Below are 288,358 nucleotides of genomic sequence, written 5' to 3'. Positions count from 1 at the left end.
AGCAGATAAATCTGAGGGGTGGTGAGATGATTAATGGGAGAGGAAAGAAGAAAAAACAAAGTTCTGATACACAAATCTGTTTTCAGTTTTTGGACTTTTTCCTCTAATCTTTGATTTTTATTTGTGTACCATCCTAAAACCCCATCTTTTATTGATGTTATTGTTGTACTGTTTGTGTGTATTGTCACTGTTTATGTGTGCTCTGCTGCAGGCTGAATTTCCCCCAGTGGGACAATAAAGTACTGAACTGAAGTTCTGGTGAAATATTGGATCATTTGAACATTTATTGAAATGAAACCATGTTCCAAGTTTAGAGGGAAAAAAATCACTATTTGGTGGAGCTGTTAACTCATAGACATGTGAAATGTGATGAGGAGACACAACTACACACTGATTTTTTTTGTAGTGGGTCAGAAAGGTTGTAAACTACAGGTTTAATCTTTAACAAGTGTAATTAAAGCTCATCATATATATTTATGTAAGCTTTTAATCTAAAAAGTAATTGTACTTAAGTGCAGAACTTGAGTAAATGTACTTAGTTATGCCAAAGATAAAATGGTTACTGCTGTGACAACTTTCCAGTTGGTGTTACTCAAACTGAATTTATCTGGACGTTACCTGAAAGAAACAACATTCACAGACCGCTGTGTCGTTTAACGCAGGTCTGTTTTCTTTCTGAACGCCTGGTAAGAAGGCGGCAAGAGTCCCTCATATTCACAATAGCTTCAGCACGTTCTCTGCCTAAAACCACAAATTATTCCTTGAAGAAAATTACATTTTAGGACTCATTAATAGCATAAAAGGACTCAATTATGAGACAACATTGAGTTTTTCATTAGTATTTTTCTGCATTTTGCATCATATAAACAGGTCTGTTAGCAGCTCTGTGGGGACCTTTCTTTCATTTTTGTGGTTTCAGGGGACCTTGTTATCAGTTTATTTGCTAATCTTATAAAAAGCAATTTGATTTGAGTTATTTTCATCTGTTCAGACTGCCAACCCTCACAGACATATGCAGTCGTGACCTCTCTCCAGACTCTATTGACATGGTTGATGAAACTGCCAGACTATCACACACAACTCAGCTCTGAATAACATCCCCTCCCCCCAACACTACAAAAATACACCCAGAGAAGAATCATTGGCACATTAGGGTTCGTGGTGAGCATAATTACACAGTCGATGCAGAATCCATCACATCACATCCAGTTTGTATCATTCACTCTCCTCACTCTCTGATTATCCATATTTTTAAAGGGAAATCCCATCAGCTGCAGCAATAACAGAGACAATGACTTCAGTTATTTCTCCAGCCATCTCCGAGGTCTTCTTCAGATTAAGATCTGAGGCTGCGAAGGGTCAGTTGGTTTTTATGGTGCAGTGATGAACTGAAGTAGTTCAGTGTAACATCAGTGATTTACAGCTGCAATCAAAACACTCACAGTTTGTGAAGAAGTGAACTTTAGGGACTGAAAGGTTTCTTCATGGGTTATCTGTGCATTAACTGTCTCTTGTTGTTTTATTTATGGTGGCTTTTAATATTTCTGCTCCTGGTATTTTATCAGCCCTGTTTCCTCATGTCTGTCTGTCAGTTGTACTGTTTCATTTCTTCTTGTTTCATGTGCTATTGGCCTTATCAGGGTTCCACTTATTTAAAGAAAAGCATTCAACATTGTGCCACACTAATAAGGGAAATAATTTATCTATTAGAAGTGGAAAGTTTCCACAAAATTTCAGAACAGCTGTCATAACCCCGATTTTTAAGTTTGGAGCACCTGATGAGGCATGTGGACCCGTTTCAATAATAGCAGTAATGTCAAACATTCTTGAAAAAATAGTTGCTGAACAATAAATTAATTATTTTGAAAGAATTCAACTTTTAAACCCAAAATGATTTGTATTTGCTGTATGTTATTTTATAGAAAGCATTAAAAGTATTTTGGATGAAGGTAGAGTAGTTAGATCAGTATGTGGCTTAAAAACCCTCCATTGATACAGTGAACTATGAACTACCAACAGTATTAATAAATTAAAACAAATGTATTTTTCTCAACAAGCTTTAAACTGTTTGAGATAATACTTGAAATGTAGACAACACTGTGTTAAAATGAATTATGTGAAATCACCACTTCAAAATTGCAAATTCGGTGTACCGCAAGGCTCAATATCGGGCCCTTTGTTCTTCTGCTTATATATAAATTATCTGCCTGAAAGCTGTAAAAAAGTTGATGCCAAATGTTTGCAGATGACACAATTAATATGCAACAGCAGAAACTCCTCATCATCATCTTTATAATACATATTGATCAAAAGAAAACTTAGGGAATTAGGAAATTGCCCAAGACTATCAAAGTAAATTGGATATTTTGATAGTCAATTTCGTGTGATAAGACCATGTATGTCTCTCAAAACAGCATACTGTGTACAGGAGAGTACAACAAGCTTTAAAAAGAGAGGTCTTCATAGTCACTGTACACATACTAAATTTACAAGCCAACATGTTAGCTTGAGAGTACAACTTTTGGCACTGTCTGTAAATGACCTCATCATCTGATGGATCACTGGTCTTGCAATGGTCTAAATATATCCATGCCATGATTTTATGACACATATCCTATCTGGGACCCAGGCCTCCTAATCAATAATCAAGCACATAATGTCACTAAGCTCAGAGATCAATAAAATGGCACCATTGTCAAATCTGCTTATACATTTATGCATCAATATCAATAATTATGAAAATTAGCTTGAAGCTGAATCTGGTACAGTGCATCATTTATGTTATAGAACTGTACACTGTCCCGATCAATAAATACAATACAATAATGATGATAAAATATATAATGATATAAAATTCACATGGCAATTTTCCTGCATTATGAGTACTGTTACCTTCAGTACATTTTGCTTTTATAACCTTTGTACTTTTACTGAAGCAAAATTTTTAATGCAGATGTTTTTTTACATTGTTGTACTGCTACGTTTAGTTATAGGTCTGAGTACTTTTTCCACCACTGCTGAACTCACTGAGAATCAACACCTCTGCAGGTTTTTTCTCTCTTCTTCCAGTCTTGGTCCTCCTCAGGTGAAAAGTTCATCACTGCAGTCTTCCTTATGGTCACTATCAACAGATGTTTCGTTGTTTTGTCTTTCCATGGGCCTTACCTCAATATGCCCAAACACACCCTGTCCTCCTACAGTAACTCGTAAGGTGTGGTATCTTGCTAACATCTAGTTTGTCACTGGACTTCTGTGAACCAGACGATATTCTTGGTGAATCTGAAAAGTTTCTATTGAAGACAAAACATTTTCTGCTGCTTATTTCTGTTGTTAAGTTAAATTTCATTATTGTTCTGCACAGCTGCCAGCCTGATCAAACAGTATGACAGTTGATATTTTAAGTCCATTACCATCAACCAAGTACAAAACTGCTCTGGTTTGTCGTGGCGGCCTGGCTGCAGCAGGAAATGAATTCATCACTTTGCATGCTGAGACACTGGTAGTGAACCATGTAATCTTCTAATGCATCCCCAGGAGACGTGTGATTCCTGACATCAGTAATATCTGAAGACAGTCGTGTCCTCCACAGCGCTGCAGCCTGGGAGTCACTTAAATTACCGGAGCAGTCACCTTGACCGCGTTGGCAGCTGTGCAGGAAAAACAAACGAAGTACTGGAGTGTTACAATACATCTGGATTCATACCCGTGTATAAAGGTTTCTGTAATCCAGCCGTATAGTAAAAAGTCAACACTGGCTGTTTTCTGTTGTTTGTAGTTGAATCTCATCAAATCCTGAGAAACAAGCAGACACTCACTCAGTACAGTACAACACTGCTGACTGATTGTTGTTCAGAAGGGCTACATGGTCTCATTTATTTAATAGTTTTCAAACAACTTTTGTGGTGCATGTTTCTGTTTGTATCAAATTTATTGTCATGACAGTGTTTTTATGCTGCTTTCTTAGTTTTCTCTTTGAAAAAAAAAATCTACAAGACTTTACCTAGTTAAATAAAGGAAAAGTGAAGAAAAAGACAGTGTGTGTGTGTGTGTGTGTGTGAAATATTAACAATTAGACCTATTAGAGAGCCTTTGTCTAAGGCCACAGAACAAATATTTGGTTGTATATATTATATTTATATTACATAGAACGATTTGTTTTATATTTTGTTTTTTCAGTTGCAGCAATAGTATTAGCAACAATTGTATTTAGTTATTTACCTATATATGTACCTAAGTACTTGCATACTTACTCACATACTTACATATACTTACATTTTATATGTTTGCTCAAGTATTTTCTCATTTATTTACTTACATTTTTATGTATTTACATACCTAGTGATGTATTTATGTATTTATTTATTTAGGTAGTAATTTATTTAGTTATTATTTACGTTCATTATTTAAGTTATTTACTTCCTTTACTTTAATTCTTAGATTCACTAATATATTTACTGTACTTATGTGCTTACATATTTATTTACTTACATTCTTATAAATTCAATTAGGTGATTTGTAGATTTTCTTATTTATGTACTTAAATATTTGTGTTTATATATGTGCTTACATTTTTACATTTTTACTGAGATAGTTGTGTATTTATTTAATTACTTACATATTTATGTTGTTACATATTTACATACACAGTTAACATCTACATTTACTTACTACCTGTATGTACTTAGATTCTTATACATTTACTTAATTATATACTTATTTAGTTCCATTCTCAAATATTTACATAACTATTCACATATTTACTGATTTATGTACATACATATTTATTTACATAGTTAAATATTTACTTGCTTACATTCCTATATTTTCTTATTTACTTATATATGTACTTAGATAATTACATATCTACTTACTTACATTCTTATACATTTAATTAGGTTATATAGTTGCCGTACTTACTTATGGATCTACTTATTTACGTACCTACAATTTTTACATATTTACTTACATATAAACTTAAGTTCTTATACATTGACTTGTTTATTTACATGCTTACTTAGAGTACATATATTCACTTATATATAAACTTGCTTTTATATTTGTTTACTTATTTATTTTCTTAAGTTAGTTTTTATCTGGTCCATTAAGATATGGTACTTAAGCTACAACGACTACAAACACTGAGCTCTGAACAGCAAATATCTGAATACTAAAAATGACTAAGATGTACAATATGTGACTGATTATGTGCAGTTTCACATTTTGTGTATTACTAATTTATATTATATGAAAATGAAACATTACTACACTTTAATGTTGTTTTTTTATGACTACATTTCCAAAAAATGGAAACATTTCCATTTCCTTTAACCTTTACTCCTGAAACTGATAAACCACACAGTTCTTCTTTCTTTCTGTCTATGCCATGTTGTCATTGCAGGGCAGTTAATGATTATAACGAGGCGCACAAAAGTCTTTAACGAACCCGGACATGTCAATGACTTCAATTAAAGATTAATGTCAGGAAGAGACGAGGCTTCTCTCCCGCTGAGATAAGAGCAAATCCTCCTGATACACAGAACCAATTATTCTCCACAGAGATAGGAAAGCCTTCAGACTGCCGCCAAAGCTTCCACATTTAACTAAACCTGTCGTAAGTGACATGTATCAAAGCTTTTTCAGATCCGAAAATCAGCTTCAAAAACAACAATTGAGACACTTAAATCTCAGATTATGGCTGCAGGCCTGAGTCACGGCATATTTCAGCATTTTCCTATGGAGATGAAACTCGTATGGTTTGTTAGTCTGTGTGAGATTAGACAGTGAAGTCTTCCTGTGGATTACCCAGAGTCTCCCATCGGCTCCATGAAACATTAACCCAGTTTCTGTTGATTTGCTTGTCAGGAACTGAAACCAATGTGACCTTCAGTGTTCATACAGTCAGTCTTTGTTTCAAGCTTTCAGGTCGATACAGATACAAATTTCCCTTAACTTTGGTATGAACGTCACCTGTTCATGAGGAGTTGAACGTTCTGGAGATTTCATCATTCGTATCATTGACGCCCCTTAAATGTCCATATGAGGCGACCTGTTCCGCTCCATTTATGGGCGAGTTTCATTCACAAAAATGCTCCCAAAGAGTCAAAAGAAGAATTTGAGGTTGCTGCTGTCAGAAACCACATTTATCACTGTCAATAGTCGTATTAGAGGAGCTGAAACTATTAGAAATATGAATCCATCAGAGCAGCTCTGCACTGTGACAGAAATAAAGAGGGAATGCTTTGATATGAAGTTAGATGCTAAAAAACTTCTTTCTAAAAAGCACTCCATGACTAATATGAGAGGCGGTCATGTGACAGTCACAGAGATATAAGAGGAGAGAACATCACAGCCTACAGTAGGTGATGTTATACTGTCAGCTGCAACACAACATGATACTGGACCAGGGGCGGCCCGTGGCATAGGCCACATAGTCGCCACCAAATGAGTAGGACTTTTATACTTATATAAAACTTTTGGAAATATGCTCTTGTTCTCCCTCCTTTTCCTCTTTTTTCCCCCCATTTTCTTGGATGGATTTTCATCTGGTTTGTTTTTACTCATTGGTCAGTTTTTGCCCAACAGCCACCAAACGTCATGTGCTACCTCAGGCCATGCCACCAAACACTCACTGAATGGTGCCTTGACCCCCACTTGGCTTTGCGTCTGAAGGACTGGGAGGACTTTCTCTGGGCTGGAGGTACCATTGTTGCACCTCATTGTAGTGTGAATTCATATTTGAAGTTCTTGTAGTGGAGTTGCTAATGTTGCATTTTGTGGGGGGCTCCAATCTAAAATCTCGCCCAGGGCACTAACATAGTCTGGGTGGGCTCTGTACTGGACAGAGAGCTGCAGAAACACCCTGATGGTTCCAGCCAGTTAAAGAGAGAGAGGAAGGACTGACCTCTGATTCTGGAAATATTGTTTGTTTATATGCCTATTCTTGGTTTGTAACTGTATGATGAAATAATTTACAAGAGAAGGGTCTATCTGCATCACACACCCACTTTACTACACGCTAGCAATGCTAACTCTCGCGATTTATTGTATGTTTACAACCATACCAACGCTCCTCTTGGTGACACCACAATAGTAAATGTCAGTCTGACTACAGTTTAATGCAGCTCTGTCCAACAGCGACTACGGAAATGTAGAAGTTTCTGTGTTATGAATCATGATATATTAAAAATAATAAAATCTAGAAAGTCTCTCACTAAATTGATGATATGCTGAGCAGAGTATTTATTTTAGTTTGTTTTCATTATATATTTGATTTAAGTTGATTTCCGCATCATATTTAAAGGGTACATATTCAGCTTTTAGTGGATTTATGTTATTTATATCCTGTTCTGATGTTAAACAGGGTCAAAGTTTCAAAACTTGAGGTGAACCTATGTAGAAATGCTGCCTGCAAGTCTAAAGTCAGGGCTTCAACCTGCTCTGAACGCTTCATTTGCAAAGTTACAGCTACGTCCTCCTTGTAATGACGTCAGATTGTTCGCACATGACCACAAATGGCCGTCTGTTCGGTTGCCTTTGTTGCTAAGGTGGTTGCCAAGGTGGTTGCTAAGGTGTTTCAATGTGTTGTTCACTCTCATATTTCAGATGTGATTCAGCTCCAACATGTACAGATGGATTTGAGAAGAAGGAGAAAAAGAAGTGAAATCCTGCTACTATAGTTTGTTTACGTAGCCTCCGGAGCCGGAGGAAGCTTCCTGAAAGCTGACCAATCAGAACAGAGTGGGCTCATCAGGAGGCGGGGCCTTAAAGAGACAGGAGCTAAAACGAACCAATTATTCTCCACAGAGATAGGAAAGCGTTCAGACTGCCGCCAAAGCTTCCACATTTAACTAAACCTGTCGTAAGTGACATGTATCAAAGCTTTTTCAGATCCGAAAATCAGCTTCAAAAACAACAATTGAGACACTTAAATCTCAGATTATGGCTGCAAGCCTGAGTCACGGCATATTTCAGCATTTTCCTATGAAGATGAAACTCGTATGGTTTGTTAGTCTGTGTGAGATTAGACAGTGAAGTCTTCCTGTGGATTACCCAGAGTCTCCCATCGGCTCCATGAAACATTAACCCAGTTTCTGTTGATTTGCTTGTCAGGAACTGAAACCAATGTGACCTTCAGTGTTCATACAGTCAGTCTTTGTTTCAAGCTTTCAGGTTGATACAGATACAAATTTCCCTTAACTTTGGTATGAACGTCACCTGTTCATGAGGAGTTGAACGTTCCGGAGATTTCATCATTCGTATCATTGACGCCCCTTAAATGTCCATATAAGGCGACCTGTTCCGCTCCATTTATGGGCGAGTTTCATTCACAAAAATGCTCCCACATCTGAAATATGAGAGTGAACAACACATTGAAACACCTTAGCAACCACCTTGGCAACCACCTTAGCAACAAAGGCAACCGAACAGACGGCCATTTGTGGTCATGTGCGAACAATCTGACGTCATTACAAGGAGGACGTAGCGGTAACTTTGCAAATGAAGCGTTCAGAGCAGGTTGAAGCCCTGACTTTTAAAGAGACAGGAGCTAAAACGGCCTGTTTCAGACAGAGGCTGAACTGAGGGGCTGCATAAAGGACCAGTAGAAGATAAATAAGGGGTTTTTATTCCAGCAGAGCCCCAGAATATAAATATAGAGGCTGAATGTTTTTTGTCTTGTTAAGAAAGTCAGTCTGTCTGTTCATGACATTAACGACCACTTGTAATTTCATTTGTACCTCAAAGCAAATTCTAAATATATATAAAAAAGTATTAATATTTTAATATTCTCTTAAATTACTCATATGTGCCATAAGAACAAATCTGTTTGTGCTTCCTACATGAGGCCCAGTGACTCAAGGTGTTCATGAATAATCACCATCTGCCTCTCAGCCCACTTACACTCAGCTGTCACATCACCAGCTGTAATTTCATCTAACTGGATCCATTTAATTACAAAGGCCACAAGATGTTAAAGACGTGAAGCTTCCTGCAGAGCTGCAGAAAGGAGGCGAGTCACTGATCCTGGATCTGTCTGCAGCTCATACAACAAGACAAACCAGCGTCAGAGTCTTCAACACTCAGTGAAACCACAGTCTGGTTTTGTGTTCTTGTGGTTCTGCTGTCGACGCCTCCGGTGTAGGTTTTATAGTTCACTGTGACATCACCGGTGTGATGTGTCCTACATTATCAGACCATGTCGTGTGTGCATTATATACCCGAGTTAATCACGCTCATGTCCCCGTTACATACTTCATGCTGAGTTGAAGCAGGTTTTTGAGTGCATGTACTGTATGTGGTTCATTCCTCCTCCACTCAAAAACATGTTTTTCTTCTTCCACTGTGCAGAATGATGTACGTGCAGAGTTTGTTTTTACATTCAGTATTTTTATTTCTTCAAACATGTCTGGAGGGTCCTTAAGTAAACTCAGATTTCAGTGTGCAGACTAAATCTGCTTGTTTTCTGTTGCAGTACTAACCTTACTAACCTTATATTATGGAACAGATAAACATTGTAGATTCTGTGAACCATTAGAATAAAGTATAGAATTGGGATAAGCATTATTTTTTACATTGTTTATTACTCTTGATACAGAAATACAATAAAAATGGAAAGGTCTACACTCGAAATGGCTCAGATTGGAAGAGTTTTCTGTTTATCCACTAAAAACCAAGATTACTGGCACACAATCATAAGCTGTCGATAGCTGAAGTTCGGTAAACATCACTTTTATTCCGTCCTTTACTTCCTTACATAGGAAAAACATGAGAGGATACAGAGAATAAAATATAACTCAGTTAAAACAATAAAATATACAAAAACATTGTGGAAATAGACACTTTTAAACTCTTCAGGAGTTGAAGGACTCTGACTGCAAATGTATTTTAGTTTTGAGCCGACTATCAACAATGTTATTTTACTGTATTTAGTTCATACGAACTTACAAAAACATGAGAGATTAAACCGACACAGAGGAAACAGTGGTACAAAAATATGGGAGCTTAACGGTTTAAAGGTGAGTTACAAATCAACCGCAGACACTCGACTCACCCATGAACTCACTTCTTCTGCTGAGTAATGACATTTAACTAGCAGTAGAAGAAGTATTCAGATCCTTTAATGCAGTAAAAGTACTAATACAGCAATGTAAAAATACTCCATTACAAGTAAAAGTCCTGCATGAAAAATCCTTCAAAAATCCTACTACAGTAAAAAGTATTATGAGCTTGATGTAGTTAAAGTATTGCAGTAAAAGTACATAAGTATTATGAGCTTGATGTAGTTAAAGTATTGCAGTAAAAGTACATAAGTATTATGAGCTTGATGTAGTTAAAGTATTGCAGTAAAAGTACATAAGTATTATGAGCTTGATGTAGTTAAAGTATTGCAGTAAAAGTACATAAGTATTATGAGCTTGATGTAGTTAAAGTATTGCAGTAAAAGTAGTGGTTTGGTCCCTCTGACTGATATATTATTATATATGACATCATTAGATTATTAATAGTGAAGCATCAGTGTTAGAGCAGCATGTTACTGTTGTAGCTGCTGGAGGTGGAGCTAGTTTACACTACTTTATATACAGTTAGCTAGTTTAGTCCAGTGGTTCCCAACCTAGGGGTCGGGCCCCTCCAAAGGGTCAGCAGATAAATCTGAGGGGTGGTGAGATGATTAATGGGAGAGGAAAGAAGAAAAAACAAAGTTCTGATACACAAATCTGTTTTCAGTTTTTGGACTTTTTCTCTAATCTTTGATTTTTGCTGAAATATTGGATCATTTGAACATTTATTGAAATGAAAGCATGTGAGAAGTTTAGAGGAAAAAATCACTATTTGGTGGAGCTGTTAACAACTCATAGACATGTGAAATGTGACCCCGACTACACACTGCTTTTTGTAAGACATCAAAAGACAAAAAGGTTGGAAACCACTGGTTTCATCTTTAACAATGTGTTGTATTTTAAAAGCTTGTTATATTATCCATTGTGTCAAATCTTCATCTGAAAAGTAACTAAAGCTGTCAAATAAATGTAGTGGAGTAGAAAGTACAATATTTCCCTCTGAAATGTAGAAAGTAGCATCACATGGAAATACTCAAGTAAAGTACAAGTACCTCAAAACTGTACTTTAATACTTGAGTAAATGTATTTATTTACTTTCCAGCGCTGCACTTCAGTTCGCTATAAATCAGCAGATAGAAGTTGAAATTCCCAGTAAATGATCTTATGTAACAGCTAACATGCTGCTGTGCTTCTTCATAGTAACATGACATGTTTTTTATGTGACGCTGGTGTTCAGAGCGGCTCGGCGCCCTCCAGAAGTTCAGCCATTTTTCATGTCAGACTCTTGTAAGTGATCCAGAACTGTACAGTTCAAAAACTATGTTGAGTAACATCAATTATAATGGCAACATCTGCGGGTGGGAAAAATCCACCACACACTTTATATATATATATATATATATAAATATAAAAGCTGAGTTTAGACAGTGAATCCCAGCAGAGCTGCCAGTGAACAGAAACAAGCCGAGGACAAGGTCCCAAAAACACATTAATGATGCTTTTGAATGAATTTATATCTGATGGTTTTATTATCATATAATTTGTAATATTTGTTTGTTTTATTACAATTTAATTATTTTGTTTGGTATTCTTTTATTGCTCCTATTTTCCTTTATTATTTGAGCTGTTTAACCATTTAATTATCTTTAATTGTTGTCTAATTCAATTAATTATTTTAAAGTAGCTGTTATTAAACCCTTTTCTGTCAAATTTATTATTATCTTTTATTGTTTATGTATTTGTTTGTTTTATTTACATTTTTATAAGTCACCTTCTTTAAATGTTGGTTGTTTTATGAGTGCAGAGTGTAAAGAAAACGTTCTCTGAAAGCTTCATTAAGGATCAATATCCTGTTTAATAACAACTAATAATGTATTTATGGATGAAAAATAGATGCTGATGCTGATGATGAGGAGATACTGTGAAGGATCAGAATATGAACAGTATGTAAGGGTTAAAAAATGACTCAAAATAGTTGGCGGTTAGTTCTCTGATGACTGATCGATTAATGGTTGCAGAAATGAGAGGATTTTTGGCTCCAGAGTGTTTTAAAGAAGCAGAAGTGAAACTCCTGACCTGCACTTTACCTGATGATCTTTTGAAGCTGGACATTTGTCAGATTAATGCGACATTAAAGGTTCAACATGTGACATGTGACATCACGGAGCGTCACAGAAACCTGGACGGAGAGATTTCACCAGAGTGACATTTAAAAAAAAAAAACCTCACAGCAACATGTGTGCACAGAAGAGGAAGAAAGCTTGCAGTGTGTGTGTGTGTGTGTGCACGTGTGTGTGTGTGCACGTGTGTGTGTGTGTGTGTGTGTGTGTGTGTGTTTTAGGCGATGAGCTCAGGATACAGGAAATGAGGTAGTGCCAGACTGCAGCGGTCGTCTGCAGGCAGCTGTAGTCGGGATTTGGAAATGAGTCAGACTGAGTTGTGATGAGATTTCAAAGTAATGTTGGAAATGTTGCTTCATGACCTTCGATGACACGTTCGTGGTTTCACTGACCGTCTGATATTCCAGTTTCTCTGTCGTATCAAAAAAATAAAGGCTTCAACAATTTAAAACTATGTAAAACAAATAAAGTAAATAAAAATTATAATAACTTTATTAAAAAAAAAAAATTAAAAATATTCTAAATATTAATCTAGTCCAGATTTAAGAAGAGTAAATACAGATGTTGTGGACAAAAAAAAAAAAAAAAAGAAAAATTACCCCTTTTCACATTTTCACCACCAATAATAATAATAATGATAATAATAATAATAATAATAATAATATTTTTTTTTACTGTTTTTAGGTGTTTTTATCAATCAAATGATCAATAATCAATACTGAAAATGATGATTGGTTGCAGTTCTGAACATTTTAGAGACGAGTTCTCAGACATCTGTCATCATCTGGATAAATTTATCTGTTCTGCTTTTTTGGCGGGAATAAAATATCTTGTAGAGGTATATCGAAATATTTGGGATGAAAGTTGAAATGATTGAAACTCTGGTTCCAGCTGATGGAGATGCTTTCTGCTCTCAGCGTCTCCATCAGCCAAAAACACCTGATTGATCGTTTTAATCGGTGCAAACGATGATAAATCATATGTTTGAACTTCTTGCTCCTTTGTGCAGAAGTTTCTCTGTTCTTCACCTTAAATCTCAGTTCAACACGTCGACCTACCAGCAGGATTTGTGACATCACAACTAGTTTGGGGGACAATATTTGCATATTCAGAGAGGAAGAAATTATGATTAAAACTGAGTATTTCTATGTCTGGAGGAGATCTTTAAAAGTCTGAAAACACTTGAACTTGAATCATCTTGCAACAAGTTTCATAAACATGTGTTCATAAAGAAATAATTAGTAATATTAGTGCCTAAAGAAATGATATTAATACATGTCATTACATTACTCTCAGTCTCCTTCAGACTCAGTTTGCGATGCATTTAAGTAATAAATGTAAAAACATCATGTGAGTTTAGAGTCTGCATGTTAAATCATGTTTTTTAGGAGCAGCTGTAAGGAGACTTTATTTTCAAATACATCATTGAATTTATGATGCATTCGTGTCTTCTGCTGCTTATGTTCTCTCCATGGTTTTCAGCTGTAACTTGACATGTTTTCTGGGATCATGATGAAACCTCTGAACCCTCCCTGACGTCTCTCTCTCTCTCCTGTTTTAAACATTTCTGAATGACTCTCACATTCTGTATCTGCAGCTCTGAGCTGGTTTGGGATGCAAATCTGTTTTCGCCTCTTCATTTTTTTTTTTTTTTTCATTTTCCCCCTGCGGCTCCCTGGGGCCATTCCATGGGAAAAGAAACTTTTCCTGCAGCCCTGGGAGAAATCCAGCTATTTTAGGAAAACACGTCACTGCCTTGAGCTGCAGCCCAGAAACGCTCTCTTATTTCCATCATCCAGCTTTTTTTTTTCTCTCCTCTTTACTTGTTGCACAGCGCAGGAGTGTTTACCCTCCATTCACAGACATGTTGCTGTGAAACTGTGACTCGTTTTTTGTGTGTAGAAAAGCAGTAAAGAAGAATAAAGCTGCCGTTAGTCTGTCTTGTTTTTCATGCACAATGCAACATGCCTGCAGCAGACACAGCAGAGGCATGACAGATCTTGCAAGTCGTGCACAACTTGTGGAGCAGCTCAGCAGCGTTCAGAGCTGTTGTGGAAACGTCAGCAAGGTTTCGTCTGGAAAAGGCTGCGGCGTGACATTGCAGAGCCTCCTTTCCCCCCCCACCACCACCACCACCCCGCTTTCTCCTCCTCATGTGTCAGTGCCATGGATGCATGAAAGGATGGATAAATGAAAGAAGACGAAAGCCCTGAGCTACAGGTATCAAATCATGAATGAAAAATGGACGATTTTGCATGAATATCGTCGTTTTTGCATGACATCTCTCGCGCTTTTCACCTTTACAAACGCACATTCACTTCTTCATCATCACTGCATGCTCATATTTGCAAAAATGACATCATATTTCACCATAAACATCAACTCTGGTGATAACCTTGAGCCTGTGCCAAGCGGAGACAACAGGTCCGTTACGCACAACACTTTCTGTGCACGCAAACTCTCCCAAACCCTCATGTTTTCTCATATAATGGATAATACCTCGTGCATGTTTTGTTCTTAAATAGCTGGATCAGATTCATCCTGAGCATATGTACGTGCATGTGTGTTTTTATTTCCTCCTCAGTGAGAGAGCGTGCACACACACGTCAGCTCGGGGAGGGCAAAGCCTGCTTAAAATGCAGCGAATGTGACAGCCGAGCCGATAGTCCAGACTACAACAGCGCGTGGACGGGAAGGTGAGCGTGGAGAGGAGGGAGGGGGGGGACAGAAAAATGCCAGCGGAACCAGCTCACCCGCAGACGTGACGCCGACACACCGAGAGAAAAAAAAAAAAAAAAGAAAAAGCCACGAGGAGACGCTCAGCTGGTTTCCAAATACGCGCGGAGGTGTCGGAGGGGGAACAGAGAGGACTGAGGTGCGGGGAGCGTCGCCCTTGTCTGGGGGGGAAAGATGACAGTGGTGCCCGGAGAGAACCTGGATGAGACTGTGGCACTTGCCGCCCTGTCAGCCCAGGATGTTTACGACCCGGAGCGAGCCGAGAACCAGGAGTGCTGCGAGCGGGTGGTCATCAACATCTCCGGGCTGCGCTTCGAGACGCAGCTGAAGACGCTCGCCCAGTTCCCCTCCACTCTGCTGGGGGACCCGCGCAAGAGGATGCGCTTCTTCGACCCGCTGAGGAACGAGTATTTCTTTGACAGGAACCGACCCAGCTTCGATGCCATCCTCTACTACTACCAGTCCGGCGGCCGGCTCAGGAGACCCGTCAACGTGCCGGTGGACATCTTCATGGAGGAGATTAAATTCTACGAACTGGGGGATGAGGTGATTGAGAATTTTAAGGAGGATGAGGGGTTTATTAAGGAGGAAGAGCGCCCGCTGCCTGATAACGAGTTCCAGCGGCAGGTTTGGCTCCTGTTCGAGTACCCGGAGAGCTCCGGACCCGCCAGGGGGATCGCAATAGTTTCCGTGCTGGTGATTCTCATCTCCATCGTGATTTTCTGCTTGGAGACTTTACCCGAGTTCAGAGAGGAATCCAGAACGTTTGACGAGCAGCTGGTGGTGAACGGAACCGCGCGCGCAAAGAAGCCAAACCCGTTCACAGACCCGTTTTTCATCGTGGAGACTCTCTGCATCATCTGGTTCTCCTTCGAGCTGCTGGTCCGGTTCCTCGCCTGCCCGAGCAAGCCCGCGTTCTTCAAGAACATCATGAACACCATCGACATCGTGGCCATCATGCCCTACTTCATCACGCTGGGGCTGGAGTTAGCGGAGCACCAGGGGAACGGCCAGCAGGCCATGTCTCTGGCCATCCTGAGGGTCATCCGCCTGGTCCGGGTCTTCCGGATCTTCAAGCTCTCCAGACACTCCAAGGGGCTCCAGATCCTCGGGAAGACGCTGCAGGCCAGCATGAGGGAGCTGGGGCTGCTTATATTCTTTCTCTTCATCGGAGTCATCCTCTTCTCCAGCGCGGTGTACTTCGCGGAGACCGACGACCCGGAATCGGGCTTCAGCAGCATCCCGGACGCGTTCTGGTGGGCGGTGGTGTCCATGACCACGGTGGGCTACGGGGACATGTGTCCGGTCACCATCGGGGGGAAGATCGTGGGCTCCCTGTGCGCCATCGCCGGAGTGTTGACCATCGCGCTGCCGGTTCCGGTCATCGTCTCCAACTTCAACTACTTCTACCACCGGGAGACGGAGCACGAGGAGCAGTTCCAGTACACGCATGTGACCTGCGGGCAGCTGCAGCCGCAGTTTGGGGAGTTCAAGAGGAGCGACAGCAAACCGTCTCTGTCCAAGTCTGACTACCTGGACAGCGACGACGCGGACTCCATCAAATACACCAACTGCAGCCCGCACAAAGCCTACACCGGGAAGCTCACAGATGTATGATTTTTTTTTTTTTTACCCAGAATTACGCGTCAGTGGCGCGTTGGAGGGAAACGGTTTCTTTCAGCGCCATCCCCACATCCTGCGCTCTGGTTTGAGTTTAGACTGGCGAGCTCCTTATTTCTGCCATCAAAGGGAATCATTTCAATCACAACAGTGGATGGATTATAAGAGAATTTATATTTATCCTCCTGAAACTGTCTTCCATTACGCGCGTCATGAGTCAAAGATCAGCCTATAGCCAATTGTAGCACTTTATGATTAGTAATGTTTCTCTTAGTAAATGCGTAATTTATTGCCCGAATGCAGGTTGAACGTTTACATTTGATTTTCAGTCTATTTGAAGCTGAGACACAACACAGGACCAATTTAATCTAAATATACAGACTGATGCAGGAGGCACATGGTGGATGTTATTAATATGGTCCCGCGCGCACACACACACACGCACCTGTTATTTCAGCCTCATGTATTTTCCATTCAGACTGGCTGGAGCTCAGTGGTGGATCAGATGATGTGTCATTTCAACTGGCAGCACGCTGGAAGAATCGATTATCCTAAAATTAAACGACTTTAACGCCAGATTTGAGTAGAATCTACATTCTGTAAACACAAGTAGCCTGTAAGACAAGACACAGGGCGAACACACCCTTTTCTTTACATGCAGATTTAAATTTTTGCAGACTTCAGAAGGTTTAATCTGTTTGTAAAATGAAATCAGGTGCAGCGATTTGCAAACCGAGAGCGCCACTGTGTGGATGAACCGCATCCCTGCATCCCTCCAGTGGATGCAGTTTCTATAGCAACCTTCCAGACTTTTCTGTATTGTCTGCCACAGGAATGAAAGGACGCAGGCTGAAAGTGTAGAGACAGGGAGAGAGAGAGAGAGAGAGAGAGAGAGAAAACCACCATGTTGTGGAAGCCTCCATGTTGTTTGATTCCACCAGCTGAAACTAAACACATCACTTCCATCTTATGCAGGAAAAATGATCCCATATAACACATTTACAACCAGATGTTTGACCTGTTGTCCCCACACCTTCACACAGAGAACAGGAATCATACAAAGGGTCCAAATTGGGCTGCAGCCAACAATTATTCTAATTATCTGATATTTTAGGTGATGGGTAATAAAAAATACCCATCACAACAACCCTGAGTCTAAAGTGATCTTTTAAAGATTGTATATTTTGTCTGATTGACACGAAAAAAAAAACCCTAAAGGGATTAAATTTAAGAAAAAATATGTAATGTTCACATTTTAGGGTGTTTTAGAGCTCGACCAATACTGGATTTGCAAGGCTGATATACAGATATTTGAAAAAAAAAGACAATATAGTTTATATTGTTTTTTAGGTGTTGTGACATCATGTCTGGAGGCAGATTACATCACATTTTACCATCCAAGATGATTGTAGTAACAAGAATTTGACTTGCAAACTGTGAATTAGTTTAAATAATGAAGATACATTAATGTTCAGTCATTTCTTGTTGCTGGGTATGGAAGCAAAAAAATGTCATAAGTCTAAGCTTTGAAATTCAGTGACATTTAAAATGTCATTATTATTTCTAGATCATTTTAAATCATCAATCTGAATTTATGTGGTAAATTTTAGGTCGGTAATTTTAAGTTCCGAAATTCAAAAAGTTTGCAATTTTCAAATCATGTTGGTTACATTTAGATGTAAAAAAAAAAATCAAGTCAAGTAAAAACAAACAAACAAACAAACAAACAAACAAACTAAAGGAAGAAAAAATAATTTTGCTAAAACTTGATGAAATTGGTGAAATTCTGAGACTAAAATTGATTCAAGATGAAATATTCAAACTATAACATGTGGGAAACCAAGGATAAACAATCTGCTGAAGAAGATCATGTAATATGACTGAAAGCTGCAGAAGAGCTGCTAAAAATGGATCATGGTGAGATTGTTTTCTGGACTGCAAGAACAAACTTTGAATCTCAAATTTGAAGCCAAAGTGGGAAAAAAAAGTCCTTAAAGTTCTCAGAAAAATGGAAACGTGAACAACTTACTGAGCAAACTCCGTCTGCCGAGGAAGACGACTGAAAGCTCCACAACAGCTACTAAACGGACCTCGTGCTGACCTCCGTCCTGTGACGTTATGTTGTTCAGTCACATGATCCAAGAAATTTAGGAGCAACTGGAAACCTGAAAAACATGAATTTAAGATTTTGAAATCACGAAACTTCAGAAAATTTAAAACATTTAATTTCAGATAAAAGATTTTCAAAGAAAAATATGTCAATAAAAAAAAAACAAAACGGCTGTATTAATATTTCAACAGAAGATATCCAGTAATTTATAAAATATTTACTTATTTTGGCGTTTCTTTGCTTCCATACAAACTCAGACACATATACACGTGTGATTGGCAGATATCGGTCTGCTGATGTATCTGTCGGCCTCTGATAGTTTTAATTGATAAACGGCTTCAAACACTGCATCTGTTAATCTGATTAATTACCCATCTAATCAATGAATCGACTAAATTTGTATTTTCGCACTTTGCCCGAGCACTTCCTGTTAGAGCAGACAAACTCTCCGTTACTTGTTGCACATAAAAACAGGTACTTAAAGTTTCCGTAATTGGCGCTGCCATTAAAGCACCTTATTCACTCGGACTCCTCATTCAACCAACCTGCTGGGGGAAAAAAAGACAAGAAAAAAAAAAAAAGGGGGGGGGGATCCTACAAACTGATGGAATAAAAATGGCCGCTGTGAAGGTCACAGTGTCGGCTGGATTATTATTATTAGAGGATGGACTGATGGATGGAGGCCTGATGGAGTTAAACTGCTGAATCATCGGCACGCAGCAAACAGATGGGACGACTTCCGCTCAGACGACCATCGGATTCACAACACCGGGCCGATCCAAACAGAGGTGAGTTCACGCTGCACGAAACCATATTTAGACAAAGTTTATTCATTGCTGATACCGTATTAATGTCCTGATATTCATACTTAAGGCTGCTTTTCTATATTTTTCTTCATGTTTGGATCCAAACCAACAATGAACTGATCTACTAACGAGTATTGTGTGTGTATCAAAGCTGATATATCTTATTAAAAACACGTCAGTGAGTCACAGCGCTGCACTGGGTCACATGTTCCTTCATCATGAAGAGTTTGGTCACGTTAGTTTGTTTAGAAACGGCTCCAAAGACTAATAACAGCATCACGTTTTCAGTCTCTGGAGAGTAGTTCTGTGTGAAGGTCACTCGACACTTTCGATAAGTGAAGCTCAACAGAAATTAAAGAGAAATTAAAAGGGAAAGGTTTCAGTCGTCTCCATAGTAACCAGACTAATTAAACAAAGATGTTACAAGCTATCTAAAGTTACAGACCAAAACATCAATAAGGAAGCTCAGTGAAAACTACAATCTCTATGGCAACATTAGTAACACTACCCAATCACATTGCGTGACAAAATGACGGTGTCCACGACATAACATAATTGTCCAGGTGCCCGACATGAGCTGTCAAAAATACGTCATTTCTGTTGACCTGCCGTAAATCAGCCGACGCCACTGAGCACGTGCGGTTCTGGTTACAGCTTCACCAGCCTGTTCCTTGTTCTATGTTCCTTCATCATGAAGAGTTTGGTCATGTTAGTTTGTTTAGAAACGGCTCCAAAGACTAATAACAGCATCATGTTTTCAGTCTCTGGAGAGTAGTTCTGTGTAAGGTAGGCACTACTGAGCATGTGCAGGTATAGCGTCACTAGCTTGTTGTATTACGTCTCACAGCCTCTTGACTTTGTACTTCAGTTCTTTGAGAAATTAGAACAAAACCTAAACATCTTCACTTTATTACCATAAAAGACAAAGAAAACCAGTAAATATTCACATTTAGGAACCTGCAACTGGCGCCTTTATTGGTATTTTTGTAAAAACAAAAAAAATTGCATCAATGTTGATTCTGAGGATAAAGGGGTTTTAAAGATGTGTATCATGTAATCAGAGTCAATTCTGGTTTATCGTGTCTCTCTAGACTTTCATAGTGTCAAAACACAGTTAAAGAAATGTTAAAGGCCGTAGATTCACTGTGCTTTGAATTGTACATTTAAAATAATAATGTAGCACAAACAAACCTGGAGCTCTGGAGCAAAAACAACAACTTGACAACTAACATATGTATATGTGTGACTCAAAATTAGATCAAAAGACAAGAAAACTTTCAAAAATACCAGCTCTGTTCCTTAAAATGAAAACCTTGTGGTAACTCAGTGTCATTTAGAAAAGAAGTTTAACCTTTGTTTGCTTGATAAAATGTCAGAAAATATAAATAAATATGATAAATGCAGAACATAGTTTCCTCCAAATCGCTCATTTTCTCCGACCAACAGTCCAAAACCCAAAGATATTCAGGTTATTGTAATAGAAGACAAAGAAAAGAAGCAAATATTCACATTTAAGAGGCTGAGACTGGTGACTTTTTAACACTTTTGTTTAAAAAATAAGCAAATAATGAAATGTTCCAGCTGAAATGTCAGTTTAAGTTGTTGATAGATATATTGATAGATGACGACGGGTCAACCAGGATGTAACAAGCAACATGTAATAAAGCAGCTAAGTGACTAAAAGTGATGATGCTGTTCAGACGACTGGATGTAAAACCCACCACAAGATAAACAGATCAACCCGAGAGGTGAGAAAAATGTGCAGATTTACAAAAACTGTGCAAAATAGTCTGATATGGATAAATAATAAAGAGAGACAATGAACCAGGACTTTATCATTCTCTCCCTCACAAAGTCTGATATGTTTGTTGTCAATAAAGCTAAATATATAGACACAAGAACGACATCTAAACAGATTAAATATGAGCAAGTGGTGTTAATAAAAGAGTGCAGGTCATTGATGATAATGTGTGGACAGGTGTGTGACCACACAGAGGTGCAGCACTGCTGTCAGCCTGCAGGTGGCAGCAGCTGCTCTCTGCAGCTGTTGGATGCAGCTGGATCCTCAGTTCACTCTGCAGGTTCACATCTCTCAGCTGCCTTTTAGAAAGAGACTAAAGGCCCCCCAAAAGCCTCAATTTCCCTGCATGCCGATGAGTTTTAGTGATTTGATTAACTGAAAATCTGCCAGAGAATTTACATCATTTAAGAACAATATAAGATCTTCAGATCAAAATCTTGTTTGAAGGCTGTTGATGTAGCAGTGTGAGAGCGAAAAACACAAATACAATAACATAAGTGAATAAAATAAAAAATATCCCCAAAGCATTCTAATCAAAAGTCAGGCTACAGAGGTTGGTTTTTGAGTTTACATTCAAAAATATCTACACTGCACATGTCTGACAATGTGTGAACGTGGTGTAAAGATGCCACAAACTTCTAGTCTGACCTAAACCAACAGTCAGGAGCCCAGATGAACATTAAAACATGTTTTTCTTGCTGTAATCATTCCTCCTGTTCATACTGACTATTAGAAGATCCCTTCATAATGACCTTACAATGGAAGTGATGGAGGACAAAATCCACAGTCCTCCTTCTGTGTAAAAATGTATTTAAAAGTTTATCTGAAGCTAATATGAAGCTTCAGCGTCCAAATGAGTCAAATCAAGTAGATATCTTTCAACGTTAGTCTTTTTAGTGCCAAAGTTCCTCTTTTTGTTACTATACTTCCACCTGCAGCTCAACAGGGAAACACTGTCCGAGGAAACACAAAGAGGGAATTTGATGCTAAAAAGACTGTAAATGTGTCAGATATCCACTTGATATGACTAACTCAGACTGCTGAAGCTGAATAGAAGCTTCACACAGACTTTTAAATGACTGTGTGGACACACTGTGGATTTTGGCCTCCATCACTTCCATTAAAAACACATTTGAAGGATCTTTTAATCTCCAGTATGAACAGGAGGAATGATTACAGACACCTGACTGCTGGTTTATAGGCACACTAATGAGTCTATCCTTTAAATCTCCTATAAAACAGCAGTTTGTTAGATGTTTCCTGTTCTGTTGGCTGGACGGTGTGAAGGTGACGTGGAGGGAAATAAATCACACATCCTGCACGTCCGTCACACAGCGGCGCTGCATCTCAGGTCAGACTGAGAGCAAGCATCGTGCTAACTGACCGTGTCCCCCGACCCCCCACCCCCATTTAGTGGGTATCCCCCCCCCCCCAACATACAGCCCTCCCTGAACATATGCAGGCGGAGGTAAACAGGTTTCCCCTTGGATGACACTGCTGCTGTTGACGGGGCAGAGTTACACTCTGACAGCTATTGTTAGCGTCTTTGTCAGTGCTGAGGGAATCTGTCCCGAACCCTCAAGTGGCCCATAGTGAGTCACGACCCCCCCCCCCCCCCCCCCACACACACACACACCACCTCTCACCCTTCACCCCCTCACTCCTTTTTCCACTTCATGAAAGACAAACAGACGCAGCAGCAGCACGGAGGTAAAGATGGAGGACAGAAGAAGAGATTAACATCGTAACCAAACTTCATTCTTAACCTCTAATACCAACTCAAGGTCCACTTACTAGCTTTTTCTGCCGCTTTTCGACTGAGCTTGAAACTTAATTTTTAAGCAAAAATGGTTGAGGAGCCACTGAGTGCGCATGTCAACACATCAGTCTCCATGACAACCATGTGATCTGGTTAAAAGATCCGGAAAAGGCTAGAGAGAGGACCTTGAATCCAATCAATAGTGCAAAACTTCAGGCATAAAAAACACAATTTAACGCTGAAAAAACACATTTTTCACCATTTTCAAACAACTAATAGGATAATCAAGAAAATAATCAACAGATGAATCATTAGTTGCAGCCATAATCTTTACTTTAGACGTTCATTTATCATTTATTTATTGTTTATTACACATTAATTAACATGAATATGATGTAAACGTGTTCACATTTAGGTGAAAAAGCTTATTTTCAGTTAGACGTTAAAAGAAACAAGTGAAATGAAATGTTTATATGTTGTGTTCATGTTCTTTGTGTTTTTGTCCTGTTGATTGAAAGCATCATCTAGAAAGAATCCAGCGTAACTGGATGTAAAATGGTGAACAAACTTCAAAATATCACACTTATAACAGCTTTATCTGACTTATTTCTTCTTGCTCCATGTGATATAACTCATAGAATGATCTGTTATCGATACAGCAGCTGTGACTCACTGTAAACATGTTTAAAATCAGTGTTTTTTTCAGTGTAAATCAGCAGGAAGTGAAGTGACTGAGCCTCAGATACTGTACCAGCAGCTTCATGTGACACGTTGATTCAGGTCAGAGGTCAGCGTTATTTAAAGAAGTGAATCTGCACACTTATGTCACTTACACTTGATGAACGACAGTCATGTGACCTCGACCTGCACATCGCTGCCGAGCCGTCAGCGGAACAGCAGCTGCTGGGCTGCGGTTGCCGCGGCGACGGGATCACAATAACAAGATGCTAAAGCGGGTTTACAGGCTGCTGTTTACATCGCTGTCGTAACACAGAGATTTGGAGAGATTTAAAACAGACAGGTGTATTTTTTTTTAAAGATGTCTGAATGTTTATTAACAAAAAATATTGCATTTTGTGAGGAAAAGCTCTATAATATCTGATGTTGCACCTTAAATTAATCAAAATTAATTGTTATAGGTGTCAGATGTTATGAGGCTACAGCTCCTCCTGCTGGTTGGACGAGTAAAGTTTAAAATTTTTAATTAAAATTTACTCCAAAGCAGACAGACTTATCAGTATATATTAATTTCTGTATTGATTTCTACAATCTGAACAGAGTCTGAGAGAAGTTTGGTCTCAATCACTGACAGTGACAAGCTTTCGTTTGTTGTATTGTAGGTCAACACGCTTCATTTTTAACCTCACTTACCTTGTACGCAGGTCGGAGCTCCGGCTGTTATAGAACTTTTTTTTAGATTTAAACGTTTTAAAGGCTCATTAATTTCAGTGTTTTTACCAACCCAGTTGCCAGAAGAAAATGTTGGCATTGAACGTTTCTGCAAACCACAGAAACATTGAATATCTACGTTTCAACACGTGAAATACGTATCATATCAACATTTCTACAAACGTAGCATATTAACATTTCTGACAGCGCTGTGGTTAAGGTCTGGTTAGGTTTAGGCACAAAAACCACTTGGTTAAGGTTATGGAAAGATCATGGTTTGGGTTAACCCTCCTGTTGTTGACGGGTCAATTTTTACTCTGGAGGACAAAAGTCCACAGATGCTATAAATTTTAATAAAACACCCAAAATTCAATGAAAGTAGTGATCATTACTTTTACTTGCAAAGTGTGTGGTATGGAACCATCCATGTGATTTTCAGGTAATTAGATGAAAGAAATCCATATTTCTGAAAACGGGTCAAATTTGAGCAACAGGACAACAGGAGGGTTAAAATAAAAATAAAAAATAAAATAAAAACGGCCGATGTCTCACTAGAAAAATGCAAATGTCCTGACGTCTCGCTAAAAACACCCGCTTTTGTCAGTTGAAACGGGAAGCGGACATTGGTTTCGGTTTCGAGGTGGTCTCGAACCGTGTCCACCTGCTCCTCCTCCTCCTCCTATATAGGAAAGATCAGCTCATATAGATCACATATGAACTACGTCAGTGTAGAAATGTTGACATGATACGTGTTTTGGAAATGTTGATGTAATACGTTTTGTTGAATTAATATGATACGTATTTCACGTGTTGAAACGTAGATATTCAACGTTTCTGTGGTTTGCAGAATCGTACAGTGCCAACGTTTTCTTCTGGCGACCAGGCTGGTTTTTTACAGATTTTCACAAAAAAAATACCACTTTTTAGTGCACTTAAGTTAACGCCATTGAATCAACATCTTATTCTCAAATATTTATGATTTATATTCAGCACAGAGGAAGTAGAACAATCACTTCACGCCTACAATCTTCATCAAACTATCACATTTAGTCCTGATCTGCGTTTGGTCAATGATGAACTTGTCGTGAAACATGCTGACTTGGTTTGATTTTGTCTTTAATTTCAGGCCTGTGCAGATTGCTGCTGTTGTATAATAAAGATAATCCACCATGAGCTACATGGTTACTAAAAAGTTTAATCAAGGTCTTTAACGTCCAATATTTTTCAATAACCGTACAGCTAGATGTGAATTATTCCTTATGAGAACATGGAAGAACCACATTAAATCAGATCAGTTTTATGAAGACTGTAGGCTATAATGTTTTGAACTAAACATTAACTAGACAGCAACTTCTGGGAAATAAGAAATCAAATAAAAAAAGTGAACAAAACATTTAAACTGCATTTTCTTTGATAGCTACTTTGCACTTTGCAGCTCAAAGTCAATAAATGAAACCTCATCATTGATATTTTTCAGGACTTCAGGATATTGATTATTACTTGATTTCCTGTCGCTTTTCCTTCCCAGAGAACTATCAGTCTATTTTTAGAGGTTACTACATGGAGAATGTGCAGCCATGCTTGAAGAAGCCAGCTGATAATACCTTGCAGAATCCGCTGGAGTGAAGTGAAGCTCGACAAAATGCAGAGAGCAGTTTCAGTGGATTATTTTACAAATTACCTGCAGTACACAGCTGCTTCCACTGCTGCTGTTTATGGCCCAGCTGGTTGTCCTGGTTCGGCTCGTCACTTCCTGTCTGGAGAAACTGTACTTTCCCCACCAGAGTCCATAGATGACAGCTGAGATTAATCTGGATCGATAAAGCCAATCTAAAGGATCCCAGACTGGATTAAAAAAACAGAACATGCTGAACTTGTAAAATAACTTTAGCGTCCTCTTATTCACGTCACTTCAATCAGGAAATCAATCACAGCTCTCTTTTTGTTTTTGCAGACTTTTTACAATGTTGTAATTTATTTGTTTACTGTTTGTTTACTGCTACAAATAGTCTTTTGAATAAACTGTGAATTTATTGTCCTGTTAGCAACCATGCTAAGTTAACAAGCTAAGGAGTTTGCTATCTGACTGTTTGCATGCTTTGAGACATTTTAAGTAATTTTAACTCCTTAAAGGACACATATTCTGCACATTTCCAGCTCTATATTTATATTCTGGGGCTCTACTGGAATGTCTTTGCATGATTTACAGTTAAAATCTCCTTATTTGTCTTATACTGTAAATAAATGGATCCGGTTAGATGAAATTACAGTTGGTGATGTGACAGCTGACTGTAAGTGGGCTGAGAGACAGATGGTGATGATTCATGAACACCTTCAGTCACTGGGCCTCATGTAGGAAGCACAAACAGATTTGTTCTTATGACACATATGAGAGAATATTTGCTTTTTTTTATATTTAGAATTTGCTTTGAGGTACGAACAAAATTACAAGTGGTCGTTAATGTCATGAACAGACAGTCTGACCTTCTTCACAGGACAAAAAACATTCATAATGTCTTAAAGACGATATATTCTGCACATTTCCAGCCTCTATATTTATATTCTGAGGCTCTACTGGAATATCTTTGCATGATTCCCAGTTAAAAACTCGTTATTTATCTTCTACTGGTCCTTTATGCAGCCCCTCAGTTCAGCCTCTGTCTGAAACAGGCCGTTTTAGCTCCTGTCTCTTTAAGGCCCCGCCTCCTGATGAGCCCACTCTGTTCTGATTGGTCAGCTTCAGGAAGCTTCCTCCGGCTCCGGAGGCTACGTAAACAAACTATAGTAGCAGGATTTCACTTCTTTATCTCCTTCTTTACTCCAAATGTCAACTTCTCAAATCCATCCGTACATGTTGGAGCTGAATCACATCTGAAATATGAGAGTGGACGACACATGGAAACACCTTAGCAACCACCTTGGCAACCATCTTAGCAACAACGTTAGCAACAAAGGCTACAGAATGGACGGCAGTTTTTGGTCATGGGCGACGAGCTGACGAACACTGCAAACAAAGTGTTCAGAGCAGGTTGAAGCCATAGACTGTATAAAAATATGGACGTAGTTACCGTGACGTCACCCGTTGGTTTCTGAAGAGCGGTTATGAAGCTCAAAGCGAGCCGCTCCGGCCGTCGCCATCTTGGCAGTGCGTGACGCTGCCTAACTCCCAGCCAATCAAAAGTGGGCAAAGAGGCGGGCCGAATGGCCGAAACAAGCCACCTAGCGGCTGGCGGACCTGTCACTCAAAGCAGCCATGTCCTTCATTATGCAGAACTTTACGGCTTAATAAAATTTAAAAAGGTTAGTTATAAAAAAATTCACCCCCCGTCCAGTTGTCATGAAAGAGGAAATTAGCTACAGAGACCAAAACCGTTTTTTGTACCAGGCTGTAAACATGTTTATTTCTGCTGTAAAGTTGGACATTTTAACATAGAGGTCAATGGGGACTGACTCGCTTTTGGAGCCTCAAGTGGTCGTTCAAGGAACTGCAGTTTTTGGCTTCATTTTAAAGCCCCAGAGGTTGCTGCTTGGTTGAAGCCCTGACTTTTGACTTGCAGGCAGCATTTTTTAATATGCTAACCTCAGGTTTTGGAACTTAACATCTGACATTAGAACAGGATATAAATATCAGGAAACCACAAAAAGCACATTATATCCCCTTTAAGAAGCCCTATATTCACTGTCAGTGTGTTATGTGTTGGTTGTGGCTCGTAGTGATGAACCTACAAAGACTCTGCAGCTCCTCTCGGCTTTACGGAGCTTTATAGTGAGTTTCAGCTCATTGTTTATCTGTCCAGCTGCAACTTTACTGTTCTGGTTCACTCTCAGCGCTCTCATAGCGTCGTTTTGGGCCACTGTACACTACCTGCTCAGCACCAAACAGCAAACAGACAATTAGCTGTAGACTAGCTGGTGAACATAGTGGAGCATTTAGCAGCTAAAGAGCCAGATATTTCCCTCAGGAGTTGGTAGAGAGTAAAAACAGAGCTAAAAGAGAGTGAATATTGGACAGAAACACGACTTCACATGAATGATAATGTTGCTCCGTAACTGCTGGATGTGGAAATAAGCAACTGTTTGTTAACAAGTTCAACATATCAACTTAAAAGCTGATGATGTGTCAGTGATGTGTTCTCTACTTGTTTCTGAATAAGACTAGCGGACAAAACATCAGTTAATGCAGGTTTAATTAGGTAATGAAGGAGAAATTCAGTTGCTTTTTGTCCTTGTCCCTGTAACTCCTTGTCCTGCTTGTTGGTAGAAGTGAGTGTAGAGTCTCACAGTCAGAGTGTGGGGTGACCCTTTCATGTTTGTTCGGTCGCTGTCGCGTGAGTCTCGGCTGCTCTCTGCGTGCACAATCAAGACAGAATAAACAGGAAGTGATGGCTGCTGGTCTGTCCTGTCCTTGGCTCTGCATCCTCAGCATGTGACTGTGGTGATGAAGATGGCCTGGAGTGTGTGTGTGAGTGTGTGTGTGTGTGTGTTCGACCAGAAACCAGTAATGTCTCAGAGCCTGATGAAGGCAAGATATGCTGAGAACAGTTAGTGAATAAAGCTTGGAGAAGAGTTGTGCTGCGTGAGCGTTATCATTCAGACATAGTTGTGTAGAAGTAGAAACAGAAAAAGGAAACATTCTGGTTTTAGCAGCAGTTAGCTGTTGACCAGTAACTGTGACCAGTGCAGTGACTGTAAATCAGATTCAAGAGCTTTTACTGTCACAAGCACAGCAACACAGTGAGAGGCAACATTTCGAGCTCTACTGTAGATCCCATTACAGTACAAAATAAATATTTACAACTGTAAAAAAAAGGAGAGAGAGAAGAGAAAGACAAGAAAGAGACAAAATTCAAAAAATATAAATATATGCAAATATATATTATATCATAGTGCAGTACTGACAGATAACTTCACACATACAGATACAAAGCTGTTGTCAGTCTTTGAATCTGTAGCATCTGAACTGCGTCACTGCTTCGGGGCCTTAATTTGGCCACTAGATGGCATCTGTCACTTGGTCATTTTTTTTGGGCGACTAACATTACGACCTCTTGTTTTGTCTCGTAAATCAGACAGACTTGGAGCTGCTTCTGGCTCAATTTCTACAAAAAAAAAGTTAAAAGACTTATTTGTATTGTAGTATTACCCCTAAATTCCACCGGGCGCCGTGTTCCTGCTCCGACGCGGCTGCCGGAGCTGATCGCGGCCACTCTAGTCAATGTATCCGATTCCACCGGGTGCGCCGCGGTGCGTTTCAGAAGAGTCACAGAGGTGATAGGTGCCTCGTCTATTTTTTACGGAAGCCTTTAAACTGACTTTAAATGGCGGATGGCTTCCCTGCAGTGAAGACGCTCCGCTTCTGACACGCTCCCGGTGGAATAGTGCGCTGTGCAGAGGACGGAGCAAAACCGCGTCAGAGCCGGAACGTGGCGAACACGCACCCGGTGGAATCCCGGGGTTAGTAGTAAATGTGTATGTAACTAAAGTGGACTTGTTTGTGTTTAACCTTGCAACATCATAATTAAGAATTACAGTCATAATTCTACTTGACCTCTCTTGTGTGTCCAACAAGGAGGACTATTTCCCTGTTAATATACTTACTCTAATATGAGTTATATCATTGGACGAGTAATTTCATGTTGGAGTTGTGCACAATAATAATTCATAATTCCTCCCATAAAATCATAAAGATATTTGAGTGCACAAATTCCTACAGTATGATTAATTCCAGCCTCACTGACTGAAAACAAGGCCTCAGTTGTGGCAGTTTAGACTCTGGATCCATTAAAATTGGATATTGTGTTTCGGCGGATATGATAACGTCTTCTATTGTGGCTCTGAGCCGCAGCATGAAGTCGGTTGTCAAAGTGAACTAGTTGCTCTGAGGAAATAAGAGTCATTTGGATCTTTTAAGTTTATCTTGTAGACTTGGACACACAGATGATAATATATATTTTTTTATTGCAACAAAAGTTTTGTTGTTTCTTTGTGTTTCTGCAGGGGAAGAACGACGATGAGCTTTTCCTTCACGGCGCCTTGTCAAACCAAAATACATCCCTGCTACGACCACTCCTCCTCCTCCTCCTCTTCTTCTTCCTCTTCTTCTTCTTCTCCTTCTTCTTCGTCTAATGAAGGTGAAATAAACTCTGGATGAAAACACACTGACACTCATAGGAAACACAGAGCTATGAGACGCCTTTCCATTACAAGAGGACATCCTGACTGATTTTTTTGCACAGAGCAAAAGCGACAGGAGGACTCTGAGGTACGACAAAACGTTACTTGAATCATCTGCTACGTGTATTTACAACATGTCTGCTGGCTAACAGAGTCCTCCATGTATTCATGAGTAGATGTTTTTTGGGAGACTGCTCCTCTTGCTGTAGAGAAAAAAGAACTTGTAAGTCCTATCTGTACGTTGCATATCATATTCAAACCAAAACATATTATTGCATGCTTGGAAAGTAGAGCATGTAAACAGAAGAAAAGTTTGACTTTTGTGACAACGGCTCAACCCAGCACAGCGAATCTGAAATATGGGAACAACAACAACAACAACAGCTCATCGATATCAAGTTTATTGAAATAATTCTGTTTTAAAGGTGGAGTTAGTTGCAAAATCTATATTTTTTAAAGTATCATACTGTATATGTTTTATATATGGATAGGAATTGGTTAACCTTGTGAGTTATTTTGTAGATTTTTAACATTTTTGCTAATATATTTTGATTTTTATGTTGATTTTTTTGCCTTGGTAAAAACAAAGCAGCTCCAGTGGGCAGCTCTGATGAAACGTCTGCCTGCCAAAAACACTTTAAAAAAAAAAAACAACAAAGATTAAAAACGTAAAAGAAGAATGTTGGGAAATTTAAACAAAAGACAGTCGAAACGCATTTATCGCAGACATTTGACATCTGATTTTTTTTTTCTTTTTAAAAAAAAACTGATTTTGAATGTTTCTGATTGTGTTTGGGGTTTTTGATCAGAATGCTGTATCTCTGTTATATCAATAACATCTACCTCAGTGTCCGCTCATTAACGACAGAAGCTTTAACACCTGAATGACGTCGGTGTCTTTCCATTATCAGACCTGGGTTGAGTTTTTAAATGCCTCTCTGTAATTATCTGGTGCAATTAAATAAAACCCAAATGCTCTATAAACTGCCATTTAATAACAGAGAGAAAATCCAAAAAGGTAAATGCTAAAGATGCTGGTAGAGGAAACGTATCACCTACAGTAATACATCACCATATTAAATAGGGTTGAATATATATTGAAGCCAATATTGGCCTTTAATTTAATATCAGATGTCATCCAGCCTGACTGATGCTACAGCAAAACAGCTTAGAGCCTGACATGTTGATTTTCTTTGCACATTTTATTAATTTATTTGTGAAATTGTGTCAAATATGTGTGTGAGCGAGTGTGACTGTTTATAATTTAATTGTTGATTTAAGGGCAATAATGTACTGCAGAGTGGGTCAGCCTGTCTTAAAGAACTGCTACACCTAAACCTAAATAACTAAATAAAAGGTTTAATGTCGGTTGATGGTCTAAAATGTTGAAAAGAATCCAGTTTTGTGGAGATGCTTAAAGCCTGTAACTTTTAGGCACAATATTGGGGACATTTAAAGGAAAAGTTTGACATTTTTTTGGGAAATCTTCTGTTGTTTTCTGTCACCCACCAATGTCCCCGGGTCCAGGACGCATTTAGCCTAGCTTAGCTTAGCACAAGAGGGTGCACAGGGATGAAACTGATATCCATCTTCTCATCTGACCCTGGTAAAGAGGACAAAACAAACATATTTCCCAAAAATGTGAGTGTTAATGATCATCCTTAAACCTTTGTCCTGGTCTGTAAAAAGTTGTATCCATCAAACTCTTTGCATCTACTCTGCAGTTTGGTCTTTGTTGTAATTCTGCTTTGCTTAAGCATAAAAACAGCCAAGGGATATTTCTGTTTGACAGAGGCACTGATGAGCTGTGACTGGGCATTAGTTGTGATGATTAATGTGTTTTGCATACTGTATGTGCAATAATAATACAGTATTTCCCCCTGTGAGAGCAGAAACGTCCTGATGACTAAAGAGTCCAGTCAGATTACCACATATTTAACCGTCACTTCACCACATGAAACATCCATCGTAACGTCTTGGAGGACGTTTTCATGCTGCTTCATCATCAGCTGCAGAGTTCAGTTCAGGCTTGTCACCAAATTATGTCATTTTCATGCAAAAATAAGAGAAAGCAATAGTGTGAGTGATTACTGTGCTCTGGGAACTTCAGTGTAGAAGCAAAATGCATTTTAATTTCTTTTTTTTTTCTGTTTTTTTTATTTCCAGTTACTGTTGCCATGTTTAATTTGGCAATTTTCAATTGTGATCTATTTTTGATAAAATAAATCTTTAATGCTGATTGGTTTCAATCTCCATGTGTTTCAGACAACTTCACATGCAGATGTGTCATTTTCTGTTTTGTGTGTGTGTTTTATGTGTCATAATCATTTCCACAAGACAGCAAGGATGGATTTAAACTGTGTGGCCACAGTGATTGTAAATGTGTGTGTTGTTGGGATAAAAGGCCATCACATCTGTATTACCTTCATCCATTCATCCTCGGTTCTTCAGTGAACTTGTCAGAGGAGAGGAAGGAAGCAGGGTTTAAAGTTTTAAGTCTATAAAATTATGACAGTGATCCTATTTAAAAAAACATAAACTACATGAAGGAACCATCAAAATGATGGGCTGTAAAGTGAATTTTCTTTTGAAAAGCAGACATTTTTCTCTACAATGACAGAGTACCAGTCAAAAGTTTGGACACACATAGTCATTCAAGGGTTTTTCTTTATTATTTACAGAGTAGAACAACACAGATGACATCGAAACTATGAAATAACCATAGACTGTATAAAAATATGGACGTATTCACCGTGACGTCACTCGTTGGTTTCTGAAGAGCAGTTTTGAAGCTCAAAGTGAGCCGCTCCGGCCGTCGCCGTCTTGGCAGTACGTGACTCTGTCTAACTCCCAGCCAATCAAAAATGGGCAAAGAGGCGGGCCGAATGGCTGAAACAAGCCACCTAGCGGCTGGCGGACCTGTCACTCAAAGCAGCCATGTCCTTCATTATGCATAACTTTACGGCTTAATAAAATTTAAACGGATGAGTTATAAAAAAATTCACCCCGTACAGTTGTCATGAAAGAGGAAATTAGCTACAGAGACCAAAACTGTTTTTTGTACCAGGCTGTAAACATGTTTATTTCTGCTGTAAAGTTGGGTATTTTAACATGGGGGTCTTTGGGGATTCACTCGCTTTTGCAGCCTCAAGTGGTCGTTCAAGGAACTGCAGTTTTTGGCACTTCCGTATTGGCTTCATTTTTCAACCCCGGAGGTTGCCGCTTGGAAATAACACATATGAAATCATGTAGTAAACCAAAAGCATTCCATGTGACGACATCATGAAGTTAGTTTAGATATTGCCAAAAGTGTACAAAACTGTCATCAGAGCAAACAGTGGCTACTTTGGGGAATCCAAAATTTATAACATTTTTCATTTTTTTAAACACTTTTTTGTTTACTACATGATTGTGTGTCCAAACTTTTGACTGGCACTGTATAATTGATGCCCCTTACAGAAGGTTTCAGAGCTGCCTGGAGGTCATATGATAGAAGAAAAACCTGCTGTGGAAAAATAAATCGTTAAGGGAATTGTTAAGTAATTTAGTCTTCAATCAAACTGAAAGACCAATTAAGTCTCCCATAACATCACATAAGCTATGCATGAAATTATTTTTATGTTATGTTTTCTATTTAATGATCTTGACATAATCCAAAAAAAGGCACACTATCTGTCCCCATAGGATTATTGGAAGGTTTAAGGGAATCTAAGTTTGAAGACAGTACAGGCTGTTTTAACTAACAGTATTACTTGCTGATGCAAATGCGACAACGGTGACATGAAGAAACGTCAGTGTGTTTTAGAGTGTGTTGAGATCACAAAATAAAATGGTCATGGCCACGGTCTCTACAGGAGTTTTTCAGAATATTCAGAATTTGAGATTATTGAGACTTAAAGATAAAATAAACTAAATGATTATGCTGTTATTGGAAAGTCTTGAAAGATTCAGATAGGTAAATATTCACACCACATACTAAATTAATATCTAAAAAGTGTTGTAGGGATGGCCTTTTGGCTCACTTACATCCACAAATTCTTCCCCGTGACAACAAATCCCTCAACCTGAAATGATTAAAAGATGCCACTTGAAGGAATCGTACATTTAAATATACGTCATGTTTTGAATGCGGGTTACACTTGATCATTTCACTTCATCACAAAGTATGTTGGAGGAAAAAGTCTGTGTTGTTTGTTGTTTTGATAATATGTTGTCCCCTCACTTCTGAAACCAGACCTACAGCTAGGCATTTTAAAAATAATACGTAAATACAAGTGTTATTTAACATGCAAACTATGTGAATATTCATGTCTGAAGGGGTGCAGAGTTTGGAAAAGTTGTCGAATTTAAATGTTAGGTTGTGTTGTGAAATGCTCCATAGGTTAACCTGCATATTAACTGCAAACAGAAAACCAGCAGATTACTACAGTTATTCATCAATAAGCAATAATGCATGAAAAGTACAATATCATCAGCAAAGGTGATGTGTTTGGTTGTTCATATCTGTACATAAAACATTAATAGTGCCTTAATCACAACCTGGTTCAGTTAATATCCCTGTCAAATGCATCTGAAGTACCATAGAAGAAGAAAGTGTGTATTAGCAATGTAGGGATGCAATCGGCCGGTTGCACATAGAAATAATGTATTGCAAATTAATGTATTGAATGTACAGTGAGAAGTCTTCCTGGTTGGTGTTTTGAGAAAAAAAATGACAAAAAAGTGAAAGGAAACTGACAATTATATAGAAGCTCAAAGACGTCAAGGTTGCTGATAATTTTTTGTCACTGAATAATTTTGTCATTTTATGGTGAATTCACTTTTTTAATAGTTTGTTACTTAATCATAAATCCCGTTATTATCCTGTGCACACAAGGTCTATATATTGCTGTAAAATATATATAAAATATATTTAATATAATTTTTGGGGAGCCGTAATCTCCAGATAAGTTATAAAATAAGTTATGAGTTATGAGTTTTGTCTGGATAATTGTAGAAAAATTTGAAATTTGGCACCACAAAAACATGATACGGTACACTGAGATAAATTCTGATGTTGAGAAAAAGGCCTAAAAATTATTTGCAACAATGTCCGCGTTGAGCTTCTGTAATTTAATTTTCTGACGTAGATTACTGACGTTCCTCACCTAGTCAGCTTAAGTTTTTCTTTGGCAGCTCATGAGAGTAAAACTCATCATGTCTTCACTTTGGAGGTTTTCATGCAGTCTACTGTTGTTTACATGATCACATTTTTTCATTTAAAAAAGTAGAAAAATTATCCTGTTTTACCATGTGATGTACCCAGAGCTTTATTTTATTGTATTTTTTTACACCAGTGTAGTGCTATTATTTGAGTGTTGGTGTTAAGTCATGACCAAGGTTATCTTTAAACTAAATGAAAGTTAATTAAAATAAAGTGAAACAAGTCTTTTTCTTAACCATAACTACACTGAAATTGAAATTACATCATATGAAACCAACTGAAATAGTGTTAAAAATGAATAAACCCCATAAAATACTTTATTGTCATTTAAAAAAAATATTGTTAAAACTAAGCTGATGTTGAACTTTAAAGGTAATTTGTGAGCTTGAAAACAGTAGTTTGACAACTCAAGGTCCACTTACTTACTATTCATGGTACTTTCAACCACATTTCATAGTTATGAAGCTCCATAAAAAGCTAATAAATGCAACTTACTTAAGTGTTTTGTCTGAATAAACTGATGTTGTCAGGAATAGAAATACTAAATGAAAACCTAACCTTATTATTATTATGTTTTAAACGTTATAGATCATCAGCTTTATTTAAAGAAGTGGAACTTAAATAACCTTGGTCATAACATTTAATTTTGATAGAAGTGTCTCATTATTATGCAGGATAAGCTTCATGATTACATGGCAACCAATTTTCTTTTTTTTTTTTTTTTTTTTACAAAAAACGGTTACATAAAAATAATACACCTTTTTTATTTTAATCATTTAGTGTTTTAAAAATTTACTAATTACCAAATCTTGTCCAATTATTTGGGATAATCTGCTTCTACAGTATTACAGACATTTTGAATGACTTTGTGGCAGATGTGAGAGGCTGCAACTAACAATTTCTTACATTTCCTATTTTAAATTTATCGTTTCATCTGAAAAATATCAATAATAATGATGAACACCCACCAGAAATAGCAAGATTGAAATGTCAAAGTGACAAAAGTAGTATGAATTTTAAGTTACAATGAAATTTAAACCATTTCTTTCTTTTTTTTTTTAAACGATGCTGTTAAAATCAGAGGAGTGAAACAAGACTGAGAGAAATCCTGCAAGAAAAAATAAATATGGTAGATCATTAATGGCATGAGTGTAACAAATGCAATTTGTCTCAATGTATTTGAGGTCAGTCCTGTATTCATTCACTGAACTGTGAGTTTCATTGTGTTTTCCTGCTTCTGCAGTTCTGCTGATACAACTGATACAACTGTATCAAAAAAAGAAAAAAACAACTAAATTTTTGTCTGCAAAACCTCAACTTGTGTGCTGAGTGTTTGAAATCTCAAAGAATATATTTTATTTTTGTTAACTTGAGTATCTGTGTGTTTCCTTGTATGGCAGGTATAAAGTTAAATAACAGAAAAAAGAGAACAAGTCTTCATAATGTAATATATGTATGGCTTGGGATCGTACATACTGTATATGCACAACAGAGTCATTCTGAATACTAGTTGTGACTACGTTTAATGTGGCCTTTTATTTCTCTGTAATGTACTGCAATGTTGTAAATGATTTGTATAATATGACATAATGTATATTAAAGTTAATGAGGCTTTATGTTTCTACCACCTATGTTTAATAAATAAATGAACTGTGCTCAACTGTATAACATGTTCCCTTTGTCAATACATTAGTGAAGATGTCATGTTAAAGAGACGCATTTCATTAAGAACACATTGTTCTTAACGGTAAATACTGTTGCTTGAGTGGCTTTTGCAAGCAACCCAGTCGCCAGAAGAAAACGTTGGCATTGAACGTTTCTGCAAACCACAGAAACGTTGAATATCTACGTTTCAACACGTGAATTATGTATCATATCAACATTTCTACAAAGGTAACATATTAACATTTCTGAAACGTAGATATTCAACGTTTCTGTGGTTTGCAGAAACGTACAGTACCAACGTTTTATTCTGGTGACTAGATTGCTTTTGCAAGAACTGTAGTATGGTCCACTTTTCTGACACAAAAGTGTGTTAGCATATAAGCTGCTTCTTTTAACTAATTTTCACTCAGAGCGAGAAGCTAAAAGTATCTTCTGTGTAAAAAATCTTCACAAACCACACAAAGAGTGAAATGTCCAGGTATTACTGGGCAGACATAAATGTATCCTCAGTCTTTTATAAAGACGTAACATTAGTAAAGTGTGTTTTGTGTTTGTCAGTGGAGTTTTTAAGGAGTTAAAAAATACTAGAAAATAATGTTTAAAAAAAAATCTATAATTTACGTATAGGTTTTAAAGGCAGTATAAATTTAGACACATAAGTCACTAAAATCAACACAAAGGGTTTATGTTTTTAGTGTTCACATGGTTTTAAAGGCTTAACATACACTCACCGAGCACTTTATTAGGAACACCTGTGAAATCTAACGCAATCAAAGACAATCTGCTATAAATTCTACTTTTACAAAGTGTATACAGTTTCAGTTACAGTTTTCTCATTAACATACGCGAGGGGGCCAAAATATTAGGAACACATTTCAATATAATGCATTGCAGTACACCCCCACCGTAAACATAAAGTATAATTATCATCTTTCTGAGAAAACTGATTTTTTAAATTTGCAGAAGTATACTATTATATATGTGTTATAGATAATATTTATTCTTATATGAATATTCTCATTTTTATGTCAGTAACAGTTTGTACATTTACTGAGTTAATGTAAGATAAACACATCATTGAAGCAATGAGTCACTAGTTTTTAGTTCAATCTGTTTGTACATCTCTCTCTGTGCAATAAAGATTTCCATGTTGAAACTAAAAGCGACCTTCAGGGAATCCCTGCGTGCAGCAGGCAGCGACCGTGGCTTTGTGTGTGTAAGAGCTATTTTTAGAAAGCTCCTCTTTCTTTGAGGGGATTCTGGAGTCTATTTTTGCTGAGAGCCCTGGTAGTCTGCACCATTTAACAACCTCTAAATGACAAAATGCAGCAGTTTACCCGTCAGTGCGTGACAGTTTATGCAATTAAGCCAGTGTAGGATATTAGCTAATACTGCCGTCATGTGCATGTGTGCATGGACTCTATAACGAAGCTGACATGTACTGAGTTGCATTTTCTTGCCTCCCCCCCTCTGGCTTTGCTTGCTGATGGTATGATCCAAAAAATTATAAAAATAAAAATAAAATCCCCACACTTTCTGGTAAGAGAGGAAGCGACCTTGCTTTGCCCCTCAGCCTGCAGAAAAACAGATCAGCGTTCATACCACTGTAGATATGTTCAGCTCACAAGTAAGACAGAAATGTGGCAGATAAAAGACAGTGAAACACCTAATCTGCTGCTGTGACAGCTCTATTAGAGCTTATTATTCTCTATTAATATTTTTTAATGTAGGATTTTATCAGTATTTTCAAGGCTGATAACAATTAAAATCACATTTACATTTAATCTTGGTAAAATCTGAATTTAATAAACAAGAATTGTGTACTTTCATCAATGTCTTTTATTTATTCATTTATTTTTTTACTTACTTCCAGGCTGTGTGATGTGTCTCTATTAGTAGAAACATTTGCTGATTCTGCTGTAAACTGTACTGAAACTTTTTGATAAGTTGGAACATTAAATTTTTTTAAAAAAAGGAAAGCTGTGCATATTTAGGTTCAATGCAAGTATTTAACGTCAGAGCTGATCATGACAGCAAATAGAGAAAGTACACATGATAAGTGCAGTTCACAGATGTAGTTCCCATGGTCCAAATACGGTATATAACATTTCACAAAAATTCCAATCATTTATCGCTTATCTGGGACCAGGTCACAGTTCCACAAGACTGAAAAAGGAAACCCAGACATTCCTCTCCATGGCAACGCCCTCCAGCTCCTCCTGGGGGATGCCAAGGCGTTTTCAGGCCAGGAGAGATATATAGTCCCTCCAGCATGTTCTGGGGCTGCCCCGGCTAACCAGATGTCCAAACCACCTCACCTGGATTTCACAAAAATTAGGGATAAGAAAGTAATTACACTTATAAAACCCCATAAAATACTTTTTATTGTTATTTTTAAGAAAAAGTTATGCCTAAATATCCCCAATAAAATTTATTGTTAAAACTAAGCTGATCTTGAACTTTAAAGGTAATTTTTGAGCTTGAAAACAGTAGTTTGACAACTCAAGGTCCACTTACTTATTATTTATTGTACTTTCAACCACATCTCATAGTTATGATGCTCCATAGAAAGCTAATAAATGCAACTTAGTTAAGTGTTTTGTCTGAATAAGCTGATGTTGTCAGGAATAGAATTTAAAAATTTAGAATTTTTTTATTTTAATCATTTAGTCTTTTTAAAATATACTGATTACCAAATCTTGTCCACTTATTTGGGAATAAGAAAGTAATTACAGTTATAAAAGCAAGTAATAAATTCTTGAGAAAGACCAGCTGTGTACAGTTAGTCCAGTAGTATTTAATCAAACAGTAAAATCTTTGGTATTTACATTTTGGTAAATGTTACGTATGAGAGCATGTTTGTACTTTGTCGTATGGATCAGAAAGATTCACATGTTAAGGATTTGTGATCGTTCACATCATCTGACGACTCAGGAAGGTTGTATGATAACTGAGTTGGTCGTATATGGATTCAAAATTACATTATAATCATAAAATTTTGGTTTAATTACAGTGACGTAAACACTGTTTAGAACTTGGAAACTCATAATTATGGTAACGCTGATATGACATGAACATGACAATATAATAATATCAAAAAGAGCACAAATGTGCTATTTCAGGTAAGTACACATGGGGAAATACAGTTCACAAGTGTGGTTACCAAGTCCAAAAACCTGTGTCAATGTAATTTAATGTAAATGTAAATGATGCACAATTCCTCTTTTAAATCATTTAAAAAACTCACTTTTTTGCTTTTCGGTGATTCATTTATTATTTTATGGGATTTTATTCAGTTTTAACCTCTTTGTGTTTTCATAATATGTTCTGTTTTTATTGTAAAGCGCTTTGTAACTGTATTTTGAAAATTGTATTATTATAAGTTTATTATTTGATGCAAGAACTCATGGGAAATGTGGTTCACAATTGTATTCCCAAGGTCAAAATGCTTACTGCATGTCAATATAATTTAATGTCAGGTAAATGTTAATGATACAAACCTACACAGAGAGCATTCAGGAAATCAAAATAATGGAATTCCAACATATAATGAAAGTATTAAAAGGGAAATTAGATTTTAATCCTCTTGGCAACACAAAAATAGTGTATTTTCATCCATTATTTGAATTTTTTACCTCATGCAGCATATTGCATTTTCTCTCAAATGTTCTCTCTATCTTCTATTAGTGGAGGTAGAAAATTACATTTTGATGAGTTTAACAGTCTATTACTAGATAAAATCTACATGGAAAACAGATCAAACGTATCTGCTGCTTTTAAACAACGTTAAAGAAGAGCATCCAACTCTACTAAAGGAATGCAGTGTTTGTATATCGGTCAGTCACGGATGACTGTGCACTGCTTCCCAAGTCAGCTAACAAAATGCTTCCTCTGAGGCAAACAAGAGCCAACGAGCTCTGGTGAGAAATGTGATCCACAGGGTAATGTGAACGATGGCCTGGATTAATGACGAGCGGCCACTAGCCTTCTTCAAATGGACGGGAATGTCCTTGGATTACTGGCTAATCCCAGTTGAGATTTGAGAGATGAGAGAACTTTCTGATAACGCACAGTAATGGCTGTGTGTGTGAAGCAAAGATTAGTAGTCTAACAACCTCTCTGACGTTTCACTGTGATCAGACCCTCCACTGATCCTGATTACACTGATTGTTTAAGTGAAATAAACTGTTTAATGAAAAATCAGCCAGTGTGCCCCAAAGAACCTTACATGTGCACAAATATTCCCAATGCCCAAGTCAATCCACCCATTTAGAGCAAGAAATCAGTGTGCTTAACTGGTAAACATGGTTTCACACTGAGGCAAGTCAAAAGAGTTACTTTCAGATAGAGCTACCAACAACAAATCTGTTTTCAGTTTTTGGACTTTTTCTCTAATCTTTGATTTTTGCTGAAATATTGGATCATTTGAACATTTATTGAAATGAAAGCATGTGAGAAGTTTAGAGGGAAAAATCACTATTTGGTGGAGCTGTTAACAACTCATAGACATGTGAAATGTGACCGCGACTACACACTGCTTTTTGTAAGACGTCAAAAGCCAAAAAGGTTGGAAACCACTGGTTTCATCTTTAACAATGTGTTGTATTTTAAAAGCTTGTTATATTATCCATTGTGTCAAATCTTCATCTGAAAAGTAACTAAAGCTGTCAAATAAATGTAGTGGAGTAGAAAGTACAATATTTCCCTCTGAAATGTAGAAAGTAGCATCACATGGAAATACTCAAGTAAAGTACAAGTACCTCAAAACTGTACTTATGACAGTACTTGAGTAAATGTAAACATCCCCATTTTAAAGATGTTTGGAAAAGGGAAATAAGATCAGTCAAAAATATCCTACAAGTTGCTGTTGGGAGTCAGCTGTATTTATTGAAGTTGAGGGCATCCTCAATTCTAAGCCATCAGGATACACTTTATCTATCTGGACCCCATCACTCCCCACATGCTACTGATGGGGTGGTGTGGGTGGCGCCAGAGTCCAATTTTGGCCGATCAGTTTTGTAGAGTTGGCCCATTTCATCTGGGAAATGGGCCAACTCTACACTCATGCCACAAATGGAGAAAAGCCTTCGGAGAACCTGGAGTCGGATACTGTCGTTCCTGTAATGGAGCCGCAAAAGGCCTAATGGCTAGTGGGAAAACCAAATTACGACCAAGTTCTGATGGTCATATTAGATCAGCTGACATCTTAATTCAAAAATCAAACCTACACTAGGCCATTGGCCTGCTTGATTACCCTACCGGATTTACCACCATGACCAGGACAGCACCACCAGGATATCTTTCCCATCACAGCAGCTGAGCTTTGGTGGGGGGAGGCTGTTGTGAATTCCCTCTGTGCTGCTCAGGAAAGAGAAGAATAGAGAAAATCACCAGCCTCCTTTCTCCTGTAAGCATCCCAACTTTATGGAATTGTAATACCAAATCGCTGCAGTACTTTAAATATGACATTTTGATATCCTGTTTGAAAGAGCACGGGTGGAGTTTTTCTTCTTCATTTCATTTATCAAGCAGCAAATTATGAATGAGTCACTCTTAACTGTGTGCTCAGAGAGTCTGCACAAGTAGAAAAACGTTCTACTTGTGTGAAAAGTCCGCATGACTCTCGGGTGCTTTGTAAATCTTCCTAAACGTACAGAGACAAGTTAGGTTAGGTTATTTTTATTGTCTCATTAGGGGGGTTTTGTTTTGCAGCTAGGGTTCACATGAAGACAGAATACAAAAGGACAACATCAATGACACATGAACACAATAAATCACAGAACTAGACAAGAAGAAAAAGGAGAGAAACCAGAGTTTCTGGAGGTCCTGAGCTGGAGGTTGAGACCCTGATAATACCATGACATCAAAATACATTCAACAGTAATATGATGATGCTAATGTTAGCTGAAACACCTGCTACACGTTAATGGACATTTAACAGTGCAGATAACTCAATCTCATTAATTAATACTGAACTAACTGCATGAGCACTTCCACCTTCATAACCAACAGCTTTGGTGCAGCAGAGTTGACTTTAGCTGCCCCGCGGCACTGATTCATGCAGGTCATGAGGAGGCCAGTCACTTACTGTACACATGAGCACACAGATTGCTCCACTCAGACCTCCTGTACTCCCTGCCTCTTGTAAATGCTCTCAGATTGGAGAGGAGAAGTGAAACCACCTTGGATGGATCAAATATTAATGTGGAGTGGAGCTGTGTTTCAGGAGCACAATAGCAAAGTGATCTCCTCTCTCAGCAACTCATTCAGTCGCCCAGACAGACGCTGATCAAATGTTTCCGCAATCAAAAACTTATGCCGATGAGGCGTGAGGCGCACGAACAGAGGAATCTTAAAAATTAAACTGGTAGGAAGAACTTTGGATGGTATGTAAACAAGATCCCTGCAATAAGCATCGTGTTTCCCAACTCAGTAAACATAATTTGCAGGTTTGAAGGTAAAGAAACATCTCGGTTAAAGGATAGATTCACAGTGTGTCTTAAAACAGCAGTCAGGTGTCTATATGAACAGTGAAAGAGGTTTTCCTTACTGTAATCATTCCTCCTGTTCGTACTTGATATTAAAAGATCCTTCAAATGTAGTGATGGAGGCCAAAATCCCCTCGGACGTTGAAAGATATCTACTTGATTTGACTCATTTGGACGCTGAAGCTTCATATTAGCTTCAGATAAACTTTGAAATACATTTTTGCACAGAAGGAGGACTGTGGATTTTGTCCCCCATAACCTCCATTGTGAGGTCATTATGAAGGGATCTTCTAATGGTCAGTATGAACAGGAGGAATGATTACAGCAAGAAAAACAGGTTTCAATGGTCAATTGGGCTCCTGACTGTTGTTTAAAGGCAGACTTGGAAAATTGTGAACCCGTCCTTTAAAGCCAAAGGTGACGCTTTATTTTACAGAATCCATCTTTTCAGGCTTCAAGTTATGTGCTTGTGTCATAACTTTTTGTTTGCAGCAACATTTTGATCAGCATCTGTCTGAGTGACATAATGAGTTGCTGAGAGAGATCAGTTTACCTTTGTGTTCCTGACGCAGCGTCCTATGAGGTTTCTTAATGAATTAGATTATAAACAATTCTTTGACAGAAAATACTTGGTAGAAAAAAACAAACTTCAGGCACTCATGCGTGGAGCAGGAATAGAAAAACTATGGGATTAAGTTAAAAAGCCTTTATTCAACATGGCTACTTACAATTAAAAAATCAGGGTACAGGCCCTGATTTAATCCCAGAGTTTTTCCATTCCTGCTCCACGCATGAGTGCCTGAAGTTTGTTTTTTCCTTCTATGTGATGACCCTTATCTTCAAGAGCACCTGCATTTTTCTTGAGTTTTATATGATCAAGACAGTCCACGAACACACCACTACTTCTTTTTCACAAGTTTAGACAATACTTGGTTTTCAATGTGTAAAAAAAAGGCAAAACTATCCGGTCATTCATAGAGGAAAATATGCAGAAGACAAGAGGAGAATCAGTTTTTCTGGTTTTCCCTCTCTGGGAATCTTTTTGTGACACTTGCGACCCCTTTGAAAGTCCTGACCCTTAGTTTGGGAACCACTTATTTAGCCTTTAGCTGATTTCATTAGTTTGATTATTGAAGGACCTGGAGTTCTCTGAGAGTCCAGTCTGGGGATTCCACCTCAGAAATACATCAGAAAACATCATGTCATCAGCTGTCAGAGTGAAAAAAGCTGAACGTCTTTTACTTTTTTATCTTCCAACGTGCATCGGGTTTGAGTGCACAGCAGCATTTAATGAGCTCCTGGCAGCGATCCTCCTGCAGACATGGCTGCTGTGCTTCTGGTTCTTTGGGATGTTTAAATGAGAGGCTCCTACACAGCTGCAGGACAGGCATCATTAACGCCATCGTTAGTTCATATTGATCGTACGGGGCCCCATCCATTTTCCTCGTTTGTTCCATTTCCTGTTTTGTTTCTTAACTTCCTGTTGCTATCAGTCAGTCTCTGTTCTGATTGGCTCACACAGCCTGCTGTACAGTTCTCACATTTTTAAGGAGGTAATGTGAGATGTGTCAGATGAAAAAGATTATCTTTGAAAACAAAGTTACATTTGAATTCAAACACATAATTTCACCCAACTGTGTAACATAACATATGTATTGATAATATATTTGGAATAATCTGCTTGTTACACGATAAAAAGCCTGGACTGTGTGTAATAGTGTAACTAACACTATTCAGATAACTTCTGTTCTGATATTATATTCTTATAAACACATAATAAAACACACTAAAATGACTATTATAATGATCTAATTAGTGCTGCTGTGTAAATAACACTCAGTGTTTGTTGGACTGCTGAGGGAGAAAAGCCTCCTGTGTTCTTTCAGCTCTGTCAGTCTGTTATTTTATAAAACTGGTCAGATATTTGATAAAACGCAGGCACAAGCTGATCAGAACACAAGACATCCCCACTTCCTGTGTAGACCAGAAGATAAAAGACAAAATTACAAAGCCAGAGAACTTCCTCGTTGCTGAACACATGACGTCAATGGGAGCCTGACGGGATCATGCAGGGCGAGTTTATTAGTATAAAACCTCATATATAAAAGTAATGGAAGATAAAAAAATAAGCTTCAATAGAATAAAACAGATTAAACACAAGAATAAAGGTGCATTATTTTATCCTCCTCACTAGAGTTAACATCATGTGTCAAGCTGTATGAAGTCAAATGTTCCACTAATTGTGTACAGGACATGTTCATGTTTTAATAATTGGTGAATGCAGGTTTTTATGCATTTCCTCCTCATGTTCTCTTGTTTAATTCATATGATTTCTTCCTTTAGAGTCATATATATATAAACAAACAAGAATACAGATGTTTCAGACTGTTCTTCCTCTCTGCAGCGTCCCACTACGATCTGACCGGACTGTTATTTATCCTCCGTACAGGCAGGAGCAGCCGGACTGTTAAACAGGGAAACTGTGTGTCCTCCTGCTGTGGGACTCTGTACTCCATCTATCATTTATTCATGCAGCAGATCTGAGAATCTGCTTTCAGTCTGTTCACCGTCGACTTCCCGCAGCGTTTCTGGATCTTCTCTGCTCACACGTGAATCAACATGTAGTGAGCCTCCATCTCAGCCCAGATACAGCAGTGTTTCCAAATCTGAATGTAAAATATAATAAAAACAGAAGTTCTTTATGAAATGGACAATATTATTTATATTTATATAAGCATACAGCAGCTATAATAATCCCATTTGTGTTTATCTTTAAAGAGACTAAACTATTGTTTTTCACATATTACCCAACGAATCACACCTCAGTATTTTCCAAATTGAACAGTAGTAGTCAGTAGTTTTGTGTCTCTTTCAGTGGAAGCAGAATCACACTGACATAGGAAACAGTCAAATAAAGCACTACACTGCTTTGTATGTTAAAAAAAAATACAAAATACAAAAGTTGTTCATCACATTGATGCAAAAATTACATAAAAAATCAATTAAGTTGTCTTACTCATAGACCCAACATTTCCCAGCATGTGCCTGATAATACACACAGATATATTAAAGGGCTAGATACCTACAATATGTAAAAAAACAAAATTTATTTATATGATTAAAAAATATAAATCATTACATAGTCACTTTAAGTTGTCAAATCAAAGGGATATTAGTTCAGAAGAAACAGGTGTATTTTGATAGGTGGGACATTAGGTCACATTCGACAGTTTTAATGCATAAATGTAGGGATGCACAATATTATCGGCACGTCTTTGGTATCGGCCGATAAAAGTGCTAAAATGAAACATCGGCATTGGCCATTTCCGCCCTCTCCTCCGCCGCCTGACTGTGCTTCCCTCCACGGACTGTTTCACCCTGACGGTCCTGGTGTTTCCTCTGCAGGCTCCACTTCAACTCAGCTGCCCGTCAGACCCGCTGCCTCTTCCCACTTTAACCTGAATAACAAAACTGGATCCACATGCAGAACCGGGCCTAGCGTTAGCTGGGAGGCTAGTAGAGGCTAGCTGGCTGTGCCTCCCTCTGGTCATGCTGCGGCTAACGCTCCGCTAGCCTCTCAGCTAACGTTAGCCCGCGGAGGAAGTACCAGGACCGTCACGGTGAAACAGTCCGTGGAGGAGCTGCTGTGTTCGGCTGCAGAGATAGGAAACACCTCGGCTGACAGGATGTATCACTTTGTTTGGAAAAAAAAATCTTTTTGATTTATAACGGCGGTTGGCAACCAGCGTATTAGAGTCCAGAGTGTGGACCAGAGATTAAATCCTTCACATTAACCCTGTCTGTCTAATAAACTCAAAGAAAACTCTACTGCTCCACCAACTTGGCAGGTTCATGAAAGTTTTAAGGCTTCCTAAATTCTTCCTTCATATATTGTCTTTCTTGATCATTCTTAGTTCAATCTATGCTTGCATGCATAATAGTCTCCTCAGCCAGCTGGAAAAAAATATGTGCATATATCGTATCGGCAACACTGAGTTGGAAACATTGTCATATCGGATAACGGCAAAAAATTCAATATCGCACATCCCTACTTAAATTGATTTCATGTGTGTGAGTATTCTTAGAGCATTACCAGCTGCGGCTGAGCTAAAAACGTCAACTTTGTCCTGAAGGTGGCGCTTGAAGAAAGGTCAGAGGTCAATGAAATCTAAAAGTTTCCTCCTTTAAGGAGCAGGAATGTGTAGTTAGGTTTTTATATTTCTTGAGAAATCTGTAATTGTTGATCTTACATGAGTGTTACATAACATATCGACAATAATTTTATAGATGTACCTTTTCCCTGCCCATCTTCCTCGGAGGTTTTCCTGTTATCTGAAGACAGCGATCAGTTGTCAAACCTGCCAGCACGTCTCTCCTTCACCCGCTCAGCTTGCACAGAATCTCCTCTGGCATCAATATGTCACTGTGCTCGCTGACTTACTGCCATCTTAAGTGCTCCTATCGATCAGCTCATTGACAACGTGTCCCATTTAGGTCAGTGTTATGATGATGAAACTGCTGTTTGGACATTGATGCTGCCAGCTGATGTTTCTTTATTTACACTGAACCTTGAGAGCGAGCCGTCGTCAAATCACGTCCTGCTGACAGATCATAAAGAATCTTATCCAGACAACAAAACATCTCACTGCTCCCTTGAGTCAGCTGTGTCAATAACACAGCATATAAAACTGCTCGTACGGCCCTTTATCTTGTAGCCTCACAAAACACGTTTTGTCCATTAAATACATTGAGAGCCACTAGAAACTGGAGTCAAATCCCTTGTATGTTTAAACATACTTGGCCAATAAAACTGATTCTGATTACTGAAACAGTTCCAGGAACTCAGCTACTCATGTAACCATAGCAACAATACAATACGTTTTACCAACTGACTATGAAATCAAAGATACTCACCACATTGGGAAAAGTAAATTTAACAAACGTGTCAATTTTTGTGGCTATTATATAGGTGCAAAAATACAACAAGATGTTTTATGGACTCTGTTCATGTCCTTGCTTGTATACTTTGTACGTACCTGTAGGATCAAAGAGTATAATCACTAGTGTGCAGGTCAGAGCTGAGTCATCCCTGGCCGACATCAAAATCTCATTCATTGGGAAATTCCTGATTTCTCACAACTGCTGACCTTACTTGATGTGCTTCATTTCATCTTGCGGACATGTACCAATGCTCTGGAAGGCCTACAGGATACCAACCCCTACATGCACTTGCAAATACAATATTAATAACAAGTTATATGAGAGTTCAAAGATGTCCAGATATGAGAAAATAATGGAAATAATGGAATATGTAGATAAAATGTTTTACTTTTACAAGAGAAAAGACTATGATGAGGAAAATGTAGGTCTGGTTGACCTAAAGAGCAGCGCACAGTCTCTTACCTGACCGTTTCTATGGAAACGAGATGTTTGGTTGTTTTCAAGGGAGGAAATCAGGTGATGTTATTATAGTCCATGTAAACATTGAATGGTAACGCAGGAGTTCACTTCCTGTTTCCGACTGTGAGACAATTTCAACCCAAACCATGACCACACGGCAGACATCAAAGCTTCTATAAGTCTTCACATCTTATTATCTTAATCTGATTGAAAAGAATGATTGATTGATATTTCGAGAGAGAAGATGAGGCTTTTTGAATGGAGCCAGCGGCTGTTGGTGCCACTTTAAGGTACTTCAACCTCAAGATGTGGTAATTACCACTTGCTTGCCTAAACCAAACCAGACCTTAACCATAGCGTTGTCACATCGTATTTTCCAACAGTGATGTGCAACGGTTTCGGACACTAACCTGCTGATGGGGGCGTCCGATCAGAAAACACTTGTATGTGTCATTCTGGGGTTCATGGACCTACAGTGTATTTTGTGGTTTCATTAGGAGGACTTGCAGTTTATTTCTGCTGCTACATGGTTAAACATGAACCTCATGACATCAGTATTTTCCCAGCCTTTACTTTACATCCCCTCCATCATCAGCAGCACCACTATGCTCTGTGTCCGTTATCTCTCCCCTCCCCCCATCTGTCACTTTGCCTCCCTCTCTCCTCGCTGGCTCTCCCATGACGTGACTCTAATAATAGCTCCCTGAAGTCGGGCCCCGGCAGCCCCCAAGGGCCGTGTGTTGGTCTTGAAGGGCACTGCATGAATTGGCCACGCTCCTTTCCCTGCATGCTATGGGGCTTATAAATAGCTGTGGAGAAAGAGGGGGGGGATCTGCATAGGCATTATATAAGCATCCTGTGTGTTTATGAATGAGGAGGTGGGGGGGGGGGGGGGGGGGGGTTGGTTGGTACATTCATAAGTCCGTGCTGCAGCTGCTGCTTTAAACACCCTCCTCCCACCGTTCACTCATCCATGTGTGAACATATTGAAATTTTATATGAATAAGGGATAAGCAAATACTAATTTTCTTTTATTTGATCACCTCAACATTGTGCTGGAGGATACTGTATCTGACACACTGAGAAACAGACTTTGAAATGTTGCTTGATAAACTCAGGAGGAATTCAGTTTGGACGATATAAATAAGTCCAATATAACAGCCACTGTCGCCGATAGATTTACCTAATACTCATGGAAATATATAAAGACTTTCTCCACTAGTTTAAGGTGGAGTTTAAGTTTAAAATGACAAATTAGATGTATTTATGAAATCTGTACAATTATCATTTAAATATTAGTTTGTACTTCACTATTACAAATATTCATACATGATATTTGGTCTACATTTGGCTAAAATTAGTTATTTTACTGGAAAAATTATGTTTCTAAACTGCAACCTTAAACTTATGTTAAATTTGAATGTGTACAGCTAACATACGATAACCATGAAATTTGGGGTTAATTACTGACATGAAGCACCTGCTGTTTGGATTTGCAGGTAAAAATTCCACATTTCAGTGCCAAGTTGGATATATTGAAGCTTGCAGAAAAATGCAACTTTCCCAGTTGTTCAGCATGAGTTACGTAAATGTCAGAATATCATCAATCATTTAGTATCTCAGTTGAGTGGAAAAGAAATGTTCACTTTAGCCTCCTGGTTGTAATTCTTGGAGTTGGAGATATCAGGAACCTCTGAAAGCTACGGTATCTCAAACCTGGTGAAAAGAAAGTGTCCACAAACAGTGAACAAAATGGTTACAAAACAAAATCTAAAATCAAATCAAATATTAACTGATGAATTAAACAGATTCAGTTCATTAAAAATTAGCTACGCAGTGTTTAAATGTCAATTTTTTTTGTATTTCACTTGTTAATGAACCACTTCAAATATATAATATGATAGAATTAGTATTTAGATTTAATTTCCATGTATTCGGTGTAAATTAAAGTTTGGAATAATGCTCCCAAACTGTTTCAAAAGGAGGCTTTCATCAAGCTAACGTTATTTTTCAGTATGATAACATGCTAGCTGTCGTTTGCTTGATATTTTACATGCTAACATTAGGATGTTAACAGGCTAAAGCTAACATCTCAGACAGTATCGTATACAGTTACAGTATAGTTCAGTAGTTGTATTAACATGTTAATGTTTAGCTTACACATTAGTGTAACATAACAATTTATGATTTAGCATGTTAGCATTGCTTATCTTTTAGCCAAACTGCTAGTTTTGTGGTCTGTGGTTCAACCCACCAACATTTGTTTTAAACTTTAGACTTTTAAACTTTTCTTAGGTTTATCACTTTTCCTGAGCAATGTAAGGTTTTATTTCTTTAGATTTCCTAAATTCATTTGACTCTCAAAACAGACAATAAGATCTACATCATGACAAATGAAAACTGAACAAAAAGAATGAATTAGAGTTGTAAATAAATACATTATCAGAGCTGTATTTCCTTCACACAGATATAACATCCTTGAAAGTACCAGAGTTCTTTATTTGCTTGATGACTGTGTTTGAATCATCTCAAGTCTCAACCAGCATGTTTATTAAATTATGATTTCATGTGGTTACATTAGATTTTTCCACCATCTTCACCTTCCCTCTCTCACTGTCTCTTGAGGTTTTCACGTTGAGGTACGCTGAGCCGAGAGTGAGGAGATAAGAGGGATGTAGGGCGAGATGATGGCTGTGGAGAGAGTAAAGGAGAGGAGAGGGGGAGGATGGAGAGAGAGAGAGAGATGAAGTGCCCCGTGGAAAAGAAGAAAGCTTAATGAGTATGTTGCCCCTGATTCGGGCACGAGCACGAGGCAGGAGATGACAGGGCTGCGTGTTGCCACGGGGGATGCAGCGTCGGTCTGCATGAAGCAGAGGCATCCCTCCTCCTCCTCCTCGTCCTCTTCCTCTCTGCTGCTCATCGCATGAGGAACAGAGTACAGAAGAGTACAGAGCTCAGCCACTTACACTGAACTGTGCAGCAAGACAATTGAGGGCTGCACAGGTCTGAAGATATGAGCCACAACCACTTTAACTGAACCCAACCTGACTATTAAAAACAGGAGTTTGGATTAACAGTGTTTGCTATTGCTAGCGTTCAGTTTGTCTTAAAATAGTAGAGTCCTTCTTCAGCTGTTGGCTCCTTGTTCACTAGAATGAGGATAAAGTTATTTAATCGTGCAGCTCTTTTAGACTTTCCAAATGTTATCAGACTGAACGGATCAAACTCTGATAATGAAACGACGGCATTGGCAGATGGGAAATATTAAAGTATCGCACCAGAGACAAATTAACGTACGTGAGTGGTAACCAAGAGAACTTTCAGAAAACACGTATTTATCGAGATGAACTACTTTTTGACACCACCTACAAATCTATCCACATTAAAAATTAAAAAATGCTGATGTAGTTTATGATGCATGGAAGAGAGTAGTCTTTCTGGACTCACTCAAATAAAAATGTCCCAACATTGAAAAGCTGTCTCTCGTGCAAACTCATGCGGGAGAACGACGTCCATGCTAGTGAGTCATGTGCATCATCACAACAAGCATGATTGACTTCAAGTGAGAAGAGATGCGATAACACAGACGTAAGATCAATATTTTCCTATCCTGAGTGTTGGGAAATGAACTAAAATGAGCCAAATAATCATGCTAAGTGTCACAAAATGATCAAATTATCGTGCATTATGGGACTTTTGGCAGAGCAAAATTATTGTATCAATATGATAATTATCTGACAATGCTTTAAAATTAGTCATTTCACTCAAAAACCTTTATTCACCGTTTTACAGCTGCTCATTTTCCAATGATTGTGCATCATGTGACAGATAGGAAGTTGTAATTACATGGTTTGGCCACTATGTCAAATTGGCTTCACGGTACAGCGCTGCTCCCGTCAACTCCCGATGAAACGGGCAGAGCAAGAACACTTCCGGCTAGCTGCAGACTTTGAATTGGAATAGTTACGAGTACACACAAGGACAGATTGTCTGATTGTCAGAAAGTCTTTTTTATTCCACACATTCTTTGTCCTTGTAAAAACCTGGCGCGTACATTACCAAGTCAACTCGACCGCCAACAGAGATGGTTGGTGCTAGATTGGTTTTTTGTACCAGGCTGTAAACATGTTTATTTCTGCTGTAAAGTTGGGCATTTTAACATGGAGGTCTATGGGGATTTACTCGCTTTTGGAGCCTCAAGTGGCCATTCAAGGAACTGCAGTTTTTGGCACTTTTGCATTGACTTCATTTTATAGCCCCAGAGGTTGCCGCTTGGATTAACCTTAAACTAATCTTAACCCTAACCACACTCGCGAGAGTTCGTCCCTCCACCTGATCCAATTTAGTATTTATGCTAGTAGTGGCTAATGTAGCCTGGAGCTGCTAGCATCCAGCTAGCAGAGATGAGGAGATCTGGTAAAGGCACTTCTTTCAAACTCCACAACCCCAGATTGTTTTCAAACTTGTAGTCTCCAGCCCCAGACCCCACTATATTATAGGAGTGCAATGCTAAATCGGTATAGTTCTGATCTGATAGTTCCAGGGTCTAAATGAATGCTGTACCCTGAAGAAACTGGGTTGATTAGGTTATGATATTACATTCATGATGAGCAGTTTTGTAGAAATCTAGAAAACAAAGTAATCTACCCCCTTGGACGTCAGTAGATCCGTGCTGGAAAGTTACACAGTCTTGGTTTAGACAGTCAGTGACTGACTAACAAGGTGGCTTTTAGAATAATACTCTGGCGTTTGCAGTGTAAATTAAGAAACTAATCCAGGCCTATCCTTACCAATCACGGCTTCCCTGCAGAGGAAACTGAGGCCTACAGGAGCTTAGCAACTGCAAACACCCACTGCTGATTGGCCGAGCAGCAGATGGAGGAGAGGGGTAAGAGCGCTCTCAAAAGTTCAAATGTGCATTAAACTTTCCAACCGCTTCAAGTAGGGATTTTAGGTGCGGCTCTGACTTCCATCTTCAGTTTCAGCGTTGGTGAAGCAGCTGTAATCTGAGCCCCGGCCGGTTATAGCAGCAGCTCCTTTGTACCGCAGCAGCCTGCACGTATCATCTTACACCAGATAAAACACAGTCCGGGCAGTGCTGCGTTTCCCTGAACGCCAAAAGGATGAAGTCATCTGACGTGCATCTGTGTGCTCGTGTCAATGTGTGAATATGTGTGTTCAGCACTATGTCAGTGATTTACCTGTTTCAGCTTTTTCAGACGTGCGCCCCCCCCCCGAAAAACACGACAGAGGCTCAGTTGTTCTCCTCAGCTGCCTTGTCAAGTTTTCACATATTTTCATGCTTCCATTGATGGCAAAGTATGTGAGCATGTGCTGTCCAGCTGCATTAATCCCTCTGGAGTCTAAAGTCATGTTTGTGAATTTGCTCACCGCTGAGTACAAGATGCAGGACTCTGACAGCAGAGACCCGGGTTCACATCTTGAGTGTGTGTTCAGTTTTGGTTCAGGTTAGTGAAACATGTTGAGCTTCAAGTTTCTGCAGACTTTTTCTGTATTAAACAGAGACCATGAACTTTCTCTGACCTTAGCCAAGTGCTGCCAGAGTGTAAACACATCCATAAAAAGTTTATTAATGCTGGAGTTTCTACTAGTGGATATTTTACTGCAAGATCAGATATTTTGGAGGGGGAAACATTTCACTCATACACTCAGTATCAACATTTTTGCAACTTGCCAAATATGTTAAAGAATAGGTTCACAACTTTTACAGGTAAAACAACAGTCAGGAGCCCAAATGAACATTAAAGCTGTTTTTCTTGCTGTAATCATTCCTCCTGTTCATACTGACCATTAGAAGATCCCTTCATAATGACCTTACAATGGAAGTGATGGAGGACAAAATCCACAGTCCTCCTTCTGTGCAAAAATGTATTTGAAAGTTTATCTGAAGCTAATATGAAGCTTCAGCGTCCAAATGAGTCAAATCAAGTAGATATCTTTCAACGTTACAGTCTTTTTAGTGCCAAAGTCCCTCTTTTTGTTACTATACTTCCACCTGCAGCTCAACAGGGAAACACTGTCCGAGGAAACACAAAGAGGGAATTTGATGCTAAAAAGACTGTAAATGTGTCAGATATCCACTTGATATGACTAACTCAGACTGATGAAGCTGAATAGAAGCTTCACACAGACTTTTAAATGACTGTGTGGACACACTGTGGATTTTGGCCTCCATCACTTCCATTGAAAACACATTTGAAGGATCTTTTAATATCCAGTATGAACAGGAGGAATGATTACAACAAGTAAAACAGCTTTAATGTTCATATGGACACCTGACTGCTGTTTTAAGACACACTTAATTAACATTTTCTTGTTATGTTGAGAGAAAACATAATTCAGCAGCAGTATGTTTCCAGCAAAACATACTTGCTGCTACAATTTAGTCGTACATGAAAAATGTTTAGGAGACAGGGTTGGACATTTTGTGTAAAACTGACATATCTGCATACATTTACCTCCACAAACAAACAAACAAACAAAGACCTCAGCTAAAGTCAAACAGGATTATAATCTGAGGTCAAAGGTCACAATAACATATGGATTGAAGACTAGGCTGCGGCTCATCGTAAATCTTTGCCATGTGTGCAGATTGGCTGCACATGCATGATCGAACACAAAGCCATTTCTCCTTTTCTATGTGTCTAATTCTGACCTCAGGCCTGAACGTGTGGTAGCCTACATGCTACACAGGATGCATTTATGTACTATAAGCTCATGTGCTTTGAGAGCTTAAAGCGCATCCACAAACATTCAGCAGGAGGTCATGAATGAATCGGATCCAGAGGTTTTTGTACCAGTGGCATATTTTCAAACTAAATTTAGTTTTCAGGAATTCATCAGCGCTGCCTCATGTAGGGACATTTGTTGGCGCAGCCGTGCAGAAACTTGGCCAGCTGTCAGACGGTTACAGTGACAAACTAACACTGTAACTACAAATATAGTTCAGTCGCTCACACAGAACAACCTTCATCCACTCTGGAGTCTTTCATACAAGGACACACGGCTCTCTTTACTCTACTATGTTCCAGCAGATACACTTAAAGTGAAAGCAGACTGAGTGTTTTCTGAATAATTCATCTCTAACTACGAGGGCATCTCATTCAACTAAAAATTTTTAAAAACACCTCAAGACGCCCTTTAAATCAGTTGTAATACTTTTTTAGATATTGCTTTTCAATGAATTATTTATTATTTTATGTTGTTTTATTTAGTTATAATCTTTTGTGTTATATATTTTATGTTTCCTGTTTTTATTCTAAAGCAATTTGTGACCATGTTTTGTTGTTTTTTTGTGTTCGTTGCTCACTGTTTGAGCCATTTTTTGTTATAATTATATTTTCAATTTTCGCCAATATATTAAAAATAATGTATTTTTTTCCTTGTTACTTATGAATTGCCCTGCACATTGCCTGTCAGTATTGAGGACATAAGATACAATGTTGTAATTTCCACTTTCTTTTATTTCCTTCTGTCTCTGTGAGGAATGTGACTCCGCTGACTTTAACTGGGACTGGTTCCAGATCTACAGCCAGCTGATCTCCCTGCTTCCTGCCCACTGCTGGGCCCGTCTGCTAGAGAAGGAGCACACAACACTGCCATATGTATATGTAAATGTATAGGCTATATTGTGTTTAATGATAAAAGTAGCATAGAAGTGAAAATTAACTGAAGAAGAAGAAACTGCCTGTAGATAAATGTTTGAAGATATTTGGAGAAGTGTAGCTGTCCATGGTGCTGAATCTTAGATGTCTTATAGGGACTCAAGAACAGTTTAATTCATTCTTCTTCAAAAACTGCTACCATTAAAAGAAAAATACAGTATTTCAGATGTACTGCATCTTTTGTGAAGCTAAACACAGTGGTGAGAAAAGCATCTATTTCTTTCACTTGAGCATCAGCGCCACAGTGAATCAATAATCTTATGTTTGTGAGGTGTTTTTAAAGATCTTCAGTAGGAGCCAATGTTGGAGCTCAGAGCAGTGAAATCGGAAACTTGTTTACAAGACGTAAAATATAAAGTAACATAAACTGTATCCTTTAAAGAACACTCACAATGGAGCAAAGTACTTTAAAACTGTACTGGCGGATGTGTACTTCATGTACTTCAAATTCCAGCTTCTGACTAAAATCTGCCGCACAATTCAAAGAAATACATATAAAGTATATTTCAGTTTAAAGCCTTTTAGACACAGACACGTGTCTCCATATCTCAGGTTTGACTGAATTATTAACACAATTGATAAATCCACCACACTTAGTAGCGCAGTATCTCTATGAATATTGCCTGTTCCATCTTTTTCAAAGTCGAACTTTAACATCATATCGACCGGCTTATGCACAACCCACGCATCCGACCTCACTGACAATAGAGGTGAGATAACTTCCAGGCTCCTGTGAGTCTGAAAAGCTCAGATAAAGTCAAATTAAGCCTCAAAGTAATTCCAGGCAGCAAGCGAACTAAATCCTTCATCTGTTATCTCTATAATCAGCACAGGTGAAGCTTTAATGCTTAATAAAGGTCGTCTTTGGAGGAAACTTCTTTTGGGGAAACATCTTTTTTATCACCGTGGTCTCTGATTGGCTGAGAGCTTTTATCACTGTGTTGCATGAAGCATCTTTAGTTCAGATTTTTTCCCTAGAAATACATGTAAAAGGTCATTTTTGACCACATAGATTACAGATAGAGTTGAGAACATTATTGTAGAGATTGACATATAAAAAATTCTATTTTTGAATTAAACAGTCAAAAGTTATTTTCTGTCAGACTGGATTTTTTTAATATCAAAACCAACAACAATGTAAAAAAAATAAAAAATCATCCCTCAAATGTATTTTCAACAGTTGAAGATTTGTACTTAGGCAGAATATTTTACAGGTATAAACAAACTGCATGGTCAATGATGACATTATATAAGTGTAAATACTACATTAACATTAAATATAACAGTAAATACTGAATACTAAACATCAGGGAATAACATTATTGTAAAAAGAAACAAGGAGAAGAAAATTATACATCAGTTAAGTAAACTAGGGTTTGAAATACACAGAAATGCTTCCTATAAAGTATTCATGATACATCTGTGATAAACTATAGAAGCCTATTTCCACCAGACATGGATCATACTATCTCTGTCAGTTATTTTGTAACTAAAATTTTTGAGTTTCCAAGTCCATTGAGTTTGAGTAACATCGGAAAAATTTTCATTCTGTCCACATCACTGATAATGATTTACCATATTTAATCCAATCCAAATATATAGATGCTAATTATACTTATTTCTAAATTATATAAATTATTAAATACTGAATACTTAACGTCTCAGGGAATTACATTATTGTAAAAAGAAACATAAATACAGCATACATATATTATACATAAGTTAAGTAGGGGTTGAAATACATAAAAATTCTGCCTTTAAAATATTTATGATACATCTGTGATAAACTATGTGAGCCCATTCGCTCAAGAAAAGCATCATTATCTTGACTTACTATCTCTGTCTGGTGTTTTCGTTGTTAAAAAAACCTTTGAGTTTCCAAGTCAGAGCTAACTGAAAAATGTGCATTTTGTACACATTATACATAAATTATACAGTCAACAAATTTAAAGTTGTTTTCTAAAATAATCATTTACAGTTTGCTTGTCATACTAGAGTTGTGATGCTGATAGTCATATTTAATAAAATAATATATACAACAACAATATATTGACCATTATTATTATTTTTTTAAATGCATTTTTTATTTATTTTCACAGAAACTTCCCTGAAATTAACAAACTTTATAATTAAAAATGACCATATATGACAGTAAATTCTACGGTACATTAAATACAACAATAAATACTGAATATAGGAAATAAAATTATTATAAATACAAACACAAATACTGCAAATATGAAAATGCTAATAGTTCATAAATTATTAATGACATTGATGTATGTGAGATAAACTATGGAAGCCAATATCCATTGGAAATGGATAATTATTTTGAATTAGTATTTCTACATGTTGCTTTTGTAATTAAACATTTCAAGTTAGTCAGATTTATGACATGTACTGAAAACTTTGACTTAAAGTCATAATTTTGAGTTACAATCTAATAATTTTTACTGTGTGTCAAAATTTTATGTTACCATTAGAGATGTACTGATAATTTGGAATTATAACATCATAATTTTGATTTTAAACGTCATACAAGTCAGTTAGTTATCCATAATTTTGACTTAACATGAATGTTTTAATTTGTCATTCTTTAAATTTCATCGAGGTATTTTTTTTTTCTTGGCGGTAACGGGCTTCCATATTGGATAACACCATATCAGTTAATACAAATTCTATTGATCGGTCTTTAAACTGAAGCCTATTAGACTGTGAATGCCATGTAGTTTCAACAGGACAGTCAGTCTGCTGGTTTCTCCTTGTTACCATAGCAACACTGGAATATTTACACCAACATGCGGGCCCGACTGTCGCAAACCGCTCAGCAGCCAATTATGGGAAACAGCTCGAGCCGCTTCCTGCTGCAGATTCCTCGAGTCAAACCTCAAACTGCGGGGTGGAGAAAAACCTGCACTGGGGTTGTGTGTTTGATACCCAGATTTATTGAACAAACTGGTTACATAACACGATGCAGTGGATTCATACACCAGTTCTTATTTATTTTCCTTTACTGCACCCTTCAACGTGCAGCAGCCTCCCAAATGTTCCTGTAATCTGGGGAAGTTTTTGTCTCTGTGTTGTCGTGCAGCTCAGACTCGTCATGCTGCTGTTGTTTGGTACCGGAGGTGGTTTTGCAGATACACTCATACTGTAGTGCCAACTGTGTTTTACAGTCTGTCTGCATTGCGTCGAAACCCCCCTCCTCTCCTCTTCTTCACTCCCCTCTCTCTCTCTCTCCCTCTCTCTCTCTCTCTCTCTCTCTCCCTCCCTCTCTCTCTCTCTCTCCTAACCCTGCTCCCTCCCTCCTTCACTCACTTCTTTTCCCCCTCTACATGAAATCCTGCAATATGCTTCCAAATTACCGGAGACAGATCCTCTCTCTTATGCGCCTTTAGTGCGGGATCTTAAACCCGGTTTTCTTTCAAGCCTCCGCGTTTTTTTTTTAATTTACCGCAGCAAAAAAAAAAAAAAAAAAAAAACAGGAGAGAGCCGCTTTCTGCTGATGCTGCAGTGTCCAGTCCTCCCAGCTCCCTCCATCAGACTGGGAGCTTGATCCAGCTTTATTTTTTTATGATTTCTTTCACCAGTCTCCGTGTCGATCCGCCGCCTTTTATCTCCAATATGATTTTGATAAATTGTCAGTCAGGTTTTTTGCAGCTGAGCCGCGGTTCAAAGCCGTCTGAAGCCTCCTCCTCCTCTTCCTCCTGCGGGCTGCTCCGATCGACGTTGAAAACCTACACCAAAAGGATACGGATGTTGACCAAGACAACATAGTCTATTAATATTTCAGAGATACTGCAAAGCGATATCAGTATTAAACCCAAGTGAAGGTGGGTGGCCGGGAAAGGTGCGCACGGTGAGGACATTCCTTCCATCTGCTGCTCTCCGCCTCAGCGCAGGTAAATGTTGAATTTTTAAAAAAATCGTTTTTACAATATTTAATATATTTTTGTGTTCATATAGATGTGTGAAACTCTTATCTGATTGGATATTAGTTGATGTATGTGTGTAACTGCGGGTCCTGATGTGCGCAGAGAGGAAGCGCAGCGGGACTGCAAACTTGAATACTGATGTATGCGGTAAAAATACAGCAAATGCAGCACAGGCTTCTGTACTGTACTGCACGGTGTTTTTCTCTGCTGCTGCTGCCTCTGACAAACAGAAAGCTCCCCAGCAGAGAACAATGAATCCATCTGCTTCTATCTATCTCTCTCCTGCTTCCAGGTGACATACGAAGCTTCGCTGAGATAAAGGAGATGTTCACCTCGGAGATGATGATGATGATGACGATGATGAAGATGGAGAGGGAGGCTCTGCATAGCTCCTGGCCTCAGTAGGAGCCTCTCTTCACTCCATCCTGCTGCCCTCACCTCACTCCGCTTCCTCTTCCTGTCCTCCACCCGCCAGGAAGGATGACCGTGGTGTCCACAGACAACATGGACGAGACGTCCACCCTGCCGGGTCACCCGCAGGACCCCTACCCGCCTGACGACGACCACGACGACCACGACTGCTGCGAGCGGGTGGTCATCAACATCTCGGGGCTGCGCTTCGAGACCCAGCTGAAGACCCTCGCCCAGTTCCCGGAAACGCTCCTCGGGAACCCCAAGAAGAGGATGCGCTACTTCGACCCCTTACGAAATGAGTATTTCTTTGACCGGAATCGACCCAGTTTTGACGCCATCTTGTATTATTATCAGTCTGGGGGCCGGCTGAGAAGACCGGTCAATGTGCCACTGGATATGTTTTCAGAGGAGATTAAGTTTTACGAACTCGGCGCGGAGGCGATGGAGAAATTCCGGGAGGATGAGGGGTTTATTCGGGAGGAGGAGCGACCCCTGCCAGAGAAGGAGTTCCAGCGGCAGATCTGGCTCCTCTTTGAGCATCCGGAGAGCTCAGGGCCCGCCCGGGGGATCGCCATTGTCTCAGTGATGGTTATTCTTATATCAATAGTCATATTTTGTTTGGAGACACTACCAGAGCTGAAGGAGGACCCCAATGACCGGGTGCGGACGGTGGGGAACACCACCATTTATTACAAACCTAATGTCCTCACAGACCCCTTCTTTGTAGTGGAGACGCTCTGCATCATCTGGTTTTCCTTTGAGTTGATTGTTCGGTTTTTCGCTTGTCCCAGCAAGGCGGCGTTTTTTAAAAACATGATGAACTCTATTGACATTGTGGCTATAATCCCGTATTTTATCACACTTGGCACAGAGCTGGCTGACGACCAAGACAATAAGGAGGGGAAGGCAGGAGGGGAACAGGCCACATCTCTGGCTATTCTCAGGGTTATCCGTCTAGTGAGGGTGTTCAGGATCTTTAAACTGTCCCGACACTCCAAGGGGCTCCAGATTTTGGGTCAAACACTAAAGGCGAGCATGCGGGAGCTGGGCTTGCTCATTTTCTTCCTTTTCATCGGTGTGATTTTGTTCTCCAGCGCCGTCTACTTCGCCGAGGCCGAGGAGAAGGAGTCGTTCTTCACCAGCATCCCGGATGCTTTCTGGTGGGCGGTGGTGTCCATGACGACCGTCGGCTACGGGGATATGTACCCTGTGACCATCGGAGGGAAGATCGTGGGCTCCCTGTGCGCCATCGCTGGAGTGTTAACCATCGCGCTGCCGGTGCCGGTCATCGTGTCCAACTTCAACTACTTCTACCACCGGGAGACGGAGGGCGAGGAGCAGGCCCAGCTGCTCAACGTCAGCAACCAGAACTTGGCGTCCGACACCAACTCGAGCCGCCGCAGCTCTTCGGTGGTCAGCAAGTCGGAGTACATGGAGATAGACGAGGACATGAACAACAGCATCGATAACTTTAGGGAAGCAAACCTTAGAACTGCCAACTGCACGGCTCCCAGCCAGAACTGTGTGAACAAGGCGAAGCTGCTCACGGACGTGTGAGGCGGCAACAACGCACCAGTGTAAATATTGTAGAAAAATCTGGATGCTTTATCTTCATTGGTGCATTTTTTCTTCTTTTTTTTTGCATTGATTCATTCAAACATGTGTGAAGACTTAAGGAGTTCGAGGCACACATGGTAAATTAATAAGAGTAGAAGCTCAATTACTTCATTAAAAAAAAACAACAGATTTTTGGCAATAGTGTAAAAAAGACAAGCAGGTGTCAAAGGAAAGTTTTTGATAAATTATTCTCCCATTTTAGTAATTTGTACCCTTGAATCATTTAATTCACTGTATGTCAAGTCTCAGAGAAAAATCCTGATGATGTCATAGTGATGCCATCATGGTTATCCCAGTTTAGGCTCCTATGAGACGACTATTCTTATAGTAGAAGACATGCCACCCGGTTGAATTATGGGAAATGTAGGATCCAATGTTTTTAGAGCTTGACCTCAAAGTAAGGACTTGAAAGTTGGACCATCTTGACCTCTGCTGCTTCAACGAGCGTCCCGACTTTATTAACTTGATTTTGGACTGAGATATGTTGATAAACTTCAAGTTTAGGCTGTTAAAAAAACAATATTGTCTTATTTTTGACATCTCATGGCACTACAGCTTGTTTTAGAGGAACTTTGATGCCCCATTTCATTAAAGCTATTCTGGAGCTCTTCATGGATACAGAGGATACAAGAGAGAACACAGGGAGCAAATCAACTCAGTTGAGAGGAAGATTTTGTATATTTGAGGGAATTAATTAAGTTTGTTTGTACCTTTCAACAACAAGGCGTCAAAATGCTGTAAAAGTGCTGTATAAAGGTATTAAGGTAAGACATAAAGGAAACAAGACAATATAAAACAAGATAAAACATTAAACAGGAGGCTGAAAATGAGTTTTAAGCCTTGAGGGTTCCAGTGAGTAAACTAACTTAACATATTGAGAACACATGGGAATATTTTGCAACTTGAGGGCACAATTTACTAATTTGACACCAGAATTTTATCAAAAAAAAAATCCCCCTGACACCTGCCAGACTTTGCACAAAAGACTCCATTTTTAGGGAATAAAAGAAAAAAAAAAAAAGAAGAAACAAAACAAACACAACAAAGCCCGACTGAGATTTGAAGAACGACACCGAGGACGAGTCGCTCCCAGAAGAGACACACTCGGCTGGATTACAGTTGACGTTCAGGCGTGGGGTTTTTTTTTTTCGCGGCACATCCAGGGAAGTTTTAGGAAAACTCATCGCCAGGTGTCGATCGATGTTTTTCAGGCACTTTATCAGAAACAAACAGGAAGTGTGCCGAGCCTTGTGGAGGATTATCTGCACTGCTGCTGCTGCTGCTGCTGCTGCTGCCACAGGTCGGCTGGAGGTTCCCTGTATGATGCCATGCAACACTCCTTTATATAAAAGCATGTGGAGACTCTCTTCTCTCTTATATCGGCATGCACAAGATGTTACCTCATTTTTATTTTTGGATTTTGTTTTTCTTCTTTGACCGTCATCTTCTCCTCCTGGATCGCTGTTTTTTCTCTCATTTGTTTTCACCAAAAGTGCACTGGCTATTTATTATTGTTTAAGTTATTTCAGAGCATTTAAGTGTTGAATGTTAAAAGCATTAAGGGAACAGGAACACTTCTTTTTCGAAGATCATGGCATGTCAAAATACTAAAAAGCATTATGGCCTAATTAGCTAAGGTATAGCTACGTATACTCAATGCATGACGTCAGTATTAAATTGCTTGCAGCTGTGGAGGGACCTCGGGAGCTGGGGGATGATGATGATGATGATGATGATGATGATGATGATTCTCCTCATTATTGTCAAGCTAACGACAGGAAACGGTGCATGACGGAGCTAACAGCCAGAAAGGACAAATCTGATAGAAAAAAAACAAAAATACAAAAACAAGACAAAAAATATCAGAAGAGACATATCTGATGATCTCTCTTTAAAAAAAAAAAGACATTTCAGAAGTAACATCCTCCTTTTTCATTTATTTAAAGCTTTGATCTTTGATGATGGAGTGCATGGGATCATTTTATGTGATTTGTGACCCCAGTTTGTTTTTTTGTTTTTTTTTTGCATTTGACTTTAAAACAGCTTCAAGAAGGAAAGCAGTAATATTTAACAAATTTCATAGATATATCTAAAATTAGTTTCTAGTGCCTTGAACCCCGTCTCATTATAGAATTGACTAAAGTGCCTCCCGATACAACAGACAACAAAGAGCTTACTATGTGCAGCTTATCTTTTCCTGCCATAAAGATGCACTACTCCCCGCACACCTGGAAGACAAGAGGGTTATAGACCAATACGTTTAGATCAATATATTTCACATTCTGGGGCCAGATTTATTGGGCCTTCTTGAACTCACAGTTGTCCTGCGTGATGACACACAGCTGAAAATTCAAGAGAAACTTTGTTTTTTGGTTTTTTTTTGGTCAGACGTCTGATGTACTTGATTTTGTCATCCATAAAGGAAAATGTCAGTATTTTCTACAGCGTGTAGTCAATATATATATAATCCAATATTTCAGCAAAAATCAAATATTAGAGAAAAAGTCCAAAAACTGAAAACAGATTTGTGTATCAGAACTTTGTTTTTTCTTCTTTCCTCTCCCATTAATCATCTCACCACCCCTCAGATTTATCTGCTGACCCTTTGGAGGGGCCCCACCCCTAGGTTGGGAACCACTGGACTAAACTAGCTAACTGTATATAAAGTAGTGTAAACTAGCTCCACCTCCAGCAGCTACAACAGTAACATGCTGCTCTAACACTGATGCTTCACTATTAATAATCTAATGATGTCATATATAATAATATATCAGTCAGAGGGACCAAACCACTACTTTTACTGCAATACTTTAACTACATCAAGCTCATAATACTTATGTACTTTTACTGCAATACTTTAACTACATCAAGCTCATAATACTTATGTACTTTTACTGCAATAAGTATTTTTACATTGCTGTATTGGTACTTTTACTGCAGTAAAGGATCTGAGTACTTCTTCTATTGCTCCATAATTGTGGTCATGCTAACTTTGGCTAGCAAAACAACATATATCATAGAAAACAGCCTCTTAAAGCTTTTTAAATTAACTTTAATTTTAAACGCTTATGTTTAAGTCCAAATGAAAGTAAAAACTAAAACTACTGTGAGATAATACAAAGGTCTGAGAATATTTGTTTAAATTAAAGTTTATGTGGGAAGCTTTAGGAGGCTTGTGCTGCCCTGATAGACGTCGTTTTGCAGGAGTTTCCAGAACTTTTACAACAGATGTTGCGAGTTCAAAGTTGACCCGTTGTTGGAACGGCTACAATTTTACTGATAATAACTGAGATCCAGGTTGAAAAATACCAGAATTTTCTTCTCAAAGCGAATCAGATAAACACATTAATAAAAATATCTATAGTGTCTGGTCATAAATACCTGTAAGGCTCATTACTTTTAGTTTTTTTCAGGAAATACTTGACTAGACAAACATTTTTACGATCAGGATTTGTTGATTTGAAGAAACTGACTCATGGTATAGATTCACCAATAGTTTAAACTACTGTATTTCTTTTAATCATTTCTAGCTGAATTTTAAAAAAAGTGAAAAGGGTCTTATTTGTTCCCACAAAGAGATAAAACCCAACAACATATTAATCTTTCTCTCAATATATTCTGACTTCTCTGTCTCTTAAAAACACCTCACAAACATATAGTTTCATATTTAAAAAAAAAAGCTCAGTGGTTTCCTAAATCAGCTGGTCAAACAGGAGGAAATAGTGCATCTGTCGGGGACTATTTTCAGTGGCGGAAGAATCCACATTCGGTGCTCTAGAGTGTTTCTGGCAGCAGGAGGGTTTGTGTGGGATTGAGTGGAAATAATTGGCGGCTCATTGACGTGTTTTTAATAGTTTTTGGACACAACGGAGGTCTACAGCACGGAGGAATGAGATATATCAGGCTTTGATACACACACAGTACTTGTTGGTAGATCAGTTCTGTGAGATTTGTTGACAATAAGAAGCATAAAGAAAATCACCAGGGTGATGGTTAGAGTTAGAGTTATTAATCAAGTATCTTTCTTAAAATGAGAGTTGGTTTAGTCGAGTCACTTACACAGTGACAGGTTGCAAAAACCTCCAAAAACACCGAAACACAGAGGACGTGACCTGATGTGTTCCCAGCTGCAGCTACAGCAAACTACAATGATTTTAAAAGACTCGAGCAGCAGCTCTTTAGCTTTTTTCTCTTTGTTTTCTATCAGCTGGATCATATTGAGATCTTTCCTCACAGCCAGAATCTGTTTACTGTAAAAACTGAGCTGAACGGCTGCAGAAAACTGAGAATAATGAGCCTTACTGAGCCTGATGTTTTCAACCAGCGTACCATCAGACTGCTTCTCAACAACAGTATGTTAATGTCTTTGCTGCTTGATGAAGGCCTTCTTTGTCCTCAGTTTTGATATAATTAGTTAAAACTTTAGCATTAGCAGGAACATATCTGTTTCTGAGTGATGATGTTTAGATGTTGCTGTAGAAAGATAATGATGGATGTGAACGCTGAGGGAAGCAGAGCAGAACAGCAACTCTGCGTTCATCTCAACATAACCACAGGCATTAGTCACTGTACGCCAGTAAAATGGCGCTGCTGCTGTTTTGTTTTGAGTAGGAAGCACATGACCGTGTGAAGAAAACGCTGGTTGAACTGTGGCGTGTTGACTGAGACAACACATGTGCTGAGTAAGATTTTTATTGGCTTAAATTTCACTCGTCAGTGAAACTTCTGGTGATGCTGCAACTGAAGCGTTTATCTGTAATGATGCTCTACATGTTCTTATTTTCTCACAGCTCAGAGGACAAAAGGAGCTGCAACAATTAGTCTTTTAATGCTAAAATGATCTGATTCCAGCTTCTCTAATGTGAATATTTGCTGGTTTCCTTCATTTCCTCTGACTGTAAAGTGAATTTCTTTAGGTTTTGGACTCTTGTTTGGACAAAAAGAGGACTGAAACGATTAAGTCGATTAATTGATTAGTTGATCGACAGAAAATTAAAATTAAACCCACAATATGTAATTTCAGCCGCTAGACGTCTCAATCAAAACAATAACAAAAGATGGAGTGTGATGACGGTGTGAAGTAGCAAGGGATCATGGGATTTGTTGTCTTCATTGTTAAATAACCAGCTTCAGCGGGATAGGATTACTCCAGTGTTCATCATTCGCAGAGGTCTCCTCCTCTCCAGAACAAACGTACACGCAGATTAAAATCGTTAAAATACTAATTAAAGCTGTTTCACCTAAAAAATCAATATTTCTCCGACGATGTTTGGTGACCACCGGACTTCCTGGAGGGGCTGTTAGCCGAGCTGCTGCTAACGTTTGTCCAGTTTATTTCTCTGATAACTTAAGATCCAGACGTCCAATGACTAAAATCCTTCTTCTGGCTAAAAGATATAGTTAAAAACCACCTAAATTTATCATGAAAATGTGGCTTAAAACTGAATAAAAGTCCATTTATAACAGTTTGTGTGGAACAACCACAACGCCGATGTATTATCTTGTATGTGTGTAAGTTACTCTTTGGTAGACGCCATTGTAGCGGACAAACACAGCGCCGCCATATGCATCTGGTGCGTGTTTACTCTTTGGTAGAGGAGGTATGACGCCATCGACAGGCGACCAAATGAAACGGTCTGTTACTTTGATTAAATTACAGATTTCTCTGAGTTTGAACATTGTTGGAAACATTTGGGATAATGTAAGTACACAACTCAACAACATATATAACATAGGTCTAGTTGTTTTTACACATTTTAATGTGGAATAATTACATATTATAGCTTTAACTGGTAACTATTTTGATAAATGATTAACCGCTCGAGTCAAACATCTGTGGTTCCAGCATCACCAGTTTGAGGATTTGCAGCTGATCTCAGTTTTTATATCATTTAAACGGATTATTTTGGGGTTTTGCTGTCGGTTGGATGTAATCTTGGACTCTGGGAAACTGTGAAGGGCATTTTATAGATCAAAAAACAAATCATTCAATCAAGAAAAGAATCGGCAGATTAATGAATAATATTCATGAGTTGCAGCCCTAAACAGGTTTGTGTCCAAATTCAGAATTTCTTGTATTCAGCTTCAAATGGATTTTTGAGGATTTAGCTCCTGAAAAGGAACATAGCATTATGTATTTCCACCTTAAATGTGGTTCTTATCTTCAAGAAATATCTAACACAGTATTTTTGTACTCAGTTTATTCATATCAGCTCATTCTGACAGTGAAAAGGCCAAAAAAGTTCAGTGTTGAGTGTCAGTCTTGCCAAATATGTTTCATGTTTTGATGAATCGTAGGCACCTTAATGAACTTCTGTCTCTGACGTATTAGGTGGCGTTAAAGGTGGTTTTTTTTACAGAGTAGATTCTGATTGGTCCGTTACAGATGAGAAACGTGTCCTTCGTTTAATGTTCGGGGAATCAGACGTCGTCTTTCGCTGTGAGCACGTTTCAGGATTTTGTCACTTTTAATATCATGTTTAAAAACAGCAGTCAGTCTGTTTTAATCCAGTCAAACACTATAACAGCTTATTTACTGAAACAATCAGTAAAATCTGCTGCTGGAGGATTTGTTTTGGATCAGATATCTGCAGATTCATGTCGGCCAGTTTTACACTTCAAACTATTTCTTGCAACCTAGTCGTCAGGCAGATTTTATTGTGTTTGTTTCTGCTGCTGCAGCGGCACCAAAAGTCCTAAACACACTCTGAGTTTATCCCCCTGCAGCAAACCTAAACCCACCAAACAGTTTTCACTTCCAATCAGTTGATTCCACTTTTTTTCCAGTTTAACCTAAAGAGTCTTTTATTACAGGAAGTGCACATGAGGTCAGCTGAACGTGTAAAAAAAGTGTCTGATAAAAGACCTGAATCATCTGTTCTGTATTAAACTGATTACCTGCAGTTTAATACAGCTGAAACCTTTTTATTGCTCCAGTATGTAATGTTATGATTACTGGAACAGTATTATAAAAATGCTCAGTATTGTAAATTTATCATCAGTATGTCTCATATTGTGATATATTGACCTTAACGTTTGGATTTGAATACTACGGAGCCATGAAGTCCCAAAAGATTTATATTTTTAAGGGCGTTTTCAAACCTCTAGTGTGTTTGTTGTAGAGCTACGACGATTAGTTGTCGACTAATAAATTAACTGCTGACTATTTTCTATTAATCGTTTTGAGTAAGAAAAAGAAACTCTCTGATTCCAGCTTCTCACATATGAATATTTTGTGGTTTCTTTAGTGTCTATGACTAAAGTGAACTGAATATCTTTGGGTTTTGCACAAAACAAGACATTTGAGGACGTCAGCTTGTGCTTTAGGAAACACTGATCGACATCTTTATGGACCAAATAACTAATCGATTAATCAAGAAAATAATCAACAGATTAGTTGATAATGGAAATAATCGTTAGTTGCAGCTCTAGTTTGTTCTGGTCTGAATAAAGTTTGTCAGGTGAGAAGGTTCTCTCCTCTCATTGGTCAGATGTGTCTGAGGCGGGAGCGAGAATTTATTCTCCAGCAGCCTTGTGTTCATCACATGGAGGTCGGATCACGTTCCCACCACAAACGAACCGAGACCACTTCCTGTAAAGAGTCTCTGTGTGGTTGTTTGGGTCCGACTGCTGAGTTCAGATCCACCTGAATAACTCGTAACAAGGCTGAAAACCAACCAGAGTCACATTTAACCAGACTGAACTACACGGGTTTGAAAATGCCTTAAAATCAAGCAACAAGATAACAGATCCGCATCTTGTGCAAATGAAATAATGACTTGAGTGACACGATAAATCATTTGTGAGCCCAAGAAAACTTAACTTGTGCACACAAGAAGAAAAACAAATATCTTTGAGGACTTTCTCAGGCTCTGTAGCTCTTCATATTTACAGTATAAAACTCGTCGCTGGTGTTAAGAATCAGTTACTCCAGACGTCTGTGAGCAGGTTTATTTAGTTTACTGTGCAGCTGTGTGTCATCACCCCGTTACTTTAAACTGCCATTGAACTTGTGAAAAAAAAAAAAAATCCCTTTAATTAACATTTCAGCCAGATGGAAAAAATAAATAAATGCTACGAAAGGTGCTAAACATGCAGTAGATCCGAGGGAGCAAAATTACAAATTACGCAACTTTCTTTTTTAAAAATTGCATAGAAAAGTTCTGTTTTTTTTTCAAATTAGTGATGAAAACACATCAGGGTGTTTACTGTCGGCCAAAGTTTGAGACGTATCTGCACCAGACTCCACTGAAGGGACCAAATGAAGTTTTATAGTTGTTTCATATCATCAGAGCAGCTTAATAGATGGATTATATATATGTATAAAAAAAAAAAAGAACAAGAAGAAGCACATTTTGTAGACTGAGGTTCATAAGTTTTGAAACATGTTTTTATTTTTTTATCTTTGGATTGAAACCAGTTTTTTTCTTTTTGTTTGATATGCAGTTTAAAGAGGACGGGACGATCAGTTCTACAAATTATAACCCAGTTTTTATAATTAAATATGATTCAGTTTACAAGCTTCCAACTGCCAGGTCCAAAATGATCAAAATATTGATTTACAGACGATCACGTGATTTATCTCCAACAAGCTGCATATCAACAATCTCTGCGTTTGGAATTCATCACCGCAGAGTTTCTCAACCTTGGGAAGATTTTTACAAATATATTATTGATATTTGTTATTTAGACTTTTTTTTTTTTTTTTTTTAACTTAAAGCTGTGTTAATTGATGTCTGGCCACTAGGGGGCAGCAGAACAACCTGTAAACAAAACATCTGACATAGTATCACATTTTAAAGTTGTGTGGCTAACATGTTAGCATGTTAACAGCTGCTTATCTACATATCAGGCATGACAGTAAGTCCAATGTTCACTCTCTAAAAGCAAAACTAGGAGCTAAAAGAGGCTCAAAAGCTCTGTAGAGCTGCAGAGTTGGAGATACATTGATTCTATCCATTTTTAACATTAACAGTATTGATTAGTGCAGAAATATTGAATGATTTCTATGTAATCCATTTGGAGCTGCTTTCGTTCCCTTAAAAGAAGATTACAAAAATATAGCATGTTCAAGTTCATGTCTGAATCAATTAATCTACTATTTGTAAAGTAAATATACCCCAAATTTGCTGGTTTATCTAATCAAATATGAAGATTTACTGTTTTCATCTTTATAAATTGAGCCCCTTCTGTTTTTTTGTAGACTATTGTGACAAAATAAGCAGGTTTAAGACATCAAATTATATTCTAGGAACTTAATTGGCTAACTAATCAATTTTGTAATCAAAAATATAGTTTAAAGGCAACACAAACAAAGAAAAATGTATGTGTATGTATGTTACATACATTTAAACTTTTACTGAAACTGAAAAAAAACTATTAAAAAAGTGAAAATGATAGACTAATCAATAATTAAAAATATTAATAGCTGCAGCCATGCTCAAATTTTGGGACCTAAAAATGAAAAAAAATGGAGCTTGAGAGTTCATTCTTGATTTTGGAAATAGCAGTTTAAAAAAAAAAAAAAAAAATCTTAACTCAAGGTTGCACTTACTAGCTTTTTGTGGGTCAGAGAATAGAGTTTGCACTGATGAAGCGCATGAGATGTGATTGAAACCTCTGGGAAAGACCTTGAGTTAAGTAAAAACAAATAGGTTGAGAACCTGCAATGTTTCACCAGTGTTCACAGGAATGTTTGATGATGATGATGATGATGATGATGATGATGCACTGAGGAATTCCTAAAAAGTGTCATCATGTGTCGGTGATTTCTGTCGACGCCGCAGGGTGAACTTCAGGGTTGATGAAGACTGAACTGCATGATCTGAACATTCAAATAAATTAACGCCGGTTATAAATTTTTTACTCATACGAACATTCTCACCGTTATTATCGACACTGTTTCTCTTTTTCAGAAAATAACTTTTAAAAATTGTCTATTTTCAAACGGAGGATTGGTTATTTTGGGACTAATCGGTTTGTGGTTCTCATTTAGCGGTAGTATGTCTGTTCCCTCTCGTTCTAACTTAAAGTCATTAAGCCAAAGTCTCGTCCCGACCATGACGACTGAAAGTCCCAGTGCTGGAGACATATTTAAAAAAAAATAAAAAATGTACTTGTTTACCCTCCACTGGGCTGTTAAGATCCTCCCTGAACCTCATTAACATCACAGTATGTCAGTTTTTTTTTAAAATTTTTTTTCTTATTGGTTCTTGCTGCAATGTTTGTCATTTGTTGGTGAGGCATAGTCTTTAACCTATGCAAGGTGAGTCGACAGTTTATGTCCATTCTGATTTCATCATATAACAACAGTTTCAATAAATTTTGAAAGATATGACTGTGCTGTTTCTTTATTGTTGCTGAATTGAATCAGAGAGAATCAATATGTCCGTCAAAAGTCTTAAAGGAGACATATTCTGCTTTTTGTGATTATCTGTTATTTACATACTGTTACTGTCAGATGTTAAAGGTGGTCAAAGATTCAAAGATCCAAAACTTGAACGACTGTCCATTTTATAATCTTGGTTGCTAAGGTGGTTGCTAAGGTATTTACATGTGTTATTCATGTTGTTCACTCTCATAGGGTAGGGTTGTACGGATGGATTTGAGAAGTTGACATTTGGAGTAAAGAAGGAGAAAAAGAAGTGAAATCCTGATACTATAGTTTGTTTACGTAGCCTCCGGAGCCGGAGGAAGCTTCCTGAAGCTGACCAATCAGAACAGAGTGGGCTCATCAGGAGGCGGGGCCTTAAAGAGACAGGAGCTAAAACGGCCTGTTTCAGACAGAGGCTGAACTGAGGGGCTGCATAAAGGACCAGTAGAAGATCAATAGGGAGTTTTTAACTGTAAATCATGCAAAGATATTCCAGTAGAGCCCCAGAATATAAACATAGAGCTGGAAATGTGCAGAATATGTGTCCTTAAAAAAGCTTCGATTTCAGTTCTATTGTAAAAGGCTTTAGAAGGTTTAAAGTCTTAAATTTCATTTAGAGCTGCAACGATTAGTTGATTAATCAGCTTGTAGATTGACAGAGAATTGATTAGTAACTATATTGATAATCAATTTAGCGTTTTAGTTACTTTTAAAGCAAGATATGTTTCTTAGTCTTATGTGATATTCAGTATTTTTATCTGGCATTTTCACAGATCAAATAATTAATCAAGAAAGTAATCTGCAGATTAAATAAAATAAGCGGTAATTTCATTCATGCTGTGCACTGATCTTAAACTTCAGATGTAAATGAGTCTTGTGTCCGTGTGTTCAGTACAGAGTCAGGACCTGGTTAGCCTAGTTTAGCATAAAGACTGGTAGCAGCACTGGATCCTGGTGTTCACACAAAAAACAGCAACAATAAAACAAACAAATCACATGGATCATATATAAGAATCAGAAATGATGTGGAATAACTGTACATGCTGTATGAAAAGGTACAATAAAAACAAAACTGTCAAAATAAACAGCAATGAAAAGGAGATTCATCAATTTATAATCAACAGATACACTGGCGGATGGATACGCTGTTGTTTGTAAAGAAATAGTTCCAGTATGTATCTCCCCTAAAACTACAAAGTGTGTTTTCTACATTTCTGTTTGTGTGCTATTAAACAAAAAAAAAAAAGATAAAACATGTTAAATGTTAGATTTGTATTTTTGAACTTTGGACAGAGTCATGCTAACAGTCTCCCCCTGTTTCCAGTCTTTATGCTAAGCTAGGCTAACCATGTCGAGTATTTAAACTAGTCTTAAATAGTTCTTCATCTACTTTAAACACATTCTACATATACACTGAAATATTTAAATGAAAATACTTAAATTTAAATGACTTTTGTTTAGTTTCCTTCACTTTTCTGTGTTACAAATTATTAGCTATTATAATTTATTAATAAATTATTAGCAACAATTAGCTGCAGCGTCAGAGGTTTAATTGATGTGATTACTGTAACACGTCAGGACAACAGAGGACCAAGACAAACAAAGTCAAACTCCAGGAACAACAAATGTTGGAGTACAGCAGCACGTGTAGATGTGACCTCTCTAAAATAGTCCGGCATGTGAAGCAGCTCAGACTGTCGACAGTTAGTCAGAACACGATGACCCTGCAGAACAATAACACACATCAACACGACTCTGACTGACCACAGAAACCTGTTTAAGATCAGATGTGTGTTAAAAAGGAAAAGGGACGGGACAGAAGAAGAAGAAGAAGGAAAGGAAAACTATAAGAAGAGTTCAGAAGAAAGAGGAAAGAAAATCAGGGGAGGAGAAAGAGAAAGAAAGTAATAATAGGAGAGGAAGGAATGAAGAAAAGTAGAGGCGAGTTAAGGAGGAAAAGAGGATAAAATCCAGAACGAGTGTCAGGAAACAAAAACCATAAAGGAAAGAAAACAAATGAAAGGAAAAGAAGGAGGAATAAAGGGAAGGAAATGAATGGAAAAGAAGGAGAATCAAAACAACTTTATTGTTCACCTTTGATGCACAAAAGTAGACATCAGGTATCACATCATACGGCACATTTAAATACAATATATTAAATGCAGCTTCATGATAAAAAGCAAAGAATAAATGATTGTAAATGATTTGAAATAATTCAAGAGGTGTCAGGTACATCGGATTCAGAATAATATTCAGTTACTGGTTTAAGTGGTGGATGACATGTGGGATGAGACGTTACGACACAACAGGTCATAACGTCAGTCGCTGTTCACATTACATGTATGAATTCAGTGTTTCATTATAAGTTGATGTGTGGTGGAAACCAGCGAATGTGTGAATTGTGATGAATGAAATCCGATAATTCAGACTGAGGTCGCATTGCAAAAAAAATCAGGCGTGTATCTGATGTAGGACATGAAAGTGGCCCGTCGTTCACATTGTTACGAAAAAGAAAAAACAAACATCTGAGTCACATATAAGCAAAAAAAGGAGTCTGAACGTAGCCATGGAGACGTTTGAGTGACAGCTGCCATCTAGTGGCTGTTTTAATTGTGACTGGGAGCAGTGGTGCAGGTCAGATGACGTATATATATATATATGTGGAGGCTTTAACGTTTCGTTTCCTGTTTCCAGCCACGAGTTGGGATAATCCCCTAACCTTAACCCTGTGGTTATTATTGTTGCCATGGTGACAGAGGTGGCCTAACTTTAAGGAAAGTTGCAACTTTAATGTTTCCCAAACTGTGATCTTTCCTTAAACCTAACCAGACCTGAACCACACCGCTGTCACATCATAAAACATCATTATTGTTTAACGGTAAAAGAAAAGTAAAAGACAGAAGGAAAGGAGAGATAGTAGAACAGGAGCTGTGTTAAGGATGTAAAGAAAAGGAAGTGGAAAGGACAGATGGAATATATTTGGGCTTGAGGACACACTGTGTGAGTCACTGAGTCCTGCTGCAACGCTGGTGACCTTAATGCTGAAACACACACACATGTTTAGGTGTGTGTGTGTTTGCTCTGTGCTGCAGTATGGACTCTATACTCTCCTCATGTGTAGCTGTCACTTCACTCTGTGGGCTGCAGAGAACCGTCTGAGTCACAGAGGAGCTATTCTTACTGAGCTAAGAATACGACTCTCAGCTCAGCAGCGTCTGTTACAGCTCCATGAACGCACCCTGCTGCTCTACACAACCACCGCAACACAGATACTCTGCTGCTCTACACAACCACCACAACACAGATACTCTGCTGCTCTACACAACCACCACAACACAGATACCCTGCTGCTCTACACAACCACCACAACACAGATACTCTGCTGCTCTACACAACCACCACAACACAGATACTCTGCTGCTCTACACAACCACAACACAGATACCCTGCTGCTCTACACAACCACCACAACACAGATACTCTGCTGCTCTACACAACCACAACACAGATACCCTGCTGCTCTACACAACCACCGCAACACAGATACTCTACTGCTCTACACAACCACCACAACACAGATACCCTGCTGCTCTACACAACCACCGCAACACAGATACTCTGCTCCACACTCTGAGCTGTCATATACTGCAAACAGCCACAGTGTGACCTCAGAAGTGTCATCTAAAACATGATAAATTTATATAACATACAACTCCTTTTGTCCTTTTGTTAGCATTTACACCATATATAAAGAACTGAGATTTTTGGGCAAATTAGACAGATTACGGATAAAAGTTTGAGATGTTTTTTTACACTGAGTTACACAATAGCAGCGATTGTGATGTTTTAATGGATGTTGTAAATAAGATACGCTGAGTTGCAAAGTGAAACTGTAAACAGACAATCTGCTAAATGTTGTCTGGGTATTTTTATGCTAAAACGTCTAAAAGAGCCAATCATGAGTACAACTATTTAAAAAAACAACAACAACATCAGAGATCTCCAAATATCACAAAAAAGTTTCTAAGCTTGGCTGAGGTGTAAAAGTTGGCGTATTGATAAAAGGTGACAAAATGCCACGTAAACAGACTTAACGAATAAATGATGACGAAACAATGATGAATTTAAACGTCACTCAAGTTTCCTCTGAAGAGACAAAAAACATCAGATCTGTGTGGAACAAACAGAAATGTCCCAGATACATAGAGACTGATATCCATCTTCTCAAACATATTTCCCATAAATGTTGGACTGCTCCTTTAACAGACTCCATGTCTGCGGAGCTCCACGTCTCCACTCCATGTAAATCCTGACACTAAGTCCTTCACTTCCTACAAGAAGCTGTTTTATTTTTTCTGTTCTTGCATGAATCATACTGAAGCCAGAGACCACTGCAGCATACAGTAAATGTTAGTGTGTGTTGAAAATGAGAAGAGCTGTTTCTGTATATATGGAGACAGAGAGAGGGAGCCTGGGGCAGAGTGCATGTTAGGTTAGTGTGGGTGGACGCTGAGGGAGATCCAGAGGAGAAAAAACCCAACAGAGACAAAGAGAAACAGAAAGAAACGGGGTAGAGGAGGAGGAGGTAGACAATCAAATACTGAGAACTTTGCTATTTGAGGAAAGAGGAGAGATGTCGATGGGAGAAAGAGTTAGAGAGGAATAAAACATCCAGTATAGAGTCAAAACTGTCTGGAAAAAATGATTTCAAACCAGGCTACCAAACGACAGCTTTAAACATCTTTAGGAGACCGAGTGTTACAAGTATTTTCAGTTTTAAGGCTCCAAATTTAATGTAGTCAGAGGCTCAGAATTTCTTGCAGTGTCAGTGGACAAGTGTGTTCAAGCCAGTTGATAGTTCACTAAACCTCTCTTCTAACAGTGTGTTAACGCCTGGTGACACCAACATTTCAGTTGGTGAATCGCTGTGATCAGTGGATTTGTTCGTGTGGTCGTCGTAAATCTGAGAAAATCTTCACATCGAGTTTGATTTTGGTGACTTTGACACATGGATGTATTCAGGTGAACTGGATACCGGTCTCAAAGACGCCGCCTCGTTCATCACTATGAAAGTTGCCAAGAAACGGGCTTCCGGCTGTAAAAAAAATGACCCGGATGTTCCTTCCTGATTTTTAGGCTCATACAGCATGCTCACCACAGATATCCGCTAACTTACTGTTGGCTCTCCACTTACTTAAATGAGGATAAAAACATTTAATCATGTGGCTCTTCTAGACTTTCAAAATGTTATTGGACCGGACGGATCAAACTCTAATAAAACGAGTCATTTTGTGGGGTTTGTGATGCTCAAAAATATTTATTCACCGTTTTACAACCGCTCCTTTTCCAATGTTTGTTTGTGGGAAAAAAATCATTTTGGGCCAGTGTGCATCACACGACAGACCTGGAAGCTGTAATTACACGATTTGGCCACTTTGTAAAATTGTCTTCACAGCCTGGCGCTCTTCCTGGGGGTTTGTGTAGAATCACAAATTTGCGCTATTTTGACAATGCTGACCTTTGAGGGGACGAAGAGCCGACGAAGCTATCGTAGCTTACTGGCGGTGTTTATTAACCTCCTCTGCTGGAGTAAAAACTATTCCATGAAGAGCAATGGTTTGGCAGACGAGTCGATGGTACAGATACGTATTGTGAATAAACTGTGCGACAGAGCTAAGCTAACGGAGAGCTTTATTTTAAGTCAGGGGGAAGTAAATAGAACAATATTGTATTTTGTGTTGATTTTACTTTATATCTATTGTACCTGTATATTCATATACTAGTACTGTTTTTATTTTATGTCCATTTTAATGTTTTTATCCTCTTCTGATGTTCCATTTTCTCTTTGAAAACGTTGTGGTTTCAGCCAGTGTTAATTAGCTTCCTGCTAGCTGATCAAATGTGCTAGCAGCAACGACTAAATCAGCAGTCGTCAGCAAGAGAGAAGTTCGTTTTGTTTACTTCTGTCCATTTTCTTTAAAAGAAAATGAATCTGTAATCATTGTAAACTGTATGTGTGTGATGTGAGAATGAAAAGATTGACAGGTGTAATGTCAGTAACTAAGGAGGCAGGACTACGTTTGTTTACAAGTGGAAAACATCTGAAAAAATCTGAGTAAATCTGGTTTATGTGGATTTATCATGTATGGGAGGACGCAAACCTTCCAGGATGGATGGATGGATGGATATATGGATCGATGCATGTATATATGGATGGCTGGATGGAGTCACACGCTGGTTGCGTAACGTCCACTGGAGCAGAGTGCTGAGCTGCAGGGTCGAGCTCTGCTCAATTATTGAGAGCTGTTCAGTCTCTCTATTGTTGAAGTGGAAATCTGCCAGCAGGCTGATCTCACTGAAACCTGAAACACTGTAAATATGCACAGTTCCTGCACCTCTGGCTATATTTGGGAAAACGATTATTTAAAAAAAAGAAAAAAACAGCAAAAAAAGAAAGCGGAGGTCTGCTGTGTGGTATCCTGGCCAAGTGTGTCAGTGAACAGTGAGGGGAAATATTCTGGATGTTTTCTGCTTCATTTTATTCAGATTTCACCAAAACTCAGTCGTATATACTTGGTGTTAATTTTGATAATCAGCTTCATTACTTTGTGTTTAACAGCAAATGTTAGCAAGCTACTGCAATACGCTAAACTAAGATGGTGAACATGGTAAACAGTGTACCTGCTAAACATCAGTAGAGCTGCAATCACTAGTCGATTAATTGATCAGTCGATTGACAGAAAATTAACAATTTTGATAATCGAATAATTGTTTTAGTTATTTTTTAAAGCAGAAATGTCAAATATCTGCTGGTTGCAGCTTCTCAGATTTAAGGTTTTGAAGCTTTTCTGCGTCATACATGATAGCAAACTGAATATCTTGGTGTTTTGGACTCATAATCAGACAAAACAAGACATTTGAAGACGTCGCCATGGGCTCTAAGAAAGTATAACGGAGCATTTTTCACTATTTTCTGACATATTATAGACAAAATAATCAATTGATTAAGATAAACCATATTGATCCCAAACAGTGAAATTCAGGATTTATGAAGAACATAAACGGCAGATAAATTGATAATAAATATAAAAATAATCAGTAGTCGCAGCCTATTTCAGAATATTTGGAAACTTTGGGACCTAAACTTAAAATAAGTTGTGTGGGTTTGAACAATGCTTAGCCACACAATATGAGTTAATGAGCCAATCATTTATGTGCACTAATTTAAGTTATTTGTTGCTTTCCAGTGTTATGAAAGTGAACTTTTGACCAGAATATAATAAATCCTTTGCAGGGCCTCAGAGTGTGCTCTTAACTCGAACACACAGCCGAATCCACTGAAAATCACTGACCTTGGAGAGCTCTCTGATACACAGCGTGGGTGCACCGTTGGCACAAGCTGCAAACACCCACTCACATCCACCCACATGCTCCGTCTCTCTCTCTCTCTCTCTCTCTCTCTCATGTAGACATGGCTAACATAATAGTCCGGCTGTCTCCTCGAGTTTCATTTTCCACTGGAGCGTTCCAGCTCTTACCTGAGCTGGCATCAATCTATTCAGGGAGAGAGGAGGTGAGTCGGGCCGGGCCTCTTGCTTCAACACAAAACGCCAGACAGCCGTACACAGCAGAGAACAAACAGTTGGCTCATTGGGTTTCAGCTCTCCCTCCGTCTGCTGACACAGAGCTCTGAGCGCCAAGCGTCCATATGGACTCACAGCGTGAAGGACAGGCAGCGACAGGAGACCAGAACCAGCATCAATTCTTCTGTTTAATAGAGTCACTCTTTTTATCATATACTGGAGGTAGTAATGAACATTTTTAGTGGCAGAAGAAGTATTCAGATCCTTTACTTAAGTAAAAGTAAACTATACTATATATATACTATATAGCAATGTACAAATACTCTGTTACAAGTAAAAGTCCTGCATGAAAAGTCCTACCACAGTAAAAGTACATTAGTATTATGAGCTTGATGTAGTCAAAGTATTGCAGTAAAAGTACATAAGTATTATGAGCTTGATGTACTTAAAGTATTGCAGTAAAAGTACATAAGTATTATGAGCTTGATGTAGTTAAAGTATTGCAGTAAAAGTACATAAGTATTATGAGCTTGATGTAGTTAAAGTATTGCAGTAAAAGTACATAAGTATTATGAGCTTGATGTAGTTAAAGTATTGCAGTAAAAGTACATAAGTATTATGAGCTTGATGTAGTTAAAGTATTGCAGTAAAAGTAGTGGTTTGGTCCCTCTGACTGATATATTATTATATATGACATCATTAGATTATTAATAGTGAAGCATCAGTGTTAGAGCAGCATGTTACTGTTGTAGCTGCTGCAGGTGGAGCTAGTTTACACTACTTTATATACAGTTAGCTAGTTTAGTCCAGTGGTTCCCAACCTAGGGGTCGGGCCCCTCCAAAGGGTCAGCAGATAAGAGAGCAGTTTGTTCTGAAAAGACTAAAAAGAAAGAAAAAGGCTGAGAGTTGATGTGAGATCCTGGATGGAGAGATGTGGGTAATGTGGACTGTTAGTGGAGGTGGGTGAAGTTTGTTAAACAAAACTAACTTCAGGTTCTTTGATTTGATGTTGTAGAGACATTCGTTCTCTTTGCAGCTCAATCAGCTTTTCTTCCAGGGCTCTCACACCACAAACCTTTCTTCTTCTTTTGTTTATTTATCGGTACGTCTCCCTCAGGTGACGCAAATGACGCCATCGGTCGCAAATATCAGACATGTTTAAAAAACTCTTTATGAGAACGACTGGCAGTGACTGAATCTGAAGACGCATCACACACTTTATGATTTTATCAACACAAATGGACCCAGACTGGAACAGACCTGCTACAACTGGCCCCCATCAGTCTCCACACCCAAATCAGATTCATAATTGGCTTGGTCGTCATGTGTTCCCGACGTTTTCAGACATCAAAGATAAAAGTCTTTGGCCATGTTAGCAGCTCTGTGAGGCTGTACGTAGGCACAGCAGTGCTTTGAGCTAAATACTAACATGCTCACAATGACAATGCTAACATGATGATGTTGAGCAGGTGTAATGTTTACCATGTACACCAGCTTAGTTTAGCTTATTAGCTTTTTAACAGCGCTAAACTAAGTACAGCTGAGGCTGGTAATTAGTTTTGCAGGTAACTGGTCATAAACCAAAGTATTGAACAGAATAAAAGTTTGACCTGATGATGGATAATTTATTAAAAGTCTGAGAATCACCAAACTTAGAATGATTCATCCTTTGGGGAGCACAAATGTGTGAACCAAATTTCATTGCAATCCATCCAATAGTTGTTGAGATATTTCCAAAGTGGCGGACTGACAGTATCCCCAGTGCTTCGCTGCTAGCGTAGCTAAAAATGCGATTGTGTAAAGAAAAGCATCATTTAGAGTAAAATAACCTTCAATAAACAGGTTAATATCTAAGACTTTGTAAGGATCGGCAGATACCTTCTCTCAGGTTTTAAGCATTCTGCACTTACAACAACAAAGACCCTTTGACCCAGGAAACCATGTCAGAGGTGGACCTCTGCTCAGTGGACAGCCTGGTGTCCTGTTCCCTTCATGTATCATATTGGGTTATAAAATATTCACATCTGTACTTTCTTGAGTGTGCTGGCTGCACTGTACGAGCTCTGTAAGAGGAGAAGGAAGTACAGTATTAGCACTGAGACGTCATGTGGTGTTCATGTTGTGACTTCTATGAATGCTTTTTAGCCTCTTTTAGCTCCTAGTTTTGGTTTTACGGAACATTTATTTTTATTTATGTATGTATATATGGTTTAGTCTCAGTGTTTCCAGCTGCAGCAGCTATTTTCTGATAACCCCTCTGGTCACCACTATTTTATTGACACACCACAGAAAAGTAGAACATGGAAGTGTTTCGTTGGCACACTGGTGGATGAAGTTGAGTCTGTCTGTCATTAGCAGTTTATCACCAGCAGTCCCAGCATGTGATCTCCACATGTCTGCTCTACAGTCACCGGCTAACTTTTTCCATGTGCCTGCTTTTACGAGGCTCTTTCAGTGCACCTGTTCATTGTCTACCATACAAGGACGACTGTACTCCCAGCACTCTGGATGTCTTATTCACACATTTAAACTGTCATCTTCTCATGTATCGTGATGTTGTGCTTTAAAATGATGTTGTTGTTATTCTGATTCCAGCTAGGTAGTAACAATATTACTTCTATTTTGTCTGAAGACAGTTTTTGAACATAAATTGGGCCTCACACAAGAACATTTTTGTATTTTTATCCCAATCTGCTCTTAATTTTACTGCAAAACTTGAAGTAAATCACTTGTTTCAGCCTGATAAATGCCACATGTTCATGAGGAGGTGAACGTGAGATTTCATCATTAGCATCATCGGCGCCCCTAAAATATCCATATAAGGCGAGCTTTTTGTAGACGGGATGGCACCGAAGAATAAAAACACAAATTTCACGCTGCACAGCTTCAGGTCCTGCTGTTAGAAGTCAAACGATTTAGTGATGTTAGTAGTCATATTAAACAGCAGTCAAAACATAAAGTGACATTTGTTCATCCACATGAAATAAATGAGGCCAGAGGCTTGTTGACGTAGCGACTACTTGCACCGTTAGTTGGTGAGCTGCTGTAGTTGGGAAGCTAACTGCTAACTAGCACTAGCCAGTCACAAAAGCTGCCTCAGCTTCTGTCTGTTTTCTCTCTGCTGTTCTGTTTATTTCCTCCTTGTATTTTTTTTTCATCATTTCAGTCAATAAAATTTGTTGAAGAGGGAAAATAAAGCTCTCCAAGGTAACAAGCTTGCTAATATCTTGCTAATGGTCAGTTATTTTTTATTTCTACACTTGTCATGTTTAAACCACAGACTGTATGGACGTAGCGAGGTTTCATTGGAAACACGCCCCGCTACCTCAGACTGAAACATAACCAAGTAACGTTAAACTTAGTGAAATATTGCGACAACAGTCTGACTCAGTGTGTGCAGCAGGTGAGCCAACTGTCAATCACAGCTGTCAATCAACACCCACACAGCAGACATCAAAGCTACTATAAGTCTTCAAATCTTATTAATGGAGCAATGATTTCCAAAATGACCACCAGCTCACTTATTAGAGGGTCTGAATTTATAGCTTGTGACCAGAATGACTCATTGAAAACAATGATTAACTCAGTATTTCTAGAGAGAAGTTGAGGCTTTTTGAGTGCCAGTTGGAGCACCTTGCGGCCGTCGGTGGCACTTTAAAATACTTCAGCTTCAAGATGTGGCAGCTGCTGGTTGGTTCAAACCAAGCGGCAACCTCCGGGGCTGTAAAATGAAGCCAAAAACTGCAGTTCCTTGAACGACCACTTGAGGCTCCAAAAGCGAGTCAATCCCCATAGACCCCCATATTAAAATGCCCAACTTTACAGCAGAAATAAACATGTTTTGGTCTCTGTAGCTAATTTCTCCTTTCATGACAACTGGACGGGGGGTGAATAGCCATAAAGTTATGCATAATGAAGGACATAGCTGCTCTGAGTGCCCATTTTTGATTGGCTGGGAGTTAGGCAGAGTCACGTGTTGCCAAGATGGCGACGGCCAGAGCGGCTCGCTTTGAGCTTCAAAACTGTTCTTCAGAAACCAACGAGTGATGTCACGGTAACTATACCATATTTTTATACAGTCTATGGTTCAAACATATTGTTGGTATATTGTTGTTTGGTAATTGGAAAAATAAAACACTAGTATCAGTAATAGTTATCATAGTGTATCAACCTTAAAAGGCCGACTACTTAATATTTTGGAAGGATAATGAGGCAGAAATTACATTTGAAAACCAAAAGAACTCAGTTATACTGAAATAACTTGAACTTTCTTTCACTACTTCCATCTCCCAGAATGCCTTGGAGGAAAACATGAAGGACTATATGTCTTCTCACACTAGATTAGAGCAGCTGAGAGGGGATTTGGGATGCTACACTCCACTCGTTAAGATGACCCTTGAACAGTCCATCATGCTTATCACCAGCTGTAATGTAAAAATGTGTCATTTGCATTGCTATTTTAAGGCAATGCCAGGTGAATATTTATCCAGAATCAAGACAGACATGTAAGTATTTAGTATGAAATGAGAGAAATGCTGCTTGATAACATGACAACATATCTTGAAAAGTGTCTGGGGACATTTTTTATGTCTATGTGGGTGAATATGCAACCTTTAGATAATTGTATTAATTCTACATCACATGCAGTAAGAGTAACAGAATGAGACCATATTTCCCAAAACCATTTTTAAGACAAAATGATCAAAAAATCTTATGAAACTTCCTAAATATCAAGAATATTTCCAAAAACCACTGTAATTTATGAAAGTTGATCATTTCTAACAAGTAGTTCCCTCACACTGAACGACTGGACTAAAGTGTTGTGTTTAAGTCAAAATGTTAAAGTGACATGTAAGCAAATACCTTCAAGAGACACCATATGTTCTCATTTATTGTAGATGACTTCATAGAGCTGCAATGATTAGTCAATTAATTGATTAGTTGTCAACTATTAAATTCATCATTCTATAAGAAAAAAATGTCTAAAAAGAATGATCCAGCTTCTCAAATGTTAATATTTTCTGGTCTCTATGACTACTTTATATACAGTTAGCTAGTTTAGTCCAGTGGTTCCCAACCTAGGGGTCGGGGCCCCTCCAAAGGGTCAGCAGATAAATCTGAGGGGTGGTGAGATGATTAATGGGAGAGGAAAGAAGAAAAAACAAAGTTCTGATACACAAATCTGTTTTCAGTTTTTGGACTTTTTCTCTAATCTTTGATTTTTGCTGAAATATTGGATCATTTGAACATTTATTGAAATGAAAGCATGTGAGAAGTTTAGAGGGAAAAATCACTATTTGGTGGAGCTGTTAACAACTCATAGACATGTGAAATGTGACCCCGACTACACACTGCTTTTTGTAAGACGTCAAAAGACAAAAAGGTTGGAAACCACTGGTTTCATCTTTAACAATGTGTTGTATTTTAAAAGCTTGTTATATTATCCATGGTGTCAAATCTTCATCTGAAAAGTAACTAAAGCTGTCAAATAAATGTAGTGGAGTAGTGAGTCAACCACAGAAATCAGTGAAGAAGAAACAGTATACATGGCGGCCTCCTGACATTTAGTTTATTGTAACAGATTCCAACAGCTTTAGCAGAGAAAGGTGACAGATATGTTTAACTCTAAACAAGCTGTCAAAGTTGACAATAAAGAGAACAACATGAAGCCATGAAGCCGTCTGCCATTGTTCTTATTGTCGTTGTGTTTCTTCTTCTTCTTCTTCCTCTTCTGAAGAAATGCGGCGTGACTGCCACCATCTGTTTTGTCAGCGATATGAAAGCTCTGTTTCCCTCTTAAACACTCCAACACCAAGCCAACGTTTTCACATTTACACTCTAGTGGCCATTTTTGAAAAAGTTCCTTGTTTGAGCACCAAAACAGAGAGAAGAAGATGAATTTCCAAATTTAGTGTGATGTGGAAAATGTTATTGTGGAAGCAGGGGAGTAAATATTGTTGGCCAACAAGCTGCTATTGGCCAACCTGACTGTAAGCTGTTTTTTTACTGTATGTTTACATCAGTGTGTATTTGTTTGTGCCTGTCTGAACTCTGTGTACTGCTGTCATCTTGCCCAGCCTGGGAAGTGGCTCTTGGTTTTGTTTTCCTGCTCACTTTAACTGTGTAATGCCACACACAGGCCAGCATTCTCAGGTGACAAAATCAGCTGTCAGGTTTTGCACTTTGCACCTTGTAACTCAAGAGTGTGAGCCGCTGCTTCTCTGTGTGTTGACTGAAGATCAGTGTCATCCATCATTTACAGGCCTGCTTTAGAGAGCTTTGTTTGGTATCAATCATTTACTCTTCTTGTTCACATGCCAGCAGCCAGCGGACGGCCGACAGAGTGGATCCCTGCAGGGGTGTAAACCAACACAGAGAGGTGACACACTGTACTATCTGAAACAGAAAGATATTTACATATTTACACCACGATCCAATTCTCAACCACACTTAAACACTGAACAAGATTCATTTGCACTTACTAAATTCTTGATCAGTTGCACTTTTACTGCAAGCAAAACAGAAGAAAAAAGGAGAAAGAAGGAGATAAAAGACAGAAAATAATATGTAAAAACCTGCAGAATTACATGTACAATCCACAAAATATAAAATCAAGAGAAAGCCAAAGAAAACAAAAGTGTTTTTAAAGATGTGCACTGATTTGCAGTGGTGGAATGCTATTTTATACTTCCACTCCACTACATTTCAGAGGGAAATATTGTACTTTCTACTCCACTACATTTATTTGACAGCTTTAGTTACTTTTCAGATGAAGATTTGACACAATGGATAATATAACAAGCTTTTAAAATACAACACATTGTTAAAGATGAAACCAGTGGTTTCCAACCTTTTTGTCTTTTGACGTCTTACAAAAAGCAGTGTGTAGTCGGAGTCACATTTCACATGTCTATGAGTTGTTAACAGCTCCACCAAATAGTGATTTTTCCCTCTAAACTTCTCACATGCTTTCATTTCAATAAATGTTCAAATGATCCAATATTTCAGCAACAATCAAAGATTAGAGAAAAAGTCCAAAAACTGAAAACAGATTTGTGTATCAGAACTTTGTTTTTTCTTCTTTCCTCTCCCATTAATCATCTCACCACCCCTCAGATTTATCTGCTGACCCTTTGGAGGGGCCCCGACCCCTAGGTTGGGAACCACTGGACTAAACTAGCTAACTGTATATAAAGTAGTGTAAACTAGCTCCACCTCCAGCAGCTACAACAGTAACATGCTGCTCTAACACTGATGCTTCACTATTAATAATCTAATGATGTCATATATAATAATATATCAGTCAGAGGGACCAAACCACTACTTTTACTGCAATACTTTAACTACATCAAGCTCATAATACTTATGTACTTTTACTGCAATACTTTAACTACATCAAGCTCATAATACTTATGTACTTTTACTGCAATACTTTAACTACATCAAGCTCATAATACTTATGTACTTTTACTGCAATACTTTAACTACATCAAGCTCATAATACTTATGGAGTAATGGAGTATTTTTACATTGTTGTATTGGTACTTTTACTTAAGTAAAGTATCTGAGTACTTCTTCCACCACGTATTTTAATCAAACATCTGCCACAATCTTCAGAGAGATGAGAGATGTAGCATCACACAATTCATAGGAACCTTATATCCTTGTAGTTGTTGTAACACTTTACGTACTTGAAGTTATTTTCTGACATGTCTCTAAGAGTACTCGGGCTAGATGCTGTTAAGATCGTCCTGGCAGATGTTATCAACGCTGCAGCACCACGACGTACTGTTAATAAAAGTTCTTTCTGTCAAAACTGGAATGAATAAAAGGTGAAGTCACCGTGCGAGTAATTCAAGAACATGCTGGTGTTGTTGATGCCCGGAGCTGTTGCTCTCTTGTAAAGACCACGATATGAAAACTTGTCTTTAAAGTGCGCTCGGATGCAGCGGCGTGCGCCTCTTCCCGTGGGCAGCCGGCCTTTGCATCATTTACATAACCCTGCCCCTTTACCCTTTGTTTTGTTTTTTTTTTATTTTCTGTCTTTGGTTTGTTTTCATTGCTGTCGTCACACGTGGGCTCACTGCCCTGCAGCGAGGCCTTCCACAGGACGGGACGACGTGTCTTTAATACACACTGACAGCGGATACTGGCTTTCTGCTTGTGTAAGTGCACATACTGTAAGGATTTGACTGCCTTTTAAGGCTGGAGACAGAACTCTAAAAATAGGAGCTGTGAATAATGCGTCAAAACAATAGTCTTCAGGACAAAAGGACGATTTGGGGAGTCATCTTTAAAGGACAGAAGAGCTGAATGGACTGGTGTCGTCTTAATGTTGGCGATGGCTCTGCTGTCAGCCGGACTGACAGTGTTCAGCTGAGGAAGGTCGTCATGTGGAGGTGATCCCTGGAAGAGATGCTCCACCTCTAAGAAAACAAGGAACTCTGCACACTGTCAGCCACTTGTACTCACTTTATTTAATGTAGGGCTGCAACTAACGATTACTTTCATTATCGATTCATTTGACAATTATTTTCTCTATTAATCATTTAGTTGTTTGGTCCTTAAAATGTCAGAAAATGGTGAAAAACATTGATCAGTGTTTCCCAAAACCAGAGATGACGTCCTCAAAGGTTGTCCACAACCCAAAAATATTCAGTTTACTGTCATAGAGACTAAAGAAACCAGAAAATCACAGTTAAGAGGCTGAAATCAGAGAATTTAGACTTATTATATATGATGTGATATAATAGTTGACAATTAATTGCTTAATCGTTGCAGCTCTATTTTAATTACAGCATTTCATTTGGTAGACCTTCGTCATTATCAACTTTAGAGGCCAAATATGTTGACTAAGGCTGCAACTGACAATGATGTTCATTATTGATTTATCTGCTGATTATTTCTTGATTAATAGTTTGGTCTGTAAAACATCTGAAAACAGTGAAAATGCCTGTTTTTAGAGCTGGAGGTGACATCTGTCAGACGTCTTGTTTTGTCCAAGAAACAGTTTAAAACCCCCAAATACTTAATTTACTATAATGTAAGACCAAGAAAAGCTGCAAATTCTCCCATTTGAGAACCTGGAAAAGTCAAATGTTTGGCTTTTTTTTTGAAAAATGATGACGAATTGATGATCAAAATAGTTTATTGTTGAAACTTAAACAGTTTGATCAGATAAGAAAGTTTCTGGCTTCATTATTTTCCTTCTATTCTATTTCAAATGACAAATTTTAAGATTTTATTGGTACCCAGAGCTTGCAGTACTTCTCTCCTAATGGTTTCTAATTGGGTTATTTTGTTCTTTTCTCTAGTTATTGTCTGTTTCCATATTAAAACAGTATAACATGCCATTGTTCTCCTGGGCTGTTTGTAGAGTGAGTGTCTTATAGGGGACATATTATGCTTTTTAAAATGTTCAGATATTTATATCCTGTTTTGATGTTGGATGTTAAACATGTTCAAAGTTTCAAAACTTGAGGTGAACGTTTGTAAAAATGCTGCCTGCAAGTCAAAAAGTCAGGGCTTCAACCTGCTGTCAACGTTTTGTTTGCAGCATTTTCTTCTACCTCGCCAACGTGCTGACATCGGCTCATTATTCACAAACGACTGTCCGTTCTATAATATTGGTTGCTAAGGTGGTTGCTAAGGTGTTTCCATGTGTTGTCCACTCTCATATTTCAGATGTGATTCAGCTCCAACATGTACGGATGGATTTGAGAAGCTTCCTGAAAGCTGACCAATCAGAACAGAGTGGGCTCATCAGGAGGCGGGCCTTAAAGAGACAGGAGCTAAAACAGCCTGTTTCAGACAGAGGCTGAACTGAGGGGCTGCATAAAGGACCAGGAGAAGATAAATAAGGAGTTTTTAACTGGAAATCATGCAAAGATATTCCAGTAGAGCCCCAGAATATAAATATAGAGGCTGGAAATGTTAAATAAAATTAATGAAGAAATAACTGTCACGCTCCCTGGATACCTCTTTAAATATACAAATTGATGAATTAAAGGTTTCACTACTAATAACTTAAATAACCAATTCAATGTCAAACTAAGTCTTGTGACTTTTACAACAATCCCAGAAAGCATGGATCAGTAAATACAGATATATTTCTATAACTTTCCATGAACTTTTATCTCTTTACAGTATTTTATGTTGGATTATGTGGATATTTATTTACCACAACTTCTTTTGTTAAAGTCCAGAGTTCCAGTATCTTAAACTGATGTTTGTTCTCCTTCAGGCTAGACACAAAGTTTGCTAATTAAATTCGTGTCTGTTTCAGAATTAAATCAAATCTCTTCAACTTAACTCGACTTTCCAAAGAAATACAGATGTTAAGTTATATTTTTGCATGTCGGTTATTGACGTGTCCCTGTAACACTCTGACTGTCTTTTTATAAACTTCAGTCGCTCCTGCTGATTTCTGCAGCCAGCAGCTTGTTCACAGCTTGTGGGAGGTTTGTCATCAGGTTTTTCTGGGTCATCGCTAACTCCCGGGCTGTGGATCAGTAATGGCAGGTCATAACCTAAAACTCGACATATCCCTCTGCAGCGACTGCAGGATTTTAACTACAGAGCAACGGGAGAGGCACAGAGGGACGCTGGAGTCTGCTAATAAAGAAGCTCACACATACAGTAAGTTATACAATGTCAGTGTTTGATGCTTGATGCTTGATGAAGAGGAGATACTTTGTGATAAAAGTTTCTGATATAGCTTGTAGTCTGCCTATTTTCCCTGAAACTGTTTAAATGATTTAATATGTTTACTAGAAAGCCTGTGACGTCTCTGTCAATCATGGCCTTTAACCAAATCATTATTATTATAAATCACAGAAGTTGCCTGTTTTTTTTTCTCCCAGAATCCTTTTTTGCAAACCTCTTGTGTCCATAATGTCTAAAATAAAAATTCATCTGCAAAATTAGTTTAGCTGCTTAGTTGCACTGGTGGTGCTAGCTGTAAAGTCAAACTGATAGTCATGCTAGTGTGGCTACAAAACAAGACACTGTGGTTCTAGCAGCATGTAGTTATTTACTGACCAACAACCACTAGCATCTCAAACGTCCTCATAGTGGAGTTGTCCCGACTCGACGAAGGTCAATTTACTTTTCAATTCTGTGCCATTTTGAATCTATTCAGCAAGTATGGCGACGTGTTTTGTTCCCAAATGCAAAATATGCAAAACATCTCTGGTTGGCTACAAGATGAAATAATTTAAACTGGTGGCTGTAATTTAAACCTGTTTGATCATTACATGATGCAGGAGAGTCCTGAGTTTGTATGTTGAATAGAGAATGGAGAAAGACACTTCTATTGTGCAGCTGTAAAGGAGTAGAAATAAAGAAGGTCATGTGATTCTTTTGAGATACGTGCAAAAAGCATAATAATAACGACAATGACTCAACTAAAGCTCTGAATCATTCTGAATGTTAAAAACTACGCAACATAAATTGACTTGAAACATGAATCTAATTACAGTTAAGTTACTGATAAAAGATGAGTTTATTTATTTACATTTATTATTTAAGATTTTACAGTGTAAATGTGAGCTGGACACAGACATGAAGCTGATTTCTATTTTCCAGAAGTATTCAGAGTAATTATAATTTTAAAAAAGTGTAAGTAGCAAAACCACAGTATAGAATACTCTGTTACCAGTAAAAGTACAGAAGTATTAGCATCAAATTATACTTAAAGCACCAAAAGTAAAAGTACTCAGAATGTCCCATTTCAGAATCATATATATGACATACACTGGATTATATATATATATTGTTAATGCATTAATGTGAGCAGCTGGTGCTAATTTTAACTGTTTAATATGCTGCTTTGTATATATATATATATTAAAATGGATTTAAAGGCCCATGGCAAACTAGCTTCGGCTATAAAATCTGTGGTATGTGGCATTAATGCGATATACTTACTTTTATACAAATAAACATTAATTAAATAAAATATATCAGGATGTATTAGTTGATTATATTTTGTATTAATGATCTGAGTCTGCACAGTAACTAATGATTTCAAATAAATGTAGTGAAATGAAAAGTACAAAATTTGCCTCCAAAATGTGGAAGTATGAAATATAAATACTCTTGTAAAGTACAAGTACCTCAAATGTGTACTTCAGTACAGTACTTAAGTAAATATACTCAGTTATATTCCATCATTGTTGTTTTCTTGTGTGACTTTAAAGAAATTGAGCAGAGGAGGGTTTCCCAAAAATGCTGAACTGTTCCTTTAAATAGTTAAAAAATAAACATAAATATAACATTTCATCAGGCTCAATACTTTAATAACAACCCTCCCCTCCTGTGGTTGCCATGGAAATGATTATCATTCATAAGAGAGAAAGAGAAACTCACTCAGCATCTCCTTTCTTCTGTCAAAACCCTGATGTCATCCAAAAGGCCTCCGGCTCCACCTTGTGGCTCCATGGCAACACAACATTTTAAGAATATCATTAGAAAAAAAAAAAAAGACACATTATGGAATACACATCCCCATATCCACTACACAATCCATCACATCGCCGTGGGAGGGATGCTGCGCTCGCATGGAGACGAGCCTTGGCAACAGGCAAATACTACTGTGTGTCACCATGGTAACCTGTGAACTGGTGAGAGGGAAGAGAGGAGGAGATGTCAAAACCGAGAGAGGGGAATGAACGTCGAAGCATGAGGGAGAAGTGACGCTAAATAACAAATAATAACTGCCCTGGAGATGTGATGTAAGACAGAGAGACTCGCTCAGGCTCCCATCAGGTTTATTGATGATGATGATGATGATGATGATGATGATGATGATGAGATAATGGCTGATTGGGAATCAACTGGTTACCACTGTTGCCTCACAGCAACAAGGTGTGACTTTGCATGTTCCTCCCACCATCAAAGACATGTATGTATATGTGTGATACGTGTACAGGACGGCTCAGATGCAGAGGATTCATTTCATTTCAGTGTTAGTGCTAAGAAGTGACAATAAAGAAATCATCTAAATCTTTATAATAAAAAAAGAATAATTTCTGGTCCATTTCCTCAAGAATAAGGCCAAGAAAAGCCTGGACGACACGTTCGCTGCTGCTACCGTTTCACTTAAATCACCGCTTTGCTCTTTTTTTTTTTTTTTTTTTCAAAACTGAGTCATGTCCCTGATGTATGACCTGTTTAATGAGAGATAAAGTAGGACAGCCTTTTCCTGCTGGGCACTTCTCAAACAAATCCAGCTCCCTCCCACAACGCCGGTAAATAACAAACAAACGGAGGACCACAAGAGGCACTGCTGCTAAACAGAACATCATTTATTATTATTTTTGCCTATGACAGTTTTCATAATGTTAAATTTAGACTTTGGAGACCTGATTTTCTTTATTATGCATAAAAAGCAAACGCAAGACAATTTATTTGTACAGCACCAAAAGCAAGTCAAAGTGCTTCATGATGCATTAAGAAAATTACAGAAAAATGCAACTTAAATACGTTATATATGACTTTATATTTCAAATATTCGGTATCAACTGTGATTACAGGAAACTGAAACATTCTGTAGATGCTTTTTAACTTAATTTATGTGTCATTTTGTATTTATTTTCTTCTACTTATTTGTATCTTCTTCCTACATTTATCTGACTTACTTTTAGTGCTGCTGCAATATTAAATGTTTAATTAAATACTGTACAATTTGGTTATTTGATTACATTATTATTAATAATTAAGACAGATGAGAGTTTTGGACACTTTGGTCCTATAAATTAAATATATTGTCACATATGTAATTAAGTTATAACTGATATTTAGTATATGTGTTATTATATATAATTAAAAGTTTAAATTGCAAATTAAAACTCAGAATTTCGTGTATTTTCCAGCTGAATTTAGATTACTGTCGATACTGCAAATTTTTAACAGCATCAGTAAACTTTAATAATTTCACGAAGGAAAGTTTGTTCTTTAAAAAAAAAAGTTCCACTTACTAGCTTTTTGGAGCTTTTAACTGCGTCTCATGGTCTTCATCAGTGGATGGAGTTTAGCTGAAGAAGTCTTGGTTTGTTTCTCCACTAAATGCTCCGGCGGTGCTGTTTCCTGCATGATCACGATGGACGTTTTTTTACTCTCGACGTCGACACGCTGCGGTTGATTGGGTCGACGGGCGGTTCTTGGTTTCATCTCGTCCGTGTTCAAACAGGAGAAAATGGTGGCCTGGTCAAAAGCATTCTCATATTACAACTGAACGCTTCACTGAAATATGTTTCTTAAAAAACGTTTGAGGCGAGAAATAAACGACGCAGTAACAGAATCTTCATATTTGATCAGAACGGCAGTTTGACAGTTTGATCTGAGTTTCGTGAGCCGGCTGCGTTACATAACGCTGAGGTTGAGTTGTGTTTATGCAAATACAGATTCGGCGATGCACTGTATCCATCATGCATGGTCCGTCCATCCCCTGCTCTCCACAATCCGTCGACTTCACGTACGTCATCACATCACGTAAGGCAGACGCCGCGTAAGGCAGATGCCGCTGAGCTTCACTAGCTTGTCGTGCTACACGTCACAAACTCTGAACCTCGTGTTGAAGTTCCTTCAGAACTTTACAATGTTGTACTCTTCAAGATGAAGGAACATGTCAGCCAGTGCAGCCGTGTGACTCAACAACGGAGGAATAAGATATATCAGCTTTGATACAAACACAATACTTGTCAGTAGATCAGTTCAATGTTGGTTTGGATCCAGACATGAAAAATCAGCAAACGTATCCTTTAAATCTCAGAGATAAGGTTAAAAAGATATCTCTAACAACTGGATGGATATTTTAGGTGACATCATCCCTAGTTCATCATTTGAAATCAGCATGTGACAATAATCAGAAACGCATTTAAAACCTGATGACTTGATGGACAGCGAGCTTGTGTCTATGAAGGAACAAACATGGCGGTTTGAAGCGAAGCGATGGTCAAACCCCTCGAGCTTTCACAGATGCTGTCAGATGTGAAAAAGGGCTCCGAAATTATATAATGACCTCTGAATGCAGACTGCAGGCTGGCGGCACAGTAAGAAGCATAGTAGGCCAAACCTGTGTGTGTGTGTGTGTGTGTTTTTAATGTGTGTGTTGTGGTTGGGAATTCAATGTGCAGGACGATGTTCCCTCATGCTGAAAAAATCTGTCCTTCCTTTTCTTGTTTCTCTCTCGGGGTGTGTGTTTACATATATATACGTGTGTGTGTGTGTGTGTGTGTGTGTGTGTGTGTGTGTGTCGCAGCTCTCTGTGGGCTCTGAAGGCATCTGCTTCAGTCTAAACAGACGCTGCAGTGTCATATTCATACCTTCAGATTTTTATATATTTATGTAGTTGCAGATATTCAGGTACAGGAACGACACAGATCTAATTATCTTTATTTTTATATTAAAGGACGAGTTCACAATTTTTCAAGTGTGTCTTAAAGCAGCAGTCAGGTGTCTGTAATCATTCCTCCTGTTCATACTGGATATTAAAAGATCCTTCAAATGTGTTTTCAATGGAAGTGATGGAGGATAAAATCCACAGTGTGTCCACACAGTCATTTAAAAGTCTCTGTGAAGCTTCTATTCAGCTTCAGCAGTCTGAGTTAGTCATATCAAGTGGATATCTGACACATTTACAGTCTTTTTAGCATCAAATTCCCTCTTTGTGTTTCCTCGGACAGTGTTTCCCTGTTGAGCTGCAGGTGGAAGTATAGTAACAAAAAGAGGGACTTTGGCACTAAAAAGACTGTAACGTTGAAAGATATCTACTTGATTTGACTCATTCGGACGCTGAAGCTTCATATTAGCTCAAGGACTAATCCATTGATCGACTAATTGTTGCAGCTCCGGTAAGGTTAAGTTCCAAGGCTGTATTTTAGTTATTTACTGGAAGGTTTGAAAGAGCTTCTCTTACTTCTGGAAGAAAAGCTGCAAGTTCTGGTTTCACTTCAGCTCTCTATATGCACACTGAACAGTTAGAGACGCAATTAAAAGTCTAAATATGAAAACAGTCTTTGCACAATTCTGAAGAAATTGCACGTGATTACTGAAAGCTGAAAATGATTGTGTTGCATTGCTGAAAGCTGAATAGTATTGAAAATCTACAAAGATGAATATTTCCTGCAGGTGGGATCAAACGTACGACCTCATGTTAGCAAGACAGAGACGCACTGAGCTGAACATGACACAGCAATAATAAGCAAGATCAGATTTCAGTTGCATAAAAAATAAAGGTTGCAGCTCTTATAATATTATAATATTAAACCTGGAATCTTGCAATCTAACAGGGACGCTGACCGTTAACACGCCATGATGTTAACATGAACATCACATGGAAATACTCGAGTAAAGCACCTCAAAATTGCACTTAAGTACAGTAAATGTACTTAGTTACTTTCCAGCACTGACTCTGAGACGTGGATATACAGTGTGAGAGTGTGTGTGACAGAGAGAGAGAGAGAGAGAGAAAGAGAGAGAGAGAGAGCAGAAGACTCTTAATACCTCGCTTTTCCTAATGCTTTTCACTCTTAATACCCTCGTCTGAGAGAGAGAGAGAGAGAGAGAGAGAGAGAGGAGAGGATCTGTCTGGGGATTTGGACAGCTGTCAATTAGAATCCCTCGACACAATCCACCTCCCCCACCAGACCGCCATCCCTCTGCTCAACGGCACTCCTGCAGCCCACAGATACTGTACATGACTGATGATGATGATGATGATGATGATGATGGTTCAGGTCTTCCACTTTACTCCCCCCCCCCCCCTCCTGCCTCACCCTCCTACACCTCCCTCATGAATGTGACATGCATGAGTGTGTGTGTGGAGAGCAGGCTGAGGCTGTTGTTATTATTTCTCCGAGGCTGTAATCCCCTCTCCCCCACCACACACAGCCTTTGTTGTAGCTTTGGATGTGCATGAGCGTGCATGAGCGTGCATGAGTGTGTGTTCATGTATGTGTGTGTGTGTGTGTGTGTTGTTAATATCCTCTGTAGGCTGCTGTGAACAAGCAGAGATTTTCTTTTTGTATCTGGTGATCTGGGTTCCTGAGGGCTTTTGAACACATGCAAACACACTGTGGTGGGTAGGATGGAGGAGGGAAGTCCTACCCAGGCCTTTGTGTGTGTGCGTGTGTGTGTGTGTTTGTGTGTGTTGGAGGGTGGAGGGGAGGTACCCAGGCTGCATGTTAAAGCTGGAGGTGTGATTCGTGACCAGTGGAGGCCGATGATTGGCCCACGGTTCCTCCAGTCGCAGTTATTTTCCAGTTCAGTGGCCATTCAGCACACACACACACACACACACACACACACACACACAGACACACACACACACACACACACACACACACACACATTTATGTACTTCCATATTTGCGAGGACTCTCATTCACATAATATATTCCCCAGTTGCTACCCTAAAGTCTATAACGTTAACGTTATAAGGTTAGTTCACCCAAATTACAGAAACACACACACACAAACACACACACACACACACACACACACACACACACACTCACTCACACACATATTCTATTCTGCACATTTCCAGCTCTATATTTATATTCTGGGGCTCTACTGGAATATCTTTGTATGATTTCCAGTTAAAAACTCCTTATTTATCTTCTACTGGTCCTTTATGCAGCCCCTCAGTTCAGCCTCTGTCTGAAACAGGCCGTTTTAGCTCCTGTCTCTTTAAGGCCCCGCCTCCTGATGAGCCCACTCTGTTCTGATTGGTCAGCTTTCAGGAAGCTTCCTCCGGCTCCGGAGGCTACGTAAACAAACTATAGTAGCAGGATTTCACTTCTTTTTCTTCTTCTTTACTCCAAATGTCAACTTCTCAAATCCATCCGTACATGTTGGAGCTGAACAACACATGGAGACACCTTAGCAACCACCTTAGCAACCAAGATTATAGGACAGATGGTTGTTTATGAGCATATGCGATGAGCCGACTTGAGCTTGGTCTCTTTAAGACACTTACTCTACAAACAGCCCAACACAACACTGGCATGTAATAGTGTTTTAATATAGAAATAGACAATAACTAGAGAAAAGAACACATGGAAACACTTTAGCAACAAAGGCTACAGAACCGACGGCCGTTTGTGAGCATCTGATGTCACCATGAGGAGGAAGTAGAAGTAAAGAGATTGAGTCTGGGTACAGCTGTGGTTCCATTCATGCTTCTCTCAGAGGTCCGCGGACACAGACGCATCCCACATGTTCCTGCCAGTAAACAGGGCGGCGGGCGGCGTGATAACTTTCCAGAGTTGTAAAATCCAGTCTGTGAGTTTTAAGTTGTATTCAGACCAAATCAGGTGTTGCGGCACACCTCCGCGGGGTTGTACAGGTGTTTATTTGTAACAACCAAAAAACCTCTTATTCACCGGCTTTCTCGCTCGCTCTCTCCATTCACTCTCATGCTTGTTCGACCCCCGCTGCTCTCTCTCTCTCGTCTTTTTGGGAAGCCGTCAGCAAAGCCTAACTTTACTTTTAATATTATCTAATGGTGAGAAATGTCTTCTTCCTCTTCCTCTGTCCTCCGTCATGGTAGGGTTACAGCTGGCTGTGATTGGCCACCACAGCGTGACTTCAGGTTGTGTGTGTCTCCAAAAGTTGATTCTGGTTTCTTGCTGCAGGCCGCTGTGGCCCCCATTTGGTGTGAAGTCAGCCTACAAGCCGCTGTGCAGTGTTTTTTTTCTTAATAATCTTAATAATAAACTTAATAATCTGTTTCTCCAACCAGACTTGCTGGATTGTATTTCATTATCTCACCGGCACTTTAAACAACACAACCCCTTGTGTTGTTTTACACAGGATTGTTTTCAGTCTGAACGCAGCTGATGGTTCCTGTATGTTGCTGAACTAGAAAAAGTCAAATAGAGATACAGTACATACATACAGTAGACGCAGTCAGAGCAGGTTGAAGCTCTGTTTGATTGGTCAGCTTCAGGAAGCTGTGTCACGGCTGACGTCTGGTGGCTTGGGAGGCTACGTCAACAAACCATGAAACAAATTATAGTAGCAGGATTTTACTTTTTCTTGTTCTTTACTCAAAATGTCAAATTCTCAAGTACATCTGAACATATTTAAGCGGGAATCCACTCCGAAAGATGAGAGTGGACAACACAAACAACTCATGGAAAAACCTTAGCAACCACCTTAGCAACCAAGGCTATGGAACAGACGGCTGTTTATGGGCATGTGTGACGATCTGACGTCAACTTGTCAGCAAGATAGAAAAAAACGTTGCAAACGAAGCGTTCCGATCAGGTTGAAGCCCTGACTTTTGACTTGCAGGCAGCATTTCTACTTACTTTCGTCTCAAGTTTTGGAACTTTGACCATGTTTAACATCTGACATCAGAACAATAAATCAGAATAAATAACAGAAAACCAGAAAGAGTAGAATATGTCCCCTTTAGCCGTTTTATTTTGAAATACTTCAGTGTGCTCTGTGGATTGAGCAGAGTAACGTTTCCATCCAGATTTAGTGCAACTTTTATCTGAATTCCCAGAAAATCATCAAAAGAAAATATGAATTTTAGTTTGTTTCCATCCACTGCTGTTGATATTAACAGCAGGTGGCGCTATTTCTTCAGTCGCTGCCATTAAACCGTCGCAGAAGAAGAAGACACAATGAGATGACGTCATTAAAAGAGCGACAGTAAAAGCTCAAACGATGGAAAACATGATGGAAATATGACATTTGTGTTAGTTTCATGTATTGATGTGAGGAAGGTTACAGTCTCCTCATCATCGCTCCGCACAGATCTGATGTTTTCAGCTCTTCAGTGATGTTTGAGTCACATGATTCATGTACGTCATCGTTTATTCACTCAGTCTGTTTACATTTTTATCCACATGACTACTTTTACACCTCAGACAGCAGGAATATTGATATGTTTAGAGATTATTTTTTGAATTTTCAGCAGGTAAAATAACACAAACCAGTTTTTGCACAGCGAACATGAGGCTTTCAGGCCTCCGGGGAGTCTGTGGCCTCAGGGCAGAAAGCATGAAAAGCACGCAAAGACACCAAAACATCTAAAAGAAAACTATCTGCATGGCTACACAACACCATGTTTAACCTTCAAACTGCCCTTTAAAGCAGAGAGAGGACTGGAGCCGGCCCTCACAGAGATAGAAGATCACACACACACACACACACGGTGAGGAGGAGGAGGAGGAGGAGGAGGAGGCAGATAGATAGGAGCCCATTTTAAACCGCTGCCATCTTGACACTGATGGCCAATTCTCCAAAGCAGAATGTGAGCACGCTCAGATTGTTCCTCTGCATGACGACGGCCGCAGCCACTCGCTGCTTTTCTGTGAGAATCAGGACGACGAGCGAGGAAATAACGTGACGCCGACGACACGTTGACAGAGACGCCTTCACCGATGTGACGAAAATATCTGTAGATGGTTGCGTGCAAGTCAGGAGCTGAACGTGTTTTTTTTAGATGACATCAGATTGTATAAATGTTTTTGCTGGTTTGGGCTGAATGTGAACTTGGCCTCCTCCTACACATCAGCATCTGTTCAAATGCTTGCTGGCAAATCTCGCCGCAGCCGAGAATCACCAATCACACTTTACTGATTTAAAAAAAAAAAAAAAAAAAAAAGGGTCCTCTCCCTAGCAACGCCGCTGCGACCTCATCAAAATACATATATGGTGTTTTAAATCCCTTCTCTGCTATATTTCACAGCACTGATTTACAAATCCATTTAGCAGCAACTGCAGCCTTTTCTCCACATAATCTGTGAGCATGTTTTAAGCTGCGAGAGGAAACTGTTACTTTAAATGACTGGCACGCATGACGTGGTGTCCTTGATTTTCCTGCTTGCACATGTCCTCTCTGTGTGTTATTATGCAGGCATCTGCTGTCAAGACTTCTTAAACTCATCGCAGCGTTCCTCCCGCTCTCCCCTCCACGCCACTGTCTCCATACAGCCGCCCTGAGCCCCCTTCTGTTTCCACAAACACACACATGCAGAGTTGAACACGGTGAGGACACACAGCGGGGAAGCACACACACTCACACACACACACACACACACACACACGGATATGATGGGAGGTTGGTGATGCTCCCTCAGGTGTTGGGGGAGTCTGACTCAGGCCTACTGTCAGCCCCGCAGCGCCGCTCGTCTCCTCACATGCACCAAATCTGACGTTTCACTGCTACTGTACCGACACTCACAAATAACAACACATTTAGGAACAAATCTCTGCCTCCTCTGTGATGGTGGCTGACAGGTGCATTAAAGGACACAACATGACATCGTCCCTCCTCCTGGTGACGTTAACGTTTTGCTAATGAGTTTTAATGCTGCGGTTAGAGTCAGGTATCAGGAGTTATGTGTCGATGTGTGACTTCTGACTCTGTCTGTCTCACTCCGCTTCGAGCTCATTGGTTCCTACAGAAGATATATAGTTTAGTAATTTCCTAAAACAGCTGGAAACTAGTTTTTAAACAAATAAACAGGAGGAAATAGAGCATTTGTCGGGGACTATTTTCAGTGGTGGATGAATCCACATTTGGTGCTTCAGTGAGTGTTTCTGGCAATTTACAACAGATACTAAAGTTTCTAAGAAGATAAATTCAAACCACATTGGTGACAAATATCCACTGGATGAATCGGCACAAAATTTGGTACAAATCTTCATCGTCGTTCCCAAACAATTAATCCGACTGACTTTGGTGATCAGCTGACTTTTCCTCTCGCACCACCATGAGGTTGACTTTTGTGGTCAGAATATCTCGACACCTACTGGATGGACTGTCATGAAATACGGTTCAGATGTTCATGTTCCCCTCTGGATGAATTTTAATAACTTTGATGCTCTGACTTTTCATTTAGCGTCATCATCAGATCAAAATTTCATTGTGTCCAGTACTTTGGTTTATGACTAAATACCTGCTAAACTAGCGTCTTTCCCATCAGCCGCAGCTGTACTTTGTGGTTACTGCTAATTAGCAAATGTTAGCATGCGAAAACACTAAACCAACATGTTGAACGAGGTAAATATTACATGTGCTAAACGTCAACATGTTAGCATTTTGAGCATGTTAGCTCGCTGATGTTAGCATTTAGTGCTAGTACAGCCTCACAGAGCTGCTAGCATGGCTTGTTATTTGCTGCATTGTAGAGCTAAAATGATTAGTATTTCATTTATGTATTTGTTTATTTATAAGGGACAATGCACATGAATCAACAATGACATTTTGACAAGTTGAAAATAATTGCATCCGGGTTAGCTCAACAGCTAATTTGCACCTGTAGTCCTGACTCAATCTAATAATTTATTGTATAGATTAATAGATTAGCCCATCATCATCTGTTTTGATAATCTAATAGTCTTTAAAGTCATTTTTGAAGCAAAAAATCTCACATTTTCTTGTTTGAGCTTCATTAATCGTGTGGATTGGCTGCTTTTATCAGTTTTATATGATTGTAAACTGAATATGTTTGAGGTTTAGACCATCAGACGGACAAAACAAGATATCTGAAAACGTCACCTTTGCCTTTAAGAAACTGTAACAGGTACAAGTTTGTGTTTTCTGGCTTTTTTTAGGCCAAACAGTTAGTTGTTAATGAAAATAATTCATCAGTAAGTACAGTTAAATCACAAAGTAGCTTTCCAAAATCAAATTAATGACATTTTTATAGTATTACTTATTTTTTTTATTGTGCTCATTTTACCTTTTATTGCTTCTAATCCCCAAATTTCCTCCCAGAACTTTGAAACTCGGGACATTTGTCCACTTTTGGACACTAAACAAAATCAGAGAGTGCAACATATGAGATGCTGATGTCATTTCATCTCTCAAATATACACCGCTGAGTCTTTATAGCTCAACATCCTTAAAAAGGTTAAGCTGTAAAGTCGCAGACAAATCCTGTTAATGTGTTTTATGTTTCTGTATTTGTGGACAAACCAAGAAAAGAACGCCACCCACTGAAGCTGAAACTGAAGAAAATGTAATATTTAAGAATTTCTACTTTATAATAATAATAATTACAAATTTGAACACACTCGTTATCTGCAGGTCTGTTTCTTCTTCTGCGCTCTGACCTTCAGTGTGACTGAGGTGAGCTGCAGCGGTGATGTACGGCTGTTGTGGGTTTTTTTTTTTTCATGCCTGGAAAACACTTTAGAAAACCTTGTTGTTATCAGCCGCAGCAGCTCTGAACTGTGCCTCTGTAATTAGAGAGCTAATTTGTGAGCTGCAGTCGTTATGGATGCTGGTTGTTAGTGGTTACCTGTTGTTATGGTTACCGTTTCCCTCTGTAACTGCCAACAAGACCTCGAGTACCAAAGAGTGGAACTCAGCTCGGCTCAGCTCTCTCCATCTCCCACACACACACACACACCTTAACCACAACACTTTCCCTTATTTAGCATTTATAAGTCCTATATAATCAATTAATAAATGCTTTATAACACACTATATTGTGATTTTATTGCACCTCAGGACCTCATAGAAACAAGAATGGGGTTGAAATGGTTGAAGTGCTTGACTTTGACGCTTCAAATTTATATTTTTTAACCCTATTCAGGCTGTATTTGTGTCTGTAGGGGAGGTGTCAGTGGTTTTAATACAGTCCCTCTCTGTATGTGGCTCATTTTTCACTTCCATCCCAGTAAATAATTACAGCTGCAATGAGTGACTGCTTTTCAGTCACTTGCTGCTCCTCCTGTCATTTCACGCCCTTGTATTTTAAAGTGGATCTCTGGGTTTTTTTTTCCTTCTACTACAAAAAATGTTTTTACTAATCTGACAGATGGAGACATGCTAACACCAACATATCAACCTGTTTGGGAACCAATATGACAACAGAAAAAAATAAAAGCATCAGGAGAGCATAACAACTCCTAGAAATGACGTTTATACGTGACTAAATTACAACAGCAAATATGTTTTCTTAGAAACGTAACGCTGCTGAATTACGTTCTCTCTCAACATGATGAAAAAAATGTTGTTAATTAGTGTATTTGGCAAGTAACAAAAATGTTGAATGTGAATTGTTTTTTTTCCCACCAAAATATCTGATGTTGCAGTAAAATATCAGCTGGTAGAAACTAAAGCGGGATGAAAGTGTTTGTGGTTGTGTTCAGACTCTGGCGGCACCTGGTTCAGGTCAGAGACAGATCCTGGTCTCTCAAGATGTTTCTGAACATTTAAGCCACAGCAGCATCTTTCACTAACCTGAACCAAACCTGAACACTAAGGATGTGCAGAGAGCCCAGTATTTGTATTTGTATCTGTATTTGTTGAGGCAGCAAAATTATTTGTATTTGTATTCGAATAAAAGTGGAAAGAGGTTTAAAAATCCTGTTTTTGTTTTTATTACGCTTTTAATTTTAGAAAATTAAAGTGTTACAATAAGTGTTGAAACGTGTGTCAGTAGTTCAGCTTTATCTCTGGGGAACACTCCCAACTCCGGGAGTGATGTCCAAATTAGGAAATGTGCGTCATGTTGCAGGTGGATGTGACTCCCCTTTTTGAGACCTGCTGATAGACGTAACAGCGGAGCAGAGGAGAGACACTGAGATAGTGACGTAACCGACCCGCATGCTGGTAGTTGACATGGTTTATTTTTCTTCCTGAAAACAAATAGTTTTTAAAATATTTGTATGAAACAAATATTTGTAAAAAAAAAAAAAAACTCACTATTTGTGCTTTGCTGAATAATGTATTTGTATTCGGGAACACCCGAAACTAGTTTGTTGTGCTACAAATCACAACCTCTGGACTTCGTACAGAAGTTCTTTGAGAAATGTAAAGTGTAGAACAAACACAGGACTCAGGATGTCTCTGCTGTCAGAGTCCTGCATCTTGTAGCCCCCCCCATCCACCCGACCTCCTCCCTCCCACTGCAGAGACACATAGAAATGTAGCTTCATTCATTCGAAGAAACGCTAACCGTGAACATCATCCACGCTTTTGTCAACGCAAACGTAATTCACAAATAAATTTGTCGTATATGAGCTTAATTTCTAGGAGACGGGGTTGCATCAGCTGTTAACGTTTGAATCAGCTGTTAGCAGCTCCTGTTTGCAGTGCAACATCACTGGATCACTGTGATACTGAAGAAAACTTACAAATGTGATGATGCTCTGGTTTCTAAGCAGATTTATGGAAGTTTATTGGCGATGGACATCAGAGATAATGATCTCCTTGGCAAGTGTAAGTTAAACTGAATGATATCTATATGTGCTTCACGTCTGTATGTTCAGATTTGACTTCAGAGCTTCTCACAGCACCTAAACGCACCATTTATCCGTCTTATGTTAGTCTGAACGATGGCAGTGTTTCTTTCAAGTGCTTCCCCAAAAAAATGAACAATACAAAACAAATTCATGTAGAACAAATGTTTAATCGTATTTGGATTCAGGGACATACATAATGTGCACACACTTAATATAACAAATACATCCGCTGTTTTCTTGTGTCCTTGTTTACTGTTCATGCCCCCCCCCACCCCCACCCCCCCTCCGATGTAAAACCTCACAGCAGGACGCTACAGTTTCACGTTTGCGAAGACGTCCTCGTCCGCATGCATGACGAATATAAAGTTTATTGTAAAAACATCCTAATGGCTGTATCCAGTGCGTGAAATTGCAGCGTTGCCAGTGGCCAGTCACACAGTGAGATGTTGGCGAGTTATTATTCATGGCTGCAGTCTGAGGACAGTGCTCTAATCCAGGGGCGGGGAGATGCACATAGTTCTTATCATGATGAGGCTGGGGCATTAGATAAGAAAAAGGATAAATATAGTGCTCGTGCTTTGTTTTCCTAATCCACCCACGGGGCTAAGAAACTAACCTTTTAAATAGGTCACCTTCTCTGCTTTTAGAAACGCACTCAGGCTCTCTGTGTCCACTGGCTTTATGTGTGTGTGTGTGTGTGTGTGTGTGTGTGTGTGTGTGTGTGCTTGTCCTTTGTAGGAGCCAGTTTAAGTTTCGGATGCTCAGAGTGAGTACATTTTAGTTGGTCCTCTCTTAAAGGGCCAGTTCACCCGAATAACACACTTACAAAAAAAAAATATGACCATCATGTTAGTGCAGCCGATGATTATAACACGTACGTTTCATATCTCAGCAATGATGCTGCTGAGTAAAATGTCATCATAACTGACAGAAATAATCATCAAGATGAAATGAAGGACATAGACGTGATTCAGAGTCATTTAAATTGCATCGTTTTTCAGCAGAAACAAGCAGTAAACACAACTCATATCATCAGCTTTTAAGTTGATATGTTGAACTTGTTAGCAAACAGTTGCTTATTTCCACATCCAGCAGTTACGGAGCAACATTATCATTCATGTGGAGTCGTGTTTCTGTCCACCTGGTGAATGTAAGTCCAATATTCACTCTCTTTTAGCTCTGTTTTTGTTCTCCACCAACTCCTGAGGGAAATATCTGGCTCTTTAGCTGCTAAATGCTCCACTATGTTCACCAGCTAATCTACAGCTAACTGTGTCTGTTTGCAGTTTTGGTGCTGAGCAGGTAGTGTACAGCGGCTTTTTACAGCTTCTTCTCTGAAAACGACGTTATGAGAGACGCTGAGAGTGAACCAGAACAGTAAAGTTTCAGCCGGACAGATAAACAATGAGCTGAAACTCACTATAAAGCTCCGTAAAGCCGAGAGGAGCTGCAGAGTCACTGATAATTCTCTGTAGGTTCATCACTACGAGCCAAACACATTACACACTGACACATCAGACAGTGGGGTTATGAAAAATATTGATTATAGCTGCTTTAAGTTGACAAATTATGTCTCAGAAATATGGGAAAGAAGGCAAGATGGATTAAAATCAAGCAGTCTTCTTCTTTGGTGGCTTTGCTGGCACATTGCTGTGTTTCTTTGTGCGTTACTGCCACCTAAAGGTTAGTGGAATAGTCTGAAACGACTGGCGGGATTGTGTGTTGCAAAACAAAACAAAGACCCGCCCATGAAAAAACTGCTTCTAAAGGTAGCAAAACTCCACAGGTTCCCTGTAAGTATGAAGGTGGAGTCGGGATGTGGTTAACCTAGCTTAGCATAAAGACTGGAAACAGCTTGCTTGTGTCCAAAGTTCAAAAAACAAGATACAACATATTAATTAGTGAGCTTTAGTGTTGGTAAAACCAGGCTAACTGTTTCCCTCTGCTTCCAGTCTTCATGCTAAGCTATGCTAACCGCATTATACTATAATGTACTATAATATGTGTATTTCAAAAAATAAGAACTATCTATACTATTCATCAGTCATCACTATAAAAATGAAACCTAGTTTGTCCAGAACAATATTTACATTTTAAAGTGTTTTTATGTTACAGTTTTATTAATACAATTAGAAGATTGCGTCTATTTACCACCTTTAAGAAATAATAATAATACACCTAATAATAATTACGAGACCCAGCTTTCATAATTATGTGATCCATTTTCTTAAAAATAAAAGAAATCTGTATGTTAAACACCAAATGGATAAAAAAAACTTTATACGTAGTGAAGTTGCAAACAAAAACAAAAAAATGAATGAATGTATCACAAATCTTTGTCCTAACGATTGTAAAAAAACCCACTATAAACAAGTTAGAGTCGGTCTATAAAAAATCATTTATTAACCATATTTTAAGTTTGATTATTGATTAAAGAATCTGAAATTGGGATTTTGTTTTTCTTTGCTTGTGTCTGTGTTTTATAAATTACTGATAAAAAATAATAAAAGTCATGTGAGCAGGACCAGCAGATAGAAAATGAGTGTATCTGAACGTGTGTGTGTGTGTGTGTGTGTGTGTGTCGTGGTAAAGAAAAGCCCTGTTCATCTCCTTCAAACATCCGGAGAAGCAGCGGAGTGCAGAGAGTGGCCCCGGGGCCCCCCGACCCTCCGTCCACAGAAGAGAAGAGGACACAAAGGCAACAAAAAGACCACAAATGAAAGAGAAGAAACCATGGATGTCATCGTGTGGAAAGGCGGCCTTTGTGCTCAGCCTGTAAGAAGATGGATTTGTGTGCATTAAGGATGTCGCCGTGTGCACACAAATGTACCTTAAAACAGCAGAAAGACCAGCTGATGTTACATAAGATTCATGGAGAGAGTATGATGGTGGGGCGTTACGGTGTACAGGATAACCTGATTTAAATAACGGACGTACTGGAGGATGCTGCTCTCGAGAAGATGACACCAGTGACAGTGTGTTATCTGAAAATACACACTGTGTCGGTGTAATCTAATAGACTGATAGATAGAGTCCTACTTCTACGGCCGTATTACGTGACCCCAGTATGTATATACTGTATATATTATATGTTGTATATATTATTTGTCTCAAAACGAAGAGAGTTCTTTATTAATTTATTAATCCCAAAGGGAAAGTTGCACCACAATAAATCACAAAAACAATGAGGTAGGTAAAAGATAAATGTAATTAACAGCTAAATTATGTATAATAACTAAATAGACTGAATAAAATATGTAAAAATAAAATTAGAATAGAGAATGAAGATAGAAAAACAACTAGATGATACTATGTGCAATACCAAATAATAATAATCAAATGTCAGAGTCAGAGATGGAAAACACCCAAAGTACTTCACAGTTTTGAAATTGATTTAAAAATGTAATTTTTTTGTTTTTTGTTTATTAGCACAAATAACGACACACACACAAAATCCCCAATGCATTAAATGAGTAGGAAAAATACTGTGCTGATAAAATTAAGGGTTTCTTACATCTTAAAAGTTCTTTATTTGTGCATGTAATCCCTTAAAAATCCCTTAACAGTACAATACATTCAATATCTCCATGATTTTATGTGACAAAACAGAAAACGTGTAACATGATAATAATAAACTTTATTTTATAGCACCTTTACATGAAATGCAGTTCAAGGTGTACTTCATGTAAACCTCATAAAAACATTAAACACACTTTAAAGCGTGTACACAAGCAATAAAATACAATAAAACTGAATAAAAAATATAAGATAACATATTTCAGTGACATTCAATAAAATCAGCACAACAATACAAATGTAAATTGTCTTAAAAGCAAGATTAAAAGGTCTTAAAATGTTTCTTAAAGGAAGTTGTTTCTTAAGTTTCGCAGCAGCAAATTAATCTGTAAATTAAGGGGAAGTCATGAATCCCTTAAAATCTACTGAAGCCATTTTATAATCGAGTTGTTTTAAGGGGTTTATGTTTTACTCTTTGAAATTAATGGACAAGTTAAAGGACCAATGTGTAGAATTTAGTGGCATCTAGCAGAACAAACCTGGCAGAAATGGAATATAATATTCACCAGCATGTTTTAATTAGTGTATAATCACCTGAAAATAAGAATCATTGTGTTTTCGTTACCGTAGAATGAACCTTTATATCTATATAGTAGGGATGTGCAGAGAGCCCAGTATTTGTATTTGTATCTGTATTTGTTGAAGTGGAAAGAGGCTTAAGTGTTTATGAATAAACTACCTTATGAAGGAGGTCCCCACAACGGGTCTTGAACTGGAGTCTCCCAGATCATAGACCTAGATCTAGATCTATTTATATAGAGACAGCACAGCGTGTTACGTGTAGGGAAGAACTTAAAAGGTGATTCTTGCTTTACACTTTTCATTTATTGCCTATTTTTTACAACATTAACTTTGTGGAAAGGAGAAGAGGAACAACAGGTTATGGAGAGTCCCTTGGGAGCACTTTGCTTGCGTCAGTAGCTCAGCTTTATCTCTGGGGAACACCCCCAAATCCGGGAGTGATGTCCAAATTAGGCAATGTGCGTCATGTTGCAGGTGGATGTGACTCCCCTTGTTGAGACCTGCTGATAGACGTCACAGCGGAGCAGAGGAGAGACACTGAGATAGTGATGTAACTGATCTGTGCGCTGGTATTTGACGTTTTCTTTCCCGAAGACAAATAATTTTAAAAATATTTGTATGACACAAATATTCGTAAAAAAACCCAAACACTAATTGTGCTTTGCTGAATAACATATTTGTATTCAGGCACATCCGTAGTAGACAAGGAGGGGGTCCTCTTCCACAGAGGCCACCATGTTGCACTGCCATGTTTCTACAGTAGCCCAGAATGGACAAATACTGGCTGTAGAGAGGGCCTTTTGCACTTTTAGTGAGTTTCGCGTCCACCGTATGTTTGGAAGGGGAGGGGGGTGTTATGTTATTTTGCAGTGGTGGGAGGTAACAAAGTACATTTACTTACAAGTACTGAACTTAAGTACAGTTTTGAGGTACTTGAGGATACTTCCACTCTACTACATTTCATATTTATTATTAATTTATTGTATTTATTGATATGGATTATTGTTAATTCACAAACAATATTATTATATTATTATATATTGATTATAAGTATGTATTTGTGTTTGTATATAATGTTTATAGGCTATATGTAAGAAAAGAAAATAATTACATATTTAAAAAAAAAATATATATATATAAAATGCACAAAGTAAAATATATATAAAATACAATTTATCTATATACAATTCAATCCTTTTTCTTTTTTATAACACTGAGTGGGGCCATTTTGCATAACAATTACTTTATTGATACTTTAAGTAAATTTTGCAACTAATACATATACTTATGTATTTGAATGCAATACTTTTATTTATTTATTTATTGGTTTATTTAACAAGCACAGTGTACATTAATAAACATTGCTGTAAAAGCAGAGTTAGCTAAGAGGCTGTTTTTCATTTGTAGTCTCTGGACAGATGTTACAGAGTCACCTGGAAAATGAAAATAAGATTTTAAATACAATGTTTTGTATTTACTCATAATAGAGTATTTTTATACTGTGGTTTTGCTACATTTTCACAAGTAAAACATCTCAAAACTTCTTCCACCACTGATATTTTGTCTATCTAAACGAATGAAAATTACACTTGAGAACCCATCAGACCACAGTGTGACGATGGGACCATGTGCGCGCACTTTGTTATCGTAAAGCCACAATAACTGAGCGCGTCCCCGCCCCTAGAGAGAGAGAGAGAGAGAGAGAGAGAGAGAGAGAGAGAGAGAGAGAGAGAGAGAGAGAGAGAGAGAGAGAGAGAGAGAGGATGACAGCTTGTCTCACACCCACAGACATTTTCAGAGGCAGCTAAACGGTCTGAACAGCACTTTTGACGTCAGGAATAATCATTACAGCCTACTCTCTCTCATCCGGGTCTTCTTCTTCTCCTCTTCTCTTGTGGTTTTAATATTTACTTCATCCAGAGCAGCGGCGGCTTAAAGCCTTAACAACAACAACAACAGCAACAACACATGAATACACGTAAAGAGGAGCTGCGGCTGCAGGAGCACCGGCCGTGATTTCACCCGCTCCGTATCCATCAGCAGCACGTTATTTGTGAACTTATATCGGAGAGGATGCTTGCGTTTCTGCTCAACAAGTCTCTTCTGTTTCTGACACATTAACTGTTGATGGCTGCGGAATGGAGATAGCCTTGGTGAGTTTTGAGAACGGCGGCGCTAAAGGGAGCGGCGGCGGTGGAGGCAACAATGCCGAGGAGAGCTGCCGGAACGCGCTGGATGTCCCTCAGTCGGGTTTCGTTCAAACTGGACTTGGAGAGGACTTCAGTAAAGAGCTGAACACCCGGGGGAGTCCTCATCATCATCATCAGCAGCAGCCGCTTCAGCAGCAGAGCTCCTGGAAAATCAACGACATGAACAACACTTTCAGCTGCAGCGAGAACGCCATGGATGCGCTTTTACGCGCGGACCACAGTCCCCATCTGTTCGACGAGGACATGCTGGACATGGACATGGACACGGAAAGCAACGAGAGGGTGCTCATCAACATCGCTGGGCTGAGGTACGAGACCCAGCTGGGCACCCTGAACCAGTTCCCGGACACTTTACTGGGAGACCCCGCGAAGAGGATAAAATACTTCGACCCGCTCCGGAACGAGTACTTTTTCGACCGCAACAGACCGAGTTTTGACGGGATTTTATACTTTTATCAGTCCGGAGGGAAGATCCGGAGACCTGTCAATGTGTCAATCGATGTGTTTGCAGATGAGATTAGGTTTTATCAGCTGGGGGAGGAGGCCATGGAGAGGTTCCGTGAGGATGAGGGCTTTATAAAAGAGGAAGAGAAGCCGCTGCCTCAGAATGAGTTCCAGAAACAGGTCTGGCTTATATTCGAGTATCCGGAGAGCTCCAGTCCGGCCCGGGGCATCGCCATCGTGTCCGTGATCGTTATCACCATATCCATCATCACCTTCTGCCTGGAGACGCTGCCAGAGTTCAGGGATGAGAGGGAGCTACCGGTCACCAGCCGGCTGGACAACAGCACCGCGCCCCGGCCGTCCCTCACCTTCACAGACCCCTTCTTCATCATAGAGACCACATGCGTCATTTGGTTCACTTTCGAGCTGTTCGTGCGCTTCTTCGCGTGCCCCAGCAAGTCGGAGTTCTCCAAGACCATCATGAACATCATCGACATCATGTCCATCATGCCTTACTTCATCACAGTGGGCACGGAGCTGGCGGAGCAGCAGGGTCAGGAGCACCAGAACGGCCAGCAGGCCATGTCTCTGGCCATCCTGCGAGTCATCCGCCTGGTCCGCGTCTTCCGGATCTTCAAGCTCTCCAGGCACTCCAAGGGGCTGCAGATCCTGGGTCAGACGCTGAAAGCCAGCATGCGGGAGCTCGGCCTGCTCATCTTCTTCCTCTTCATTGGAGTCATCCTCTTCTCCAGCGCCGTGTACTTCGCAGAGGCGGACGAACCGGAGTCTCACTTCTCCAGCATCCCCGATGCCTTCTGGTGGGCCGTGGTCACCATGACAACCGTGGGCTACGGCGACATGAGGCCGGTGACCGTCGGGGGGAAGATCGTGGGCTCTCTGTGCGCCATCGCTGGCGTGCTCACCATCGCGCTGCCGGTGCCGGTCATCGTATCAAACTTCAACTACTTCTACCACCGAGAGACGGACCAGGACCAGTCCTCCCTGAAGGACGAGCCCAATTGTGGCCGAGACAGCCCGGAACTGAAACGCAAAGGGAGTAAATCATCCAACAAGTCTCAGGATGTGGAGAACAACGACGCGGGCGCTTCGGTGGAGAAGGCGAATATCAAAGCGAACAGCAGCATTGACTTCAAAAGATCCCTTTACGCTTTCTGCTTGGACACACGGGAGACGGACCTGTAGTCCAGTGTTCTACTTCTTCACCTCTTTAACTGTTAGAGCCCATAGTTGTGTAGAATAAACCCCCATTAATGGGCTCTTAAGTCTTTGCACATAGCAGTCGGAGGATCAACACATTGCAATCCTGAAAAGTTTTAAGAGCGACGGGGGTTGATTTATAAAAAGCACATTTTAATCCCCCTCATCTGGTAAGCACATCCGTTAGAAAAAACTGAGGAGTTATGAACAAACACACAGTGCATGTGATGCAACACAGTGGCCCTTTAAAGTAGGAACACCTACAAAACTACATCAAACTCATGGATGAATTAGTGTGGGGGGAAATAGGACATCCAGCCTATGCTACAGATAATCAAGGACAAGCAGGACTTGGAATAATTACTTGACATCACGAGAGGATTAACAGGACCAACCAGACTCTTGTACATAATGTAGGAAACAGTCCATATTCAGTAGTGCAACAAAAGAAAAAAGCCAAATTTTATTTTTCATACCTACCCTATATTTAGTCATTATGTTTACGCTGAAAAGTTGCATTAATGCATCAGCAAATGTGTACATATTTCCCACAGGCCTACTATTTATGAATTGGATTATGGTGTTATTATAGTTTTGGAGAAAAAATAACTATTTTTTGAGATGCAGACACCTGTTCCCTCCACTCAGGTTCTGTCAAAGAAGTGAGTTCTTTCCTTTTTCTAAGTGAGAGTTGATTCGCTCTCAGAGGACCTAAAGAGAAGATTTTTACATGCTGAACAAACAGCCTTGTTATTGAAATTAAATAAACTAAAGAACATTTTGAATTAAAAAAAAAAAGGACATAACATGGAAGTAACTGAGGGAATGATAGCCAAGAAAAAGAGGACAGCGCAGAGACCATCTGGAGAGATCAAGCAACACAGATACCAGGTTAGTGTCACAGAGCAATAATATGTGATTGTTTCTTTTTAAAAAACATATTCTGGGTTTATAATGTGTTTTTATGTGATGGAACCTCTCAGTGATCGATCAGATTTGTGCAGATGAGAAGCAGTTTTGTCATAAATGTTACTCTGTTCAGTGAGGAGCTGTTCTTTCAGCACCACAGACATGGCTCCTCACTGTATGGAGTAACATTTGTCACAAAATTAAATCTGCATGTTTGTGTTCTATACTGAATTATTTAACATCTACACTATGACAGCTACCACCCATTATTTTCATTGTAGATTAATCTACAAAAATGTCAGGAAACACTAAAGGTGCCTGTTAGAACTGCTTAAAGCCAAAAGTGACGTCTTCACATGTCTTCTTTTGTTCGACCAATGGTCCAAAACCAGAAGAAAATGAATTTGGAGTGATATAAAACAGAGAAAAGCAACATATTCTCACAATTTGAGAACCTCAAACCAGAGAATATTTGGCATTTTTGTTGACCTAAATGATTATTTGATTATCAAAATAGTTGGCAATACATTTTAAGTTGACCGACTAATCGAATCAGCACTACACTACCTACTGCAGCCTGACTCATCCTAGATTTTTGAGGCCAATTTTGACAAAAGTATATTGTCCAATATTCATTTTTTTCATAAACATAAATATTTTTTAACAAGAAGTTCTTACAGGTTTGGTTATTAAAAATATTATGACCAAGATATTAGATTGGATTCAAATGTTAATGTCATTGCACACACTAAGTACCAATACATAAAATGCAGTTTAGCATCTATCCAGATAGTATAAACAGCAGCAAAAGTGTGTATAGGTACATATCAATATAAACAAATGTACAGAATGAATGATAAACCAACATGGTATTGATAGTAGGAGGGGATATTACTGTTATATATACAAAATAAACACAACTACATACATGATGATGTCTGCAGTGAAGCTATGATTTCTACAGTATGGACAGAAACCAATAAATAGTGCATACTATATATTTAGTATAGTAAACTATTTATACTGTACTGAATGAAGGGAAAATTTTACAGATGAAAGATAAACATCACAGTCCTCTGGTGGCTAAACTATGCACTGGAGACACTTTCTAAATAACTGTAAGCATTTGACAAAATAATTTCACCATGAGGTCCATTCAGCTGTTCTGGTGCTTTCAGTCACATCACATGTTCTTCATCAGCAGATAGCGATCGTTCAGTTGTCATGGAATTGTAGATTTCATTCAAATTTCCCTTTTTCCTGAGTATTTTGAGGACTTGTTGTGCATGCTAGCTTAAAAGTTCATTCACGACCTTGGAAACTTTTAAACTCTTCCTGAAACATTTAACTTTTCTGTTCTGACATTTATTGTTATTTATCAGGCAACATATGTGTAAATAGTGATGTAACTTTAAATTTTAATGTAATTGTACATTTATATTAAATTTGTGTAATAATTTTATCTGTGCTTGTGTATCACAGTTGCACTTGTAAAAAAAAATACAAAAACAAACACAAAAAAAGCCCCGTACACTTGTGAAAGTCTAAAAATTTCCTCCACTGTCTAATAACAACCAAGTTAAATGTCGTACTTTAGAGCTCAAAACTCTTAAAAAATAGAAATATATTTGAGAGGCTTAAATTTCAAGTGTAATCTCTCACATATTTTTGCAAGTAAATATGTGAAGCACAAACACAGATCACAAATGCAACTACGTCTGATATACAGAAGAACAAAAATATATTTATAGGTGCGCAAATGTGTAATTATTTTCATTACCAACTAATTATTTAGTCTATAAAATGTGAACTCAGTGGTGACGTCTTCCAATGTTGTTTTGTCCAACCAACAGTCCAAAACCAAATATATTCAATGTACAATTATATAAAAAAAGAGAAAAGCAGGAAATCTTCACAGTGGAGAAAATAAAACTAAAGAATATTTAATTATCTGACCATCGACTAACTGACAAATCAGTTAATCAACTCATTGTTTCCGCTCGATTAGTATTCAGTCAAAAAGAGAATTCATCTTAGATATATTTATTTATTTTTGGAGGTCTGGGTTTCTTTAACATTCTTCAGTCAACTAAATAAACATAAAACACTGAACCTCCCCCCTGTAAGATTTCTGATTCATTATGATTCTTCCTACTCTCACAGCCCACGGTCTAAAATCACTGTTGGATTAGTTAAAGTTTACAGTCCTCAAGCTAAACATTAATCCTCGACACACGGTGGGTTTGGTTTCAGGCTATAAACAGTTTATTTCAACATCTTCCTCTCAAACGTTTTACTAAAAGTGACCCAGACTGTGGCAGCAAGCAGCGGGAGTTTGAACAAAAAAATGAAGGCTGAGTTTGACCTGTTTGACTGGATGACAAGTTGGAAATCTTTCAGAGCAGATTACAATGAGCTTTACTGTAGCATCACAGAGGGATGAGAGAGAGAGTGTGTGTGTGTGTGTAGGCTTTTTTTTGCAATGCACAAGAACAACAAGAACGTTTTATAAATGAAAATAGAGAAAAATGAGCACAGTGAACTTAGTAGAGAACAAAGCCGGTAATCATTCATAGCTCTGTGTAACTCGGTTCATGGACGACTCCCACCTCACACTGTGGAAGGTGGATGTGAGAATGTTTTTTATTTTTATTTTTTAAGGTTGGTTAAAAACTGCAGTCAACAGATGGAGTCTGCAGGCATGTAGGCTGTTACTCTGGGTGTTATCTCTGAAGCAGCTGGGTGCCTCCTGCACTTTTGTCCTGAGAGACCTCAAAGAACTCAGAGGTGGAATCGGAGCATCTTTATAAGTGAACTCCACTGATTTTACACATCAGTGTGTTTCCAGGTGTTGGAGAGTACTAATGCATATGCGAAAAAGTAGTATAAAGAGCTTTTGTGGCTCCAGAGAGAGCTGTGTGAAATCTGATAAATTACCTCAAGTGAATCAGTGGATAATTTATCAGTTGAACCTCATCTTCTACGGCAACATATCTTGTCATCTGTTCTCCTTTGAGAAAAAAATCAGATACCAAAAGGGAGAAATTTAAATTCTTTGATTTCATAATGGCGCCCCCAAGTTTTGCATTATTCCAATTAAATACAATTCCATCATCCGTTTACATAGCTTCTTTCCATACAGCAAATCACATCTTGACTATAGAAATAACGTGTCGTTCTATCGCAGGCAGAGCAGATGGTCTCACTGAGCCTGATAGCATCCTGCTACACAACACAAGAGCCACAGACTCTGAACAACAACCCACGTTAGCTTTCCTGCTAAAGTCTTCTTCTTATCTAACTTACAAACATGAACACACGTCTTGTCCTGTAGCTTAGCTTGTTGAACGAGCCATCAAATAAATACTCACTGTTACTGTCAGTTAGAAGGCTAGATAGCTGCTCAGCTGAAGCACATTAAACAGCATGTAAACATACCTGCATAACCCGCTAGATGCTGGTTTATTCTTCAGTACCACTGATAACAACACATCGTCTGTCCAATTTAGCTAGCTAGCTAGCGTAGCTACAGCAGTTTGTTTACTTTGTCTCCATCCGTATCCTGCTAACTGGCTGTCAATTAAAGACAGACACAGACACACCCGTCCAACTGCTGTCAATCAAACACAGACACCGACACGCTTGTCCAACTGCTGTCAATCAAACATAGACACTGACAAGCCCGTCCAGCTGCTGTCAATCAAACACAGACACCAACACGCTCGTCCAGCTGCTGTCAATCAAACACAGACACGGACACGCTTGTCCAACTGCTGTCAATCAAACATAGACACTGACAAGCCCGTCCAGCTGCTGTCAATCAAACACAGACACCAACACGCTCGTCCAGCTGCTGTCAATCAATCACAGACACCGACACGCTCGTCCAGCTGCTGTCAATCAAACACAGACGCCAACACACCCCTCCAGCTGCTGTCAATCAAACACAGACGCCGACACGCCCCTCCAGCTGCTGTCAATCAAACACAGACGCCGACACGCCCCTCCAGCTGCTGTCAATCAAACACAGACGCCGACACGCCCCTCCAACTGCTGTCAATCAAACACAGACACTGACTCACTTGTCCAACTGCTGTCAATCAAACACAGACACCGACACGCCCCTCCAGCCGGCTGAGAAAAAAATGAGCATTTCTGGTACTTCTGATAAGATCTTTTTTCTTCGTTCTAATATTGCAGAACTATTAACAATAGGTTTTAAAAAAACATGTTGACACTAGTTTTGACTGGAAAGAGGATGCTTAAGTGTGACTTCAGTTAGACTTCAAGATTTTCCTTCACTGGAAATAAGGGTCTTTGATCAAACCATCAAAACCAGACCCAGAGCAAACATATTTGAAAGTACAGTATGTGGACATGGGTGTCCATGTAGTTTTGGCCAGTGCTCTGACTCTATTGTCCCCCTTCATGTAAGCATCGTCGGCACTTCAGTGTACTTTAGGCTTTTATTAGGCTTTCAAAATAAGGCAGAATTGTGTCACTTTGTAGATGTAAATCCAAATTTTCAGGCATCTCAAATAAAAAAAAAAAAAGTAATTTTCCTGCTAAATCAACTTGGCGCGGCTTTTGCTGACCTCATCATCCATCAGCTCTCTCCTCCTGCCTTTAATCATTTCAGGGGCTCTTCTGCTGATTTTTGTGAGCCATCCAGGTCCCCTCGCTGCCTGAATCCCGTTAGATTACATAACATTTTTGTTTATTAAATTTTTCCCCCCACTTGCCACAGCATGTGGACTTTATGACCAAGAAAACGGTTGCTTTTTGCACAAAGAAAAAGTCTTTTAGCATCTCTGTTGTGTTGAGCTTGTGTCAGTGAGCAGAGAGCTGCAGGACAAAAATCTGTCCTGCACATCCACGTGGCCTCACCTACGCTGACACACTGCCAGCAGTGCAGCATCTGGATGCAGTCAACCAAAAGCCAATGTACATGTTAGCCTGCATCTTTTATTACTTTCATTTGATTTCACTCAGTAATTACAGCCTCCATCGCCATCTCCTCTGGTTTGTGTTGCTGCTGCAGCATAATGCACATTTCTGGTTGTTTGTTAAGGACTTCTGCTTGTTTGTCTGCTTAAAAAAAAAAACATTCACAGGGAGGCTGTAATATGTGTCAACACCAGTGATAGATTTTCTAATTTCCTCTTTTTACATTTTACATCTTGGTTTTCATTCTTGAGTGGAAACTGAAGGAGTGGCAGATGTGAAAGTGTATGTATGTCAATAGTGGCTAAAGGCAATGTGAACGTCAACAAAGCCAAATGTTCACAATCACAACCCACAAATATGACTTGACGTGACAGCAGCATCAACTGTGAAGGCGTATGTGTAATAGGACTAAATTATGTTTTTTACAATATAGTTTGTTCACAAACTTCTCAGCACTAGTGCTTATTTGTATCTTAACTAAATATCTTAGTATTTCTCTTGTGATTTTCTTTTAAAACATTTAATTGCACACATTTACATTTGGAAAAGGCTTTATTCTCAAGTGGATGTTGATGCTCTGAGGAATTCCTTTAAATGTGGTTTCCTTTGCACAAACATGTTTAAAAGCAAATATCGCTTAAGTGCAACTTATTTGTATTAAAGAGATGACAGAGTTCCTGTCACTGTGTTGCTGGAAGGTGGATTTTTTCACTTTTGAAGGAAGCTAGCAGTTTCCCCCTGTTCTCAGTCTTTTTGCTAAGCTAGGCTAGAGATGTCCAGTTATAACACTGGTTAGTTACAAACAACTACACAGCTCGTTTAATGTTGGATATGCTAACAGTGGAGCTACCATAACATAATCGAGCTATAAACACAGATTATGCTAGTTAGTTTTCTGGCTACACCATGTAGCAGTTTCCCCCCTACTTCCAGTCTTTGTGCTATCTCTGTACTGTAAATCAGACATTTTCATAAGTTGTCATGATGTGTATTTTATCAGAGCTGCGGTTGGTTAACAAATAACTCCACAGCTTTGGATATTTTTTCTCTTTTGATGGAGCTAAGCTAGCAGATTCCTCCTTCTTCCAGTCTTTGTGCTAAGCTAGGAAAAACACCTATTTCTGTACTGGACGCACAGAGATGAAACTGTTATCCATCTGAAACATCTGTCCAGAAAAGACAGAACAAGAAGATTTAAAAAAAAATATTTAACTGTTGCTTTAATTAATTTAAGACCAATTCAACTGAACTATGAACCTAAAGACACAAAAAGGGAAAATCTCTAGATTCACTGAAAGTTGTTTTATCTAATTAAAGTTGTTGCCAGAGGACATCTGGACATTGTTAGGAGATCAAAACTCTGAAACTATCAATCTTTCTGTCTGACTCTTTCAAGAGTAATTTATTCTTGTATAAATGATTAGCTCTTAAGAAGAATTATAGAAGGAAATCCGATTTTCCAGGTTGTTTTCATGTATCTGTGGATGACACTGACTGGCTGATATCAGATAAATCCCCTGTAAATGCCCAATATCCAATAAGTGATAAGAAAACGTACTTTCTGATGAAAAACAAACAGTCATCAGTACTTGAGTTAGTTTCCTCCTTGGCAGTGTTGGTCGAGCTGCAGCCGTCGGCCGCCAGCAGCATACGGCTTCCCTTAATTGGGATCTGCAGATCGGCCGCCAGTTCACCAGATTACAGGGCAGCCACGGCTCTGCCAGAATTTATGACTATTGGACGGCGTCCCAGTGCTTGTGGACGGCTCGGTTATATCTGGCTAATTGATGTTGTAGAGCAGTTTAGTCTGATAAAACCAAACAATGGGGAAAAGGTGGAGATGTGACAGTGATACAGTGGTTACACTACATGGCCAAAAGTATATGGACACATAAATAATACACCCATATGTGAATGTTGAATATGTTATTCCAAAACTATGAGCATTAATCTGCTGCTATAAAGCCACAAGAGCATTAGTGAGGTCGGCCGCTGATGTGGGGCGATAAGGCCTGGCTCGCAGTCAAGACTGTTACTGTTACAGTCGTTGATTTTGGACATTTGACTCAATGTTTGTGGACATAAACATGAAACACACTCTTGAGTACAAGGACTCCCCTCAGCAATGACATCAGGACATTGTGTACTTTTCTTGATGACCAACTAAGTTAGTCAGTGTGTTCTGTCATGCTGTGCAACAATATGTTCAAAAATCACGTGATAATGCATTCAAATACAACCCCAGTTCCCACAAACAGAAGTGTTTACAGCACAGCAGAAGTCTGAGAGGATGAAAATGCTTTTCTTTAAACACAAGATATAAAACAGAAACAGCACTGACTCAGAGTCTGAAGCTAAAGGACCAGTTCTGAAACTTCAGGGACAACATGCTGGTCTGAAAAATGTTAGAAAATAGTGAACCAGAAATTGTCCAAAGCCCAAACTGATGATATTAAATGCCTTGGTTGTGTCTGACCAACAGTCCAAAAAACAAAGATGTTTGTTCCAGTTCAAAGCTGTCTGATCGGGGTGAGGTCAGTCAGGTTAAGTTGGGAGAACCATTTCTTTATGGAGCTGTTGAAAAGGGACAAACACAAAGCTTGAAGAACACTTGTCTTAAATATAGCCCGTACCCATCCCTTATACCCCGAAGAGAAAAAAAAGCAAAAAATAAATAAAGGAAAGAAAAAAAACAAACAAACAACAACAAAACAAAGGCCAAAACTATAACTGCCAATCTTATCAGTATCATGTATTTGTACACACATATTTATATTAGATATACAGCACATAACAGTCGTCTACTGTTGCTGAGACACTAAGACATTTTAAAGTATTACAGGAGTCAAAGTGTAAATAATAAAATGAATGTTGGCTGAACTCCATCTAGCTGCGTCAGTTTCAGGCTCCTCGTACAGCACATGCTGGCTCACTTTCTGAGCCTTGTTATTACCTTCTCAAACTTTAATGTAACACCTGTGCTTTCTCTTGTATGATGAGTAAAATTATCTGCTGAAAACAGGGACTATTTCTTACAGCGTAGTTGCACTTTAAAGGGATCTCTCGACGGCTAGTATGGAGAGGAGGAATGATTAGAGCGACCTACAACTCTCTATATACTATATATACTTATAAAACTTGGGTAATTAGAATTAAATGACTATTTACTGTGTGTGTATAACATTAGGGCAGATTATTTTCATTATTGACCAATCTCCTGATTGTTTTTCCAATTAATCAAGTCTATAAATGTTAGAAAATAGTGAAAGACTCAAAGGTGACATCTCCAAATGTCTTGTTTTGTCTGATAGTCCGTCCAAAACCCCAAATTATTAAATTTACATCAATATAATACAGAGAAAACAAGCAAAACATTACATTTAAGAAGCTGAAAGCAGCTGATATTTGATGTTTTTGCTTTATAAATGATTCATCGATAAATTGTCATACCTATATGTCATACCTCTTTCATATATTCAAATTTGATTTTTAAAAGATTTTTCCATCATTCGTTGTCCGTCCTTGAACGCCTCATGTTGGTGTGATGGCTGGATTTGAGCCTGAGTGAAGCTTTGCCCTCAAAAAAACTTGAAAGAGATTAAAAAACTTTGCATGTTGACAAAAATATCCAGTCGTAGCTGTCAGAATGATTGACATCTCATTTTACTGAGAGAGTATCCTTGACTAATCCAAACTGCTCACTGTGTATTTTCTGTAATCTTGGGCCAACGCAGTTTCCAACCATTCATACAAATAAACACACATAAGAAGTACACTATTTACATGTGATGCATTATCATGTTTCTATTTTTACCCTCATAAATGCATTTAATCCGGGGGCGTCTAATGCTTTGCGTGACAGTGGAGCACGAGATGAGATATTGCTGAGTAGTTTCTGCAGGACAACTAATTACACTGCTGTTACCACACAAACCCATCAGCCATCATTAGTATTATTAAAACATGACTGTGAAAAGTAAATACGTGACAGTGTAGCTCGGCTGCAGACAGATGACTGATGGTTTTGACACTGAGGAACCTTCGAGCTGGTTAATACGAAGGCAGAGACGAGGCGTTTTGTGAATACATTGAGGGTGAGGAGAGTAGTGTGAGCTTCTATCTGCAGCCTCCTGACTCCTAACCCATGCTCCGCTCTGCACAGGCTGGGAAAGCGCTGGAAGCAGGAGAGACAATGCAATGAGGAAGTTACATAACACACACACACACACACACACACACACACACACACACACACACACACAGTGGCAGTCCTCAGCTGCAACCTCTGCTGCTGTTCAAAAAAAGTCAGAAAGCCGTGAGAGAGCAAAGATGGGGCTGAGCTCGTCCTGGCTAACAGTGTGAATGACAGGCGATGACTCCAGAGAAAACAGTATTTTTCCACTTCCACAGTCTTTCTCTGAATTCGCTTTTGGATAGAAGTCATGGGGTTGGATAGTATTTGAAAGAATTCAAATCCAATAACTCATCCACTCAGGGACCAACAGATTGCAGACTCGCCTCACATCACTTTAAGAATCTCTCACTTTAAAGGGGACCTATTCAACACATTTCCAGCTCTATATTTTTATTCTGGGGCTCTACTGGAATATTTTTGCATGATTCACAGTTCAAAAAACTCCTTATTTATCTTCTACTGGTCCTTTATGCAGCCCCTCAGTTCAGCCTCTGTCTGAAACAGGCCGTTTTAGCTCCTGTCTCTTTAAGGCCCGCCTCCTGATGAGCCCACTCTGTTTGATTGGTCAGCTTCAGGAAGCTGTGTCACGGCTGACGTCTGGTGGCTTGGGAGGCTACGTCAACAAACCATGAAATAAACTATAGTAGCAAGATTTCACTTTTTCTTGTTCTTTACTCAAAATGTCAAATTCTCAAGTACATCTGAACATATTTAAGCGGGAATCCACTCCGAAATATGAGAGTGGACAACACAAACAACTCATGGAAAAACCTTAGCAACCACCTTAGCAACTAAGGCTATGGAACAGACGGCTGTTTATGGGCATGTGTGACGATCTGACGTCAACTTGTCAGCAAGATAGAAAAAAACGTTGCAAACGAAGCGTTCAGAGCAGGTTGAAGCCCTGACTTTTGACTTACAGGCAGCATTTCTACATAAGTTCACCTCAAGTTTTGGAGCTTTGATCATGTTTAACATCCGACATCATAACAGGATATAAATAACTGAAAATCACAAAAAGCTGAATATGTGCCTTTTATGGACGGGTTCACAATTTTTCAAGTGTGTCTTAAAACTACAGTCAGGAGCCCAAATGAACAGTTAAAAATGTTTTTCTTGCTGTAATCAGTCCTCCTGTTCATACTGACCATTAGAAGATCCCTTCATAATGACCTTACAATGGAAGTGATGAAGGACAAAATCCACAGTCCTCCTTCTGTGTAAAAATGTATTTCAAAGTTGATCTGAAGCTAATATGAAGCTTCAGCGTCCAAATGAGTCAAATCAAGTAGATATCTTTCAACGTTACAGTCTTTTTAGTGCCAAAGTTCCTCTTTTTGTTACTATACTTCCACCTGCAGCTCAACAGGGAAACACTGTCCGAGGAAACACAAAGAGGGAATTTGATGCTAAAAAGACTGTAAATGTGTCAGATATCCACTTGATATGACTAACTCAGACTGCTGAAGCTGAATAGAAGCTTCACACAGACTTTTAAATGACTGTGTGGACACACTGTGGATTTTGGCCTCTTTCACTTCCATTGAAAGCACATTTGAAGGATCTTTTAATATCCAGTATGAACAGGAGGAATGATTACAGCGAGGAAAACCTCTTTCACTGTTACTATGGACACCTGACTGCTGGTTTAAGACACACACAGATCAACATGTGAATCAGGAGCTTCAGTATTTGGAGTCAGGTCAAGCTCAATGCGTCAGATACATTTAATTTATGATGCTGCTCAGATCATTTTCAGGTTCTGAACATTAAAAATTCTGCTTCTTAGACAACAAAAGCTGATTAGACATCTGAAAGTTAGAGTCAACTTAGACTTTAATCACTGCAAATGTTGAAAGGTGAACTTCAGATCTGATGAGGGATTCAAAAGGATTTAGATTTGATAAAATGCTATTGAACATTATCCATAGTGGGGTTACAGAGTGATGTGTCTATTTGCTCACAAACAATCTTTGATTGAATACAGACACCAGCTGCAGAGAACACAGTAACTTTTGACCTTTATGTTTTCCATTGATCTTTACCAATGAAAATGCAGTGAGAAGAGATTAAAGGCTCCGTAAGAGGTATTTTGTAGATCAGGAACCAGATCTAAAATGGAACCAACTATTGTAACCTTCCCTAGACAGATAAATTATATCTTTTAAATGACATAATTAACAGTGTCAGTGGTGTTTTCTGAACCTGCTCCCCTATCGGCAGGATAACATTATTTGTTAGTGCCTTCCAGAAAAGGCTTAGACCTCCGAAATGACGCAGGTTTTCTGATCTGCCACCTCTATTATTAGATTCATGGTTATTGTTTCCAGGTGTGCTCTGTGTAAAAAGTAACACAAAGCCTTTTGTGTCTTCAGAGGGAGCTGTGTGAAATCTGATAAACTGCCTCAAGTGATGTCACTTAAGTCAGCGTTGGTTGGGGCTAAAGACTACAAGTTTGAAAATTAGCTGTTGCTGCTAGCATAGCACACCTGAATCTCCGTTTGAACTGTTGATGGTTTAGTTGCATTGTGGGTAATGTAGGCTGCAGGTTTTGACAAGGAAGGCCAGATGGTTTGTTACACAGAACCGTCGGAGAAGTCGTCCTCGGAAACTGTTTGGAAAAGGCACTTTGCAAACATACTTGGCAGGTGATTGGATGAACCATCTGTTTATCACCGTCTATCACTGTCTCACCCTGTGAGGCGACTGGGTTCACGTTGCGCAGATTTCTGTTTCCATCACCCTTCTAGACTTCCATCACAGTCGTTTTTGTAGTTATTTTGAGACAAGACTCGGTTTGTAAGTTTATAGCCTGTTGTGCTGACATTCTGTGTCGCTGTTTGTACTATGATCCAGCTAAAAAGTGACAAGGGGTGTCTGGTACACCAGTGCTAGACCCAAACGCACGACTCAAACAAACAGTTCCAAAAAACAAAGTCTTTACTTGCAGGTTCGGTACACGGGCAGGCAGTCAGAAAAAGGCAACAAGACAAAAAGGACTGAGCTAAGGCAGAGTCAAAAGACAGATCAAAAAAACACTAGAGGTCAATAACTGGAATAATAATGCTGGAACGCTTGCTAAGAAGGCTAAGACGAACTGGCACAGGGAGCAGAGATCACATAGACTAAATACACAAGGGGAGCGAGGGTAATGAGACACAGGTGGATGACGTTAGGGGATCATGACGAAGACAGGAGCGGGAAACACACAAGGGCAGGAAGTGGATCTGAAACGAGAGGAGACTTAAATACCAAAATAAAACAGGTGCAAATGCAAGACTAATGGAAAAGAAAAAAAACAAAACGTAACCTAATGACAAGATGAGCCATGACAAAAAGAAACAAGAAAAACAGAGTGCAGTGATTTGACTGACAAAATGAGATTTGACTCGTCTTCTACTTGATGATTCGAGTCATCAGCGTTTAAAAGGGCAGCCTTGATAAACTGTCACAATTTAAATTGCAAAATAAAATGTGCAGCTTTTTCTGTGTTGGTAATGGAGTACATTGATTAACGTGACATGATGTCCAAAAGTTAACCCATAGATATGAAATAAAATATGAATTTTACTACTCAAATACAACATTTTGGAACATTCAGCTCTAGTGTTTCCTAAATAGTTTTGTACAATATGTGAGTCTGGTTAAAGTATATTTCTGCTCAAAGGGCAGATTACTTCCAGCACTGGCACTGAACATCAGCTTTGGACATAAACGTTGTGTTGCAGAGTTGTCCAGTTGTCCAAAGTCCTCGGGATACTGGGTTGCAAAAAAAAATAAATATTTTTTTCATCATCATAATATTCACAGCTTGGAAATTCTCTCATGTAACAGAAAATTAAGAGAAACATGGAGAGAATACATGAATCAGCACCTCTAATTAAAAATAGTAAATAAATACCATGCAAATTGTATTTTTACAATATTTTTATTTGGGTTTTTGTATTATTAGATTTTTAATTATTTTTAAAAATAAACACGAATGCATATGGCGAACTTGGATATTCTTTTGAAATCTAGAAAGCAACAATGAGCCAAAGGCAAATACACAAAGCTGCTGTTAAATCCTCAAACACATCCAGGTGTTTTCTCTGAAGGCCACAGTCACCTTCATCACCCACAGCTGAGTCACCATGAAGCTTCACAGGAGAACGAATACTGAACTAGAATAGAAACAAAGAGATGTAAGTGAAACTGAACACAGAGAAAAAAAACCCCCAAAAAACACTGTGTGTCTTTGACCGTTGACTTTTGTTAAAAAGTGACAAATTATATTTGTATTTTCAGCTTTATGTGAGTAAAAACATATTGTTTTAAAATGCAGGCTTAATGTAAAGTCCACCACACAGAAATCTCCTTTCCTCCTCAGATTTCGGCACTTCTGTCCATCACATTCGCTGACTGTAATCTCTGCTGCTGATGGGCAGAATTTAAGCCTGCGGTTGCATAAGAACCAATCTTCTGTATGGAGGTACAGTCGTAGGCAGAAGAGCAAAGGTATTCATCACAGCTCATGTCCACAGGCGACTTTATCTCTATGACTTATGTTTATATGCAGCTAAATATGTTTTAGTCTGACAGTAATTCTGCCCATATTTCTCCAGTGTCTCATGATGTTCACATAGTACATAAAACTGGAAAAGGTTGAACTTTCTAGACTATTTTTAAGTGTACTTATGCTTAAAGTTGCAGGTTTTAACACCATGAACAGGTTAAAACGTGTTAAAATGTGAATTCTTTACGTTTGAAATGTTGTATGGGAGTTGCAGTTTAAAAGCAGTTGAAGTGTGAAAGGAGTTGAAGTGTCAGTTGAAGCGTAATCTCCGACTGTATTTGTAATTTTCGCCTCAAGGTTAAACCCAGTAGGCAGTAGGATTGTCAGGTCTTGTGTAGTTTAAGTAACGGTTGAAGCGTTAGAGATGAAAGCAGTTGAAGTGTGTGCACTGTAAACTGTAAATTACACCACAGATGGGGACAACTAAGGAAATGTTAGTATATACGTTCAAAATTAGGGCAAAAATGAACACGATTTCAAACAAACTGACACATATGTGCCAGATTTGATCTAAGTAATAATAACTGAAATTGTATTGATTAACACAAATGTCAAAAAGGCCTCCCAACAGTGTATTGGAAAATTACGATTTAATATCGAGTCATTTAAGGTCTACGATGAAGCTACAACTTATCACACGTATTATAATATGCAATAAGTGATGTAAAGTAACAGACAATATTAACACCATCCTTACCGTAGTGATGCTGTTCTTACAATTTTCAAAATGTACTCATTAAATAATTTAAAGTCCCTTAGATTGCTTTAAGAATAAACAATAATTAGCATATATACTGAAAACAAGGAGGACACGGCTACAAAATCCACCAACCAGCACCTCTAAAAAACTCATTAATACACCGGTTAAAAATGACAAGTTGCACTTTTATGTGGCTTTATGTGCAGTAAATTCCTGGACTCGTGTCCACACATTTTGTTGTATTTTTGTAACCTTTTTACAGAGCCAGGCTAGCTGTTTCCCCCTGTTTCTAGTCTTTATGCTAAACTAAGCTAACTGGCTGTAGCTTCATATTTACTGTACAGACATGAGAGTGGTATCAATCTCCTCATCTAACTCTCGGCACGGAAGCAAATAAGCTACATATTTTGTAGTATATAATTTTCATCTGTTTTTTTTAATTGTTTGTTTTTTAATCTGATTTCCAATATAAAATAACCCATTCCGGGTTGTTTTTAGAGAAAGAAATTAAACATAACTTGAAATAATAATAAAATGATGTGAGCCTGAAAGTGCAGAGCCATTTTAAGATTGCTGTGAACTTCATTGTACACCAGTAACTAAACACAAATGGACTTTGCAATACCAGCAGAGTACACAAAGACACTGTGTGTGTCAAGCATGACAAGCCTTAAACACATTTGTCGTCCTTTATAGTGAACGCTTACATAATTATCTAAAAGAGTCTAATCAAAATGGCAGCGAGAAGTTCCCTACAACCTCACGTAGGTTATTTTAAACCTGGGCTGTGCTGGGTCATTAACTGGAGCCGTGTGTGCAGAAGTGAGCGCACGAGTAAATAGAGAATGATTGCCTCATTGGCGTGTGATAATTAAGGGTTTTCAGCCGAGCTGCTCAGCTGGCTCGAGGTCTGTGACATGGAAATGTAAGACTCAGATGAGCTTATATAACCTAATTGTTTAGCCTCAGAGAAGAGCAGTTATCTTTAAAATGGAAAGCATTGTGAAGGCTTGAATTAATCAAATATATGTAAACTCCACTGAGAATGCTAATTAAACCCTCTCAGTGTTCCCGCCCTCCGCTGCCATCTCCTTCCTGGATAAATTCGGCTGCTGTTTCCTTTATTGTGAGCATCAAACCAAACAGAGGGGAGGCTCGACATCTAATTGTGCCTCAAACACACACACACACACACACACACACGCACAGTAAAATCACCTCCACTTTAATACCACACTGACTCATCCTGAAGTAACAGCTCTTGAGCAGGTCTGTTTTTGTGTATCTTATAATCCACAGTGCGGTACGTAGTTTGGTGTTGGAGTCATGGCTCAGTATGTTTTCATAAAACATAAACACAGAAAATAACTGTTTTTTTAACACCTTTATTATCAAGTGGACAGTTGACAGAAAACCTCAATGGGATTTTATCTGGTTAAATAAAAAATGAAAAAACAAGAGAGAGAGAGAGATCGGGAATGATATGTAACAAGGGTCCCCGGCTGTTCATGGTTGGTGGATGTTGCACTTTAATTATCGCCCACATGTGTTATGATATAGATCTAATAAGATAGTATTAAAGGGTAGCTTCACAATAGTTCCAGTTGTGTCTTAAACCAGCAGTCAGGTGTCCATAGTAACAGTGAAAGAGGTTTTCCTCGCTGTAATCATTCCTCCTGTTCATACTGGATATTAAAAGATCCTTCAAATGTGTTTTCAATGGAAGTGATGGAGGCCAAAATCCACAGTGTGTCCACACAGTCATTTAAAAGTCTGTGTGAAGCTTCTATTCAGCTTCATCAGTCTGAGTTAGTCATATCAAGTGGATATCTGACACATTTACAGTCTTTTTAGCATCAAATTCCCTCTTTGTGTTTCCTCGGACAGTGTTTCCCTGTTGAGCTGCAGGTGGAAGTATAGTAACAAAAAGAGGAACTTTGGCACTAAAAAGACTGTAACGTTGAAAGATATCTACTTGATTTGACTCATTTGGACGCTGAAGTTTCATATTAGTTTCAGATAAACTTTGAAATACATTTTTACACAGAAGGAGGACTGTGGATTTTGTCCTCCATCACTTCCATTGTAAGGTCATTATGAAGGGATCTTCTAATGGTCAGTATGAACAGGAGGAATGATTACAGCAAGAAAAACAGCTTTAATGTTCATTTGGGCTCCTGACTGTTGGTCAGGACTCGTGGACTCGTCCATTTAAGCTGTATGACAGAAATTATTTCATTCACAGAGAAAGTCGCCCATCAAACATCCTACAAATGGTGTGTGACATATTTCCTGCACTATACAACATACTTTTACACCTTATATTCTGTGATGTCATGATCATTTTTTAAATACTATAATTTATAAAAGTTACATCTTGTTTCCTTTTATAATAATACTACTATAATTTTACTTATATAGAACTTTTCAAGAGATACAAGATGATATTTCAAATTTTTGTTGGTTTTGGTTATAAAGTGCTGTATTTATTTTGTTTCTGTATATAATACTTTATTAAACTGCTAAATATATAAAGTGACATTCTCTCACTCACATGTGAAATAGGTTCAGAGGTTTGGTGACATAGTGACCACTCAGGGCTTGTTGGTTAACTGCTGAGCTAACTGCTAAGTCCAGCTAGCGCTAGTTAATCACAATGGTTCCTGCAGCTTCACTCTATTTTCTCTCTACTGTTCTGTTTACTTTCCCCTTGTACATCTTTTCATTAAACAAAAAGTTATTGAAGAAGATAAATAAATCTGTCCAAGCTTGTCAGTTTGTTAGCTTAGTTGCTAACAGGACAATGACTTCACATAGTTTATTCAAAAGGCATATTTCTACCTTTGACTCCTGTCTCATAACTTTCTTTTGTAGAACAGTTTTATTCCAATAAAGGAGATTAAATAAAAGTGAATAGTACAACAGAGCTAACAAGCTACGATAGCTTCCTCCACTTTGGACTCTCCAGTCCCGTCAGATGACAGCTCTGTGGAGGCAGCTTGCTGTTGGTCAACAGCACAAATACGCATTTCAAAGTTCACTAAAGTTGAACTCAACGCAAACTAATTCAACTAATTGTGGCGATTCCATTGGAGTTAAATGAATTTGCCACAAAATTCTGCCCTTTTAAGTCCTGGTGTGTCCTCATCTTTATGCTGCCCAAATAACAGAGAGCAACATATTAAGGCTACAGCTCGCTAATAGCTTTTAATCTTTTAGCTCTCAGAGTCCTGTATTAGCAGCACACATCCCGTACCAGTGGTAGGAAGTGAATCAGTACATTTACTCAAATACTGCACTTAAGTACAATTATGAGGTACTTGTACTTTACTTGAGTATTTCCATGTGATGCTACTTTCTACATTTCAGAGGGAAATATTGTACTTTCTACTCCACTACATTTATTTGACAGCTTTAGTTACTTTTCAGATGAAGATTTGACACAATGGATAATATAACAAGCTTTTAAAATACAACACATTGTTAAAGATGAAACCAGTGGTTTCCAACCTTTTTGTCTTTTGACGTCTTACAAAAAGCAGTGTGTAGTCGGGGTCACATTTCACATGTCTATGAGTTGTTAACAGCTCCACCAAATAGTGATTTTTCCCTCTAAACTTCTCACATGCTTTCATTTCAATAAATGTTCAAATGATCCAATATTTCAGCAAAAATCAAAGATTAGAGAAAAAGTCCAAAAACTGAAAACAGATTTGTGTATCAGAACTTTGTTTTTTCTTCTTTCCTCTCCCATTAATCATCTCACCACCCCTCAGATTTATCTGCTGACCCTTTGGAGGGGCCCGACCCCTAGGTTGGGAACCACTGGACTAAACTAGCTAACTGTATATAAAGTAGTGTAAACTAGCTCCACCTCCAGCAGCTACAACAGTAACATGCTGCTCTAACACTGATGCTTCACTATTAATAATCTAATGATGTCATATATAATAATATATCAGTCAGAGGGACCAAACCACTACTTTTACTGCAATACTTTAACTACATCAAGTTCATAATACTTATGTACTTTTACTGCAATACTTTAACTACATCAAGCTCATAATACTTATGTACTTTTACTGTAGGAGGATTTTTCATGCAGGACTTTTACTTGTAATGGAGTATTTTAACATTGTTGTATTGGTACTTTTATTTAAGTAAAGGATCTGAGTACCTCTTCTACCACTGACCACCTTCAGATAATTAGCTGTAATTAATGCCACATTTGTATTTATGCCATGATAAAATTAATTAAACAAGCTATTAAAAAATACTTTCAATAAACCAGTTACACGATTCAGAGACGTTTCCTTGTTTTGAAGATATTATTGGACCCAAAATCGGCTTCTGTGGGTTGGATGTCTTATTAGCTGTAAGTAGCATCATTGTGGGATGTCATCATCATCATCATCATCACTTTCATCATCATCATCATCAGCAGCAGCAGCAGCAGTGTAGGTGCTGTGGGGCCCTCTGGCAGACAGTTAGGTCGCTGCATTTAAAGCAGATGATGCAGAAGTGATGGCAGCAGCCGCTCATGTGGAAGCGTTGTATTCAGTCAGTCTGGTTAGATACATTCGACTGATGCCTCTTTTTTCCCTGTTTTCTGCTTATTTGATTCTTTTTCTCTGCTTTCAGAAGCAACACCGACTGTCGTGACCAAAACTGCTGAAATACATCTGATTCTAAAATATAATCTACACTAAAAATTGTTTTAACCTATAATATCATGCCCCAGTTTAAAGATAAAGGTTGCAGATCAGTAAAGAAAAGACGACATTTCCTATACAATCACAAATAAGACAGTCAGATGGAGATCTTTTAGTGCTAAAAGTAACATGCAAACGTGTTGTGTTTACATAATGCAGCAGGCTGCTCATTTTCTCCAAACAACAGTGGGAACATAAAGGTCAGCGTGCATCGCTTCACACTGCAGAAATAGCCAGCGAGGCCGAGCGTCGAGCTGCAAACCGTCTGTCTGAGCAGGCTGAAAATATACAGACAGATCAGAGGTCAGTTTGAACTGTTAAGTAATGCATGCACAGGAGGAGACAAAGCACAAAAGAGACAGTGTGGTGGGCAAGAGGATTCTGCTTAAATAGAATAAGATAATATTAATAATAAAAATCAGAATAAGTGTTTGTAGGTGAGAATGAAATACATCTTACTGGAAATTTACCTCACTGGAGAAGTGAAAGCAAGACATGAAAAGGTCTGATTGATAGCCAATAAAGTCAATAATGTAAATTAATTTAAATTACATAAATGAGCAGATGGGGTGCAAGGCTTTATCAAGGTTGTGATTCTAACAAAATATTTTGGCAAGAAAATAATTTCATTTTTATTACAGTGAGAATCCACATATTTTTTTGGTGATAAGCTGTTTATTGCTTTGCTGTTTGACTCTTTAATAAAGGCTCTGCATCAACAAATTTTATTTCATAACTTATTTTATATTATTTTACATGAATCCACATCCATCACTTCTGTTTAGTTTCATTATCACTCTGAACAGCCCCGTCTCCGTTCATAAATAACTAATTTGCATCAACAAATATGTTTTATAGGAAATATAATGGATTATGTTTTTTATCAACATAAGGAGGAAACGTTATTTTTAATATATCTGCCAAATGTTAAGATGTTGATTCAGGTGTCTATCATTTTCTTGATTAATCGATTAGTTGTTTAGTGTATAAAATGCTGTAAAATGTTGATTACTGAAACACAGAAAATATTCACATTTGAGAAACTGGAATCAGAGACTTTGGACTATTTTTCTGAAAGAATGATTCAAAACGATTATCAAAATAGTTGGCAATTAATTTAATAGTTTGCAACTAATCGACTAACCGTTGCAGCTCTAAAACTGTTTACTGTCAACATATCGCATTATTTGTTTGAACTACAGCATGATGAATGTTTTTATGGTTTGGTTAATTTAAGAAAAGATGTTGGCCTTTCTTAAAAACAGATAAAGTCAACACTGATTCAAAGCACACGTTGACTTTTCCTACTTTTAATTAAAATCACCATCATTCCCTAACTGTAACCCAGTAATTCCCAACCTTTTGTCTTGTGATCTCTCGTCTATAAATTATTGAACTAACTAACATCTCACAAGAAAGAAAGAAAGAAAGAAGTTGAACGAGAAGTCCACTGACCACTTACCTGTGAATTTTTTGCAGTATAAGAACGTCACATTTCCAGAACTGGAAAAAATGTTGAATGCAGAAATGATGTTTTTTGTATGATATACTGTATGTATACTTTGTCAGAGACAGGTTGTCTAAAGGTTTTCAGTAGAACATAGCAGAGGGATCGATGCATCAACAGGCAGGATGATGTGATGTACAGCATGAGATATTTAGCAGATGGTTATAAATAAAGCTTTCAGTAAGGTGCAGTAATTGATGTTACAACCATCAGCATGTCTTCATCAGATAGTTCTGTGAACAGTGAAGCAGTCACGCAGGCAGCTGAGATGAGAGGCTGGAGCTTTTTGGAGAGATGACAGATACATGAAGTTGGCCCTGAGGCCTGTGTGATGCCTCCGGGGCGGCTCAACGTCCACCCAAATTTATGGTTTAGGAAGGACTGGATGTACACTGTACAACAGGGCTGCGTAATGAATTCACTTTGACCAAAGGTCAAATTGAGGCGGATCTTTTCCAGCTCACAGTCTGTCCTGATCAGTGTCAAACATCACAGCGTCTTTCTTGTCTTGTGTAACATCATATCTCTGAATTAACTGATATAACTGCAACTGCTGCAATATTGACTTATTTCGAGTCCGACTGAAAGTAAAATACAGGTTTTTTTCTGCTCCATCTTACAGGGCTGCTCTCTAAATAACTGTGATCTCCTTTGAGAAAATATCTGGATCCAGTTTTATTTCTTTTTTTGGTGTGATGACAGCCCCTATTTTTGCATTTATTTCATGGAATACAAATCAGAACTTGCATAAAGCTATAACGTGTTGCTCCATCATCTGCAGAGCAGACGGTCACACTGAGCCTGATTGCATCCTGCTACACAACACAAGAGCCACAGACTCTGAACAACAACAACCCACATTAGCTTTCCTGCTAAAGCCTCCTTCTTATCTAACTTAGAAACATGAAAACATCTTGTCCTGCACCTTTGCTGGTTGAACGAGCCACCAAACAAACATTCAGAAAAGTGCACCGCTAATGTCAGTTAGCAGGCTAGATAGCTAATTAGCTGCTCAGCTGCAGCACATTAAACATCATGTAAACATACCTGCAAATATCACCTATGTCCCTGTTAGATGCTAGTTTGGTTGTTACTCTTCAATACCACTGCTAACAACACACCGTCTGTCCACAACACCGACACTCAGCCGGTCGGCTAATGTCAGTCAAAGACACTGTTGCTCTCCGACACGCTGGTCGCTCACAAAGTCAACAAAAACAGGAAAAGTGCCATGTGACATTCCTTTGTTAAAACTTTATAACGGCTGTATGTCGCTTTAGTACAGCCCCTGTATTGTTGTATTCTTCTACCTGCTACCTCATTTGTCTTGTCTTTAAAACTATGTCGGCTATCTGGTTGGTGATGTGGTTTTAAAGAAGGTGGAAAAGGAGGTGATTGGCTCGAGGGTACCACAGAACAATAAAATATGCCAGTTATCAACAAGGAAGCACAGTTAGCACAGCTGCAGACCACAATGTTTAAATTCAACAAACCTCTGCACTTATGTAATTGTGGAAGTTTGTGTTGGACACTGAGGCAAGAACCATATGATAGACCTTAGAGGCCATAGGTGCATTTTTATGTGTTACCAAAGACCTTTTTTATTCCTTTCAATAATTAGAAAAAACTAACAAACTAACTAAATTTTAAAATTATGTGATTTTTGACAGCAAAATGACCAATTGTGATTTCTTTAATGTTAAAGGATTTTGAACCAACAATTAAGTCCTTTTACTTGAGTATGAGTTTGGTAGATTATATTTTATCAACGCCATCAGTAAATACATGAAATATAATCATAGTCATAACTTTATTTATATAGCACATTTAAAAACAGAGTTTACAAAGTGGTTTGACAGACAAAGCAAAGACAGTAAAACACAAAAGCAAAGACACACGACACAGAAAGCAATAACAAGGCCGACATTAAGAAGACGACAGTAGAAGATAATGAAAAACAATAAAGAGAGTATAAAAAGATTAAAAGATGATAAAAAAAGATGACATCACATAAAAGCAAGACTGCAGAAGTGAGTTTTAAGAAGTGATTTAAAAGAAGTTACTGATTCTGTGAGCCTTATCTCCTCAGGCAGGTCGTTCCAAAGCCCTGATGGCAAAAGCACGGTTCCCTTTAGATTTAAACTTCGACTTTGGAAAAGCCAGAAGGTCCCACCTGAGGATCTAAGGCTATGAGCTGGCTCATTAAAGATCCTCTCAAGACATAGACGTGTTTAAGACGTAAAAATACTCTGCTTGGATAATAATTTGTGCCTGAAAAAACATCTACTCTTACTGCTTCATGTAAAAATCCAGAATCTCTGAATAACCAAATATTGTTCATTTTTAGAGTTTTCCTGCTGGACACCAGATGTTTCCTCCTTTAGTCCACATCAAACTTGTGTAAATCACATACTGGACTCGGAGCGACTAAAACTAGTTATGATGTCATAAATCATGCTAGGTACATGTGTTAAACTGAGACAACATCCAACTGAAGGAACAAGAAGAAAAACATGTTTTTGAGTGGAGGTGGGCTTTAAAATTTGTCACAGTTTTTTTTTTTCAAACTTTATTATGGACTCATAAGAGGGTCCGTAGCATATAAAAAGAAAGAACAAGACATACAAGATAAAACCACAACGACTGATTGTCATTCATTCAGTTTAAAAACCAGTTCATATGTGGACTATCTCGGTGTTTTCTGAGCCTGGATGAGTAGCGAGAGCAGCTCTTCCTGGGGCTTGTTACAGCCTCCGTGATGCTGTTCTCTGACTCATCCAAGCGACACATAAAATTTTACATCAGATGTCTTAGAAGTGCCTCACATGTAGGAACACCAGAGAACACAGACAGTTGACTGGCACCGTGCCATCTGGGAACCTCATAGCATCATTGTAAGCCACCATCAGCCTCCGTATACTGCTTCTCCCGTAGCAACACCAAAGATGAGCTGTATACAGAGGTGTGCAGAAAGCTCTAAATAATCAACATTTTACACCGACAGAACAAACTTGTGAAGCAACATATTGGCATATAGTTTACAACAGTCATCGTTGAAATAATCAGTGAGAAAAAGGCCATGAATTTCTTTTTTAATTGTGGTCCAATTACATTGAAGAATAAAACAGAAATTTGATTTTATTTATATTCTGTGTAATAAGACGTAACAGTTTTGTGATATAATGTCATGATGTGTGATAGTTTTGTATCTGACCCTCCACTTGGCTGAAAGGATGGACAGTAACAGACCCCTCCCCCTGAATTTGGGAGCTATTTTTAGAGGGTTAAAGAGGGAAAATCCTGTTTGTGGTGTTTCATTATCCACAGATGAGATGGCACAACTGCGTCATGTAACTCTCTCTTTTTTTTTTTTTTTTTAAATGTTTTTTTCAGCTGACAGACTACAGTCGCATGTTCGACTCCATGTGCCGCATCAGTCATGCATGAACACACAGATTTAATTACTCAGTAATAATATTCACCATGTCTAACCCAAGATATAAATAGACGATATGCGAGTGTGTGTGTTGTGCTGTTTGTAGTAATCAGAGCGGAGCTGCTTGTTGGTGTCACAGCACAGCAAGCTCACACACCACAACAGCAGACGCAGGAGGTGGGGTCAGATGCTCCCGGGGACCAATCACAGCGGGTCTCGCTTGATTGAATTTCATCGGTCGGCCACCGTTAACGACACGGCGTCTAATAAAGCCTCAGGCTGTGGATGCTGTTCACAGATGTATGTCAGCACTGATGCAGACACGACGGTGTGTATCAGTGGACTGTTTTTTTAAATTTCCTTTTAAATGTGATCGATCTGATTGACGGATTAAACGAAAACGTTTTCACATTGAGGGCTAAATAAATTTATTAGATACAGTTTTACTTACATTTCTATTATTGTCACTCACAACAACCAAGCTTTAGAAAAAGATGGAGGTAGTGGAAACAATCAACATTTATTCAAGTACTGTGCAATTTTGAGGTACTTGTACTTTACTTGTATTTTAATTTTATGCTATTTTCTGCTTCCACTACATTTCAGATGGAAATATCGCACTTTCTACTCCACTACATTAGATTTTACAGCTGCAGTTAATTTACTTTTAAAACAAAATATTAAAAATGTATATGAATATACGATATGATGCACTTTTATACGGTAAATTAAACCACCCAACTGTCAAGTCAAGTCAGTTTTCATTTATCTAACATAATATCACATATCACAAATTGGCCTCAGGGGGTTTTACAGTCTGTACAATCCTTAGATCCTCCAATTATAGAATAACTCCCTAAAAACCCTTTAACTGGGAAAAAATGGAAGCAACCTCATCAGGAACATTCATGCAAGAGATGCTGTGTGTACAGAATAGACCAAGATAGAAAAATGACAGTATGGAAAAACAGGATGATGAAAACAATGTTTACAATGGGTAAAATTAGTTGACTGTAGCCAGTTAAATGACTGGATTAATGGTGCCCCAGTAGCCTACTGGTTGGGATGCCACATAGCTGCAACATCTGCCGTTTGATTCCAGATGTAGACCTTTGTTGCATGTCATAACCCTAACTCGTCACTGTTTCCTGTCTTTTTACATTTTGACTGTCAAATAAAGGCAAAAAAAAGCCAAAAAAATTCATTTAAAAAAATATTTACTGGGTTAAAAATTGACCCAGTATGGGCGCAATTGGTTAATTTTACCAAGTACCAATGAGTAGAAAACCACCCAAGTGACCCAACAGTAATACAAAGATTAACATTAACACTGGCTCGTTCATTACTGAGTACATCTTTGGTTCTGGGTCAATTTTTAACCCAGTGATTTTCAGTGTACATCATTAACATGCAGTTTACATGTTAACACATCAGTAATAATCCAATAGTATAATAAATAGTAATGCAACATTAATAGAGCCCATTTTGCCTTCACATGGTGTAATTTTACTTTTATACTTAAAGTACATTTTGCTGATAATATTTATGTACTTAAATACAAATTAGGATGCAGAACTTTTAATGTAACTTGTAATGAAGTGTTTGTTGGTTTTGATATTTTTACATAAGTAAAATATCTGAATGAATTTTCCACCTTTGAAAGATGAATCTTTGTCAGTGCTTTTGACTTTAATAGGTTTACTTTTTTCTCGTTTTTAAAAATTTGTTTCTGATCTAGACCAGACTTGAGCCAGGTCTAGATCAAGTCCAATCAGCTCTGGTAGGGGTCTTGTATTGCTGAAGGTCTGTGTGTCAGTATGTCTGATACCTGAGTGAATCCACGCTGTGTTTTTTTCTGGCAGACAGAGAGCATGTGAACTGTGAAGTGCAGAAAAAATGACATGCGTTGCTGCTTGTTAATTGTTGGAGCATCACGCTGCTGCCAGTGTTTCTCTTCTCTCTGTTCGGGTTATTTTCGGTGCATTTTGGTTAGTATCTAATTTTCCTTTGGTTTATTTTAGACCAACTTGGACTATCCTCTGGTTCCTTTCAGGATCAGATGTCTTTTGAGTTAATTAGCATAGTTACATATGACAAGAGGATATTGAATGAGGTTTTCTGATTACTGAAACAGAACCCAGAACTTCAACTCTCTGTACAAGATGAATTAGCTCTCAAATTTTTATTTTTACAATATATTTTTTATTATAACCCTAACCCCAGGCCTACAACAAACAAACAAAAACAGTGCTTCAGTTATAGACAATAAGTCCAAATTATGTCTTTACAAAAAGTCCATCAAACAATATTTTGTATGACAAAAAAAAATCCAAATACAAGATCAAAGGTGACCAAAAATCATAGAGAGAATGTCCACAGTTCTTGTTTTCCAACAAGAACTTCTCCAGGAGAAGAAAATAAGATATCTGATCAAGAGATGAATTAAAAGTTGGAGCAGTCTTGTCTTTCCAACACAACAAAATATATTTTTTGCAATATGAATAAGTGTGATAAGTATACTCATTTTTGATTAATCTAAGTTCTAATTTGGTGGGGAATTTAATAAAAATAAATAAGAATTGAATTGAATTTCTGTATCTAGCATTAATATTGTGAAGCTATAAATTAATTTCCAAAAAAGTGCCTAATTTCTAACACTCACATGCTCTCAAATTTGAGTAAACATTATTTGGTATTTATGCATTTATTAAAGCTGCACTAACTGATTTAGTGGCCACTAGAGGGCACCACAAGCTGAAAACACAACATGTTTTTTGAAGTGTTAACATGTTAGCAAACAGCTGCCTACTTCCACATCCAGCATCATGACCGTCCCCTTAGAACGGTGTTTGTGTCTCCTTGTCTACTTTTAGCTCTGGTTGGGTCTCCACCAACTCCTGCGAAAAACATCTGGTTATTTAGCTGCTAAATGTTCCACATTTTTTTGTTTCTGATGTCAGCTGCTGGGCAAGTAGTGTACAGTGGGTTTATCAGAAAACAGCTGAGACTAAACCAGACTAGAAATGTGCTGAAAAATCAAAACTAGGAGCTGGAAGAGGCTAAAAAGCTCCATAAAGGTGCAGAGTTTTGTAAACACTGTTGAGTCAATGATGAAAAGGCTTCCTGAATTACAAAACACTGCATGTTTATGCGACCTTTCCAAAGATCTCTTCTCCTGCAGTGCTTTCAGTCGGGTCTAGTAAAGTGTTACCTAATCTTGGATACAGTTTCTGAATAGCATGACTCTGTGATTTTGGTCATTTGGGTGATGTAACACTCTGCAAACGCCCTGCAGATCCTTTAAGAGAGTGACTGCAGCAGTGTGTTGGTGTTGGTCGGGATCAGTTCGTGTCTCCTCTGTGACTCTGTCGAACATCTCTGTAGCAGACAGTCTCACTGCAGTTCATCTCCGTCACGCTTCCTTCTCAGCGAGGATGAGGGTGTGAAGTGGTGGGCTGTGTCGACGCTGAGCGCTGCTAAATGTTCTTTCATTCATCTCAGACGGTTTTATAAACCAGGGATGAAATGACGCGGTCAAACAGATCACCTCTATAAACCTCATGAGAAATAATTTTCACATTTTGGTACCTAATGGTACCTTTTTTTTTTTTTTAAAAGGTGTACATTTTCAGCAGAGGCCTCAGCCATGTTCCTAAACATGTTTATGTAACAGTTTGTATGTTATATGTGTGGACAGGATGTCTGTTTGGATTAAGTGGAGATTTTTATTTTGAGAAGTATATCTTAACACTTCAGGTGTTATATTTCCTATTTCGATGCTATACTGTCGCTGATATATTTTCATGAGAGTAAATTGCATGCATTTGTGTATTTAAGTGAAATGAGATTTTGTACAGACATTTATAATCCCCTCAGGATGAATTGTAATAACTTCGATGATCACTTCATTTTTCCTCTAGCGCCATCATCAGGTCAAAATTTAATTTTTGTTTTGTTTCTAGCACTCTTGTTTATGACCAAATACCCGCAAAACTAATGACACTCCCATCAGCCTCAGCTGTACAGCAGTAAACATTACACCTACCAAACATCAGCATGTTAACATTGTCATTGTGAGCATGTTACCATGCTGTTATTAGCATTTAGCTCAAAGTAGGGCTGCAACTAACGATTGTTTTTATTATTGATTAATTTGTCGATTATTTTCTTGATTAATCGATTAGTTGTTTGGTCTATAAAATGTCAGAAAATGGTGAAAAATGTTGGCCAGTGTTTCCCAAAGTCCAAGATGACGTCCTCAAATGTCTTGTTTTGTCCACAAAACAAATGTATTCAGTTAACGGCTTGATTCCACCAAGCGTTGCTGCATCGTGTTCCGGCTGCAACGTAGCCGCCGAAGCTGATCGTATATCATATATATATATATCGAGCAGTTCAGTTGCTCTGATACTGCAGTAATTACGGTAGTCTAAAGGCACTCATCTGGCTTTGACTTTAGGCTGCTGTAGTTAATGTAGGAGCAGCGAAACTGAATGTAAAATTCAAAATGCTCCACTTCTTTACGGTATGACGCCGCGTGGAGGACAGAACAAAACTGCGTCGCAGCCAAATCGTGACTCAGCCGTGCCTGCTAGAATCAAAACTTCATTGTCATACAAGACTAAAGAAGCCAGAAAATGTTCACATTTGAGAAGCTGGAATTTGAACATTTGGACATTTTTTCTTAAGAAATGACTCAAAATGATTAATGGATTATCAACATAGTTGGCGATTGATTTAATAGTTGACAACTAATCAAAAAGTATCCAAATCAAAGCCTGGAACCTGCATTATCCTCAAAAAAGCATTATAGTCTGCGGTTTTCTGCTTTATCAGTATAATCAGGCAAACTCAAAACCACAGTTACAGCAATGAAAAATGTATAAAAAAAAATGAAATAAAAAGTGACATTAAACATTAAAAGTTTTCACTAACATGAACAGATATTTAAGGGCATTTTATCACAAAACTGAAAGAAAGAAAAAGTTTCAGTGTAGTTGTAATAAACTGATATTATGTTTGATTTTGACAGACATCAGTTAGTCATTACGTGTCGAGCTGAGTGGACTGAACTCAGTGCACTGTCAACCTTAATCTACTGTGATGAGAGGAGGAGCCGATTTATTGGAAAATACTCCAAACTTCTCGCCCCAAATGGTACAAAAAGTAGCCTAAATTATCACAACTTCCACTATTAATTAAAAAAAATGGCCCAATTGGGAGGAAAACTGACCGATATGGAAACACTGACTCTTAGCTTTTTAGCTCTTAACTTTGCTAAAGCACATGTGAAGTGACTGTAGTGATGTTTTTATGTTTTTACACATAAATCTGATAATTAGAAGAGAAGTTTGTCGAGGAATGTCTGTAACAAGGAGTAGAGTTGTGACCATGTTGGCTTAGTGACTTTGTTGATGGTGTTATGTTTACATTTTGTCATTTGGCAGATGGTTTTATTCAAAGCGACTGTTACACTGGCAATAAAATGCTGAAAAACAGACCAAACAAAACCTAGAATTAGATCCACTCCACTTACGAAACTCAATTTACCCTCCGTTATTACACAAATCCACAGTAGTACCATGTTAAGAGGGTAGATGTATATGGATTTTTTTTTTAAGGACAACTACTTACAGTAAATAAATAAAAATATACAGTGTACAGTAACATCTGTAGGCCTCCTCCTGAGTGCCTGTCACTGTCAGATTCCCCTTAATTCCCGTCCGGGCAAGAAACAGCGAGCCCGTCCCTGGATTATGTAGGTTGGGTGTGAAAACAGATTTGGATACGGTCAATTTAAATGCATCCAGATTTGAGATGTGAGTGTGTGGGTTTTTTTTTTTTTTTTTTTCTCCCTGCTGAGGTCTGAAATGTGTGCAGATCCTTTTAAAACTGCAGCCGTATTTGTGTAATGGTTGCAAAAACACTTTGGCTCAAGCTAAGTCCTGCAGGCTGCAGCGCTGTGCTGACTGATGCTGGGACCCGTCCCGCTGGGATTTGCAGTGTCTGTTATTAAGTACATAATGCCGGGCGCGCTACGTGATCCGCCGGCCATCTTCACAGCCAGAGGTCATGGAGGGTCTTTGGTGAAAAAAAAGGATCCAACAGCCACACCTCTAAGATCTATTTTAGAACGCCATCAACGGCCATATTTTTTCTGTAAAAGCAACAGATAAAGTTGTATTCAGTATCTTTAATGTTCAGAAGATTCTATATTTCTGTTTTTAATGTTCTTATACATCGTTGACTCTAAAAAATATATACAAAAATACCAAATATTGTCACTTCTGGGCCCCATGATGGTTTAAAGCTGATATCAGACAGAAGTATTTCATTTCTTTCTGTAATGTAATTGTTGTTGAAAGTCAGTAATATATCACAGTGGTCTTTTTTTTAAAATATAATACATTTTGAGTATTGCCAAAACTAAGGGGCGTAATTGTATGGAGTCCCAGAGACAACAAATGTCAACTAACTTACTCAACCCCATAACTGTGTAATATTGACAGATGTTGTGATAAGACAGATGTTCCTTCCTCACTACATCTACAGAAAATCTGTTAGAAACACAGAACATGATACTTTATTTCTATTATAGTATATATTTTACTTTTTCTTTGATCTAATTTTTGGTTAAGCATTGACACATTTTTTTTAGGATAAAAATTAAAAAAAAAAAATTAACATTGCTAAAACTAAGGGGTCCCAAAAGCAGCAAATGTCACATAAGTGAATAAATGAAAACGTAATGAAGTAAATTAAAGCTGTAGATAGAGTTTTATTTAATATCTTGTTTCATGTCCAGAATCTATTATTTTATCATTTTCAAGACTCACAAATGATATTAATATGAAACTCAAGCTTTTAAAAAGAGTTGAATTTGCTTGCTCTGATTGTTATTTCCTTTTTCAACCTTTAATTGATTAATTAATTGATATTTTACATAGTATTGTAAAGTGTGTTTGCCAAAGGTCATTTCATTTACTTTTTTTTTTATATATTTTAATATTATATTCCATCTCACATTTTTAGCAGCTGGTTGAATGATAATAATAAATATATACAAGGAGATTTCGAACACTGATATTGAATTTTGCTGAAAATTTAGGTTCATAATCCCAAAGGGAACACATTAACTAATAGTTGAGTGAGTTACATCATTTAAATTGATTATGTTTAGTGTTTCATAACATTATAGTTGATAAAAACAAATTAATATATTTTACTTACATATTTTTACACATCTTGTCATTGCTCTAGTCTTACCATGTTTTTTGTGAATTATTATTATTATTATTATTGTATTATTATTATTATTATTATTATTATGTTACAATAACACAATTGTAAAAGTAAGAATAATCATTTTAGTTTTGTTTAATTAGTTTATTTTGTCTTCACTGGGACTCCGTACTGACTGGCTAATATTTAATCAAAGCTACGATATGACTCATACTGCATGAAGAATGGATGTGGTGATTAGTGCAAATGACCTTCAGCAGCCACTTATTATTACTGTTAATATTATTGTTATTACGACTGTCATGTTTTCACCTCTGCACTGAGGTGAAAGACAGGGTCAAGGTCAAAAGGGCTTATTGCAAACTCAGCTTCCGCAACCATGGTAACCATGAATAAATCAAAATTAATGATGGAACTGAGAAAAAAAAAAAAAAAAAACCCAAAAAAACAGAAAATCTTCCCACTGTCAAAGCTGAGAGCAGAAAGATAAAAAGCCCTGCAGGTGAGCGTGATGCTTCACAACCCGAGCAGTGAATCATCAAATCCAACACACACACACACACACACACACACACACACACACACTGCTTCTCTCCGTGCATATATTCCCTCTGTGTAACGAGACAGACATGCAGGACACGTCTTCATCTTTACCGCTTGCACCGAACCAATAACATGCAGACATACAGAAACTCTTTCTCTGCATTTAATCTGCTTTGCATCGTCCGATGCATGATGCACATTCATGCTTGTAATAGTCCAGCAGGGAACAAGACTGCTGGAGCGAGAAAGAGCGCAGAAAATGTCACTGTTTTCATCTTCATGTAAAATTACATCTGCAGAGGTCGAGCTGTGTGTGAACATGGAAAGAAAAAGACCATCGAAAGCTTTCTAGAGAATTTCCTCAGACACAAACTAATCCCCTCCTGAGAGTCTTAATGATTAAATGACTCCCTGGAATTAAAAAAAAGAAAGTCTTAATCAAACAACCTTTTTTTTCAGGAAACCTCAACAAAATGAAGTAAACAAAACAGAGCAGCTTCTCTCCTCTGACACCAAAATAAGAAATAAAACCTCCCACACCAGAGAGGAGGGAACATTTGGAGAAATACTGCAGCTCCACCCAGTGGATGATCATGAGACTGAAGATATCAGAGTTATACAGTATTTAATGCTTTTAACTCTGTAACGAGCATCTATTTTGTACAATTATGGCCTCTTCTGAACCAAAACTCTTTGGTTTGTTTTTTATTTTGTCATAAAATACATGTAATGCACTTTCCCACATATTCACATAAGAAAACTAAAAAAGAAAAGCACAAATCATAAACATAAAGCCTGGACATGCAGAAATACACTGTACAACTGTAAACAGCACAGGATAAAAACAGTAAAAGTTAAAATAACTTTGGAGTTTACCAGGAAACAATCTGATTTACACTCAGTGGTACCAGTCATCATTACAGAGGCACAAACATGGAAAAAAAAGTAAGATTTTTTTCCCCACTTGTTTATTTTTTGTTTGTTTTATTTTACTACTTTTTCCTTTTTTATGCACTCCTGTTACATACTATGATATTTGAATCTTAAAAATGTTTTTCACAACTGCAACTGTGAGGCTTTTTACTTTCAATTTACAAATTCAATTTGTAAAGGTTAAGATGAAGCACTTTGAATATGTATTTTTATTACATTTCTCTGTATATTCTATTCAAATATATCTGTGTAATGTATACTTGGGCTACAATAAGTCTCCCTCCACTCAAAACGGGTTTTTCCTCTTGTTCCTATTTCAGCAGTGTTTCCTAGTTTCAGTTTCTCAGTCAGATCAGTAATCATGAGTCTGTTGAGGACAGACCGAGACGTCCAGCTGAGGACGACCCGGTGATTAGAGGCTGAGTGAGCGCAGTGTAATCAATCATTAAGCCATTCATTAAAAAAAAAAATCCAGCAGACACGAAGCTGAAGGCCTCACAAGCAAAGATCACAGGAAGGTGAAGAGATTTGTTCATGTTGTGAATGAAAAATGAAAACATGAGAGGAGGTCAGTACCTCAACATTGTACTTTAGTACCTGAATAAATGTGCTTTGTTCCACCACTGTGCATATACACACTTTTATATGCTTTATATGCAAATGTGGGCTTTACAATCTGTACAACATATGACATCCTCTTTCCTTAGACCCGTGATTAAGATAAGGAAAAACTTTCCCAAAACCTTTAAACAAGGACAAAATGGAAGAAAATGAAATGTTTTTGGAGTATTTTAAAATCCAGATCAAACAGCATTTCGAGAGTATCTAACTTCTGTGTTTCATAATGAATCTTATCTCTGTGCTGCTAAAAGTTGAAGACTGACTGATGAGTGGATGTCATGATATTATTGGTTGAAATGGGGTCGGTTCAGCCAACGTAAGTGTACGTCATTGAATTTTATGATTGAATTTTGATATAAGAATACAAAGAAATTGATTTTTTTTATATTTATTGGCATGTATTGTTAAATAGGCGCACAATATGACCATGGATGTGATCTTAAAGGTATTTTTCATTTCATCTCGACTTTAAACATCTACCTCATGGAACAGAGACGCTTCTATTTCTAGAAATTTACTTTAGTTTACACCGCCAGCTTTTTTTTAAGCTCTGTTGTGCGTTTAGTGAAGGACAATCCCAACAAGCACCTCTACAAATCAAAGAATTATACTAATCAACAAGTCCTTCAAATTAAACTCCAGCTACGTGGTTTGACCGTGTGACTCAACACATAGGAGCGTCTTCTAATCTGGTGCCCCAGTCGGCAGTAATCGGTGGGACGACATCATTTCAACCATGAGAGACATAGTGAAAGAAGTACAGATAATTGTTTATTATTACAGATGATATAGTGGTAATTAAGTCTTGGTTAAGAAAGTCTTTGGCGCTCAGACTCTACAGGGAGATAAATCCCCCCCAATGGAGTCCAGACGCTGGGGTAATGGTGCTGATGACTTCTGCTGACACTGATAAGGCTGATGAGGATGATGAAGTGATGAAACTGATGAATCCGCAAAGGCTCGGCGGTGATGGGGAAGTGGAGGGTCACGAATAACAGCAGAGAGAGAGAGAGAGAGAGAGAGAGAGAGAGAGAGAGAGAGAGAGAAGCGTATTTAAAAAGACAGCAGCGGGCGGGATGATAGGCTTACGATGGAGGTGTGTCGCTGTGCTATTGGATTGATGTGAACAACTGATGTGAACAGCTGGCAGCTCAACTGACAAACCGCAGACAATGACAGCGAGGGAAGTTATGAGTGAGCAAGAGTGAGAGATGTGAATGGCAGGATAAAAGGAGAAATATCTTTTTCCCAAACCGTCACACATCGCTGTTCAAAAAAAAGTTTAATGATGTGTCAACACTGTGGTTAAAGTCTGGTTAGGTTTAGAGAAAGATCACAGTTCGGGTTAAGATTAAAGTCTGTTAAGGTTAGAGAAACGTCGTTACTACTTCCTTGGAGTTCGGCCACGTTCGTTGTCATGGCTACAATAAACACTACAGGGTTAAAGTTAGCTGTTGTTTTTCGGAGGAAAGTCTCATAAAGGTTGTGAGCTGTTAAACTTTACTATTCAGCGCTCCATCAAGGCCTCCATGAGCTCTCTGGTTTCAGTTTGTCTAAAGGGTAATGTTCAGTAAATAAAAAACAAGGCAACTTTATTCAACTGATTTTGTTGTTAGCCCTGAGTCTTTCATATATAATTACATATAATACTGTATGTCATGATCAGGTAGCATGAGTGACAGCACACTGATGTTCAGTTGGCAGCGTGGCAGGATGTTGGAGGCGATGTTGACACTTTGTGGCCGCCTTGGAGAGCATTTGTCAAGGGAAAGTGAAGGAGGAAAGTTCCCTTGCATGCTGGATTTGGCCCTGCAGGCTGCTGCATATGCTGCGGTGGATTACACTGATCCAACTTAATGCCTAAGACCATGCAATCATTCATAACTACAGGAGCTGTTGAGGGCGCAGTCGTGGATGCTCCCGGCACCATCTGCCGCTGCGGCGAGGATTAACTTCGAGGAAGATGGGGAAAGGTGGGGGGTGGGAGGACCGGAGGCACATATAGACCCTGAACTGTCGACCACCCTGCAGAACCAGAACATTCAAATCCGTAAAAGCTGTCTGATACTTTTTAATTGACGCCACCTCTTAAATAACCACACAAATTACAGACTGCATCTTAGTTTTTAGCTGCAAAATGTAAGTGTGGAAAACATCTTAGATCGGGGACTGTTGTCAGAGGGAGGGGGGGGTGGCTGGGGTGTGACTTTGTTTTTTTTAATCTTGACCCTCCCCAACCAATGTAACGAGCAAACAGCATGGAGGGAGTGAGAGTTATCTCCAAAACAAACCTCCTCCCTACAAAAAAATCACATCAACACACAAGCTGTGTGCACATCACACACACACCACAGCATGCTCACAGTCAACAGTAGCTACATGTGCATATTAATGACCGTTTTCCAAAATAAACCGTAACATACACAACAGTGGCAGCAGCGGTCAGGATAATATCAGCTGGCACGGCGGCCGTTATTAGATTTTAAAAACTCACCCTTTGATGATCACATTAACAAAAGTTACTGTAAAACAAAATCCTGGAGTTGAATAAAGCCTTGGTTTTCTGCACCAAATTAGCTCTGGTGAAGGTCTTCCTTTGCCGATTAACTCCAACTTTTGATTAAAAGTTAATCTTGAACATGGCATGGATAATCCTCACCAGGCATCGTTACTCCCGGCTTGTTTATCTGTTTTTGTCCTGCTAGTTTGTGATTGGTTCTGCTCCATTTCAGTGCGCTGGTGCACCGCTTGACACGGAATAGTGAAGGCCGGGAAAACTGTTTAAACTATGTGTTTAAATGGAGTTTAATCTTTAAACATGTCATAAAGTAGCGACAACAAAGTCCGCCCATTTAGAGGGAAGATATGGTTATGATTGGTCAATTTTACTGTGTATATACTGTATATACTCTCATATTTCAGCAGCTCCAACATGTACGGATGGATTTGAGAAGTTGACATTTGGAATAAAGAAATCCTGCTACTATAGTTTGTTTACTCAGCCTCCGGAGCCGGGGGAAACTTCCTGAAGCTGACCAATCAGAACAGAGTGGGCTCATCGGGAGGCGGGCCTTAAAGAGACAGGAGCTAAAACGGCCTGTTTCAGACAGAGGCTGAACTGAGGGGCTGCATAAAGGACCAGTAGAAGATAAATAAGGAGTTTTTAACTGTAAATCATACAAAAATATTCCAGTAGAGCCCCAGAATATAAATATAGAGCTGGAGATGTGCATGATGCGTCCCCTTTAATGGACGCAGTGGCTTTATGACCTTTTATGTAAGAATGGAGACAAGAACTGACGACAGTGCAGTCTAATTCACACAAATAACGCAAAGTGACCATTTTCGTTGTGTTCTGTCCGAACACGCCTTTACGGCAAGACAATTTACACACTTATAATTCTCATTCTTGGGTTGCTGTGTGTCCCATTTAATCCAACTTTCATCTACGCCAGTTATTGCTTTCATCAATTTGGCGAAGCTTCTGAAAAGAGACACTTGAATAATAAAATCTTTTCCTCTTTTTCCTAATTTTCTCATCTTCTGTTTGTCTCCACAGAGAGTTGACGCCCTGCCCTCCGACCATCAGGAGAGTTGATCCGACCACAGGAAACCCCTCCACCAGAACACACACACACACACACAAAAACTGCTGCTGCACTTCAAAAAACAGCATCATCTACCCTTTTTTGGAACTCTGTGCCTTCAACCAAAATTCACCGGTGATACTTCTGAAGCTTTTGTTTTGCTTTTTTTTTTTTTGCTTTTTTTTTTTTTTTTTCTTTCGAGCAGGACTCAGAGGATATACAGTATCTGCCTGATGTAGGAGGGCTGGGGATCGTGCTGCTGCTCTCACTCTTTGTCTGTCTGGAGAAAAAAAAAAAAAATCAAACCTAATCAGGACATGCAACTTTTAATCATTTTAATGTCCTATTGTGTGTTTTTTTTTTTTTTCTACAAATCGTATCAGTGATTTACTTCATATCGGAAGAAATCCCTCGCTGTGCAATATCAGTCGATATTTATGTGAAGTTGTCATGTGGATGTAGACTTTGGATGAACTTTTGCTCATTTTGGTTTATTTTTGTAATGATGTTCCTGATTTCTATTTTTCTAAAAGGATAACGGTGTAAGACAGACTTAGGAGAAAAAAAAACAAACAAAACATCTGAACACATTAAGGGAGAGGAGACGTTTGGTTGTTGCTAAAAGACAATTTGTCCAAGTTTAGTTTTCCTCAACAGCATCCCCTCCTGCCCTGACAGGGCCAAAGCCATAGCCTATCTCAGCTAACAATGCACCATTGTCCCCAACAGCAAGATGCATTCAGGGTCTCGCAGTTTTGGGGCCGACACCACAGGCTCCTCTTGTCAGCTCATCTTAGCTGTTGGATTTTCTGAGCAATGTTTTGGTTTCTACTGTTTGTTCAGGGGCTTGAATCTAAAGTATTTAGTATTCTCTACCTTTGTGTGGCCTGTTCTTCTTGCTGTTATTTTGTACTTCCTCCTACATATCAATCAAGCAACTATAAGTGGCATGTGTGTAAGTGAGAAAAGCGAATGGGTGTGTTCGCCAGAATGGAAGGTAAAATACTGTAAATTATCAAATAAAAGTGGTCAGGTCACAAATAAAGCCCAGTTCAGAATGAAAGATGGGAAGAAAAAAAAACAGAAAATTAGTGGTGGTAGAAAATGCTAATTAATTGGTTAGTTAAATGTTGTGAAACTATTGGTATCTTGGCCAAATGCTGAACACCAAAGTAATGTTTGTGTGCAATCCTGAAGATTTATCTGCTCTGGAACGTTATTCATTTGAAAAGGAAAAGCTTCTGCTGAAAAAAAAAAAAAAGAAAAGAAAAAAAAAATTTCATGTGAAGCTTAGCCATGCTAATGCTGTACTAGCTTTGTACCCTGTTAGCTAATGTTGGATCCTAGTTTATATCATAGCTTATGTCAATTACCAGTTTCAGAGATGTAAATATGTTCACACCAACATTCAAATTGAGTTTCCATTCTTGCCTTGTCTTTACAGCACAAGATAAACACAATCTCTGTGGTGTTAAAGCATAAATGATTCCCAAATTTAACAACAAAGGTCCATTTATTAGTTTACAAGCTTATACAGTCTTTGTGCACACCTTTTCTTCACCACCACCACATCGTTCCCAGAGGTCAAGAATGATGAATGCTCATGTTCCTGTTCTTTTTTTTTGCTAGTTTGTTAACCTCAGCTAACAGTAATATACCATTTTATTGTTTATTGATGTCAGCCTGTCGTTCAAGGTAATTAAACACAAATTAAAAGGGTATAGTGCTATATTGTCACAGTATTTTTAACCTTCACATGGCCATTTCTGAAGTTGTAAACCTCAGAACCTTTCTCACCTCTACCATCCATCCTATATGACACGAAGATGTCACTAAACCTACTAATTGTTATGTTAGATTCGTGCCTTGTTAGCTAATCTCAGTCTACCGGTAGATCTGGTCTAATTAACTTAGCTATCGTTCACAAACTAGTGAATGAGAAAAGAACATTCACAATCCTGTGTGAATGTGATTATCCATTCTTGGCATTTGGGAGTTATGGTAAAGAAATAATGGTGCTAGGTGACTGGCTATTGGAGTGCTTCCAGCTCTTGAATGGGCATTAAACTCTCCTGGGTAAATCGTCAGTATGTACAGTTATTAATTGTGTTGGGAAATTATGGTTTTACTGATAAAAAAATCAAAGAGTTTCAAATTATGTTGCTGTGTCTCTGATGGCAAGGTAAAGTCATTCATTTTTGATCAGTTCAAACCATGATAGTGAGTTTTGTCTCTGATTGCAATGACAAAACTTGAAAAAAACAAACAAAAAAAAAAAAACAAGGTCATGGCCTGAGTTTATAATCTACAGTTACACACAGATAACAAATATTAGCCTATATATATATGTATATATATATTCCCTGGCATTATATCCTGGGGGTGTTTAAAATAAAAAAACAACATTTAGATACATAGAAATTTGCAGAATTTAGCATTTAATGAGTGACTAAAATTACCGTAGTGTTTAGAGCCCTTTTTCCAAAATAATTTTGCCCATGAATTACATTTTAGCAATTTAATTTCTAACATATTAAAATAATATGTTTAATCATCCATGGGACTGTGTTTCTGTGCTGAATTATTGTTAAATATGTCACAAAACTGTCAAATGCAAATTTACATTAGCAAAAAATACTCACACGATAAATTCAGTGTATTTCACGTTTCCAGAGCATGATTTCTTCTCCTTATTATCATATTATATTGTTCTCACTCTGATTTTACCATTTTAAGCTGATGAGTAATTACATTCAACAATTTCTGCAGATTTTTTAACAATAAAGGTCTTGCAGGAAAGTATAAGTATTACGCCCTCTGTACAGCTAAATATATGATAAGAAATGATAAAATATACTTAGGAAACAGGGGAAACTATTATAAATAATATCCAGTTTCTTATAAAGACCTGCACCATTATTTGAGAATTTACAGTAATTCCTGTTTTATTGTTTCAATCCTGTTTTCTGCAGTTGTGAATTGTGTTATGTGTATCCTTAAAGCTGCTATCCCTGTACTGTGTAGACTGGAGATGCCCAGCCTTATCCCTGAAGTCCTACAAACATCCTCCCATTAGCTCTCCATATACCTCTCTCTCACACACACACACACACACACACACACACATCATGAGCTCGATTAAATGCATCAATGGTTCACTCAATTCAGTTTGTGCCTTTCAGGGAATCGTTATTTTCAAATTTATGAATTGTGTTTTGATCCAAAAAGACTTTTCTACCTTTCAAAAACTATTTTGTCTCATGTTCAGTAATTCCTTTAACCAAACAAATATGGTAACCTCTTTAGTGCATGGCCAATAGTATGGGGACAGGACAGTTGGACATGTCATACCAAAACCAGGAGCCTTGATCTGCATTAAAAGATTTGGGATCATTTTGAAAAAGGATTGGTATCATCAGGAGGTAACTGCACAATTAGGCAATTAGGTAACAATTAACTGCACAAAAAAGGACTCACACAGCTGTCTTGTTCCAAATTTGTGATGAAAATGTTGTCATATCCATTTAGAATAAAAAGAGAATTTGGATTAAGACAGCAGTGTGAAGATACCTTATTGATCTTTTTAAGGAGAAATTGGCTCAAATTCAGCCATAGGTGTATCCCAAACGCGTTGGAAGGTTTTGAAGTCAGTGCTCTATGCAGATCAGTCAAGTTCTTCCACTCCAAACTGGGAAAACCTTTTCTTTATGGAGCTGGCTTTGCACACAGGGGAATTGTCATATTGAGACAGAAAAGAGACAAACTGTTGCGACAAAGATGGAAACACACTATTGTCTAAAAAGGTTCAGTACGCTTCAAGCGAATGTTTCGTATGAACATGTCCATGTCCATGTCGTGGTGAAAAACCTGCCATCATAGAGACGCCATGAATCATAGAAATGGGAATAAGGGCGTCTACTTTCAGAAATTCTTTCCTCAAAGACATTAATAGTGTTGCACTCAGTTGTTCACGTAAATAGTGACGTAAATAGTTGTGCGAAAATCCAAGCAAACTCAAATGCATCACTAAAATCCAGGTGAGAACGCTCTCTCCTCTCATTGGTCAGATGTGTCTGGGGTGGGAGTGAGAACGTAAACATAGGAAGAAGATCCTGAAGAAGTTCCTATCTGCGCAAATATCAAGAAGACAACGTGCTTGGTTGTTAGTCCAGGTCAGACCTCGATTCATTCTCCGGCAGCCTTGTAGTCATCAGATGGAGGTTTGATCACTTCCTCAAAGAGTCTCTGTGTGGTTGTTTTGGTCCGGTTGCTCAGTTCAGATCTGCCCAAATGAATCGTAACAAGGTGGAAAACCAAGCAGAATCCTATTTAATCACACTGAACTACGCAGCTTTGAAAACACCCTTATAAGATCAAACCCTGCATACTTTCACACCTCCAAACTTTGTGATTATAGGTTTCAGAAAGTTACAAAAATTGTGAGACGCAGCCTCAAATTCCAAAATGGGAAAGGTGTTGGGGGAGTAGGTTTCAGACGTTTGAGGACTCAACAAGCACTTTGTTTGACGCATACTGAGGCCTTAACACTGCTTGCACAACTCAGATTAACAGAGACAGGAAGTCATTCATTCTAATGGAGGATGAATGTCCGACAGTATTGCCTGCTTGTGGCTATCTGATCATGGATATGTTGGATTTTTCCAGACTGTGTTGAATTGGACCATCAGTACAACCGAAAGTAGGAATTTGATCTGTCATATAAAAAAACATTTTGGCTTTATTCCAACAAAAGAAACAAAATGTTTAATTATTGTTTCTACTTGTGATGTTAATGCTGATTTAAATGTAACATGGCAACTGTTTTTTTTTCAATCCCTTCCCTCCAAAATGTATCGTTATTGGGGGGCTTTGCTGTCATGATCACTTAAATACTTTACATATGCTATTGTTGGACCATTTCTCTAATTATGAGAACCAAGTTACACACACTAAGCTTTGCATTGTGGTCATTGTAACAGTTATAGGTTTTTCTCCAGGTGGTTTTGGTGGTTCCATCTAATTCCATCAAGCAAAGAGCTCCGCTGTGCTGCTGTAGGGACGAGGATTACATCAACAAAAATGATCTGTCATGTGCACGGGCATGAACAGTTGCACATCTGGCGTGAAAGTTCACTTAATTAAGAATTTGTACAAAGAGTTTACTTAATTTGTATCAAGAGTTCTACTTAAGTTGTACAAAAAGTTCTACTTGATTTGTAGAAAGAGTTCTGCTTAATTCATACCAAACCCCAGAGCAAAAGTACATTAAAAGTACGTGGCCATATTTTCTTTCTCGTCTTGCAGGAAGCATAGAAAATATAAACATGTTATTAATGTATGAAAATATGAAACAACAGAAAATAATACTTAAAATGAACCCGACAAAAAAATGTCTGTATTTTGGTGATGCATAACAAAATGTCACTTTAGGTTTCCTTCTTTGTTTGGTTGAAGAGTCACAGCTTGTGAAACTGGTTTAAAATCTACTTTACGGAACAAGAGGTGGAATATTTTTGTACAGTTGGGATATAAGAGTCTTTAAATATCTCAGAATTAGGAAAGCTTTTTGGATTTTCAAAGTTTGATTTATGCTTAGTTTTAATGACGAGAGCAGCTTGTTTCTGTGGCTGGAGTGTAATCATGATGAAAACCCCTCAGAGGCACAAACTGGGGCTCGTGGTGCACAAAATGCACATTTTGCATTTTTGACATTTTTCAATATTTTTGAAAAGCGACTGTTTGTAGGCGTACCTGCAAAGTGTATTTTATTTTATTTTTTAAACAAATGCATGATTTTGTTTGAATACAGCCCTACATTCATATTCACCCAGGGATGTTGTGTTCTGCCAACAGTAGTGGAGGTAGTTTCAGTAGACTTTGCTGCCTGTGAGTGTGAATCATCCGTGAAACTGCCTCCGTCCATCAAGTACCTTTGCTGACACCGTTCCCCAAAACAACGCTGCCAAATTGGTCTGAATAAGCCAAAACTTCTGACGTTCTCTGTGTATAAGTGGTTTAAGTGTATCACATGTTAAACCTCATCCCGTTAATGTTACATTGTGTTTTTAACAAAAAGAATCCTGTTTGTTAAACTGTTAATAATATATGCAGAAGAGTTATGAAATAAACTGAAACAAACTCAAATGTGGCTGTTTGCTGTTGATTTAGGAGCAATGAGGAAGGTTGCATTGCATTTTATACCACTAGATGGCGCCATTGTGAAGACTTCTGTGTGTCATTTCAGATTTACCATGTAGTAAACACATTCATTAAAGGACGGGTTCACCATGTCTCCAGTGTGTCTATAACAGCAGTCAGATGTCCATATGAGCAGTGAAAGAGGTTTTCCTCGCTGTAATCATTCCTCCTGTTCATACTGGATATTAAAAGATCCTTCAAATGTGTTTTCAATGGAAGTGATGGAGGCCAAAATCCACAGTGTGTCCACACAGTCATTTCAAAGTCTCTGTGAAGCTTACATGAGTCTTCAGCAGTCTGAGTTAGTCATATCAAGTGGCATCAAATTCCTTTTAGCATCAAATTCTCTCTTTGTGTTTCCTCGGACAGTGTTTCCCTGTTGAGCTGCAGGTGGAAGTATAGTAACAAAAAGAGGAACTTTGGCACTAAAAAGACTGTAATGTTGAAAGATATCTACTTGATTTGACTCATTTGGACGCTGAAGCTTCATATTAGCTTCAGATAAACTTTTAAATACATTTTTTGCACAGAAGGAGGACTGTGGATTTTGTCCTCCATCACTTCCATTGTAAGGTCATTATGAAGGGATCTTCTAATGGTCAGTATGAACAGGAGGAATGATTACAGCAAGAAAAACAGCTTTAATATTCACATGTTGTTTTAAGACACAATTGAAAGCTTGTGAACCTGTCCTTTAAGGATGGCCATTAAGATCTTTACACACAATAAAAGATGGAAAGTACTTAAAAAGCAGGGAAATAATCATATTAAGATTAATAAAATTTTGTTTGTCTTAAAACTTCCCAATCAGTTTATTCTAAACAAAAAGATATATTTGTTTCATTTTTAAAGCCAAAGGTTCTGTCTTCTGAATATTTCACATATCAACATGATAACAAATGATTTGAACATTATAGAGCTGGGGTCCGTTTTACAAATGACTGTTACCTGCAAATTGTAGACACATTTATGAATAGTGCGGTCCTCTTGCCTGCTAATGCAGGATCACAAGTACGTTGTTCCTTTTGATTAGTTAAATGGGTCAAAATTAACTCACATGTTCCCGACACACAGTGTGAACTTCTACAGAAATATTTACCAGAAGATTATTTCCACTAGTTGGTGACGTTGGGGATTTATACTGTATGTATGATTCAAGAGCAAAAGGAGGTTTCAATCCTGTTTTTAACTTTACATTGAGATTACACACTTTGTCTTTAACATATATTCTATTATTTACATAATTCATTATTTGTGGTTAAAGTTGGGATTAATGTCTTGTAGAAAAAATGTTTTAATTAATGATATGATGCGCTTTAAAAAGAAAAAATCTTTAAAGATGAAATAAATTAGGAGGAGCAAACAAAACTGGATCTAAGATATGCGATGCAGACATCACAGGTAAATATTAAATAAAAAACAAATGATGCTACAAATGATTGAGGGTTGAACGTATATGAGAGACAGTTTTTATGGCATAGCAAGTCTCTGCCATACTACTCTGATACTAAAAGTGGCATTAAAACATACAAGTTTGGTGTTTGGATTGAGAATTTTCTGACATGAATGTGGCACTTTCCAAAAATCAAAAGCAGGTTAATGCTGTATAAATATCAGTCTTTAAATGGTAATTCCCTACTCCAAACAGCACAGATTTATTTATTTATACTTCTTTGAAGAGGGTCCAAAATATTTTACTGTATGCAGAGCTGGCTGTGACCAGTTTGGTGCCCTAGGCAAGAGTTTAGCTGGTGCCCCTTATATCACAACCACTTCCACCACCAAAGTTCATACACTCACACAGACACTGCACAGCTTTGTGTCTCAGAGATTTTCTTTATTCTAGAAACAACTACTACAACAACAAAAAAGAAACAGAAACGGGATCCTCATTTAATTAGTCAGTCAAGGGCTTCAGTTAAATAGAATAAACTGGCTTTAAACAATGCTTTTAACTCAAAACAATATATAATATAAACAATGTTTTTATATATTTATTTAATATTGTAGCTGATTTGGTGTAGTGGGTGGTTGAAATCGATGGTAATTAAAAGGTAAATTAATTACTATACTGTGATAGTCGTTTGATTTTTTTCCTGTTATAGTTTTGCTTTTATTTTGAAGGCTCAATGTCTTAGCCGGATATGCAGTGCCTTATTATTCTTTCTTAACTTAGTTACAGGAAGCGGAAACTTGGCCAGAAATCAGAGCGCGAGCTGACTGACTTCACTTACGTCCGCAGAAAGGATTTATATACGGTGCTCTGCGGAAAGTCGACATCAGTTTGTCTTCACCGTAGAAGTAACAAATCGAAAAAAATGAGCGGAAGAGGAAAAGGCGGCAAAGGACTCGGTAAAGGAGGCGCTAAGCGTCACCGTAAAGTCCTCCGTGATAACATCCAGGGAATCACCAAACCCGCCATCCGCCGTCTGGCTCGCCGCGGCGGCGTGAAGCGTATCTCCGGTCTGATCTACGAGGAGACCCGCGGTGTGCTGAAGGTGTTCCTGGAGAACGTGATCCGTGATGCCGTCACCTACACCGAGCACGCCAAGAGGAAGACCGTGACCGCCATGGACGTGGTCTACGCGCTGAAGAGGCAGGGCCGCACCCTGTACGGCTTCGGAGGTTAAACCTGATCCAGACCCGCTGAGACAAGAACACAAAGGCTCTTTTAAGAGCCGCCACTTCCTCTAAGAGACGATATCCGTGTTTTTACTGTAGTAACTTCACAATTTCATGTATGAAGAGGCTTGAATATAATGTGGCGTTGGATGGTGATTACAATTTTAAACAATCTCACATGGCACATGACTTATTCCCTAGAGACCTGACTTTGAAGAATAAAGTAACTCAGTACTACTACTTTGATAAGTGACTCTCAGGAAGTAAACACTTGCACCCTTGTTAGACCAGAGGACGTTGTACTATGTACTGTAAATCTTCAGGTGTAACTTATTCTAGATAACAGCCTGTTTCGTTCATCTTGGGAATAAAGAACCCCTTAAGGAATATTGGTTGTGTCTTTGTTTTGGCATTTGCCGTTTGACTTTTCAAATAATAACCTGCTAGTTAAACATTCTAGACAGATTCTGCAGTATTGGTTAATAACAGGAGAGCAGCTCTCTAAAGTAGATGTGTGGCTCTTAAAAGAGCCGTTGTGAGTATCAGCAGGTCTGGGGGAGTTTAAGCTCTCTCTCCACGGATGCGGCGGGCCAGCTGGATGTCTTTGGGCATGATGGTGACCCTCTTAGCGTGGATGGCGCACAGGTTGGTGTCCTCGAACAGGCCGACCAGGTAAGCCTCGCTGGCCTCCTGCAGAGCCATGACAGCGGAGCTCTGGAAGCGCAGGTCGGTCTTGAAATCCTGAGCGATCTCCCTCACCAGGCGCTGGAAGGGCAGCTTGCGGATCAGCAGCTCGGTGGACTTCTGGTAGCGGCGGATCTCTCTCAGAGCCACGGTACCGGGCCTGTAACGGTGGGGCTTCTTCACTCCGCCGGTGGCCGGGGCGCTCTTACGGGCGGCCTTGGTGGCCAGCTGCTTCCTGGGAGCTTTGCCTCCGGTAGATTTACGGGCGGTCTGCTTGGTTCTGGCCATCGCGACTTTATGTCAACTTTCTCTTCTAAAGAATCAGTTGTCTTTAACTGCGGAGTTTCTGCTTTATATACGCGGCGCTGAGACGTTGGCAACGCCTATTGGTCCTCTGTATGCACGTGACACAGCAGAACACCTATCAGAGGAAAGCATTAAAAATCAAAACCAACTACTAACCGCTGAGAGGAAGAGTATGATTATTAAACCTTTACTGACACAGAAACAACTCGTTTATTTCATCATTTATTGATCCATTTAAAAGTTGTATCTGATGTTGTGTGGGACAAAGATTCATTAACATAAAAGAGATCTAATATATTTTTATGGGGAAAAATTATATGGACAAAAGATAATTATTTAAGTACTGCTTTTTCTCCCCTATTTCTTTCTTCTTTCATTTTGTTCCCGTTATGGGTGTTTATAATTTATAAAATAAAAAATAATTTGAGGAAAAACTATTGCAAACTGATTTATATATTGTAAAACACACTGTAAAACTCATTTCTAGAATAAACAAGATTTGGAATATCAATGGAAATAATCAGTTATATCAATATTACCTGGTTAGAGAACAATATTAACATGGATATATTTTAATCTACCAACTATTTAATAAGTGATGTTTTATAAAAAAGATAAATACATAGATAGAATCGATACGACACGTTTCAAGTTTCTAATCAGCCGGACATGTCAAATACAAATAACTGCCAAACATATAAAAATATACATTTATTAGAAAAATAGAACAGCAATACCAAGTGTCTTTAAAAACTGAAGGGAATCCTGTCATATACAACTTTCACTCGTTTCCCGAGATGTCAACATTAAAAAAGGAGAAATTATTCAACACACAAACAAAACACGTTTGGAGGAAAAGTGCTCTTTTTGGATTTGGGTGGCTCTTAAAAGAGCCTTTTTTTGGGAGTGAAACCTGCTTTGGAAAGTTTACTTCTTGGCTGGTTTCTTGGCTGCTGCCTTCTTCGCTTTGGGTTTCACCACCTTCTTGGCGGCTTTCTTGGGTGTCGCTGCCTTCTTCACCACCTTCTTTTTCGGGCTCTTTGTGACCTTTTTCACAGACTGTTTCTTGGCTGCTGCGGGTTTCTTGGCCTTCTTGGGAGTCGCTTTCACTGCTTTTGTCTTCTTAGCTGCGGGCTTCTTGGCGGCTGCTGCCTTCTTAGCAGCGGGTTTCTTCGCTGCGGGCTTCTTGGCCTTCACGGCGGGCTTCTTTGCTGCGGGCTTCTTGGGCTTCTCAGCGGCTTTGCTCGCCTTGAAAGATCCAGAAGCTCCGGTTCCTTTTGTCTGCACCACAGCTCCTTTCTCCACCAGGCTCTTCACGGCGCGCCTGATGTGGGCACTCTTGTGCTCCACATCGTAGCCCTGAGCTGCCAGGGCCTTCTTCAGGGCGATGTATGAAATACCTTTACGCTCCTTGGAGGCAGTGATCGCTTTCAGGACGAGCTCGCTGGCGCCGGGTCCGGACTTCTTGGTCGCCTTGGTGGCTTTTTTCTTCGGAGCCTTGGCCGGTGCGGCCGGGGCGGCGGGTGCTGCTGGGGCGACTTCTGCCATCGTCTCGTGTTGATCAGCGAATCTGAGTAGACTGTAAATAGACCGACACCAATGAGAGGCACTTAAACACATCATGAGAACCGCGGAGACTCAACCCGGCCTACTGCTCCTCAGAGCAACAGGAACACAGCCACACTTGTGTTTTCTCTCCACATATAAATGTGTAAAATAAACACTGGGAAACATTACTAACCTCTAAATTCAAACTGGGCTGATAGCGGGGAAGTGTCTCTTCATGTGTAAATCAAATAAAGCTTTGGAGAGTTTTGTATTTCGTCTGGGAAGCCTGTAAACCTCCGCCAACTACTTCCGTGTGAGGCAATGCTCCGGGACTTTTCCCAATAAATTCACTCCGAAATGCTTTAAAATACTTTGTAAGCCCAGTAAAACCAGTTAGTTAGTGAAAGGGGATGTTTGTTCAAAGACTAAAAGTAAAAACACTCCGTTCCTGCCAATAATTTTGTATTAAACTGAGGTTAGTTTGGCGTCTGCAAGCACACTCGAGTCAGGACTCTACACCTATGACACACAGTCATTGTGTATATCATTTATTTTAGTCTGCGTTATAACTTCACATGTACTTAGAAAAACTGTCTGTCATTAAAATGAATGCACAAAAAATGAACATTTTACGTATTTATTTTTCATTTTGGATGATGTGATCTACTGAACACAAGCTTCTCCTGTGACCCAATAAGACATGTGTTAAGTTGTGGTGAATTACATTATTGAATAAAAAAATGTAAATGTAATAAGTATATAAATCTGATAAGTGTCAGGGTACTGATTTATTGTTAAGTATGTAGTAGTATTATTCACGTAAAAAATATCTTGGAATGCAAATGTTTTCAGCTGATTTCCAAACTACAATTGGGTTTAAATTGTTTTTGGTTTAAAAGCAGCCTGGCTCATCGGTCTTATACATGATTATTGAAGGTAGACTTGAATATGTTTTTGAATATTTGATTCTACATAGATCCAAAAACCTGACACAGGAAAGTTATCCAGTGTCTCTGAAAAGAAGTGAGCGCATCAACAATGTCTGTTATTTTGTTATCTTAACTTTTAGTTACATCAGTAACCTAAGTGGCTTTCTATGACTTGAGGAACATATCAGGAGTTTGAGAATTAATATGTCAAGCTGAATCCAAGAAACTGGTTAATACTTTTATCTTAAATGAGTTGGCATACTGTCATTCTGTCTTTGCTTGATTACACAAACAACAAGGCTCAAACAGATTCAGTACAGAGCAGTTAGCTTTACATGGCACATGTAGGAGCTAATTATTCATTTGTTTGCTGTTTTATTAATAATTAGTATGTCTTTTGAGTGTTCTTTAATTAGACATGATTTCAATGGTATTAACTTGTGGTGATCATTTGTTTTGTTAAGCATATTTAGTTTGATTTGCTGGCATTTTGTTTTGTTTTGTGAGATTCAGGTGATACAGGTAGGTGGGCAGGTTTGGGACCAGCATGCACCTGGAGGGTCAATGGGACAGTCTATGGTTTTCAGGAGCCAGGATTTCTGTGTCCTATTGTTTGCTTGCTGACATTTGATGAATTAACCTAAAGAAAAACGCAATACTTTGTTTGGACTATGAACTTATTTCCCTGCATACGTCACATCCTCATGATGCATCCATGGCCTTTGATTTTAAATTTGATTTGGATTATTGATAAATAGCAACTACAATATATGCAAAGCTGAAGCTACTGTAATTGATACTATATTACATTTTCTTTATTTATTTTTTCCAATGCAATACAGAATCAACTTTAATATTTTAAGATTATTTCAATTATGTAATGGTTAAGTATATTTCTAACCTGCTCATTGACTACAGTCTGATATCAGCATGTCATCAGATGGTGATTTTCCTCCTGAAGCCTACATGGAATAAAATCAGTTTCAGGTAAATGTGATGTTAGTGTTCTCTAAAAGAAAGTGCAGACTGAAATCTTAAGCAGTGCTTTCCAACATATTGGCTCGTAATCCCGCTTTAAAATGAATGAAGCGATATTTACTTGTGACTACTCATCGAGTATTGAAGTGTTCAGCATTTTATAGAAAACAAGAACAAAGTCAGAACAATCAAAAAAATTGGTTTAACAGAAAAAATACAGTAGTTTTTCTTTCTTCACCCATTAATGATCTTGGGACTGGACCCTCAGGCTGAGAACCATATTTATATATTTCTTTGGCTATAAGTAGTTACTTTGTGGGTCTTTTTGTCTGTCAGATAATGCAAGTTTATTGTTTATTGCATGTTTCTGTACATGTTAACTGTCACTTTAATGTAAAAACATTGACTTTACCTGTAAAAAAATACACCATAAATAAAAGTGCCTTGCCTTAAAGTATAGTCACTATATTATTACATGTTACATTTAATAATAATATGTAAATACTGTATAATATAATAACGTCAGCTTAATAGCCTGTCCTTTAATCTGTCATATTTAATATGTTAATTTACAAGCCCTTAATGAGAGCAACAAAGGTAGAGCTGCGATGATTAGTTGATTAGTTGCCAACTATCAAATTAATCACCAACTATTTTGATAATCAATTCATTGATTAGTGTCATTCTTTAAGAATTCTTCTCTGATTCCAGCTTGTTAATGAAGTTAATGAAGAAGAGGAAATTCTTACGAAATATAATACAAGATTTAAAGCTGCAAGCAGCGATGAACGAACCCTCGCACCTCACGTGTGTCAGAGATAGCCACAGCCGTGGTATCGCTACTGGAGGTCGGTTGACATGTCTCTGAATTTTCAGGATTATTGGACAATATATTCTTTTTTGTGTGCTGTATGTGAAGCTGGAGATGACATATTGGAAATTGCCTTTACATTTCATGAACTAGGTGTCATTTAGGCTTTACTTCCTGTTAGCCGTAGGCAATACTACATAAGTGAAATACTATTGCAGCAATACATTTACCAGAGGGCAACTGACATGGATGTTGAATATTGGACATTGCATGTAGGAGATACCTATCACTTCCTGTGTCCACTATGTGGCACCAGAGAACACTCACTAATTGTATGTCATGTTGTATATCATTTGTAGACCACACCATGTAAATTTCATGTAAACTGGATGATGTTTGTCACATAAGCCTGACTTCCTCAGTCAGTAGGTGGTGCTATGACTCTGACTCAATGTTGACATGTAGATCTGTTCAGGCCTGGACTCAAATATGAGAAATCTGGGGCAGATTGGACAATGTACATTTAAGTTACAACAATTTCCTTTTTCATGAAAAGCTTTGCAATTTAGCATCACAATGGTCTTAAGATATCACCTATAAAATTTGAAGTTGCTTGGGTTAATTCTGTTTACAAAGCCTGTAAATGGCTGCACTTTGTGGAAAAATTGCACAATAAATACAAAAATGGCTGACTTCCTGTTGGACTTAGGGTATGTCTCCATGAGGCTTTATGTTTAAAGCCTGGTAAAGCCTGTTTCATCTGCCAACCAAATTTTGTACATCTGTATTAAATTTAAAGTTGGGGGCTTTGACTTTGAAATTTTCTAGGGGGTGCCCACGAGCCATTTTGCCAAACCCAAACCCAAGACCCACATCAGATATCAAGTTACGCCACTTCTGATCCCTGTGCAAAGTTTAGTGAGTTTTCAAGCACCCCTAGCACCTCAAAAATGCTAAAAGTAATCAGGGGGCGCTATAGAGCCGACATGCCATGCCCAAGCCCAATTACGATATCAAATCGAAATACTTACCAGGTGGAACATGAGTGCAAAGTCTGTGAGTTTTTGTGCATCCTAAAGGCCTCAAATGTGTTGGTGAAGTTAAAATTGACACACAAAATGGCTGACTTCCTGTCTGGAAAAAAAGTATTAAAAAAATATGTATTGTGACCAAAATGATGAGAGCAATGATTCAACTGAATTTCATGAAGATCAAAGCAAGTTTATTCCAACATGGCACTGCGTTTGGGGGCGCTATAGAGCCCGCTGGCCACGCCCGGGCCCAGTCACCAGGACTTTTGCAATTTTCGTCAGTTCTGACATGTGTGCCAATTTTTGTGACTTTTTGAGCATCCCAAGCCCCTCAAGAATGCAGTGGCTGGACTGTCGGGCCCCTGGCACTTTCATGCTCAGGCCCTAATAATCTGTACAAAAACAAGACGTTCCTCACACTTTCAGTGCCAGGGACGGTTAGGGCCCCTGGCACTTTTGTGCTCCGGCCCTAACAACACTCAGTTGCCAGTTTATTAGGCATTTCTAGCTAAAAGTCAAAGCTATAATGATCTGATTTTGTTTGTTTTAGAGAGTTTGTCTGGTTTATATCAAATAGTTTAGACTGTTGTAATTAGACTGCATTAGTTTCAGCTTGGTGTACCTCACAAAACTGGCAACTCTGAAGTTAGAGCATAACAAATATAGCTGCTTTTTAATATATTTTAATTGTACATATTTACTTTCACTGCATTCAGGGCTTATTCATTATAGCTATACTGTCAATGTGTGGTCTTTTCACATTGACAGTGTGATTCAACTATATAACTCCCATTACTTTGAGAATTTAAATTTGTAATGTGTTTTTCCATGTATTTAAGTATCATAATAAGTCCTTTGAATTGTTTAGTTATATTACTCAAAGATTTTTGCTTGTTATTTAAGTGGCTTCTTTTCCCCCAAAGCCCCTTCCTGGGTGTCTGGTTATATCTTCCTCATTTGAGTAATTGGTTGCTTGGTCCGATTCATATTCTACAAAACGAAATATATCCATCTATCTGTGTCACACATGTCAGATTGTAATAACTATAATATAAGTATCATTGTATTAAGTATGAATTAAAAATAATAAACATAGGAAATAAAGGACAAACACTAACTGTGTCATAGGAGGTGCAAATGGCATCCACGTTGAGTGTGCTTGCAGATACCGAAATAACGTCAGTTTATTAAAAACATATTCACAGATGGGGACTTTTTTTACTTTGGTACTCGAAACAAACATGTCCTCTCACTATCTACATATTTTTAGTGGACTTCTGGTGTATTTCGAAGCATTTAGGACGGAAATAACAGAGAAAAGTCACCGCGCAGAGCCTCACTCCGCGGCAGATAGGAGAGGTTTAAACGCCTCCCAAATTAAATACAGAAAAGTTCAAATATTTACGGAGCTTCCACATGAAGAAGAACTTCATCGCTATCCGCTGGATTAAATTTTACACTTGATTGTTTCGTTTAAATGTGTATTTTATACATTTATATGTGGCGAGAAAACACAAGTGTGGCTGTGTTCCTGATGCTCTGGGAAGCAGCAGGCTGGGTTGAGTCTCCACGGTTCTCATGGTGTGTTTAAGTCCCTCTCGTTGCTGCCGGTCGATTATCAGTCTGATAAGACTAGTTGTGAGAAGATACTCGATACTACGATGGCAGAAGTTGCTCCCGCCGCCCCAGCAGCACCCGCCGCCCCGGCCGCCCCGGCCAAGGCCCCGAAGAAGAAAGCCACCAAGACGACCAAGAAGTCCGGACCCGGCGCCAGCGAGCTCGTCTTGAAAGCGATCACTGCCTCCAAGGAGCGCAAAGGTATTTCATACATCGCCCTGAAGAAGGCCCTGGCGGCTCAGGGCTACGATGTGGAGCACAAGAGTGCCCACATCAGACGCGCCGTGAAGAGCCTGGTGGAGAAAGGAGCTGTGGTGCAGACAAAAGGAGCCGGAGCGTCCGGATCTTTCAAGGCGAGCAAAGCCGCTGAGAAGCCTAAGAAGGCTGCAAAGAAGCCCGCCGTGAAGGCCAAGAAGCCCGCAGCGAAGAAACCCGCTGCTAAGAAGGCAGCAGCCGCCAAGAAGCCCGCAGCTAAGAAGACAAAAGCAGTGAAAGCGACTCCCAAGAAGGCCAAGAAACCCGCAGCAGCCAAGAAACAGTCTGTGAAAAAGGTCACAAAGAGCCCGAAAAAGAAGGTGGTGAAGAAGGCAGCGACACCCAAGAAAGCCGCCAAGAAGGTGGTGAAACCCAAAGCGAAGAAGGCAGCAGCCAAGAAACCAGCCAAGAAGTAAACTTTCCAAAGCAGGTTTCACTCCCAAAAAAAGGCTCTTTTAAGAGCCACCCAAATCCAAAAAGAGCACTTTTCCTCCAAACGTGTTTTGTTTGTGTGTTGAATAATTTCTCCTTTTTTAATGTTGACATCTCGGGAAACGAGTGAAAGTTGTATATTACAGGATTCTCTTCAGTTTGTTAAAGACATTTAGTATTGCTGTTCTATTTTTCTAATAAATGTATATTTTTATATGTTTGACAGTTATTTGTATGTGACATGTCCAGCAGTGTCTTTTACATAGTAGTTTTTATCTTAAACCAACAAGACAATAGTTAAACTGTATAACTATGAACATCCAGTTTAAAGTAAGAAGCATATAACAGTGAGAGAAAAGCTCTTCAAGAAGCCAAAAACATCAGGAATAACAGGTGATTGTAATTATGGTTTCGTTACACTAATTGTGTAACTTGCTATAATGACTCACTGACATTTAATTATGATTTATTTACATGATTTGATTTCAAACTGGCATTAGTGATGACTTGAATAAGACTTAACATGTCACATGTTAGTCCCATGTTTCCTAAATAAAATGATCAAGTATAATACTAGTTGCAAAGTAAACTAACAAATCAAATTTACATTACATACAATGATATATATTTATCTGAATGTCATTTGGAAGTATTTTACCATTTTGTTAAAGATCAAAATAGTCGCCCAACATCAATCCCAGTATCAATATGTGGCTGCTCAGATCTGCTCAGTAATTTCAAATTTACAACATATTCAGTATTAATTCATTCAGATTAATTCAGTCGAAGTTCAGTTACATTTGGTGAAATCAGTTTCACTTTTTGCATTTTAAGTTATTTAACATTGATGTTTATAATTAGTTGTTTTTTCTATATTTTATTTTACTCTAAAATGTATTTACTTTAATCTTGTCATTATCTTTTATATCCTTTATTAAAGGAATTTGTAACAAGGTTAAGAAAAGTTCTATACAAATAAAACTAGTATTATTAATCATACTTCAGTCAAGCTCACTTAATTGAGAATGAACTCTTTATATTCATTAAAATGTATCCTAAAAACATATTATTTTACCATTACATTAAAATTTTATCATGAGCTTTTAGTTTTATCTTTTTATTATGATGTTAAGTCTTATTCTGTAAATCTCAGCTACTGCGAGGCGGAAGTGTCATGATTGCTATAGTAACGCTGATGTGGCCTTTTCTGATTGGACGACCACACTGCAGCTGTACTCGACCAATGAACGACGAGACACTTTGTATATATATCAGACATAGTTTTACAGGCGTCATCTTCGTTTCACTTTACGAGAGAAGTTAAATACAGAAGAATGTCTGGACGTGGTAAAGGTGCCGGTAAGGTCAGAGCGAAGGCAAAGACCCGTTCCTCCCGGGCCGGGCTTCAGTTCCCGGTCGGCAGAGTCCACAGGCTGCTGAGGAAGGGCAACTATGCGGAGCGTGTCGGTGCCGGAGCCCCGGTGTACCTGGCGGCGGTGCTGGAGTACCTGACCGCTGAGATCCTGGAGCTGGCCGGAAACGCTGCCCGCGACAACAAGAAGACCAGGATCATCCCCCGTCACCTGCAGCTGGCTGTCCGCAACGACGAGGAGCTCAACAAGCTGCTGGGCGGAGTGACCATCGCTCAGGGCGGCGTGCTGCCCAACATCCAGGCTGTGCTGCTGCCCAAGAAGACCGAGAAACCCGCCAAAAAGTAAACACGGAACCGGCTCCTCAACAACACAACAACGGCTCTTTTAAGAGCCAACCACATTTACCTTAAAGAGCAACATCCGGTTTAGAGAACGAAACTCACAAGTGTTCATTGTTCATTCAGTGTCTATTATCGTAATACCTGTAAAAAGATCTGCTGATTGAAATATGCAGTAGAGTATGTTGCATAATAAATTGTTATGTGGTGCAGACACATTATCACCCTGAAGTTACTGATGCAGAGTGAATCTCTCACCACTATAAACAGTAAAATCAGTTTGCAGTCTGAACATCCTTCACTCTGTGAGAAGATTCATTTACAGCAAACACTGCAGCTCTGACATGTTTGAACAAAAGTGAACAAGCAGCTGTTCAGTTTTATCTGGAAGATTCGTATTTTAGTGTCTCGTCATCACATTTGTCTTGTTGTTCATGTTCTGCTTCCTGATGACAAGCTGAGTCAACAACAAGCTGTCAGAATGTTTAATAAAAGAAGTGGCGTCAGCTTTGAGCTCCCTATGATTAATAATATAAATGCTTTAATGAAAGCAGAGTTGGGTATTTATGGATTATAGTTTTCCTGCTGCAACGCTGCCGTCTAAATGTTGTGCTGTACTCAACGTACACTCTGACCTTCTATCTACTCATGGACTGTTTTTCTGTTATATCGGCTCAAACACTGTGTGACTGCTGTCAGCATCTTATAAACTGTATGTGTGCGTCCCTGCATCCATCCAGCTGTCCATCAAATCACAGCTGTTTTATTCCACAGTGCACGACTCTGGTTTATGACCTCTAGTCCACGAGCGCTCACACTGATGACGGGCTGAACTGTGCAGAGACGAGTCTGCTTTGAAATAAATTAAACCTCTTTTATATGTGACTCTGTCGGCTTCATTGCTGTGTGAAAGTGAAAGTTTTCTGACTTTCAAACGAGAATGTTGAGGACAGGTAGGATGACAGAGTCACAGTGATCTGCAGCATTATGTTTGTATTATAGATACAGTGGATTCACAAAGTAATGACAAAGTGAAAACCTGTTTTTGTATATTTATTAAAAATCATTTAGAAAAGTATTCAAACCTTTTTGCTGTGGCACATTACAGTCTGACTGCATCTCAGTCAATTAAGGTCAGTTTTTATTCTTCCTGACTGCAGCTGCCTCATCAACAAGACCCGAGACCCCGACGGACCTGGACTCTATCCCTCCCATAGACATCACACCTTATATTAACTCATTACCCAGCACATCTAACACGGCACGTTACATTGACGCAAACATGTATTATTATTAACTGCACACTGCTGTTTACACTATGAACATTTGCACATATTTTGTACATTTCATTCTCTTCAGTTTAAACTTTGAACTGGTAAAAACTCTTTTCACTCAGAATATATTTTACACATTTTATTGTACATTTCTATTTTGCATATTTTGGCTGTTATTCACTGTGAGTGAAAACCTTCTTGGCAATAAACCTGTTTGTGATTCTGATCATTTTATAGATATAAAGTGTCCCTGATTCATGTTCAGCTGGAGGTGCTTAGACTTAGAAGTTCATGGGCCTGGAGGGATAGCTCAGGGCTTCTGCCCTTTTCTATCCATAGTAGGTGGTCTTGTGTCCTTGGTCTTGGTCGGCGGAGGAGAGGCAGAAGGACGTGGGGGGACTCATGAGATTTCATGACACATGTGGGCCAAGGCACAAACAAGAACAGAAACAAAACAAAACAAAACAAAACAAAAAAAAAAACAAAAAAACAAAAAACCTTGTGTTTGGTGTGTTTTATCTACATTTATGTATGTGTGTGCATGTGGGTGATATTAAGCAGCAGAGGTGGAGTAATATTCTGTGTATCCAGGTTTGGTTAGTCGGTCATGGGGGGTTGGTGGCTGGAGGGTCTTTGGTTAGCTGTAGAATGAATGAGAGGGGGGTGTTAACTGTTAATCTTGCTTCCTTTATGGTTCTTTGGAGTGAAGGATTGTTTGTCGCTGTCCTCAGGTATTTCAGTGCTATTGTTTGGTGTCTCTGTCTTAAGGTTTGGATTCCTGTTATGGTGTGTATATAGTGGTTGCTGATGTAGGATGGGAGTCTGTGTGCTAGTTTGAGTGCTTTGTTCTGGATTGTTTGTAGGCGTTGTAGCTGGTTATCAGGAGCTGGAGGCGCTAATGAGCCAAAAAAGTTAAATATCGACAGGAAACTCAAATCCAAAGAAGGAGAAAAGACCCGCCTCTGTCTTCAATTACGTCCTCAGGTCGGACATATATTTTTGGGCATCAGGCTGGTGCAACATTTCAGATAAAGAAACTATATCAGTGAAGATGAGTGGAAGAGGAAAAGGCGGCAAAGGACTCGGTAAAGGAGGCGCTAAGCGTCACCGTAAAGTTCTCCGTGATAACATCCAGGGAATCACCAAACCCGCCATCCGCCGTCTGGCTCGCCGCGGCGGTGTGAAGCGTATCTCCGGTCTGATCTACGAGGAGACCCGCGGTGTGCTGAAGGTGTTCCTGGAGAACGTGATCCGTGATGCCGTCACCTACACCGAGCACGCCAAGAGGAAGACCGTGACCGCCATGGACGTGGTTTACGCGCTGAAGAGGCAGGGCCGCACCCTGTACGGCTTCGGAGGTTAAAGTCATCAGTCAATACAATAACACAAAGGTCCTTTTAAGGGCCACACACTTACTCTAAAAGAGCTGTTTCCTTCCAGGAAAGTTTTAACATTTGGAGTGGATTTATCTAAACCTTAATACAGTAAAATTGTAATAGGAAAATGTTTATTTCTTGTGATATGATGCCCTCTGGTACAGATTTGTCAACATAAATTACAAGTTACTGTTTCTAGTAATCACTGCAGAGCTGCACACCATGACAAAACACTGTCTGGAAACTATTAAAGAGGCCAAACTATGAAGTTATTTCAGTGCTTCTGTGTATGTATTCAGGTCTCTACTAGCACACAAGCATTGAAATATCACCCAGCCAGTCAGTTTGATGTGGGCTGGCGTGCTCAAAAGATTCAACAAGCCATTCAGATTTGACGCCCCTTCTTACATCACATGGGGTAAAGCTAAACTACACTAAGCTAAAGGTGAAAAATTCGTATTGCGGGACAAAGAGCCGCTGCTTGCTAACAGAGCACTGGCTGAAGAGTCTGGTGTCGCTGCTGCTGTTGTCTTCTGGAGGAATAAACACCTGATTCTGCTCTGATTCAGAGCAGTTTTACTGCCAAGAGGAGTTTATTTTTTAAACTTTTGGGATTGGGAAGTGGATTTTTTGAGGATGTTTAATCTCACTTCTCAACCTAGCCGGAGCTAACACCGGAACCACACACCACCTCCGCTGCTGTCATCAGTAATAAACGCCGGTGAGTTAACATAAAGTTACACAGTATGTTTATATGTATAAACAATAACGTCATTGCTGTATTTATGTCTTTAGTTATTTTTAGTGTGGATGGAGCAGATGCAGTGTTAGCATAGCTCTGATCCATCTGAACTTGTCGTCTTGCAGACAAACCGGACAAAGGATGAATTCAGACTTTTTACAAATCAATGTTTTTTTTTACCTTTTGATCCATTTATTGCAATTAAGGATGAAAATACAGGATGAGAAGACTACAGCGCTTGATCCTTGTGGTATTTTAATCAAAGCATCTCCGATACATTTTATTTAGACTCCAGGGAACTGTGTTAACTTGTGGAAAAATATGGGTGTAATATGGCCTCTTTAAAGGCTGTTTAAAGATAAACTGATGCTTTAAAACAATCAATGTAGATATTATCACTGCACAGTCTTTGTGTTTGGATGGATGATCTCACAATGTCTGTGTGGATTTGAAAGGTTTTTTTTTTTTTTTTTAAGTGGTTGTGGGATAGCGAGTAGTAAACATGTTATCATCTGATCAAACAAGTCCTGTGTTTGGGGAAATAAATCGACAGAGCGTGTTCACCCTGAGATGAGGGAAACAGAGAGAGAGTTAACTTCAACTCTGGGTTTCTCTGTCTCCTCCATCTTACAGAGTTTCACTTCCTCGTTCATGCAGTCTGTATCAAAGCATTCATTAGTGGAGGTTCACTATCTGTCAGAATCTAAATCCTGGTTTGATATTAGTTTAGTTACTCAGGACTTTCTAAAGTTACCGCTTTTATGTACATCAGTTGTTTCTTTGAACAGCGTGAATTCATCTTCAGCTCTGCGTCCTTCTGTCATAACTGTGTCTGTTTGTTAGAGCAGCGCCTGACCTGAAATCTCTATTGCACATAATGTGCATTTTATATATTTTATTATTCTTTTTATTTATCACTCATGCGCTTAACTCAGAGATGATTGAACTGACTGATCAGCTGTTCTGAGTTTTGCATCTCCAGGTTTTAGATGTCAGCCTGCATATACGGTCAGTTTTGGAAGCTCCTGCAGGCATCTAGAATGAAACAGCGCCATCCGCAATGTAGCTCGTAAAGGGGACCTGAACCGGAAGCGATGAAGTTTATTGCGCAGAATCCCCATTATAGAACCTGAAGAAGTCATCTAAAGGAAAAGAGAAATCCTTGCTCGCATGTGAAGGCAGTAAGAGGTTGCTTAAGGTCATTCAGATAAAATGATACATATAAACGTGTTTTCTTTGTTTTCTTCTTTCTTCCGGAGCCGTTAGTCAGCTGAGGTGGGGGCGGGGTTTAATTTGAATTTCCTCTCCAATAGTAGAGGAGCTGCAGCGCGCGCTACTCCGGCCTGGAGGAGCGCGCGCTGCAGCTCCTCCTTTATAAAGCCGCAGCTCGCAGTGAAACGACATTCTTTGTTTATTCTGTTGAAGCGGAAGATTCACAGAGAGAGAAATGGCCAGAACCAAGCAGACCGCCCGTAAATCCACCGGAGGAAAAGCTCCCAGGAAGCAGCTGGCCACCAAGGCCGCCCGTAAGAGCGCCCCGGCCACCGGCGGAGTGAAGAAGCCCCACCGTTACAGGCCCGGTACCGTGGCTCTGAGAGAGATCCGTCGCTACCAGAAGTCCACCGAGCTGCTGATCCGCAAGCTGCCCTTCCAGCGCCTGGTGAGGGAGATCGCTCAGGACTTCAAGACCGACCTGCGCTTCCAGAGCTCCGCTGTCATGGCTCTGCAGGAGGCCAGCGAGGCTTACCTGGTCGGCCTGTTCGAGGACACCAACCTGTGCGCCATCCACGCCAAGAGGGTCACCATCATGCCCAAAGACATCCAGCTGGCCCGCCGCATCCGCGGAGAGAGAGCTTAAACTCCCCCAGACCTGCTGATACTCACAACGGCTCTTTTAAGAGCCACCAACTCTCTGACAGAGCAACACGTCCTATTATCACATTACTTTATGTAATTAATCTTCTCCCACATTTTATTATAGTGAATTCTGAAAGTGTATCAATAGAACCATGATGGTTATGTGAACACTTAACAGTATGATGTTCTGTACACATACAGCAGACTAAATAACTTAAAAGTTTATATATATATATATATATATATATATATATATATATATATATATATATATATATATATATATATATATATATATATATATATATATATATATATATATATATATATATATATATATATATATATATATATATATATATATATATATATATATATATATACTCTTGAGAAGTAAGTATTCAGAGGTGTAACCCAGTTATCCTATTTGTTTTTTTGTTTTTTTTCTTTCCCGGTCTATAAACTCATACTCTCTATTTTACATGTATTGTTTGAATAAATGTAGACAGCAACACTATTTTTATACAAGTCCAACACAGTTTAACAGTCTCTGGTAAAATAATCCAGGTAGACTGTGAATGAGAAATTATTCATAATAGAGTGGAAATTTTAAACTACACACATAACTGCATAACATAATAGAAACAACATGGTCTTTAACTGTATATGTTCAAGTTTAAACTCAGATTGCAGCCTAAACGTAAATCCATTCAGAAATGTATAATGTTGTGCTAAAATGAGTTTTTTTGTGAAGATTTTAGTCACTAACTTATAAATTTATATGAAATCACTTTATAGTCTAATGAAAAACATTTTCCTGCAGGATCAAAGGTAGAACAAAAAAATGTTTAATTGTCCAAACACTTATCTAATGTCCCAGATGGTTTTACATTCTTCAGTTTAAAATCACATGATGGACAGATCTTAGCTATAGTAAATTTTGTATATTATAAAAATAAACTAACTGTAATACACATTAACCTGCAAACTACTCAGATTTAAGAATAATCAAAACATTAAAACACCAGTTAAAGAACTGTGTCAAACTGTATATAATATACAGTTATGAGTGATTTAAATTAAATATACTTGCATATTTAAAGATGGAGGAGGAGTACATGTCAGATAATAGAACTTTTTTTGAATGAAAATTAGACACTGATATTTTATATTAAATTGGTTTGAAATCACTTCACAGTCTGATGAAAAACACCTTCCTGTCTTGGTGTCAAACTATATTGTAAATGTATAAAGCTGTACATGTTACTGTGAAACCTAAACAACAACACAACCTATAAAACTGACTCGGATTTCAAATGTATTTTAAAAGTGCTCAGATGCAAAGAAACACAGAATGGCAGCAGTAGAGAGAAGTAATATTTTGGGTGAATAATAAGATGAATCCTCACCACGTGACGATGAAACATCAACTTTATGTTCATATCTTTGTTGTTTTTGTCTGTGGTTTTGTCCTGAGCCTCATTTCATTCTCATCTCTTAAATTATAATTAGTGTTGCAAACCACATTTTAACAATTTCACTGTGTAAACGAAAGGTTATTCTGCACAATGAATAAAATGATTTTAATGTGAATTCAAGGAAAAGTTCTCTGGCAAATTCTGTAGTGACAGTAGCAAGTAGCTCTAATCACACTGATGAGAGAACAAGCAGTTTGCTTTTATATCTCAGGACTAGAACATTAGCGTGTTTCAGATATTAACGGAACATGATCTTTAGATGTCGGTTGTGGCTCTTAAAAGAGCCGTTGTTGTGTAGTTGAGGAGCCGGTTCCGTGTTTACTTCTTGGCGGGCTTCTCGGTCTTCTTGGGCAGCAGCACAGCCTGGATGTTGGGCAGCACGCCGCCCTGAGCGATGGTCACTCCGCCCAGCAGCTTGTTGAGCTCCTCGTCGTTGCGGACAGCCAGCTGCAGGTGACGGGGGATGATCCTGGTCTTCTTGTTGTCGCGGGCAGCGTTTCCGGCCAGCTCCAGGATCTCAGCGGTCAGGTACTCCAGCACCGCCGCCAGGTACACCGGGGCTCCGGCACCGACACGCTGAGCATAGTTACCCTTCCTCAGCAGCCTGTGGACTCTGCCGACCGGGAATTGAAGCCCGGCCCGGGAGGAGCGGGACTTCGCCTTGGCTCTGGCCTTACCGGCACCCTTACCACGTCCAGACATCTTGTTACTCTTAGCTTAGAAAACTCAGAGAATAACTCCAAACACGTCACAACTACTATATATGGCTACACAGCTGCTCGCTCATTGGTCATTATGAGCGTAACTGTGGTTGCCCAATCAGAAACGAGAGGATCAAATTCCGCTTTAAGTAAGATTTCCGCTCAGGATTTTCACAATAAAGTAATGACAAATAAATCAATAATAAAAGTGAGAGATAAACCATACTTTAAATAGTTCATTGTGAATTACAACAACATCAACACAATGACAACAAAGCTAATAATTATAATAGTAAAAAAAAACATAATACAGAAAAGTACACACAGTTTTTTGTTGCTGTGTAGTCAGAATCTAAATCTGTGTTAAATTCTATCAAAAGAACATTTATTCCAAGTGAAGAATTTTACTCTGCATATGTGAAATTTACCCAATAACACTGGTTGTGCAGTAATAGCAGATTCTAAGAGTATAGGCGTTGTTGGGTTTATCTCTGTGTGCATGCGCAGTCAAGAAGATTTTCTTTCACGCCACTGTGCTTTCTAATTGGTGTATGTGATGTGCTGTTGTGTGTAGCTTTGCTTTTTGTATGGTGTGTTCTGTGTGTTTTTTGCTTTGTATTGTTTGTTGTTGTGCTGTTGTATGTTTTGATTGTTGGGGACTGCGTATGCAAATTAGCTTTGAGCTAACTCCTGTGCAGTGCATCTTTAATGTTTAAAAACTGCACACTGTCCCAATCAATAAATTAAGTCATTTAAGTATAGTTGCCCCCCTCGGTACACCGGCAAGACCTGAGACCTGCTCCCAGTTAAGCCAGTTTACTGTGACATATTTCCCAGTGAAAAGGAATATTTGAGCAGTGTATAATTACAAGAGGTAGCAAGCCCTGCTCTATGTGAAAAGTGCCCTGACAGACCTTCTGTTGTGATTTGCTGCTATATAAATAAATTGACAAAACAGGAGGTTATTCCCAGCCTAGGGGTCGGGCCCCTCCAAAGGGTCAACAGATAAAGATGAGGGGTGGTGAGATGATTAATGGGAGAGGAAAGAAGAAAAAACAAAGTTCTGATACACAAATCTGTTTTCAGTTTTTGGACTTTTTCTCTAATCTTTGATTTTTGCTGAAATATTGGATCGTTTGAACATTTATTGAAATGAAAGCATGTGAGAAGTTTAGAGGGAAAAATCACTATTTGGTGGAGCTGTTAACAACTCATAGACATGTGAAATGTGACCCCGACTACACACTGCTTTTTGTAAGACGTCAAAAGTCAAAAAGGTTGGAAACCACTGGTTTCATCTTTAACAATGTGTTGTATTTTAAAAGCTTGTTATATTATCCATTGTGTCAAATCTTCATCTGAGTGAAAGTATAAAGTAGCATCAAACGGAAATACTCAAGTAAAGTATAAGTACCTCAAAATTGTACTTAGGAACAGTACTTAAGTAAATAAATGTACTTAGTTACTTTCCACTACTGTCAATAACAAACAGATTCAAGTTCAGTGAAATGCAAACTCACAACTGCACTTCATCTATTTCACCAGCAGATGTTACTCATGTTCTCTGGCTGCAAATTTTTCATGTGTCATCATCACTTTTCTCATCCTCCTTATGAGCACTTTGTTTTTGTATCAACGATATACTGAAAAAGGAAATTAGAGCCTTTTTATTTTTCCTTTTATGCTCAGTTACTCACCACGAAGATGATGTTGAAGCTGTTGAAGAGAAGCTCGATTAAGTCTTTGAACTGAATCATCCTGCTTGCTGCTGCTGCTGCTGCCGATAAAAACAGGAAACATGTACAGAGATGTTAGTGTGAGTCGTCTGTTGTTCATAGGAGGGAGTGAAAGTGAATTAAGGAGTCAGGGAGAGCCAGACGATGGGCAGGACTTCCTATAAACGATGGGAGCTTTAGGGAGGATCCACTTTCTCAATGTTTACATGGACTATGATAGTACAACTGTCCACCTCATACACCTCACCTTTAGTCCGTATAGTTGTCACCTCTTAAAACAAATCAGTTTCCACTTGTGACCCTTCAACCAGTCAACCAAATACCATAACTGACTGATAACCTCAAAAACTGACTGAATATATGGCACTGTTGCATCGTTTGCACAATAGTTCTTTTATTCCTTATTTTTAGCATCTTTTTGTTACACATGTCGATTAAATTTTTATTACTGTTCATATCTTTATCTCAGTTTTTCTATAATTTCACTGCCATTATCTTGTATAATGTGAACGTGACAAATAAAACCTTAACATACCTTACCAAAGAAGATTTTCCCTGTTTTATTTGGTTCACTTTTAGAGGCCTAAAGAGGTAAAATTATCCAGTAATTTACAACAAAAAAAAATTGGGGGTATCACCATAGGCTATTTAGATTTTCAAATTTTTATGGAAATCATAGTTATCTAAATAACTTATCTCAAATCTAAAATTAATTATGGCCGGAAGCATGGATGTGGAGGACTGACAGACAGACCAGTTGACATCACCATGCCTCTATCATAACTAAAGATCTTGTAGTGCCAATTACAGGTGAAATTGTATCAAATGCTATGGACTTGTTCAGCATCCCCATCTGTACAATTTTGTTGAATTTAATTACCATGCAATATTACATTTAAGAGATACAGCAGTTTATAAGTGGTATGGTGGTGTTTCACTAATGGCCACAAGGTGGGGCCATTGGTGCCATGTTTCAATATGTTGTGCACATTCTCATGGAGAACTTGTGTACCAAGTTTCATTTTATTAAAGACAACAGAATTGTAGAAATATCATGATATAATATTACAGTAGCACCCCCTGTGGATAGAATTGTATCAAATGTTACACACTGATGCAGTGTGGCTGTATGTACAACCCCAATTTGGCTGCAATCCAATTTAGCATTGAAGAGTTTTGGCCCGTTTAGGGCATCAGACCACGCCTTTCAAAAGTTTGGTAACCAATTACAGACAAACAGGAAGTGATATTAAAAAACGAACTAATACGTTTTGTTCAGGGTCATCGAAATATGGTATGTACCAAGTTTGGTGAAGATTAGATGAAATATGTGCCAACAGGAGCAAAAAATGTGTTTAGCAAAAATCCAAAATGGCAGAATTGTTTTCAGGGTGGACATGGGTGTGCCTGATATCATTAGAATCACTTTTAGTCCATATAGTTGTCGCCCCTTAAAACAAATCAATTTCTACTTGTGACCCTTCAACCAGTCCTATAACCTCAAAAACTGACTCCTCAATGTATGGCTGTTGCATCGTTTGCACAATAGTTCTTTTATTTATTATTTTTAACATTTTTTGTTACACTTATTGCTTAAATTTTTATTGCTGTTTATATTTTTTATCTCAGTTTTTCTATAATTTCACTGCCATCATCTTGTATAATGTGTACATGACAAATAAAACCTTAACATACCTCACCAAAGAAGGATTTCCCTGTTTTATTTGGTTCACTTTTAGAGGCCTAAAGAGGTAAAACTATCCAGTAATTCACAACAACAAAATTAAAGTGTATTTGTTTTAAATAATTGTTACTATATATAACTCAGGTTGTTGTGTTTCCATGGAAATTAAAACAAGTTATCTAATTATTGTGGTTTTAGGATGATGACCCATCAAAAAAAGTTAGTCCTATGGCACAACTTACCCCAAGGTAGGGGTAAAATGAACGTGAGGATGGGGTAAATAATGCTACCATTAAATACTGGTATAAAAATTACACAAAATCAAACAAATTTGGGATCATTTTGAACTTTAGTAATGCCATCAATTTAGCAAAAACTTGTACTTTTAAGTAAAATAATATGTTGGTGTCCTGTTGTTCAACAAGTTACCCAAACATTTTCAGTAAAGATTAAACTGTGATCTTTGTGTGTTGTCTACAGAAAGAATAAATGTTTAAATATGCTTTTGTGTTTACAGACAGGTGACAAATTGAAGGAAAAACTGGTCCGGGCCTGAATGCTGGACCCCTACAGTGAGGGGGTCTTGGGGGCTCTGTTATGCTGTGGGGGGCATTCTGCTGGCATAGTTTGGGTCCACTTGTCCCCTTAGAGGGAAGAGTCACTGCTGATCAATACAAAGTTGTTCTGAGTGATCAGCTTTATCCTATGATGAAACATTTCTATCCTGATGGGAGTGGTCTCCTCCTGGGTGACAATGCCCCCATCCATAGGGCATGAGGGGTCACTGAATAGTTTGATTAGTATGAAAATGACGTGAATCACATGCTATGACCTTCACGGTCACCAGATCTCAACCAAGCTGAACACCGATGGGAGATTTTGGACTGACATGTTGACTGACAGCGCTCTCCGCCACCATCATCAAAACATCAGAGGAGGGAAGATCTTTTTGAAGAATAGTGTTCATCCCTCCAGAAGAGTTCAGAGACTGTAGAATCAATGCCAAGGTGTATTGATGCTGTTCTGGTGGCCCAACACCTTACTAAGACACTTTATGTTGGTTTTTCCCTTAATTTGTCACCAGCATGTTTGTGTGTGGCTTAAACTTAACATTAGTCAACAATTAGGTATTAATTCATCAACATTGTAACACTTATAACAGTGATCAAACATGAACATGGTCTCTAGTCTCTAGAATATCAGAAAATAATTTTTGGGGGTAAATTGAACCATTGACTCAACTTGCTCCAACATCACTGGCACGTTTTACCCCACAACCTCCATTTTGACAAAACTGTTTCACACAGTGGCTCAGATCCACAGTTATACTAAGTTTATGACCTTGTTTTGTTGCTTACACTGGCTTAAATTAACATGTATTAATGTCCAAAATGTGTCTATACTAATTGAGATACAAGACTAATAACTTAAGTAACATGATGAATTCACTTGGCATGACAAATATTTTATTTGCTCTGTTTTGCTGACCACTCTCTCCATGTGCTTGAGACCGAGATGGATTGACTAACGTGAACTATACTTTCTTAATTTGTGGTCACATGTTTACTTTTGTTTATGGTTACCTAGATAAAGGAGGTGGCTCATTTTACCCACTGGCTCTATTTACCCCGTTCTCCCCTATCAGTATAAACCTTCGTCTCTTCACCACCACGCCTTTTCTCCTCCCCTTCCAGTGTCTCATCATCATCATCATCATCAGCCTCCACCTGCACCTCCTCTCTTCACAAACCTCCCCCCCTCCGTCTCTGACTGTCAGATGGAAAAAACCTCTGCTTCTCCTCGGTGCTCCTCCTGCTCCACAGCGGCACTTCCTCCCTCAGCCAGGCCGCTGTAGGGCACCGCAGGGCGGGGAAGTAGCGTCGCAGGGGCCGGCGGAGCGGATCTGTGGAGCTCTGGCAGCGTCCCCTCCCTCATGCTGCATGCTACGGACACTCAAACAGATGTACGGAAATAACCACCGGCTGTTTTCCTTGATGCATCATTATTGCACTGAGCGAAGCTGCAGAGGAATAAGCTCTAGGAGCAGATTTATTTCAGTTTGAGCCGCAGAAGAGGAGCAGGATTTCTCACCATGTTTCTGTTCTTGTGTCTAACATGGACACAGCTGCTGATCACAGGTAAGCGTCTGTTGTCTGTATGCTGCCTTTAACCAGACATACTAGCTATTAGTCGATGGATTAGCCTCTTATTTTGGTTAGCAATTACTGCTTTAAGTCATTTATCTCATAAAATACCAAACATTTTGTTGCAGCTCCTCAAAATGCGAGCATTTGCTTGCTTGCAGCCTAAAACCTTTGTTTGTTTTTTTTAGACGGTTGCTCAGATAAAAATATATATAAAAACCTCTGTAACTTGTGAGATCTACCAATCCATTGAAAATGCACATAATATATGATTTTTGTTATTGATTAATCCTAAATGTTTGTTGCAGCCCTAAAATCTGTTTAGAAGGATACTGCACATTAAAATCCTCACAACAGAAGCCCAGATTATCTACAGGAATATAATAAGAATATGAAATAGTTATTTGGAAATGTGTCGTTAAACGTAAAACAGGATTAAATTTTCACATGCAAATCTTCTACAATAACATTATTAGAAGAGATCATACAGTGATGATGATCCTTGCATTTGATATTTTCTATAATTCCCAGTAGTAATGTATCAATATATATTATATCCTGTTAATCATTTAGGTAAAATGCCAAATTCTGTTCCCAGAGGTCACAGTCTTCAGACTGCTCTCCTAGTCTGACAAACAGTCTGAAACCTAAAACGGAGAAATGCAGCAAATTGTCACATTGAAGAAGCTGGAACCAGATCGTGTTGTACTGACTGGAGAAATGAGGAGTATTATAATGGTGTTGAGGTGATTTTACAGGAGGCTGGGTGGATCTGTTCAGTCTGAAGGCCTCAGTCAGTGTTCTCAACGTGACACACGAGGAATCTGTGTTGACATATTAACCTTTATGGGTTCTACCAGAGGGTGTTTTTATGTTGATGTATAAGGAAACCAACCGAAACCAGTGGTTAATACACACACACACACACACACACACACACACACACACACACACACACACAAATTTAGTAGTTAAACATACTAATTTATTGTGTTGCCTTGTCCAGTAGCACCCCAAAATCTAAATCACTGTCAAACTTATACAAACAAAATGCAGCAAATGCCACTATATGAACTGCACCATCATGGCAGTCGGGAGAAACTTGTATTGGGAGCAGAAATGTTTCAAAAGGTTCCTTAAATCTAGAGCTGCAATAATTAGTTGATTAGTTGCCAATAATGGAATTAATCACCAACAATCAACTGTTTTGATAATCCATTAATCATTTTAAGGCATTTTTTTAAGTTGCAGCTCCTCAAATGTGAATATTTTTTGGTGTCTTTAGTCCTCTATGACAGTAAAGTGAATATCTTTGGGACATTTAAGGACGTCGTCTTGAGCTTTGGGAAACAGTGAATGAGATTTTTCACCATATCCTGACATTTTATGGATCAAACGACAAATCGATTAATGGAGAAAATAATCAACAGATTAATCGCTAATGAAAATAATCGTTAGTTGCAGCCCTCCTTAAATCAAGAAGAAAATTGAAAGTATGTGGTTTAAAGAACATGATGCAGCCAGTCACATGATGTGGACCACCTGCAGGTAGTGATCACAGCTGGTTAGTGAGGCTGTGGAAACAGATAACGTGTTTGACACGCCACATCGTGCAGACTGAAACTTCATTTTGGTTTTCCTGTGTGAACATTCAAAGTTGAATTTAGGTCGGTGTAAACCATCAGACAAGTCCCCGCTGCTTTACTGTGGCCTGATTGGTCGACAGCTGGAGAATCTGGACAATTTTTAGTACTATTTATTTATGACTGGCGTTTTTTTTCAGCATTGGATATTCATTCATTCATATTTCCATGCTGTGGTTTCCTCTTATATGTACTTTTAATTGCTAGTGGCTAGGAAGGTCAGTGATTAATTGATTATCAAATAGTTGCTGTTAATGATTAAAAATAAATAAAAAAAAAACGGTTAATTAACATTTGATTGTAAACACAGCCGACTACAGATTAAGGAAATTCCTTAAAATTGACATCTGTGCTGGTGTTGGAGTCTGTCTCTCCTGTGGACAAGGGATTTGCATGGACCTGATGCAGTGCACAAAATCTTGCAATGGTTGAGACAACATCTGATCATGAGTTCAATATTATCATATTTGTTTGGCTTCACTGTAAACAGGTAATTCCAATATTCAGTCTCTTTTAGCTCTGTTTTTGTTCTCCACCAACTCCTGAAGGAAATATCTGGCTCTTTAGCTGCTAAATGCTCCACTATGTTCAGCAGCTAGTCTACAGCTAACCGTGTCTGTTTGCCGTTCGGTGCTCAGCAGGTAGTGAACAGCGGCTTTTTACAGCTTTTTCTTTGAGAACGACGCTATGAGAGCGCTGAGAGTGAACCAGAACAGTAAAGTTGCAGCCGGACAGATAAACAATAGATTCTCAGTTCCTGTTTTTATTGAGTCCTTTATTTATAACGTAGTCATTTATTGTTTGTGTGTGTTTTGTGTAAAGTACTTGTGTTACATTGTATTAGCATGAAAAGTGCTATACAAATAAGGTCTGTCTGATTGATTGAATAGGTGCGTTTCCATCCACCTTGTTTTATTTGCATTTTCAACTTGCACATAGAAAAACCTGAACTTTGAAAAAATCCTGAAATATCACAAAAAAAAGTTTTTACGCTTGTCTGAGGTGTAACAGCAAATGTAATGAGTGAGTAAACGATGACGTACATGATTCATGTGACTTAAACGTCACTGAAGAGCTGAAAACATCAGATCTGTGTGGAGCGACGATGAGGAGACTGTAACCTTCCTCACACCAATACATGAAACGTCATAATGTCATATTTCCATCATGTCTTCCATCGTTTGAGCTTTTAATGACGTGTCCTCTTCTTCTGCGACGGTTTAACGGCACCGACTGGAGATTTAGCGCCACCTGCTGTTTATCTGTTAACATTCACACATCAGCAGTGGATGGAAACAAACATTAAGTCATGTTTTCTCCTGCTGATTTTTCTGTAAATTCGGTTAAAATTTGTGGTACATTTGGATAAAAACTTAGCTAAAGAGCCTTAATTCACTATAAATCTGGTGTCAGGTGATAATTCTCTTTCATATTAGACACTGTCATTTCATATATTGTTGTTATAAAAAATATGAATTATAACCACTTTAATTATAACTGAATATACAGACATTTTTCTTGCTGACTTTACAGAAATTACTGAAGTTAAAGCAAAAACTTTGAACAGCATCAGCAGGATTATGATGGACTCTTTACTGCATTATTTTGTTTGTTTGACTTTTGCTTATCTTAACTGTATTATAATCATAAATGCAGTAGTCTTAAACATAAAGGTGTATTTTCTAAATGATGTATTCTTGTTTCTGAGTTGTTGCATCCTCTTTATGACAAGCAGTGTAATATTTTCAAATGCAGAAACAGGAGGCATTATTTTCCTGATTATAAACAAAATCTATGGATGTTTATTTATGATATAAAATTAGAGGTAAACAGACAAACCCTCAGTCCCTTTCTACTGTTGGGGAGTGTGTGGTGTCTCCCCGCAGAGTTACCCGGTCAGCCCTCTCCATCCCCACCTGTGATTGGCCGGCAGCTCCCACAGAGGAGAGGCAGGGCTGACCCCTCCGTCCAATCGGCGCACGCCTCAGCTCGGTGTCGTGTATAGCAACCAAGATGCTGTCGCTAGGGAGAAAAAGATGTCAGAGAGAGAAGCTGTGTCAGCTCCTCGGTCACATCTGTGTTTCTTACATTATTTTATTTCTCTCTGCTGCATCTCGCAGTCATTTTATGCAAAAAAAAAAGGCTTCAGCAGTCTGAGTCAGTCATTCACAGACAAGCCCGAAGAAACTCATTCTCTAAAGCAGGAAGTTGTCTTTACATTGTAGATTCTACCTTAAAATACAGATTTACTATTCATGATTTCTGTCTGTGTTTATTGACTTGCATAACTTAAATCTGGCACAGATACACCCAAGAAAAACATGTTTTCCAGCTGTTAGACAGAAGTCAGATAGTTTCTTTCTTTCGGTGTATTTTCTGCCAGAACAAGCAGCAGACTTGTCTGATTGACTCTGTAGGAGAATCTTCTAGTGGAACTAACACTTATAGACATCAGCTCTATTTGACCCCAAGACCAGTCTGATAACAGGAACAACACCTGCTGCTTCATTAGTCACCTTTGTCATGTTTGCCATGATTTATTCCTCTGTTTTTATTCTCTAATGTTGAGCAGACACTTGACGATTGAGCGAGTTTTTAACCTCAAATTGGCCTCAAATAATCTTTAGAATTTGGCAAAACATCTGCCAGACTGGATGTAGTTTGACGTTCAGTTTCATGGAGCTGAAACACCTTGTAGGTCAGAAACTCTGGTTGTCTGTCTGCAGTATTTAACATGTTGTGATTAAATGTGGTCTTGACTGAGGTTTGGCTGTGTGTGTTTAATGAAGTCGTATCTTATCTGCACAGTTTAAGTTCAGCGTGATGAAATGATTCCCTGTCGGAGGTTAAAGCTGAAACAATTTGTCCATAAATTGATTTAGTCGATCTACAGAAAGTTAATCAGCAACAGTTTTCATAATAGTTTAGAGCTGCATGGATTAGTCAATTAATCGATTAGTAGATTGACGGAAAATGAATCAACTATTATGATCATTGATTAATAATTTCAGACATTTTTAAATCAGTAAAGCCAAACATTCTTTAGTTTGAGGTTTTGAAATGTCAGGATTTTCTGTTTTGCTTTGACATATGATGTATAACAGTCAGTTATACTCCGTATCTGTTGGTTCTGAACTGTGGAACATTTCACAGACCGATTGATTCAATTGTCAGATTAATCGATAATGGGGCAAAAAAAGGTAGTTGTAGCACTTGAAGTCATTTATGAATCAAAGATATAAATCATTCAATGATTCAAGCTCCCAAATGTGATGATTTGCTGCTTTTCTCTGTTTTTATATCACTGTGAATTGATTATCTTTGGTGTTTGGACTCCTGTTACATTTTAAAAACTAAAATGGTTTTTCGATACAATAATCATTAGTTGAAGCACTAGTGGACCTTAAAGCTATCATAGTTCTACCACAACATCATGGAGGTGTCGTTTATCTTCTGCCAGTGTTGTGCATTCATCACATACCAATAAATTCATATATAAAGCAAATTTCCTTCCCTGAGATGTGCTGGAAGTCATTTATGGAGCTGATTCCAGTCATATCAGAGTTACTGTAATTACGAAATCGCGTTCATGTTCAAGTCATAATTGACCTGTATAGAATGAGATGCTGGGTAGTTTCTGTACAACTAAGTTGCTGAATGAGTAGAAATAGTTTAATTAAATAATGTTGATCTAAATAACTCATGAGGAGCAACCAACGTAGACATGAAGTTAAGAATCTGCTGCTTGTATCCATCTCAGAGATTAATGCAGTCTGTTTTCATTGCTAAGAGACTATTTATGAACTTTTTTTTTTGCGACTTCCAGCTTGCAGTGAAGAGTATTTGCTGGAAACCCAGCAGTCTGTCTGGGCTCAGGTCCAGCGGCTGACTGTTCCCTCAGGTTCTGGTCTGTATATTTGTTAAATGGACGGGTCAATCTCAGGTCCTTCAGCTCTCAGTATGAACGTCAGCAGCTGTGAATGTGAAGCAGGATCCTGCCGGCGGGGGGGGGCGGGGGGGGGGATAAAAAGCAGTTTGCTCAGTAGGTTTTTTTTATTTTTTTTCACCCAGGATAAATAAAGACTGAGGATGAATTATGCAGTGTTCACATTCATCACGGTTGGGTGAGTTGGGTCGATGTGCAGGGGTTTCCTCTCAGCCTGCCTGCAGACTGATGAAAGCCTCTCGGTCCTGACTGAAGACGCTGTGACAGCAGAGAGACAGAGAGACAGATGGGATCTCCTGCTGTCTCTCTCTGGGTCCTGCTGAATGTGCTGTTGGAGGAGGGAGATTTTTGTTACAGCTACAGTTAGATTCAACATGAAAACGAATAAGAATAAAAGCGTCTCTGTCCTCTTTTCCTAAAATATTTCAAGTCTGAACTGACTGTTAGCGAAAGCTCTCCTTCAGAAAACTGTCAACATTTAATTGTTTTGTCTGTAAAATGTCAGAAAAATGCTCAAAATGATTTTCCACAGTCCAAAACCAAAAGACAATCAGTTTACTGTCATGTATGACAAAGAAAAGCATCAAATCATCACATTTGAGAAGCTACTATTTTGATAATCGTATCATTGTGTAAGTTTTTTAAGCCAAAACCGCAAATATTCAGTTGTTGCAGCTTTCAAATGTGAGAATTTGAAGCTTTTCTGTGTCGTACATGACAGTAAACTGAATATCTTTGGGTTTTGGACTGTTGATTGGACGAAATGAGACGTTTGAGGACGTTACCTTGAGCTTTAGCAGGAACTTTTCTCTATTTTCTGATGTTTTATAGACAAAATAAAAAAATCTGTTAGTTGAGAGAATAATTGGTAGATTAATGGATAATGAAAGTAATCATTAGTTGCAGCCCTAGACAGATTAAAATACCAAATACACAAACGTTACCACTTATTTAACATTAAAACAATATAAATAAATCAATAAACAAAGTTTATTAGGTTGCAAACATCACATTTTCTTTTCTTCTTCTCCTCAGAATCGTCCTCTGGTGATCACGAGCTGCGTCTCTTCCCTCCTCGTCGCTCCAGCCGCCTCCCTCCACCTCTGCACCCTCAGCCGGACTTGACCCCCCAGTACGATGTGGACAACCCATCAGATCCCCACATCCACCATCACCGTCATCATCTTCATCACCACCACCATCGTCACCGTCAGCACCCGGCTAGGGAAGCCAAAGTGATGCCACCTGCGCTCTTAGAGTCTCGGTTCCGTCAGGAGCCCGACGACCAGCGAACCCTCAACCTGCTGGCTCGGCCGGAGCACGAGGCGCAGCCGGAGCACGCCGTGGTGTCTGCGCGCCATCTGGTTACCGTGGTGAGTAATGTGCTCCCTGATTGGGTGACCAAGAAGGAAAATGGGAAGTTGGATGTCTCATTCTAATTCATTTCTAATGGACTTTAAATATGAAATACATTAACACTAGAAAACATGGACATTTACCACAAATGAAGTTGTGAAATGTAGTTTTATTTAGTTTTTAGGTTCTGGTGATTGACGTAGAGGTTTTTAGGAGTTGAGAAGTTTCATTAGTTTTGGTATTTGTGAGGTTAAACTGTGTGATTCAGGGAGGATGAATCAGATCCTCTGAGCCTTAAATTTGGAAGTTTTGCTGCTCAGTGAGAAACCTGTAAGATGTGTTTTAAACTCTGCTCCTGTAGAAATGTTCACAGTGCTTCAACAAACCAACACTGCATGCATCTGGCAACACCTCATGACACACCGCTGTCCTATTTCCTATCGTAAGCAGCGTTTTTTTTTTTTTTTTCAAAAACATTATCGGTACATCCTGTCTGCTGTTTTGACGTCTTCTGTCTGTACTGCACGTCTGGTTTGTGCTACAGGTGTTACTGAAGCATGTCAAATGCTCCGTGACATGGCTGATGTGTATTGTTGTTGTTGTTGTTATTATGGTAACACTTTAGTTAAAGTCCCCCAATTTATACTCATATATAAGCAGTTAATAAATGGTTTATAACACACTATAATGTAGTTGTAAGTAGATACAAGTGTTAGTTTAACAACTGTAACTATAACATAGTTGTAGTTGACCAGTCGAACAAATACTGTACATTAATAAACACTTCAAATGTCCTTATATCAGCTTATAACTAGATTATAGTGCATTATAAACATTTATTAACATGTGTATATAGTGCTTATAAATGTTAAATAAGGGGATGTAAAGCAGTGTGTTACAGTTATTATCAGAGATCGAGTCAAGTCTGAAGTCAATAAGGATGATTTTAAAGTCTAAAGGTATTTTTTGATTAATTATAATCCCATGTTTATTGGCAAACAGGACTCATGTAATGTTTGATATGTTAGCTTAAATCTCAGAGCCTTGGTACTGATATGATGGTTTGATGAACAAGGGTCATCTCCTTCATCTCAAAGGTCAGAGGTCAGAGCAAACAGACAGTAATAGTGAAAGATGGATGAGAGGCGGCTGGTGCTCCGCAGACGGGTCTGTATCCACGGCGCTGGAGGAGAAATGCAGCACTCTCTGTTGCTATGGCAACATTAATCATGAATGTGTGTGTGTGTGTGAGAGACCCACTTACCTACACAATGGATGGTTGCATAACATTTAGATAAACAGCAGCGACCTTCAGAATGACATTGAGACAGACAGAAAGAGAGAGAGAGAGACAGAAAGAGAGAGAGAGAGAGAGACAGAGAGAGAGAGACAGGTATGTACTGGTTGAATATTAGTGAGACAGACAGAGAGACAGGAGGAGACAGACAGAGAGACAGGAGGAGAGACTTGGTTTTACCCATTTTTTCCGGACCACTACCCAGTATCTCAGAGACGACATATTCTGCACATTTCCAGCCTCTATATTTATATTCTGGGGCTCTACTGGAATGTCTTTGCATGATTTCCAGTTAAAAACTCCTTATTTATCTTCTACTGGTCCTTTATGCAGCCCTTCAGTTCAGCCTCTGTCTGAAACAGGCCGTTTTAGCTCCTGTCTCTTTAAGGCCCGCCTCCTGATGAGCCCACTCTGTTCTGATTGGTCAGCTTTCAGGAAGCTTCCTCCGGCTCCGGAGGCTACGTAAACAAACTATAGTAGCAGGATTTCACTTCTTTTTCTCCTTCTTTACTCCAAATGTCAACTTTTCAAATCCATCCGTCTGATGTCATCATGAGGAGGAAGTAGAGGTCACTTTGCAAACGACACGTTCAGATCAGGTTAAAGTCCTGACTTTTGTCTTACAGGCAGCATTTCTACACACGTTCACCTCAAGTTTTGGAACTTTGATCATGTTTAACATCCGACATCAGAACAGGAAATAAGTAACAGAAAATCACAAAGTATATTTCCACTTTAAAGATGATTTTCACTCAGATTTCATATCATACTCAATAAAAAATCTATTTAATCATTTCAAGTATTTTCATGATTAATCTTCTTTATAAAATGACAGGAAACAGATAAAATGCCCGTTATAATTTCCCAGAGATGAAGGCGGTCGAAGTCAAGTCCATTTTTATTTGTATAGTCCAATATCAGCAATATAACATCCTCTATTATTAAAGTTAGTCTGTCTTAAACCAACAATCAGGAGCCCAAATTAACATTAAAGCTGTTTTTCTTGCTGTAATCATTCCTCCTGTTCATACTGACCATTAGAAGATCCCTTCATAATGACCTTACAATGGAAGTGATGGGGGACAAAATCCACAGTCCTCCTTCTGTGTAAAAATGTATTTCAAAGTTTATCTGAAGCTAATATGAAGCTTCAGCGTCCAAATGAGTCAAATCAAGTAGATATCTTTCAACGTTACAGTCTTTTTAGTGCCAAAGTCCCTCTTTTTGTTACTATACTTCCACCTGCAGCTCAACAGGGAAACACTGTCCGAGGAAACACAAAGAGGGAATTTGATGCTAAAAAGACTGTAAATGTGTCAGATATCCACTTGATATGACTAACTCAGACTGCTGAAGCTGAATAGAAGCTTCACACAGACTTTTAAATGACTGTGTGGACACACTGTGGATTTTATCCTCCATCACTTCCATTGAAAACACATTTGAAGGATCTTTTAATATCCAGTATGAACAGGAGGAATGATTACAGACACCTGACTGCTGGTTTAACAGACACATGAAGAATTGTAAACCTATCCTTTAATATAAAACATTAAACTATATTAATTTCTTTAATAGTGGACTGTTGTTAGTAAAGTGTGGAATTGGGACACTGTCTGTTTCACATTAGCAGACATGTATTTATAGGAAAAATACAACAGATTATTAATTAAACTGCACATCTACATGCGTCAGCTGTGAAATCTCATCACCGACACTCCCACAATCCTCCACTGAAGCAGTCTGAGCTGTCGCCACCACAGATGCATTGTGGGAGTGGAGGCAGTCCGGTTGAAACCAAAAGACTGATGGAGTTCAGTTCAGTTTAAGTTAGCGGAGTTAGCCGGGGTTTCAGTAAACAGTCTTCACAGCAGTCAGGATCCAGGGGTCCTTGCAGTGGGATATAGGTCACCCTGCACACTGCCTGATAAATAAAACACTCACCCCACATGCACACACACACACATGCACACACACATACACATATAAACACACACTTGGTAGGAGTGCAATGAAATATTCATATGAAATCTAACTTTGTTCTTAAAGTACATAAATAATATATTCACGTTGGCTGTTCTGAGGCATTTGTGGACTAGTGAAAAAACAAAAAACAAACAAAAAGTGAACCCCAGTTATATAAATGGATGTATTCATTCATTCAATACATCCGACTAATGCAGCAGGAAATACAAAGAACAGGAACTGTGTTGGTTTTGTGGTGTTGCCATTTCAAATGTGATGCCTGCAGCGCGCCATAAGAGCACGTCATTTATCACTTTCAGTAAGTTTGGACCTTATCTCCAGATTCTATGAGTATAGGTGCAGCCCTCTAAGTTCTGGCCCCCAGTGGCTCCATGAATGGCTGAAGAAAAAGCTGTTTTTGGGAGCTGATTGTGTGATCTCAATGCAGTTTATACTCAAGGTGAGACCGGGAGTAGAGCCCATCGCGAAGGTGGGCCTGGGCTAAATCTTCTCAGTGCTGCGCGAGGGATAAACCTGCTAGCGATAGCCTTTGAGGGCAACATCAGTGAGTGTGTGAGTGTGCAATAGAAACATTTTAAAGCACTATATCGCTCCTGATGAGCAGGTTGACACTTGCATGGCCGCCTCTGCTATCAGTGTATGAATGTGTGTGTGATGGGTGAATGTCGGCGTGTGTTGCAAAGCGCTCTGAGTGGTCGGTAGGCTAGAAATGCGCTATATAAATGCAGTCCACTTACCGTTGACCACGCAATGCAAAGAATTTGGAACATTGGGAAGAAGAAACTTAACGGTTCTTTATGTAGAACTGTGATGTACATGTATTAATGGTTTTTTATTGCCAATGAGTGAACAGGTAGTAATGTAAAAAATGAGACGTTACCTGACTTTCTCCGTCTGTGTAGGGTTAGGTTTTGTGCGTTCCCGAGTGCCTTGTCTCTCTCTCGCTAATGTCAACTAACAACCCGTATAACGCCACAGCAACACAACAAAAGCTATGCTATCTGACTAGAAACATCCTGCAGGTATTAGCTCTCCAGCTAATGAAGCGGCTACCTGCCTCCATCAACCGCTACACATTTAACAGCAAAACACCCCTGCAATGACAAGTCGCCCACTCCGGAGCACACGCAGCTAAAACAACATTATTTCCTCAACAAAGGAGCAGAAAACAAGCTCCAGAGCAACAGCAGAACATAACTGAACCCTTTTGTTTTTCCTGTTGGTGGTTTTTATTTATTTGACTTACAAGTACAGGAGGAGGTCACACAGTGAAGCAGCATGTCACACAACACAAACTGAAACAAATGCAGTTATTGGGATCCGGTTGGTTTTTACTCCACTCCGTCCTCTCGCTCCCTTTCTGCTTTTATCAATGAGAAACTGCTGTGAGGCTCAGCCCTGCCTTACATAACACTATTCTGTGTTAATTGACTTCCTGTGTGTGTGTGTGTGTGTGTGTGTGTGTGTGTGTGGTCACATGACATGTCCCTGCAGGCGCTGTTCCATCACATCACTATGGCAACCACGTCACTAATGGATGCAGAGAAAGAGGTTTAGTGACAGAACAGAGCCTGAAAGCACTGAGAGGAAATGATTTTTTAGCAAAATAGTCAGTTTATACACACTTTTCTGTAAATGCACATGAAGAAATATTTAATAATGCATGTTTCTCTACATTTTCTAAGTGTTATGTTTAAATATCTGCATCTTTTATTCGGCCATTTGTGAAAATCTGTTGATGCTTTGCATCAGAAAAAAATCAAAGAAGTATATCAGTGGATCAATACTGACATCAATCAAGACATTTTATTAATTTATTGGTATATGATGTAGATGTAGAGATTTAAATTTTACTTTAAATGTGATTGATATGAAATGTGAGTTGATATTTGGAGTAAAGAAGGAGAAAAAGAAGTGAAATCCTGATACTATAGTTTGTTTACGTAGCCTCCGGAGCCGGAGGAAGCTTCCTGAAAGCTGACCAATCAGAACAGAGTGGGTTCATCAGGAGGCGGGGCCTTAAAGAGACAGGAGCTAAAACGGCCTGTTTCAGACAGAGGCTGAACTGAGGGGCTGCATAAAGGACCAGTAGAAGATAAATAAGGAGTTTTTAACTGGAAATCATGTAAAGATATTCTAGTAGAGCCCCAGAATATAAATATGTATATCCTCTTTAAATACCAAACATTACCTTACTGCTTTACTTTGTCATCTGTGATTGCAACTAACAATTAAATTATAATGAAAAAGACTGTTAGTTGCAATCCTATTATTGATTGCATTATTTTTTTTAATTTTATTCTAAAAAGTAGACTTTAAACAACTTTTATTTTATGTTTTTATTTTTTATTATTTATATATTATATAAAATATATATATATTTTAAACTGTATATATTATATGTGTAATTTATACATTTTGATGGAAGCTGAGAGATAGAGAGGGAGGTTGTGTAAGTCCCAGATGGTACCCAGTCACCTCCCATCTCTGCATCACACCACATGCCTGCAAGATATTACTGTATATGTGTGTGTGTGTGTGTGTGTGTGTGTGTGTGTGTGTGTGTGTGTGTGTGTGTGTGGCCTTTGGTCTCCTGTCAGGTTCCTACAACACGTGCAAGCTGGTTGTTGAATCAGACAACAGAGGTACAGCACGGTATAGCAGGGATGTGTCGATCTGTTTTTCTAGAGGCTTGAAGCTGCCGTGCAAAAGTTTTGGGCGCTAAAAATAAAGATGCTTTCAAAAATGATGCTACAAATAGTTTTTATTTGTCCGTTAACTTCATATGAAGTTGAGTAAACAGGAGAAACCTAAATGAAATCAGTATTTGTTGTGAGCAGCTTTGCCTTTTAAAACAGCAGCAGTGTTTCAGGTTGTTCCTGCATCTTGGAGAAGTCGCCACAGTTCTTCTTCAGCTGCTTCTGTCTCTTCATGTTAATCCCAGATAGATCTTTATGACTCTGGCTGGATGTTTGGGCTCGTTGTCATGCTGCAGATGATCAGACGCCTCTCTGATGGCGTCGCATTATGGAAACATCTAAACATCTAAAGGGCCTAAAACTTTTACTCAGTGTTGTATGTGCAGTTAATATGCAAGTTCACCATAAATCTCCAGTTTAACATGCGCTCCTATGGCCATGATATGTGACATCATAACTAGTTTGGAGCTAATCGTGGTCCAATACGCAACTTCCACAAGTGTGATGTGGAAACTTGAAGCCTCCAGTGTACAAACACTGAAAATGGACATTACAGTGAAGAGACATCTGGTGTCCTGCAGGAAAGTCTAAGATTTTAACGAGGGAGAAGGAGGAGATGTTATTTTAAGGATTCTAACAAGATAATTGAACTTTTTTTTGTGGAAAAACCATATTAGACACATTATTATTCAAACTAGAGTATTTTATAAACATCTTAAAACATGTCTGGATCTTTAACGTGCTGCATCAAATCAGAGCAGACAGGTTCAACTTTAAACCTCAGCCTACACACTCGAGTGTTAAAGACTAGCCTTTCTGTGTGTGTGTGTGTGTGTGTGTGTGTGTGTTTAACTATTGAATAATGCATGGCAGCAGTGTGTGTTACGTCCGCGAATGGAGGCAAGTTTGACGCCACTTCAAACCCACAGAGAGAAACATGATTCATCAGGAGTCTGCGAGTTCGCTCCGTTCACTTCTAATGACTTCTGCTGCTTCTTGTGTTTTCTTGATGGACACTTGGTTTACACGATTTTATCTACTTTATACAGGACGAGTCACCACACACTTTCCTGTTTTACATACTGCACACATGAGTGTTTGTGGTTGTATAGCAACCAAAAGCCCAAACTACTGCTGAATGCTGCTGTATAATGATGTGATTTTTCATGTATTTTTTCAAATATTGTAATATAATATAATATAATTTTAGTAAAATTCACTATAGTCAGTTATTAAAAAGAAAGAAATCAAAGAGGAATAAGAATAAGGAGGTCTGATGTCAGATTACAGCCGCTCTGCACTGAACTGGAGCGTTTTTTCTCAAAGGAAGCAACACAAGCGTGAATAATCTAACCTCATGTCGACCCACTCATTCAGCTATATATGTGTGTGTGTGTGTGTGTGTGTGATCTCATTGAGCTGAATGCTGCACGTGGCGCTCACGTTTTCCCTGTCAGCGCCGAGAGAAGCTGCACAAAAAAAAAAAAAACACACACACACTGCAAAAAAAAATGACTAACTTATGATCATTTTATAAGAAGAAATCTTTTTTCTATTGTTAATAATGATTAATAATAGAGACAATATACAATTTATATAATTTACATAGCCTGCACACTCAAAAGCAACCAAAAAACACACAAATAATAAAAACATCAAATACAAAAAGTGAAAACGAAAAAAAAAAAAAGACCCAAAACAATAATTTTATGGTTCAGGAAGATACATTAGAACATTATATATTTTTATTGTTGGTGTTAGTCATGCTGTCTCATTACATTCACATTAGAGATAATATTTCCAACTGTCCAGCTGCTTACTGGAAAGAGTTGATGATTAATAATTTAGGGTGGTAACAACACAGAAAACAAGCAGTGAAAATCAATAAATCAATATCACATCTTATAACGGGTCCATGTTACAGTCGCCTTGTTGAATGACTAAATGTGTCACTGATTAATCTTAAAATATATTGTCAACATAATGTGAACAAATCTCATGTTTGGATCCAAACCAACAATGAACTGATCTACTAACAAGTATTGTGTGTGTATCAAAGCTGATATATCTTATTAAAAACTATTAAAAACACGTCAATGAATCACACCGCTGCGCTGTTTTTTTTTTTTGTTTGTTTGTTTTTTTGAGCCAATCTAAATTCAAATCACCCAAAATAACTTAACATGAGATGATATTCATTTTGCAATTTCTTTCAGGGCCTCACAGTTTGTGGATGTTGGACAGTAGATTCCAGTAACTGTAAAACGGTCACTACCTCCAGGGCAGATGTCTAGAACAATATCTTAAAAACTCTTTGGTATTTTGACGGCAGCAACATGACAGGACGATAAAACGTCTTATGAAGAGTTTTGTCACATTAGTTTGTTTGAAAAATGGCTCCATAGACTAAAAACAACTATCATGTTTTCAGTCTCTAGAGAGTAGTTCTGTGTAAGTACTGTACTTTATAAGTACTGTACTGTACTTTATAATGCAGTACAAAGTCAAAAGGTTGTGATTTGTAGCACAACAAGCTAGCGAAGCTGTAAACAGAACCATGTTCCTGCACATGCTCAGTGGCGTCTGCCTTACACAGAACTACTCTCTAGAGACTGAAAATGTAATCGCTGTTACTAGTCTTTGGAGCCGTTTCTAAACACAGTAATGTCCCCAAGGTTTCAGCTCATCTTCAGCTTTAGTGGATTCATTAAACCTGCATTAACTCAGGGATGGACATTAACACCGGCCACAGGCCAGATGCCAGGGACTTTGTGAAGAGGCTGGTGAATTTTCTCAACCCTACCAGCCACGGTGGCCGGTGGCATTCAGTGGAGTTGTTCTACAAATGACCTGTGGAGGGCAGCGATACACCCTTACTGTGTCTAGTCTGCCGCAAATTTTATCAGAAGAATAAGAAAGCCGGAGAGCGCTTCTAGCCTAATTTGATGGACTATTTTAGCATCAGCAGTGTGGCTTTACATTGCAGGTGTAAAGAGAGAGACTGTCAGTACGCCTGCGCGAGAGAAGAAAACTCATGAACCAAAAGTTAAAAGGCGATTTTTCAGTGAGAAGCAGAGAAGAACCAACAGTGGGGAGATATGAGACTGGCTGGTTTTCAACGAGACAGTCAGTCGATGTTTTGCTCCCACTGTCAGCAACGTGCTTGTAAAAATGTAAAACTGATGGTTATCAAAGACCATAAAACCTCCAAATGCCACAAGGAGGTGATCTGCACTGTGTGTGTGTGTGTGTGTGAGCCGGGTCCCATTTCTGAAGCCCTGGTTAAGGTTTGGGTTGGTCTGTCCACAATGAATGGTAGTCAGTGCAATGTCCTAACAAGGATAGCTGCCCAACCTTGTGTGTGTGTGTGTGTGTGTGTGTGTGTGTGTGAGGGAGAGAGAATTAAAAATGGATAACCATAAGAATAGAACATAACCACATGAAATTTAATTATTAATACTTTTTATGAGAAAAATGTGTACAAGTTTGTTTTTTTTTTTTCCTTTTTCAAAGCAAGACAAACGTTACATAAAAGTTAGTTACATGCAAAAGTGTGATTTACAAAATGATAGCTGGTTAAAATAAATAAATAAATAAATATGTATAAATAATAATATGTATAAATAAATAAATATGTATGTATATATATATATGAGTAGCTGGTTTGGTGCTGAGCAGGTGTGTACAGTTGGTTTTTAGTTGGTTTTTAGTTGGTTTTTAGTTGGTTTTTAGAGCTTTTTCTCTGAGGGGAGGAGAAAAACCTGAGGAGGGGAGCTGCAGAGTCGATGATAATTCTCTGTAGGTTCATAACTACAAGACATGCACAACACATTACACACTGTTTTTTATAAAAAATAGTGATGATTGCTGCTTTAAGGAATTTGAAAGAATTTGTATTCAGATTCAGTTAAATACTTTCAAATTATAACTCATAGAAAAATGGTCATTTCACATTGATTTTCTCTTTTTCTTGTAATATTTTATGTTTGTTTTTTTCTTCTCCACCACTTTTACCCCCCCACCCGATATCTGATTGATTCAAATTGGATTCCCCATCTACTGCCCCGAGGGCTATCAGCTAATTAGCAGTTATTACCATGTATGTGTGTGTGTGTGTGTGTGTGTGTCAGACAAAAATAGCACCTGATCCCGACAGGAAGAGCAGCGGGATAATGGCATTACCTGGGCGACAGCCAATGAGGTGGCAGGTTGAGCTCCATACCCCTCTAAGCCAACCAGAGATCAAGGAATGGCGAGATCATGAATTGGAGCGAGAAGTCCCTGAGCTCTGACTGACAGGCAGCATCTCTCTCTCTCTGTTCATTCAGTGAAAAGCTTCCTGTGGTCGACAGGGAGGATCAACAATGTTTGCATGTTCACTTGGTAAGACTGATGTTTGGTTATTCGGTCATGTAGTTTTCTGGGTTTTCTTCTTCTCATTCATTGGCTAGAGTTGTTTACTTGTTTGCTCTTTGCATCGTTTGTTGTTGAATTGCTTTTATGTTAAACTTTCATTCAGTTGAGTTGGTGGATGTCTGCTCCGGTTGTTGGTTTTCAGCTTGTTTAGTGGATTACTGCAGTTTAGAGTTGACACAATTAGTCCATTGATTGATTTTGATAATCAATTATTTGTTTGAGTAGTTTTTAAAACAAAAATGAAAAATATTTATTAGTTCCAGCTCTTGAAATGTGAATATTTTGTGGGTTTTTTGGTGATTTATGACATTTAAAGGGAATATCTTCATGTTTGGACAAAACCATCTCTGGAACATTGTGGTGATATTTTATAGAGTAAACTATTAATTGATTAATTGAGTAAATCATTGGTGGATCAGTAAATAATGAAAAATATCATAAGTTGTTTGCATTTGTTGTGTAGTTTTGCCACTATTTTAATTTCAGGTATGAGACAGAAAAATAAGAGTTTGTTTAACAGAACAAACTGAAACCAGACACAGACTGATAATAACATTGTGTGTGTGTGTGTTGAGGCTGTCTGGCTGTGGTTATTGTTCCTGATATTGAATTAAGTGGCAGCAGAACATGTTGTTGTTGTTGTTGTTGTTGTAGCCATTACAAGACACAGACACACACACACACACACACACACACACACACACACACACAGTGTTCGATCAGAGAGCTGCATGTTTGTTTTCTTCTAACCTTGTTTAAAAGGAACAATCTGTAATTTGGAGGAACTGCCTGCTTTTTCATTTTACTCAGAGTTAAACATGGAGCTGTAATGATCCATTGATCAATTAGATTAAGTCATTTTTTTTTTTTTTTAAAAAAAAGAAAAAATACTAAAATTCTCTGACTCCAGCTTCTCAAATGTGAATATTTTCTGGTTTCTTTAGTCTCTATGACAATAAACTGAATATCTTTGTTTTGTGGACAAAACAAGACATTTGAGGACGTCAGCTAGGACTTTGGGAAACATTCAGACCAAAATATCTCTCTATATATAGATATATAGATATATACATATAGACCCAAAGATCAAGTAATTGAGAAAATAATGGACAGTTGAATCAGTAATAAAAACAGCAGTTGCAGCTCTACACTGAGATGAAACACCAGGTCAGATGATCTTATCATGTGATTGAGGATAAGAAGGCAAAGTGATAAAATGTCAGATTATATTAAAAACTGCTCAAGAAATCTGTCAGAAATTTCCACCTAATTTAAGATTTTTAGACAGAGATGTGAGAGTCAGAAACAGGAGAAGGTGAGTCTGTGTGTCTCGGCAACATCAGCAACACAAACCGATCAACGGTGTTAATGTTCATAAGCCCTCTGGGTCTTCCTCCAAACGCTCGTTTCTTGTTGTTTTTGCTAACGTTTTTTTTTTTTCTTCTACAAACAGAAATTGATAGCAGTAAAATCCAGGATGAGTCATTGCTGTGTGTGTGTGTGTGTGTTCACCTGTCTCCCATATCAGTTTGGCTGAAAGCCGAGAGACTGCTGGGAAAACCAGAAGAGGCAAAACCAGAAGGAGAGACATAAAATTACAGAGCGGGAATTGAGGGATGATCTACATGTAACAGATATATTAAAAAAGTATTGATCCGATTCAGCATCACACTCCTGTAACATCATCAGACTCACGATGGATAGTTTAGAATCAAAATCAATGCAGCAGAACCAGAGATATCGTATTTTTTATTCTATATATCCTTCTGCCTTTTCAAAACCTGCTGCCTTCGTTACCCACAATGCAACTTGACCGCTGACAGTTCAGAGATAGGGGTGTGTTATGCTAGTAGCGGCTAATGTAGCCCGGAGCTGCTAGTGGTGGAAAGTAACTAAGTATATTTACTCAAGTACTGTACTTAAGTACAATTTTGAGGTACTTTTACTTTACTTGAGTATTTCCATTTGATGCCACTTTGTACTTCCACAAGATTTGACACAATGGATAATATAACAAGCTTTTAAAATACAACACATTGTTAAAGATGAAACCAGTGGTTTCCAACCTTTTTATCTTTTGACGTCTTACAAAAAGCAGTGTGTAGTCGGGGTCACATTTCACATGTCTATGAGTTGTTAACAGCTCCACCAAATAGTGATTTTTCCCTCTAAACTTCTCACATGCTTTCATTTCAATAAATGTTCAAATGATCCAATATTTCAGCAAAAATCAAAGATTAGAGAAAAAGTCCAAAAACTGAAAACAGATTTGTGTATCAGAACTTTGTTTTTTCTTCTTTCCTCTCCCATTAATCATCTCACCACCCCTCAGATTTATCTGCTGACCCTTTAGAGGGGCCCGACCCCTAGGTTGGGAACCACTGGACTAAACTAGCTAACTGTATATAAAGTAGTGTAAACTAGCTCCACCTCCAGCAGCTACAACAGTAACATGCTGCTCTAACACTGATGCTTCACTATTAATAATCTAATGATGTCATATATAATAATATATCAGTCAGAGGGACCAAACCACTACTTTTACTGCAATACTTTAACTACATCAAGCTCATAATACTTATGTACTTTTACTGCAATACTTTAACTACATCAAGCTCATAATACTTATGTACTTTTACTGTAGTAGGATTTTTCATTTTTTCATGCAGGACTTTTACTTGAAATTGAGTATTTTTACATTGCTGCGGTGGAGATCTCTGATTGTCTGGTATCACAAGACTAAAAGTCAAGAGGCAGGAGGATGACTGCTTTCTCTCCTTTTGTGTCCTTTTTGTTTACAGGATGAAACATTAGCACATTTATTGTTTGCACTTTTTGAGTGTAGGTTCGGAGGACTGGGAGGATGTTTTTCATCTGATTTGTTTATTTATGATCCAAAATACTCAAAAAGAAAGGAGGTGCATGTCCTGGTAACGTTCACCTCAGGGTTGATCCAGCTGGGTGTAAACTTCTGATATTTCTGTTATTTGAATGAGAATTATTTTGTCTTGTTTTGATTTAGTTTTTTTTTTTTTTTTAAATCAATCCTTTCTGTCTCTTTTCTATCCACCTCTCTCTCTCTCTCTCTCTCTCTCTCTCTCTCTCTCTCTCTCTCTCAGTACCTGGCTGTGGATGTGAGGAGGCTGAACGTCAGTCTTCTTCAGTGGTTTCGGAAAGGTGTAGCAGCAGCGCTGGGCGTTCCTGTGGGACACGTGCACATCAACCGGCTAAATGTAAGATACACTTTATTCACTTATTACACATCACCAATCGATGGATTGATTGATTGACTGATAAATTTAACTCTTCTTACAGGAGAAGAAGAATGGCATCGAGCTCTTCGTGTCCTCTGATAGGCTGGGGATCTCCGAACCCCGCCCAGCTGAAGAGGTCATCCAATCACTGAACGTCAGGGTCCTTCACCGCCACCTGGGACACTTCGGCATCACTGAAGTCTCTACTGAGGTGTGCATGTGTGTTTGTGTGTGTGAGCCTGGTCTCCTAGGTAACCACGGTTCATTAGGCAGCCTCGTTAGTCCCCGTGGAGACAGACGGAGAAGATGGATTGGGATTATTAGAGTGCAGAGTGCTGCTGCTAAAACTTTAATGGAACTATTAAAGTCCCATCGATCAACCTGAAGAACAGAGCAGCTTTATATATTAGATTAATATTATTACTCTCTATCATGCAGGAATGAGGAATATGACTGCTCTCCTGTAATAATGTTACAGTAACAAATCAGAAGCTCCCTGTAAGTCTCAGTATCAGTTTTTCTAAACTTGATGAACTTTCCCTCCTGCAGAAGAACGTCCTGCAGGGTGAGCAGAGGGATCACGTGTGGAGCCGGGAAGGTTTTTACGCCGTTGTCCTCTTCTTCACCATCTTCGTCATTGTCATCACCTGCTTGATGGTAATATACAGAATCTCACACACATATGCACACGTATTTGTATTTATGTGCACCCTCACAGACTAATGAGATGGGGGGTGGGGCGGGTGGAGGAGCTCAGTGCATCATGGGAAGTCCCCCAGCAGTCTAGGCCTATAGCAGCATAACTAAGGGCTGATCCAAGGCGAGTCTGGTCGGCCCTAACTATAAGCTTTATCAAAAAGGAAAGTTTTAAGCCGACTCTTAAACATAGAGAGGGTGTCTGCACCCCGGACCCAATCTGGTAGATGGTTCCACAAGAGAGGAGCCTGATAGCTGAAGGCTCTGCCTCCCATTCTACTTTTAAAGACTGTAGGAACCACCAGTAAACTGCATACTGGGAGCGCAGTGTTCTAGTGGGATAATACGGTACTATGAGATATGATGGTGCCTGACCATTAAGGGCTTTGTAAGTTAGGAGAAGGATTTTAAATTCTATTCTAGATTTTACAGGAAGCCGATGTAGTGAAGCTAAAATGGGAGAAATGTGGTCTCTTTTTCTAGTTTTAGTCAGAACACGTGCAGCTGCATTCTGGACCAGCTGGAGAGTCTTTAGAGACTTGTTAGGGCAGCCTGATAATAAGGAATTGCAATAATCCAGCCTAGAAGTAACAAATGCGCGGACTAGTTTTTCTGCATCTTTTAGGGACAGGATGCGTCTGATTTTTGCGATATTACGTAAGTGAAAAAAGGCAGTCCTTGAGATTTGATTTATGTGGGAGTTAAAGGACATATATAGCAATATCCAAAAAAACATTTTAATAATGCAACATTTCTACCTTGGAAACCCTAAACTAAACATGTCTCTAGTCTTCAAGGGACATATTTATGTCATTTATATACCGTTCTGATGTCAGATGTCAAACATGGTTAAAATTCTGAAAATTTAGTTCCAGATCGAATGTAAAAATGCTGCCTGTAAGACAAAACCCGGGTTTCAGCTACCCTGACGCTTCATTTGTAATATTTTTTTTTTCTTTCCCGACAAGATGGCATCAGCTCGTCCATCAACATGTCAACATGTACAGATGGATTTGAGACGTTGAAGCTGCTGATATAGTTTGTCTATCTAAGCTTCCTCAGTCAGTCCTCAGTGGACTCATCGGTAGGGATGGGAATCAAGAACCAGCTCCGGTCGAGAGCTGGTTCCAAATTGTCTTATCCATCAGCATCATATACCTCCGATCTTATCAATTTCCTTTTATCGATGCCAGCATGTTTTTCTTGCGCATTTCAAAACAATGACGTCAAACTCGTGCGCCTACACTGCTGGAAACTTGCAACCAAGAGGAGTCATAGCGGAGAGGAAGAAACAGTTGAAAGTTTGGCTTCATTTCAGAAAGAACAGTGACAACAGTGCTTGTTGTAATGTCTGTGAAATGAAACACCAGCAACAGGCGGAAACATTTTTCTATGCAATATGGGCTTAAATGGCAGGGATGTGATGTATTTGACACTCTACGCATGTGTGCCGCTACCTCCCAACCGAGCAGCATGTCTGTTACTGAGGGTAAATATCTTATGTTATAATAATATATGCAGGCAGACTTAGCAGATTTTTTTCTTTGACTAAGAAAACATGAATGAAAATGAATGCTGTATAAATATTCTCTCATTTCACCCATTTTAGATGACAGAGTGTTGCTGCAGCCAGCTCACTTCGCCCATCAACTGTGTTCAGACTCAGGGATAATAAAACAATTGCGCTACTTTTTTTTCCACTCAGAAAATTGATCAGGAGTTAGCGAGGGAATCGATAAAGAAAAGGACCGATAAGCAGAATTGATAATAGCATTGGCATCAATAAAATCTTTTCTATTCCCATCCCTACTCATCAGGAGGAGGGCCTTAAAAAGACAGGAAGCTAAAACGGACAGACAGAGGCTGAACTGAGGGGCTGCATAAAGGACCAGTAGAAGATAAATAAGGAGTTTTTAACTGGAAATCATGCAAAAATATTCCAGTAGAGCCCCAGAATATAAATATAGAGCTGGAAATATGCAGAATATGTGTCCTTTTGATACAAAGTCTTAATGATCAAACAGCCCTTTAAAGCAGTGAGGATGTCGTCACTCCCAGAATGTAAAACTAAAATATTTAGTCCTCACAAAGATAGAAGTAGAAGAGCACACACACTCACACACACACACACACACACACACACACACACACACACACACACACACAGATACAGATCAGCATAATCGCTGACATCATGCTAAACCGTCCACCTCGGCTGCTGTGATTGGCTGAACTAAGCCAACTGCCGTTAGCCAATTTGTGACCCTGGTCAAAAGGTCAGTGTGTCCTGGCCTTTAGCCACACACGCACACACACGCACATACACACACACACACACACACACACACACACACACACACACACACACACAAACAAACAATCACATGGTGACACCGTTTTTTTTTCAACTATTAATAAAATAGTTGATTAAATAAAAAAATATGTACATACAAATTATAAAAATAAAGTAAAACAGGAGAAGGAAAGAGGGAAATACAATTTAAAAACATAAAATAATAGAAAAATAATACAAAATATTGTGTAGTATAATGTAGTTAGCTAGTTAGTTTTTATTTTTGTTTCATGCCAAAATCTGGTCCATCCTCTGTATGAATACAAGACAGTAAAACCTGCATCTTCTGGTAACGAATACACAAAACAAAAGAACAGAAAAAAACATCACTTATAACATTACTTGTAGTACTTATATATGCTTTCAAATGACATATTTATTATCCTGATAAAGGATCTCATCTCCCAGGTTTTCTTCAAAAACAATAACTGTCTAATTTAAATGTTTCATATATGAATTGCCAACTTAGTCTTTGTGCATCATCCATATTTACAAAATCTATTTCTGTTTTTTTTATCTTACTCCCAGTGAAACTTCCAGTCAAAGGAGAATAAAAAAAACAAAATTAAACTAATTTTCTGTCTCATTCAGGCATCATTCCTCCCCGGTCCAGTGTTTTTAGTAATTTAGTTTTTTTTCACCAGTTGCAGTTTGATATTTCAGCCACAAGAGGGAGCACTTGTACACAGAAAGCACAGTGATGATGCAGCTCATAAACAGTGATCTGTACTATGTCCTGTCTCTTAGTCCAAGAGAGCAATTTAAATCTAAATGCAAAATCTTTTCATCACATATATACTATACAAGTGCCTACACTTTTCTCCACTCACAATCTTTCTTTTTTCTCTAATAAAGAGGAAACTGCTCAACATTTGGGTGAAAAAATGTAACTCACTCTCTCCAGTAATGTTGAGGCTCTCTCAGCCGTATGCCGACTGATACTGATCTGGCTTCAGGTTGTGAAAACAAGTAAATGAATTTTGGATGAAGTTACTTTCAGGTCTTACTGTCCCACCGACCTCCTTTGTCAGCTCGATACAGTAACCGAGATGTTTGAAGGCGAGCCGGGCGGTCCCTCCCGGCCAGTAATCTGAGTTGAATATATGACAGGCGGCAGCAGTCGGTGACGCGAGCAGTGTGTTCATTTTGCATCTTTTTAAGTGACATTTTGAGTTAAACCCTCTTTAAAGAGCAGCATTTTGATGTTCTTTATTTTTTTCATGCTTTGGTTGAAAAGAGTCTGTCTAATGCTGTCCAAAGTAGAAAATACTACAGGATAACATACAGAATATAACAGGAAACAATGTGTTCTTCATGCAGAGCTATTCAGCCGTAAAACATATTTAAACTGCCTCGTTAGGTCGGCCTGAAGTGTGCACTGCAAGTTGAATAATAAAGGAAAAAGATGTCAAAAGTAGACATGAAAAAAATGTTGGTAATTGTTGAATTCATTTTAAAAGTAAAAATCAAATCCATCTCTTGTTTAAGCTTCTCAAATGTAAAACAACAACAAAAAAAAGCTTTTCCTTGTCTTAACGTAACTACATGTTTTTGGGTTTTGGACTGTTGGTCGGACATAACACACGTCTGATGACATCACTTTGGGTTTGCTGATGTTGTGTAGACAAAATGATTCAGCTGCAACTAATTTATTATTATTATTGTCATTATGGATTAATCTGTTGATTATTTTCTTGATTAATCAATTAGTAGTTTAGTCTATAAAATATCAGAAAATGGTGAAAAATGTTGATCACTGTTTCCCGAGATGTCCTGTTTTATCCCGACCAACAGTCAACAACCCAGATATTCAGTTTACTGTCACAGACAACTAAAGACAGAAAATATTCACATTTAAGAAGCTGGAATCAGAGAATTTGGACATTTTCTTCTTAAAAAATGACTCAAAACGATGAATCGATTATCAAAATAGTCTGTAATTAATTTAGTAGTTGGCAACTAAAGGATTGATTGACTGATCGTTGCAGCTCTAAAATGATTAATGAATCACTAGTTTAAACAGAAACTGATCCTTGATTTCGTCTCCTGTCTGTCTGATCTCCAGGTTCTGTACCGACTTAAAGAGAAGGTTCAGGGTTCTAACAGACAGCTGAAAGCTCCGCCCCCTGACCTCCACCTGACCCCAACCGTCCCTCCAGACTCCGCCCAGAGGTCAAAGGGCACCAAGGTTCGGCACCAAACGCCAAAACTTCTTCTGCCTTTTACATGTATAAACGCGTTTTTAACGACTCACGGATGATTCCTGGTGTTCTCCAGGTTGTGACGTCAGGAAGCATGGTCCAAGCTGAGCTCCCTCCAGCTGTAGCCACGCCCATCCCCCCCCAGCAGCAGCCAATCGCAGCCTGCCGCCACCTCGCTCCTCCTGTTGTCCCTCTGCCCAGGTAAGTCGGCGAACAACGCTGCGCTGTCGATGTATCCCACAATGCTTTTTACAGAGGCGTATTTGCACCAAACTGGATGCGACATCCGAATTAAGATGTTCTCACATGATGGAGAAAAGCAGTAAAGTAAATAAATAAATATATAAATAAAGTAAATACCAGACATGTGATCTGAACTTGAATTTAAGAGCTTCTATTTTGTGTTCTCTGGATGACTTCGCCTCATTTTATGTTGTTTGAAGTGACAATAATAAAGATGATTTACTTCCATTAGATTCATGGAATTTAAATTGCTCCTTTACATGTTTAAATAATCACTCTTTAACTTGACACTTTATTTTTTTACCTTGAAAACACCAGTAGACAAAATAATCTCCACTCAAGGTCAACTTACTTGCTTCTGTTCTGGTGTTTTCCTACAGAGCACATGGTTTTCATCTGCAGGTTAAGTTTGCTCAGTTGTTATGGAGCTGTAGATGTTCAAACTCTCTATTATTCTGAGCATGGACTCCTCGTCCATGTTGAGCTTGACAGTAGATGATGAAAACTCTGTGATACGCTCAAAAGCGAGTAAGTGGAACTTGAGTGGAGATTTTTTTGTCAAATGTGACTGTTTTTGTTTTGTTTTTCCCCAACAAATCAGTTGTTTAATTGATTGCCATAAATATAATTATTCTCTTCCTAGCTCCGCCCCTGCCCCTGTCGTCAACAGCAACGACCACGCCCCCCAGGCCAGCGTTGCCCCGGTGACAGCCAATAACGAGCTAAAGCCCTGCCCCTCCCCCTTCAGGATGAAACCTGCCGCAGGACTTCAAGAAAGGTGAGAAGGAGGAAACACAGAGATAAATACTGTCCCTCCGCATGTTAATGTGTCTGTGAGACACAATATGGACTAAAAAACAACAATATAACATTTTTATTTTATTATCACTTGAACTGAACTACAGATATGAAATGTATGCACCTCTCAACTAAATACTGACTGACTCAGGTGACGCCCACCAACGGTTCAAGTTAACATTTTCAAACTCTATAATTGATTTCTTTATAAAGTGACCAAAATAAAAGTCAATCAAGACAAAAAGACAGGTTTTTGTGAAGAGCATCTTTGGTCAGCTGACATTTGCTTCTGAATGTCACATCAACAACAGACATGAGGTAGCTAACTTTTCTTGCTAAAGTTAGTTACATCGTAGTTTGTTTACTCCACATCGGTATGGAAGTGCTGCACTTAAGTTTAGAGCTACAACGATCATATGAGTTATCAGTGAGTCGATCAACAGGATCAACAGGATCTTAATCTAAACTATTTTGATAATTAGTATCAACATTAATGATAACTTCATTTGTTGCTTTGCTTTCTCAGATGTAAAGATTTTATGTTTTTCTCTTATGTCTTTGTAAACTGATTATCTTTGAATTTTGGATTATTGGTTGGACAAATCACCTTCACCTGCGGGTAACTTTACGCTGCATATTTCACGATCAAAATGATTAACTGAAAAAAGAAACCAGCAGATTAAATGATAATGTAAATAATAATTATTTGCACACCCACTTAAAGCAGACATATTTTCTATTTTGTGATTTTCTCTCATTCGTATACTATTATTATGTCAAATGTTAAACATGGTCAAACTTCCAAAACTTGAGGTGAACTTGAATGGTGGGCCTTAAAGAGACAGGAGCTAAAACTGCCTGTTTCAGACAGAGGCTGAACTGAGGGGCTGCATAAAGGACCAGTAGAAGATAAATAAGGAATTTTTAACTGTAAATCATACAAATATATTCCAGCAGAGCCCCAGAATATAAATATAGAACTGGAAATATGCAGAATATGTCCTCTTTCATGTGATGTTCATTCAGGTTTTAGAGAAATGAAAACCAAAGTATGGTGGGTAGTTCAGGTGGTCTGTGAGTGTGGAGCCAAGTCAGGCCACTTTGCTTATTTAGAAAGCTTAAAATAATTAAGTAAAAATGAAATAAAAAGAGAGTTCACTGGCTCTCATCAGCAAAACAACCTCTGATAAACTCTGAGTCACTGAGTGAGCCTTTTAAATTTGGAGGGAAACACACTTGACCTAACGAGTGCTCAGATTGTCCACCATGTTTAGGAACGGAAGAACAGTGTGTTTGTGCATTTTTGTTACCTCACTGGGACCTTTTCCAGTATAAACGCCAACCTTGTCTGGACCAGTAGTCCTCATGAGCATCAAAGCTCGGTCATAATGAGGCAAAACGTCATTTCTGAGGTCCTGGTTAAGGTTAAGCATGAATCGTTAGGGTTTGAGTCAGGCTGTCCACAATGAATGGAATTCAGTGCAGTGTCCTAACAAGGATAGCTGCACAAACTTGTGTGTGTGTATGTGGGTGTGTGTATGTTTAGACGGCAGTAACCTCTAACCTGTGATTGTTGGAGCAGTCAGGTGTTGAGCTGCGTACGTGCAGACGAGAAGCCTTTAAACAGAGATGTGTGTTTGTTCTCATCTTATAGCTCAGAGATATCAGCACTATAGCTGAGAAGACTTCCTGCATAAAGTATACTGTGTGTGTGTACGTGTCCTCAGGCGGGTGTTTACATGAAGGTCAGGAAAATGTACATTAGAGCTCCGACCTGAATATTCCTCAGATTACCATTAAACTTCCCCCTTAAGGACCCTTTGCCATGTTTTTGCATGTTTTAGCCCATTTCCTACAATTCACATGCACTTTACATCACTGCTGACAGTTTTCCAAAGAATACCATCAGTTTTTAGAGCAACTTCCTACCTTTCAGACAGCCATCTTTCTCAGTTCATTTCAGTACGTGGTTAAGTCAACTTGCAGCCATCGGAGGTGCTATTACAACTACACAGAAGCCAATTTCCACCAGGAAAAGATGAAAAGTGAGGAATACTCTATTACGTTAAAATAATGATTTAGTAAGTCAAAAGAAGTTATAACACTTATGATATATGACTCAAAGTTTTGACTCTTTAAGGCACAATGCACCTCTCCTAAAACCATCTGACTTTTTTCTGTAATGTTTTGTTTTTACAAGTGTTCCAAAAAACTCTCTTAATGTCACAAACTTGTAGTGTTTTTCCAGTTTCAGTCTGTTCATGAGGAGGTGAACATTCCTGAGATTTCATCATTAGCATCATCAACGCCCCTAAAATGTCCATATAAGGCGCCCTGTTCTGTTTATGGGCGAGTTTCATTCACGAAAATGTTGCCAAAGAGTGAAAAGAAGAATTTGAGGTTGCTGCTGTCAGAAATCAGCAGACACATTTATCAGGGTCAGTAGTTTTATTAGAGGAGCTGAAACAATTAAAAAAATATTATTTTTTCAATGAATTGATTAGTTGTTTGGCCTATAAAATTTCAGAAAATAGTGAAAAAAAGCCCAAGGTGACTTCCTCAAATGTTGATTCATCCCAACCAACAGTCCACAACCCAAAGATATTCAGTTTACTGTCATAGAGGAATAAAGAAACCAGAAAATATTCACATTTGAGAAGCTGGAACCAGAGAATTTTTGCATTTTTTCCTAAAAAATGACTGAGAATGATTAATTGATTATCTGTTCAAGTATCAGTTACTACATAGATAATTAATGAGCTTTACACATGTTTTCAGAAATGTTAGCAAAATGACAAAATTTCAATATTGGCGACTGAAGAACAGAACGCTTGAAGACATTTCTGAAACACTTCTGATGAACATTTGAACCGTGACAGATGTGGCACAACTGGAATGTAACATACTCCCATCCAGTCATTATAAGGGGTTAGCTATGCATTTTTAAAGCACTTTTCTAGTCTACCAACCTCTAACAGTGCTTTACAACACATACCAATATTCACCCATTCACACACAACCTGCTCATCAGGAGCGACATAACACTTTTTATCCGATGTGCTTTACAAATGTTTCTAATCTCACACTCACACACCAATGGCACACCCATTGGGAGAGATTTAGGGTTCAGTATCTCACCATGGATACTTACTTGCATGCTTCAACATGCAAACAGGAATCGAACCACGGACCTTCTGATTAATGGACGACCCGCTCTACATCCTGAGCCACAGCCTCCCTGAAGAAGCTAGCTATGAAGATAGCTGCTGTGGTTTGGGTTATTTGTCACTTTGTATGTCACTTTGGTGGAAAAAGTGGGGAAGTTTAACTAAATTTAATCAAAGTCAAAGTTTAGTAAAAGAGTCAAAACAAGCTGTTGGAACGTTTCACATTCAGGTCAAAAGTTGGAGACTTAAAATCTGTTTAAACCAAACAACGCAAGCAAATGAATCAACTCTGAATATTGTTGGGTAAGGAAACACTGGCCTCATTATTCAGAATCAGCGGACTTGGTTTCTGTGCAGCTGCTATTTAAGAGCTCTTCAAAACTTGGCCAAAGTTAATTTCCTAAGTCCTAAGTCTCCCTCTTAAACAGTTTCATAACTGAAAAGAAAACATCTTTATCTGCACCTTGGCTCAGTGTTGAGCACTTTAGCCTTTATCTACTGCTCTTAACTCTTCCGCTGACTTACACATTCGAACCTCGGAGGCCATTTTGTTCTGGTTACATCAGCGTTCAGAGCGAGGGCGTTAAAGTGCGGAGAACACTGTGTTTCTCAAGGTAAGAAAAGGAAGGAAGATTTCAGGCTCAGAGTGAGAACAGGATGTTTTTCTTGGTGTCTGTGTCTCTTTTGTGTGTGTGTGTGTGTGTGTGTGTGTGTGTGTGTGTGTGTGTGTGTGTGTTCTCCACTCTGGATGGCAGCCAATAGGCAATCAGACGAATAGGAAGTAACAGCATCCTGGAGAGGAAGCCGGCCAACACGTAGCTAGACGAAGAGAGTCCACCAACACACACCCATCAAAGCACACCTTGTCTTTCTTCTGCTTCTTCTTCTCCTCTGACACCTCACTGTGCAAAGAATTCATCCTCTTTTACACTAAAAGCCTTTAAAGTCCAACTGAAATGTGTCTCCTACAGCAACAAATCTGCTCTGCAAATCTCTTGTCCTGTGCTTTGAGAAAAAAAAATCAGAAACCAGAAGGGAGAAATTTCCATTTAAAATTCTTTGATTTTATGGTGTTTATTTTCATTTATTCAATTAAATACCTTCCCATCATCCACTTAAGTAGCTGGAGACCTTATTTCCAAAAAGCAAATCAAATGTTGCTTAAAGTGATAACTTGTTGTTGTGTCACAAGCAGAGCAGATGGTCACGCTGAGCCTGAAAAGGATCATTTCTGATATTTCCCCAAAGACCTTTTTACTTTACAAATGTTTTTTTTTTTTTTCTAATCATACAAAACTCTGTTGCAGGAGTAGTTTAAGTCCAACTGAAATCACATTTAATCATCCCTCTTTGCATTGAAAAAAACAATGTCTTCAGTTGTCAGGGAAATGCTGCCATGTTTGTTCAGGAAAAGAAACAAAGACTGTATTTATACTGTAAAATCTTCTTTAGATATGGGAAAACAAAACTTCAACTAAAGTGTAAATGCAGCCAGCATGTATAACAGTGGGAATGTGATCTGCCAGGTGAAAATTCTGATTAGGTCTGATTAGTGAGACACAATCTGCCCATGGAGTACAAATTCTACAAATACTGCAATAAAACACAGTAGAAACTCGCATATAATCAGGGAAGAAGATTAAGATGTTTAATGACTGTCTGACTCTCTTTTCCTCTGCAGACGAGGGTCTAATGTCTCTCTGGTGTTGGACATGTCAGCTCTGGGGTCTGTGGAGCCTCTCAGCGTTGCCGTGGTAACCCCGAGGGAAGCAGCAGCCAGGGAGTACTTGCTGTCCGCCGGTCGGCCACTCACACGGCAGCAGCTGCGTGACATCATCAACAACACACATAAGCTGCACGCCGAGTTCGCCGTAAGTAATGAGACACACGTTTTTTTTTTATGAGTAAAATAACTTCACATTTCAGTTTTTGATTTAAAAGTTGAGGCAAAGTCAACTGCTTTGGTGACAATTTATCATGTAACCATAAGGTCACAGGTTCAAATCTGTCCCACCAGGCACTAGAATACATTTGTAGCAAGCATCAGTTGCTCAAAGTCTGTTTCTGTCTCATCCAGCCCTACAGGTTTCAATTAGATATCAGTGATAATACTTGTTAACTCATAGAGTTGTGAAGTTGGAGGAGCTACTGCAGTCGCCAATAGTTCAAGAAGTAAAAATCTCATTAATTTTTCCCAGACAAAGTTTCAGGATCAACATGAAACTCTTCTGGTAAAATCATTAGTATAAAAGATGAACAACTGTGTTAGAAAATATCTGGTTGTTTGATTGAAAAAAAAAAAAAGCTTGTGGACATAAAAACCTTGCAGGGGAAGTTGACTACCACTCCCAAGCTGCATTTAGGCAAGAAACATCCAATCACTGTTCATAAGGAAGTTAGAGATTACCATGTCATTTCAGGGTCAATTTTGGTTGCATTCAGCAAATATGTTGCCATATTTTGTTTACAACGAAGAGTTTTAAGTTCACACCTCTGACTGGCTTCTTCTCTATAGCAACAGTGGCTGAGGCTCATGGGTATTGTAGTATTTCTAGTCATCCACCAGACCGACACTGGTGAAGAAGTACACAGATCCTTTACTTAATTAAAAGTACCAATACAGCAATGTAAAAGTCCTGCATGAAAAACCCTACTACACTGAAAGTACATGAGCTTGATGTAGTTAAAGTATTGCGGTAAAACTATCAGTTTGGTCAAAAGCCAAAAAGGTTGGAAACCACTGGTTTCATCTTTAACAATGTGTTGTATTTTAAAAGCTTGTTATATTATCCATTGTGTCAAATCTTCATCTGAAAAGTAACTAAAGCTGTCAAATAAATGTAGTGGAGTAGAAAGTACAATATTTCCCTCTGATATGTAGTGGAGTGGAAGTATTAAGTAGCATCACATGGAAATACTCATGTAAAGTACTTTGTTTAAAGTACACTATCCAGCAGAGTCCTGAGTTCCTGTGTGCAGTAAAATCGAGGATATTGTTTCATCAAAATTTTCTATTGGTGAGAGCATCACTTAACAGTATAAAATAAATACAGTATATATGTTTGTGATGTTCGTCCAGGAGAAAAAAAGCACATTTCTAACATTTAATGTTGTTTTTTCTCCCATCTCAGGAAATACCCATGAATTTCACTGATCCCAAGGAGCTGGATATCCCAAACCACGGACCCAAAAACAGATACAAGACCATACTGCCCAGTGAGTACTCACTGTTGCTAAGAGAGGCCAACAGTTCCAAAACAACTCTTGTGTCATCAGCATCAACACACACACACACACACACACACACACACACACACACACACACACACACATTTACTTAGGTCACTTTCGGGGACATTACATAGACTTTCTTTCATTTCCTGGAGGCTTACCCAAACCCTTACCCAATTTAGTTGAAACCACATCCGCTTCCGTATGATGAAAGCCTTGATGGAACGAGGGAAGCCTCAACGGCTGCGTTCCAATGGAAACTGCGCTCACACACAAATGCATAGTATTGGATTCATTTTTCCTTTTTTAAGTTATTGCCATCACATCAGGATACAGTAGAGTAGAAAACTTTATTGTATATACAAGTGGCAATTTTTAATGGGAATCTTTCTTCAGGCTTCTCTGTCCAGCTTGTACTCAATCAGTCAGGTTGCAGAGTCCCAGCACAGCCCTGGGGGATGGCACATGCCCGAAAATGTTTGGTAGGAGTCTGCATTTCTAAAATGTTGAGGTTTTGGTAGACCTTTTCTTGTGCAGCAGAATCAGAATCCTGAAAATACAAAACATGCAAAATGTTCTGAGAAAATATAGCAAAATAATGATGGTGATCTGAGAAGAATAACAAGTCAATGACCATAACATTAACTTGGAATGACTTAAAAATAGATTTCATAACAACTTGGCATAATGCAATAGGATTTTGTGACAGCACATCCTTAAACAGTAATCATGGACTTGGACAAGTGAACAATCAATGTATTGCATGTATCATATTAAAATGTTGATCAATGAAAGATTGATGATCTTTAGTGGGGGCATACCCTTTATGGAAACAGCAGATGTGGAGATAGTCATCTATTCCTATATTAGGTACAAGATGGGTGTATAATTTATGTGAACAGTTTAAACCCCCCAGTCAGTCTCTATCAAAAAACAATGACTCTGACAGCATTGGTGGTAAGATTGACACATACAGAATTACGTCCCTTCAGTTGGTGTCATGCCAATAAGTTAACATTACTAAAGGCCTTTCAATTTACTGCATTCCACAGTTAGGAAATAACATGCTAGCTAGCTAATTCTTGTGGTCTGATAAAAAGTAAAGTCATCAAATTCAGTGCCTCGTGTTGTTGTTTTACAAGCTACACATACGGCCTCTATACTTGACTCTAATTGTTAACTCATAGTCTTTCAGAATTAACGTTTCCCATTAATAAACACCAGACACCCACTTAACATACACTTAGGAAATAGCACGCTAGCTAGCTAATTCTTCTTGTCTCATTTGTGGCCTGATAAACGTTACATTCATCCGCAAGACCTGCATGAGCGTGGTTTGCATGGGAATGCAGCCATCAAGGCTTTCATCATATGGAAGTGGGCATGGTTTCATTTAAACTGGGTTAGAAAAACGATCGACGTAACCCAATTGGGGACACGGCGTTTGTCCCCAATTGGACAAGCCGTCCTCAGTTAACTGGTAGTTAGTCTGAAATATATCCCCGAAAGTAGGCTTGGACACACACACACACACACACACACACACACACACACACACACACACACACACACACACACACACACTTGAACAATACTTTTTTTTTTCTCAGAGCACAGTTTGTTCTCACACAGTCAGCCAAACACTGAGCCTGATTAAGACATTATATAACACGCACACGCATAAACACACACACACACACACATATACATGTTTTGGAGAGGGGGGCGGGGTTATCAATACAACAGTTGAGTGGGGGTGTTCCTTCCTTCCTTCCGGCCAATCAAGAGAAAGGAATGCTCACCTACAGTTGCTGTCAGTCAAACTCCATCCTGTGTTCTCGATTCGGTGTTGTCTTTCCTGAAGTGTTCAAGACTGCAGTCAAGACAATGACACGACGAAGTGCTGTACGAGTCAAAGCCAAGTGTAAAATGCCTTCAGATGGTGCGACAATAACTATTGTGTAGGTTTAGTGTATGTCAAACTGTGCAAGATGGGTTTAATAAAATCTTAGTGTTAGCAAAGTATGTCTGTGAACATATGTACACTGCATGGTGTTCGAGAGTGTACAAGGTAAACATGGTAAAAGTAAACCATAACGTGAACTGGGCTTAATGCCTCAAATCTTAATCTCATTTTAAATGTCATTGTAACCGAATGCATTTTGCGTTTATGTTGATATTGGCAGGCTGAGTTTAACAGGGGTTTGAGACAAAGTCCAAAAGGGAGTACAAAACAAGTCTATAATGGTCTTGAGACCCAGTCAAAAAGAAGATCAAGACTGAGACTAAAAGCAGGTCAGGATCAGTTTAAAACTGAGCCTGAAATGGCCATGAGACCAAATCAAGATTGAGTTTCAAAGGGACTTGAAAACAAGTCTAAAACGAAGTAGAAACTAAGTGAAAAGGGAAGTAGAGACCAAGTCTAAAAGGAGCCGGAGACCAAGTCAAAGACTTATTGTAAGAGGGGATCAAGACTGAAACTAAAAGCATGTCGATTACAAACTGAGCCTTAGGGCGTTTTCACACCTGCCTTGTTTAGTTTGGTTGAATCAAACCCTGGAGCATTAACCCCCTTGCTGCGGTCCATTTGGGCCGGTGTGAAAATGGCAATCGCACTTAGGTGCAGACCAAAACAACAGGACTGAGACCTTGTTGAAGAGGCGGTCTCAGTCCAGTTACAAATGTGATCTGACCCAACTGCAGGAAGCATTGTGAATTTTTTTAAATTAAACCAGGTCCCGCGGCCAGCTACACTGTGTATTATGTGTATGTGCTCAATATTTGTTTCCTTCTCCTCATCAAGTCTAAAAGAGAGTATAAAACAAGTCTAAAAGGAGCATGATGAGTTTAAAACTGAGCCTAAAATGGCCATGAAAACAAGTCAAGAATAAGTTGTAAAGGAGCTTGAAACAAAGTCTAAAAGGGGCATAAGACCAAGTTGAAGCCCTAAAAGAGGATCAAGACTAAGACTAAAAGCGAGTCAGAATCAGTTTAAAACTAAGCCTTAAATAGCCATGAGACCAAGTCAAGATTAAGTTTGAAAGAGGCTTGAAAGCATTTCTAAAGTGGGTTCAAGACCTTGTCTAAAATAGGGTCAAGGTCAAAGTTGAGATCAAGTCAAAACTGAATTTAAAACGGACACCTCAAAGTCTAAAACAAGCTCCAGAACAAAACAAAGACTGAGTCTGAAATGGAAACACAACCAACCCAAGAAGATGAGGTGAAGATGAGGCTGTATAATGTGTTCAGCTTTTGTTACTTATGAACCACGAGGAGCTGGGCAGCAGAAATCCTTAGATCTAACTCCTTCTTTATTGTGTTTATCCTCTCTTTGTTTCCTCTCTTTTCCTTGCTCCCTCTCTTGTGTCCTTCCTCCTCTCCTTCCCTTGTCTCCTAGACCCTCATTCCAGAGTGATCCTGAAGTCAAAGAGCTGCAACGACCTGCTGAGTTCCTACATCAATGCCAACTATATACGGGTGGGTATTAACAGTAAACACTATCTTTTGACTAGGACAAGGAGATAATTATAAAGTCAGCAATTATGTGTAGTGTGTTTCTGTCTTTGTACCAGTTTTCTTTGCAGGTTTGTTCACAGTTTAAAATATTTGAGATTCATTGGACTTTTGATTCACTATGTCCAGATGAGGCTTTTCACTTTTATCTTTGTTTAATTTAAGCTAATTATGACAACATTTCTTTGTCAAATCTGTAGTCTGGGAGCAAAAAATCGACACACTGACATTATCCCATCACATATCTGGAATGTCGAGAATTTTTTTTTGTTTTGGCTGGAGACCCCTCACGAAAATACATTTACACACACAAACACACACAGACACACACACACACACAGTGAAAGTATACTCCTGCAGAAGATTGTAATGTCGCTCTCAGACTCTGATACAATAGACTTTCTTCCTGTCAGGAAACTCCACTGAAACTGTTTTAACTGTCAGACCATATGAGAAAACAGAAGCTGTGTTTAAATTCTTCATCCTACATACAATACATACCGTGTGCCACTTTTAGTACTGTCATGTATGTGCAGTGTAGGCAAGCACGTTCACCACACAAAAACCGGTGAGTATTAAGACAATATAGGCGGAAATATTAAGCATGAAGCTGATTGTAACTTTATGATCTAAGCTGTCCTGTAGAGGTCAGGATGTTTTGTTCATCCAATCAAACGAGTCAAGGAACAGTTTCTAAGCACATTACCTTAAGTTCGCCTATTTAGCATTTATAATCAGTATATAACTGTTAATTTAACAGTTTATACCATACTATAATGTTTAAGTGTTTATTAATGTACAGTATTTATCAACAATTATAACTTCTCCTATGAAGACATATATTACTATTAATATTATTGATATTGACCAAATACACAAAGTATGAAATCAGTACCTGTAGGGTTTAGTTCATGTGATCTGTCTGTATACATAAACACACATATAAATATCTGGAATAAATAAGAAGATAAGGTGTATTACCTCACCTCATTTAGAAAAAGGAAATTAAAAAAACGGCATTACAAATGACAAAAAACAGTGTTCCTACTACCGTCCATTACGCTTCTGACACTGTCATGTGATTGGCTCCTGTCCCAGGGTTACCTAGGCGATGAGAAGGCGTACATCGCCACACAGGGTCCCATGGTGAACACGGTGAATGACTTCTGGCAGATGGCCTGGCAAGAAGAGGCGCCTGTCATTGTCATGATCACCAAACTGAAGGAGAAGAATGAGGTAATGTTGAAACGGCTAAACTGTGAGATTTAAGTGCTGTAACTTCAGAAACAAAGACAAGAAGAAGTTAGAGAGCGATGGATGTTAGTGCGGAGGTGGAACTGTTTCAAAAACTACTATACTGAACAATCATGAATAAAGTTTTCATTGGAAGATTGCAGATTGTTGTAAGGTCAAACCAAGAAGATACACATAACTAGGTTTCCATCCAAATGTAGCACAAATTTTGCCTGAGTTTTCAGAAAATTGGCAAAAGAAACTTTGAATTGATGCGTGTGGCTATCCACGGCTCTTATATGAATATTAGGAGATGAACAGCTGGCGGTGCTAAATCTCCAGTTGGTGCCATTAAACCGTTGCAGAAGAAGACACAACAAGATGATGTCATTACAAGAGCAGCAGTCAAAGTTCAAACGATGGAAAACATGATGGAAATATGACATTTCTGTTTGTTTCATGTATTGATGTGAGGAAGGTTACAGTCTCCTCATCATCGCTCCACACAGATCTGATGTTTTCAGCTCTTCAGTGACGTTTAAGTCACATGATTAATGTACGTCATGGTTTATTCACTCAGTCTGTTTACATTTGCACTTTGTCATATTTTGCTTTTATTGATACACCAACTTTCCACGTTAGTCAAGTGTAAAAACATTTTACAGTCTTATGATTTTCGGCATTTTGACTCAGGTGTTTTTTAATGTGCAAATTGAAATTGCAAATAAAAACAGGTGGATGGAAATGCACTAGTGAGAAAACATGGATGTTGTGAAAACGATAATAAAATGTGGTTGTTTGCTGTTTTGCTGCTGATTCTGAAACCACAAATGTCTGAGCATCCTTGAATGCACCAACAGGGATCATTTTTACAATGTAGAAACTGATGACATGATTTGGAAAAAGCAAGGCAAGAATGGAAAATGAAAACATGAAACATTTCTTACCCATAATTTCCCTGTTTCTATATCCTCATCTCTGTAGAAGTGTGTTCTGTATTGGCCGGAGAAGAGAGGGATCTATGGGAAGGTCGAGGTTCTAGTCAACAGCATCCGAGAGTGTGAACACTACACCACTCGCAGCCTCACACTCAAGGTACGGACACCTCTAAACGTTCCTATCTCTGTTAAACATTTGTCTGAAATGTCTTTTTGTTTAAACTTGGGGCTTGGGATTTAAAACATACATGTGCTTTTGTGTGAAGTGTGGGAATCAAACCCGTACACTGCAGCATTACTGGTACACATCATGGCCCGACCATAAAACCCCCGACTCAGCACTGCCACTGCTACAGCTGATGACTGACGTTGAGACGGACAGGCAGACGGCCGCCACCATGGGACCAGTTATAGTTCACTGCAGGTACGTACAGACAGAGAAACTGGCTTTTCTGCTACAACTAAAATATTGTCAAATAACTCCATTACCCATGCTGCTTTGCTTGCAGTGCTGGGATTGGCCGAACGGGCTGCTTCATTGCCACCACAATAGGTTGTCGGCAGCTGCAGTTGGAGGGAGTGGTGGACGTACTGGGCATCATCTGCCAGCTCCGAGCTGACAGGTAACACACACAAGTACTGCTTCACTTGCAAGAACATATACCTTAACCCTAACTTAAAACAGCTGCAATCTATATTTTTATAACACTGTATGATCTGTCAGTGCGTAATGTGTTGGTCGTGGTTCGTAGTGATGAACCTACAGAAAATTATCAGCGACTCTGCAGCTCCTCTCGGCTTTACAGAGCTTTATAGTGAGTTTCCTGTTTCCTGTTTGTGCATATGTTCATCTTTACATTGACTTTGTATTTAATCACATGGTTTGTAAAATTAATTTTCCCCAAACGCTGAGATAAATTATCCAAAATCCTTAAATAAATGGTAAACCTTGTGGGGACCAGCTTTTTGTCCCTGGATGTCCCAACAATGTCTGTAAAAAAATAAAAAAATGTCATGTCCTGACAATGTATGCACAAACAGATTTTTTTTCCTCCTGTCTTCACCTGTTGCATATATAATGTGTATGGGCAGTTAATGTTAATGTTAATTACATTGGCAGTGGTATAACTACCAATGCAACTGTGTACAGTCTCTTGATTTAAACAAATACAAATGGTTGTTTTGTGGTTTAAGATTCTGTTATCATCATCTGTTGTATGAAATGTGATATATAAATAAAGTTTTTTTTATTAATATTATTGTGACTAAAACCAATTTCGTTTCTGTCTGTCCTTGTGCAGAGGTGGTATGATCCAGACGGGTGAGCAGTATGAGTTCGTCCATCACGCCTTGAGCCTATACGAGTCCCGCCTCTCTGCAGAAATCGTCCAATGAGCTTGCACCGCCACAGGAGGCGGTGGCTTTAACCTGGAAAGTGTGTGAAGGTTGCAAGTCCTTAGCAGGTGTGATCTCTGAGATTTGGGAGTTCTCTGAGATTTGGGATTTCTGGAGGAGGTCTTTGAGTTTGATGGACAACCAATGAGGACTGTTGTGGGCGGAGCCTGTTGACGGAAAGAGAAAAGGTAAATTTCTGATAGTGGAATGTATCCATTCTTCTTGTCTGCGGTTTCTACTTCACATGTTGTTGGTGAGTGGTTCTTCAGAAGAACTCGAGAGACCCGCCCACTTCACTTCTCTTAACTAATTGACTGTTGGATTGCATCGTTTTTAACCAACCAGACTGTCCTATTACCTCTTTTCTGTCATGGAGACGTAGAAATAGTTTGAAGTGACTGACTGAATTTGATGGTACAGTACATTGTTAATTAACACTATTGTGTTTATGTGTCTTATAGGATTTTAAAATTATTTTGTAATGTGATGTTCTTATAAGAAAGGGTACTGGAAAATGACTGTTAGCTGGTTGCACCTTTGGTTTTGGATAGTAGCTTTTGGCTACTACACCACTGTTGAACCAACCCTTCCAGCCATGCCCCATTTGTGACCTCAGCACTCTGTCTGTAACTCAGTGATTCGGTAACATTGTGCTACCTACATAAACCTACATCTTATCCAGCAACAGTTTGTATCTTCAAAGGTATTTTCATGATCTCATCTACAGTACTGTGCAAAGGTTGTAGGCATTTAAAGTAAAGTGAAGATGCTTTCAAAAATAATGCCATGAATAGTTTTTATTCATCAATTAACTTGATACAAAGTTGAGTAGACAGAAGAAACCTAAATGAAATCAGTATTTGCTGTGAGCAGCTTTGCCTTTAAAACAGCAGCAGTTCTCCTCGGTTCACCTGCACACAGTTTTTCAGGTACTTAGCAGGTTGGTGGTTTCTGCATCTTGGAGAAGTTGCCACAGTTCTTCTGCTGCTTCTGTCTCTTCATGTTAATCCCAGACTGACTCCATGATGTTGAGATCAGAGACCATCTGTTGCAGGACTCCTTGTTCCTCTGGTCACTGAAGATAGTTCTTTAGGACTCTGGCTGGATGTTTGGGCTCGTTGTCCTGCTGCAGAATAAATTTGGGATGGTCAGACGCCTCCCTGATGGTGTTGCATTATTGATAAGAATCTAAATATCTAAAGTGCCTAAAACATTTGCACAATACTGTATGTCTCAATGATTAGAAAGTCATTTTAAACTTTCAGACATACAAAAATGTTCATCTTGAGTAACCTCAAAAGTGAGCTTGCTAACTAGCCTGCAGCCTCATTTTGCAAACACATTCATAATTATATTTATATGATAAGGCTAGCCTCTTATACCTTAGCAAATGTGCTATTCAGTTCAACCGAACAGTGTTGGTTAGGTGAGCAAATACTATGGTAAGCCAGCTAACCAAGTGATATTGTCTAAACATCCATTTCATTTACAATCAAGAGTAAGCAGCGATGATGAGTTGCACCTCTTTGATCAGAATGAGAACATTTTCGCCCAGAGCAAAACCAACTTTTTAATCTTCATCTCCAGACTGTACCACTCCTCTCTTCTCATTTTCACTGGACATATGTTATCCACAGTGATGTACAGAGGTCATAAATGGGGCTGTCTCCAGCCATACAACACAAGCTAAAAGCTAACAGACCAATGTCATGAAAAATAAGCTTCTGCTAAGCATAGAATTCCCAGGCAAGCTGTAGTGCAACTCCCTATAGAGGCTAATCCTAGCTTTAATAGTTCAGTGTTAATCCATATTCTTTATGTTCACTGAAGGCTAACCTATAAACTAATGCTATCACAAGCAAGCTATGCTAATGCAATACTTTGTTAAACCAGTTAAATTTAGTATTTCATTGTTAAACTGTGCTCATAGAATTACAAACATTTCTTTGTTACAATAATTATTTTTATAGTATTCAACAAATACAGCTTGTGTCTAAGTCTCGTGGGAACTGTTTTGAAATGCTAACGAAATAATTGTTTTATCTTAATCTTTATCTTAAATTGCAGAGGTGTTCAAATGTTTTCAATCCAGTGCAGTAGTAGAGACCCATTTATACTAGAATATGGACAGAAAACCCTTCTATCATGTTTAACTTTTTAGAAAGATCAATGAAAAAACATCAAAATATATTGAGAAATGGAGGCTAGTGAAACACAGGCTAGCCCAAACATGAGGTGGCACTTAGGCCTAAAATGTTTATTGCTGTTTGATCTATACTGAAAATGAATATCGTTAAAATATCTTGATCTTTTTAGTGAAAAACATGAGACTAATTTCTTTTGCAACAAATATTTAAAAAGTTTTGTGCTGCTTGGTCTCAGAGTTTATATTTAGTATAATAGCTAACCTCATTTATTGCATTGCATTGACAATTCCCCTGTTGTGTAATATGTTGCTTTATACCAAAAATGTGAAATAATTTAAGTCACAATGGTGCAGTCATCTCATCGATGTGCTGTTGTAAATTATGTTATCTAGTGAGTATGTTATTTTGGTGAATCAAACTAATAATAACTTTATTTTTATACTGTTTTTTATATGTTTTTGATGTGTTTAGTAGCTATCAGCCATTTGTCAACTCGTGTGAAAGCTAGCCATTTGGGGTATAAACCTCATTATCTCTAAATTGTCAAGTTTACAGGAGCTGGACAGAATTAACAACTGACTTTCAGTTTTTTTTATCAGACACAGAAAATCAAACAAGCAGACACAACCCCAAACTTAACTCTTTAAGGCTCCATATCTGTGGAGCAATTTTTTTTAAAAAATTGCCTACAAACAACTTTGAGGAGGAGACAAAAGATAAGGAGAGCTGATCTTCTGAACAAAATGTATTGACAAATGTATTTTTTATGTCTTCTGAGAGGTTTTCAAGTTAATTTTCATTGACACTGCATTGAAAAATGTCAAAATAACAACAAAAAAACATTCCTTAGCCAAATCATCTGAATGCCAGTGCATTAGAGACAAAATGTCAGTGAAATAACAAGGTTTAGTTTTTATATGTTCAATATTCCCATATTTCGGAGTAAAATGTGAAACAAGACCAAAAGTACTGAGGTGGTTTTGTCAGTTTCTTGGCCATTGACTAATTTTGGAGATCTGAGGTTTCTACAGTAATGCCAGTAATGAAGAACATACATACGCATCTAATCTGCTCTCTGTGTGAATGGGATAACAGTGTACAGTACATGTTAAAGTGCTATTAAACCTAATGTGGGCAGTAATATTTCAATCCACGGACCACAAACATGGAGATCTTGCTGCTAAATCTGGGAGCGTTGGGACCGGACCGTCGTTGGACAATAAATGAGAGAAACTTTGAAGACTCTTCTTTTTCTATGTACCAAATTCTTTTTTATTTATTCCTGTACTTGTGATACAATCAAGAGACTTTGGACCTGCATCTCTTTGTCTACATGTCTAACATGCCTCCTGGGACCATCATCAACATACTTTTCACTTCAGTCAATTAATGAAAACGATTCAAAACTCTAAATAATGAATAATCTGGCGAATTACTATGTGTTATAGATTATGAATTCTTCATGATTCCCTCTTTGATCTGACTGAAGTGAAAGAGAGTTGAGCCCAGCCTCTATGCCCACTGCAGCAGCGGGTACAACAACACACACTGCCTCTGACATAGTATTGTGTCTGTAGAGTAGGTGGTGGTTCATGTCCTGTATTTTATTGTTGTTGACTGTTGATGGAGTTTAAAGGGACACTAGACATTTTCAATTTACAGACAGTAAATTCCTGTCATTACATTGTAGAGAAAATATATCTGTTTTTGCAGTTTGACTCCTTTTTTGCATCTTTGCTTATAGTTTAATACAGTAATTGAAGTTTACTTCTCTTTTATTTTAGTGGGCACCACTTTATTTTACACATCCCATAGTTACCTACAATTTCCTAGAAAGAAACTTATGGTTTACTGAAAATGGAGATGATGTTTAATTAGTACACTTACAATTATTTAAATCCAAACTTTTCATTCCCAACCTTTAGTCAGGTCATAGTAGGTCAACTGAACATAACAAAAATGTGAAATTTGTCTATTGTCAAGAATGCATTTCACTATATATGGAGAATAATGTGTCCAATAATAAATTGATACTTACTTAATATTTACTTGGGTTTAAATGGAGCAGTTAAGAAAGGTCCCCTAAAAATAAACAACTGCTTGTCTTTACAACATTGCTACCTAAACTCAAAAACTTTGTCTCATATGTTCCTAAAATAAATACCAAATTACATGGTTATTTCCAGGAAACCTCCTAGGAAACTAATAGGAAACTACAAAGCCGTCAAATTAAGTGTTACTTTTTTTTGGTCTGTAAAGGCTTGAAGTTGTTCACAGAAACTAAATACTGTAAATCCCTGTGAGTTGTCTAAAGGATAGTCTGTTTGGTTTGTAACCACCTGATCATTGCCACCTGGATCAGGACTTTACATCGCAGTTCAGGATGCTACTATGTTAAACGCCACTAAACTAAACTAACGAAAACAAGATTGACAAATTATAAAATCACATTTGGCCTGAGAAAGTAAGAACATTACAGTTTACTCATACCATAACAATACAAGTATTGCTCACATTAATTAGCCTTAATGTTAGCCATTTTTATCTCATGGGAAGGTTGGTTCTTTTGCAAACAGTAGCCAGTGAAATAACTAGGTTCATTCAGGTAATAATGTTAGCGACATTATTACAAACATTACATCAATTAAACAAGCTTTTACCACCAGAATACTCTGCACATGATTATGAATACTTGTGTGAGATACAATACAAATTCTTCTTCTATGATCAGTTATGCTGAGTCAAAGCACAGTAACTGTGACAGAAGGTGAAAAAGTTTCAGGGTTTGTTATTACTTACGTATATTACTTTTAAAATAATTAAACTATTAGAAGTTCATTTTAAACCTTTCAGGGATGGCAGTAAACTCAAGTAACCTGAACTGTTAGTTTGCTAACTAACTATCCAACAAACTCATTTAGCATTCATGTTAATGTTTACAGACTAATACTAATTTCTAAGATGTTTGTGAATGTGCTATTAAACGAGTTAAACTGAATGGTGTTAGTAAAGTGAACAGATACCATGGTTAGCCTGCTAGCAAGCTGACATTTTCTTAACCGCCCATTTAATTTCTAATCAGTTAAAAGTGATGAGTTACAACATGCTAAATAGTCATATCTGCTATTAATAGCTACCTAATAGTTATAGGTGTTTAATACAAAAACTACCACATCAAAATTAAAAATGTTAGATTCCCTTTAACCTCCTGCTGTGTGGGCATTAAAGCTCAGCCAGAGTACACCTGATGCTAAATAATGTACGTACGGTACGTGGTTTTTTAATGTATTACTAATCAACTTGAATGTTGTAATAGTCCAGAACATTAGCCACTGAGTAGTTCTGTAACCTCTTTATCTACTCTATCTATATATTGTTACCTGTAATCTGTACATAAATACTGGACATAAAACCATCTGGAGCTCTGACTCATGCTGTCTGGGACAGATTGAAGCTGGGACCTGGGAATATTAGGTTTGCTGTTGGTTTCATGGATCAACACTGGTTTGGTGACGTTTCACAGGAGGTAGGAATGAAGTTTGGTTTATTGATTATTAAACTCCATTTATGAAACCAAGTTAACTTTGCTCAGTCCGTATTTCTTTGTCTTTACAAATCATTTCGGCAACATTCTAGCACACTGTAATGTCTTAACAGGTGTTTTGGATTAAAGATATTTTAATGTGAAGGAACAAAAGAATCTTGCACACTGTTTGTCACTTTACTCACTGTATTAAATTTTCTGTTAAAATCTTTCCATTCTTAGAGGGTCTACAGACTGAAACAATGTTAATTAAGTCAATGCAAGAAGAGCCGTTTCAAGCAAAGCAAAGCGGCACCAATTTTATTTAAATGACCTATTATGCTTCTTGTGATTTTTCTTTTTTCTTTTTTTCTTTATACGTATACTGTCCAAATCTAGGGCTTCAACCTGCTCTGAATACTTCCTTGACGATGTTTTTTCTACCTTGCCTTACCTTGCTGACGTCAGCTTGTCACACATGCGCATAAACGGCCATCCGTACTGACTGTAGCTTTGGTTGCTAAGGTTGTTGCTAAGGTTTTTCTATGTGTTGTTTGCGTTGTCCACTCTTATATTCTGGATCTCATTTCGGCTCAAACATGTATGGATGTATTTTCAAAGTTGTCATTTGGAGTAAAGGACAAAAAGAAGTGAAATCCTGCTACTATAGTTTGTTTACTCCAGAGCCGGAGGAAGCTTCCTGAAGCTGACTAATCAGAACAGAGTGGGCTCATCGGGAGGCAGGGCCTTAAAGAGACAGGAGCTAAAACGGCCTGTTTCAGACAGAGGCTGAACTGAGGGGCTGCATAAAGGACCAGTAGAAGATAAATAAGGAGTTTTTAACTGTAAATCATGCAAAGATATTCCAGTAGAGCCCCAGAATATAAATATAGATCTGGAAATGCGCATGATATGTCCCCTATAAAACAGCTGTAAAAAAAAAAAAAATTAAAAAAAAAGTAGAAATAACCACATTTGCAATCCCATTAACATCCCCACTCTCATAACCCCAAGCCTAGAGAAATCTCCAAGGCTCTTTAGTGTGGTGATGATAAAGTATAAATACACAGCTAAAATACAAAATGAGAAATGAAGATGATGAAAAGCTAATAATAAAAGAGATCAAGACATACACGACAAAGTGTAATAATGGGTTCACCATATACCAATCTCAGAACCCATCGGCTATCTGTCTAACGATGATTTAGCCTCTGGGGGCGATGGCCAATATTTCGGGGGTTCCGGTGTAGCCAGCAGATATCTGGATAACAGATATAAGGTCCAAGACTTCTTCTTCCGTGCTAGCCAGTTTATTCAAAATACCGTTTCCCAGGTTTCACATTATTACCTGTAATTTTTTAAACCTTTATGTTATTTCTATATCAGACATGCCTAATAATAATTGTGGGACTTGATGGCACGATGGCAATTGAAGATAATACAGCAGGGCGACAAGACTCCTTAATGACAACATATAATCGCTCAGCACTTTATTAGAAACACCTGTGCAATCTAATGCAATCCAATACAACAGCTTTTTATATATTGAAAAAATCTTCCTAATACCCCCCATGTATGTTAATGGGGTGGAAAAAATACCCACCCATTGTGACCTCAATAATAAACATAAAGTAGAATTATCACCTTTCTGACAATGTCAACAAAAACTGAAAATGTATAAGCTTCGTAAAAGTAGAATTTATGGCAGAGCTGTTGTATTGGATTGCTTTAGATTGCACAGGTGTTCCTAATAAAGTTCTTGATGAGTGTATATTCCTAGAAACCCTCTTTGTCACATGTTGAGAGAGTGAAACAGTCTGACGGAGAGACGAGGGGAGCAGGAAGGAAGGAAAGAGGTGGGGATGACTAAAAGTAGCGCCTACCAACTGAAACAAAAGCAGTTTGGCCTTTAACATGTAATGCTACATAATAGAAAAGTCAACCTCTGTGGGTTGTCAGTACAACAGATTTACCACTAATAGACTTTTGATTATGAGAAAAATACTTTATAGCTTTAAAAAAAAGAAAAAGATAAATCATAATAATGAGATATTGGTTACTTTTAATTACTGAGACTGTTTGTAGAAACTAACAAGAGCACTAAAAGACTGAAAATCTAGAGATGACAAGAATTAAGTTTTGACATGGAGACAATAAAAAATAAATAAATAAATAAAAACTTATTAGCAACCTTGGCTGCTCTGGGCTACCACACTCTTCTTACACTTTTCCAAGCTCTAATCCTTTTTCCCTTTGTTAAATGTTCTGCCATCTCTTAATATATATAAAATATACATTAAAAAAACAAGCATTTCTGAGTATGTATATATCAAAGTCTCTCTTTTATCTAACTGTAAAACAACTTTTGATGACTCATCCTGCATTCAGGTGGGGGAGAACATTAATTCAGAGGTTTTCCAAGTGTGAGGATATGATATCACTTAGGGTTAAAGGGACAGGTACTTACCAGTGGAAGTTACTTTTAGTAGTTTGGCCTGCTGGTTTTACCTGCTCACCTACACAATCAGCAGTTGCTGCAGCAGTGGACATGAATCACAGCTCATAGAGGCAATTTTTAAATCCTTTAACTCTTAGCCCATTTACAGCAATTTGCGTTAAAACTCACAACTCAGTCAAATCTGAACACACATTCAGTGTGATGTATACTTTCTGTGGATATCATAATCTCTAATGTCCATTGTGTATAAACATCCATAAATCCACTTTGAAATCCTAGAAAAAGCTTCTTATAACAGCAAAACTTGCCTGAGAATCATCACGTTTTTAGGTTTTCTTCAGTATCAAAGTAATCAATAGTTTGTCTGTACATCCATGGGTACATTGCAAACAGTAACTGATAATATCTAATTTGTCATACTTTTAATGGTGTCGATTATCAAAATGTCCTCCAAAGTATCAAGGGAATGGGTTTTTTTTTGTTTTTTTGTTTTTTTAGAATAATAGTTTCAAAAAATAAATTTAAGCACCAGAAAAAACAAAACGGGTAATGAGAAAAAATTGAATAATTGAGTGGTGATCAGGAGAAAATGTGTTTATCTTGAGATTACAAGATCATGTCAGTAAATTATTCATAGAAATAACAGCACAGAAAAAAGGCAAGCACCACAAAAACAAAATAACAAAATCTTTGCAAACCACATTCCTCTTGTTTTATTTAAGACCCAATAAGACATAATTGTAAAGATTAATTTGAAAACTCTTAAATATTAGCAGCGATATGACTAATATTGCAAACCAGAAACCAAAAGCAAAAGAAGGGATGCATGTGGAGCCAAAACTAAATTTACACCTGAGAAGCAGTAATGAAGCCTCATCAAAAGACGACAAGAGAAAAGACACAGAAAGTCCGCAATGATCCCGTCTCAGTGGGAATAAATCAAACATTTGTCTCTATTTATAACATCTACCTCTGCTGTTAGTGCAGCTAGGTGTGCTGCTATTGTAGTGCAGGACTATTTATAGCCGTCATCCAGTTAGAAGTTTGTAGTTGTGCCTTTGCAGTGAGTCACAGAGCTGTTGGCTTGATTGAGGAAGTCCGTTAGTGACTCCCAACCTCGACACTATAGAGTCTGACTGAGAGACAGACAGGCAGAAAGACAGACAGACAGACAGGCAGGAAGGGAGACGGGGAGGGAGTCCGGAGAAAAGGGAGGAAAGACTGAGTTTAGATCTGAGAGGTTTGAGATTAGGATGGACAGAAGACAAAGAAGAGACGACGGACAAAAGAATAAATATTAAGAAAAACTGAAAACATTTTTTTTTTTGTAGTTTTAAGGAAAAAAGGATATTTAACTAGTTGTTTTCCAGCTGTTTTCTTTTCCAACAGAAGGATACTATTTCCTTTGACGACCACAGCGACAGCAGAGAAGGATATTTTCCGAAATCTAACTATAAGATAGTGAATATAAACGCACATCTTCTACCTCAGCCTCAGGATTATGGTGGTGTTTGCTCGGTCTGAGGATCTGAAGGAGGATAAAAATGCTGAAATGTAAAGTTCACAGTTATCTTTGGTGCCTGTGGTTCACCTCACTGCTGCTGCTCCAGGTGAGTCTGATCCCAATATATGTTTATGATCCATGTGGAAAATCAATCAATTAATGTCTATTTTTGTGCAATAATTGGTGAGAAAACATGTTATTTGAGAGTTTATAAGATTCACTTTTACATTTTACTTGAACATTAAGACACCAAAACTAGTAATGTGAGGTTTTGTTTCATGTGATGCACAACACTGCAACACAGTTCATTGCACTGAACATTCTGATTATTACATTTAGATCATTTTATATATGATTTGCATGTTTGTTATATGGAGATGTATATATCAATATTGGAAAAAAATAATCCATATTAGTATCGTCATTGATTTAAACCATATTACCCAACCTGAATGTGCATTTGATCTGTGGTGGAAAAGGTATTCAATTTTCTTTGTTTGGGTCTTAAAAAGCATTAAATCAGTAAATGAAAATATTTCTCAAATCTTTGTTATTACAACAAGAAACTCAAATCTCAATATCAAAACAAAGCCAGTGTTTTCCTTAAGAAGTGAACAATAACATTCAGAATTGAATATTACATTTTTAATGTTTATATGATGTAAAACATGATGAAAATATAAACAAGACATTTTTTTTTCCATCGATTTTGTTTTGTTATGATTTTTACTCATAAGAGACTTTGTATATATGGCAACAAAATATCTAATTGTTTCTTGATTAATAAAGAAGATCAAGATGTTACATAAATCGCTGCCACTATAACTGCAGAAACAGATGAGCTCATCTAGTCGTCATTTAAGGGCTTAAATACTCAATATTGTTTCTGTTAAGCACATATAGGAAGTAGGTTATTAGTAAGTGGACTGTTTGGTTAACCGAGGCGACACTGAAGATGTTGCATTATTTCTTATGAGGAAACTTTTTCATGTTGTTTCAGCCATCAGAGTTCCTGAGATCTTGTTCTCTATGTAAACAGGGATGAAGTTTTTCTATAAAGGAAGCTTGTCTTACAAAAATGATGACACCTCGTAGTTATGATTAAACCTCAGCATTCACCAGAGATACTGTGAGAATTATTCTTTCTAATGTGGGAGCTGTTATCCCAAACAATTAAATATGCAGTATATAAAACTATTATGTGTTTTTTCTGAGCTGCAAAAAATTATCAATTAACCTATCTCTTTTTTTTTTTTAAATTAATTGTTTACCCTGTAAAATGTTAGTGGTAAAAAAATTCAATTCACAAGGTGACGTCTTCAAATGTTTTGTTCTGTCCAACCAACAGTTTAAAACATGCGTGAAAAGCTGCAAACAGAGATCTTTGCTTGAAAATGACTAATGAATGACTAATCAATTATCAAAAATGATTGCTGATTAATTTCTTTGTCTAACACCTAATTGATTAATCAATTCTGTAGGATTTGTAACATTTGTGACACCTGCTAGTGGTACTAGCCAGACAGCTGTGCATGTTGCTTAAAACTTTTAAAAAATATATTTTTTTTATTGTCTTTGAACTTTGACTGTGTGTGATGTCAAACTGTTGATAGTACTGTCAATCCCACTGAGAATCAACACTGCTGCGGTGGTGGGGACGTGTTGTTTTAGGTACCAGTGAGACAATGAAATACAATCGATGAAGACCAGTTAGAGCTACAGATTAATGTGTTTAAAGGTTTATCATTTATTTATTTCATTGTTTATTTAGCAGGTACAATGCACAATACATATATTGCACCAGATATCGCTAAAAGCTCATTTTTATCTGTAGTCGCTGGGCGGAGGCCACTAGTGACTGTTACGCAGTGCAGGTTACGAAGATAAAAGATCGGTTATAATAAATCATGAATTTATTCTGTAAAAAAAAAAAGTAAAAAATAGAAAAAATATACTGTACAAAAACAAGAACTAAGAAAACTAAGAATCAAACAAAAAATAACAACTACCCCAACTACTGCTGCGTTTTTTTTTGCCGAGCATTGGGCGGTGACACCCCCACTGCGCAAACACACTGCCGCCATTCAAATGAATGGGAGGGCTGCGTTTTTCACGCAGAGCTGACGTTGGTCTGAAGGCCCCCTTGGCGTTCGCCCAGCAAATCGACCGATGCTGATTGCTGCTAAAATTCCGTCTCTTTTTACATTTCTATTTCTACATTGGCTCCCAGTCTTTGTGCTAAAAACTAGGCTAAACATGTCTGTACTGGACACACATATATGGTAGACTAGACTATTTCAAATTAGGATGAATGTAATCGTGTAATCGTTAAAAGCAGCTTGCAGGTTTCTTTATCTGTAAACGTCTGTCTCCGCTGGATCACTACTTCAGTATCCATGAACAACACTGATATTTATGCAGTTTCATTCGTCATTTCCTTCTCTTCCTGTCTGTCTATCTGTCTCTCTCCTCCCAGCAGCATTGTCGCCTCTGAACTCCCTGAACTCCTTTATCAGTGACAAATTATTTAATGTTTTTGTTCTAATTTCCTGTATTAAAGGTTATAGAGCTCAGAACAACCGGGGTCTGTCACCAACTGTATTATCACTTAAGTCACACAGGGTCAAAGGTCGGTTGAATGTTTGAACCCAAAACATCGATTAAAAGACACACTGCAGTTAGAGTTCTTTAAATAACCGCAGCTGATTAACTACCACAGCAGTCCATTTGATGCTTTCTTGGCACCAACAGAGAAGGTCCATTGTTTTTTGGCTTTAAGGATTTTAACTAAAAAATTAATCACACTTTTAATTTTTATATATTTTAAACAATACAAATTCAAACAATAAAATGTTTGCCTTGTTTGTAATCAATTTTTAAATCCAACAGTGTCTACTTTAACATATGTAAAGCAAAAAAAGAGGAACAGAGCAGAACAGGCAAACATTGATTATTCTGGTCAGACAATAGACATCTGTTAGTTCATCAAAATACCTTTAAAACTATAAGCTGCTGCAGATTTTGGGTTTGTGAAGGAGCTAGTGGAGATAATAAAAACAAGACCCAAGTTCAAAATAAAATGTTCTCTTGAAGGACGAGTTCACAGTTGTTCAAGTGTGTCTTAAACCAACAGTCAGGAGCCCAAATGAACATTAAAACTGTTTTTCTTGCTGTAATCATTCCTCCTGTTCATACTGACCATTAGAAGATCCCTTCATAATGACCTTACAATGGAAGTGATGAAGGACAAAATCCACAGTCCTCCTTCTGTGCAAAAATGTATTTAAAAGTTTATCTGAAGCTAATATGAAGCTTCAGCGTCCAAATGAGTCAAATCAAGTAGATATCTTTCAACGTTACAGTCTTTTTAGTGCCAAAGTCCCTCTTTTTGTTACTATACTTCCACCTGCAGCTCAACAGGGAAACACTGTCCGAGGAAACACAAAGAGGGAATTTGATGCTAAAAAGACTGTAAATGTGTCAGATATCCACTTGATATGACTAACTCAGACTGATGAAGCTGAATAGAAGCTTCACAGAGACTTTTAAATGACTGTGTGGACACACTGTGGATTTTATCCTCCATCACTTCCATTGAAAACACCTTTGAAGGATCTTTTAATATCCAGTATGAACAGGAGGAATGATTACAGCGAGGAAAACCTCTTTCACTGTTACTATGGACACCTTTGAAGTTCTTCATCTAACTGATGTTCGTGTCTCGTCTCTTGTCAGGATCTGAGCAGTGCAGCTCCCGCAGAGGATCAGTCTCCTCCATGTAGCATCTTTGTTTCTGAACCAGTGTCCAGTCTGGACTCCATATCACTGACAGTGAACACACATGGACGGGATTGCTCCTTCACCATGACATCTCCGGACACCGGAGCAGACGGCGCAGAATGCAGGAGACGAAGAAGAGGAGACGAGGAGATAGAGACTAATGATATCGGAGGAAAGGAGCGAGGAGAGGAGAAGCAGGAAGAGACAGTGGTGAACTATCTGGGAACCAACCAGCTAGGAGGTGAGGATGGAGGGAGCAAGGACGCAGGAGGCGACTTCTTCACCTGTGTGTTGGATCAACTGGAGCCTGGAACTGCCTACCAGCTGCAGGTTCAATCCCAGAGCGACGGGGAGACGGCCAACCTCACCCTGCACACCCGTAAGTCCTGATTCAGTCTGTCCAAACATTTCCTCCCGTGTCCAAAATGAAGATTACCAGGTCTTATTTTAGTGTCGTTAGCTAGTATCGCCTCTGATGGCACAGTGATGCACATTTAGCTTGTCACACAACACAAAAAATATAAAAAACACACATGATTTGATTTACTGACAAAGTTCATTAAGGATAAAATGTTTTCTTTATTGAGTATTGTGTGTGTATCCACGGCCTGATATATCTTATTCCTCTGTTCCATAGACATGTTCCGTCATTATGAGGAGTTTGTTTAGAAACGGCTCCAGCGTTGAGTTTTCAGTCTCTGGAGAGTAGTTCTGTGTAAAGCTGTCGTCACTTTGGGCTGAAGTTCTTTGACAAATTTATAATGTAGTACAAAGTCAAGAGGTTGTGATACGTAGCACAACAAGCTAGCGAAGCTGTAAACAGAAACAGTGTTTCTGCACATGCTCAGTGGCGTCTGCCTTACACAGAACTACTCTCTGGAGACTGAAAACGTGACGCTGTTATTAGTCAGTGCAGTATGAACAGGAGGGACGATTACTGCGATGATCACACCAGACCTGATACACGCTTGAAGAATTGTGAATCTATCCTTTTTAAAAAACCTGCTAACACTTGTAATGTCTACCTGAAGAGTTAAAACAGGTAAAAATAAGTTATGTGAGATACTAAAGGTCAGTGTGCCTCGAAAGATAAGAACGCACACACACACACACACGACAGTAAAGTGTTTTGCATTGCTGAGAAGGTTACTGTCGGGACTCAGTTGGGTGCAGTAACACCCTGTTTCCCAAACACACGCTAACACACACCCTCACGCCCTTTCCCAGTGCTTCCCACAGAACAAAGAAACAATGGAGGCAGGAAATGGCTGAACCCTGAGCTCTGCCCACGATGGAAATACACACTGAGGGTCCAACTTCTGTTCTGGACGCCCGCCAGTGTTGAGACACACACACACACACACACACACACACTTTTACTGCTCTATCACTCTCTCTCAGCAGGGCAGTGGTTCCTGTAGCTAATCACAGAGCCACAGAGAGGGGAAGCTACATGACATTAGCTCTCACACACACACACACACAAAGACTCAACATGACAAGGAGGTCGTGTCATGTTCTTTTACTTCAAAAGAGGTCAAAACCGATGGAAACAATAGAGCAGAACAGAATATTTGACTAAATATTGTGAATAGGGTGTAAACTTCTGGCTATTTAACCTCAAACGTCTCCGACCTGAGCAGTAGCATTGCTAACTCTTACAGGTGTGTTCAACAGACACAAAATGCAAAAATAACCTTCAAGTTATTCAGCTGTTATCTTAATCAATATTCCAACTTCCTCCTCAGCCAAGAGGAAAACATTTTTTATAACATGTTACAGCAGCACAAGAAACAGGTAGGAAAAAGATAAAGAACTGTTAAAAATACGTGATGTCGTAGCCAAAAACCTTCCAGCCATGTGACCTCAGCACTCAGTGATTCGCTAACATTGCGCTCCGTAGCACCAATAGGAAGCATAGCGCTGCAGCACATCAGTATATTAGTTACCTGGATGTAACTCCAGTTCTACCAGTACAGGCTGGACAACAAAAATGAGTGAGTTGCCCATTGTAGTTGTTTATTTTGATTCATAACTTGAAAAAAATAATAATTGTAGCAGTGAGATTATGTTTCAAAAGCAGCAGATCAACCAACAATTAATTGTTGTTTTTTTTTACTTGTAGATAAAAGCACAAGTATAGTTAATAGTTAAAACTACAGTGAAAAGCCTCCATGAACTAGTAAATAAGGTCTGTAGTTGGGCGAATATGTGTTGAAGTACAACTTTTTCTCTGGAATAAAAATGCGTTCTTTCAGGGGCATCGATGCTACAAATAGGACGGTGGTGTGAAGCGTTGCGGGGCGGCTGTTTTGACGCACTCAGAAAGCTTTACCAGAACCACAGACAACATACAACTTCTCCTCTTTTATTGGTGTTTTAGTGCCTTTAAAAAAACATGGAGGACAAGACCTCTTGTTGTCTGTCTTCCTCGGATCAGATCTTGTGTGTCCGCTGCAGAGACATGTTGATCATAAAGAGAGAAGATTTCCACGTTGCGTTCCAAACTGCGGGACTGTTCCTTTAATGTGATTTATCTGTGTCGAACATGTTTCAGTTCAGGCAGCAGGAAGGTTTTTTTCAGCAGGAAAAGGATCCATCACTTCAATCTGTGGCCTTGTCATCAAAGTCTGAGCGCTGTAGGAGTCCAGTTCACACACACACGCACACTCAAAAACACTCCTACTCCCGAGTTTTTTTCCCACAATGCCTCTCTCAGTGGTCTAATTGGGTCATGTGTATGTTTGTGTCACTGTGTCGCCAGTGGTGCTTCAAACCTGAGGTCAAACAATATTATCAGGCTATGACATCTCTGCCCTGAGAGCCACACTGAGACAAACACCAAGTGTCTGGTCTGCAGCTATTTTCAGTCTGATGTTTCTGCCTCCATCATCACTCACTTAGTTTTAAAGCGGCTATAATCGATATTTTATATAATGATATACAAGCTGTCAGTGTGTAATGTGTTGGTTGTGGCTCGTAGTGATGAATCAGCTCCTCTCGGCTTTACGGAGCTTTATAGTGAGTTTCAGCTCATTGTTTATCTGTCCGGCTGCAACTTTACTGTTCTGGTTCACTCTCAGTGTCTCATAGCGTCGTTTTCAGAGTAAAAGCTGTAAAAAGCCGCTGTACACTACCTGCTCAGTTAGCTGTAGACTAGCTGGTGAACATAGTGGAGCGTTTAGCAGCTAAAGAGCCAGATATTTCCCTCAGGGGTTGGTGGAGAACAAAAACAGAGCTAAAAGAGAGTGAATATTGGACTTACATTCACCAAGTGGACAGAAACACGACTCCACATGAATGATAATGTTGCTCCGTAACTGCTGGATGTGGAAATAATTTGCTAACAAGCTCAAAAAAGGTGATGATGTGTCAGTGTTGTGTTCATGACTTGTTTCTCCTGAAAACTAGTGATAATGCAGGTTTAAGTTTAAGATTTTCGATGAGTTTCACTTCATATAAATACATACATGTACAAAACACCTGTGGTTGAGTCTAGTTTCTCATTTATATAGTGACATGAATTCCCATCTTTTCATGCTTCCACTCAGTGGGATCCAGTAAAGATTCATCAGAGTCGACCGAAACAGTTTCTGTGGATTTAACACATCAGCTGTCAGCTTCACACCTTGTTCTGTAGCTGACAGTGTGTGTGTGTGTGTGTGTGTGTGTGTGTGTGTGTGTTTTTGTATCAGGGCCGTCAGCAGTGAGCGGCCTGGCAGTGACCTCCAGGACTTGCAGCAGCCTGGGTCTCTCGTGGCAGGCCGGCCCCGGCAGGACGCAGCGCTTCAGGCTGCAGCTGCGGGAACGTCCTCAGAGTCCGGATCAATCAGGTACATCTGTCATGTTTTTACCCCGACAGGAAGAACAGCTGTCGGTCAGCAGGAGAGCTTCTCCCGTCAAAAAAAAACCAAAGAGACAAAACATCCACGAGACACGAGACAGTCAGTCGGCTTTAACTGCTGCACACGTGTGCTGTTACATGAACCATTTATAGTGACAGGATGCCTTTATATTATGTATTAATTATTTGCATGAATTCATCTTTTAATAACCCAGAATCTGATCAGAGTGTCTTTTGAACACTGGAAATTATTTATTAGGCTAAATGTTTCAGGGAAAAAGGAAATTATGTAACTCATATCAAACCTGGAATTGAAATGACAAAATATAAAAATGTGTTTAAAACGTGTTTCTCGCTGACAGACAGACTCTTCCTGACTTTAATTTTATCCATAATAACATCTCATGAAAAGAAAAAATCTTTCTAATAAATGAAGAAAGTTGTTTATGATTCTTATGTTGATCAGAGCAACAATTAACAGATTTTTAACTAGATGATGAATCAGAAAACACGTCGATATGAAACCGCCGTGATGTTGTGACGCATCAGATCAGTCTGATCAGCTGCAGCGTCCTCGCTGCCTCTGAGCAGAAATAAGAACTTTGAGACGGCCTTTAAAATGGCGGACCAGAACGACTTCCTGTTCCAGGGAGGAGCGAGGAAATATCCAACAAGAGGCTTGAGATGAAGAGGTTAGGGCCGTGTGCATGTCGCCTGAGAGGCAAAAAAGGGAAGAAAATAACTTGGCTACTGCTTTTAAAGTTTAATAAAGGAGACTCAGATGAACATGTTGAGATTTCGATGAACTCGGAGCTTCTGTCATGTGGATTTTGGCGGTTGGATAGTGAGAGGAAGTCGTTTAGACAGATTAAAGTAAACGAATCAAACTGAAACTAAAAGTGATGTGGATTAAAATAGGATTCTGTCACCAGTGGAAATTACACTCTCGATCAAAGGTTAGAACGAAATAGAAACCTCATAAAGGTTTGAACCAAAAGTTTATCTCTTTTTGAAATTATATATAGACAATTAAACATTTCTATGAACCAGGACGTACACTGTTGCACAATCAACTGTGAATTTACTGACTGAGCAGACGGGAGTATAAACCCTGTAGTCTTTAATTAAAGAGGCAAATATTGTACTTTTACTCCACTACATTTACTGTATCTGAGAGTTGATCACATTCAAAACTTTACATTAATCACTAAGCTCATAAAATGCAGCTATAATCCTCCTTTTTCTTTCTTTTTGCCCTCCTGTGTCTCTGCAGGTGTGCTGATCAACGAGACGCTGGAGAGCACGGCGACGCAACACACGCTGGTCAACCTGACGCCTGGACGGCTGTACAACGTTACCATGGTGACGGAGGCAAGCGGTCTGCAGAACAGCAGGACGATCGAGGCTCGGACAGGTAGAGAGAGAGAGAGAGGGAGGAGGGAGGGAAGGTGGAAAGAAAGGAAAGAAATGTTAATATCTGAATCTCTCTGTCTTTAGTCCCCGCGGCTGTCTCCAACCTCACCACCGATTACAACAACAGCACGAGCTTGCGGTTGTCATGGCAACAGCCAGAAGGTGACCTGGACACACTCACGGTCACCCTCTCGTCCAATGACTCGAGCCGGTGGGAGACGACCCTTCCTGGGGACGCCGCCCAAGTCACCGTGGATCAGCTGACCCCCGGCTCAGCCTATCAGGTTGCTGTGATGTCAAAGAGCGGCAAGCTGACAAACCAATCAGAAATCACCGCCAGAACAGGTGAGATGATGATGGTGATGATGATGATGCTCTGTAGTGTTGTTTTTTTCTTTCCTTTCCTTGTCTTTACTCTATCTTTGTCTTGTCTCAGCTCCAGAGGCGGCGTCTCTCCTCTCCCTGTCTCCCTCCTCCTCCTCCTCCTCCTCTTCCTCCTCCGGTGGCCTCCTCCTCTCTTGGTCGTCCCCCGCCGGCCGCTGGGAAAGCTACAGGTTGTTCCTGTTCGACGGTTCCCAGCAGTTAGTCAGCACCGCTCTGGACAGGGAGGCTGTGAACTTTAGCTTTCCTGGGACGGGACTAACGCCTGGAAAGCTGTACAGAGCTGTGCTGAGAGTAGAGAGCGGAGGACTGATGGCTGAGAGCAGCTGTGAGGGATCAACAGGTGAGATGACCGCAGAAATATATGTCAGGAAATACAGAAACATGATTAAAGAAATATACAGTAAAAAAAAAATACTGTACACTACTGCAGGAAGAAGGGATCGAAACTGCAGAAATATGTAGAGGAAATATACATTACATCACTGCTAAAATGCAGAAACATATCTACAGAAAATGCTTATTACTGCAAAAACATGTATATATTTTACTATACAAATACATGACAGAAAACACACAATCAAAACTGCAGAAATATAGTGAATGATAGAAAAGTGCATAACAGCATTAATACAGTACATGACTGGAAATGTATATAGCTGCTGATATACATAACAGAGATTACAGAATGGAAAATTTATATAACTAGATATTACTAATACAAGAAAATACACATTATGGCAGAAATGACAAATATATAAACTACTGCACCAAAATACTGTATATCAGAAAATGTATTTTACTGTAGAAATATATGGCAGAAATACAATGATGCATAACTACAGAAATATGATAAAAAAATATATGTTACTGCCAAAATATATGACAGAATATAAACTGAGAGTAATTATATATTTGTGCAGAAATATATGATGGCAAATATATCACTTACTAAAATATGATAGAAAATACAGAAACATAACTACAGAAATATGCTAGAAAAATAAAAATGTGAAAAATAAAATATATATTACTGCATAAATAAATGAAAATACATCCACTCCATTACTGAAATTATTACAGTATTTAAAGATGAAATTGCTGCAGAGGGAATCTGAAAAGGCCTGAACCTGAACACCGTTGAGTTCAGATCAACTTTCTCTCTGCAGCTCCTGCTCAGGTGTTGGACCTCCACATACGACACTCGGACGAGACCTCGCTCAGCGCCATGTGGAGCCACGCCCCCTCGGGGTCACGTGACAGCTACTTCCTGACAATTCGCCATGGTAACCATTCGGACCACCTTAATCAGATTTAAAAATAAAAAAGGTTATTTAGCAGTGATTTTAACTCTCTGATATATTTTCATCATTATTATAATTACTGCTTCCTGTATCTGATAGATAATGTCACCGTGGATACCAGAGAGGTGGAGCCTAACATGAGGGAGTGCACGTTCAATGTTCTCACACCTGGGAGACGGTACACCATCACCGTGACGACCAGGAGCGGGAAACAGAACACCTCTGTGTCTTTGGAGGGAAGGACAGGTGAGGTCTTTATTATTTTAGCTTAGCATGAACGCTAATCTAAAAAAAGTATAAATAATAAAGTAGTGTAATGATTTTCAAACTCAGCAATACACATAATACAGCATTATATTTAAACTTAAACCTTTTAAAGTTCAAATTTGAAAGTTGAAAACACTTTAAAATAGTGAATAAAAGACAAAAATGAGCATCTGAGCCTTTTTAGTTTGTAAATGTGCATTATGTATTCAGACAGTTATTAGCTAAACTGATATAAAACCACTGTCCTCACATGCATGTATCTCAACTGTACGGTGTGTGTGTGTGTGTGTGTGTGTGTGTGTGTGTGTGTGTGTGTATTGCAGTTCCCATGGCGTTGAGTACCATCACCCTGAGTAGCTCTGGAGTCGACAGCCTTCAGGCATCGTGGCAAAAACCACCGGGAGACGTGGACTCGTACACGTTGACCCTGCTGCAGGACAGGTGTGTGTTTCTAAACCAGGAACTGCAAAGATTTTAGAAACTCTTGTTCATAAGACTCATAAGAAATAGATGTCAGTTCCATCTCAGCACATCCAGAGCAGAGGCAAGTTCAGGATGCAGTTAGCCTAGCTTAGCACAAAGACTGGAAGCAGGGGGAAACTGCTAGCATATAGCTCCACAGAGAGAGAGAGAGAAAAAAATCTATTTTTTAACAACTTAAAAGCTGAGATTAAACGGTTATTCTTGACTTTGACATAAATAGCATTTGTCAAAAACAGTTTAGTAGCTTTTTCTTGAGCTTTCAGTTGTATCACACACTCTTCATCAGTAGATTAAGTTCGCCCACCTGTCATGGAAATGTAAATGTTAAAATATGTCAGTTTTTTAAGAGCTTTTTTAGGATTTGAGATTATTAGTGTTAAAAAATGGGCGACTTCATGTGTTGAGGAAGACTGTGTGATACGATTGAAAGCTTCAGAACAGCTACTAAGTGGTTCTCTTTGTTTGGTTAACCCACCAGTTTTAACAATGCTACAAAAGCTTTTTTTTTTTAAATGGTCATATATTTTGATAGCAGAGATGGGTCACAGATCTTTTTGTAACAACAGCATTTTAAACTCTATTCTTTGTAAAAAAAATAATTTAAAAAAAGGTGCATTTTTTTTTAAAGTTCCGCTTTTGTTGCAGGAAAATAGCAAAAAAACAAAAAAAACAAGAGAAAATGATTTGTTAATTTACTAAACATTCCTCATGTTCCACAGCGTTGTGGTTCAGAACCGCAGCGTTCCAGCTGGTTCTTCTTCTCTGCTGCTGGGTGGTTTAACACCCGGCGCCCTCTACAGGCTGCAGGCCGCCACTGTCAGCGGTGGGGTTCAGTCTAAAACCACCAGCCTCGAAGGACGCACAGGTGAGCCGCTCCGACTTAAAATCATATTTAAACTTTTATTCCTCTGAGCTGATTTTTAGGATTTCAAAAAAAAAAACTTTATGAAATAAATGTATAAATTAATGAATCATTTAAACTCAACCCGGTGACATCATGAAATAAAACTGTTGAGAAAAAATGCCATTACAAAGAAACACAAACAGTCTTTTCTTTCACCAAATTCCCAGAGGTTAAAGCTCCGGTTATCCTCCGTCTACAGACTTCATTGTTTAATTGATGAAAAGATTAAAATCTGCTTTTCTCACAATGAAAAAAAGTATTAACACAAATATGACAAGTGGAAGTTTGTTTTCACCAGAGACTCAAACGGCGACTGTTGTTACTGTTTAAGACTTGAGAGAAAATGTGAACAGTTCACAACACTCACAAACACACACAAACACACACAAACACACACACACACTGTTACGTAAGACTGTTTGATTGGCAGTCAGGCTCTTATTGTGTGACAATATTCCCATGCAAGACTTGTGTTGTTTCCCCTCGAGCACATTCAGCTGCTGTTAACCGGAAAAACTCTCTGACCTCCTCAACCAAGCGAGAAACAAACCTCCGACAAAACAAGAACGCTAAAAAAGTTAATATTGAGATTATGATGAATATAGTTTATTTTTGTTAGAATTGTCATTGTGATTATGGCTTTTCTTCCCATGACTGATAACAGTAGATTCATCTGTTATTGTTTTCAGCAGTGCTGTAAAGTTAAAACAACTCGGGAGAAATGTTAATACATTAATAAGAGATGTTGTCAATGTGGACGATGATGAAGAGGAAGGATTTTGGAGGAAGAGTGATACATTATATGTATATAAAATAAGTTTGAACTGTGCTAACAGGGTTGACTCTGATACTTCAGCCTCAAAACGTGGTTCTCACTGCTTGTAAAACATCTCCCCGTATGATTTCACATCGATTTAATTGGAATTTTCAGTAGCTCTTTTCCATTATTAAAGTAATAACATATTTATTTTCAAGGCACAAAGAATAATTTCATGGGCAAGTTGTTATTTCATATTAGTTAAATTTAATATACCGTTATCACTATAAGTGATGTGAAGTGGCTCTTAATCTTAACAGTAGGACTTAATGAGTGAAGTGAATTTGTAGCTTCCGTTTACTATTATTTACTATTCCGTTTATTGACAGCTAACTTGGATACAGCAAACATGCACAACATGCAGGAGCCAATCAGAGTCCAAGCAGCGACCTGATGATCTCCCTCAAAGAACAAATGGCTGCTTTAACGCTGACTAAACTTGTATGAGATTCAATTTATATCGATTATGTCTCTCAGACCACGACTCATCTTCATTTTCCTGCTGCTTTCAGTTTTGTTTCCACAAAACAATCAAGCAGAAAGTTTGTTCCTGTCACACTGGAACTGATGATATAACTTAATCTATGTATGTAATTAGTTTAATATCATAAAAACAGTATCGACATTTGATATTTTTAATAGTTAAATACGGTGGCCCCGAGGTGCAAAACACATTACAGTAAACACGACATTTCATAAGACGGAGTCATTAAGTTGTTATTCTATATTTTTAAAAAGTAATTACAAAACGTAGCTTATTATAGTAATATTAGCCCGCTTTTACTTTGCATTAAACATTGTATTTTGGTGTGAAAACCATAACTTTTACTATTAGAGTTATAACTAATATTTCAAGTTCAGTGTAACTTCTGCATAACGTGTGTGTGTGTGCGTGTCTCAGTAAAAGTGTGTGTGTTGTGATAACATCAGAGAGTTTTTAGAACAATAGCTTAAATGCCAAAAAGGAGGTCTGGAATGTTCCACACATACAAAGACACTCCCAATACCCTGCTCAAAGGCTTCCTGCACACACACACACACACACCTTCCTGCTCAAAGCACCTATTGTGTTACTATATAATACCCCAGTTATTTTCAGGACAGACTGTGTATTTGTGTGTGTGTGTGTGTGTGTGTGTGTGTGTGTGTTATGCCAACCAATTAGCACTCTGGTTGGCAAAAACAAAAACCAATCCCGCCGCCAGCCCCCCCCCCCCCCCCCCCCCCCCCCTCTCCTGGGGCGTTGTTTCAGGAAACGCCAAGGTATGGCAAAGTGACATGACGTCATAGAAATACTCAGTGATGATGGGATTTGAAAAATATGAACTCACCCAAAACTATATCGAACAGCTGAGTCTCTTCTACTGGCCGGATACACTGACGTGTTTAGATAAATAAAGGCCGGTCTCAGGTAGAAGCCGGTAGATGAATTGTTTTATTTAATTTAAAACTCTTCTTTTCTAATTTTTAAACTTTAATAACACCGGTCATATTTTACTTTCAGGCCCGGCATCGGTCTCCGAGGTAACCGTCGCTAACGGCGGCAAGTCGGACGCTCTGCAGGTGTCATGGCGTCCCGCGGTGGGCGTGGTCGACAGCTACCAGGTGCGTCTTCAGGACGGGAGTCGAATCGTCCACACGCTGGTCGTGTCCCGCTCCTCGCCACCAGAGGGCTCCTTCAGCTCGCTGGTCGCTGGGCGGCTGTACTCGGTCTTCATAGTGACGAGGAGCGGCGGCCTGGAGAACGCCACCACGGTTCAAGCCCGGACACGTAAGACATGAGATAGACTTGAGTTTAAACATAAATATACATTTAATTTGAATTCTAGTTTACATGAGTTCATGTTTGTTCATTTATTTACTTCCTCATGCTCCAATTATCATATATTCTGTGAGTCAGTGGTGGAAAGTAACTAAGTACATTTAACCAAATACATTTATTCAAGTACAGTTTTGAGGTACTTGTACTTTACTTGAGTATTTCCATGTGATGCTACTTTCTACATTTCAGAGGGAAATATTGTACTTTCTACTCCACTACATTTATTTGACAGCTTTAGTTACTTTTCAGATGAAGATTTGACACAATGGATAATATAACAAGCTTTTAAAATACAACACATTGTTAAAGATGAAACCAGTGGTTTCCAACCTTTTTGGCTTTTGACGTCTTACAAAAAGCAGTGTGTAGTCGGGGTCACATTTCACATGTCTATGAGTTGTTAACAGCTCCACCAAATAGTGATTTTTCCCTCTAAACTTCTCACATGCTTTCATTTCGATAAATGTTCAAATGATCCAATATTTCAGCAAAAATCAAAGATTAGAGAAAAAGTCCAAAAACTGAAAACAGATTTGTGTATCAGAACTTTGTTTTTTCTTCTTTCCTCTCCCATTAATCATCTCACCACCCCTCAGATTTATCTGCTGACCCTTTGGAGGGGCCCGACCCCTAGGTTGGGAACCACTGGACTAAACTAGCTAACTGTATATAAAGTAGTGTAAACTAGCTCCACCTCCAGCAGCTACAACAGTAACATGCTGCTCTAACACTGATGCTTCACTATTAATAATCTAATGATGTCATATATAATAATATATCAGTCAGAGGGACCAAACCACTACTTTTACTGCAATACTTTAACTACATCAAGCTCATAATACTTATGTACTTTTACTGCAATACTTTAACTACATCAAGCTCATAATACTTATGTACTTTTACTGTAGTAGGATTTTTCATGCAGGAGTATTTTTACATTGCTGTATTGGTATTTTTACTGAGGTAAAGCATCTGAGTATTTCTTCCTCAGAGAGTAATGATATGAAACATGTCTTTCAGTATTATTTTATATATTTTCTTGCGCTGTCTGTTTTGCAGAACCTGCCACTGTGCAAAACCCAACAGCGGTTCACTCTGCAAGAGACGACTTCCTCAAGGTGCGTTTGTTTTAGGAGTATAAGAACTTAGATTATACAACATATTAGTGATGTTAAGGTTGAGATGTTTGAGTATAAATGTCTTTATCAAGACTTGTTTCATTTACAAACACGGTCTCATTTTCTGCAGAATCACTTAATTGATTTGTTTTTGGTTTTACTGTCATAGAGACTAAAGAAACCAGCAAATATTCACACTTGAGAAGCTGAAATCAGAACTTTGACATTTTTTTAAATTATAAAATGACTCCAAGCAATTAATCGATTATCAAAATAGTTGGCGATTAGTTTAATAGTTGGCAACTAATTGATTAATCGACTAATCGTTGCAGCTCTACTTACTGGTCAACATTGACATGAACTCAAACATTAATTGATCGATCGTGCATTTCTTTGATAAAATTATGTTTGCAATATATATTATCATATATTATAATATATAGCAGTAGTAGTACGAGCAGTATTGTGTTGTGTGTTCAGGTGTACTGGCGTCATGCAGCTGGAGATATGGACCGTTACGTGGTTCTGATCCATTACAACAACAGCATGCTGCAGAACAAGAGCGTCTCCGCCGGACACAACGAGTGCGTCTTCTCGTCCCTGACGCCGGGGAGACTCTACACCGTCACCGTGGAAACCTGGAGCGGCAGCTATGTCAGCAGCGTGTCCACCGATGGACGCACCTGTGAGTCCCAAACCAGAGAAACTAGAGCAGTTGTCCAGTGATGATGTGAAATTGATGTGTTTTTGTGTTTTGTATCCGTTTTTTTTATTGGTGATTTTGAGTCAAAGTCTTGTTTTCCTTCAGTTCCAGCAGCTGTGGGCAATCTGTCGCTAGGCAACACAGGAACAGGTGATCTGACTGTGACCTGGAGTCCCGCCCCGGGAGATGTCGACCACTATGAGGTGTTTACTATATTTTTTACATCCTCTGGTACTAAAGAAATAAGTGTTTTTGAGCAGTTTTTCTTTTTAACCAGAATGAGACAAATTCATGGAGGCTTTTTATAGTTTCCTGTGTGCTGATAAGTGAGCTTAGCTTAGCTTAGCTTAGCTTAGCTTAGCTAAACTAGCATCTTGACTGTATATGTGAGCAAACAGCATGAAGTCATTTTAAAATAGTTAAATACTCGTCATCTGATGCTGATTTAACACATCAGATTTCTTTAATAGTAAAATCTTTGACTTAAATCTCAGGTTTAAATCTGCATCTTCAGCATTTAATGCAGTTAGAAGTAGACATTAGGACATTTGAAGAAATAATAAAACATATGTTATATAATTACAACTGTGTTTCATTATATTTTATTTATTATCTGTTTATACAGCAGCAAAAACTTACAGGTGTCTACAGGTGTTTATATTCTGATTATAAATGCTAAATATTGGGATAAATGTGGTAACAATATGTTTCATAGATTTCTGCATAATCACATATAAAATGATTGAATGGATGCTCGATGCAACGATCTGTGTTCCACTATTATACATTACATCAGAAAAAGCATAATAAATCGTTTTTAATTAGTGTTTACTTGGAATTATTACAAAACAACTTTTTAAAATCATGATACCATCATGATATGATTCTACTGACCAACTCTATCACACAGTGAAGTTTATTAAGATCAGATGTTTGTCTTACTTCTATCTTAGAGACATTCAAGAATTAATGTAAACAATTTCTCATTTCAACATCTTCAAACTGCACTGTAAAAATATAAGAAAGGCGTCCGACTGAAGTTAAAGGGGGAAAAATACATAAATGATACTGTTTACATGTTTAAACTGACAATTTCCAACATTTTCACATAAATAAATAAATAAACACCCTTCAGAGTACTTTCTACTATCTCTACTTCTCTATATTGAAGTTTTTATGGATATTTTGGGCTTTGGTGACTCAAAAAAATATAATTTCCACTTACACAAGTACAAAATAAATATATATATATAATTATATATATGACTTCCTGCCTCTCAGAGGATGAACCTTTAGATCTTAATAACTCCAGGACTGTTCTTTAATGATCTCACTGTTTGTCTCCAGGTCACTCTGCTCTTCAACGACACTCGTGTTTATCCTCCGGTCACGTTGGGCAGCGAGGTGCGACATCACCAACTGACCTCTCTGACCCCAGGACGGCTTTATAAGATTGTGGTGTCGACGTTCAGCGGTCCGTACCAGAGACCTCAGTTCATTGAGGGACGGACAGGTAGGACCACCGATTATTCTTCCTCTATCAGGTTTAACACTTTGACTCTGCAAAAAGTCCAGTTGTGGTGACTCCAGATTCCCCTCCCACCTGGTTTCTGTCCTCTCCAGTTCCCAGTGCGGTAGGAAACCTCCACCTGGCTCCTCGGCCGAGCCTGATGGACTCTGTGGGGGGGCTGGTGGTCTCCTGGACGCCTGGAGACGGAGACCTGGACATGTACATCGTCTCGCTGTCCTCTACGGTACGTCAGGCTGCACCATTCAGTATTTATTCAATATTCAATATCGTCAAGTCAGTTTATTTATAGAGATTACATGTGAAGAAACGTGGACCAAAGTGCTTTACAGAAACGATTAAAATACAATTATATAACTAGATGGTAAGGTAAACAAACAACAACATTTATAAAACACTTTTTAAAAAGATAAATGATTTCAAAGATGTTCGAGGAATCAGTGACGGACGTATTAATAGATGATATATTCTGTTGTCACTTCCTGTCTCTAGGACGGCGTCGCGGTCGAGACTCGTCTTGTCCCCAAACACGTCTCCTCCCTGGACTTCCCGGATCTGACCCCAGGCCACGCCTACACCATCACTGTCCAATCACTGAGTGGGAAGCTGACCAATAGCAACAAAGCCACCGGCAGGACGGGTGAGAGACTGCTCGATCGGTTGGATTGATTTAAATATAGAGATTCATGTTTGAGGAGAACGAATATTGATTATTATTGATTGTCGTGTGTTTCCAGCCCCGGCCAGAGTCACCGCCCTGCAGGCGGATAACGACCACACCACCCACAGCCTGACCGTCACCTGGGAGAGGCCGGTGGGCGTGTACGATGGATACAGCCTGCAGCTGTTGGACGAGGCTGGCGTCATTCTGGCCAATCAGTCGGTCGCTGTGGAGAGTCGCAGCGAGCGGCTGGGCGGCCTGACGTCTGGGAAGTGGTACCGCATCCGCGTGGTGACACTGAGCGGCGGCGTCCCGTCGCTGGAGGCCACAGCAGAGGGACAAACACGTGAGTCAACACGTTATATCAGGGATTTTGGGGGGAATCTTGCTCAAAGACACTTGGACATGTAGACAGGAAGAGCCTTACGACTCTGTGTCCGTCTTTACTGTAACTAAAGAAAAGGTCTCGCTGGAACTCTGCTGTTGTATTTCTTGCGTTTATCATGACAATAAAGGAAGTGATGTTATGGTTTGTGCTCCTCAGTTTATGGAAGTTTATGGCCCAGTTCTGTCGTCCCTGAGCAGTAAAACCTCACAGACTTTAATCACCAAAGGGTTGTAAAGAAGTGCCCGAACAATAAGATGTGGTGGCCAGAAACAGATGTTAGGATTGATTAAGTCGATGATTAGTGTTGCTTATAAATCTAAATCTTGTTTATTTATGAGAGGATGAACTTTATGTACATTTAAAAGTTACATAGTTTTGCTTTAAAGACCTTTGTGTGTTACATTATTTTTCGGTTCCAGTGCTTCTGTTGACCTTCAGCTGAACTTGCGGTTTATCGTAAAAACTTTAATGAAGTTTGGTGGAAAGTTAGGACGGAGTTTGTTTGGATTGTGCAACCATCGCTGGCTCTTAACTGATCTTTCCAGGATTCTTTTATTTCAAACAAACCTCTGTGTCTCTCTCAGGTCCGGCTGCTGTCAGCAATCTGACAGTCACTGCGTCCAACTGCTCCTCTCTCTCCTTCTCTTGGCGTCCCTCGGACGGACACGTCGACATCTACGACCTGTCGCTCTACAGCGTTGCGGAGGCGACGGCCAATCACAGACAGGGCGCCGCAGGAAGCAGGAAGGATCATCAGCAGGTGGGTGGAGCTTTGACGATCCATGTGACACTGATTTAACCAAATAAAAGCTGCTTTAAGGCAGATTCTGTACATCAAACATAAATATTTGACTTTTTTTTCAGTTTTTCAGACGGTTCTTGTATCGTTGCTTCATCTTTAACTACAGCTGCAGTTTGTGTTAGTGTGATATTGTAACGTGTGTTTGTTTTAGGCTGCTGGTGAGTTAGTGGACCTGCAGAAGGTCGGTCCAGCTGCAGACAGCTGTGTGTTCTCCGGCCTGCGAGCAGGAAGTCTGTACAGACTGCAGGTGGTGAGCTGGAGCCGAGGCATGAACAGCGACTCCTCCGTACTCGCCAGAACCGGTCAGTCTACGTATTATTATTAATTATTGATATATTCATCTTCTCTTTCTTCATCTTCTTCTCTCACAAATCCTCATTCTTGTTTATCTTCTTTCTTTTCAACATCTCATTTATGATCCTGATTGTTTTCTTTCTCGTTCACTTTTTGTTCTCTTCTTCTTCCGTCTTTGATTTCATACATTTCTCATCTTCTTTTTCCTCTTTGTTTTTCTCAACATCATCATTTCTTTTTTTTGCTCTCCTCTTCCTCTTTTATTCCTCATTTTATTTTAATCTTAATCTGATCTTCTCTTTTGCTCTTCTTCACCATCTTCTGTATTAATGTCTTTTTGTATTTTTACCCTTTAAATAGTTTCTTAGCTCATCATGATCATGTTTTTTTTTCATCTTTCCGTCCCTCCCTCTGCTCTGCAGTCCCGTCTCCCATCTCGTCGCTGCAGGTTCAGAGTTCAGGACGGACGGACAGACTGACGGTCAGCTGGCAGCACGGAGAGGGAAGCTGGAGCCGCTACGAGGTAAACAAACAGAGTCACGCTGGTTTTAGACTAAACATAATCCTACAAATACATTTACAATGAAAATACTCGTAGTCCCAATATACATCTTCTAACTTGTTGACCTCATCCTCTCTGATATTTCCTTTTTGGCTCCTGACTGTTGTTTTAAGACACACTTGAGAAATTGTGAACCCGTCCTTTAACAGTGCTGCTGTTGTCTGGAAAAGGCATTTAAACTTTTTGTTCATGCCGTCTGAATCTGCTCCAAACCTTCCGGCCGCAACAGACAAACTACAGCAGGACATGAAACAATATTATAGGAAACCACCTGGAAAGAGGGAGAGGTGGTTGAACATGACAGAAAAATTTTATAATACAAATAAACCTCACCAGCCTCGGTGTTTACGTTCACAGGGAAAAAAAAAGTTTGAATGACGTTTTCTTTCTTCTGTTTTTGTGTCCTTCGTGCTAAATCTTGTACATTTCCTTGCGTGTGTGTGATTTAAGGTGGTATTGTACGACGTCTCTGGAGCCACTCTCGGGACTCAGACGCTGGGGGCGGAGCACAGGAGTCACATGTTCCCCGGGCTGACCCCTGGTAGGCTGTACCGCGCTGAGGTCATCACACACAGCGGGGAGCTGACCAGTAACATCTCAGCATTTGGACGCACCAGTAAGAAAACAGATAAACGCAGAGTGACTTTTGTTATAATTAAAGATACTTTTGTTTTTATATTAATAGATAATTTTTTTTCCCCCCTTATAGCACCAGAGCCACCCACTCACCTGTCCGTCAAACAAGGCCCGACCAATGACACGATAGAGCTGTCGTGGTCTGGTCCCGCCTCCGGAGACTACGACAACTTCAGCCTGCAGTGGACTCCTCCAGACCGCCTGTCAATCACACAGACTCACCTGACCAGACGCGTCGTGGGCGGGATGTTTCCAGGGCGACAGTACAACTTCACCGTGACGACCGTCAGCGGGGCCGGGGGCGGGCCCACAGTCAGGAGTCAGCCAATCCAGAGGAGCGTCAGGACAAGTAGGTGGAGCTGAGATGTTGTCACTCAGTTTATATTAGAAAATCTTTTTTTTTATGTCAATAACAACAAAAGAAACAAAAACACTGTTGCCAGGCAGCATTACATCTACGTATGAAGCATGACTGGAGGAAATGTGAAGCACGAAACAAAAAGAAAAGGATGAAATTAAATCAAACAACTGCAATGTTGATTATTCCAACAAATATATATTATGCATTAATATCATTATGATATAATATAAATCATTAGAAAGGTCTTTCTGTCTATCTCATGGATCTCTTTGATGATTTCAAGCTTCTTAAAATCAATCAAACTTTATTTATATACAGTTGCACCTTTCATACGAGCTGAATTTAATTCAAAGGGTTTTACAGGTGATTGACAAGACGGTTAATATGGATCAGCAGACTAATGCTCACCAAGATACAAGTTATAGGTGACTTATACATAAAATAGATAAAAAATAAAACAAATAAAACTCTTTTAAACTAAAGCTTTAAAATTACTGATTAAGACAAGAAAAATTACAAAATTTACATTTATATTTTCAGCTTTTTCCCCCCATAAAAAGTCTCCTGGAGCATATCTAGTTATACTTACATGCAACATTGTGTCGTTTCTGAACAGCCTAACTTGTCCTGAAATTAAAAAAAAAAAAAAAGAAAGAAAGCAGCCTGATGACTGGTATAGTGTTTCTGTCATAATCCTACAAACGTAGGAAGTTAAAAACGACTGTTAAACACACTGTAGAGCTAAAACAGGAAAGAGACAAACATGAACTGTTGACACAAAGTTGGAAGAACATATGATGTGTTTTTCCCTTCTGACCACTAGATGGCAACGTAACAAAGGTCCTGAATGTGAAAGGAGAACACACACGTCTGTCTGTCTGTCTGTCTCTCCGGCTCTGAATCCATTTTTAATCACATTCTGTGTGTGTTTGTGTGTCTGACTGACCGCAGGGATCAAAACCGATCGCCAAAAAGGAATTAAAACTCAAAGGCTTCAACACACACATAAATATGTATAAACTGACCCAGTTTCTCTCCGTTGCCTCCTGGTTTCTGTCAGCTGAGGTCAACTGAAGAGGTGACGCAGTGTTTACCAGAAATAGATGGTGACACGCTCTCAGAGGAGAAAAGATATTTTGGTGAATTCTCTCTAACTTGTTGTTGTTGTGCAGCAAGAACTTTGGTAGCAGTTTGATTTTTGTGTGCAAGATTTCTAAAATGTTCTCCAAAGAGAAGAAGATTACACAGGAAGTACAGTCGCTTAAACAATCAAAATAATAACTATTTAAAGTATTAGGCTGCTGATTTTCTCTAATCTTCTTATTGTCACTCACCTGTACAAACCAACGATGAACTGACTCACTAGATGCTCACTAGAACGCTAAATGTGGATTCATCCGCCGCTGAAAATAGTCCCCGAGACAAACGCACTATTTCCTCCTGTTTTAGTGAATTATTGAGCCTTTTTAAAACATAAAACTATATATTTGTGAGCTGTTAAAGATTCATGTCTTCAGTAAAGTTTATTGAGAGACGAACTAACACGTTGTTGACAGTAAGAACAATACAGAACGTCGTATGTTGTTTGTTCCTTTAGTCAGACGAATCAGCAGTTTCATTACTTTTGATTAAAATGTAATAAGTTACTAAAGGACAGAACTCGTCCTGCACAGCCAGTATTTTCAGTCAGGTGCTGGTCGGTCGCAGGAACATATCAGGTGAAAATCAACACTGTAATGACTTTACTGTGACTTTATTAAGAGCCAACAAGGTGTTTCGCCTGTAGCTTCTTCAGGTTCGCTCAGTACAGCTGCTGAGTGCTCACAGCTGTGATAAACACATCTGAGTCACATGACTCATTATCACAGTCTTCATTTTCTCAAAAGGCACGAAAATGAAAATATACATGTTACAAAAAACATGACATAATCAATAAATTACTATTTTAACTTTTATTTTGAAAGATTATAGGTTAAATGTACCGAACACACTGAGCTCAGGGCAATTTTTGGGGGACTTGTGACGGATATAGAGCTGCAACTAATGATTCTTTACATTATCTGATTATTTTCTTGAATAATTGATGAATTGTTTAATCAATGAACTTCTTAAGATATTCAATTTATTGTCACGTATGACACATTTGAGAAGCTGGAACCAAAAATGCTGATTGAAAAAACGACCGAAATGAACAACTGATGATCAAAATAGTCGCTGATTTAACTTTCTTTTAATCACTGCAGCTGTAGACGGCTACAAAAAGTATCCAGACTGCGTCGGTTGGGATTAGGTTAAATCCATGAAGAGGTGATGGTTGTTTTTATATAAATAAGTACAGATTTATCAGTCTGCCACAAGCCAGAAAATGAAAAATGTTTCTCCTCCAGCGTCTTGTTTGTGTCCTCTCTCTCTCTCTCACACTCATTCATCTTCCCTTAAAGAGACGGCGCGTTTATCATCTGATCAGGACAAAATAAAACAGGGACGTTACCTTTAACAGCGGCGGACTCATCACTCACAGACGCGTAGTGTCACACTGTGTGTTTGTGTGAGTCCAGCTTCATGTGAAAATAGAAATGTAATAAAACTGTGACTCAGCAAAACTAGTTCACTGTCAGCCGAGCGGAAAATAAGAAAACACACACTCAACTTTTGTTGCTGTAACTCCTTTCTTTTCTTTTCTTTTGTCTTTCCTTTATCTCCTCTTCCTCGTCCTCCCCTTTCTTTATCTCCTGACGTTCTCTCCTCTTCGGTCACCTCCTTTTCTTTTCTTTTCTTTTCTTTCCTCTTCTCTCATCCTGTCCTCTCCTTTCCATTCTCCTTCCTTTTGTCTTCTCCTTCACTCTCCTTTCATGTCCTTCTCTCTCCTTTTCTACTTACCTTTCCTTCCCCTCTCCTCATCAATCTCCTTCCTCACTTTCTCCTCTTCTCTTTTACTTTCTTTCTCTTCTCCTTTCATGTCCTTCTACCCTATCGTCCTCTTTCCTTTCTTCCTCTCCTACTTATCTCCTTGTTTCCTCTCCTCCTCTCGTTTCCTCTCCTCCTCTCCTTGTTTCCTCTCCTTGTTCCCTCTCCTCCTCCCCTCCTCTCCTTGTTCCCTCTCCTCCTCCCCTCCTCTCCTTGTTTCCTCTCCTCCTCCAGGTCCATCTCCTCTGAAGTCCATCCACTGCTTCCCTGTCTCGTCCTCCTCCCTCTCATGCTCCTGGTCGCCTCCTCTCTCCGACTTCGACTCCTACGAGGTCGAGTGTCGCCGCCATGACGACGGGGAGCTGACCTCGGCACTGCAGCTGGCGGGGGGTGTCACCGCGGTAACGCTGGACCACTTGGAGGCGTACCGGAAATACTCGGTGACAGTCAGAGTGTCATCGGCTGGACACATGAGCCCACCTGCAACACACACCACTGTCACCATGATAGACCGTGAGTGCACACACGCACGCACACACACACACACACACACTCCCCTCAGGTGCTGTAGTTGAGTCGGTTGTTTAAATAAAAAGTCTCTTTAAATAGGGCTGCTCACCAGGGACAGAGACAGAGGGAACAACAGGATGAAGTTTGTGTGTAAACTCTTAAAGATCCTTCCAGCTTAGTATTAATGTATCAGTCTAAGTGGAAGAATTTCTGCAAAACAATTACTTTTACTTCAGTAAATGTTCAAATGATCCAATATTTCAGCAAAAATCAAAGATTAGAGAAAAAGTCCAAAAACTGAAAACAGATTTGTGTATCAGAACTTTGTTTTTTCTTCTTTCCTCTCCCATTAATCATCTCACCACCCCTCAGATTTATCTGCTGACCCTTTGGAGGGGCCCGACCCCTAGGTTGGGAACCACTGGACTAAACTAGCTAACTGTATATAAAGTAGTGTAAACTAGCTCCACCTCCAGCAGCTACAACAGTAACATGCTGCTCTAACACTGATGCTTCACTATTAATAATCTAATGATGTCATATATAATAATATATCAGTCAGAGGGACCAAACCACTACTTTTACTACAATACTTTAACTACATCAAGCTCATAATACTTATGTACTTTTACTGCAATACTTTAACTACATCAAGCTCCTAATACTTATGTACTTCTACTGTAGTGAAGGATCTGAATACATTTTTCCACCACTGATGTTTACTAAAGTATAAATCATGTTATAAGTAGGTCAGGTTTGAACTTCTGGTACGAGACAGAGAGAATGAATAAAAGGAACTTTTTAAGTGTGTATTCACAGTGGCAAAAAAAGGAGATGTCACTTGATTCTTATTTTTCACTCTTTGCCCTTTTTTCAAAAAGTCACTGTGACCCAAAATCACAGTCTGAAAACTTTTTTCCCTTCTGATTTACAGTCTTTTTTATTTCTTCTCTTTGTTCGACTCTCGTTCCCTCTCCCTCTTTCTCTCTCTTTGCTGCATTATAAATCATCCTGACACAATTGGACTGGAAACAGAAACAGTAAACCCCCCCCCTAAAAGTTTTTTTTTAAGAAATGTATTTGTGACATTTCCCAAGATAAGAGAGAGACAAGGAGATGATGGAAAAGTGGAGAAAACACAGAGTGAGTTGAGAGAAAAAAAAAAAGATTAAAAAATGAAGAAAAGTTTGCCTGATAAATATGATTCATCATCTCATAATTTAAAAATATATTTAAATCATAATTTATATTATTATATGGAGTAATTCAATAATTAAACTTAGTTTCTCATAATTATGAACTTCTTATTTGTAAATTACAGAAAATAAGTCAGAACTGTGACTGAAGTTCTTGGGTAAGAAAATTTGATAGTAAATTATAAGATATTAAGTCAAAATTAAGTCTTACGAAGTTATTATCTCATAGTTTTGACTTAAGTCTATCTTTTGACATACTAAGCAAAAAATTATGATGGTTCTGTAACTTATGAAATAGCAGTAAGACTTTATAAATTTAAGATAATACAATCGTAACTATGAGATAGGAAGCTGAAATTTTGACCTTTCTCATTTTTGTTATACATATTTCATCTATTTTTTCGTAGAAATTAACCTCCATACTTACAAACAAAACAAAAAAACTTACCTGTATTCAATATTTTGTCAAAAAGCAGAACAAAGAAAGCTCCTCGAGACAAATATCAGAAATTAGAGCAAATTAATTTACAGTCGAACAAGCAACAAAAATAAGTTTAAAAAGGGACAAACAAAAGAACATAAAAGTACATAAATTTCTATACACATAGAGTACATTTTAAGCTGTTTTATTATTTGATTGACAGTCTGTGTAACCAACCCATGTCCTCCCAGGTCCACCGGTCCCGCCCCCCAGTGTGCGTGTCAGCGAGAGGTCATCCAAGGTCACTTCATCCTCCATCTTGTTCCGCTTCAACTGCTCCTGGTTCAGCGACGCAAACGGAGCCGTCCGATACTTTGCCGTCATCGTGGCCGAGTCTGACAGTACATACACACGTTTTAAATCACTTTAAATAACTTTGATATACTCAGGAAGTTCCAAACGTTTGCTAAATACACTTCTAAAATCACAAATGAGTTCAGAGAAACAGATTTAAGCCAGAGAACAAAGTCTAGACTTTCATCGTTAAGTGTTGCCGTTTTCACGTCGTCCTCTGACATGTTCGTGTCTCTTCTGACAGCCAATGAGCTCCTGCAGCCGGAGCAGCGCCACCCTCTGCCCTCCTACCGCGACTACATCAACAACTCCTCCGTCAGAGCCTATCAAACCGCCTACTTCTCCAGCCGCTGCCCGCAGGACAGCGAGACCTCCGGCGGACAGGTAACACAGGAAGCGACAGTAACTCAAGGAAACATTTAGGTTTTTGTTCAGAATTTTGAAAATACAAATGGTTTTCACTTTTTGTTTGGAGGATTAAGTAGATATAAATTTACTTTTTTCTTTATATATATTAATTAGCAGTCTAAAATAATTACCAGTCATGACAAAAGCTTGTAGTCATGTGATCATTAGTGGAACCAATAAGGGAAGTCGAGTAACGCTTTAGTATACAAGAACATTTTTTCTTGTATACAAACATTTTTTTTCCACCTGTAGCACATTGTCTTCCTAAAAATTGTAATTGTGCATTTTTTTTTGTGCACTATACATAGCACTCAAATGTAAATGTGCTCTAGATACCGTTACATGACTCGTGGTTTGTTATTGCGATTATAAGCTGATATTCAAAAACAAAAACATCTCAAGGATGACAAACAGGAAGGACATTATAGAAAATAAAACAAACTTATTACATCATAATTGTAGAAACAATTTTGATAAAAAAAAGTTAGTTTGTTTAATATATTTAATTTGTTTATTTCTATTTATACAAATTGTCTGATAACAGCAGTGCTAATAAAACTAAAACAATTATGAACGCATCAACAGACGAGAGCAGTAATGACTAAATCTACCACAATCAACACAACAAGTACGACAAAGTGATTAAATATCAGAAACTACAATAATAATATTGATAATATAAATATAACATTAACGACATAATTAATGCTGAACACTGATGTGGGAAAAATTCCTACAAATGAACAAGTAAATCAACTTTTAACTAATTTGCAAAAAAATGATTCAATGAAGAAATTGATGAGCTGATTAACCAGCAACTATTTTGATAATCAATTTATTGTTTTGATTCTTTTTGTTTTTAATAGAATAAATGTCAACATGTGAATGTTTTCTGGTTTGTTTATATGACAGTAAATTCTGGGTTGAGGACTGTTGGTTGGCCAAAACAAGACGCTGCAGGTTGCATCGTCGGTTTTGGGATACAGATCATTTTCTGACATTTTATAGACAAAACGACTAATTGATTAATTGAGAGAACAATCAACAGATTAATCGATAATGAAAATAATTGTTAGTTGCAGCTCTACTTCATACAGAACAAAATAAAAGAAGAAAAACTGAGAGAAACTATGACATGAGTTTTATTTGTACATGTTTGTGTTGACTTTGTGTGTCAATTCAATCAATCAATGAATTGATCAGGTGGTGGAGGTCAACCTGGGGGCAGGAGGAGACCGGCTGGGCGGGGCTTGTGATCGTCACCATGACGACGACCTCTACCTGAGTGACAGCTACGGCGGCTTCTGTGACGGACCGCTGAAACCCAAAACCTCCTACAGGTAAACACACACATATGCAGCCTGACGGAGCGCCTTCGAGCAAGGCAGCAAATCCCTTCATTTAGAATTACTAATGACGTGTGTGTGTGTGTGTGTGTAGGCTGAGTGTACGAGCTTTCACCAGACTGTTTGATGAAAACCACAAAGAGTTTCCTCAGCCACTCTTCACTGACACGCACCTGTCGACACCACTCAGGACGCACGCAGGTGAGCACCTCTCACACACTCTCTCACACACACACACACACACACACACACACACACACACACTTCCTGTACCGACCTGTTTATTGATGTGTGTGTCGTTCTGCGTCAGAGCCTCTAGGTGGCGTCGTGGAGGGTTTGAGCGCCGGGATGTTCCTCATCGGTATGATGGTGGCCGTCGTCTCGCTGCTGGTTTACAGACAGCGGCTACGCAAAGTGTAAGTACACAAAAACACACACGTATGCACTGCTGTACTTCTGAGGACCCTCAGTCTCTAGACCTTATTCTAACCTTAACCCCGGAACCAGGTCTTAAAGGAACAGTTTGATATTTGGAAGTCTTTGTCTGTGTCCGAAGTTAAAAAGTAGAGCTACAAACACCTCTAATTAACACTCCAGTCATTTAGTTCATATAAGTCTCTGTTCATTTAGAGTATTGAGTTAATTAGGCCCATTAAAAGATTCATTGGCTTAGAATCACAGAGGGTGATTTTCATTCGGCTAATTTATGCTTCCTCCCGTCCTCGCTCCTCCATCCTCCGGCTCTGACCGGGAAATCATTCTCCCTCCGACATCAGTGAGGATCTTTCAATCCTTAAAATGCACCTCGGAGGAGACGAGGAGCCTACAGCCACAGGTGTATCCTCTGCTGACGTTTTTTACTGGACGGCAACAACCCCTTTGATCCAGTGTGTTTACTGTCCTGTCAGATCAGCTGACCAATTAATAAACAGTCAGGTTGTTTTTGTAATACAGCAGATCAGGAAAACTACCTGTGGAACAGGAATGACGGCGCCAACAGCAGCTGATCATATTTACAGTATTCATAAAATAAATATTATTGAATCATGAATCATTCATAAAAAACACACTTGTAACTTTAACTTTATTTAGGCTTCTCTTTTCTTCTTTTCCGTTTCAAGAACGTCTCAGCTCCTTCAGGAATATGATGCTGGAGTTTCAGAGGGTTGATAGACGGTTTAATTTGTTTAATACTTTGTGTTTTTTAAGGAAATCTTAAGAAAGGTTTAAAGGAAAACATGTAAAAAAAAAAACACAGATTTGGCTATAATCAATATTTTAATAACAATGTCTGATGTGTCAGTGTGTAATGTGTCGGTTGTGGCTCGTAGTGATGAATCTATCAGTGACTCTGCAGCTCCTCTCGGCTTTACGGAGCTTTATAGTGAGTTTCAGCTCATTGTTTATCTGTCCGGCTGCAACTTTACTGTTCTGGTTCACTCTCAGCGTCTCATAGCGTCGTTTTCAGAGAAAAAGCTGTCAAAAACCGCTGTACACTACCTGCTCAGCACCAAACGGCAAACAGACACAGTTAGCTGTAGACTAGCTGGTGAACATAGTGGAGCATTTAGCAGCTAAAGAGCCAGATATTTCCCTCAGGAGTTAGTAGAGAGTAAAAACAGAGCTAAAAGAGAGTGAATATTGGACTTACATTCACCAGGTGGACAGAAACACGACTCCACATGAATGATAATGTTGCTCCGTAACTGCTGGATGTGGAAATAAGAAGCTGTTTGCTAACATGTTAGCTAAAACTGCTCTATAAGCTGATAATATGACAGAAGTCATGTTTAGAGACTATTCTGCTGAAAACAAGTGGACAAAAAACATCATTTCAAGCAGCTTTAACTAGATTGAAACTACAAAAGATCAAGAATAGAACCCTGAGGAACCCCACAAGTAATTATTGACATCATCAATGTGATGATCATGTTTTAACTCCTGGATGTGGAAATAAGCAACTGTTTGCTAACAAGTTCAACATATCAACTGGAAAGCTGATGATATGTCAGAGTTCTTACCATCAGTTAATGCAGGTTTATGTTGAACATACGACCTGTTATATGAGTCATGAACAGTTTGACTTTCTCCATAAGGGGAAAACTAACACTAAATGTTGTTGTTGTAAGATGCTGTCTGCAGTTTGTTATGTGTATATATTGTCTTATTTATATATATATATATGTGTGTGTGTGTGTGTAGGGCTGTACAGGAGAACCCGGTGGTGAGGATGAGTATGTGGAAAGAGGTGCCGGCTTCAGGGATATATATGGGTGTCAGGAGGTAAGTGTGTGTGTGGCTCTATTTATTTTTCTTCAGTATATGTGAGAGAGAGAGAGAGACAGACACAGAGAGAGATTAGTTTCCAATACCTCCTACGTCCAATATGTGAGTGTGTGAAGTATTAGTTTCCAATAAAGTCTCTCTCTCTCTCTCTGATTACCTCATCATTCACCCGCCACAGTCACAGCAGCTGTTAATTACTCTGAGTGTGTTTGTATGCTCAGCGCAGCTCATTAAGTGTCAGTTTGACAATTAATTTGTGCTTTATTAATAGCAGGAATGGATAATAGTTATCGTTATAACAGGATTGGACATTGATTAAATAAGCTCCTCCGATGTTTGAGAATTATGACAAGTATGTATTTATTAAATATCTGCTCTCAAATTATTGGTGTGACCTACTTCTGGTATCAGTTCAGATTGCTGACTGATGAATATCATGTTTTTCTTCAGATATATTGATTAAATACTTAATTAACACCGACCAATTGACGAATCTTGACTAAAAGTTGTTTTTATGTGCATTTTGTTCAACATTTAGCCAAATTAATACAATATGAATATTTGGCAATCTCTAAAATTGATGATGACAAGAAATTATTGGGTAATTATCAAGGTCAGAACAAAACTCTGTATCACTGCAGTGGTATATACTAAGTTATTAATATTTTTACAGTAATTATTGAGAATAACTGTCACTGTTGTTGTTAATTACTGATAATTAACATAACTTTATATCTTTACCTACTGCTGAACAGATTAACATTCAGTTAATTATTACAGTTTAAGCTGGGCTGTGAAATGTGCCTCTAACTGTATGATAACAGACTCATATTTGCCTGTATATGTACAACAATAATAACTGACTGTCTGTCTTTGTGTTGCAGTAACCGTCGAGTCACCAGGTAAGAGTCTCTTTATTTTGCATCAAGTTTTAACTGACAAGGAAATTTCAAAACTGATAAATAGTCAGAATTATTGGATTGTTTTTTGTAAATCTTGAAATGTGACGGTTAACGTGATATGTCTGTCTGTATCTGTGCAGTCCTATCAAAGCCTGTCACTTTGAGTCCCATCTGAACAAACTTCAGGCCGACTCCAACTACCTGCTGTCAGAGGAGTTTGAGGTAAAAGAGAGACATTTCGACACGTTTTTATATCAGTAGTAAACTGAGAGTGGACTCTAGTGGGACGCTTAAAGGGCCTGATCACAACAGCAGTTTTCAGAGTTGAATATCTGACTGGCAAATGTTTTCTCGGTTTGAATATCATTGTAAATTAATATATTTACATGACCTGAGGCTCTGAGAAATGGAGGTTATTTTTAAATTGTCCAACATTTTATAGACTAAAAGATTAATCAAAATAATAATCCAATAAAGTCCATTAACCCGATGGCATCATGTAATGATGCCCATAGCACACATAGGGTACCATCCAAAATACCAATCCACAGTCCTCCTTCTGTGCAAAAAATGTATTTCAAAGTTGATCTGAAGCTAATATGAAGCTTCAGCGTCCAAATGAGTCAAATCAAGTAGATATCTTTCAACGTTACAGTCTTTTTAGTGCCAAAGTTCCTCTTTTTGTTACTATACTTCCACCTGCAGCTCAACAGGGAAACACTGTCCGAGGAAACACAAAGAGGGAATCTGATGCTAAAAAGACTGTAAATGTGTCAGATATCCACTTGATATGACTAACTCAGACTGCTGAAGCTGAATATAAGCTTCACAGAGACTTTGAAATGACTGTGTGGACACACTGTGGATTTTGGCCTCCATCACTTCCATTGAAAGCACATTTGAAGGATCTTTTAATATCCAGTATGAACAGGAGGAATGATTACAGACACCTGACTGCTGCTTTAAGATACACTTGAAAATTGTGGACTGACCTTCCACATCTAAATCAACTTTAAACTACATTTATTTATCTTTTTTCTTATCTTACCTCACTTGTTGCAACAGTAATAGTTGCAGTGATACGTCAGATCAAATATCTAACCGGGTGATTACTTACCTCGTGTGCTGATGATGGTCACCAAACTTTGAGCGCCACATATCTATTTTATCGTGACACTTTTTAGTGTAACTGGGAGATAATCCCATTAAAAGAGATCAGAATTTTAGTTTACGACGTGATGCGTGGACACAAATTTTCCAGTAAAACCCTGATGCAGTCTCTTCTAAAGTTGTGGAGAAAAAGATGTGACAGTTTTTTTACAGAATGTGCATTCATTTCACAAGAAAATACTGTGTCTGTGCAGGATCTGAAGGACGTGGGCCGCAACCAGACGATGGACGTCGCCCGACTGCCAGAGAACCGAGGAAAGAACCGCTACAACAACATCCTGCCATGTTAGTACTGATGCATCACCGTGTGTGTTGTTTGATTAAATGGCTTTAATTTTCTCCCCTGCAGCAACAAATTACATACAAGAAAGAAAAAGAATATAAAAATCAGCTTAAATGGAGTCAAATTGAGTCCCTCAATGAAATGAAAATAAACAAATGAATTCATTAAGAGCTTTAATTAATGAGACTGCACCTGTTCCCATGGTGACAGTGATGTACCAGTATGAGGCTTGAGACCTCTTCTCCTACTTCCTTCTTTTTCACTTCCGTCCTCCTTTCCTCCGTAAATTATGATCTCATTTAGATTGAAATAGACGATAAAGCAGCGTGTGCTTTAGGGCGTGGCTACCTTGTGATTGACAAGTCACAAGTTGGACCCCGGGGAGCTCGTCCCCAGCGCCACGCTCTCGTCCAAATATGGTCACTTCTCATCACGTCTGGCTCCAAAAAAAACCAAGATGGCGACGGTCAAAACGCCAAACTCGAGGCTTCAAAACGGGAGTCCGCAAACCATCGGGTGACGTCACGATGGCTACGTTATTTTTTTATACAGTCGGTTGAAAATGAGGCAAATAAAATCATATAGTTAAAAAAGTATAAAAGTAAAATAGAGTATAATACTAAACAATAATATAAGGTAAAACAGTCATTAATGTCAGATTCTGCAAGAATCTTAATATTCCCCTCATGAGTTTACAATACCAGGTCAAATAGATTTTCATGATCATTACAGAAAGTGATGACGTTATTTATATTTAAACAGTTGATATCAGTGTGTGTGTGTGTGTGTGTGTGTTATTGTTAGTCAATCGGTATCTCAGTTCATATAAAGTCATTAAGTGTCAGTCATGTGTAACTGAAGCCAATTTTCTATACGAACAGAAAAATGTGATTCATGTAGCTCTATAATTAACTGTCAGAACACGTGCACACACACACACACAATAAAATGAATCATTGTTTTTCACTTTGTAAATGTGAAGAGGTTCAGCTGTGACCCAAAGAAAATACATTTAACATTTCAACAAATATTCTCACTTAGAACAATAAAAGAGAAAAACTGTTAAATGTGATTTAAAAAAAAAAAGCCTTGTGTCATTTTGTTTGTCATGATGCAGGTGTTAGTTTGTAACAAAAGTTTAAATGGTTTCAGTTGCACTCAGATAATAACTGTAAGTGTTTACCTGTGAGGAATCTGCCCTTCATGGTTTAACCACCAAAGGTTCACTGTGGAGCTGAAACGATGAGTTGATTAATAAATTAGGTTATTTATCAATCACAAATGATCTGATTTATATCATTGTAAACTGAATATCTTTGGGTTCTGGACGACTAATTGGACAAACAAAAGCTCCTTGGCGCTCAGCAGCTGTCTGTTTCCGTCCCTCTGGTTCTCCACTCACAACACTCTGCAGAGTCCTGTGATACGCGCAAATTTTTTGCTCAAGTTGAATATTTTCACTTCATGTGAATGATCCATATAACGCAAATTTACATCGACATTCGCGTCGCCGACATAGACTGTATAAAAATATGGACGTAGTCACCGTGACGTCATTCGTTGGTTTTTGAAGCTCAAAGCGAGCCGCTCCGGCCGTCGCCATCTTGGCAGTACGTGACTCTGCCTAACTCCCAGCCAATCAAAAATGGGCAAAGAGGCCGGCCGAATGGCTGAAACAAGCCACCTAGCGGCTGGCGGACCTGTCACTCAAAGCAGCCATGTCCTTCATTATGCATAAGTTTACAGCTTAATAAAATTTAAACGGGTGAGTTATAAAAAAATTCACCTCCCGTCCAGATGTCATGAACGAGGAAATTAGCTACAGAGACCAAAACCGTTTTTTGTACCAGGCTGTAAACATGTTTATTTCTGCTGTAAAGTTGGGCATTTTAACATGGAGGTCTATGGGGATTGACTCGCTTTTTGAGCCTCAAGTGGTCATTCAAGGAACTGCAGTTTTTGGCTTCATTTTACAGCCCCAGAGGTTGCTGCTTGGTCGCTGAGTGTCTTTGCATTGACTTTGTATGTAATGGCACCACAAGAAGAATACACTTTGCATTTGGTGTGAATACACCATAAAAGTTAAACCTTGATTCTTGTTCATTTTTAAAATTTGTTGTTTTTTACTCTTACACAAAGCATTAAAGTTGCTCTAATAAATATTTTTATTTCAACAATGTATCAAATGACAGTAAGTAATGTGAAAGAGGATTCGTGGCTCATATTGTAGAACCCACAAATATATCACAAACTGTGCAGCTTTACAGACGTTTTCAGCCTCCTTTAGCTTCTAGTTTTGGTTCATCAACTAATGGAAAACCCACTGTACACTACCTGCCCTGCAGCAAACAGCTGACAGACACAGTTAGAGACTAGTTGGTTAAGAAAGTACAGCATTTAGCAGCTAAAGAGCCAGATATTTCCCTCAGGAGTTGATGGAGACCAAAAACAGAGCTAAAAGAGAGTGAATATTGGACTTACATTCACCAGGTGGACAGAAACACGACTTCACATGAATGATAATGTTGCTCCATCACTGCTGGATGTGGAAATAAGCAACTGTTTGCTAACATGTTAGCCATAAAAACCTTATAAAGTAATATGAATCAGATGTTGTGGAGTTCTTCTTCCCCCAAAGTGGCTAAAATAGTCTATACAGCTTTAAAAACAACTTTGATGTGAACTATTACATTAAAACCCTATTCATAAAAAAAGACTTCTCACACTTATAATATCTGCTAGGTTTAGAAGATAATTAGATTTTCTGTTTTCTAGATGATTCTACCAGAGTGAAGCTGTCGTACCTGGAGGACGACCCCTGCTCCGACTACATCAACGCCAGCTACATACCTGTATGTACACACGCTCACACACTCACACACACACACACACATATACACACTCAACACACACACATACTCACTCAGACGCCCCTCCTCTGCAGGGTAATAACTACCGGAGGGAGTACATCGCCACCCAGGGCCCGCTGCCCGGCACCAAGGACGACTTCTGGAGGATGGTGTGGGAGCACGGCGTCTACAACATCGTCATGGTGACGCAATGCGTGGAGAAGGGACGGGTAAGTCGTCAGTAATTACATTTTTGATCCTCTTGTTTTTGTTCGTTCAAAAACTGTGCTCAAGAGTAATGAACTAATGATTGTTTTCATTAGCGATTAATCTGCTGATTATGTTCCCAACTAATCTATTAATTTAGTGAATAAATATTTAAATAAAAAAATTAAAAAAAAATGTGAAAAAGCTGAAATCAAATCCTTACATTTGGGAAGCTGGAACCAGAGAATATTTGATATTTTTAATTGAAAAAGTACAGAAATGAGATCATCAAAATACTGTAGTTGTTGATTAATTGTCTGTCGATCAAATACTGGATTAATCAACTGATTGTTGCAGCTCTACTGAGGATACTGATGTCTTAATAGCTGCTTATAAAATGAACTGTCAGGGTCCTCAGAGTTGTAGGCAAGCTGACATTTCCACTGCCACCCTTTGACCAAACTTTTTCACTTTTATATAAGAAATATCACAATTTAATGGAAAGATTCCCACAAAATTTGAGAGTCAGTAGAAAAGCAAGACGGGCAGAGACAGAAGACAACACAGGAGTAAAAAAAAATATTACAATAGAGTAGATTAGATGATTCCAGTGATGATTTGTAGCTACTGATATTATTTTAACCTAAATATTTAGTAAAATATATTTGATGTAATTGCGGAATGTAATTATTCTCCCAGTTTTCGCTACACCTCATCAATACGCACACTGGAGGATAAAGCAGACATTAATCTCTTTGCAGGTTTCACAGATCATGTAAGTTTTGGTTCATGTATGATCTCTCACATGACGAACAAAGACTTTGGAATGTGAGTCTTAAAAGGTAAAACATGAGAGTCAAGTAGGCTGTTATAGAAGTTTAGTGTGAGGAGCTGAGGTGTGCTATAACTGGGCTGTGAATAATATATGTTTCATAATTGTAGGTGAGGTGTGTTGAAGAAGAAACATTAGTTATAATAAGTATTTATAAAAATGTATCTATAGATGAGGGAAAGCGGGAACCACAAGCACATGACAAAATAAAATGCAGACCCCCATGGGACAGGAATATGCTGATTCAGGTGCAGCTCGGTTCCAGCTTTTGAAAGTCAGGATTTGCTGTTTTTCTTTGTCTTTTATAATCATTTTATAAACTTGACATCTTTGGGTTCTGTACCGTCATACACAATCATTTGAAAACTTGGGCTCTGGAAAAACGTGATGGGCGTTTTTCACCATTGTCAAATGTTTTAAAGATCAAATGCTTGATTAATCAAGAATGTAATGAACATAACTATTAGTTGGAGCATTAAAAGCATATGAATGTGGTTTTGGTTTGTGTTTTGCAGGTGAAGTGTGATCAGTACTGGCCTGCAGACAGAGAGCCGCTGTACTACGGTGACCTGGTCATTCAGATGCTGTCAGAGTCCGTCCTGCCGGAGTGGACCATCCGAGAGTTCAAGATCACCTCGGTACTACTGATCTTTAGTTCTTTTTCTCTTGCAAGTTAATTTAGAGTTAAATAATTCAGAGTTTTAATAATACATAATCAATAAACCCTGACAGGAGAGCGGCTGCAGTTACCCTCGTGTGCTGCGTCACTTCCACTACACCGTGTGGCCCGATCACGGAGTCCCAGAGAGCACTCAGTCCCTGATCCAGTTTGTCAGGACGGTCCGGGACTACGTGGACCGATCACCCAGCACCGGAGCCACCGTTGTACACTGCAGGTAGGACAGAGTGTGTTTGTGTGTGTGTGCATAATCCTCTGTGGTATTAAACAAAAACAATTTTTATATTCACATTTAAGAAGCTGGAAACAGGGAATTTGAGCTTTTTTTACTTTAAAAAAATGACTAAATCATTTGTTGATTATCAAAATAGCTGGTAATTAATTTTCTATCAATTAACTATTTGACTATTGTTGCAGCTCTAACCTTTGATTAGTTGGGAGTTTACAAAAAAAACATTAAAACTGTTTGATTTTAATCGGAAACAAGTAGAACTGAAGCACTAAGTCAACTGTTTATTTGATTGACAGAAAATTCATCAGCAACATTTTTCAAGTAAAAATGACAAAAATTTGCTGATTACGTCCTTACAACTGTGGAGATTTCATGTTTTAGTTTGTCGTTGATGATTGGAAATTGAAAATATTCAGGTTTTAAACTGTTGTTCGAACAAACAACCAATTCGAAGACGCCAGCCTGGGCTCTGGAAACTTGTTATGGCTGTTTTTCACTATTTTATTGATCAAACAATAAATCAGTTAATCAACAAAGCATTTGGCAGATTAATATATAATCAAAATAACTGTTAGTTGCAGCTATTCTCTGTACATTCAAGGTGATGTCATCAAATGTCTTATGACCGACCAACAGTCCGAAATCCAAACTTATTCACTTTACAATGATATAACAGCAGCAAATCTTGCTTAATAACTGACTTAAACAATCAAAATTGTTGGTGATTATCTTTAATCAAATGATTATTTCAGCACCATTGGCGTAATTGTATTCCTGTTAAGTTTAACAAGCCCTAACTAAGGATTTGCTGGTATTCTTTCCACCTATAAATGAGATAAACAAAGCCAAACACATCCAAAACTTATTGTAGGACTGTTGTATTATATTGCATTACACTGTACATGTTTCAGAGTTTGTATTTCAGGTATGACGGATCTATAGTTTGAAGTTTTACGGTGTATGTGTTTGTGTCTAGTGCCGGTGTTGGACGTACAGGGACATTTATTGCTTTGGATCGAGTTCTACAGCAGATGGACTCCAAAGGAACCATTGACCTGTACGGCTGTATATTCGACCTCCGCCTGCACCGCCAGCACATGGTCCAGACCGAGGTACACCCCCACATACAGCTGAGGAGTACTCCATCAAGACCCTGTCCAAGTTTTTAATAAAGTCACATTTCAGTTGTATTAAAGACTAAAAAAAACGTTATACAGCCTTTTCAACTGCAGATTACCATTATTACTTTATCAGTGAATGAGGTTACAATTGTCTTTTTTACTAAAAGGTGTTTGTATTTTATGGTCAATTGCTGCCGATGCATTTTGTCCCTGTCAGATTTCAACGGGATATTTATAAACTGGATTAAGCTGAATAAAACATAACACTTAACTTTTTAGATGTAGGGATTTTTTTGTTTTGTTTTTTAAGACATAAAATCTATGAGAATAGTCCACATATAAACACATTAACATTTCTAGCTCTTGCAATTATCAATCATAGTAACGGAGCTCCATATGTTACTATTTTTTCCATTCACCATGTATACACTTAATTCAAAGTTAACTGAACTCTAATCAGCTGTACTAGAACTAAAAGAGTTTTCACACTCAGGATTAGTTAAGATTGATTCAGTTGGTTAAATCTTCTTTCTGGAATCGCCAGTAAATATTGGACCAAACCAGAGCTAAAACACCAATAATTATTGGACCAAACTGGAGCTAAAATGGCAGTAAATATTAGACCATAACAGGGCTAAAATAGCAGCTAATTTTGGACAAAACTAGGATTAAAAAAAAAACAGTGAATACTGGACAAAACTTAAGGTACAACAGGAAATTTTAGACCAAACTAGAGCTAAAACTCCAGTAAAATTTGGACCAAACCGGAGCTAAAACAGCAGTAAATATTGGTCCAAACCAAACTGAGAGTGTATTTATGTATGTAATATAAAACAAAACTTTTTCCTGATGAATTAAACATTGTCAAGCCAATACAGTGATCCATATAAAAATATTTTGATTAAACTTTCCACATCTTTGTGTGTTTTGCAGTGCCAGTATGCCTTCCTGCATCAGTGCGTGCGGGACGTCCTGAGAGCCAGGAAACATCGCAGCGAACAGGAGAATCCTCTGTACCCCATCTATGAAAACTTCAACCCTGAGTACTGCCGCGGTGAGACTCACACAAAAACACCACCTTCATGATATTTATTATAAAGTTAACCCCTACTTTATTTTAAACTTGTGGGGACTATTACGAGAAATCAGTCTCCAAAATATTTGTATTCAGCATTGCAGTGGAGCCTATTATATAATATATTCTATAATATTAACTAGAGCTGCAACTTATGATTATTTTTATTATAGATTAATCATGTTGTCTATAAAATGAAATGTCTGAAAATAGTACAAAATGTCTGTTATAATTTCTTAGAGCTTTTCAAATGTCTTGTTTTGTCTGATTAACTGTCAGAAATGTAAAAGATATTCAGTTTATCAACATATGACAAAGAAGAGTTTCAACCAGCAAATGTTTTATGTTTTTGCTTTAAAAACTAATTAAAATTATTATTCAAGTATCAAAATAGTTGCTGAATAATTTTCTGTCACTTAGTTAATTGACTAATCATTGCAGATCTAATATTACTAATTGAGTAAAGATTTATTTTAATCATGTAAATTCTTTCCATTTAATTAAATGAAATCTAAATTCAGCCGGTTATTAAAATGTAACTTATCAAACAGTGCGAGTGGATGATGGATAAAAAATATTGTGTTACCATATCTGCAACTTTCTAACATTATGACAGTTTCCATACAATCTGTCAAGAAATTGAATGTTTAAATAAGTAATAACTAGATGTGAGTGTTTGAAAACTCAAGGTACTTAATCACAGTCATGCAAAATTGTGTAATTTTCCAATATTACTATAAAAAGTCATTAATTTTCAACATTGCTACTACAGTACAAACAGGTATAAATTGCTATAATCATCCACTATCTGACAATATTCATTTTTAAATTCTGTAAATGGTTTCATTATAAATATAATTTTATAAATAGATAATTATACAGATTAAAATCAACATTAAATAGCAAATATTTGTAGTTTTTTAAATATTTACTATAAATTACACCAAATTTCCACTCTGCCAATCTCACTCTCAGGTTACTCCAAGTATGGATGAAAGAATAGACCTTTAAAAAATTGACCATTTCTACTTTGCCCTTAAACTAATCTGCTTGTTTTTCCTGTTTGTCTCTTTTTAGATTTCATCTACACTGGACGCTAAACATACAGTGACATCCATGGATTCAAGAAGAGAAGACACTTTGCTCTTTTAGCTCAGTAATAACAATAAAAACTATCTGAGTTAACAGAGAAAGCTAGCTACACATCAGACAAAATGTGAAAATCAGTCATGTAAACGTGATCAAAAAAATAAGAAAACATACAAATGATATAATAGGTCACTGGTTACGAAAAGAAAAACTTAAATTACTGCTAAATTTTATTTATTCTCCACTAGTTTTTAACAGTGATCTTGACCTTTGTTAATGGAAATTTGAGAGTAAATGCAGATGTTTTAATTACAATGAAAAAATTTTTAGGATAATAGGGACGTTTTTTTTGTTTTGTTTTTTTTAATAGATGTAGTCTGCAGTTATTTAAAAAAGGTGCAATACAAGACATTCAGCCCCACTAGATGTTGCACCAGAGCATCTGCATCTTAGACCAAAACAAATGTGTGCGTCGTTTACTCAATAAAGTTGGAAAAAAAAGAAAGCGGTCCTTGAACTGACAGAAACTCAGACCAAACTGTCAAACTAGGCAGTGCTGATCAAATGTGGATCGAGATTCTGTTAGTGCATTACCCATTTCTCACCTCAAATGTTTTCCCAAACTTATTTTAGTGAACTGTTTGGCTGTAATATGTTGTAATATGATTAAGTTTGTGACCCGGCTGCCATGTTGAAGACGCAATCAGGGAGGATAGGGAGAACTGAGAGGCTCGGATTACAACACACACAAAGGGAGTGCTGACATCTAGTGGAGCTGAATGTTGTTTATTGCACCTTTTTAATAATTTGCTTTACTTATTGGAGACTTTCTCAAAATCCCCCACTCATGACTCAACTTTTAAAAATGAGTCACTTTGAGATGAATTTGCATTAAGAGTCCAATTTCTTAATCAAAGTAGATCATGATTTTCTTTAATGCTGAAAGGAAACACGGGTTGAACTCAGGTCGTTGGTGTGTTCAGATCTGATGTTAGCTAGCAGTGATAGCATAGCAGCTATCCGTGATGTAACTGACTGATCACAGGGGAGGAAAGAGCCATCTATTTTTTATACCCTCTATTTTAAGTCCTCACTCACTGCTCCATATAAGCTGTTTATTTAAAAAGTTACACATATTGCTGTATGTAAATATTGATGGAATACTCTTTTTTTTTAACATGATAATGAATATATATACTGTATGTCAACTTTTTTCATGCTGTGTATTTAGATATTTGAAATAAAACACTTCTCATGTAGCTGCGAGCAATATAACCTGCTGTATTCAGACTTCAACTTACTGTAAGTACAGCTTTTGAGTCGTTTATTTCTAAAAAAAAAAAACAAAAACAAAAAAAAAAAAACACTAAACATATACCTCTTTCATGAAGTTGTTCATAAAAGTTGAAAACTTTAAACAAAATGAAAGTACAAGTCTGAATATGATGCAGGAATTATGGAAGCGTGATGCATTCACTTGAGAAAAAAAACTGCTGTTTTTCTGAATTAATAAGATATCTGAAAATCATGACAATTATCTTGTTAATGCAGAAAAACAAGGCTTTTTTTCCTCCAGTGCATGCATTACGCTTCTGTAAGGAACTTCTAATTTTTCCCCCTTTAAAATACATTACTAGTTGACTGAATTGAGTTTCTGGAATAAAAATGTGACTTTTTTTTAATCCCATGAGTGTCTGAACAAAAGAAAACCCGATATTGTAAGATTTTTTTTAGTTTAAAAAGCATTAAAATTTCACATTTGCCATTAAATTTTATGAAATATTTGGTAAACACTATTCTCTTAATGTTTGACTCAACTGCTGGAGGATTTTAAACGATTTAGGCTTGTATACGATGCATTTTATGGATTTATTTTTAAGGGACATAATGATCATTGGTTTGAATTACTGAAAAGAATATAGGGCTGGGCAATAGTTCAATATTATTGTTTATCTTTCAGAGGAAACCTTATCATTATTATTATTAGTAGTAGTAGTATATGAGCTTTAAATATAATAGTTTAACAAAATATAATGTAAGTTTATCATTCCCATCAAACTGTACTTAAAGTCTAACAAAAAATTATCAAAATTTGTGATGTAAACTTTTATGTATGATTGCACATACATTTGTCATATTGTGAGAGATATTGAAATTAGAAATGTATTCTATTGATTAATGATATTGATTTAAGACATATCACCCAGCCCTAAAAGAATGTAAACTTGCTGTCAGATTACTGGAAACTGGATCATAAAGTGCTAATTAAAAATAGCTGCCAAACTATGCTTGTGTGTGTTTTGTCAGTTTTTGTGTTTGAGAGGAACATTAAGTGTGACACACAGTCATTATCATCAATAGTCTAATTATACATTAGTAAAAATTTTAAAATATACTTTTAAAGTTTCCCTTAGTTTTATAACTTTTTAAAATGTTGATTGACTTGTATATTTATAACTTTTTACAGAAATCATTTTGTAAATTGCCATTGACTTATATGAAACTTATAATTTTTTACAAAACATTTTTAAACTTTTCATGAGCTTTTTTTTATTTAACTTTTACAGATCTACAGCTTTTTTCAATTTTTCAAACTTTAAAAATTATAACCTTTACATAGCTTAAAAAAAATATCTATATTCAACAATTTTACATGGATAATTTTGTAAATTGTTTATCATTTTTACAAAACTTTATTAGTTTTTTTTAATTTAGAGGTTTTACAGAAATAAAGCATCTTTAAATTTTTAACTAAATTTTTAGCTATTAAATTACAACTTTTTATAAGTAAAAAAAAAAAAGCTTATTAGCTTCTATATTCCAAATTTTTACAAATGTTATTTTGTAATTTGACATGTTAATAATTTTTACAAGACATATCTTCTAACTTTTTATTATCTTTTATTTTAACTTTTGCATAACTTATAAAATTATAACATTTACATAACATTAAAAAAAATCATTCCAAACTTTTACATATACAGTGGGGTCCAAAAGTCTGAGACCACTTTCCCATTCAAGTTGGAAAGTGGTCTCAGACTTCTGGACCCCACTCTATTTTTAAAATCCTCATTAGCTTTTACATGATCTGTTTTTCAACTTATTAACCCTTGGTTAATTCTCATTAACTTCTGCAGCAACAGCAGATTGAGGTCTCTGGATGCTAATGACCCTGCAATTACTGGATTTGAACATTTCCTTGCATAGCTGTTTTATACTGTTTTTACACAGCGACAAAAATGAACATTTCAGGGTATTTTTTTCTAGAATTGAGCTAGACAATAATTCAACAATTTAGTTTATTAACTTTTCTGTGAAATTGTACTGTGATGATGCAATCTCCTGACATTAACATTCTTCAAATGTTTGTTTAAAAACCAATGATTCAGAGCAAACTGTACAAATTAAAAACTATAAACATTAGTAATTAAGATGTTAAAGTTAAGTCTCATGCAGACCTACCATTGTTTTATGCAAAGTCAATAAAAACCAAAAACTCGGTTACAGCTGAGAATCATCAACACCTTTTAAAAATCGGTGACAGGATGTGTTAAAATCTGCATTTTGACCCCTGAGCTTCCCGCATTCTTAGCAAACATGCAGTATAAAGGTTAGATAAACAGTTTGACTTTAAATGAATTTAACATAAAGAGGAGGGAGCCAAATCTGCCATGTCATCTACAAAGTTTGAGCTACAATTTCAGGAATCTTTTCAATCTTTTGAAAACCTAAATTAAACTAAAACGCACCAAAGACACTTGAACCTACAGTATAAATGTCCAATCATCAGCTAAACATGTCCCAGACCTCTGTGTGCTGGAAGCTCGAGGATAAAATCGATATTGATTTTCTAATCAAACAAGCATTTCCCAAAAAGTCTGAGTATTCTTATTATTGTATGACTTTGTGCTGATTATATTTGGTTGGTCTAATATCTGTCATTTCTGTTTTATTGTTGGGTTTTTAAAACACTTTAACCTTTGTGTTTGTGCCCAGTAGCTTTCCCCATGAGGTGACCATAGCTGGTGCAAATAATAATAATAATAATAATAATAATAATAATAATGATAATAATAATAATAATAATAATAATAATATTGATAATATATTTGACAAAGCATTAAGGAAATTGTGGAAAGACAGGGAAAGGCATTTAAGGCAAGAAAAAAGATCAAGTCTTGCTACTTTTGTCCTTTTCTAGTCAGCATCTGTGGAGCCGATTTTCAAACATCTGATTTCCATATTGATCTAGGGCACACTGAGGCTGAAGCAGAACTGGGTAACCCAGATACAGCAGGCATCAGGGAGTCCCTGTCAGAGAGGTCGAACTGAGCCAAAATCCCTCTGGTCCAAACATCCAGCTCGTTCTCCCCTCTGTCCTGGCAGAGTTATACTGTGGCAAAGTTAGAAATCATCCAACGCCCCACCAGCTTCCAGTCAGTCCCAAAGTCCAGCCGGTATGAACGTAGCCTTTGTAACAGATGACTACATTCTTAGGGCTGCAAGTAATGATTATTTTCATTATTGATTAATCTGTTGATTATTTTCTCAATTAATCGATAAGTTGTTTGGTCTATAAATGTCAGAAAAATGAGAAAAATGTTGATTCCCAACCTCAACTGTCTTGTTCTGTCCCAACCAAGCTCCTCAACCCTGAAATATACAATTCATTGTCATAGAGGGCCAAAGAAACCAGGAAATATTCACATTTAAGAAGCTGGAAGCAGATAATTAGGGCCTGAGCCCCAAAGGGGCGTGTGTTTGTTTCTTTCTTATTATTCTTTCTTTATTATTACGCCACTTCAACCCTAAATTTGACCCCCTAAACATGCTCAAAAACTCACCAAATTTGGCACGCACATCAGGTCCGGTGAAAAATTTGATAAAATGTAAAAATTATCCAATTGCCAAAATGTGCTCTATAGCTCCACCTATGTATCAAATATGGCCACCACAGCCCGTAGCAATGTCGTAGAGGGATCGAACCAAAACTCAATTATTCGTCTCATCAAGACCTATAAATCATAAGCTGACATCCCTGACCTAAATCCAACAGGAAGTCTGCAATCTGCCCATCAAAGTACGACTTTGCGCCAATTTTGGACCCCCAAGAAACACTATCTCCTCCTAGGGCATTAATGGTATCTGCTTCAAACTTGAATACATGACTTATGACACTGTGCTGAACAAAGGTTGTGGAAAAACGTCGTAATAACTCGAACGGTTTAGATATTATAAGCCCATAAAGGTGCAAAGGCCCGTTCAACGCTGCTTGCAGCTTTAATATTAGCATTTCTTTTTGAAAAATGACTTATAGCAATTTACCGGTTCTCAAATCAGTTGGCGATTAATTTTCTGTTGATCGATTAATCAACTAATTGTTGCAGCTCTACACTTGTTCCAAAGTTACAATAAGTTCACATCACAAAAGATTTTCCAACACACAGAAGGTTGTGTGCAAAAGGAAGACGTTCTTATAAGGGTTGGTATAAATCTGAAGATAAATCGTACCGTCAGTTAAGTGATTCCTAAGAATTGTTTCCTCATATTAGTAGGTCATGGCATCCATAGCCATGAGGAGCTCCACAACCTTAAGCTGTGATGATTAGTTGATAAATCAATTAGTTGGACGACAGAATATTAATTAATTAATTGTTCAAGTCATTTATCAAGAAAAAATGTCAACAATTCTCTGGTTCCTGCTTCTGAAATATCTCTAATGTTTCCTAATTGCCAACAGAATAATCAATGATGAAAATCACTGGTAGTTGAAGCCCCAAATTGGCTGAGATCCACAGCATCAAAATTCTTATGAACAAACAGTCTGTTATATGTTCAAGGGATACTAACACCATTGTGTTTAACAACCAAAACCAAAGTATTTCTATGCAACCAATCCAACCCAACAAGCCAGACCAACAGCAGCAAACAACAAACTGGAAATAGGCCTTACGATTATTAAAACCTACAAAGACCAGACACACACATGTAACTGTTTTCACAAGAACACACTTTTTTTTTTTTTAGTCTTGATGTTTATCAAAAAATTGAAAAAGTCTTGGGGGTTTTGGAGATTTGGTTGGAAAAAACAAGACATTCAATGACGTCATTTTGTGTTCTAGCATGTTGTTATGGGCATTTTCTACAGTTTTCTGATGTTTTACAGACTAAACAATTAAAAATAATATGCAGACTGATTGATGATGAAAATGATAATTAGTTGCAGTCCTAGTCCTTTAGACGGGAGAGTTGTTTGATGTCGACTTCAAGCTGAACTTGTATAATTAAACACAGTTTTTCACAGGAGACCAGATTCTCATTCCCGTCAGCACCCTGAGAAACTGGACGAACTCTGTCTGTCAGTTTTAATGGTGATGCAGAATCTCTGACGCGCTGACCTTTCAAAACCTCCGGTATCAGAAAGGCTGACATTTTACATTACTTCATTTCTCACTTTTTACACGCACATTAAAACTTCCATTAAGACAAGAAGACACGAGGGTGGGGGGGGGGCTTAAAGAGGGAAGAGACTAGAGGAAGTTAAGGGTTCTCCATATGCCACGGTGTATTTTCCTCTCCTCAAGAGTGGTTCTTTCAATGAATATGTCTTAAAAAATAAGAAAATAAGGGTAAAAATGAGTCAGACTCCCAAATGGAGTAATTTGGATGTATTGATTGTCAATAAAGAACTGTGTGTTAATAATGTAGAGTTCTACTTCAGGGTGTCAGGTTTAAATGTGGTAATAATTAAAAAAACAGCAGTGGAAAATTGTAAATTACAAGTGAAAATAAGACAAGAAAATGTAAATTAGGGCTGCAACTAATGATGATTTTCATCATTGATTAAACTGCAGGTTATTTTCTCAATTTATCAATGAATTGATTATCTATAAAATGTCAGAAAATAGTGAAAAAGTCCATCAAAAAGTCTTCCAATTGGGTTTGTCCAACTTGTTGCTTGAGTTTACTGTACCATCACATAAGAAAAGCAGCAAATCTTCATATTTGAAAAGCTGGAACATGATGATATGGTTAGAATGACAATTACATAAACTTCTGCTTGAAAAACGAAGAAGAAGAATAATCGATAATCAAAACAGTTGCAACTGAATAACTGCAGTCTTGTTGTTTCATATCTAAATGTAATAAAGGTTGACGATGGTGCTGCTGTAGACCAGTGACCTTTTTGGTTTGTGTTAAAATGAAGCAATCTGGGGTTGTATCTGCAAAACATCCTCAGGCTAAAAGCTCCTAACTCCTAAAAATGAGCAGCGTCTCAATCCTAACTTTAGGACTGCTAAGTGTTTGATCTGAGAGTAATTAACAAAACATTTTAGTACTAAAAGCAGCTCCTCAGTCTGAGAGAACTTAAATGATCAAGAGTCACTGAGACCTGGTCACAGTCCATCAGCTGACGCAGGTAATGAGCCTCGCTGTGTCAGCATTTTTAAAAAAAACCAACAATAACAAACTTGAAGGAATATTTAGATGGCAGTTGACTTAATAAAGATCCAATTAGCTCAACAACAAATCAAAACAACCCAATAACACCCGAGATGATGGTTTGTACAGTTCTGTACTACAGTTTTTGACTGTCAGCAGTCAGCGATTATTTATCAAATCAAAAATGCTCTTCAGTTTCTTCAATTTGTTTGAGATTTCAGTAAATGCACATTAAATAATCACCAGCAGCAACAAATACATTGGGCGGATTTCATGGTGAAATTGGTGCTTTATAGAACTGACATATCAAAGGATGAAGATTTGCCCGTATAACTGTAAAACAGTTGCAGTACTATGGGCGCAGCTCTGGGTATGTTTACCTGTGTAACTGAAATTAAATTACCAGCTTTTAATCTTTTTACCCAACGATGAACTACAAATATAAGTCGGTGCCTCCACTTAGCAGGACTGTATAGCAAGAATCACTCATTTTAAATCCCACTAAGAATTATGTTTTGATTACTATTCCTTGTTTTGTTTTGTTTTAACTCAAATCACACCTTAATGAAATGTAAAGATGACACACACGGTGCTTTAAATGCAAATAATTACTTTAGTTAATGAAACGTATATGTAAACCAATTAATAAAATAAAACAGGTGTAAAAATATTATACAAACTTAGACGTGTTTCCCTTTTGCTTTTCAAACCTTTCTCAGAGGTTATGACCTTTTTCTATCTTATTTACCGATAGCGAAGCTCCAAACTTTAAGGCCCACACTCACACTCACACACACACACTCACACACACACACAAACTCACACACACACTCACACTCACAGCAACCAAAATTAAACAGTGCCCTTAAAACGTTGCGGGCCTGAGTCGTTGCTCGGAGCGTAGTGACCTGAAACAAATGGCCGCTTCACTTGCAAATGCAAGCTACCACATAAAATAGCACATGGACTGGTTAGTTGTTACTCACAAATCCCTGAGTTGAAACATGGATGAAGGATGAGGGGAATGATGAGTGAGGTTACAGGCTGGCGGGAGACATCAACTCCTCCATAGAGTCCAACGAGTGTTTCCTGGTCCTCAGTCTATTAAACGTACATGACGGTATTTCTCAATCACTTAACTCGTCCTAAAGCTCCTTTACTTCTCATGCTGAATGCATTTTGAGCTTTAAACTAATTGACATGAACACATATTAGCAACAAACAGTAACATTAGCTGCTAGTACAGCGAAAATATGTGCTAACGTAATTAGCGCGCTAATCACGATTAGCATCTATCTTTTACACACTACATCCTGATGAAGCGATACAACAATACATACACAGGTTATTTACCTTCTGCAGGTTGCTGTTATGTCAGTTACTCTCGGTAAAACTCTGCATCCACCGATAAATGTACATAAATGTCTTCAACAGCGTATAAATCTTCACACAGCTCCTGTTTGTCGTCTGAGTAGCCCATCGCGTCCTCTACGTCCCGCCCCTCCACCTTTCCAACTGGCTGACCAGTTGGTAACAACCAGTGCAATTAACAAAATGTCAAGATGGACAACTTTAGGCCCTCTGGAGTTTAGGTTGTGCGATAAACGCTTCTATGTACAGCAAACAAACTACTTGAACTGCATGAACTTCACCAACACAATGACGAAGATTTATTAATCTTCCTACACTGTATTTAACTGTATTTATGTATCACTATTTATTTACATATTTATTTGTCTAACATGAAACTTTTTTAGACTGGGCTACATAAACATGCAGGTGGTGTTTGATGCCAGTTACAATCTACATGACTTGTCTATATTTTACTTTTTCTACTGTATGAAATCTGGGTATAAGCTATTATTTTCATCACTGATTAAGTTTCATCATTGATCAAATGTCTTGTTTTGTCTGAGCAACAGTCCAAAACCCCAAAAATATTTTTATTTACTATAATGCAAGACAAGCAAACACATCAAATTATCCCACTTGAGAGGCCAGAACCATCAAATATTTTTCAAACCATTGTCAAAATAGTGGCTGATTAATTTTCTAATCGATTAATTGACTACAGCTCCAGATAAAAATATCCAGTATTTTTTTTAAAAAAAAAACAGAAAACAAAAAATAATTATTACAGAAATTCCAGCAAAAGTGAAGAAATATGCTTCTGAATCTCTCCTGTCCTGTTTTTCATCTTATGTTTGAGGTTATTTCAGGTCTTTTTTTTTTTTTTTTTTTTTTGCTTAGATGTCAGAGCTGAAGGGAGGAAGTTGATGCACTGTCTTCAATTAGGCTCTCGTTCTGCTGATCTTAGTGTTGTTCATATTTATGGGTGTGAGAGTAGGCGGCTCACAAAGTGTTGTCTTAAGCCTTCACAGCAGAAGTGTTAAATGGCCACAGAGGACCAAGAGTCTGCAGGTTTATCAGTCCACCTGAGCACTACAGCAGCTGCTGTCACTGATGAGTCTGCTCACTGTTTGTTCAGATCAGAAGCAATTAAAGCCGAGGAAGCAGAAGGAAAAACGAATTAAATTAATCATGAGACTAAGCCATTTTTAGCAGATGCAAATGTTTAGGAAACATTTATGAGGAAGTCAAAGAAAGTTATTATATTTAGATTTAAATAATGATTATTTCCATTATCAATTGAGATGATTTTCTCAATTAATCTTCTAGACTATGAAATGTTAAAAACGTCATTCACAATGTCTTAAAACCCACGGTGACGCCTTCAGTTTGCTTGTTTAGTTCAAAACCTAGAAGATATCAAATTCTCTGTTATATATAATAAAGAAAGACAGCAAATCGTCACATCTGAGAAGCTACAACCGTTTCAAAAGTATTTAATCAGTTATCAAAATAGCTGTCTGTTCATTTTCTGTCAGTCGACTAGAGCTGCAACAGTTATTCGATTAAGTGACGGAAAATTAATCCCCAACTGTAATGATATTCGATTAATTGTTTAAAATAAGCTTCTTTAATGTGAATTTTTTTCTGGTTTCTAAATATATTTCGGTTGTGGACAAAACAAGAGATTTTAGGTTGCATCTTGGGCTTTTGGGAAACAATAATCAATGCTTGTTTTGTTTTTTTTTTTTACCATCATCTGACATTTTATAGACCAAATGACTAATTGACTGATATTGACAATAACTGTTAGTTGCAGCTGCTGATCGACTGATCAGTTAATCAACTAATCGGTGAAGCTCAGAGGTTTTGTGATGCAACCCACCAGACAAGAATGTCATGCTGGTTGATTCTGTAAAACTGCAGATTATATTCAATGACAACAATTAGTCTTGGCAACTACGGTACGGTGAAGGTGAAGGTCTAAACTGTAAGGTATGGTTAAAGTTAAGTAACTAAAACACTGAGTTAAGGGTTGAGGAGAAAACTTGTTGGTTAATAAGAAGCTTATATTAATTGTAGTCTGTGACAGGACGTGAACTCCTTTAAATTAAACTGATGCCTTACACGTTAATCCACCACCCCGACTTCAACATACTTACTTTCTGCGTTGCTAAAAGGATAAACTAGCCAAGTTTCAATCCAAATGTAACACACATTTTAATCAAATATGCCGAAAATCTAATTCTTAATGTTTGTTTCCATCCACTGCTGTTGTGTGAATATTAGCAGTTAAACAGCAGGTGGCGCTAATTCTTTAATCGGTGCCGTTAAACTGTTGCAACAAGATGACGTCATTAAAAGAGCGACAGTCAAAGCTCAAATGATGGGAAACCATGTGGAAAATGTGACGACATTTCTGTTAGTTTCATGTATTGGTGTGAGGAAGGTTACAGTCTCTTCATCATTGCTCCACACAGATCTGATGTTTTCAGCTCTTCAGTGACATTTAAGTCACATGATTCATGTACGTCATCATTTATTCACTCAGTCTGTTTACATCAAGCAGCAACCTCCGGGGCTGTAAAATGAAGCCAATGTGGAAGTGCCAAAAACTGCAGTTCCTTGAACGACCACTTGAGGCTCCAAAAGCGAGTCAACCCCCATAGACCCCCATGTTAAAATACCCAACTTTACAGCAGAAATAAACATGTTTACAGCCTGGTACAAAAAACGGTTTTGGTCTCTAAAGCTAATTTCCTCTTTCATGACAACTGTACGGGGGGTGAATTTTTTTATAACTCGCCCGTTTAAATTTTATTAAGCCGTAAAGTTCTGCATAATGAAGGACATGGCTGCTTTGAGTGACAGGTCCGCCAGCTGCTAGGTGGCTTGTTTCAGCCATTCGGCCCGCCTCTTTGCCCATTTTTAATTGACCGGGAGTTAGACAGAGTCACGTACTGCCAAGATGGCGACGGCCAGAGCGGCTCGCTTTAAGCTTCAAAACCGCTCTTCAGAAACCAACGAGTGACGTCACGGTGACTACGTCCATATTTTTATACAGTCTATGGTTTGCGTTTGATTTTTATCCACACAACTGCTTTTACACCTCAGACAAGCGTAAAATCATTTTTGCAATATTTCGACTTTTTCATGCACATTTTTTTTTGTTTTGTTGTTTTTGCAAATTGAAAACACATAAAAACAGGTGGATGGAGATGGAATTGAAGTAACACTGGTGACAGGATATGCTGAAAAACAGATGATCAAATGATTCTGGTGACTGGTTGTTTTTTCCACCTCAAACGTTGTGTACTTTTAGGAGGAATTGTTGTCCTGCTAAACAAATATCAGAGAATACAGCGTTTTTTAATTGCTTCGACCCCGTTAGACTTACGTGCAACTCTAGTTAGCATTTTGCTTTTATCAATTTCTTATGCAGTATTTCGAATTTGTTTTTCACATTTGTATGATTAAAAACAGGTGGATGGAAACGCGCAAACTGTTTC

The 288,358-nt window shown here is 38.4% G+C and overlaps 13 protein-coding genes and 3 long non-coding RNA genes across 17 annotated transcripts; 11 read left to right on the top strand and 5 right to left on the bottom strand.

Annotated features, from left to right (window-relative positions):
• The first annotated feature begins 12,909 nt into the window (after positions 1 to 12,909).
• LOC137175734 (shaker-related potassium channel tsha2-like) lies at positions 12,910 to 36,699 on the top strand. The gene is made up of 2 exons (XM_067581566.1): positions 12,910 to 19,429; positions 30,394 to 36,699. Exon 1 carries the CDS (start codon positions 15,086 to 15,088, stop codon positions 16,526 to 16,528), a length of 1,443 nt encoding a protein of 480 aa, XP_067437667.1. The 5' UTR covers positions 12,910 to 15,085; the 3' UTR covers positions 16,529 to 19,429; positions 30,394 to 36,699.
• Positions 36,700 to 47,805: 11,106 nt separating this feature from the next.
• LOC137175701 (uncharacterized) lies at positions 47,806 to 50,121 on the bottom strand. 2 transcript variants are annotated; one of them, XR_010925697.1, is made up of 3 exons: positions 48,963 to 50,121; positions 48,220 to 48,524; positions 47,806 to 48,108 (listed from the first exon to the last, which is right to left on the bottom strand). It is a non-coding gene; the product is annotated as an uncharacterized lncRNA (long non-coding RNA). The 2 variants fall into 2 exon arrangements; XR_010925698.1 differs by having other exon boundaries at positions 48,220 to 49,154; positions 49,330 to 50,121.
• A 9,352-nt stretch (positions 50,122 to 59,473) lies between these two features.
• On the top strand, positions 59,474 to 74,521 carry kcna1b (potassium voltage-gated channel, shaker-related subfamily, member 1b). The gene is made up of 2 exons (XM_067581740.1): positions 59,474 to 60,913; positions 61,239 to 74,521. Exon 2 carries the CDS (start codon positions 61,427 to 61,429, stop codon positions 62,915 to 62,917), a length of 1,491 nt encoding a protein of 496 aa, XP_067437841.1. The 5' UTR covers positions 59,474 to 60,913; positions 61,239 to 61,426; the 3' UTR covers positions 62,918 to 74,521.
• A 10,946-nt stretch (positions 74,522 to 85,467) lies between these two features.
• Positions 85,468 to 94,408, bottom strand: LOC137175967 (uncharacterized). The gene is made up of 3 exons (XR_010925762.1): positions 93,302 to 94,408; positions 87,415 to 87,440; positions 85,468 to 87,283 (listed from the first exon to the last, which is right to left on the bottom strand). It is a non-coding gene; the product is annotated as an uncharacterized lncRNA (long non-coding RNA).
• Positions 87,771 to 153,248, top strand: LOC137175968 (uncharacterized). Its single transcript, XR_010925763.1, has 2 exons — positions 87,771 to 91,570; positions 151,983 to 153,248. It is a non-coding gene; the product is annotated as an uncharacterized lncRNA (long non-coding RNA).
• On the top strand, positions 112,017 to 115,093 carry LOC137176088 (potassium voltage-gated channel subfamily A member 1). The gene has a single exon (XM_067582153.1). It carries the CDS (start codon positions 112,390 to 112,392, stop codon positions 114,106 to 114,108), a length of 1,719 nt encoding a protein of 572 aa, XP_067438254.1. The 5' UTR covers positions 112,017 to 112,389; the 3' UTR covers positions 114,109 to 115,093.
• Positions 153,249 to 160,502: 7,254 nt separating the features above from the next.
• Positions 160,503 to 161,284, top strand: LOC137175856 (histone H4). Its single transcript, XM_067581769.1, has one exon. It carries the CDS (start codon positions 160,527 to 160,529, stop codon positions 160,836 to 160,838), a length of 312 nt encoding a protein of 103 aa, XP_067437870.1. The 5' UTR covers positions 160,503 to 160,526; the 3' UTR covers positions 160,839 to 161,284.
• Positions 161,285 to 161,316: 32 nt separating this feature from the next.
• Positions 161,317 to 162,013, bottom strand: LOC137175855 (histone H3). The gene has a single exon (XM_067581768.1). The coding sequence runs from the start codon at positions 161,800 to 161,802 to the stop codon at positions 161,392 to 161,394; it is 411 nt and encodes a 136-aa protein (XP_067437869.1). The 5' UTR covers positions 161,803 to 162,013; the 3' UTR covers positions 161,317 to 161,391.
• Positions 162,014 to 162,518: 505 nt separating this feature from the next.
• LOC137175854 (histone H1-like) lies at positions 162,519 to 163,389 on the bottom strand. The gene has a single exon (XM_067581767.1). It carries the CDS (start codon positions 163,366 to 163,368, stop codon positions 162,748 to 162,750), a length of 621 nt encoding a protein of 206 aa, XP_067437868.1. The 5' UTR covers positions 163,369 to 163,389; the 3' UTR covers positions 162,519 to 162,747.
• A 5,335-nt stretch (positions 163,390 to 168,724) lies between these two features.
• On the top strand, positions 168,725 to 169,635 carry LOC137176283 (histone H1-like). The gene has a single exon (XM_067582481.1). The coding sequence runs from the start codon at positions 168,779 to 168,781 to the stop codon at positions 169,403 to 169,405; it is 627 nt and encodes a 208-aa protein (XP_067438582.1). The 5' UTR covers positions 168,725 to 168,778; the 3' UTR covers positions 169,406 to 169,635.
• An 830-nt stretch (positions 169,636 to 170,465) lies between these two features.
• Positions 170,466 to 172,012, top strand: LOC137176286 (histone H2A-like). Its single transcript, XM_067582483.1, has one exon. The coding sequence runs from the start codon at positions 170,756 to 170,758 to the stop codon at positions 171,137 to 171,139; it is 384 nt and encodes a 127-aa protein (XP_067438584.1). The 5' UTR covers positions 170,466 to 170,755; the 3' UTR covers positions 171,140 to 172,012.
• Positions 172,013 to 173,409: 1,397 nt separating this feature from the next.
• On the top strand, positions 173,410 to 173,815 carry LOC137176051 (histone H4). The gene has a single exon (XM_067582096.1). The coding sequence runs from the start codon at positions 173,458 to 173,460 to the stop codon at positions 173,767 to 173,769; it is 312 nt and encodes a 103-aa protein (XP_067438197.1). The 5' UTR covers positions 173,410 to 173,457; the 3' UTR covers positions 173,770 to 173,815.
• A 129-nt stretch (positions 173,816 to 173,944) lies between these two features.
• On the top strand, positions 173,945 to 176,432 carry LOC137176050 (histone H3). The gene is made up of 2 exons (XM_067582095.1): positions 173,945 to 174,503; positions 175,950 to 176,432. Exon 2 carries the CDS (start codon positions 175,972 to 175,974, stop codon positions 176,380 to 176,382), a length of 411 nt encoding a protein of 136 aa, XP_067438196.1. The 5' UTR covers positions 173,945 to 174,503; positions 175,950 to 175,971; the 3' UTR covers positions 176,383 to 176,432.
• Positions 176,433 to 178,125: 1,693 nt separating this feature from the next.
• LOC137176006 (late histone H2A.L3) lies at positions 178,126 to 178,593 on the bottom strand. Its single transcript, XM_067582012.1, has one exon. The coding sequence runs from the start codon at positions 178,559 to 178,561 to the stop codon at positions 178,178 to 178,180; it is 384 nt and encodes a 127-aa protein (XP_067438113.1). The 5' UTR covers positions 178,562 to 178,593; the 3' UTR covers positions 178,126 to 178,177.
• Positions 178,594 to 183,660: 5,067 nt separating this feature from the next.
• ptprr (protein tyrosine phosphatase receptor type R) lies at positions 183,661 to 230,213 on the top strand. Its single transcript, XM_067581772.1, has 16 exons — positions 183,661 to 184,118; positions 190,749 to 191,086; positions 204,587 to 204,700; positions 204,783 to 204,932; positions 205,271 to 205,378; positions 209,836 to 209,958; positions 210,048 to 210,172; positions 210,858 to 210,992; positions 215,861 to 216,050; positions 217,311 to 217,395; positions 220,808 to 220,887; positions 222,022 to 222,159; positions 223,141 to 223,251; positions 223,361 to 223,518; positions 223,604 to 223,717; positions 224,396 to 230,213. Exons 1-16 carry the CDS (start codon positions 184,073 to 184,075, stop codon positions 224,487 to 224,489), a joined length of 2,109 nt encoding a protein of 702 aa, XP_067437873.1. The 5' UTR covers positions 183,661 to 184,072; the 3' UTR covers positions 224,490 to 230,213.
• Positions 230,214 to 233,828: 3,615 nt separating this feature from the next.
• ptprb (protein tyrosine phosphatase receptor type b) lies at positions 233,829 to 277,427 on the top strand. Its single transcript, XM_067581818.1, has 40 exons — positions 233,829 to 234,227; positions 237,857 to 238,280; positions 241,597 to 241,734; positions 243,019 to 243,159; positions 243,243 to 243,503; positions 243,595 to 243,882; positions 244,709 to 244,825; positions 244,943 to 245,089; positions 245,434 to 245,551; positions 246,313 to 246,458; positions 248,819 to 249,085; positions 250,196 to 250,254; positions 250,735 to 250,939; positions 251,063 to 251,160; positions 252,305 to 252,470; positions 252,581 to 252,711; positions 252,978 to 253,125; positions 253,223 to 253,492; positions 254,119 to 254,294; positions 254,488 to 254,638; positions 255,053 to 255,153; positions 255,643 to 255,808; positions 255,902 to 256,177; positions 259,331 to 259,609; positions 261,475 to 261,624; positions 261,822 to 261,961; positions 263,189 to 263,325; positions 263,426 to 263,532; positions 263,642 to 263,747; positions 265,534 to 265,614; positions 266,502 to 266,519; positions 266,660 to 266,741; positions 267,884 to 267,974; positions 270,748 to 270,824; positions 270,917 to 271,051; positions 272,376 to 272,498; positions 272,593 to 272,756; positions 273,748 to 273,883; positions 274,826 to 274,946; positions 276,045 to 277,427. The coding sequence occupies exons 1-40, from the start codon at positions 234,162 to 234,164 to the stop codon at positions 276,065 to 276,067; spliced, it is 6,030 nt and encodes a 2,009-aa protein (XP_067437919.1). The 5' UTR covers positions 233,829 to 234,161; the 3' UTR covers positions 276,068 to 277,427.
• The last annotated feature ends 10,931 nt before the right edge of the window (positions 277,428 to 288,358 follow it).

The sequence above is a fragment of the Thunnus thynnus genome, chromosome 23 (genome assembly GCF_963924715.1).
Source record: "Thunnus thynnus chromosome 23, fThuThy2.1, whole genome shotgun sequence".
Lineage (NCBI taxonomy): Eukaryota > Metazoa > Chordata > Actinopteri > Scombriformes > Scombridae > Thunnus > Thunnus thynnus.
The sequence above is the reverse complement of the archived record's forward strand: the minus strand, read 5'-3'. Positions and strand labels throughout refer to the sequence as shown.

Excerpts from the sequence above, each read along its gene's own strand:
- LOC137175734 (XM_067581566.1), top strand. The coding sequence starts at position 15,086 with ATGACAGTGGTGCCCGGAGAGAACCTGGATGAGACTGTGGCACTTGCC.
- kcna1b (XM_067581740.1), top strand. The coding sequence starts at position 61,427 with ATGACCGTGGTGTCCACAGACAACATGGACGAGACGTCCACCCTGCCG.
- LOC137176088 (XM_067582153.1), top strand. The coding sequence starts at position 112,390 with ATGGAGATAGCCTTGGTGAGTTTTGAGAACGGCGGCGCTAAAGGGAGC.
- LOC137175856 (XM_067581769.1), top strand. The coding sequence starts at position 160,527 with ATGAGCGGAAGAGGAAAAGGCGGCAAAGGACTCGGTAAAGGAGGCGCT.
- LOC137175855 (XM_067581768.1), bottom strand. The coding sequence starts at position 161,802 with ATGGCCAGAACCAAGCAGACCGCCCGTAAATCTACCGGAGGCAAAGCT.
- LOC137175854 (XM_067581767.1), bottom strand. The coding sequence starts at position 163,368 with ATGGCAGAAGTCGCCCCAGCAGCACCCGCCGCCCCGGCCGCACCGGCC.
- LOC137176283 (XM_067582481.1), top strand. The coding sequence starts at position 168,779 with ATGGCAGAAGTTGCTCCCGCCGCCCCAGCAGCACCCGCCGCCCCGGCC.
- LOC137176286 (XM_067582483.1), top strand. The coding sequence starts at position 170,756 with ATGTCTGGACGTGGTAAAGGTGCCGGTAAGGTCAGAGCGAAGGCAAAG.
- LOC137176051 (XM_067582096.1), top strand. The coding sequence starts at position 173,458 with ATGAGTGGAAGAGGAAAAGGCGGCAAAGGACTCGGTAAAGGAGGCGCT.
- LOC137176050 (XM_067582095.1), top strand. The coding sequence starts at position 175,972 with ATGGCCAGAACCAAGCAGACCGCCCGTAAATCCACCGGAGGAAAAGCT.
- LOC137176006 (XM_067582012.1), bottom strand. The coding sequence starts at position 178,561 with ATGTCTGGACGTGGTAAGGGTGCCGGTAAGGCCAGAGCCAAGGCGAAG.
- ptprr (XM_067581772.1), top strand. The coding sequence starts at position 184,073 with ATGTTTCTGTTCTTGTGTCTAACATGGACACAGCTGCTGATCACAG. Across the intron at positions 209,959-210,047 it reads AGAGGTCAAAGGGCACCAAG|GTTGTGACGTCAGGAAGCAT; the intron begins GTTCGGCACCAA and ends GGTGTTCTCCAG. Across the intron at positions 210,173-210,857 it reads CCTGTTGTCCCTCTGCCCAG|CTCCGCCCCTGCCCCTGTCG; the intron begins GTAAGTCGGCGA and ends TTCTCTTCCTAG.
- ptprb (XM_067581818.1), top strand. The coding sequence starts at position 234,162 with ATGCTGAAATGTAAAGTTCACAGTTATCTTTGGTGCCTGTGGTTCACC. Across the intron at positions 249,086-250,195 it reads CACGGTTCAAGCCCGGACAC|AACCTGCCACTGTGCAAAAC; the intron begins GTAAGACATGAG and ends TCTGTTTTGCAG. Across the intron at positions 252,712-252,977 it reads TCGTCTCGCTGTCCTCTACG|GACGGCGTCGCGGTCGAGAC; the intron begins GTACGTCAGGCT and ends TCCTGTCTCTAG.